This window comes from Sphaeramia orbicularis, chromosome 7 (genome assembly GCF_902148855.1).
Source record: "Sphaeramia orbicularis chromosome 7, fSphaOr1.1, whole genome shotgun sequence".
Classification (NCBI taxonomy): domain Eukaryota; kingdom Metazoa; phylum Chordata; class Actinopteri; order Kurtiformes; family Apogonidae; genus Sphaeramia; species Sphaeramia orbicularis.
In genome coordinates this window covers 33425212-33713569 of record NC_043963.1, presented here as the reverse complement: position 1 = coordinate 33713569, position 288358 = coordinate 33425212, and the positions used below count along the sequence as shown (strand labels likewise).

The following is a 288358-nucleotide window of genomic DNA, read 5'->3' as shown; positions in this document are numbered from 1 at the left end:
TGTTAAAACGGGGTCACGCATCACAAAAAGGTTGGGAACCACTGGATTAGATATAAACATAAGAGATACTGTAGTTTAACTCAAGTCATGCCCGTCTGCTTGAATATGCACAACAGTAGCATCAGCAAAGCAAAAATTGGGATTTTTTTTTTTTTTTTTTGTAAAGCTAGTAATATGTAACTATTATTTATTTTGCTTGACATAGAGAGGATCCACTGTCACTGTTTTAATAAGCTAAGTTATTGTTGGCAGTCATTCCTGTATACAGTCTTGTGTTTGCATATAAATGGGTAGAGCTGGCATTGTCTTAACTCTACTTAGCCATGCAGTCCAAGTGGAGTCCCTGCATGGTGAGACCCAATCTGCCTGTGTGGTAACTCACTGATCCTTTGCCAGAGACACACACTTGCACACACAAAGACCCATAAACACAAAGTACAGCATGTTGCCAACCCCATTTTTTAACCCTTTATCAGGCAAGTGACTGTTTTTGGTAATTTCCTCAAGCATTAAATATAGGGCCGATCCCATGCCTCAGTGAGGTCCAGAACCATGTTGGTTTTTATAACATTATACAGTGATTCAGAGAGATTTTACTGGTTAAAACACAGTAATATCCCATCAGAGAGTGAACTTTAATTGATTGCCTTGTTTTGGATAATCCCTTAAGGTGTAACTAAAGCAAAAATGAATTTAAAAATAAAAATGTGGGTCATTTAGCAACACTAATCTGTCAAATTGTCTCTAAATTGTCCCGTAAGAGAGATTTTCAGTACTGTGTTTTGACCTTTATAGACATTTTGAATCTGTAAATAGTGAATATGAGTGATTTTTGTCACTTTAAGACCTTGTAACAGTTGTTTTATTGCATGTGTTTACTTTTATTAAGTGCTGCTCAGATATTTTATGGCAACAGGAGGGAGATGACGATGTCCAATAGCACACTAAGGTTGAAATTTTGAATTTCAGAGTATTTCAATGAGTGCCCTATAAAGCACAGGTGTCAAACATGCAGCCCGGGGGCCAAATCTGGCCCACCAAAGGGTCCAGTCTGGCCCTTTGGATGAATTTATGAAATACAAAAATTACTCTAAGATGTTAATAAATATTTTAGTTCAGGTTCCACATTAAGACCAGTTCAGTCTCAAGTGGGTCATAGTAACCTATAAATACTCACAACTCCAATTTTTTCTCTTTGTAAATGTAAATACAGGGTGACACAAAAAAACAGGAACTTTTTAACAATCCAATAAAACCAAGAGTGATGGAAGAAAAATATTTTTTTCATAGTAACTGAAACCTTAAACCATGCCATTTAAGAAACAATGATGGAATTTTCATTTTTTAAAAATTACTTCCTGTAGATGGCGTCCTCCTGTACGAATGCATTCTTGAAATCTGCTGCTGAGATTCCTCATTGACCGCTGCAACATCTCAACTGGGATACTGTGAATTTCATCCTGAATTCTCTGTTTTAACTCATCCAGAGTTCTTGGTTGAGTCGTGTACACTTTACTCTTGAGATAGCCCCACAGGAAAAAAATCACAAACGGACAAATCTGGTGATCTAGGGGGCCAGGGAACATTACCGAATCTTGAGATCACACGGTTACCGAACAATTCTCGCACAGCCGCCAACGGTTACTATTTTTTTGGTTACCAAAAAAACGGGAATATTTGAAGTGCGTATTGGCAGACGAGCAAGTGGTAGCACTGCGAGACAGTGACCTTGAGCAAGTAAACACACCCCCATTTTAGTAACCACTGGCGGCTGTGCGAGAATTGTTTCTTAAATGGCATGTTTTAAGGTTTCAATTACTATGAATAAAATATTTTTCTTCCATCACTTTTGGTTTTATTGGATTGTAAAAAAGTTCCTGTTTTTTTGTCACCCTGTATTTTCATGTATTTACACTAAAACAAGCATAGCGTTGCACAAATATCTGAATAACCTCAACAAATATGAACAACCTGAAATGTCTTAATAGAAGTTTGTGCAATTTTAACAATATTCCACTTGTTACTAAATGTTTTGTGTATTTGTAGATCCACTGTGATCTGTAAGTTCTAATGTACATGTGTAAATGATAAACTAAAGCATAATATTGTTAAAATTACACATTTTTTTCAGTTAGTTCATATTATTCACATTGTTTGAAAGGATAGTTTGTAGATGCACACATTTTCATAATGTGATTTGACTTTTTTCACTCTAAAACACAGAGAAAAGTTTGGAGTTGACATTATTTATATATTACTATATTATAATTTTACCAGTTCGGCCCACTGCAGATCAAATTTAGCTGAATGTGGCCCCTGAACTAAAATGAGTTTGACACCCCTGCTATAAAGGGTTAAGTCGTGTGTGCATAAATAAAAACAGCTTCAAAAATGTTCCCTCTGGTACCTGCTGTTGAAGGTGCTTCGTGTAACTGTGGTGTATAGTTATTGCCATTCTCTTTATCTCGCCAACCACCCTCCCTTGTTGCTATGGAGATTTCCTATTGTGGCTCCATGGCTGGTGGTGAGCTATGATGACATCATGAGTATTTTAATGATCTTAACGTCAGAGCTATACCTTTCACTGTCATGTTGAGAAATAAAGCTTTAAAGAGGGGAAAGTAATAAAAGGGAAGCAGAGGCAGACAAAGAGTAAGGGTTTTCTTTCATTTTCTGCACTGATAGACACTATGTATTAAGTCTAGAACTACACTGCCACATTTCTAATATCAAAAATCCAATGGGGTTGACCACACAACAGCAAAGAGAGAGTCATTTAGTAAACTGGTGGGATCACTGGAGTAATAAAACACACATGCTCATACACAGCGTGACAGTGGGATGGCAGTAAACCTCTGTTAGAATGTTAATATTTACCTCATTGGCAGTGAGGAGATATGAAGTTTTCCACTGGACTCATACACAGCCCCGGCCATGCGGTTCAGGGAACCGAATGCCAAATGGGCAAAAACATGTTCTCATTGCTTCACACTGGGAATCCCCATTACCGATCTATCATAGCCTCTGATGCTTTTTCCTTGCCAGATAAAACGTCTTTGAATATCTTCCTTGCATTTTTTCCCAGTGTTCACAGCAGATACAGTGTGTTCTTTCTTCCCGTTACTGAGAGGAAACCTTGTTCTGTTTCTCCAGAAGCCTCTTGTTGTGTCCAGCCATCTAAAGACTTCCCAGCAACTTCTAAAGGAATGACATTTGGTAAGTTCGACATGACATTTCCAGTTAAATGCCATTATTTTCTTGACTCACAGTCTTTGTAACGCAATAAAGCATTCATTCATTCATTATCTGAATCCCCTTTATCCTCACTAGGGTCACTTGGAGCCTATCCCAGCTACTTACGGGCAAAGGCGGGGTACACCCTGGACATTTTGCCAGTTCATCGCAGGGCTGAACATATAGAGACAAATAATCACACACCTATGGGCAATTTAGATTAACCAATTAACCTATCAGTGCATGTCTTTGGATTGTGGAAGGAAGCCAGAGTACCCAGAGAGAACCCACGCAGACACGGGGAGAATCAAACCCAGGACCTTCTTGCTGTGAAGCACGAGTGCTATCCACTGAACCACCGTGTCACCCCCCATCAAGGCAGCTTAATGTAAAGTACTTAGTGGCTTTTCTGCGGTGGTATTTAATCACAGGCAGAGTGTTATCTTAATATGTAAAAAATCTGTAGTTTAACATAATCAAAGTGTACTGCATACAGTCACGGAAAAAAATTATTAAACCATCCTTGTTTTCTTCACTTTCTTGTTCATTTTAATGCCTGGTACAACTAAAGGCACATTTGTTTGGACAAATATAATGATAACAACAAAAATAGCTCATAAGAGTTTAATTTAAGAGCTGATATCTATGTTTTCTTGATAATAACCAAAATCACTTAAGTTCTCATATCAATAGCTATGGCATTGTATTGACACAAACAGTGCTTTTAGGCATTCCATGTTTTCTTTTCTGTCTGTTGTAGTCACACGATACACACAGGACTTAGTAGTTGATTGCATAACTATTGTTTTTGATGACTTTTGATGGTCTAATAACTTTTTTCTGCGACAGTACACACACTATACTAAAGGCGATAAGGTTTATGATTGGGACCTGTACTTGTAAAAACAAACAAGTTGCAGCCCTCTGAAAAAACGACAACACAATTCATAATCTCTTTATACGAGTCATGTTTAGGACAGCACAGAATAACACAGAACAAATACTGACATACACAACCTTCCCCTGACAACATTCTGCGCCATCCCAAAAACACACCAGTGCACTCTGGGAAAAGAGTATTGGCTGTTTATATGTGTGTGTGTGTGTGTGTGTGTGTGTGTGTGTGTGTGTCTGCTTTTGTCTATATATGTTTTTGTATTGTTCTCCATGTGCAGGTCAGGGGAATAGCAGCAACCAACACATGTACACATGTGTGTTTCACATATTACTGTAGCAATACAGAGCACACAGATCTAACAAAGGCATATGGCTAACAGTCTTTGATTTGTATCACAGTTTCATATCAGCAAATGGTTGGCCTCAGTTTTTGCCACTTTTGACTTGAAGCAAAAGCTGTTTACTATCCGAGAATGAAAATCAGTCCCCAGAAACATGAATACAGAATGTAGAAATCCTTGTAAATTCCAGAAATGACATGTGCTTTGCAAAATCGCTGGCTGTTTCTTGAAACTGTCCTTTTTGAATTGTATGAAGAAAGCTGTATGGAGAATTGTCAGAGTCTGTAATACGAGTTCTTGCTGAATTATTTTTCTGCCTGAATTGCGTTTAATTCTGTGCTGGTTCCACTCACAGTGCACTAACTCCAGAAGAGAAGTAGTTGTAAAATTGTTGCTACAAAACTAGCGGAATATGTTGCATTTCTGTTTTTCATTCTTGGGATTGCATTTTGCGTTTTGTTGCATTTTCTTTTGCATGGTGATCCACTGGAGGGGAAGAACTGCGAGGCACCACTTGTTAGAGGTTTTAGGACACCGGTCATGAGGAGAAGGGCAGGAGAAGAGAAATCGATCAGAGTTCTGTCTCATTTCTTAACTTTGGTCCGTCTGGCCTCATCGTGAAGACCAGAGTCATTGCATTCCTAAAGGGAGAAAGGGTGACTTAAGGTTAATTTGTAATCTAGCACTGACAGAACCTTTCACATCAATTATGAGCATAGTGTTATTTAACCCAGTCCATATTTACTGTCATTATCAAAAACAGTCTATTTACCCAAATGGGAGCCAGTATAATTGGGGTCATCAGGGGTTTTCAGGAGGTCTGAGCATAAAATGGAACAGCTTACTCCTAAAAGGCAGAGAGGGGAAAGAGTAAAAAGAAAAATGTTAGAGCCACGCAGTGTAGCCAGACTCATCACACAGCTCGGTGCTCTTATTACCAACGCAAAGCTGCTCCTGTCCTCCCTGCTGTCTCATTACTGCTCATGCAAACATCGAATTTTAAATACTGTCAAGAGGACAGGAGAGAATCAGAGACTGTTCTGTAACAAGAAGCTACAAATGTCCCTGCAGCTTCTCATCACCAGCACTATTATTCAACAAACGTACACAAATAAACCTTATGAACATCCTAACTCACTCAGTGCACGTCTGCATGATTGAATCAACCTAATACCTGCACTGTAATATTCAAGACAATGAATCAGGGAGTTGGAAAGAGTCTGTTAAAGAAACAAACATGACCCTTGGCGAAGCTTTGGAGATGCATCTGAAAACGTGGACAGAATACAACATTTTGCATCGTGTTAGTGTTGCTAAGTTTCTGTAAATATAATCAGTTCATTTCAATCTTTATTTAAGGCCTAGATAGCTGGAGAGTTGGTTTGTAACCGAAGGGTCACCGGTTCAATTCCCTGGACTGGCAGAGACTTGTTGGCTGGTGTGCCCTTGAGCAAGGCACCAAACTCCCCCCTTTTGCTCCTAGCATGCAGTGTGTGTGTGATGCATGATCAAGTAATGGGTTAAAGGTAGAAGACAAATTTTGGTGTGTGGTGCATGTTTACATGTGTGACAAACTACTACTGACAAAATAACGATTCTATTCTATTCTATTCTATTCTATTCTATTCTATTCTATTCTATTCTATTCTATTCAGAATATACAGCTTTGTAAATAACTGTCAGACCTTGTGATTGTGCAGAGAAACTAAAATCATCCCTAATATGACTAGTTCATATTGCGTTTTGGGAATATTAATTACTTATAGATTATGTTTGTATGTTATTGAGAGTTCAGTTTCGGTGTGTGGTGCATGTTTGCATGTGTGACAAACTACTACTGACAAAATAAAGATTCTACTCTGTTCTACTCTATTCTATTCTATTCTATTCTATTCTATTCTATTCTACTCTATTCTATTCTATTCTTTCATTCATTCATTTTCTGAACCCACTTTATCCTCACTAGGGTCACGGGGGTCGCTTGGAGCCTATCCCAGCTACATAGGGGCAAAGGCGGGGTACACCCTGGACAAGTCACCAGTTCATCGCAGGGCTCTATTCTATTCTATTCTACTCTATTCTATTCTATTCTATTCTATTCTATTAAGATTCAGAATATACAGCTTTGTAAATAACCGTCAGACCCTGTGATTGTGCAGAGAAACTAAATTTATCCCCTAAATGACTTGTTCATATTGTGTTTTGGGAATATTAAATATTTATAGATTATGTTTGTATGTATTGAGAGTTCAGTTTAATAAAATACGGCTCACTTCTTCTGACATTTTGTAAAAACAAACATGTAGGTTGCTGGTTTTGACTCATGTTTGCTTATAAGAAAATCCTGATGGCTTTATGATTTTCCATCACCTTATCGCAGTATGTGTTAAAGTGAAGGCCTTCTTTTTTTAATGCTGACAATCAAAATAAACTAATTGAAACTGAAATACACAAAATTAATAGTTCAGTCAAAATAATATAACTTTGACAATGATGGCAGTAACAAAATACAAATATAGTAAAACAAAAAGAGATAAAAAATGAGGTAAGTTTCCAGTCAAGCCCAGAGACTGACCTATTTCATTAAATGATTCTTATTTCCTGAATGATACATCCATTTTCTTGGTCATCAATATACATCTTTCTTCTCTCTGAAGGTTTTTTCCCAACCTAAAAAATTAGCTGACTATTTGACCGACGACTCATATTGAGCTTTTCTCTGATAATATATGGAGTCAATGTCAAGGGTCAAAATGGAAAGTAATGGCTAAAGAGGAAATCGTTTGGTGGCACCTCCCACTTGGCCGAGGGCAAGCCAGCTAACAGCAATGCCCTAATTATCAGACATCCATGACTGAGGAGGTTTGTGTAATATCGCTACCACACACAGACACACACACACAGAGGCGGGGAGGCTGAAACTCTGCCACACTAAACGTGATTAGATTCTGCACATGGTTGATTAATAGATTAGTTACCTGTCCTGCTTTTTATAAAATTCCCTTTCCTGTCCTGCCTGTTTCAATTAAAGCAATCTGCAAATGGTCTGGAATGACATTGGACATATATCTTGACATAATTCTGCAGTGGTTGAAAACGCAAGAATGCAGTATATGAAGGTAAGAGTATGCAGAGATAATGCATTACAAAATGAGGGATATAAATTATATGCATTTTGTAACATTCACATTCCCAGATTTTGTCAGATAAATGCCCTGTCTGTAAGAACATTCCTCATTTTTACTGCCAAAGTAATGAAACAGTTCAGAGGCCGTTCATTGCCGACCGTACGGCTCCCTTTGTGTGTCCCTTTGACCGCTGTGTGTCTGTGATATATCAAACACAGAGGTCATAAGGCAGGTACAGCATGAGCCACCTGTTCTCTTAGCAGGACATGTAACCACTGGGGGGCAGCACTGATACACACAGGGTGGGCATGTCTGTATGGTGCCCATAATCATTTCATAGACAAAGTCAGCTGAAGGTGAAAGACAACCTGAAAACACTGCAGGAGAGATCACGCCCATTTGGAAAAAAATAACAACAACAATGACAAAAAAACAACAACAAATTTGTGCATGTAGAACACTAGTGCATGGGTGCAGTTGGTTTTAAACATGACATACTAAAGGAAAGCTGTGATTGACCATAAAACAAATGTTTGATCTGCACCTGCTGAGGTCATGATTTTATTTATTTATTTATTTATTTATTAACATGATGACATTCCTTTGGGAGTCATTCTCTATACTGGAAATCAAGTCAGCAAAATTGGATGTACCTGCATTGACAATACTATAAAACACATAAATATACAAACTGGTTTTCTGAGTAAAGGCAGCTGGATAATTAACAGGCAGACAGGAGCATGACAAGTCTTAGAACTTACCAATTTTTCCAGTGGGAGTACAGCACCCTCTGCTGAGCGCCCGCAGTAGTGCACTCCAGACAGCCGGAGACGTTGTGCTCCCAGTCCATTCATAATTCCACACGCTCTGCCTCTCCATTCGCTCGTCACACCTAAACATTGTGCCTGGTTCGGTTTTTTTTTTTTTTTTTAAATATATATATAGGGGCAGTTCGTAGTGACAATTTGAAACCAGACCTCCTTGCTCCAATTTGTTTTTGTGCAAATATATAGGTCAGTGGACTTGTAGAGCTGGGCGATTCTTGGACTTGGATTTTTACGCACACGAAGCGTGATGACAAAACAGTCTTTTTTAGAGACCCAAGACGAGCTATTTAGATGATAATCTTCAATATAGCTTCCAAGCCATCTGGGAGGTTACTGTGGAAACAAGGGTGCCATGGCAACGGTGACTGGGGTTACCGAGGAAACGACCGTTGCCATGGAGACTGCATCACAGCGGGCTATATTTGAGGCATCCAAAGAGAAGCACACTCCATCTTTGATCGGTGTATGTGTGCGTAAAAGAGCTCTGTGTGTTTCTCCTCTCGCACGTGTGTCTTGCACAGTTAATGAGACACTGACAGTCTGCTGGTCTGTGTGTTTACATGATGCCTTTTTACGCATTAAATAACCTACCAGGACAGTTCATATGAAGGAATTATAGGGTGGGTGTTATTTGTTTAACGACAGTAGCGATTGGACTAGACTTTAACGCACAATAAAGGCATAGCACAGAACGGTCTAATTGAGATAATATATGCTGAACTGTGTTTCAGACATTACATGTGTTTGAACACACACACATAATTAAATGATTCTGAATATTATACATAGGCTATGACTGACGAATCACGACTCATAACGCATGTTAATACAATGTGAGTGTCCTTCGACTATAGTTTACATTTGAAGTCATCTTTCACAGTTAAAAAGCTTCTATTTCTGCCTGTAGTCTGATAGTAGTGATGGCTGTTGCACAGTGCACAACAGGTCTACCTTCCTCAGTCAGATAAGAAAAAAAAAATGGACCTAATACTTTAAGGAGCTCTTTCTCTCCAAGCGCGAATGGAACCAAACAGAATTATGAATTCACTGAGTTGGAAAAATCCTGATTCTTTGAATGGAGCACAAAGCAGCGTCTCTGAACAGACAGGGTTTGCTCTTTCTTTCTTTCTTTCTTTCTTTCTTTCTTTCTTTCTTTCTTTTTTTTATTCTTTTGCTTACTCGTCTGATCTTCTGCTGCTTCCACAATCTGGTGCGTAACGACAGAACCAGCTGTGTGTTGACTTTACACATCACCCCTTCCCTGCGTTCAGGGTTATGACTAAATCTGGCTACACGTCGGTGAAGATCTTTTTGTTTATATTCACACAATTCTGCGAGTTGTTTTGCGCGGTGGTGGGGAAGTTGGGCTGTTGTTTGAACGCGCTGTTTATCCCGTGCTCCTCTATAACCATATACTCGCTCTTACTGAGTGAGGAAGAGGAGCGCGTCTTCCTCAGCTCCTCTGTGTCTGCGAGGGGCTGACAGCTGCCCACGTGTAGGTATTGTGCCTGTTCCTCACCCTCAGTCTCCCTGTGGTAGAAATAGTTGAAATTGGAAACGATGACGGGTACGGGCAGGGCAATGGTCAGGACACCAGCTATGGCGCACAAAGACCCGACAATTTTACCCCCGATTGTCACAGGGTGCATGTCCCCATAACCCACTGTGGTCATAGTGACAACAGCCCACCAGAACGCGTCCGGGATGCTGTTAAAACCCGAATCTGGGTCGTCTGCTTCAGCAAAGTAGACAGCACTGGAAAAGAGGATGACACCGATAAACAGGAAGAAGATAAGCAAACCCAGCTCACGCATACTGGCCTTTAGAGTCTGTCCTAAGATCTGAAGCCCCTTGGAATGACGCGAGAGTTTAAAGATGCGAAACACTCGGACGAGCCGAATTACGCGCAGAATGGCTAAAGACATGGCCTGCTGTCCGTTTCCTTGTCTCTCTGCCAGCTCTGTCCCCAAGGTGATGAAGTATGGAATGATGGCCACGATGTCAATAATGTTCATAATGTTTTTAGAGAACGTGGCTTTACTCGGGCATGCAAAGAAGCGCACCAGCAGCTCAAATGAGAACCAGATGATACACAACGTCTCCACCACAAAGAACGGGTCTGAGAAAGGGCTGACGAGATATGGGAGTGTGCCGTTGATCACAGGCGCAATGGTGATCGGATCCCTGTTGTCGTCCCTGAACTCCGGCAATGTCTCCAAGCAGAAGATGACAATGGAGATGAGAATGACCAGGACTGACACTATCGCTATACCCCGAGCCGGACCCGAGCTCTCCGGGTACTCAAAAAGCAGCCACACCTGTCTTTGAAATTCATTCTCTGGTAACGGGCGCTCCTCCTCCTTTATGAAGCCCTCATCCTCCCTGAACTTCTCCATAGCCTCCTCACCCAGCTCATAGAACCGGATCTCCTCAGAAAAAATATCAATGGGCACGTTAACAGGTCTTCTGATGCGCCCCCCAGACTGGTAGTAGTAGAGAATGGCATCAAAACTGGGCCGGTTCCGATCGAAAAAGTACTCGTTCCTGAGAGGATCAAAGTATCTCATCCTCTTCTTGGGGTCTCCTAGAAGCGTCTCTGGAAATTGAGAGAGGGTCTTGAGTTGGGTCTCAAAGCGTAACCCTGAGATATTGATGACCACCCTCTCGCAGCATTCGTGATCCGGTTCGTAACGGTCCAGAGAGTGGTGGCCCGGGAGAGCCGCCGACTCTTCCAGCATGTTGTCACACGCCACAACCGTCATCACGTCGGCCTCTGTCTCAGTGTATCCGTGGTTCACCAGGTTGTCGCCCCGGGTTTTGGTTACGCTCGGTGGGGGTGATTGCAGGAGGCTGAGGTGGTCATCCATGCGCGGATGAAGACGCATACAGGGGCGGCCGCCTCGCCCCCTGCGCGAACCCCGGTCAACCACAGCCGCCGCCACAGCCTCGTCTCCACCGTCTATCTCACTCCTTTCTTGCGCTTCACTTTCACTCTCTACTGTTGCTGTTCCCGCCCACAGGGAAAGATCTGGGTTTATAAACAGACCTTCCACCCGCCCACCGAGCTCCGGTGCTGGGAACCTTTCTCCGTCCTCCTCCAATCGCAGGACGCACCGATAAACAGAAGAAGCAACAGACGGGCGTCATTCAACACCATCCTTTGGGCGTGCCCGCCTCCCCCTGCCCTTCTCCCCGTCTTAGACACGCGCTCAGGCGAGAGCAATTAGTCTCCTTTTTTTTTTTTTAACAAGGTCATCGCTCACAGATAGGGCATGTTCAAATAGGATACTCAGAATTTTTCCAGGACGCATTGTAATGTTACCTTTTGTTATAGCTTTTCATCCAAGAAATCATGTGCCATGGAAAAAAAAAAAACTACTTTGAAAATGGGATATTTGACATGACCCACATGTTGAAAGTGTGTCTTAACCACTCAAAGACGTGATATTTTTAATGGCTGTCATCCGAAATATGTGATTTATAATTGATGCCCGTGTGCGTCCTGGGGAAAGGCCATGCTACGTGCCAAAGTGAAGAGGAGCAGACACAGGGGGTGGAGGGGAGAGATAATGAACAGGGGGGAGAGAAACGATTAAGGTTACCCAAAAATAATGTTTTGTTGTAATACGCAGCACAGATGACGCAAAGAATAGGGAAATATTTCCTTAAGTGACGCGCACAAACGAACCCATCCAGTCTGAGTCCAAGGCGCACTTGCCATCAAAAGCCCTAAAATGTAAAGAAGACTGTGATGAATGTCAAAAGACATGTTTAATTTAGTCCTCTGTGTGTGTGTGTGTGTGTGTGTGTGTGTGTGTGTGTGTGTGTGTGTGTATGTCTACATAATCCCATATTAGCAGACATAGAATGAGAGACGGAGACGTTTCTGCCTTTCCCACCTGAAACGTGCCGAGGTTTTACTCTCCAGGATTATCGGCTCCGCTCTGCTCACCACAGCCAGCAGCTGTATAACTACTGTGCTGAAGAGCAAATATTCGGTCATAAGATAAAGTCAATTCGTGACAAAGAGTCCAGATTGTATGATACAATGCACAAACATAAAAATTTACCATTTTATTACCCCCCAAAAAATATTTATTTATTTACTTACTTACTTACTTATACTATATTTATTAAAAAATAGCCTATGCACTGGAAACGAAAATATCAAATTCACCCACACACTGACCACCTTTAGGGGCTGCTGTCCAAGGTTCTGAACCCCTAACCCCCACCCCTTACGCAAAAGCCTATAGTTTTCCATACAACCTGCACTAGAATAATAGAAACAGATTGGAATGTCAATCTTATGAAGTTCAGAATAACCAGCATTGACATCTGTACTGATATCTAATAAAGATAGTTAGTTGATTTGCTTATTCATTTTAGATACAAGTAAATAAATAAAGAAGTAGCAGCTTAGTGGAACATAGTTCATAAATACTGGAAAACTTTTTTCTTGTTCAATCCATCTGATTGTTTTACCATTAAAGTTCTGCTCTCAAAAGCTGTTCTTATAATATGCATCCTAATTAATGCATTTTGTACACAGCGTACTTATAATTTCAAGAGCTAATTAGAGAATTGAAATGCCATCCATCCATCCAATGCATTTATACATGGCTGAGTGACATGATAACAAGATTGCATCAGGAGACAGTGGTGTCATTAATATTCTGGGGCGACCTGTTTCCTGCTGAAAAGGGGTTTAGAGTTTATCCAGTTTGCACAGTTTAATCAAACTACTGTTGAAAAGATGTATTATAAAGATACTGATAAGTTTCATTTTATCCGTAGCAAGAAATCAAACTTTCCTTCAAATTTCTTAGAGGGTTTTACGATGTAGACACAAATAATCTAAAATAACTCCTCAGGTTTTCATTTTTGGTCTGATCTTTTGTTTAGATGTTAACTTTATTACATCTATGGATAATGGTGAGTTTCAAGGGAAAAATTAAGGTTCATGAGAAAAAAAAGAAATAATAGCAACCCTCTAAGACATGTTGCTTTTTCCTGCTTTTATGGTTTGTTTTCAGTTTTGAAAACAGTCAATAAAAAACCTATAATTATATTAATGCAAATGCCAAACTGCCACTGTATGTGTGCGTGTGTGTGTGCATGTTTGTGTGTGTGTAGGTGGGTGGGTGGTGGAAGATATGTGAGCTGAGAATAAGATGTAAAAGAGAAAGCACGAAGGGTGAATGGTTACCAAGACGAAGCAGTTTGACAAAGAAAAACACCAAATACAAAATGTGTTATGAAACCTTTGGGTATGCTTCTTTGAGTCTGCTTCTGTTCACCTCAGATGGAGTCGACCTTCCAATTGTTGTCATTCTTTTACCTTGGGATCCTGTATTAAAGCACACACACAGACAGACAGACACACAAACACACAGTCAGTATATCAACAAGCGGAGGGAGATAACGTTAAGACAACAGGAAAGAGAGCTTGGACTAATTGTGAGGGATGACTGTGTTTGTGGCTCATGAACATCTGCTTCCTTTAGATTTAATTAAAAGGGCCCTGGATGACTGGGCTAATCTGAGAAGTCTACCATCACCTGAGACAATGTGTGGCAACACCCATCCTAACACTCCCCCACACATGCAAACTGTATTTGTACTATTCCCAAGATGACATGGCATGTACCTGTTTTCAGCAAATGCTTACCTTCAGTTATGAATCATTTTTATCTTAACCCTCCGGTATCCGGGTGCGCTTTTTAGGCACACTTTGCTCTTTGTGTTAAAAAACTTCATATTATTTTTCACAATTTAAATAAGGTTAGAATTCAAAAGTTGTTCATTTGTGCATGATCTTTAAAATTCTGGCCACCAACTAAAATTTGCACATTGTAAAAAAAAGAAAGTTACAAGACTAGCATCTGTCTCCCAAGTGTGCCTAAAACGCACTATTTCTTCCATTATAACCACTGTTTTTGATCCGTAAACCAATAAGGCATAAATCCTGCTTTTACTGATATCTGGGCTTCATTTGAGAGGTGAGGGTCTAAATTAATCGATTAACGTTGTTAATGTTGCTGTTAATCATTGACATATGCCAGGCTGCAAAAATCAAATAATATGTAATCCAATTTTTATGTAGTATTTTGAAAAAAAGAAAACCAAAAACATATTTTATGTTTTTGCATCAAAAAATGTAGTGACATCATGATGAAAAGAGATTGTTTAAAGGGTTAAAAAAAAAAAAAATCTAAAATGAACGATTATTTGATATGTATGATTAGGGCTGACCTTGAGTTACAAAAATAAAATCAAATTAGAGCAGAAAAATAAATCAATATGTAATATTTAATAGTTTGATTTATTGGTGTGCTATTTTGGCACACTTGGTGACAGATGCTAGTATTTTTGAACATTTGACCGAGCACCAAAAATAATAATGCTAATTAACCAGCGTTGGAGTTAATCACTGACATATGCCAGGCTGCAAAAATCAAATGTGATCCACTTTTTATGTAGTATATTGAAAAAAATTAATTTTTTGTGTTTTTTGCATTCAAAAAAATGGTTTGTTTACAATACAAACATGGCATTTAAAGGGTTAAAAAATGTGACAATTATTGAGTATTTGGTATTTTTATTTACGGCTCTAGTTGATGAAATAGAAAAAAGTGTAAAAGAATTAAAAACAAACTGTATGAAAATTTTTTTGACATTATTCCACAAGTGTGCTAAAATGGCACACTTGGTGCTTAGTAAGGGTCTTGCTGGACGGGATACCAAAGGGTTAATCTGGGGGAAAATCAACACATGCATCATTTTTTTTGTAGAAAGTGGAAGTTCATTAATGGGCTCTATGCACAGCCCCACTACTTCCTGAACTTAAAGGCATTTCCTTTATTTCCTGTCTGTCATTATTGGACACACTGATTTATCCAGGTGTGTCTGCTACTTCTTGTTGTGAGCAGAGGATTAAAAAAAGAGTCATGACATGCATTGATGTTGCTGCTCCAGTGATCATGGGGTTCACATAAGCCTGAAAAGGTCCAAAAGGAATTAAGCGCTCCCATGTTATTTAATGGGAGAAACCGCAGTGAACATGGTAAATCTCAAAATAAACCACACACAACCGTTGTGACTCTATCATATGAACTGTTGTGTGTGTTATACTTCTGAGTAGTGGGGTTGACCACTGAGAGGAATGACTTTATTACTTTGAAAACTGAAATGTTGGGTGCACAGGTTCACGTTAGCTTGGGTAAGCTACTTACGTGCGTGGTGCTAACATTACAAGTTCATTCATTCTGCAATTGTACTATACTCATAAGGAGATGGACAATTTACTATTTTTAAATTTTACTATTATAGGACTGTGGTACAAACAGAAAACAGTGGTTAGCTGTGAACACTGTGTGTCTGCCAAGCTCTGCTCTGATAACACACACAATCCAACATTAACCAGCAGCTAGCATAGTGGCTAACTTAGCATGTTAGCATTAGCATGGACGATAAACTCATTAAAAACTCAACATTAGCAAACTCAAAACTCAACAGTATCCTTATAGGATGAGTCGGATCTTACAAACGCCAAGTGACAGAAGTTTCTCTTCCTTGAACTCACAGGTGTCAAACATGTGGCCCGGAGGCCAAATCTGGCCCAACAAAGGTTCCATTTCGGCCTGCAGGATGAAAGTGCAAAAATGAACCTGAACAGTCAAGGTTGTCAAAATCACTTTGGTTCAGGTTCCACATACAGACCAATGTGATCTCCAGTAAAAATAACAAGACAATAACCCATAAAAAATGATAACTGCAAATTTTCTTTGTGAAAAATTATGTGGAAAAAATTTAAGTGAAAAAAAATAGCATTACACTGTGAAAATATTTACATTTACAAAACTATTCTTTCACAATAAAATGCAAATAAATACATAAATAAAAACAAAGATGAACAACCTGAAATGTGTAATTTTAACAATATTCTGCCTGTTACTAAATGTTTGGTGCATTCATGGATCCACTGTGATCTGTAGTTGTGTTAATAATAAGAGATGGAATATTGTAGAAATTATTCTTATTTTAGTTCCAAACTCCAAAATTTTAACAATATTCTGCCTGTTACCAAATGTTTATGTAACACTGTGTGTAATGTACATGTAAAAATAATAGGTTGAGGCATAATATTGTTCAAATAGCACTAATTCTTTGAAAGAAATTTCTGTTTTATCAGGTTATTCACATCTTTTTTGCAAAATGTAAATATTTTCATAATTTAATTTGGGTTTTTTTGTTCTAAAACAAAAAGAAAAACTTGGATTTGTCATTATTTATAGGTTATTAAGTCATTAATTACTGGTCCGGCCCGCTTGAGATCAAATTGGGCTAAATATGACCCCTGAACCAAAACGAGTTTGACACCCCTGCTTTAACTCATGATTAATAACTATAATTAACTTTTATTTATTCATTATTTTTTTAATTTATTTATTTATTACCTCCTAATTAGCATATTACCTCAGCTGACACACTTAACCAAACACCACCAGGTTCAGCAAAACAACTAAAATGAAACCCACAGATAACAACATTTGAACTAACATTACCTTATCATGAAAACTCCATAATTTGTGGTTCTAGTGGTTAAATCTCAACAGCTGTCCAAGTCAGCTAGCGAACTATAGGGCTACAGCTGACAATCCTATGTAACAGGTGTTTAAGATATAAATTTGTACAAACCCTAACCCCAACCAAAGACATTTGAATTTTCAACATGAATGTCCGCTAATACAGAAAATACACTCGATAAGTTGAAAGATGACGATATCTTATTAACTTAGCACTGGAGTTGCTAGATCAGCTGCAATAGAAATGAATGTGTTCCGACGGCGTTACACTCAATGTTTGGAACTATTGACCCCTCCATGACCCAGAAGAAGGTGCATATGTCTTTGACAACAGGAGTCTATGGTAGTGTCTGGTAGAGACATATGATATTAGACTATTCTCTGTAAATACCAGGTGTCCAGACCATGAGTCATGGATGGGTTGTGATGACATATCCTATGAGAAAGCACCCAGGATATGTCTACCATTTCTTCTCTATCTACACGTTGTCTATCTCATGGGGTCAATCCGGGGCCAGAGCAGTCTGTTGCCCTTGAGGAGATCAGGCCATGGTGTAGGTGGGAGAAGAGCACAAATGTGGTCACTGAACCCATGCATCACCATGTTTTGGATACTTAAGCCAATGGTGAACTGGACCAACGTCATTATGTTTGGACACTTGGACCAATGATTGTACTTATCCATATTCTTTCATAAGAACTTAGACTTCCTGGTGTGAGTCAGTCAGCTGCTGCATCTCGCTGTATGTACTTGACTCCTTGCAAGTTAAATCTTCTGATTCCAGAATCCAGTGACTGTCTTTTGTCTCAGCGTGTATCACAGAATTTTTCTATCAGTGTCGCTACTCTGATACATATCGAGGACTCTGGTTGTGACTACTGTGGTCAGACACACCTGGATTAATTAGTGTGTCCAATAATGAAAGACAGGAAATAAAAGAGCTGCCTTAAGTTCAGGAAGTAGTGGGGCTGTACATAGAGCCCAAATAAGAGTCCTTTCTGAAGTTACCACTGGGGGGCACTACAAGGGGTTTGACCCATGAACCACATTTCCACCCTGAACTTAATGGTTAACATTGCAGGAACCCATTTTAAAGTTCTAGGTGGGAGGTGAGTCCCCACACTGAACAGATGTTGGTCTCTGTAACATCATGATAATTAAATTTTCACAGACACACAAGGTTCAAGTTTCTTAAAACCATGATAGTCCTACAATATGCATGTAGACAGCTGCTGATAGACTGTCATACATTCACTGCAGAGCTGATTCTTATTGAGGCCACATTGAAGCTGTCTTGTATTAAAAGGGCCAGTCAGTCCACAGAGACAGAACTCAGGGACAGCCAAAGGGCCTTTTAATGTGGTTTCCACTCTCCATGTTAAATATAGGTCCACTTTATCTCCCTTATTAACCTATGAAATTAGGTTACCTTGCACATCGCACTCAGATGCCTAGAATGTGGCTGAGTGAAATGCACTGAAAGAGGCTAAAAAGAACATGTGAGGGGGAAGTGGGTCATTTTTGCAGGAAGAACTGCTCAGCTGGCTGAGGTCATGGACATCTGGTTGCACTTGAGAAAATGGGCTGGTTTGGATCTTCTGCTAGGGATGCACAGCAGCCTCCATTCAGTTCCTGGAAAATGATGAAGCTGATGCCTTTTAAGAGAAATCTCAGGATGGGGATTACATGTCTGGCAACTTGTCTCAGTGTCTACCAGTCAGCTTTTATGTGTTGTTGGAGGCACTGACCTTATAAGTAGGCTACATTTATTCTACTTTCTCCTATTTGTGCAAATGTGTAGTTTGATTTTAGGCCATCACCTCAGGAAATACGAACATCTGACCAATCGTCAGACTTTAACACATGATCACTGGAGCTCAATGTAACATTTAGCTTCTTGCTTACATGCTGTTTGTTCTTGTATATAATTAATTTCTATACACACAACCTTACTGTCAATTTTGTTTCTTTATCATCACCAAAGGTCTTATATTGTTAATGGAAAACCAGACTACTGCCAGATTATATTCTTGAGTATTTGAGCATGTTTGGGTACTTACATGAAGTTTGTGTTTAAGTCTGTTTTGTGCTGGGAGAAGGCTGATATTGGATGTTTGCTGACACTGTCACTGAGCTCATTTAGAAAAACAGCTATAGTACACTGACTGAAGACAAAGTTGTTTAATACCGCTCTCCTGCTCTACAGTTCCAACAGGGTATATCACAGATTCTAACATAAACTTCACATAAGTATGCAAGCAATTCTGAATCTTTGCACCTTTAATTCTGTTGTCTTGGTTAGTTTTGTTCCATATGGAGCTGCCATCATGTAAAACCAAGTTCATATGTTGAGTTCCTCATGCTCTGAGTGCAGCAGATGGCAAGTAAGAGCTTTAGGAAATTCTATGTTTTTGCATATTCAGTTTCAGTTTAATTGTGTTTATTCAGACATTTCAAGCATTATACATTTGTGCAGGACACAATGTTTGGAAGACGAAAGAGTCTGAAAAGGAACAGGCTGAAGCCTAAGCTTATTCTGCCTACCCCTTTATTCATATTACCAAACAAAATGAAATAAATTAGCTACCAATACCTTTTGGTTTGTAACAAGAGCAATAACAAAAAACAAAACAATTTTATATTATTCTACTTTCCCACTCTTTCAACTCAGCTGAGCTTGGCTCGACATGGCTTGACATTGGCCCTCGGCGTGCTACATTTCCAGCGCAGGTATAGTACTCCCTCAGTGGAGTTGGTCATCATAACCATACACTATAATACATGTCATCTGCGGCCACTGAGGCAACAATGGAGAACAATGGAGCTTAAAGTTATAATATGCTAAATAAAATATTATATTAAGATTTTTTGACAATACAGCTTTTTATACTTCAAATCTTTATCTAGATAGAACCAATTTAATAATTTGCTCTGATGTTTTTTTCAGTTTCCCTTGAGCTTGGCTTGGTGTCCCACATTGTGACATGATGACACACATTCATACTGACACAGCAATAACTCTTGATTGACTGATTTGTGATCTGCAGGATTTTACATTATGTCAAGTACCACTTTGGTTACCTTGAAACCTCAGCAAAGGTGATCTGATAACTGACTGGCAATGCTGTTCTGAGTTGAGGTGGGTTGAGCTGATACCAGCAGTCAAAAAACAGCAATAAACCCTGAATGAAGCCACTCAAGAGATAAAATATTAAACAAAACTCTGAAGATTTATCAACATATAAGTCTAAGCATTTGGTTTCAATATATGATGTAAAAGTACATGAGTGTTGTGACTGGATGGTGTTGAGACATCCTTTCAGTGTGGCTCTGGAAGTAAAGGTTACTTGATCACAGTTCCCTTGAGTCGTGGAGAAAGTTAAGTGCTTCTCTGGTTTTATTCCCCAGGAGAGGCCTTAAGGAGAGAGACAGACTGACGGACAGAGAAGCATCTTTTATTCACACGGGGAAAGCCTTAGGAGCACAATTTATTTGGTCACTGAGTCATCTTGTTGAGTTAAAAAAAAAAAAAGACGCAAACAATTTGTAAAATAATCAAAAGATTGATTTCAATGAAAGATTATTGTAAGGTTTTAATATAAATAAAGTATATATTCATTATGATTTTTCATATGATGTGTTTTAAAGGCAGAATATTCCTGTAATTTAGCCAGTGACATGTACTCCTCATGTACCCATTAACAGTAGAAGCACATAAGGGAGCTGTAATTGAATATTCACAAATAAAGAGGAGGCCCATATGGACAAAGCACCTGTGTGAGTGGACTAATTAAACAACAGCTAATATTAACATAACTATAGATATCAGGGAGGGCTCACAGCTGCACATGACAGAGAGGCACATAGAGGAGGAGAAAGGAGGAGAAGCAGAGAAGGAAAAAGGACAGGGCCATCTGTGGAACAAAGCCTGACTGGCCAGGAGCTGCATCCAGCACTGCCGTAACCCCGGCAACAGAGTGAGGGATGAAGGAGAAAGGGCAAAGGAAGATGCTGAAATGACAAGAAGTTCAGCTGACTGTGATCACCATGACACTCTCACCCTCTGCTCCCAGTCCCATATTACCATACTATTTAAAGACTCGGTCTGCATGATTTATACATGCTAGTGCGCTTATGTGAGGTATTGTGTCAGAGTCTGTCTCATGCTGGGAGTTAGTCGGTTCAATTTAAGTTGGTGCCAGCTAGTGTTAGTATACTGTGGCAGCTGTAGATGTGCACTGGTGAACTGAAATCCAAACTTGAGTCATCTTAAATGTAGGAAACTGAGACAGTCATCGGCTTAAAAGTAATGTTAGCTAACATCATCTAGTGTCCAGTTACTGGCATGAACCAGACTTCACCCATACAGACCCAGTGCTATATTTGTGGGAGATCCCAAATGAATTTTTCTCTCTATTTCAACTTTCTTAAGTGATTTTTGATCATTTATTACAATATTATCATCATGTAAATAATTTTTCCCTATATTTAATTTACTGATCATGTAGATGTTCATAAAATCTCAGAGAAAATGTCAAGATCATTATATCAAAACAGAGGAAAAATTATGAAAAAGTGACTTTTTCAACAAAATATATCATTATTTGAACATAAACCAAATGTGTCCATCCACTGTCATTGATCCAACTCCATGAGTTTTACTGGTGAATCAATGTTGCAGAAGATGACAGTGTTTCCATGTTCACTACGGAGCCTCTGAACGTCCAAATGAGTCATATCTGATGACCATGAAAATATGACAAACTTTATTTTACACCAATTATTTACATGTATTGATGGGATTAGTTGATCAACAGGTATTAAACATTTTAGATCACGACATAATTTTGGTCGCCGGTGGCTGTTTGGGTCTTTATGGGTTAAAGACATGCTTCATGTAAATATACAAGCATGTACACATTTTACGTATATAGAAATATTAATCAACATTCCAAAGACATGCACTAATAGGTTAATTGTTTAATCTAAATTGCTCATAGTTGTGAATGTGTGAATGATTGGTTGTTTGTCTCTATATATGTCCAGGTTGTTATTGAAAATGAGAATCAGTTCTCAACTTACCTGGTTATATTTAAAGGTAAAATAAATAAATAAATACATTTTGTCAACCACAACACAGCATTTCAAATACTGTATGTCAAAAATACCAGGATGTCACAATCTATCTGGTCATTTTTCAGTGTGAAAACCACAACATTGTGTCCCATCAACATTGTAGTGGTGTAGTAATGTAGCAGGGTGGTCAAGGCTCAGGAGGTAAATAACCAAAGGTTTGGCAGTTCAAATCCTGCTCTGACCTACTCATGTGCTGTTGTGTCCTTGGCCAGACACTTCACCCACCTTGCCTCCAATGTCACTCACACTGATTGTAATGGATAGAGTTTCAGGTCATCAGGTTGCTATGGCAACACAGTAATTTATTAATCTGATCATTATATTTTAGATTTTTTGGGTTAATTTTATTTTGCACATCATTAATGAAATATCTGATTTGTTGTAACTTAAGTCGTTTTGTTAAGTCAAATAAGTATTTTGCTTTAAGTAAGTTCATCCTGGTCAAAGTTCATGTATTGTCATGTGGTCCCCAACACGGAAGTGAAGGACAACGTGGGAGGAAAGGACAGATCTGGTGGCTCCAAAATGAGAACATTACACCCAGTCCCATTTTCTGTCGGTTATCCAGGCGAACACGGTAATAATGACTTTTAATTTATGTCAACAGAAAACTATTGTTGTGTAAGAATGACGTTTAAGTAAAACATTGTTTTGTTTAGTTTTCACGGTGTACTATCGCACTCTCTTCTGTGAAGAATAAACTTGTGGGCATCAGTACGAAGCGTGGACACATTCAATAACTAGAAAAGCACTCGGAGAGCGCAGACCTCCGCCAAGGCAGATCAGTGCCCCCCTCCCCCCAGTCACCACCAAAATTCCATCATTTGTTCCTTGTGCCAGTATCAACATTTCCTGAAATTTTCATCCAAATCCGTCCATGACTTTTTGAGTTATCTTGTACACAGACAGACAGACAAACCAAAGGTGGCAAAAACATAACCTCCTTGGCAGAGGTAACCAGCAGTTATACTGGTGTGTGAAAGGGTGAATGTTTGGTGGTGGTCAGAGGGGCCGTTTGGCACAAATGTAATTTCCCACCACCAGAGTGTGAATGTGAGATCAAATGACTAATAGATCAATAATGTAAAGTGCTTTGATGCCTTGAAAACTGCAATAGAAATGTAATCCATTATTATTATTATTATTATTGGGGCAACATGGTGGTACAGTGGATAACACTTGTGCATTACAGCAAGAAGGTCCTGGGTTCGATTCCAACAGCAGTCGATGGAGGTGGGACCTTTCTGTGTGGAGTTTGCATGTTGTCTGTGTGGTTTCTTTCCAAGTACTCTGGCTTCCTCCCACTATCCAGAGACATGCACTAATCAGTTAATCTAAATTGCCCATAGGTGTGAATGTGAGAGTGATTGTTTGTCTCTATATGTCAGTCCTGTGATCAACTGGTGACATGTCCAGGGTGTACCCCGCCTTCGCCCATAAGTAGTTGGGATAGGCTCTAGTGACCCCTGTGACCCTAGTGAGGATAAAGCGGGTTCAGAAAATGAATGCATGAATGAATTATTATTAGTAGTAAGCACTGTTGCCTCACAGCACAAATGTTTTAGTTTGCTTCCCTGTTGGACCAGGGCCTTCTCATGTGGAGTTTGGTGTTCCATGCCATGTGGGTTTCCTCCTGATCCTCTGGCTTCCCCTGCTATTAAAAACATGAATGCATGGTTCATTCTCCTGTCACTGTCCTTGACATAGATCTGCAGTTGGTCATCGGGCACCTTCAGTGGCAGCTCACTTGTATGCAGTAGGATGGGATAATAAATACAGAGGCTGAACTTTCCAACAGGGATAGTTAAAGTGAACTTTCCCTTTTTTTTTTTGTCATGGTTTTTTGGCACTTTCTAGCCTTCCGTATCCTCCAAGCTGCCACGTGGGGCCATATGTCTTCCAAATCGCATGCTTTTTCTTTTTACTTCATCTTTCTCTCTGCAGACTGCAACAGTTTAAGTGTGAAGGTAAAAGTCTGAAGTGAAATTACATGATGAAAAAGCATCTTCTAATTTCTTGTGCATGCAACATGACAGAATTTATACAAGCAGCTGTAGCACCTCATACAAATATAAAGAAAACTGAAGGGATTTGTAATGCACATTTAATGTCTGAGCCTGATGATTATATGTGCAGGCTGTGTGGAGACAGATAAAAGGATGAACTTAGAGAAGCATGCACGTATAGCAGCACACGTAGGAATATTCTTTGTTATTTATTTATTTTGTGTATTCACTACTAAGTTTCTCCACCATCTTGACGTTGACTTGGCCTCCACAGAAGGCAACTGCTTTTCAGGTTGGCTCCAGTGGTGGGTTTCTGGAGAGCGACTAGAGTGTCATAAATATGAAGATGTGGCAGCAGGCGATATATATGCATAATAGATGGAGTCCCACCACATGCATATCAGCTGCAGCAGTGAGAGAGAGGGGCTTCCCTCCTTCACACCAACCAGGAGTTCCATTTATACACAAAATGAGGACTGTTATAGAAAAAAAACCTTGACATTTGGGAGAAAAAAATATTGCAAGGCTGAATTTGATTGAACTGAAGATAGTTCTGTGGTATCCATAGTGAAGCTCTGGAGACCACGCGGACTTTGATGAATTATAAAACCTTGCAATTATCTATTAATTAGAGTGTTTGTCTCTGTGTTGTGTCCTACTTAGAACTGCATCTTTCTCAGAGCGGAGTCAGAGTAAGTAAGAGGTACAACCATGAGAACAGCTGCTGGGTAAATGCATTACACACCTCTTATGTCAGTCTATAAAATATAAACCAGAGTGCGTATTCTTTCCCATGGTGGCATCTGCTAGTAAAAAGCTGGGGAAACCATTTCCGTAGGTGTCTCAGTGTTTGAAAAAAAAAAAAAAAACCTTGTAAGAATCCCATCACGTCCCCCTCCCTTCTCCCCCTCCAGCTTCTTTTTCCTCTCCATGTTGACAGTGTTCCCACTTTATTTTCTCACATCATTTTCTCCCCCTCCTTGTCTTTCACCTCCACTCTTCTCACTCCACACCTTCCAATCTTTTTCTCATCTTTCAAACTTTTTGGTCTTCTCCTCAGAGGCAAAAGATGTAATCTCCTTTTCTCTCTCTTTGCTCCATGTCCTCATGTTTTCATTACATGGCTTTCATTATCACCAAGGGTGGAAAGACTTCACCTTTATATTAGAATTCATAATGCGTAATATATTCATTGCAATCTGTCTGACTGAAAAAGTAAGAGGCAATTCCAGCTAAAGTTGATAGTGGTAACTGGATGATATGTGTATGGGGAAAAAAAAAAAAAAAAAAAAAAAAAAAAAAAAAAAAAAATTCAGCTATGTTAGTGTTTTTAATCACATAGTGTACCTGTAATTCCAGAATTTACTGAATAAATATATCAGCGCCTTCATAAACTGAATATAACTACACCCATCTGCTGGTAAAACCTTTACCTGTAATGGGACTAGTACAAAGGCTGAACCCAAATGCAAGACCAGAACACAGATGACCAATTGAGAGTGTTTATTAAACACAATCACAGTAGTAAAAACACAGCACAAAATAGTTAACACGTCTATGAAGGCGTGTGATACTGGACTCTTCGTCCGGGCTGTGAGCGGAGAATATGGATGGTCAGCACGGCCGAGCCGGAGGATTCCCGTCAACACCCCGACTAGGGCAAAACAGAGGATAGTCAAAAAACAAGCCAGGTCATACACAGGAGGGCAATTCAAGAGGCAACGGGACATGAGGGAAAGGCTACTCACGGTCAAGGTCCAGGCGAGGGTCGAAACACAAGGTAACACGTTGGAGGCTGAGGTAGTCAGGGAATAGGCAGAATCAGAAGTCGAAGTACGAACCAGGTCAGAACCAGACGAGCAGGCAGACAAGGAACAGGCAGAATCAGTGGTCGGAAGGCAAAACGGGCAGACAGACTGACAGGTATCCAAAAACGCTGGTAAGTGAGCACACAAAGGTAGAACACAAACTGGCAAAGGAACAGGGGAAAACACAGGGTTTAAATACACAAGAGGGAGGGAAGACAATTGGACACAGGTGGAGATAATCAGGGAGGAGTCAGGTAATCAGGAGCAAGTGAAACAATCAAGGAGGGGAAGTAAAGACACCAGACATGACACAAGAGGGAAACTTAACAAAATAAAACAGGAAATGACAGACAAAACAGAAAAGACAGACACAGTCTGGGAGCAGACATGACATTACCTTTAATTAATGGTCTTAATATTAGACTGTTGCCCATAAAGTTGGAATAATTTTCAGTTTTCAGACACATTCCTCTTTTTACTCCTATTTATACACATCAGTAATCACCTTTAATCAAGTGTAAGGATTACATACTGAGTCCCAGTTACACTGAGATGTTTCAAAAAAATTTTTTTATTCCCACTTTAGGGTACAACAGTGTAGTAATATTTTGCACTGACAAAATCAAGGAAGTTGCATTTGGTTGTTTACTCAAGATATTTATCATGCAAAGCAGTGATAACCCTACTGAAAACACATTTACCTTTATATATTATATCTATTATCTGCATATCCTATATTATAAAAGGGAAGTGGACTCTGTGTGTGTGTCTTGGGCATCACACAAAATCCGGAAATAGCTGACTGCTGCAGTTTGGCATACATATTTATTTTTGGTCAAGGAACAGACTAGCGAAAACGGTAAGTTGATAGGACCAGTATTTTGGGAGATATTAGTAATTTTACAATACAATAGCCTTACAATAGCCTAGCCCAGAATCATAGAATCATAGAATTGAAGTGGGTTACCTAGCAGCAGGTAGACAATAGGGCCACGTTGCCATGGAGTCAACTTTCATGTGCAGAAACAGACATGCCAGCTGAGAGGTTATTCAACTGAAAATGCCAGTGGAATTTACCAAGAAAGTAAAGTAAAGGAATGAACTGGATCAGAACTAAGTTTATTATCTACCACATCTAGAACCCGTGGTTCCCCATGAGTCAACGTGCTAGATATTATATATTTATCTATATTTAACATTTATTGGTTTACTGAAGATCTGTCACAAAGTGTCAAAAAAACTGAGATTTATTAACATGATTTGCAACAACACAGTCACGGAAGAAAATTTTTAGACCACCCTTGTTTTCTTCAATTTCTTGTTCATTTTAATGCCTGGTACAACTAAAGGTGCATTTGTTTGAACAAATATAATGATAACAACAAAAATAGCTCATAAGAGTTTAATTTCAGGGCTGATATCTAGCCATTTTCCATGTTTTCTCAATAATTACCAAAATCACTTCAGTTCTTACATCAATAGCTGTAATGGATAGAGTTTCAGGTCATCAAGTTGCTATGGCAACACAGTAGTTTATGAATCTGATAATTATATTTTAATTTTTTGGGTTAATTTTGTTTTGCACTTCATTATTGAAATATCTGATTTGTTGTAACTTAAGTTGTTTTGTTAAGTCAAATAAGTATTTGTACTGAGTAAGTTCGTCCTGGTCAAAGTTGACATATTGTCATGTGGCCTCCAACATGGAAGTGAAGGACAACACGGGAGGAAAGGACAGATCTGGTGGGTCCAAACAGAACATTACACCCCCGTCCCATTTTTCTGTTGTTTATCCAGGCAAACATGGTAATAACAACTTGTAATTTATGTTAACAGAAAGCTATTGTGTAAGAATGACTTTTAAGTAAAACCTTGTTTAATTTTCTGTTTGTATTTAGTTTTCATGGTGTACCATCGCATTTTCTTCTGTGAAGAATAAACTTGTTGTGGACATCAGTACGAAGCGTGGACACATTCAATAACCAGCAGTTATAATAACTATGGTATTGTACTGCCAAAAACAGTGCTTTTAGGCATTCCATGTTTTCTTTTCTGTCTATTTTAGTCACATGATACACACAGGAGTTAGTACCTGATTACATAACCATTGTTTCTGATGACTTTTGATGGTCTAATATTTTATTTTATTTTGTATATTGTCATAATGCAGATGCTGTGCAGTGAAATGGGTCAAATACAAAACCTTTTCACAGCATCTGTTTACTTGAGTAGCACTGAAATCTGGGCTCAACAACAGCATGTGAACATGCAAATAAAAATGCTCTCAAGTCATGTCACATGAGGCATGACCTATTTTTATCTTGAAAATGATCTGGAGTGTCATCTTCTTAGCGAAGGGCTGTGATTTCTAAACCCCACAAAGATGCAACAAAGTTTAAAGACATACTCTTGAACTCAATGTCATAATGCAACACCTGTATAGAACTTGCTGAGTCTTGTTAATGGCACCCATTAAATAATTTAATACCTGTAAAGTCTTCTTCATGTCCTTACATCAAGTACGGTATCAGTAGGTGAAGGGGTCAATTAAAGTGATATTTAATTGAGCTGGGCGTAGCTGGAGCAAAAGTGCATGACAGGGGATTTCAGGGAAGGACGACTTCCAGTGAAGACCACCCATGTGCAGCATTTCCATATTCCTCTTCTGTGGCTTCCCCCTGCTGTGTGTTTTACGGGGAGATGAAAAGCGAAGGTGTTCAAGCCTCCGGATGTGTGTGTGTGTGTGCGCGCGTGTGTGTGTGTGTGTGTGTGTGCATGTTTGTGTGTTTGAGCAGCGGTACCATGGGAGGTCTGTATCTTTTCAAAGCCTCCACAGAGGCAGAGGCAACGTCATTAATAGATATAAGCTGACGTACACACACGCACACACACCTACACACACAAAACACACACACACACACTCTGTGGCTGGAGCTCCTTGGTGGCCTCGCTGGCCTCCATGCGCGCTCTCCTTCAGGTCGTACAGCCTTAGTAAGTGGGTCAGCTTGTCTTTGCCGGCAGCAATTGTATGAACAAGAACTTTTCTCTTTATTTTTCTTTTGCTTGTTTCTTCTGTTTCTCATTCTTCACCTCCTTATTCTGATATCGATCACTGTGGTCAGTTCATTCCCTGATTTACAGAAGCTTAGTTCTCTTGAAGAACATTTTTACACACATGATACATCTGCTTTCTCCGAGACATACGAATATCATCTAAAAAGATTAACATAAGTCTCTTGTAAGACACCATCTAATTAAAGTAACACATGCATAAAGTTCATAATATTTAACTTTAATACAATGCCTTTCAATGATTTGCATTAGTGGAAATCTGTCTGTTGCATGCAAAGATTAACCAACAGTACTGCATACACTTTCGTCCACAGAGAAAAATACATTAAAGTGAAGTTTATTAAGGTCTTCACAATATTAAAGGTGTGATATGTAATGAACACTGGATGAAAACTCCAATTCACACACAGTTGAGCTGCACAAAAAATAATGTCAGTATACTGTTACCCAGAAATGTAAATACTTGGCATGTAATATATGTGTATTTTTTTTTTTTTTAAAGATCTTACAGTGTCTATAAACACTAGATAGTAAAAGACTACAATTTAATGTTGATTAATTAAAAATGTATAATGTAAAATAAGTAACTGCATAAATATTGACCCCTGTTTAGTCAGAACTTAGTAGGTGTACAACCCTGAGTCAGTGTGAATAGGTCTCAGTCAGACTTACACATGTGGATGTTGCAATTTTACTTCATTCTTCTTTGCCAAAATGCTCAAGGTTGCACAAGGAAATTAAATTAATCAGTTTTTTGGTTAAAAAACCCAAAGTTATATCAACCTTGATTTCATTTATGAAGGTAATAAAAGGGGAAAATATGCAAGGGGAGCAGTGTTGGGGAACTTGCTTTTAAAAAGTAACTTTTGCTCATTACTTGTTACTTCTTTAAAAAATAATCCATTACTTTACTTAGTTGCCCTATATGGAAAGTAACTTTTTCTGTTACTCATTACTTTTAGGTTACTTTTAGGTTGCTGGACTTTGGGCAGAACCACATATCTGTTCCTAAATGTGTAGGGCTACATATAGTTCTACTATGGAGGATATAACAGGTATTTCTTTTGTGCTCTTCATTATAAAAAATACCACAAACAGAGCACTGGACTACTACAGACTTCAACACCACCACTAAGCTCTATTAAACAATATGAAATAACATAGCCTCCATACATCTTATGGGCATATAGGTGAACACAAAATACATAAGGGCTGATCATTTTTTGTCCAACTCTTGTTTAGTTACCTGATGAAACGAGGTGAAAGGAGAGCCTGTGACTATTGCGCAGGTGCAGCTGTTTCACTACTGGATGTTTACATTGAAAAGAATGCATTTGCGCATGCCCAACAGTTTGGAGCATGTGCATAATTCTTAGGGCATAAAAAAAATTTGGGGGGAAAAATTGTATGTGACACTTGTCAAATCTGTCCCTAAGAAAAGTAACGTTGTGCCGAAATGAAAAAGGAACTACATTTCTTTACCAAACTTTCAGTAGTAACATGTTACACTACTTTTTACCCGGAAAAAACAAAAGTTACGTTACTGTAACGCGGTACTTTGTAACTTGTTACACACAACACTGACGGGGGGGGCGAATACTTCAAAGAGGTACTTTAATTTATGTTAACACACTGGGTTTCTAAGCTAATAATAGTTACTAATAGAAAAATTCTGTGATACACGCTGAGACAAAAAACGGAGTCACTGGATTCTGGAATCAGAATATTTTACTTGCAAGGAGTCAAGTACATACAGCGAGATGCAGCACCTGACTCGCACCAGGAAGTCTAAGTTCTTATGAAAGAATATGGATAAGTACAATCATTGGTCCAAGTGTCCAAACATAATGACATTGATCCAGTTCACCATTGGCTTTGGTATTCAAAACACAGTGATGCATGGGTTCAGTGACTGCGTTTGTACTCTTCTCCCACCTACACTAGGGCCTGATTTCCCCAAGGGCAACAGGCTGCCCTGGCCCTGAACTGGCACCATGAGACAGAAAACATGTAGATAGAGAAGAAATGGCAGACATATCCTGGGTGCTTTCTCATAGGATATGTCATGACGACCCACCCATGACTCGTGGTCTGGACACCTGGTATTGACAGAGAACAGTCTAATATCTTATTTCTCTAACAGTTACGCTGTTACAACAGTAAAGGAACAGACATGTTTAGGAAGGCAGATTTAGGCATACTATATTCTATATGTCTAATTGTTTTACACTGATGTCCAAACGGAGCTCACAGAGCATTTGTCTGTATGATGGGTCACACAGAATAGGAGTGTGACTTTTTATTCTAGCACATGTAGACACAGCTGAATGGAGTCACCACGTCTAACATTTGAAGTTCAATGAACGTATCCTGATGCCATTTAAAAACTGCTATAGATTAAACTGTGGGAGCTGCTGTTGCTGCTGCGGTGAGAGCTGTTTCTGTTGCAGATTTACATGCATGTCAACACTGACTCCTAATAGAAACCCCTCAGATGAGATGTCACACAAATAACACACAGGAGCAGTCACAGTTTCAGAAGGACACTTAGGCCATTAGTCTCTGTGTGCATTTCATCAGGTATTGTTTTCTCTTCCATCATTCTTTCTCTTCTGTTGTCCACTCCTTACTCATTGATCACACTTACCTTCTTTCCATCTGTCTCCATCCCCCATCACTGGCCTTTCTGAGAGGTGTTACCTTGATAAATTATTCAGTTCTGGCATTTAGAAGTCTCTGCCCTTGTGGACGGACAACATTTATGGTATATGTCACATGCATGTCAGATGCTGCCCTAAGCACATTCCACATTCTGTCCTCACTCTTATGTGTCATAGTTTTTTTTGTTGTATACCTGTATGTGTCTATGGGTGCTTCTATGAAACTGGTCCCTAAAAACAGGACAGAGGGGCTAAAAATTCACACCAGATGTAGACTAATATTATGAAACAAGTTTGGAAGCACTTTGGGTCTATTTTAAAAATAAATATTTACTGAGATAAAAGAGAAATTTTTACCTTTTTTTAAATATTATTTTTATACAAAAATATAAATGTAACAGTAAAAAGGACACAAAAATTACATGCTACTACTTTTTTGAATATCTTTTTATTCTCTCATAGGTACATTTTGGGAATCAAACTAATTATGCAAGGCAGAGTGTTTCACAAAAATGACCGCTATTGCAAAATCACTGACAATTTATTTGTGTTTAAAAGGGCAGGTTCCGTATGTAACGCCAGTGGACACGATGGGTCACACACAAAACCTGGAATGAGACTGCCAATTCATGAAAAACCTGCATGTCTGGATTAGAAAAACCACTAGGATCGACAAATTTAACACAGTGTCTTTATTTATAGCGGTATGTAAGACCATCTACAGCCATGTTTTCCAGATCAAATGCACTGACACCTAGGAAGCTATTCCTGTCCAAATTTTGGTCCTATTTTTGGCCTCAATATTTTATTAAAAATTCATTAATTTGGGGATGGCTCAGAGCAAGATAATATTTTTTTTGCATTTATCTGAGGAAATATATTTGAATTTCTCATTTATTATTGGGTCTAAAAAGCAAAGTGCCAGGTACTAAAATGTACCCAGTTACAGAAGCACCCAATTACATAGTGTTTCTTTTTTCTAACTGTTCATTAGCTTAAAAGCATTAGCAAACCAAAGATTTTACTGACAAAACATTACATATGTAGTAGAGTAAAATATACTATCAATATGTAGTATTTCTGCTTTCTAATGTCAAAAAGTGTTGAGAATAAAGAGTCTGGGGTTATGTCAAAGACACCGACATATTGAGATGCAGAGATATGAACTGAATTTATGTATATGAATTGTGCGTCAGATTTATGGAGCCACTAGAGGGAGTACTGAGTCACTCTGTTGGTCTCCCATGGTGAAGAAAACTAATACCACAGGGACTTTGACCAAAATATCAGAAGAGATGAGAACCACTAAGAATCAACATGTAGAACCAAAGTAAGTGAGTTAAGTTTGGTGATAAAGTCAATGTTTCTTCCACACATGTGAGTTTTATTCTGAAGGTTATGAAGGTATAAAGTTAATATATGATGTTATTATCTTTGCTAAATTCAGCATTTCTTAATCTGTCATTCAGGCTAAACTGTGACAGTTCTGACCTTGTTTGGATGATTCCAAACACATCTTTAGTGCAGCTATTGACGACACAAACCATACAGAAAACAGAGGTGATTTGTGGTTTTACTGAAGCTGTTTTCTGTTGAAACAGTGCTAAGCTAACAGGGCTATGATGTAAACTATCAGCTCATATGACACGTTAAGGACATAATGTTATTTTGACCGACTGTTAAAAGAACAGGCTGTGAGTTTTTGTTTATTTTTGTAGGATAAAACTTGATGATACCATAATATAGATGTGTTTAAGTGATGTAGTCTGTAGATACTTCACGCTGAATTATTGTAAGTTTGGGAATCTGTATGTGTGTTCTGGTATGCAACTTCCCTCTGCTGTTGAGAGTTTGGAATATCAATACTGCATTTAACCCCTTGAATGTGCAAAATATTGACATATAAAAAGAATTACAACTCACAGATACAAATAGAATATGGTCACAGAGAGATTTCTAGAAGCAATGGTAAAGATCAGGCAACAAACAAACAAACAAACAAACAAACAAAAACCCTTTGGTCAGGGGTACTCAGAGCAAGGATTTACACTTTTAATTGACACAAATCTATTTTAACAACTGTTCTGCCAAATATTACCTGATGAAGTTTTAATGAGGAACAGAAGGGTTTATTTTAAAACTTTAAATATTAAAATATAAGAATATTCCTATAATCAGATGCAGAACAACAGAGGCACATCAACAATGCGAACATTAATAAACAGCTCTATGCGTAGGCCATGAAAATAAAAGACTGAGTTGCTAATTAAATGAAGGGGAATACTTCACCCCCTTTTCAAAGACCTAACATGAAACTTTAGTTTGACTTGAAAAAAAAAAGTCATTACAGTTAATTCACTTGACTTCAGAGCCTCTGATGTTGATGATGTTAACTCTGGAACCTTTACTGCCGTTGCTTTGCTAGTATAACAACAAATACAGCTATAGCGAGCAATTGGCAGCCTGTTTAAAAAGAAGCAGACACCGTGTTGGAATACCTTTGTCTTAGCCTGCTTTGTAACTGTCTTTGTCATTTGGTACATTTTGTTTCTGTGATTCTGCGCTTGTTAATTAGACTCAGAGGCTTTCTGTTCCCTGTTGTGGCAGGAGACAATGTGATGAAAGAAGTAACCCAATTTCTCACAGCTCCCCATAAAAGGCTGCTCATATGATTATCTCAAGCACACATGTCTCACACATTCGCAGGCACACTAACACATAAATACATGCACATGACATAAACATACTGTTTCAAATAGCACTTTGTTTTTTTTTTTTTTTTTTTTTTTTTTTTTTTTTTTAGCAACTATAGGGATATACTAAAATCTCCATTGTTAACCACATACTTAAGACTAGTAATTGGAATCATTATCCCATAAAGACCCAAACATCCAAAACCATCAACTGATGTAAAATGTTTAATACCTTCTGATCCACTAATCCAGTGTTTTTCAACTTTGGATTCGGGACCCCACATGGGTTCGCTTGGAATTCAAATGGGGCCGTCTGAAATTTCTAGTAATTGATAAAAACAAAAATAAAAACTTATTAATAAAAAATATATGGTGAGTTCAGAGACAATCCCAATACATAAAAGACATGACAAACTCCGAAACTGAAGCACTGTGGTACTGTTTATCTTTCAAATGTTCATTGTTATCGGTTTAAGATGCTGCAGCTCTTTCATAATTCATAGTTTGAGTTATTGTTTGTTCAGTATTAATTGTCAGCCTTGTAAATCCAAGCTGGACTGACTGTACATATCCTGACCAAGGAAAATAAAATTCTCACTTTGTGCAGTAATCTACACCTGGCTTTTCTGCCTCTGTCCATAATAATATACATTGTATAGGTTAAATGTTGCCTAAAATTAACGTTTATTTGCAACATCGTATAGTAAACTATTACATGATGAAAACAAATTAATTTTAGCCAAAAAAAAAAAAGTCTCTGTTTTGAATGTCTGGGGTTGCCAGAAATTTGTGATGTTAAAATGGAGTCAGAAGCCAAAAAAGGTTGGGAACCACTGCACTAATCCTATCAATACATGTAAATAATTGGTGTAAAATACAGTTTTTCGTCTTTTCATGGTCATCAGATTTGACCATTTTGAGCGCTCAGAGGCTCCGTAGTGAACGTGGAAACATCGTCATCTTCTACAACATTGATTCACCAGTAAAGCCCATGAAGCTGGTTCAATGACAGTAAATAGAGACACTTGTTTACACGTACAGTTCCGGATATCTTTGCTCAAAAAGTAACCTTTTCCTCCGTTTTCTCTGTTTAGCTTCAGCTTTTATGAACATCTACTTCACAGGTGTCAAACACGCAGCCCAGGGGCCAAAACCGGCTCGCAAAGGGTCCAATCCGGCCCCTGAGATGAATTTATGAAATGTAAAAATTACACTGAAGATATTAACGATCAAGGATGTTCAATCTTAAGTGGGTCAGACCAGTAAAATACTACCATAATAACCTATAAATAATGAAAAAAAGCTGATTTTTTCTTTTTGCTTTAGTGTCAAAAAACTAAAATTACACAAAAATGTCGACATTTAGACTGGCTTTTCACAAAAAATATTAACAACATGAAATGTCTTCAGAGAAGTTTGTAGTATTTTAACAATTTCTGCCTGTTACCAAATGTTTTGTACATTTGTAGATCCACTGTGATCTGTAAGTTGTGACGCATATGTATAAATGAAAAACTAAGTCCTAAAATTGTTAAAATTGCACTTATTTTTCTTAAGAATTTTCAGGTCGTTCATATTTGTTCATGCTACGTTCAAGTACGGTTCGTAGATGTGAACATTTTAATGACGGCATTTTACTTTTTTCACTCAAAAACATCTAAAAAACTTTGGAGTTGATATTATTTATCAGTTCTTATCCTATTATTGACATTAGTTTACTGGTCTGGCCCATTTTAGATCATATTGCACTGTATGTGGCCCCTGCACTAAAATGAGTTTGACACCCCTGATCTACATGATCATTAAATTGACTATAAGAAAATACCTCATTTTAACTGAAAAAAATACAGAATAAAGAAGATAATATTATAATAAATGGTGATAAATCGCATAAGAAAGGTTTAAAAGAGAGAAAACTGCCACAAAAATAATGCTGGGTTTGTATGGGTTAAAGAGTTGGGTAGAGAAAAGCTTGAAAAACACTCTAAGAACTTACTGTAAGATAATGAGTTCGGTGTGCTATTTTTGGGGAGTGGCATCATTCAGAGATTACAAAGTCAGTACATCTGCGCTCTTCACTCACCTCTGTACAAAAGCCCACTGTCCTGGGACCTAGCGCTATTTCTATTCGAAGAGAAGAGAAGAGAAGAGAAGAGAAGAGAAGAGAAGAGAAGAGAAGAGATTTCAAGTTTGGGAGTGTATAAAGAGTTTTCCTTCTGCCTTCCCCTTCAGAACAGGGCAAAGGGCTAATAGCACAGAGACTACGCAAGGCCTAAGCAACTGGAAAAATCTGAGCAAATAAAAACTGCTGCAAAAAGACCCACAAAAACCCACATAGACATACATGCTGCAGACACGCTCACTCTCTGTAGGTCTCCTCAGCTACCCACTATGACAGATGACTTCCTCAGGCATCGAGGGGATGTGAGACAGTGTGAATTGAATCACAGCAAAAAAAAAAAAAGGACACATACACACACAAATACACAGACATGAACAGTCATCCACACAGCCCATATACAGAATGACATTGGCACAGTTAAATCTCAATTACATTGCAGCTATGATGCCCTCAATATCTATAAGTCCGTCACTTCGTCCTCCACCGTGCTTCTCTGCGTCTCCTCTATTCCACACCCTTCATTTCCTCCATCTTTCAATTTACTTAACTCATCCGCACTCTCCTCCCATCCTCTTATCTCCACACTGTTATCCTAGATGTATCCACAGCGCAGGCATCTCAGCGCGAGCTTTTGGTTGCGTGTAATTTCGTGCATCCATACGTGTTCATATGGGTGTTTATCCTAAGGGAAGACCCGTGTCTGAATTGTTTTATAAAATAAGAGTCACAGGGGACTGAGGGGGAACTGAAGCTCAAGAAGTGTGATTGTTCTTGGGGAACTAATGTCAAACATGTGTTGACACATTAAAGGTCTTGAGAGTTGTAGTTTGTTCTGTTGCAGTTCTACCTGACCTCATTTACTTAATCTCTGTGGCCAAAGGGCTGCCATGGTTAACACATGGGTTAAACATAAGGTAAAGAACACCTCAGAGAGAAAAGCATCACATGTTCAAGGGGAATTTCCTGCAAACTGTAGTTAAATGTAATTAATGTAATGTAATTTGTTTTGCTTACATCATGTATCAATCGGCAGGAGGTATAAAAGATAAAGGAAAATCCAACTTTTCCACCAAAGAATGGAACCAAGAGTTTGCATCTGGACTCCATGAAGACTGGACAACTAGAACAAATAATAATAATGCTACTAGAGCTTCAAATCTAATGAAAAATTCATAACTAAACTGCAGTGGCCATGTATTTTAGACAGTTGCTCTTGTTGTGGGTTGTGAACAGTGATGTGTTTTTAACCCATAAAGACCCAAAAAACCACCAGCAACTAAAATCATATACCATTATTCAATGTTTAATAACTTCTGATCCATTAATCGTATCAATCCATGTAAATAATTGGTGTAAAATACAGTTTTTCATTTTTTCATGGTTGTCATATATAACCAATTTGGACGTTCAGAGGCTCTGTAGTTACCTTAGAAACACCGTCATCTTCTACAACATCGATTCACCAGTAAATCCCTTAGAGTTTGATAAATGACAATGGATGGAGACACTTGTTTTTGTTGGGGGGGGCTAGATTTTACGGTGAGAATGAAAGAAGCACAATAACTGTAGATTTATAAAATTTATTACAAAATGATGTTTCAAATTGAAGTGAACAACAAACAATAATCAGCAATGATCAACACACAGATTCAGAGACAAAATCTCACTGTTTGCAAATAGGGTGCAGTCTGCTAAGACTGGACACAGACAACTAAAAGCGAAGATCCTTTATACTGTGTAAGCCTCAAAGGTATGTTTACCTGAGTTCCACACCATGTCCCAACAGTATCTGGTTTTAACAAGATTTTATTGATTTGCTCAGTCTCTTCAGCATGTCAAGTATAAAGTCTAAAATGTCAGAATAACAAGTACAAAGTTCAGACAAAACGAAACAGCAATAATTTGTTTTCCTTCTACAGTTTTATGTTCAATTGATGTTATATTTGCTGAAAAAGTTACTTTTTCTTAATTTTTCACTCTTTCTGATATTATGACAATTAACTTTAATCTGAGCTTTTATGAACATCTACATGATCAGTAAATTAAACATGGGAAAATACCGGATTTTTATTGAAAAAATGCAAAATACAGAGGATAATATTATAATAAATTGTGATAAATCACTGAAGAAAGGTTAAATACACAGAAAAATGTATTTGAAAACTGTCACAAAAGTAGCACAGGGTCTATATGAGTTAATGTTTGAGACATATCTCAGAACTATGTGAACCTGCTCATCGTGTTCATCATTTGTCACCCAAACTGGATGGGATAAGGTGTGAGAAGAGGAAATGAATTCTGAGTTACATTTTTATTATGTCTTCAACTACTACTACTACTTCTGGTTGCCCAGAAAATTTTGCACTGCTTGCACAAACAAATCCCAATCTGCTAATTCTAGAAAGATGGGCGGAAACTTTGAGGAGAACACTGGATCCCCTATGAATTCTCCGATCTGTGAGCCAGTGAGAATTCCACCTTTCAGTTTTGTATCACATTTTTCTTTCAGGTATTGAAAGTCAAATAAATTTTGATTTTGATTCCAACGAGAACTCCTTTTCTGCATGTCATTCAATAAAGGCAAAATTTTATCCTAAAAATTAATAAATTATGTGACACTGACACAACACAACTTAAATGTGGGAGAATTTGTGATTTCATATCACACATATTGCATCCTTTTCTGTATTTAAACAGCAATGCATTTGTATCGTTTCCACTGTCATTCTATAATAATGCATTTTTATTTATATTTATGCCAGAAATTTGTATTGTAAGCAGTTAAAGCATCTTAATGTGGATATACACATCTAAAAATGGTGAAACAATGAGTGTTTTTGTTGCAGGATCTTTGAGATGATTGCTATTTATGGTTTATATAACTTTGAATGGCAACATTTTATTCTTTTTTTTTTTTTCATTTTGTTTTTAGTGAAAAAGGTGACAAAATAGCTCCAACTTTACCATTCATACAGATATTATCTATTAGAGCCCTTTTCGTATTTCTTATTTTATACTTAAAATAGTGTCAAATAAATAAATAAACATATGAACTGGGTACTTACAGTTTCAGTATTTCCCACTTAAAAACACGCATAGCTACACAATACCTCTGGGTTCTTTAAACATTACACATGTTTATGCAGAAAAACATAAAACGAAGAATAAATGCAGGGAGATTATAAAAAAAGAGGACATTTTAGAGCAGTGATACAAATTCTAGGTGGCTAGAGGATACAAACTTGATCCATTTGTCTCAAATATGATAAAATGTATCCCTCTGGATTCTGTAGTAAGTCAATTTTTCCATTTTGAATGTTTGCAGGATGGTCTCGCACCAATCTTCTATTGTTGGTGGAGTTGGGTTTAACCACCTTCTTGTAATGGATTTCTCGCTGGCTGCTAAAAGCGCCTGTAATAATTTTGTATCCTCCCTCCGTTCTAGTACAGTGACATCACCAAGATATAGATTTACAGCGTTATAGGTAATCTGAACCTTAAAGACCAATATTAAAGTCCTGTGGATACCACTCCCTTATTGGTGCATCTTGGGGCAGTCCCAGAACACATGCTAATGATTGGCCTCCTTTGATCCACACTGTCTCCAACACTCAGAAGGGCCACTTCTGTATTTATCCTGATGGGGTGTCTTAAAATATCTAACAACATTTTTCCAACAATGCTCTCTCCATTCTAATGAATTGGTAGAAGACCACTGAAACTGACAGACGCAACATTTTATTCTTATTTTTATTATCTGTAGGATGTAGTTGTTGAGGCTACACACTAGGAATTTGGAAAGTACTCTGTGTCACCAGCTTTTTTATCTCGTGACCCCATTTTAACGTGACAAATTTCTGGTGACCCCAGAACGGAGACATTTTTTTTTGGCTAAAATTAATTTGTTTTTGATCATGTAATAGTTTGCTATACTATGTTGCAAATAAACATTAATTTTAGATGACATTTAGTCTATGCAATGTATATTATTATGGAGAGAGGCAGAAAAGCCAGGTGTAGATTACTGCACAAAGTGAGAATTTTATTTTCCTTAGTCAGGATATGTACAGTCAGTCCAGCTTGGATTTACAAGGCTGACAATTAATACTGAACAAACAAGAACTCAAACTATGAATTATGAGAGAGCTGCAGCATCTGAAATGGACCACAATGAACTTTTGAAAGATAAACAGTAGTTTGTCATGTCTTTTATGTATTGTGATTGTCTCTCTCAACTCACCATATATTTTTAATTCATAAGTTTTTCTTAATTTTTATCAATTACCATTTGAATTCCAGGCGACCCCACATGGGCTCAAGGTTGAAAAACACTGCTGTAGTATTTTCTGAAACACACAGTTCCTGTCAAGAATAATTTAGTTAAAAAATATAGAAGCTTTTATGTTTTCAGACAAGCACAGAAAGAAAGCATTAGAAATATACATTACATGAACATCTAATCAGTGCAATTAAAGTCTATGAAAAGGTCAAATGAAACTGAATAGCTTAACCAGTGACCTTAAGGAAAACAAATCAACCCAAGCACAGGGGAAAAGGGAGGAGATGTTAAATCAAAAATGAAGTGATAGAGAGATTAAGGGTTGGTGTATGGAGGGGAGGGGTCATTCTATGAAAACGCTGACTGTCCCGTGGCCTGTAATGTCCTTTGCCATAGCAACAATGCCCAGTAGAGGTATGTTAATAATGTAATAGACAAGAGAATAAAGCTGCCAATCAAAGAGCCTCAGTCCCCACAGCACTGAGTGAATTATTCACCACAGGCACTGATTAGAACAGCGAGAGAGAGAGAGAGAAAGAGTCTGACAAAGGTGTAGAGAGGGTGACAAAGGAGAGCGATGTGACTGGAAGGGGAGGAGAGACAGACCGAAAAGATGAGAGGAAGAAAGAAAGGTATTCACTTGTTATATAACTCAGGAGTTGAAAGGAGAGATCTGTGCGTCGGGGTTCAATTGGAAAAGCTCAAGACAAAATAACAGTTGTGTTGAAAGAAGGGGTGCCAACCTTGTGATACAGTGACAGTCTCCTGCAACATAATGTAGTGTATTTCCATTGTCTGTGCATCTGAAACCTGTGGGGGAATGGATGTATTTATAAAACATGACGATTAAGTCACTTTCTTCACGTTGGTACTTGTGTCTTAAATCAGTGTCTCCTCCACAGGGCTCAGGGCGAGGAGCTAATTCAGAGGTGCAAATGCGCACTCTCACACAAGGGAAGCACATGTGATCATGTCATCCTTTAGTCACTGACAGGAATGTAGATCTCCTGTGGATTAGCAGCTGCAGACACTGTAAAGGACAATGACACATATCACAGTCATTCACTTGAAAGGGCAAAAGCTAATGTGTAAGCGACTGAAAAACCCCAAACAGAATGATTTTATTCGCAAGGAGACCTGGAGGGGAGATAGAAAAAGACTGCTCGTGGTTATTAATTAAATTCAGAGATTGCACGATGATTAATTTCCTGTTAACTACCTCTTACCCGCCTTTAGACACACACATGCATGCCACTTCCTGCCCTTTCAATTAGCAAAGCTTGGAACATAAAACTTCCTGGCAAACCTTTAGTCATTAAGATCCAAACAGTGACTTAAACACATTGAGTTCATGTGTAAATTTAGCCTTTTTATATGATCACTTCATGCTAGCAAAGGCAATGCAGAGCTGGAAAGAAGCTGGTAATTAAAAGCCTGTGGTGCAAGAGGAAATGTGCCACATAATGGTTTACATGTGAAGCATACAGGAGAGACATGTATACACTCACATGCAAGTATTTTCCATTGGCAGTTACCATAAGAAGCTTCCCCTCCTTTGCAGAAACATACATAAATGATGATTCAAAACCTGAAAAATGGATCCAGGTTAAAATTAAACTGAGCAATCATTCCTGTCAGTGGTTTCGCATTAAAACACTGTACATCTAGCACAGCATGTGTGTGAAAATACAGCAGCCCACATGTGCTGCAGTGGTAAACCAAATCACCAGTCTTTCCTTCATGACCCACTTTACTGTTTTTTCCAAGACTCAGGGCGACCCTCTGTGATGGAACACTGTTGGACGAAACATCCTCTTTCCACATGCCTGGTGTGTGTATGTGTGTGTGTGTGTAAATGTGTTTTTTGTGGATGAGGAAAGAGTGCATGAGTGTGTTTGCACATGCATGTTTATGTGTTGAGAGTAAGACGTTGCGTAGCTTTGTTTTTGTCATGATTACACATAGTGGAATAACACCTCAGGCAACCAGATGGAGTCTCTCTGTGTGAGAGCTATGCAATCAGATTTATCTGCATAGTCCACAATTTATCCACTGTGCAAGAAAAGTAATGTGACCATTAAACCAACCTTTCCCGACACAGAAAAGTGCACCTTCTCAGTGGTAAAAGCTTAAGAATAACGCTTTCAGAGACAGTCCACCCAATCAGTCAGAACTGAGTCACATATTAGTACAAATCCAACAGAACACTAACAGACCTCTGCAGAGCATGTGCAAGTGTACCAGGGTAAGTTCCTGTTAATGTATACTTATATACTTGTTAATGTATACTAGTGTCTATATTTGGTGATGTACATTTCTAAAGTTTCCAGTTTTTACCTGTTATTTATTTTGGACAAGGGAAGTTAAAATGCATGTTATATTTTTTAAATGTATTAATCAATCAGTAAATTAATTACCTTTTCTGACTATGCATAACCTTAAAATCAGCAACTTGTTGTGCACCTTGTAGGAATTAGAGTCACTAAAAATGTAGTTCAGTTCATCAGTGCAACAGGTCTCTGTTTACCTCTATATCCTCCAACAGACATATTCAACAGATTAACCCATAAAGACCCAGTGCTACTTTTGTGGTAGTTCCAAAATATATTTTTACCTCCACCAAGGAGGTTATGTTTTTGTCAGCGTTGGTTTGTCTGTTTGTCTGTGTGCAAGATAACTCAAAAAGTTATGGATGGATTTGGATGAAAATTTCTGGAAATGTTGATACTGGCACAAGGAACAAATGATTAAAATTTGGTGGTGATCTTTTCTTTTCTAGAAAAAGCACTCGGAGAGCGCAGACCTCTGCCAAGGCAGATCAGTGGCCCCCCACCCCCGATCACCACCAAAATTTAATCATTTGTTCCTTGTGCCAGTATCAACATAACTTTTTGAGTTATCTTGCACACGGACAGATGGACAGACAGACAGACATGGGGTGGGGGGCACTGATTTGCCTTGGTGGAGATCTGTGCTCTCTGAGTGCTTTTCTAGTTTCCTCTGTATTTAATTTTCTTAAGACATTGGTCACCATTTATTATAATATTATCCTCTGTATTTTGGTTTTTCTTTCAGTGAAAATCATGTATTTTCCTAAACTCAATTCACTGATTATGTAGATGTTCAGTACAGAAGCCCAGATTAAAGTTGAAGGTTATTGTATCAGAAATAGAGAAAACTGAAGAAAAAGTGACTTTTCCAGCAAATACATCATTAACTTAACATAAAAACAGGGATCTACCTCCACTGTCATTGATCAAACTCCATGGGTTTTACTGGTGAATCAATGTTGTAGAAGATGACGGTGCCTCTGAACGTCCAAATGGGTCATATCTGATGACCATGAAAAGATGACAAACTGCATTTTACACCAATTATTTCCATGTATTTACAGGATTAATGGATCAGCAGTTACGAAACATTTTACATCAGGTGACGCTTTTGGTCACCAGTGGTTATTTAGGTCTTTATGGGTTAAATACATTACTTTCAGTATAGGACTAACTGTCCATACTTTCCCTCCTCTTTAGCTGCACACATCTGATATTTATAAAAGCATACTTACCTTTATGGCCGTGGTCTGGAAAACAGCTTGTCTCTGTTCTTTTTTTTTTTTTTTTTTTTTTTTTTTATAGCCAAGGAGCCACTGTCTGGATAAAAGGAGCCTTAATCAGATGAGTTGATCTGTTTGGAGGGAAACCTGGACATTGTATGCAGTAGATAACTGCACATGCGTTCATTTAACAGAGGGAAGGGTCATTGACATAAGATAATAAGATATCAAACTTACTGAAAAGCTTGTACTAGTTGCTCTGTTATACTCATGTACAGACTCTAAAGCCTTCTGCTCTCTCTGTTTTGTATTTTCTGCTATATTCAGTCGCTGAAAAAATTATTAGACCATCAAAAGTCATCAAAACAATGGCCATGCAATCAAGTACTAACTCCTGTGTGTATCATGTGACTAAAACAGAAAAGAAAACATGGAATGCCTAAAAGTATTGCTTTTGGCAGTACAATGCCATAGATATTGATGTAAGAACTGAAGTGATTTTGGTTATTATCAAGAAAACATGGAAAATTGCTTGATATCAGCTCTGAAATTAAACTCTTATGAACTATTTTTGTTGTTATCATTATATTTGTCCAAACAAATGTACCTTTAGTTGTAAAGGCATTAAAATGAATAAGAAATTGAAGAAAACAAGCGTGGTCTAATAATTTTTTCTGTGACTGTATAAGGCACAGGTTGTCAAACATGGGGCCCAGGGGCCAAAACCGGCCCACCAAAGGTTCCAATCTGGCCCGCGGGATGAATTTGCAAAATGCAAGTTAGGGCGTCAAACTCAAAAATAATGTCACAGTAACCTATAAATAATGACAACACCAAATTTTTTCTCTTTCATTTAGTGCAAAAACATTAAATTATGAAAATGTTTACATTAACAAACTATCCTTTAACAATAAAATGTGAATAACCTGAACAAATATGAACAACCTGAAATGTCTAAAGAAAATTAAGTGCAAATTTAACGATATTCTGCCTGTTATTAAATGTTTTGTGCCTTTGTAGATCTGATCTGTAACGCATATGTATAAAAAATGATAAGTCGAGGTATAATATGGATAAAACTGTCTTTATATTTCTTAACAAATTTCATTTTTTTCAGGTTATTCACATCGTTTTTGTTTGGATAGTTTCTAAATGCAAATATTGGCCTAATTGAATGTTATTTTTTTGCACTAAAACAATTTGAAGTTGTCATTATTTACTGGCTATCATGCTATTAGTTTACTGGTCTGGCCTACTTCAGATTAAATTGGGCTGAATGTGGCCCCTGGAAGAAAATGAGTTTGACACCCCTGGTATAAGGTCATAATGGGCTCTTTTAGTACAAGTTATGTTCAAAAAACAGTACACAGCTGAATGTATAAATGGCAGGTACTGAGCCTGATGGTACATTAATAAGGACAATATCCAGTTTCACATGTGGGGCTTGGGTGTTCCCAGTGGGAATAAAAAGACAAACCCAAATACACATATGAAAATGCACATACACGCTTCTATAATCTTTGGCATGTTGAGAAACCACATTAGAGTAGCTGCAGGGTGCCTGATTTGTGGATTTACTTTGTGGCTAAGATACAGTAATGATCTCAGACCACTGAAATATTACCGCAGGAATATTAATAATACTTTTCCACATTAAGCAACCCAGCCACAGCATTGTGAGACACTGGCATCTGGCGTTACACGTCCTCATAAACAGATGAAATGGATGAAGAACCTGAAGGCAAACCACTAAAACAGAGTCAGGCCACGGAGCTTAGTTATGATCCTTATGAAGCTTGGTCTAAGACTTCCTCAACCACAAGCGCTCAGATTGACACTAAGCATTAGATGAACTGTTGCACAAATGTGTCTTACAGCCATTTTCCACTAAGACCCACACGATGTCCACTGCTGCTCTCCAGTGGCCTTTAAAGGGAACTGATCACTGTGTTATTTATCAAAAAGAAAGTTATGAAGTGAAAGGTAGTGCACACATGTCATCATCACAGGGAAAGAAAAACAAAGAGTAAAAGTCAAGTCTCAGTACTATGATAAAAAAACAAAACAAAATGACAGCGTTAAGAACAGAGGGAAAAGAACTGAAGAGACTAAAGAGGGTGAGAGTTTAAAAAACAACAACAAAAGAATAGAGATGTAGAGAGACAGCCTGCCTTTGTACTCTAATACAAAAGACTAGACAAAGAGCCACGGACACCTGATCACCGAGGCCTTGGACCAGAGAGAGCCCGCAGGAGGAGAGAGAAAGAAATATAGAGAGAAGGACGAGGGCATGAGGTGCATTTGAGTCTATACATATGTGTGTGTGAGTGAGTGTGAGTGTGTGTGTGTTTTTATCTGGGGAAGGGGTGAAAGCCAGGAAACAGGTCTCTATTGTGCAGGAGGGAGTAATGAGGGAGGTAATGATGGTTTGGGTTTCCAGAGCTGCCCATTACAAGTGCACCATGGCAGGGCCCGAGAGTGTCAGGGGACTGAGAGAACAGAAGAGGGGAGGTGGGTATCAATGAAGATAGGGGAGCTTGATCTAGATAGTAATGAACAGCCCTTAGAGTCAAAATACCACACAGGGAGTAGAAGTGACACTGTGGCCTTTGAAAAGACAAAACATAAAAGATAGCCTACTTATAGTTTAATACCTAAAGAAATGCATATGACAGCTCATACATTCTATTGCATATATGTCTGTGATGCTTAAACACAGATTCCCTGTAATTGACTTTTAGCATAAGGAGTAAACAACAGGTTTAATTGGGTTGTTTGTCATTGTGTAGTATTATTATAAACCACATGATGGCAGCAAATGTCACTGGTGCTTCAAGGTTTCCTACTCTGACAGCAGATCACAAAGTCATGTAATCAGTTATTAATTGTTGACAGGATAAAGTCACAGTGTACAAACATATTCATACTGGACAAATACATGTATCTACTTTTTTCACCTTCAGCCTTAACATGAATAACCACAACCTTTGCTTGAACCTAAACAACTATCTCTAACAATAACCAACTATCAATCTAACCATAAAAGTCAAGTCTTACCTATTACTATCCATAAAAATGCATCTCAAACCCTAATCTGAACTTGCAGATACAGATTTTTGGCTGGAAGAACTATGTTGTATACACAACACTCACATATTATCTCCAAGTTAGGATAATGATCACTGGTAGCGCACAGTGAGTTTATTTATACATTGACTCTGAAAAGATAAACCTGTTAAGGCTAAAAAAAACATCCAAACCAACAGCTGAAACATGTGTCTAATAAAACTGTAGATCTAGAGGAAAGGACTAATATAATAAGCAATCATTTTTAGAAACTAAGGTGGCTGCTAATGAAGAAAAACAGGCCAAGAAACAACGAAAAGATGAGATACAAAAATAGATAAACCCACACGATAAACGGTTAAATTTTTATTGTAGGACTGAACCCCAGCCTCAGCGTCGAAAGCCCCTCACTATGCAGTGTATTTCACCTAATCGGACTGGATGAAATGCTCTGGAGGAAAACATAACACATTAATAGCCAGGTGAGGAGGGATTTACAATATGATGCATGTGTACTTTGTGCATGTAGACACAGTAAATTAAAGCGCTGTCATCTTTATGAAACAAGTACGTAGGCAGGCTGTCCACTTGGCTGGGAAATGAAATATTCATCAGTGAGACTGGCTGAGGTTAATCTGACCTCATGAAAACAGTCGAGCCACGTGAATTCTGTAGTAACTCTTTGATGGTCTTAAAGTCTCCCTCCTTTCTGTTCGCCAAAGGTGTACGTCTTAGAGAGCTTTAGCGTCCAAGCTTTACAAGTGTTTGTTCAGAGACACAAATACCTCTTGATTCATCTGTGTGTGTGTATCCATCAGAGCTGTAAAGCCTTGGATGTCACCTTGTCATCCCGGCTCTTCCCCCGGCTTAGCTGTCTGACTGTGTAAACTCAGGACTGACACTGAGTCTGGGGCAGGACAAGCCAGCAAGTGGAATGTAAGCATTTGGGAAATGTGAGAACTTGTCTGCGACTTGTACTCTGTGTGCAGTCCAACCAGCGATTATGGTCTGTGCTTTTGCGTGAATATGTGTGTGTGTGTGTGTGTGTGTGTAGTCTGAAACCTCAAAGTTTATATAAGTTGTTTCTCCAAAGATTTTCATTTCTCAGAGTGACCGCATACACAGGCTATCAGAATAGATAGTGTACAAATCTACATTGTCTTCTGTCTTTTCTTTCAACACTGGACTTTGTCTTTTAAAAGATGAAAGAGGAAGGAAACACTATATGAATGTGACCTGGGTTAGAAAGTAAAAACGGTAACACCTTTAGGTGGCCTGGCATTCTGCCATGGCACTTTCAATCACCTTCAAAGAACACTGTGTGAGTAGGTGCAATTCATTATACCATGGGGATAAAATCTGTTCACATCATCATGTGAGAGGATTTGCCAGAGATATGGTGACAAAAACCCTGTCCCCACAAGGTTACTTTTTTTGGGTTAAGACTTCAGTGTGAGCCTCTGTTGGAATTTTAGACCTTAATGTTGAGGATGTTTTTGGAAAGTGAGAACATGTTGGTCTCTCCTGAAGGTACATTTGCTCTGTGTTTTGAGTTTAACTTTGGTGCAGTTTACCCCACAAATCCATATCATCCAGCAACATTCCCTGAGGGGGAAGCTATCATATCAGTCATGTTCACCCAGGTAGTCTGTAAACTGCTCTACAAAATACAGTCACGGAAAAAATTATTAGACCATCAAAAGTCATCAACAAACAATAGTTATGCAATCAAGTACTAACTCCTGTGTGTATCATGTGACTAAAACAGACAGAAAAGAAAACATGGAATGCCTAAAAGCACTGTTTTTGTCAGTACAATGCCATAGTTATTGACGTAAGAACTGAACTGATTTTGGTTATTATCAAGAAAACATGGAAAATGGCTAGATATCAGCTCTGAAATTAAACTTTTATGAGCCATTTTTGTTGTTATCATAATGTTTGTTCCTGACAAATGTACCTTTAGTTGTACCAGGCAGTAAAATGAACAAGAAACTGAAGAAAACAAGGGTGGTCAAATAATTTTTTCCATGACTGTAACTTGATACAGGTATATTGGATTATTGTGTTTTGAGCAACCAAAGGAGCTAGTGTCATTTATGTTTTTGTTTAAAAAAACAAACAAAAAAAAACCCCACAAAAAAACAGGTGTTTGTCTTGTTATTATAACCAGGTGAGTTAGATTTGGTTTTAAGAAAAAAAGTTACATTTGGGTGAAAAAACAGCTATGATGTCAGCTATGCTGGTCTGCCTTTGTCACTTAAGATCCTCACATGTATAAATAATCAAGCAGTCAATCTGTACTGTGTAAAAATCTTAGGCCAAGATTAGGTTTGTTTGTTGGTTTAGTAAAGTTACAATGATCACATGTATGCATTTCTCAGTCTCTGTATCAAGATACAATCGGAGTAAATCTGGTAAAAACAAAAGTTTCAGGGAAAAAAACAGCTTCTATAACCAAAACTGTAGTGTTAAGTGCAACCTCCCTTTGCATTTAACATGTCGTTAACCCTTTTATTCAGATAGTATGTGATTTATTGCATTAATTTTTGGATGTTTTAAGTTTCAGGGTTCACCCTAAATAGTGACTTTAACCTTTAGAACCCATTTAGTTTAATTTTCTGTGCATCTTTTAAGGCTGTGCACATATTTCCTGTATTTTCTTGGTGTATTTGAACAATGTATACTTATTTCAACCCTTCAAAAAAAAGTTCAAAGACAAAGACACTGTATGTCACGATCCACGCTACGTCAAAAATCCATTAACCAACAAAGATCATTCATTTAAATATACAGCAATACATATGTACATTTTCATGTTTTAAGAAAAATGTATTAATATACCTCACCAACCTCATATGTTCTGAATTTTCATCCATGGTAGTCTAAAACAACTTTAGAACATGCAGGCGTTTTTAAATTCCCACATAATACGACTCCTGCAGAATAAAACAATATTCCTAAACATAAAACACAAACAAAATCCGATCTGTCTGTATCTCCACATCTTTCCACAGCTATAATTATGAATGTAACATGCCACTGTAATTGACCACAAAACAATAACTAAATTACAACGTAGACAAGCAGAACCATAAGTTCAGCAGAAAGATTTGAGAAGGCCCAGATCACCAATCTGAAAACAATTACTGCATGGAGACTGGTATAGAAACAACTTCCATTACAATATACGGTTATTTAACTGTTTGGCCACTGTCCATACCACCCATATTCCACTGATGACTCAAAAAAAAAAAGCTGGATTGTTTGGTTTGAACTACAAGTTTTGAGGCCCACAGGCTTGAAAAGTTCCCAACAATGATTAAAATTTGATAGAAAAGAACTGGTGCATTAACAATTTTCAGTCCAAAGCTTTTTTTTTTTTTTTAATATGAGGGGAGTTTCCCTAGTTGCATATTGCTTTTCTTTATTTTGCTCTTTCAATGCATTCCTAGAATTATTATAAACTGTGAAATCCTCTATTAGCCAATATGCTCCAGATGTGTGTCTGCAAGTTAGGGTTTGCCGTTGTGTTCGCTAAAGAGAAGACAGCAGACATGTCATGCCTCGCTGTCAGCCTATTAGCTCTCAAATACACCCCTGATACTCAAAGCACGCACCGGCAGCCCCACAGCACAGCTTCCAATTGTAAATTTCCTTCTGTCTCTCTTATTCTTCTCTTCACACACACCCACCATTTGGCCCAGATCCCTGCCGTGCTACTCCTTCATTAAGGGTCCTTGTGGCAGTGGAGCTGCCCTATCGAAGGCCTGTGTCCTGTTTGATCCCATCCTAGATTTCAAAGGGGGACACCTGATCCTCGCTCTGGGTGAGGTGGGTGAGTTAAGGGGTGGGGGTGGTGGTATGGCGGAGAAGTGAGCGTGGGGAAGAACAGTGAGCAGGGAGTACAATGTTTTTAATAGATGGGTATAGGCAGGATCTTGGTCCCTTCCCTCTGCCTCATTCTCTGCCTGTCTCTTGCTCTCTCTCTCTCTCTCTCCCATGGATCTGGTTTCAGCAGACAGGTAAAGATGGACAGGCAAGCAGGTGGACTGGGGTGGAGTTGGGGGTCCTCTCATATGTCAAATCCGCTATATCAGGGGCCTCATTTGTCAACTGTGCTCATGCAAAGTGCAAACATAATCTTCTACTCATGATATCAAATGCGTCTGTTTTCTGTGATGAAAAACATGTGAACTTTTAGAAAAATACATCCAGCCCAAGGTTATTATTGTTAACGAAAACTAGAATTGTAAAAACATTTTCGTTAACTGAAATAAATAAAAACTATAATTAAAAGCAAAAAACGTTAACTAACTGAAACTGTATTGTGTGCTTACAAAACTAACGAAAACGTACAAAAATTATGGATAAAATTCCCTTCGTTTTCGTCTTTGTCAATGCCGGATTGCTATGAAATTGATTTATTTCCATCGAGCAATTTTAGCTAGTGGCACCATATGATATTTCACGGCCCGTCACTTCTCATCATTTCTGGTTTACAGTCGTCTTCTGGTCCCCACTCTACCTGGAAACATGGAGAGTAAAGTTGGAAGAAAGCAGCAGAGTCCTGTCTGGGATTTATTTGAATACGACAGAAAAGAAGATAAAAGATACGACAAAACTAAAATTAATACTGAAACTAAACTAAAGCTAAGCATTTAGAAAAAAATGAAAACTAATAAAAACTAGCAAACCTACTCTAAAAACGAATTAAAACTAACTGAATTAGTGAAAAAAAAGTCAAAACTAAATAAAGCTAAACTATAATGAAAAATCCAAAACTATTATAACCTTGATCCAGACAAAGTGCTTTAGTTAGCAATTATTATGTGCATTTTATTATAAAGTTATTCATCTTAATCTTTATTTTTCTTACTTGCGTTCATTCTATTTTTGTGCAACTACTGAACAGAAAGTAGGCTACAGTTCCCTTGAGTAGGATGCTATCGACAGTGCAACATTGTTTATAGTGTGTCTTCAAGTAAATGACTCCATTCATGCAATGATGAAAGCGCTTGGATGTTATATACACATAGGTATATAACAAGATCACAATATGGCCTTTCAGTATCGTTATCATGGCATATGCATACACAATAGTCCCACTGCTGCATATCAGGTCAGGCACATTAACTCAAACATGCCATGCTACTACTTAAAGATACCACTGGTCTAAAAGGAAAATGCTTCCAGAATAAAAGTAATGAAATTTTACCATGAGAGTCACTGATAAAGAAAAATCAAGTAAAAAATGCTGGTTGGCTGAACTTTCCAAGATACAGCCTTGGGTCAAAATGTGAAATTCAAGAATTAATGAGAGAATAGGTTTGACTCAAAAGGAATATTTGTCTCAGAACTACAAGATCTACTTCAAAACACTGTCTGCACATTAGAATACATTCACTTTACAGGTTCTATTTAGTGGAAGATTTATAAAACTATTATATAAATGTACATACACCAATATATATGTGTAATAACACTTAATCATATACCTTGAAAACATCAGCAAACCGGCACTTTTGTCATTTATTTTCCAATTTAATTTTATTAAAATCCATAACATTTAGCACTTTTAATCTCTGAAGCAAATCATTTCTAAAAAATTGTAGACCAGTGTACTTGCATAGTTGATATTTTCCAAATAATCTAAAGGAGAAGTCAGATAGGACACACTCATGAGAGCATTCTAGTGATACGTGAGATAAGTTACTTTTTTTAATGTAGTTGTTTTTCCTTATAAAATCCTCCCAATCATTTGAGAACAATTAATTATTTCCAAATTTTGCCTTTTAACCCTTTCATGCATAGCGGTCACTACAGTGGACAGTTATTCTACAGCTGTTCTCTTGTATATTCATGGGTTTTACTGTTTTATTTGCACATCAGACAACTTTGCTGTTCTTGATAAACCTGATCTGCAGTAACATGTTTGAGAGTAAATCAATTGCTATTTGTTATTAGACTGTAATTAACAGTTTTCTTAAACAAAGGTTGTTTTTTTTTACACATTATGTAGATGAAGTGAGTAATAACTAGTATTAAAGTATGCTAAAATGTGAGAAAACATCAGATTAGCTGCTTTGAAATATTTAATAGTTTTCACACAGTATATCACTTTCTGATATTGCATTTTAAATACATGTTTCTTTTCTTCAAAAATTAAATGCATGGTGTCCAGCTGAGCAGACATTTTTGTAACCCCATGAAAAATAGGTTCGTAAAAAAATTCAATCACATTGTTTTTTTCATGCCTAAACATGAATAAAAACACTCAGGAAAAGAAATCTGGACTAAGGACCTCATAATTCATGCATCGAAGGGTTAAATCATCTGATGAATATTCAGGTGTTTTCATAACACAAGACATACCAGAAAAAAAAAAAAAAATACTGCAGTTTTTTTCAGATGTTTTGCTGTCCTAATATATAAAATTAGTTGTTGTTTGTCGTTGCCTACAGGTGGTTTTATACATGTTTCATTTGCAGTAAATATGTGAGTGGTGGTGAGTTGGTCTGGATAAATGAATCAGCAGATGAGAGACAGGTTAATTTTAGATTGTAATCAAATTTTACTGTCCAGCTTTATTTGTTATGATACAGCGCACATTTACACTTCACTTCCTGAGTCTGAGCCAATCAGGAATAATAACCGCATAATCAGTCAGAATGCTGAAAACGCATGTGAAACACAGAAACTCTCTAAAAGTTATTCTATTCTAAGTAATACATCAGCATTTAAAGTAAAAATATATAAACAACCGTATGAATACAAATATGTATAAAGTTTAGAATGCAGGTATTTTACAAATTAACCACAGTTCACAAATAAATGAATACATGAAGTATTTAGCTTGGCCATTGAACCTTACAGTAGCATTATTACTCTCTGTCTTCCCCTGTTTCTTTTATCTGTCCTTTATCCTTAAGCTTTGCAAGTTTCCATCTCGGTAAAGTTTTTGTAAAGTGTTTGTAAAGAAAGTCTTCAGAGTGCAGTCAGGTTGGACGTGTTATAAACGCGGACCCTTGGGGCCTTATGCACTCTGTAGTAATGGTAGGAATTTTTACAGTTTAAACACAGGCCCGATCGTCTTTGGAGCAGGTGGAATTTCTACCATCGGAAGAAGTTGTTTTCACATGGGCTTTATGAAGGAGTACCTTGGCTCTGATCAGAGAGGCAAAGCAGTAATCTAACACGCTGGCTTCATCAGTCAGACATGTAAACAGATGATTAACACTTGTTTGTTCAGACACAAACACAAGCGGTGCATACTCTGACAGCATGTACAGCTTATTATTATATACTGTACATACTCAGATGAAGAACCTGTTATTTCATTATTCTTATTTTTTTGGCACTGACAAAGTAAAAAAAAAAAGTCTTGATGGTGATAGGTAAAATATCAAAAGTGTTTCTGTGAGATACTAACAAAGTGTTTATTTCACACACTCCACTAAATTAATCACCATCTGCGCCCTAGTCCTAAATCATAAACACAGCAAAACTTGACATTTCTTACCTTATAAAGTAATGGTGAAAGCTGGTCACTTAGTGCAATGTTCAAGGCCAGTCCACTCTTGGATGGCTTACTGTTCTAATAAACTATGACCTAAATGGTCTTTTAAGGACTGAAAGATTATCCTAAAAGGATCACAAAGCAGTCATAAATCTCTAAAAGTCTTTGATTTATGCTTTCATTTCCAGTAATCTGTGGTAAACATAAAAGAAAAAGACCTCTAATGCGTCTACATGCCTTTAAGGGCTCTAATGAAGATTGAGACATCAGAGTGCAGAATGTATATCATATGTGTCTATATCTACAGCTGTAAATGGAGAATGTCTTCATCCATTGTGTGAGTGTTGAGTTTGAATTTTGGTCCAACTGTGTAAATTGATCTTGAGAATGAGTGGAAGTATGATTTCGCTCCACTCTTAAATCACCCATACATCCATTAAAGTCTGGACTGCAACCCAAATGGAAACCTGTGATGCAACATCCTGTGTGCATGCGTGTGTTAGAGTTAAATCATGACAGGTCAGACCTGGAGGTGTCTCTGGGGCACATTGCACCGCTATGTCACAGAGTCAGAGACGCCAAATATGCACCTGTGTCTGGAGTTTTGCCTGTAATCTGCACAAGAGCCGTGGCGTCAGTAAAGCTTTATTCCTAAGCATGAGCGATAAAGTCTGAGTGATGTTCAGTATGCAGAAAACACACTCATAGTCTCGAACATATCTGTTAACAGTACTAATGTGCGCAGCAGAGGGTAGTTTTACAAAGTATTGATGCATAAAACTGCTTAAATGCAACATGTTAAAACAATAAGGAAAGCAGTTTATATGCAAGTAAGGATGCATGGTGGTCTGTTTCCTTTTCTTTTACAAGGTGAATTAATGACCCACACAGAAGTCATTATATGAGGTCTTACGGCATGGATTTAGTCAGCAGCAGCAGCAGCAGCAGCAGCAGCAGCAGCTCACTCCTTTAATTTGTACAGCATGCATTGTGCATACTCATGAGTGCAGACAACCACACAGCACACATTTCTTGCATGTCTTCCTGAAATTTCAAGTCATTATCTGTGATTAAGCGTTGAGAAAGTTCACACAGTAGCACCACCTCAATTAACCTGCAACCAATTAAAATATTACAGCATTACCATGTTAGCTATTTACACTGTGTCCATGTGTTCTAGTTTCAGCGCTAGGTCTGCACGCGGTATTTCCACATGTAGAACCCATAAAGCTGTGGAGTTTTGCACAGTTCTGCTTGTTTAGCTAAATAGAACTTCTCATTATTACTAGCCTAGCATAGCCTGATAATGACATTACTGTGGGTACGTTAGAAAATGCCTTAGTTTTACGAGATCCCCTCTGTGTCATTAGCATCACGGTATATTTTATCACCTCTGCCCACGCCTGAAAACCTTATAGTAAGAGTGTGACGGCCTTTGCATTTACTGCAGCAGTGTTAAAACCATTTAGACTGAGTAAGGGATAATAAAAGTATCAGCAAAAAAGAACAGATCTGTCTCTCTTTGGGGTTTTATGGTGCTGCATAATCATGCCTTATAAACAGTTTACTTTTCCAATTAAATGTAACGAGCCACACTGAACAAATAGAAAGGTGTGGCTGCTTTTCCAAAACCAATTTGTCATTATGGACCACGTTTTAGATTCGCTGTAGCTTGTGAGCTGTCATCATCTCCATGCATATCCAGCCACGTTCCTCCAGATGGGATGGGGTGTGTTGCAGTCTGCAATCCAAGTTCTTGAGTAAGATCAGACCATCACCTGGCATATCAAACGCTACGATATACCTTCTGTTATCGTACATGCGCGTGTCAAACAGGGTCTCTGCATACACAATACCATCGCTGGCAGAAAAATCAGCATTGACGAAAATCCATGTGATTTAGATTAGTGAGGAAAAGAGTCACTCCCCCCTGAGCTCGGACCTATGTTATGGTTTCCAAATTGAAACTCAAGCCCACAGAATGTCATAGAGCAGTACAATGCAGCATGCTGCTCGTGCTGTGCTCAGCATATGTGGGCAGGATTGGTTTACCATGGGCCAATGTTTTATTTAGCATGTGTCAAAGTGGCTGTGTCTTAGTGCGTGCGCCCATGTCTGTCATGAAAGCATGTATCCGTGGGATTAAAGGAACATCAGGGAACACTGATCAACAGTCTATTGCAAATGTGATTGACAACCTTTGACGGTCTTCTCTGGCAAAAAACTTGGAAAGGCTTCATGTTTTGTGTGTGTGTCGGTTTGTGCAAATGCATGTCCGTGTATATGTGGATGATATTTTATTAAGCAGATGTCACTGCCCCTGGTCACACTCATCTGAACATGAAGACACACAGATGCAACCTAAAACCCAGGGCTTGGATGGCTCTCTTGTAATAACCCTGACATCATTAAAAATAAAGGGGGGAACATGACAATTACCACCTATTAAAGTCTGTCTTGCTCAGTCACACACAGTCTTCATTGAATATTTAGTCATGGCACATGGTTAAGAGGTTCTTCTTTTCAGGATAATTTACTTGCAACCGCTGCTCCTGGTTTTTGAGACAAAAAAATATGGAGGTTTGGAGGATCGCATGAAAGCTTTTGAGACTGATTCTCCCTTTTTGCCAAGACATAAATAAAATTAATTCAAGATGCAACATGGCCATAAATGTGTTTTATAGCACATTTTTCAGCGTCATGCTGAGAAGCGTGTTCGGTTCATCCTCCAGTGACTGACTTGAGAGAAGGGAGGAAGTCATTTGGTCTGAAAGCTGCTGTCTCTGGCCAAAACACTACTCAGAGATGAATCTCTGGGTTACATTAACTCCAATCTTTGTTTATCTCACAGTCCACTTCAAAAATGTCACTGATGGATTCCTTTGCATATACCTCGGTGGGTGTGGGTGTCTGTGATGCTGTGATTTTGTTGTCAGTGCATTTTTTCCTCATCCTCTTATCCTCCTCATATCGTGATAACATTTTAGTTTTGATTGTATTCTTTTGTGATCTGTCCAGACACAAACTAATGATTTTTTTGGCCAGACTATGTAATTGACAGTAAAAAGCCATTAATGCAGGTCTTTTACTAGTTCTAAGTAAACTTTTCCTGCTTTTTATGTCTAAACATTTTACATGAGTCCAACTTTATTTACACACGCCTGACACAATGTAAACCAAAGCCAAGTGGTCTGTGTAGCAATGTATTTCCTCTGAAAAGCTTAGTAAAGTTAGTTTGTAATCAAAAGAAGTCATATCTCCACGTTTCCTCTGCTTGATGATGTTGAGTCACATATGTTGAATTACTTCTCACGATGCCACTCTGGCATAAATATTACCATTAGTACAATGAAATTGTAGCCAAAGGCTTCAGTTTCACCTCTGTTGTGGACAAAATATAAATCACAGTACAGGAAATGTGCACTCACCCACTAGCTCATCCACTGTAATTGCATGGATACACCTTTGCCTCTTTGTGAACCTTCGATTTTGCTCAAGATGGGAATAAAGTGACCACATCTGTGTCTACACATACATTAATAATGAGTGACTGGTAGTAAAACAATCTTGATTACTGTGTTGCTACCCACTTAAGATGTATGACAGCACTTATTAGGTTTGGTTTAATTGATCATCTCTGAGAACACTGAGGCAGTGATTTTCCATGGCTGCCTACCCAACCGCAGTCGAACTTCCATACTTGTGTGAGTGTGAGACAGAGCTATAAACACATGTTAATGGCCATGGACACCTGTGAATACTTCACTGTAGGGCCCCTTTTTCTTTCTTTCTCTCTCACACATTTCGCATATCTCGCCTCTAAACTCCCCAAGTCACATCTGTGTCTGTCAGAGTGGGTGTACATAGTGAAAGCCGGTGGTTTTCCATGTGATTATTCTTTGTGAATTATTCTTTGTGAGTCATCTCCGTGTGTGTGCGAGCTCCTACGCACACACAATCCCTCCTGCAGGCTGTCGATGCAGACCACCTGGTCACAATCAGTTAGGGCCAGGGGTTAAAATCATTGTGTCTTTAGTGTGGTGGAGAAGGCTCATGGAAGAACTGGCAAAGCAGAAAGAGGGATTGAGTTTGACTCTACAAACCTGAACCTGAACACCTTCAATATGCAATTATCTGTCTGTCAAATCTACCTCGGGCAGTCAGCCATGAAGGATGTGGTTGCTGTGTCATGCTATCTTAAAGTGGGAGAATTTCTATAAAACCACCATTTTCAAAGGTGCCGCTCTTTGAGGAAATTGTCAGAAGTGTGATCAGAAAGGACTGATAAAAAAAACCCAAATCTGTGCTTCCTGTTAGAAATTAGGATCAAGCAAAAGGTTAACACGGCACCATGCTGTCTCCAATACTTAATTTTACAACCTATGACATGTTACATCAGACCTTTAACTCAGGAAGTAACGCTAATGTCACAGCCAATGGTATCTGCCGCCACCATACACTGCTGATCCCAGGTAATCACACACAGCTGTCCGCAAACAGACGCACACAGAAAGATGGAGGAGCGCTCAGGATTCTTTAGGGATTTTTTTTTTTTGTCACACTGTTTTAAAAGCGAGCCAACAGATTGACACTGACAAGAGCGGACAGTGGAACAAAAGATGGCAACCGTGGGGCTGATCTAAACAAAGCTAACAATTTCCTGCCACCTCTGGCCTGTTTCTGAAGCTCAGCCCTCCCCTTCGGACTGCAGCATGTCAATCTCCAGATAAAAGCTGGAACTAGTCAAACACAAAGAAAAACAAAGACGCTGTTGAGTAACATGTTTTCTTTTTGCTCTACTATTATACTGTAAGTGCGTGTAAGGAAGGACCAGCGCCAAAGGAGTCCATACGGTTCTCTGCAGAGCATGGAATGTATTTGACAGTACCTGTCTCCCACTATTCATCTCTGTCCACACACCAAAGCAGTGCTGATTACTTGTGCTGTCGAGATCTTGATTGTGTGTGAGTTTACGCTGGTATGTGTCCACCACTGTGCATATGTGTGTATCTGTAGACACTTAAGTGTAATTGTGCTGTTTAAACAGTTTGACAACGCAGACCCATCACTCTGTTTTGTTTGCCCACTTCTCTTCAGCACAAGGTAGAGTTACAGAAGTAGTTGGAAGTCGTTGGTTTAAAATAGGACGAAGCCGGTCCCTGTGTTTTATCCCGCACTTACAAACTCCTCCCCCAACCCCACCCCCCGCCAGACAGCTCAGAGACTCAGTGCCATTTTTGATGTGGTAAAATCAATCAATGGGATTGTCAGCTGGTTTTAATGGCCGCCTTGTCTCTGTGCCATGTCATTCTTTGCTAAAGTGTTTTGTTCTTTTTGCCTGTCTTCTGTCTCTCACTCTCACCCTTTCCCCGTTTTTATTTCTTCCTCTCTCCCTCAGCTCCTTTTTCCAGTTGAGATACAAACCAGAGCTGGCCCCCGACACCAACACACAGAAGGATGTTGTTGCTACAATAAACATATTTTAGCAAACAAAGAAATAAAATGTGTGAAAGTCATGGCAGTTCGCTGTAGTATGTCCCGGCATGTGGCTGAAACTCCACAGACTCTCAACGTGGCAGCGGCAGCTCGTGACATCATCAAGGAGTTGCAGGATATAATGCAAACAGGACATTTGTCATTCAGACACTGTTGATATGAAATGAACTTCATTGACCATTTCTCTCCTTTCCTGCCCCTCAATAGTTTCTTTGAAATTCATGTATTTTTGTAATGATGTTTTAATTTAGGCCATCTATACATGTAGTTGGGTATTTGATATTTCCTCACTTCTGTTTCCAATAATAAGGTCATACACACCAGATTGTTTTCAGAGACGTTTTCATCTACATGAACCTGCATAAGTAGACCACAAAGAGCTGTCATGAGGTTAGGGTTAGGATAAACACAGGTTGCACATATGATATTGATGCATTATTCTGTTGCAGACTGTGACGTTCAGGATCCTAAAACTCCATCCAAAATCTCCACTTTGGCTGAAGTTTTTAGAAATAACCATTTTAAGTTATCTAAACCAGAGTTTTCATGTTGATGAAAGGTAAAAATGCATGAATTTTTTTTTGTTTTTTTTTCCAAATGTTTCTATTCTCACTAATATGCATCTATAACAGACTGCATACCTCTGTTAAGACTTAAAACTGGCACTGTCAGTTGGTTTTGTTTTGCATCCTGTGTTAATTTTCTTTTTGTTTGAATTATGCATACATATTTATTTGCATAAAAGACTGTCTGCAATGGGAATATCTCAACTGAATCTGAATGTAGTGTCTGAGATAAACACTTTGCTGGTTTGAGACCAAAGTTGTGTGCCATGAAGCTCATCTCATTCATTATTCCAGAGGAGGTTCTGGGTTTGACTCCTAGATCTGGCAAACAAAAACATAATTGAGCAAGACACAGTGATTCACAACCACCCGGGGGAGCTGGCCCTGCAATTTGATCATCTCAGCAGGAAAAATAAAAATAATAAATTGAATAATAAATTGATCTACGTGGGTATCACCAATTTCCTGTATTGGTCATGCATTAATTAAAACCATCAGGCCCTGCTTGAATAGGGGTCTGTAGGTTCTTATCCATCATAAATTTAATCGTCTTATCCCTGCCTCTGATTTTGTGCTGATATTGAACATGTGGGTCATATGAAAAAGTAGGTCAAGGAAGATTTTGGTTTCATCCACATCGCCGTTGTACACCAGGCTACTGGTGCTGATGATGTCATATAAACACATGACTCACACTCCTTCATAACCGCAGGTCATCCGTTCTTTCTACTTCCCTTTCTGTCACATGCAAACACACATGAATATGCACGTTCATCTCCAAGAAATGTCTTACAGTTATACAGTCATTCAAAAGACATTCAATGCTGCGTGCTTGTCAAGATCGTCCAGATACGAGCACAGGAAGTTGGTGAAGAATTCAAAATTTTCTCTACAGGCAAAAAGCCTTTGGACTCTTAAATTTTCCGATGCATTCTTAAACAGATTGCTCATCATATTTTGTTCTCTTCCAGAAACTGAAACTCTTGCTAACTGGAGAGTCAAGTTACAAACTAGTCTGCAAACATGTGAAGCATCACAAAAATGTCCATTCATACAAATTGCTGAGGCAAGACTGATGGTAAAACACACCTGCTGTTATTCCTCTTTAAACTTCTTTTTCTGAAAACTATTCACAGAAGAGTAAGATACAGTGAAGTTGGTGGACGTTATGTTTTAGTATATTTGGCTGGTAACATTTTGACGTGGTGTGTTCTGTCAAAGGGTGATTAAGAAGTAGGGGAGACCGGGGACGGCTGTAACACAGGTCAGTTGTAACACTTGCAATTGCTCCAATAAGGAACAAGTTAGGACTCACCTGATTCACTCTGCACATGCTCAGTTTAGTCCTTAGTCCACATGGGAAGTTGTAGTGTCATGAGGCAGACACATCAAAATTTGTGAGGGAAAACATAATTTTGTGGTAAGAGAGTAATTTTTTTGCTCAAATTACTTTTGTGATCACATAGCTTGATTTGTAGTTGGACTCACTAAAGGTATGCCATGTGGCTTATGTGTCTGTTTAGTGATCTTTCATTCAGGTTATTTGTGGTAATGTTTTAGCTTGTAGATGTAAGGCAAGCTAGCTCATCACTAATGCATTCAGGGACAGTTGTAACAAACTTGCTTGGGGTAGATTGTAACACTGTCTAAAATGTTACAACCTATCCCAAACTAAATTTCAATTGTTTTTCCAGGATTCCATGACCATGGGAACCCTGCAGTTGTTTTTTTTTTTTTTTTTTTTTTTTTAAGTTTTAACATGCTTAGGTACCGGAAGAAAAAAACTGACAGGCGGGTGCCTCTCAACATTCTGAAGAGGGCATCCACTGATGTAAAGGTCCACGGAAAGGTAAAGGTCCAGTCTATATAGTGACATGCCATGTCACTATATAGAGTCTGCAAAGCGAGGAAGAAGTTAGAAGATCAGGGATAAAGCAAACTTCCACAAGTAGGCTACAACTCTGCAACAAAAGTGTTCACTGATGAACACGATTTTGACAGAGTATCTGGAAGGTGCTGCTAATACATACTATGGACTGTGTCCCTGAGAGATAAGCACATAGAATTGGTAAAGGATAAGTCAGGCTGAATTTATGAAAGTTATACTGGTGGCAATACATAATATATAAATTGAATAGGGAAGTTTTTTAACATTTTTTACATGGTTAACATTACAGGTAAGAGAATTTGCATATCAGCTTGCAGAAAAATATGGCTGCAAACCTCCAAAGTCATGGGATGAGACTTCAACTGCTGGTCAAGATTGGTTTCCGTCTTTATGAAATGAAACCCAACTCTTTCCATTAGTCAGTCAATATCTTAACTCATTGTCATGGTCCTGATTTTATAATGTTACATTTTACCCCAAGGTATGTTAGAACTGACCCAGACTATGGGGTCAGTTGTAACATTTCACTCTTTGTGTTTGAGATTAAGTCATGCATTTTCTATTTGTGTTGCACAGGCATTTTCTAGGTCATTTATTAGCAGACACTTGAAGCTAGTTTATATAACAGTTTGAAAACAGTGGGTTAAAAGACCTCAAAGTTAGAGACAGAAATGTCAAAAATGTAACAACTGTTCCCAGTCTCCCCTAGTCTTGTGTGGTCCCACTGGGTTATAAGTGAATTAGTAAGACATTAATGATTGGAACGGAGGAGACATCTTTATGGTTCTGAGGTCCTCTCTTACCACTAAACAACACTAACCACCATAAGAGCTTGGTTCAGCAGACCACTATAAGCCCCAGAACATGACATGAAATGTAACGTTGTCTGGTAGATTCCATTTCTTCCTTAGTACTAAAAACACATGAATTTTGAAGGTGTGTTAGTTGAGTTTCCACATAGTCTATTTCTAAAAACTCCACACTTCAAAGTGATGAAGTAAATGTTATAGCGTATAACAGAAAATCAAGCATAGGATTTAGTCTTCTAATAGGAATGTTTTGTATGGCAAAGAGTGGATGGAAAAACACAGCGGCAATTACTGTGAAAGTTAAGCTTGGCCATAAACACGGGCTGGGAATGCTTACGGCAACGTTGAGTGTAACACGGTAAGCAGCTCCACCTTCACCGTCCGGGCACAGGATATTGAAATCTTTTTGGTCTCCATGATGAAATGATTATGCAAGAGTCCCCATCGCGGAGTGAAGTGATCGAGCTCTGGGCCGAACGCAGGACGAAAGCATGACATCTTTTCCCAGTTAAAGAAGCTTAGAAAGCAGCCATCTAATTCCAGTGACCTGCGCTGATTAGAGAAGTGTCTGGCAAGGAGGCAGGGTGTGTCTGCCAAGGTCTAACCACCCAAGAACAGTGTTACACACACTCACACTCAAATACACACAATGAATTTAAAAGAGAACACATTCTTTTTTTTTTTCTTTTTTTTTTTTTCAAAGAGACAAAAAAAAAAAAAAGCTGACTTCCTGAAAACATAGCAACTCCCCTGATTTTTGGAACTCGTACCTAAAATGGCAACCACAGATCAGGCAGAGTTTGAGTTCCACATCATTTCCAGTCATTCAGGATTACTTAGATGCTTCGTTCCAATTTCGATGATGGCTCCTTCGCTGTGAATGGGATTTGATGAGGTGTGGCTTCTAAACTGGACTCTAAACTAACAAAAAAATGACAATTGTGTCTAAAATGTATCCATGTCAGCCCTTTTCTCAAACCACAACACAGGGATAATTGCTGAGGGGTCCTCAGTCATCACCCCGCATCTTTTCTATGACTCTTTTTATTCTTTGTTTCCCCATTGCAATGTTTTCTGCCACCCCCTCCCCTCATACTATTCATTGTAAAGAAACCTCATGAGTGTTTGACCATGCCTCTCCCACCCTAAAAGAACTACATTAAATACCTCAGGAAAAAAAAACAGGCAGATGTTTGAAGGGAACATCTGTCCAGAGCTTTCCCCATGTCAAATGAGGTGCCAAGTGCAATGAAACTCAAAGATTTGAAGTTTTTTCTCAAAGGATTAAAAAAATCTAGAAAAAATCCTTTCATGTTATTGCTTGGCTTTATGTACATGATGCCGTCTCGGTGGACAATTAAATACCATTTTCCTCTCAAAAGGCTACATTTCCTGCCCTTTGGCTCTACATACTTTAACTTCAGCAAAAGTAGCTCTGGACACTTTTCTGGCTCAATTTGCAAATATTATCTCCAGCCCTGTTAAGGCCAGAAGGTGAGAGATTTTTTGGAATACAAAGAATTGAGGTATTCAGTTTTATTTTGTACAGCACTCTGGGCTTAGCGTTGAATGACGCCTCAGGGGAAATGTATTTCAACATTTTATCCAAAGGCTAGCCTTAAGATATTACCATAATTTAACAAAAAGCATCCCAACACTCTGTTCCACTTGAAAACAGCTGGCTTTTAGAGGTTCTGGAGTCTGTATTGTTAGTTGCTCTCATATGTTTGGCCATCAATTCCATGCGATCTGGCAAACATACTGGTTGTAAACTGATACTCTTAAAAAAAGAAGATGATCTTTACATAATTTTACACTCACCTGAGCTGCATGTATCCAGTATTAAATAACGTATTTGAAATAGCTTACTAGTTAGCAGACTTTTATTACTCACATCTTGGAACATAACTGACCTTTCATCAGGGGAACAGTGTGACGATATTGGTAGAATCACATCATTTGCTAGCAAGGAAATTTTGTTACACATCATACACTGTTCACTTCCAGGAATCCCTTCACTGTCTGTAAAGTAAAGGTGGTTCAACAATGTGACTACTTAATGACCCAAAGTGTACATTTAATTGGACAGTTAACATGACTAGCCGAATACCAGACTGGTAGATCACTTCTGATGTAAGGTCTGTGTCCAATTAAACCTCCTGTGACTAGTTTTAACAGTAAAGTGAAAGCTAAACTGTGGTCGTCTGACTGCCATGGGATAATGTTCCTCCAGAAATAGTGCAGACACTGCGACTTCTTGATTTTCTTGAATTGTAAAATATCTAACGATTACTCTTTTGACTTCAGAACAATCACCAACAACCATAAATTACATAATATAATATTTTTCCCATATGACAGTTCATAGTAAGTGTCAAAAACCACAGTAAACTGAAAGTCCACTGGGAGCTGGCTCCAAAAGTAAGTGTATTCCTCTATCATAAAATGTACAACTTTACAACAGAAATACACATTGACAGCGTGGTACCAAATATAAATAAATAAACGAATGAACGAACGAACAATAAATAAATACATTTTTTGGCCTCTATTGTGCATTAACCCCTCTGTGACAACAGTATTGTATTGATGACAGACAACTCTGCCGTTGTTATGTTTAAGAAGGCTGTGAGAGGACTCTGTCATGAAATTTACCAGTGCTTAGTTATGATAACTGCCATAAGTTAGCCACATTGGCTAATGTTAGCATTAATTCCTATTGGCTTATATTGTCTGCCAGCTAGCCTAATTAGCCCTGGTAGCTGTAATTAGCCTGTTTGACTTATACATTTATAGCTTTGACATAACTGTTACCAAGCACATATGTATGCATTAATATGTATTAAACAGCTGAAATTACTTGTTAGTGTTTAATATTATACTGTTAGTCGATGTGGTCTTTGTTTTCAGTTAGTTTCAGTTTCACCTCTCCCACTCCTCCACCCAGGTCACATGTCAAGCATCTTCACACTTCAAAATGCTGTCCACAAACCAATGGGTCACATCACGGAGGGTTTGTCCACTATTATATAATATAAAATCCATAGTTTTACCCGGCAAACAGTAGGTCTGTTCAGATAAATGACAGCTGCCAGTAATGGAAAAATTCCTGGTCATATCTGATAATAGTTACCTGGTAAAAATGTAATGATTATTTTAAGTCCACTATATTACACAAGGGAGTAGGTTTGATTCTGACATTGGTGGGGACACAGAAGTGCTCTAAGGCAGCACTCCTGAAAGCTGATGTTGTTTTTGCATTTGCGATCATAATTTCACATCATGTAGAGCTGATCAAACAAGCAAACAATCATAGTCAGTTGGTTCTAGCCATTTTGGCACCCTAGGCGAGATATGAATTTGGTGCCCCCCCACCCTACCCCCTTAAAAAATACACACATGCACACAAACACACACACACACACACACACACATACATATGGGGGTGGAGGGGCACGAAGAGGAGATACATTAAGCATGAGAGGAGATCCACAAAGCAGCCAGCAGCAAACCACATAGAAACATATATCAAATGGCCAACAAGCAGTAAACCATATAGCAATATAAATAAATCAGATAGAAACATTTATAAACCAGCCAACTAACAGTAAACCACATAGAAACATATATAAACCTCATAGAGACATATAGAAACCAGCCAACTAGCAGTAAACCGTGTGGAAACATGTATAAACCACATAGAAACATGTCTAAACCAGTTCAGCAGCAGTAAACCATACACCTTAGCAGATATGTCATATCTTAATCATACAGTTCCATTATTAGCCAACTTGGCCTCATTTCAGTTCAGCTAGCTGTTGCTAATAACATAAAACATTTTTTAACATTGTAAAAGGTTACATACCTCTATAATTAGATGACTTTTCTTCCTCCTCTCTTCTTTGCTTCTAAACTGTGCAGCTAAGGCCTTGGAAGGCCTTTTCATGGTGATAAACTCTCCATCCTTTACCTGGATGCTAGTTCAACTCCTGTCTGACTGTCAGTCAGCTCCTCTCTGTCTCTGTCACACACACACACACACACACACACACACACACACACACACACACACACACACACACACACACACACACACACAGTGAGCACCGGCCTGGGAGAGTTCACCTGAAAAATTACAGGGGGCTTTGTTGTTTTGTTTTTTTTCCTCTCATTTCTTTATTTTTAAGACAATTAATGAGAAATTCTCATGTTATCAGTTATCAGCCTATGCCACGAACCGGCCCTGCACACACAGACACGCATACGCATGCGCATGCAGGCAAACAGACACATGTACAAATGTAAATGTAAATGACACCTCTGATATTCAAATCTGTCAAGCTGACGTTACCCAGGCAGAACAAATGCATACATGTTGACAACTTACGCTAAGTGGTTGGAGATACGAACTGCCTCCTGTCCGGTCCAAATTCCCGGAACTCTAGCTTTTACAAGTAGAGGGAGTAACAGCGAGGACGGCCAACCACATGTACGATAGCAAAACCGCAGAGCCAATCGGAGAGTGATCATTAGGTTAGAGGCTGGACTTCTAGCAGAGACCCACTATTAACCCTTTGTGTGCCATAATCATTGACTAAACACTACGGACAGCGGTTGTACGGGCTCTATGCACAGCCCCACTACTTCCTGAACTTCAGGTAGCTCCTTTATTTCCCGTCTTTCATTATTGGACACACTGATTAATCCAGGTGTGTCTGCTACTTCTTGTTGTGACTACTGTGGCCAGACACACCTGGATTAATTAGTGTGCCCAATAATGAAAGACAGGAAATAAAGGAGCTACCTGAAGTTCAGGAAGTAGTGGGGCTGTGCATAGAGCCCATCGATAGAGACAACACAGTAGTGGCTGGATATTGGTAGGGGCGTGTCCCTTGAGTCCCTACGCAATTCTACACCCCTGATATTACATATCATTAGCCTCATAACATAATTGCCTAAGTCATATTTTTGGCCAAATTGTGATATCTGCATAAAATGAAGCAGCGATGGGAGAGTAAAGTTTTGCAGATGTCACAAAAATATTATATTATTTTTTTGGAAGTATTTAAAACTGGAAAATAAATTTGGAAATCTGGAAAGTTCTAAAAATAGGCTATCTATTAAAGACAAGTTTTGGTTAATAATTTCACAGTGGAAATGCTGAATTTCCATCACTAAAAGGCATTCTTACCTGATGATATGGTATCATTGTAATCACTAACAATTTGATTAGTACCTGTAACTAAAATACATGCATTTCTCAGTAACTAAAAGAGATTACATGGGCATTTACTGACTCTATTTTATGTAAGTAGCTGCTCCCTAAGTCTGAGCATAACTACTCTCTCCTTTTTGTTGTGTAAAGCTTCTTCTAATTTATTATGTGTAGTGTGTTTGCTCTTGTATTTTATTTTATTCTTATATTCCATTTTTTTTTAACTGTTTGTCGTGCTTCTATCTATCTATCTATCTATCTATCTATCTATCTATCTATCTATCTATCTATCTATCTATCTATCTAAAGCTCTGAGGTTTCATCATCTTCATCAGTCTTTTTCCTCATCGCTCTCTCACGCTGTACTTCTTAGTTTTTCTCTCTCACCTCTTTCTGATCAGCCTTCAGTATGGAGCTCTAATGTCTTTAACAGATGCTTTTTTGAAGTGGCAGATAGTAGCTACTGTGTGGCAGCAGATGTGACCTGTGTTCTGGGTTTTTGTTTATGGCTGTAACTAAGCCCTGTAGACCAGTACCAGCCCTGCTGTCTGTCAGACCTCCACTGGAAGTATGTGTGCCACACACACAGTGGAATTGAGGTAGCCTGTTCTTAATTTCTTTTTTTACATGGAAGATGAGGAGTTCCTCTGTCTAGTTGGTAGAGATAGAAGACAATTAAAAAAAAAAAAAAAAAAAGCAGAGAGAATTAAACTGTAAGAGACAAGAAAGATTTATTTATTTTAGTGATGGAAGACAGTTGACATACTGATATCTTTCTTTAAAACTGAATGGAAAATATTTTTTTAAAATCCAGGAGAAGACTGTGTTGTTTGGAAACAGTCAGTGATCTGAAGTGCATGTTATGAAAGTAGAAGGAACAAATGGATCTAAAAACTTCAGAGGAATCCTTAATGTTATTTATTCCACTAGTCTATTACACCAAAGGCTTTTCCAATGAACTGTGTATTTTATTTTGATCTAAACAAATGATTGTGAAAACTTATACAAGCTTGTGTGTGTGCAGCATGAATTATTTGTCACTATGTAAAACTCATCACACTGTCTTAGAGTCCTCCTACATGTCGTGTGATATTTCCCGTTTACTACTGTTTAGTCTAAGCAGTATGGACAGTATGTCTCAAGACGAGAGATTAAGCCTTAAAGCTCATAAACCCTTCAGTTTAAAGATACTGTTCATTTCCATTGTTTGTGTAAGTGCTGAAAACTATTCTGACTCCTCATGTCATCATCAAGTGCAACGACACTCTTTGCATTGTTTTTGGTCGGTTCATTATATCAGTGATGGGAGACATAAGATTAATACCACAACTTTGTTTCTGTTAATGAGCTATCTAATGGATTATGATTTGAAATAAAAACAATTATGAACATTATTTCATTACTTTGGCTTTATTTATTATAATTTGTTTGCTATTTTATTTTGAGAAAGCATGAGTTTTCTGATATCAGTATGATTTGCCTTCAAACGACAGTTTTAATTCATTCATTCTATGTTTTTAATATACTTGCCTGACTTTAGCTTAGCACAGGAATTAATGCTGTGGGGAGTGACTTAACAAAGTTACCCCCCCAAAATAGAGGTTTTATTGATATGCCTAATAATCAACAAAAAGTCATGAACCAGAATGAAAAAAATTTGAAAAGTTTAACTGAGAAAAATTCCTTTTCTATTCCTATTTTGCCACGGGTAGGTCTTTTTTAATGACCTGGAAGACATTGTTTTTCCACGAGACCCATGAAACTGAAGAGGACATTTGTAGTTCAGATTTGTTAGGTGCAAGAAGACGCCTTTAGATCAGTATTCAGATTTTCTTAACCCTCTGGAGTCAGTGTGTATTTTGGCTGTTTTTGAATACTTTGTGTCTCCAGTGCGCTCAAATCTCGCACAATTTTTCAAACGCAGAAAAACAAAAAACACAACTACACACTCACACACATGTTGCTCAGATTGTTCACAGATTCCGTTGTTAGTCTCCCCCAATGTCTTCCATGTTGGTGTCGGTCTCATAAACAAGCATAAATACAGTGTAACACTGCACTAATGATCTGTTTGAAATCATCCAAACAACGTCAGAACTGTCACAGTTTGGTCTGAACTGCGGATCAACAAACAATGAACTAAATTCATTCTTTTACTTTAGAGTTGTGTCCAGTGTCAATGCTTCTATATCTCATTATTTTGTATTTTGTTTTTTTGTTTTTTTAACCCATCGGTTCTCATCCCAGTGTAAGTTTTCAGTGCAACAGGAAACCAGTAGAGTGACTCACTACTCCCTCTAGTGGCCACATACATTCACAACGACACATTGGCCTGAGGGTGTGAATAATTTTAGCTCATGTCACTGACTGAGTGTTGAAATTGATTAATGAGACTTCTGACAGGAGTTGGACCAACATGTAACAAGAAAGCAAGCAAGTAAAGTGAGTAAAGATTAATATGTAATGAATGATTAAATTCAATAATTACATTTTCAAGTAACTTGCCCAGCACAAGGTCTTGTGAGTTTATGTATATATTACACTGAAATGAAGATGAATACATTTGTAATTGCATAAGTTGTAACCAATTCAATGTGAATAACTTATATATACACAGGAAGCCAGATGGTTTTACTAAAATGTTGGCAAAACTTAGTGTTTATAAGAAGTTTATATAAATATTTCAGAAATATTTCATAACACACTACAGTCATTGGGAGCAAATCTTTATCACATACTACATATATGCTACAATAATGAAAACATGAACAGATGCTGTGCGTCCTCCATAAATAAATAATAAATAAATTACCAGCATCTCATTATTAAAACTATAACATATACCATTTTCTTGGTTTACTTATTTTATAAGATAAGACAGATATTAGATGCTATCATATTAGATATTTCATGATAGCTTCAACTGATAAAATGTACAATATTTTGTGTGTTTGACAGGCTTCCTGAGAATTTTCTTTCTTTTTTAGACGTTGATCCCCCTCTTAAGACCTCAGGTCAGTGTCCTTTGTGCAGCATCTAACATACACAAACAGAGCATGGATCCTTGAGACACAGTCATTTTGTACTTGGCAAAGAAATGATGAAAAAAATAAAATAAAATCATGACTTCATGATTTTTAAGCTAGATCTTGTGGGGTGACATGTGCCATTACGCAGCCCAACACAACACAACCTCATTTGCTCTCAAATCTGCCTTGTAGACCAAGTCTACTCTTGTCTTGTTTTTGTTTAATTATTTATGCGTGTTGCATGTCATACCTACTAATATTATTGCCTCTCTATGTTTTTCTTTGTTTTGCTTATTTAGTTATTTCATCTTAGATGGGGATGCATTGCCCGGGACTTTGTAGGGTGGGGGGAGGGATGGGGTGGGGTGGGCATTGTGTTTTTTGTTATGTAGAAAATCTAAGTATTGATTTTGCTTGTATGACTGCCACTTCCTTTTACCTTGACTTCAATAAAAAGAATGTTGGAAAAAAACAGTAATCTGTTTGCTTTTTATCAGTTGAGATAAAAAAAAAACAGTAACTGATTAGATCACAGTAGTATCTTGCATCAGCCTTGTTTCCCAAAGCATTAACCAACAGTGTCAATATTTTCATCCTCTGGTTAATTTGCTGCACAATGTTTTTAGAACTTGCCCCCCACTGTGTGATGTGATGTGTTTTAATTTTGCTGGGCTGGCCTTGATGTTATTCACATTGAAGTGGGTGTGTCACAACACATGTATTTCACAGACTGGGAGTGTTTTGACTGTCAGTTTGGGGTGTGGGGTGTCATGCCTAGAGGTTTGTGGGGGTTGTAATGGAGCTCTTCTTGAAGTGTGCGATCTCTAACAAGTCTTGCTCTCCTATAAATTCCTACAACGTACAGTAACTATACCTTTAGTACAGTGGTTCTGAGAACTCATCACTCTGCAATTTAAGAAAACACATATAAAGAGACTAAAGAGACTGATGCCAATTTGCACTGTCCTGTAACTAAATAAATAAATGCAAAATACAAATACAAAAACACAGCCAAACTAAGGAAGCATCTGTAATAATTTCACAGAATGACACCATCAAATACACAAGAATACAGAAAGCAGCAATAATGGAAATGTGTCTATGGGGCACTAAAGAGTGATAAACACGCCCAGACAAGGCTAAAACACACTTGTCCTTCCAAGACTTCCCACACAACTTTCACTTCTGGTTGCAAAACCATCAGATTAGTCAGAGCTGAAAACACCCTGGGATCTCCAATGTGTCATAACTTTGTCATAAACGATCTGACATTTCCATATTTTAAATCCAGGATAGCCTTTCTTAATTTAGCCCATGATGACTCAAGTTCAGAGTTTCTAGTATTCCAGAATCAAACACCTGTAGTTAATAACATGTCCACATACCAGGAAACAGAAATATTAAACCTTTATTCCCCCTGTATCATATCAGTATATCAATATCAAGTGCAGCTATATTACAACTAAGTAAATAATATGTTTGTATGTAAAGAAAAAGTAATTTAAATGGCAGATACTCTTTTATATTTCCTGTTTCACTCTTAAAACGGAAATATTGTCACTTGTCTTATCTTATTTTATCTTATCTTATCCTTCCTTACCTTACATCTTATTTTATCTTATCTTATTTTACCTTATCTCTTATCTTATCTTAAATTATCTGACCTTTCCTTTCCTTATCTTATCTTACCTTAGGGATGGGAATCAAGAACTGGTTCTTTTGAGAACCCGATCCCTGTAGCTTGATTCCTTGGAATCATTTACCTGCCTGCTAAACAATTCGGCTTATCGATTCTGCCTTTGTTGCGCATGTGCAATGACGTCACGTATACACTGCATTGTTTTGGTCAGAACGTAGCCAACATAGCATTCAGAGCCGTCGGGATGACATAGGCAAGGTAGGCAGCTGCCTAGGGCCCCCTCCCTGAAGAGGGCCCCGATGGCCGCATGGTCATTTGTCTGTACAACTTCTTAAAAACCATCCATTGTAAACAAACCACCACAGTGAGGCAGTGCTAACCCTCTCCTGTACTGTTTTGTGACTGGGGTCCCCCAGACTAGAGGGATGCCCCCTATGCAATGACAAACACTATGAGGGTCATGTAGAAGTGACCTCCGCCCTCACGCACCCCCCATCACACCCCCCACTTGCTGTCAGTGGAGGAACAAAAGGTCTGTCCACACTGAGCACGGCGGCGGCCATTTTAAAAGAACAGCAATGATGAAGCGCTCCTACCCTTCAGGGTTTGAAAAAAGACAAAAAAAAAAAGAAAGAAGAGGAAAAACGCCAACGACACAGCGGTAAGTATTAAGTAAACCATTGTTTTGTCCAAATAGGCCACAACTGTGTGATATGTTTGGAAGTGTGCGAACAAAAGCCCTCACATCAGTGACCAAACACACAGATAGATGTTAGCATGAGAGGGAGAGGATTCAGTTCAACAACTAATCATATACACACAACACAACTGTGTTCTGTGTGAAGAATTTAAGGAGAGAAGAAACACAACTTCTCCATCGCCCTTTTCTACTGTTGTACAGCGTTCCAAAACTTCTTTTGAGCTAAATAATTTGGATGTGGAGGACCGTAGTACGACAGCATTAACAGTATTTAGTCATGAAAAGCCAAAGCTAAGCCTACTGAAGTGTTTTCACTTACTCTGGACGGTTGTCTGCCTCCTGCTGCGGTCACCAACACAACTTTATTCCAAACAAAATCGTCTGGTCCTATGAATCCCATCCAGTTTGGACAAATAATCCATCCAGTTCAGTGGACATTTTCGGTTAGCTAGCAATTTCCGTTGGTGATCTGTCCATCCCATTAGGAGAAAAATGTCCCTTTTCCATTGCGTTTGTCCGTCTCATCCATATGTATGTTCCTTGTGTGTCAACTGGTTTAGGCACAGAAGAGGACTAGAGTAGGACTGCAGCAAAAGTTTGTATTTTCCAGCCAACATTTGTTAGAGTCCCTCATATCAGCTCTGTGCCCTCACTGCGGAACTGAGTTCACACGTCAAATATACATGTGGCGTTCAGGAACAATTAGAATAATTAGGAAATTACAACACTTTTCAAAATCGTCAAATATTCAGAATATTCAAATACAACATCAAAAAAAAAAAAAAGAATGGCGGTGTCTGTGAACCATGTCTGTGAACCATGTAATCACAATCCTACATTTTAAACTCTGTAATTATCTATATTTCCCACACTTGCCCATCTAACTTATCTTATCTTATTTTATCTTATTTCATTCCCCTGAGAAGACATTAGAACTTTCTCTTTGCGTACGTTCTGTTTTGACCTGTGTGTGTGTGTGTGTGTGTGTGTGTGTGTCTTGATGTTGTATATGTTAGTGTTTATGCAATAGAGTACATGTTGACCCAGTTTAACCCTTTGAAAGACTCTTTGTGGGGTTTCCAAGGAGTTAAAGCCAAACCAGCTGCTTCTCCTTTGTTCCTCTCCCAGGTGTCTCTTTTAACTCACCCCTCAAAACTCACTTTGCCTCCCCTCTTTTCTGCTCTATTCTTCCCTCCTTAGCTTCTGCTTCTCATCCAATGTTCTGTTTTTCTCCACTACATGTTACAACTTACACAGGCTCCTTGTTTTTCTGTCACTTTCGAATCACTTTTACCTTTGAAGGACTAAACAGCTGCTGGTGACTGAGAGCTTCTACTGATCTAAAATGTTTAATAATTTCTAAACCACTCATCCTATCAATACATGAAAATAATTCAGGTAAAATGTAGTTTCTCAGCTTCTTCTCATCATCAAATATGACCCATTTGGATGTTCAGAGGCTGCATAATGAACATGGAAACACTGTCAAATTCTGCATCATTGATTTACCAAAAGCTCATATAGTTTGCCAAACTACACATCATTAGTTTTCTCTGTTTTCATATAATAACTTTTGAATTTACTGTCATTTATTGTCTTGATCGTCTGTGATCCGTAAATTAAAATCAGTACGACCAAAATGCAGGGGATAACAATATCATAAATTGTGATAAATCATTTATGAAAGGTTAAGTGTGAAGAAAAAAGTCATTTAGAAGTTGTAGGTCTTTTAGGTGAAATTGATTATTTATATGTGGCTAATGACTTAATATTAAACGACACTCACACTGGACTGAAATGAATAAGCAACCAGATTTAATCAAAGCCACTTCACCTTTTCTAATGATAGATGATCTTGACAGGGAAGTTAGTTTGAAGCTCTTTATTATGATCTGAGTATGTAGTATGTATTTCATGAAGATAAAATCATAATTATAATGTGTTATTAAACAGTTTTTGGGAGTAATCTGATACATAAAAGAGCTGCTGGTCATTTGGGTGTCCCTTTAAATATCAGAGATCACAGAGCCTTATTTATTTATTTATTTATTTGTTTGTTTGTTTGTTTGTTTGTTTTTTTGTTTGTTTGTTTGTTTGCACATAAATGTATTTTTCTATTGCTGATAGTGATAATGGTTCCTATCGTAGCTGTGTTTCATCCTTCATTATGATGATAATTTTCTTTGGACATCAGAAGGCATGCTATGCTTAATGGTAGTTACTGTTTTGAACTTAGAATGATATTGAACTGTACTCTGGTATCTTTGTTTAGTTTCTCAATTAATTTGTTAAAAAAGAGGAAAAAAATATGATGATGGTGAATCACAGGAACAATAAGTTTGAGTCAACAATTACGGGGGTGCTTGATCTTACAGGAAGTGACCATGAGAGTAGATAAAACTGTCTTTTATGTAGGAGGATAAATTACTTTGGCAGCAATGTGTATGAACTGCTTGTGACTGCCTCATGAACATGCATCGTAATATGTCTTCACAAAATCAAAGTTGTGCTTTCCAGCCTCTATGTTCACCATTTCAGATAATATTTTTAACAAAAAAATTCTAAATTTAGTCTCGGTCAAGATTTAGTCACAGCTCTTGATGAATCTTAGATGGAAAACAATTGACTTGAAATGACTACAGGGTGGGGAAGCAAAATTTACAATGAACATTTCGTTGTTTTTTCTCAGCAGGCACTACGTCAATTGTTTTGAAACCAAACATATATTGATGTCATAATCATACCTAACACTATTATCCATACCTTTTCAGAAACTTTTGCCCATATGAGTAATCAGGAAAGCAAACGTCAAAGAGTGTGTGATTTGCTGAATGCACTCGTCACACCAAAGGAGATTTTAAAAATAGTTGGAGTGTCCATAAAGACTGTTTATAATGTAAAGAAGAGAATGCCTATGAGCAAAACTATTACGAGAAAGTCTGGAAGATACTATTAAAGAAGAATGGGGGAAGTTGTCACCCGAATATTTGAGGAACACTTGCGCAAGTTTCAGGAAGCGTGTGAAGGCAGTTATTGAGAAAGAAGGAGGACACAGAATAAAAACATTTTCTATTATGTAAATTTTCTTGTGGCAAAAAAATTCTCATGACTTTCAATAAACTAATTGGTCATACACTGTCTTTCAATCCCTGCCTCAAAATATTGTAAATTTTGCTTCCCCACCCTGTATTAAGTGAATTCTGAATGTAACGTTTTGACTGGTTTGGTATATTAGGAAGTAATGATGCATCTGTAATAGTTTTCAAATATTCAGCCAAGCTATAAACAGTATATTTGAACAAAAGGATATTTGAACAAAAGGAAATGTGGGAGCCAGTTTAAATAGAGCTGATTAAACTGATATTGGCATTATTATCATTCATTTCCAAATGCTGTGCTTATAATAAATAAGACTCAGTTCTCCCCCTGTGGAGATTTAGGTTCAATTGTATTATATACATTTTCACCCCAATGTTGTTGTATAATAAAAGGACAGGAGATGTGATCAGGTCTGTCATATATGTTGTATTATGAACCGGGTCCAGAGCGCTAAAACAACCGCAACACTTCATACAACCTGTTGGGCTGTACCATTAACATGTAAACAGTAGGGGGGAAGCTGACTCTGTAGAACAATCCCATAACACCCAGTTGAAATGTATTATAGCAGTTTGCCATGGTCTAATTTGTCACATCATTTTCATATAAGATATAAAATATTTTTTACACTTCTCACAATAACATTAAAAGTGTTTTGCGCTGTTGCTTTGGCAAAGCATCTCCAATGCACAGTCAGACATCTGTCTCCAACAGGTCTCATTTTAGTTCCTCAGTGACACTTTTACTGCTGACTCACACTAAACTAGAAGAATTAACCCAAAAATGTTTTTAAACTCTAACAATTTGCTTTGGCAAAAATATAAATCAAATTTTATGACACATCAGAGTTCAGATGCTGGACCAGCAGTTCACAATTACTGTAATTCTTCACTGTCTGTCATTATTTCTTCTCTCTCCAGGTCATTCTACAGATGAACAGAACAGTTTGATTTGGACAGAAGCTGAAGAAACTCTATGAACAGACTTAAACACACCCACCTGTCTTTCAATATTACAGTGAATATTAGGAAAGTTTGGGTTGTGCTTCTATTTAATTGGGATCAGATCTGATGTCAGACTATGATAAACAGTGGTTGTCATGGCTGTTTGGTATCCTCTACACTTGGCTTGTCATTACCTCAGTATTATTTTTGCAGTTATACAACAATCCTCTACTCCACACACAGTAAAATTCTTTTAGTGAGGCCACGTTCCCCCAAATCACCCTGGATCGTAAACTTCCCCGTTTGTGAAAGTACACACATTATTTGAGCAATACTTCCGTAAAAACAGAAATGAACTTCTATACACAAAAAAGCATAGGTTGTGAAATGTAAGTATAAGTAGTAAGTATAAATAGTAAGTGTAAGTAGTACAAAAAACAATATATCTGTACTGAACATTAAACCTTGCACCAATGTGAGAAACTGTTTTCATTTCTAGCATCAGGACTTAAATTATTCTGATTTAATATTATATGGTATGCCTCTTCTGTTTCATCTTGTTGTGTTTGCAGGATGTCAGCTGATGGATATACTTTGTGGTTTCCAATAATGCAAAATGGAAAATAGTCATTAATTCCTCCCTAATGCAATACAATTAAAGTAATGTGTAATTGTGTTCAAATACAAGGAGAAAAGTAAGAAATCATGAACTACACCTCAACATTCCCTCACCTTCCAAATCCCACTTTAGCCCCCGGTCACCATTACTTCACAGATGAGGTGGTGATCAGAATACAGCTCCATTCTTAAAGCAAAGGGATTACATATTATAGCCTAATACCTTTTTGATGAACAGTGTTCCTTCCCTCCGGTGGAGATCACAGATGTGTAGAATCACTGCCAAGGCACAATCAGAGCCGCATTATGGGTGTTAGGGAACATTTTCCTTAAGTGTTATTGGGATGGAGGGGAGGTCATGGTACTCTGTCCCCTATCTGGTCCTGCAGGCAGCAAGTCTCCAGATTAAAGATGGCATATTTCAGCCATCTTGTAGGAGTGCCTATATGTATTTACAATGGCAGTATTTTCTTGGGTTATCTGTATATTTATATTATTCAACTAATTATGGAGACTCATTGCCTATTTTCAACCAGTGAAGGAGAGAATTATAATATTTGGCAAATATAAGGTTTATGCAATTGTAAGTGCGTTCATCAGGTAGATTCATTAGTATCTGTTCTCAACTTAACCCTTAAAGACCTAAACAGCAGCCAGCAACCACAAGCATCTACCAATCTAAACTGTTTAAAATATTTTTGATAAACTAATCCTATCAATACATATAAATAATTCAAGTAAAATGCAGTTTCTCAGCTTTTCATGGTCATCACATATGACCCATCTGGACATTCAGAGGCTCCTTATTGAACATGGATACACCGTCATCTTCTGTGACAATGATTCACCAGTAAAACCCATGGAGTTTGACAAATGCCAGTGATTGCAGATGTTTGTTTAATGTGCTGAATTAATGATGTATTTTCTAAAACATCTAAACAACATTCTAAATATCTACATGATCAATAAATTAAATATGGGAAAATTTTCACGGTAAATGCTAAATGAATAAGATAATATTATAATAAATGTTCATAAATCACTTAAAAAGGTTAAATGTAGGGTACTTTCTACACCTGCTCACAGAAACACTAACAGTTTGGCATCACGAGCAAGATTCATATATACTACATGACATTTGCTAAGTGCAAATTTAATTAAATTTTTGCCTTGCCATATGTGTTTTATTCATGTATAATTGGGCTTTTTTTTATAGGTACATTAAAGACAGACAGGAAATTAAGTGGAAGACAGAATGGGGGAAACGACATGCAGCAAATCAACTCAGACTGTAACTGAACCATCTGTGGTAAGACATGGCCTATGTAGGATGTGCTGTTCCAGGTGAGACACCAGAACATGCCTTTCATGTCTGTATTTGACAAAGACACATACAAAAAACATAAAAACAAATCAGTACCAAGGCCATCAGCATTTAACTATCAAAAAGGAGCTCCATGTTTAGGGTCTGAGGACACAACAGTGCTTTTCACTGTCAATGTGTCATTCATTTCCTGTAATACATGTAATAATGAAGTAATAAATTGAAATATTTTAATTATTTTGAGTAGCGGAAATAATTATTAGGGCATGCATGTCACTACACAATCAGTAACAAAAGGTGACAACTTTCTTAATGCATTCCTGCAAGAGGCAAGTCATAACATTGGTTTATAAAAATATATTTATATATATTTATGATATTATATATTTCCATATTTAGTTGTAAAATATAGCTCACTATGAATGGCTGTAGTTCACTGTATTAATACACTGTATGTGATAGGAAAGAAACAGATTTATTACTGGTTTCAGTGGAAAAAAAAATTAATTATCTTAAATATGCATGTAATGTAAAAATAGACTATGTTATCTTGTTCAATATAAGATGCTAAGAAATATTCCATAAATGTCTTTTAATGCCAGAGGTTATAAACTTATTTATGTGTCTATAGGAGGATTTATAGGCTGATGCTGACATACACATTCTGTGAAATTTGCTGTTGTCACCCTGCTCTTCACTTTTGACCCTTAGTTAAATCAATATATTTTCTCCTTTTACGAATCTAATAAGTCATCATAGAGTCATGACAAAATGAATCACAGTATTTTTTGTGGTTTGGTTCAGAATGTGGCAACTGCAGTTGTAATGTAATTGTTTCAACAGTTCACTTTAGTTGTCATTTGAAAACAAAGCAGCTGCCTCCTGTTGCCATATGGCCATGTGGCACTACACTCATTTGTCAATAAATCTGGAAAACTAAAAGGAAATTGATGTTTTTGGAATGTGGAAAGAATGCAGGGCGTAACAGTCACTTTAAAAATAGTCTCCATGTTTGTCACATGTAGTTTTTAATTTATGGGATTGCAACAGTTGGCAACAGCACAATGGAATACACACCTGCCACTTCTCGTTCTGTCATGAGTTATGAGGAATTAATGACCACAAACATGAAGTGAATGTGAATGAGCAAAACTCAGAGACAAATTGAGATGAAACCATTATCTGTGTCAGAGGTTGTGTTCAGACGTGTGCTGAGGTACGACATGAGTCACAGAAGTTTCATTTTTGGGAAACAAAATTTGTGGCTTTTGAGACTCATTTTCATGGAATTTATGCAAAAGGAAAAAACAACATATGAATAAAAAAATAAATTGAGGGTGCTTGTGGGAAGGGCTGGTGGAAAACCAGATTGTGCGTAAGGTTTAGTGTCTTCGATGTCATCGCGCTATCCTCAGTATGACTCCGTGATTACTGCTGGGAAGTTGACCCCAGAAGGGCACCAGCCAAGTGACTTCCTGCTCATAGTCGGTTCATTATTTTTTCCAGATATTCCTTGTGGGAAGTGTGTGGTGCTCCAAGCATCAGGGTCTACTTCCAGATTGCTGTCACTACATTAAAATCATTATTGGCTACTTTTTGTGCCTATTAGGCTGAGAAATACACTGTATTAGCTCTGGTAATGGGCACAATGATGTGTTTTGACGTCTTTTTAAGCCTGTCTATGAGCTGTGAACTGTGAATCTAAAGACCCTGAGGCCACTGCTCAATTACAGGACACAATACCCTCTGTGTGTGAGAAACATCCAGCCACTGAAGAATTTTGGTGTAGAGTTGGGTTATTCGGCTGTTAATTATGATGAATCTAAACGGATAATGAAGCTGATTTTTCTTTCGGACACACCGGAAGTTGTATTGGAAGTGTAGAAATATGTTTTTCTGGACATTAGTGGTGAAAATTAGAATTGAAGGGATAACACTGATGTTAGTTACTGTATTTATTACCTCCACCAAGTGTCACAGCGGAGGTAATAAATGTATGTTTTCATCAGGGTTTGTCTGTCTGTTCGTCTGTTTGTCTGTTAGCAAGATAACTCAAAAAGTTATGGATAGATTTTCAGGAAATTGTCAGGAAATGCTGATATTGGCACAAGGAACAAATGATTAAATTTTGGTGGTGACGAGGGGGGCAGATTTTTTATTTATTTATTTGTCTATTTGCAAGATAACTCAAAAAGTTATGGATGGATTTTCATGAAATTTTCAGGAAATGTTGATATTGGCGCAAGGAACAAATGATTAAATTTTGGTGGTGATGGGGGGGGGGGGCTGATCTGCCATGGCAGAGGTCTGTGTTCTCTGCGTGCTTTTCTACTTCATTTTTTGTTTGTTTTTTAGATTTTTATTGACCACCAGTGCCACAAAAAGTGTAACCACTGTCTAACAAGAGTGATGTAAAATTACAGTAATGAACATTTCCTTTCAAAATAAATGAAAATTCAATATAGATTCTGTAAATTTCAGGATAGTCTTCCACTGTCTATCTCTTCGGTATTCGACCAATATTCAGCAATATGGGCTCCACAAAACCATATAATCTTAAAACTTGCTCTCATCCATCCGTTTTGGCTTAGACCCAGATGTAAAATTAGGACAAGATGTTGTTAGATTCAGCATTTTGCCACAATCTCTGGGAACGGATTTCAGTAGCAGTGGGGCATGTCACAGAAACAATGGTGAGAGAGGCTAAAGGTTAATACACTTACTTATCCAGCACACACAGAACCTCAGCAACAGACAGGCAACACAGAAACACACACACGTACTCTGGGTTTAATGAAGACCTCAGTTTACCCCAAGAGGAGATTAGGGTTCGAGGGGAAATTATGGGATATGTTCAGGTAAGCTCCTGCATGGCGTTTGCCTGTACATGCTGTGCATCATGTGAATGAGAGTGAGCGTGGCTGTTTGCTAGCATGTGTACACCGCAGTCTGTCCTTGGTGGGACAATAGCGGGATTCTGCTTAGCGAGGCCGTGGGAGGAAGGGGACAGAAGAGTCAATGAGTGAAGAGGCTTCTGGGATGCGTCAGCGCAGGGCCATGATGAGGGTGTAGGAGGACGAGCCCTCTAACTCAACAATGCTTGGAGGAACAGCTATTCAGCTGCCCAACAGGATGACACGCACACATGCATGCGGCCATATACACACAGTCAACAAAAGTGCAGGTGAAATCAAACCATTCATCCTCCTTCCTCGTGACATATGGATAACTGGGCCCGAAAGCCTCAATGAATGACCGATTCTCTGGCGTAGGTTTTCACTAGCCATTAAGAAAAACGCAGAATGAATGCAAAGGGAAATGTTAGAGGAGATATGTGTCATCAATTATTGAGCAAAGTCTGCCTATGTAAATACAAAAGGTACACAATGAGGAGAGCTGTGTGTATGATCTTATAATGGCCATTAAGCACCGAGGACATGGAAATAAAAAGTCCCTCTGTCATCTATAATGTCAGAGGTCAAAGAGGTTATATGGATACGGGTAAGGAAGGAGTGTCATCAGTTATATAACGTATGTTTGTGTATTCACTCTGCAGGAACATTTTGCTCGTATCGAATCCTGTGCACGTTTTTTTCTCCTCTTCCGCTTCTTCTCAATAATGTCATGAATGTGTTTAATGCACATTTTGAAGTATTACATGAGAAAACATTATTCAATTCAATTTTATTTATAGAACCCAATATCACAACAAAGTGGCCTCACAGGGCTTTACAGAAATTATTACATTATTTACATAATTATTGAAAACTGAAACATTTTGCAAACATTGTTTTAGGCTTGTCTCAGACAGTTTGTTGATGCACTTAAAGGGAGATGGACCCACATTTTATAGTAAGTTCTTAAATAGCAAATATTTAACTCAAATGACTGATTAGCAAATTTCCTGCCATCTTCCGAGATATTCTGATAAAGTGCAAAAACGTGTGTGGGTCAGCCAGTGAATACAGAGGAGGCAAAATGATTAATTAATCAGTTAATTAATAATAATAATAAAGTAAAAAAAAAAAAAACATGAAAAAACTTCAACAGAATGTTCTGATTTTTCTACACTATTTATAAAAGCCATGTGTAATAAAAACCCACAACCAACCTCCTACCTCCAGACTAGTCGATCAAAATGTGTCTAAAATGCCTTTTCTTTTTTGTAACATTTTGTCTGACTATTAATTATACATAGAAACACATCACGCATCACCCCAACTGGTCACACTTTACAGTGAGGATCAATCAAGTTAAATTAGTTAACATAGTAATAAGCTTTAGTAAACTGTAAGAATAAGTAATACAAGTTCATTAACAGTTAACTAATTTGAACAGTATTATTTCACTAATAAATTATGTACAGTATGTAGTAAAACCTTACTTAACATGAACATAATGAATAAATGATTATGAGAGGTATTGTTAGATAATGCTTTTTATTATATATGCACTGAAATCCTGATGATTAATATAAATAATGTAAAAATACCTCATTAAACCAAATTAAAGTTACAGTGTGAAAGGAAATGGAAGTACAGTAATCATAATTATGTCTCCATTAAAATTATAATTGTGCTTTTTCATCCTGAATGAGGATCTAACGTCTACAGAGGGAGTGGCTCCTTTCTACCATGTTCAGAACAGATTTCTTCTTCTTCTTCTTTTCTGTGTTTTAGCATCCGTATGCACTGCTACACTTACAATGCGGTGAAGTGAAGTGAAGCTGAACAGATATTTTAATTAGCCTTTTGACTATCATGCACTTCTCTCAACCTCTTTCATGTTTTTACTTGAATGCCTGAGAATCTTCATAAACAAGCAGACTCAATGTTCAAGTCCAGAGAAGAATGACATCATTCTTGGGCTGACTGAGATGAATGGGGATGTGCTTCTATTCCAACAGGCATGTATGTCCCTGAATTACATCTTTGTGCCAGAAGGAAACCTGTCCAACCACTTTCTTCAGATATTATTGAGATACATATTGAGCGTAGCTAAGGATTAGTATGTTTTTAAGTGCTTCATTGACAACAGTGATGGCATTTAAATCTGGATATCTATGTGATCAAGTGCTGCATTAGTGCCCTACGGCGGCATAACAGAAAGGAATAATTGTTTTTTTGCAATTAAGATGCAGTAGTGAGCATACAGTATTGCAGTAATATACGGTGTGTGGCGGCATCAAAACAGGAATTCTGTTTTTTTTTTTTTTTGGCAGTATTTACTGGAATTTATAGAGCTATAACTTGAAGACCTCACATTAGAGCTGGATTGTAATTCATTGCAGTTATTAGAATAAACACATAAACATTCACACATGCATGTGCACTGTAATAATTATCAACAGCACCAAACTATGATGCAATCACTTTTTTTCATGCTAATAGGAAACGTCTGCTGCATTTGTTTCTTTAAAATTACTTAAAAAGATAAGAAGTGTCTATGTGGTATATGGAGAATTTTCTGTTCTAATAAAACGTGAGACTACATTGTTCATATGTCAAATGTCATAAATTGTTCGGCTTATGCAAATGACTCAAGGTTATGAAATGTGATCATACTGGAAAACAACAAAGCAAAGCAAAACAAAAGAAAACAATGCAGGTTCAAAATAATCTATGCATCAGTCTACGCCTGAAACCAGGTCACATTTATGCAGCTCTAGCCTTAAAATGGCTGAAACATGAGGATATTTGTGCACTTTCGACCTCTTCTTCAACCTCTAAACCCAAAGTGCTTACCCCTTCTTGACATTTCTCGCCCTTATTCAACCCCAGAGTGGAGCGCTGTGTCAAAGTTCACAGTCTGGGGTTTCCCCTTTCAGACTCAGCATTGATAACAAGGGTTGAGCAGTTTTGACAGCGACGTGGGCTTGTACACACACACACTACGGAAAACTCCGAAAAGAGCCACCAGCTTCAATGAAATACCCACCTGGAACTGAACCCAACAGCGGGGGGTCAAAATTCTTCAGCGGAAAGACCCCTCTCAAATTGTCGACCGTGTTATTTCTTCCAGGCCCCATTTGCACCCAATAAAGTTTTCTCATTAACGCTAAAGCAACATTAGCATTTTGAATGAATGGAGAGGAGGTAGAAAAAGGGATGAGACCGACACATAATCTATCCTTTCTCTCATTTGTTGTCTCTCTTTCTTTTTTTCCTGTCTCCGTCTGTCAGAGCAGAGGGGTGGGCTGTCTGTCTGCTCAGCGCCAGGGGCTCTGACAGCGATATGGTTCAGGTCAGAGAGGAGCTGTGAAAGAGAGGAACACAGAGAACCGGGAAAGGGTGAGAAAGCAAGACTAAGAGACAGGAAAATAAAGATGCATAAACAACAGAGGGAGAGAAATGTCAGAGTAACTGTTGTGATACTGGAGCCTGGAGGCCCTGCTGAATGCAGGGTGTGGCTGATTTCTACCCAGGGTGAGGGGATATCATAGCTGCATGGTTGGACTCTTCTTGTTGTTCTATTTCCATTTTTTCCTCATTTACCATTGACAAGTAGCAGGGATGAATTCCTACTTGCAGCAGACCATCAACGTTCTATTATGATAAGTCCATAAATGCCACTGGTCTGTACACTACTGAATATTTCAATTGCAAAAGCATGCACATATTTATGGTATTAGCAAAAGCCATAAGAAAATGGTAATAATAATAATAATAACGAAATGATCGTGTAAGTGTTTAACTTGGCTTACGTTGACGTTGCGGGTGGTTTTACCGGCACGTTGCACCAAACCCATACTCAGACTCACTGCCAAGCTCGCTATGACTCAGGTGTAGAACTACAAGGCCAGTCCGGGAAGCTTTCACTAAACACGGCAAGGACTTGACCTTACCATAAGATGACATTAAGAGAAACATAAAAAGAGGTTGAGTCATCCATGGGTGAAAGTTTTTCCCATTGATTTGGATGAATGTAGATGGAAGGTGAGGGTGAACGGAAGGAGGGAATGAATAAGAGTGGCTAGGTGTAAATTATGAGCAGCTGTGTGGTTCTTTTTTTTTTTTTTCAACACGTGGAAAGGGTAGGCACTAGGACCTGCAGTGAGCCACACCGGAGGGAGGGAGCAGCTTTGGGACTCTTCATACTAAACTTTTAGAACAATCCATTTCCCAAAGAGTGTGGGAGGGAGACAGACAGAAGTGGATGGCCCGGGACCTGGATTCACAGCTTTAAAAGCAGGAGCGGGATTTGGAGTTTGGGATAATTCTGCCCTTGACCTGGAGAGAGTGAGGTGGAATATAGCAGAGTTAATCTGGAAGTTTACACTTAACGGGAGAGAAGAGAAGGAGCTTTAACAGGGTGGTGAGTTCAACCTTGTTCCCTTAAATCTGTAATTAAAGAGGGTGTAATTGTGTGTGCTGTGGGTGCATAAGACAGTTGCAGTAGACAAAAAAGAAGAATTTCCCTCAGAGAATTTACTCTAAAGTTTCCTGAATACCTGTCATTTAGTGAAAGTGAAGCCTCTAAATTGAGATGAGCTCAGCCATAGTCTGCCAGGCTCTGTTGGAGCGACTCTGAACTGACAAGAACACATTTAGTGCAGGGATGAATGTAATTTTTTGGGGACTGTGTTCGTTCATTTGTTTCAGGTCATATATACTGTAGTAGTTTGCCAGGTGTAATACAGAGGGAGAGGGTGAATTTAAGAAGAGAAGAAAGGGGCGAGAGAAACAGAGAATAGAGGTGAGGATTAGAAAAAAAAAAAAAAAGGGGTTCTCCAAACTTCAATGGGAACCAGTTCACTGTTCAGAAAACTCCTGGGACATCAGGTTACCTTCTTTCTCTCTCTCCTCTCTCCTTTTTTCTATCGGACTCTCTCTCCCCCTCTTTTTCTATCTGTCTTTCTCTCCGCTCATGTTACACAACCCTCAAAGGACTTGTAGATTCTGATGAGCTCCAATGTCCAACATGAAGTATGTTGCTGAGGTTATCCTTATGTCTGGGTGGGGCCTGACGCTCGTACATGTGTGCAACTGGGCAAATTGTTATATTCTAATATGGATATTTATGTGTAATTGTCTGTGTGTATATGCAAGCGTGTGTGCTAAACACAGACCTCATGCCTGCCACTCCTACCAGGGAATTCCTTTCAGGCTTTGACAGGGGAGGAATGTCACTGCAGACCAACATTTACACAAACAAGCATTACCGATGAAAGGCTTCGACTGTTTCCTATAGGTATAGTGCTGCGGTCACCAATATTGGACATGTGTGTATTATTATCTAAATAGAATCTAAAGGAGATGAAAAATATGTTAAATGTTTCTGTTATGTACACATTTGCAAATGGTAAGTACAGTATTTTATCAATAATGACAAGGGAGTATATATTTTTGTGCTTTAGATTACTTCTGTACTTTAAACTACTACACACACCCGCATCTGTACATTGTCCTCTTATACAGCTAGTGCTCTGTGTAGCCATCGCTGCTGGATAAGAAAAACATTGAATACAGGCCAGAAATGTAAAGCCCCCTTCAAGATAAATGTGCTCCAGACTATACAAAAACTGTTTTTTTTTTTTTTTTTTAAGTCTCAGTTTTGCTGCTGTGTGCCAAAGGGAAGCTGAGTGTGTTTTCATCACTTCTCACTTGGAGGAAGTGGAAAGAGAAATCTGCAGCCGCCGGGCTATATATCCTACATGACCTCTCAACAGAGACTGTACTTTGTTCATGTGCTTAACGCAGGATAATTCAGGACTAGTCTGAGATTAAAAGATATTTTTGATGTTTTTTATGAATGAACAAAGTGGGAGGATTGGTTTTCGTATTTTGAGTTAAACTGCTATTATTCAAATAATATTAGATTTTATGCTTATGTCAGAACTGACAATGTTTGTAGGTAATAAGTCATTAAAAATAGTTAATTATAAAGTAACAACATGTAGCACATATAAGGAACATTACTCACTGCAACAATTGTGTTTTTATTTCCAATGTGAGAGTGGATTATGACATACCCTTAAAAACACTTCTAAATAATCCTAAAGGCATCAATTAGTCATATGTGAGGTGTTTAGGACTGTTTAAAATTGCTTTGGAGAGGGGGTCATCAGCGACCACCGCCACGGTCAAACATAAGGGGGGGTATGTGGTTAAAAAAAAAAAAGAGAGAGATTTAGGTCCAGATTTTTTATTTGCTGAAAAACTGTTCTGAATTATCCCAAAGACATCAATTAGTCATACGTGAGGTATTTAGGATTATTTAAAACCATTTTGGAGGAAGGTCATCAGCGACCACTGCCACAGTCAAACATATGGGGGGGGGGGGTAAAAAAAATAAAAGAGATTTTGGTGGAATTTTTTAATTTGCTTTAAAGCAGTTCTAAATGATCCCAAAGGCATCAATTAGTCATATGTCAGGTATTCAGGACTGTTTAAAATTGTTTTTGAGGGGGGGTCATCAGCGACCACCGCCATGGTCAAACATAATTTGGGGGGGGCTGAAAAAAAATAGATTTTGGTCCAATTTTTAAATTTGCTTAACAAATGAGCTCCATCGTTTACCTTCCAACTGCCTATACACTGATAAATAGAGGATTTGGCTCAAATTATCTACAAACATCCGAAGTGTCATATTTTTGTTCACTCTTCTGCTCCTCTACAGTGGTAACAATGCACAACGGTAACTACGCTTACCTCCGAGTCCCCTAACGTCAACAAACTTTCACCACAGTACAGCCTCCAGCACACATATGCACACCAACCTGGGTGAATGTTCTGCGTTGTACCTTTAAAATGTGTTTGGTTAAAGCAGTAAGGCAGACAGCAGCCTGAGACACTGCCATAAAAGAGTCATAAATGGTGAAAGAAACCACATGTACGATATGTCTTATAGTGTGGGTGTGTGTAGCTTGTACCACACCTTAAAGCAAACACATCAGCAACATCTTCAGTGTATATCGCTGATACCACATTTTGTGTCAGGACAGTAGGTATTGAGATATGGCATTTTAAACAGTTAAGGACTTTGACATGTTGAGATCATTTTCCATTACACATATATCTTTTTTTTTACACTCATGCCATTGCTGACATTTTATCTGCTGGCTTGTAAATCTAGGTCTTTACATCGTATCTTGTTGCAGCTCTTTGTCGTGCTTAAGAGAATCTACAATATATATCTGTATTTTCCTTAAAAAGAAACAATAATAATACATTTTCCAATATTCTTACCCTGATTATTCTATCTTATAGAGATAACATATGGACTCTGGTTGAACTTTACAAAGAAAATGGTCCCAAATTACACATCCTTCAAACCTGTAAGTGCGTCCTATGGCACTGCTAAAAACAGCTTAAGCTATATAAACGACTGTGTGTATGTGTATGAAGGGCAGATGGACAGTGCTGTTTTCCCCTGCAGACAAAGATGTCTGTGATTATTCATGACCCTCTCAGGTTTCCCTTTGAAGCTGAATTACTGCTTTCCCTATGTTAGCACCACTGTGTGCATGTGTGTGTGTTTTAGAGACAAAGACAAAACTAAATGACGTTATTAAAAACTGTTAGCATTCTCGAGCATAGAAAATGTTAACATTACCATCAATACATTTTAAGATCAGAGAGTATTTTGTGATAATTAAGTAATAATAGTAGCTTCAGTATCAAATAGCATTTTTCATATCAGTACTTTGTCTCAGATAAAAACAACTGACATTTCCTCACATTTCCTTTTACCTTTTCTGTAGGTAATGTGTTTTTAAGACAGTAAAATTAATAGCATCTTTTTTGCTTGTTTTTCCTCCCCTGTTATTATATGATTGTTACACTAAAACTAAATATATGCATTAGCTATGATTACAATTTGAATTTTCTGTCCAAATTTACAGTCATATTTGACTTGTTCAACATTTATGAACATTGTAATATCAGTAGATTGTGTATTAATAGATCGTTTGCATATTTGTCGAACAGAAATTCATGCTACTGAGCAGAAAGTTTGTATCAGTTTTCTACATGACACAATGTCGGAATTACAGATATTGGGTATATCCAACAGATTATAGTAAATAAGAGGTTTATATAGAGTGTCAAAGAGGATATGTTTTATTGAGTTGCATGGTTTAATAATGGTCAAAATAAATAAAAAATTAAGGCATATTTTGATTTTACTGTTAGTGCTAAGACATTAAAAAATGCCACCAACACAGCGGTTATGCAAATGCATGAAATCTTCTCACTTAGTCAAAAACAGGAGGAGGATCCACCCTTTAAACACATAAAGGATGGAATGATGTGAGCCGTCTAGACTGTGAAGTGTTGTATAGGACACCTGGGCAGGGGAGAGGCAGCAGCAGCAGCAGCAGCACACCTGGACTGACAGTTAATGTGACTATTTAACCTGAGGGTCTCCAGCCAAACTCACCACCCAGTATGACTCAAATATTGCTGTTTTAAGTAACCTTAGCTCACAAGGATATTTTTTAGAAACTCAGATATTCATCTAAGAGAATAAAACAACAGTATTAACAAAAACAGTATTTTCCACTGTTTTAAGTGAACTAAAATACATTGCGATCAGTAAAATCACATGATGATATAACTGATGTGGTGGCCTTGGTTTAAATGTCACTAGTCGCTTTTCCATTGGACATCTGTGCAAAACTTTACCAATATTTACGAAATGTTGAAAAAACAGAAGTGCATAATTTTGTTTTTTCCATTGAATCACAAATGCGAGTATTTATTTGTTATCACGAGATGACACGAGAAGTCATTCCATCAACATTGCGATGAACATAAATATTAAGTTGATATACAGATATATTTATTATTATTATATATCACCCCTCTATTCTGTATTAAATTAAAAAATGATTCGATTTCCTGGTGTGTCCACACATACTGTGCCATGTTTCTTTTAAAACTCTTCTTCTTCTTTGCTTGTTGTAACGTCTGTCAAAATCCATTTTTTTTGTACATGTGACTCTAGTGGAAAAAGGTCTTTCCACTGCAGTTTTGTGATATGCCCGAAAAACCACCTCTTGCTAGCACAAAAACATTTCTTCAAAAAATTAGAGTTTGTGCAAAATTGTCATTGTGTTTAGTAAATTTTTATATGCAAGTTATATTGGCACAATCTGAGGGTCAGTGGAAAAGTGCCTAGTGTAATGTGTTCATTTAGCATAAAACATAATGATTATTCCTCAGTGCCCTCCAGCCACAACTATTAGAATAGCAGAGATAGTAGAATACCTGCTGGTAGTAAAAACCACATTCAGATATTTTTTTACAACTTTTCTTTTCAGACCACAAAACCTTGAGGAAGATTTATAGTTTTATTTTCCAGCTCCTGTCAAAACTATCTCTGCTGTACCTGCAGACCTGGAAAAAAAAAACCTCTATCCCAAAAACCTGGTCTGATAAACATCAAAACATCAGTCTCCCATGTAAACCTGCAGAAGTACATCCTGCCAGCACGTAACATGTCTTGAAACTCTGTTACATAACTAAAATAATGATAAAACTATGTTCAATGACAGAGAAAATACAAACTTTCATATATACTCTATTGTTATATTAATTCATACTAAAAATAATACATTACAAATGATCCTAATAATTTATCTTCACATTTTTTTATGTGAAAAGAGACCTAAAAATGTACTATTAATGTGTCTCTGTCTCAAATATGTCACATGTCCAGACATCTTGAACAAAGCTTCCCTGTTTGAGAAAAAAAAAAAGGAGATGATAATTCATGGGTCAAAAACTACACCCAAACTCCACTTTGGTTATCTTTTTGGTTGACTCGAGCTGCAGTTTGGCACAGGTCATTGCGCAGAATAGAGTCAGAACATCTGGTTTAAAGTGAACCAGCTGTAGAGTTCAGGCTGGATTCAGTGTGAGAGGTAAAAGGTCAGAGTTCAGACTCAGGGTTACGTCTGTGTTTGTGGAGGAGAACAGGGATATGGAGGTCAGCGCAGGTCAGGATTGTGAACCATGTGGCACAGAAGCAGAGAACATACAGGACGGAATGGAAAACGTAGAAACATGATGTCAGTCCTTTTTGCAGTAATTCTTGTTGACGTTTCCTTTACAAACAACTTCTCGCAGTGTTTGGAACTAAATTATTTAATAGAAATAACAGCTAACATTGTTTGACATTCGTAACCTGCTGGATTTGGATGTAATTCTTGTCGGGCATGAAGAGAATTCGATTGTCCCGGGACTTTTGCTCCATATGGATGTCGTTTTCAGCTCCTTTGCACTGCAGTATATCAAGAACAAGAACACAGTCCAGTGTTTGGAATATTCCTTGTACTGAAAACTGAATCCGCGGCCTTTAATGCGAGTCAGTCTTTGTGTTTGACTGTTGAAGATTTGATTTTGACAGGTGCTCCATCAATAGGTCGTGTTTACCTGCGTCCGTACACATATGCGTGTGTTCACCGTATATGCTTCAGAAATGACAACTGTATGTGCAGACATGCCTGCTCATTCCACATTAAATGCTTCTGTGACTTTCAGCTATGGCGTGCTTTCTTCTCTTGCATGTGCACACAGCTCAAACCCACAGTAGCTGATAAATCACCAAATCACTGGCGACGTTCTTACAACAGCCTTATGAGCCTCATCTGTTGATACAGTCGTGATCTAGTGTTTTGAATTGTTTCACCGCAACCCTTCTGTTTTTTTTTTTTTTTTTTTTTTTTTTTTTTTTTTTTTCTGTGAGTGTTTACATTTGGATTGATGTGATGACACCGTCTCACTCTCACTTTCTTCTCATTTTTATATCCAATTGGTAGGTTGACTTAAGCTTGTCTGGGCATGAAACACCCCATCGCTGAAATCTACACAAGTGTTTTTTTTTTTTTTTTTTTTTTTTTTTTTTTTTAATATACAGATAAAATAAGATTTGATTTGACTTGATTCAGTGATTTATTCCGAACATGCAATGAAATTTAACATATATGCGAACAAGCAAAACATACATAATAATACAAATATCAACAATCATAACAATCTTAGACAGAAGAACAGCATAATGGTTCCATTTACAAGCCCAAAAAGGGGTGGGAAGAAGTGCAATTTATTTAATCCCACCCCCCTCCCTAAAATATTATTAATAATATATATGTCCCTGTTCCTCTTACATTACTCTTTTATATTTATATGTGTAGATTAGCCCAAACTATTAGAATGAAGAACTGTAATAATATTTAAAACTTTCACATATTTACAGAAAAAAATGGCAGCTCGAGTAACACAGACTGCACAGAAGAAATAGATACGTAAACCTTAGCGACACAGGAGGAATGTAGTTTGTACATGTCTACTGTATGAGCAATGCACGTGTGTTTCCCTGTGTATGTATGTGGTTGTGTTGGATACGCATCAAACACTTACACGCCTTAGCCCCAAGGATACAAGTAAGGCCACTTATTATGTGCCTATTTAGGTTAAGTCAATTTGGAAATGCACAATGTGAAGGAAGATGACTTACTGACTAGTCGTAACAGACTGGTCGCCTACGCAACGAGCCAGACAGGATCCCAGAATGCTTAAAGGCATGATGGGTTTCACAAGCAGTTTCTTTACTTCTGTTTTGGAATCATTTATTTTATGTTATTAAGTTTTTTTTACAATGTGTTATGAGGAGTTTAGGGGAGGATGACTCCGTAGGATGCCATTTCTCACAGCTGCCGTCTCATTGAGCTAAACAGTAAATATTAATTCATCTGCAGATCACACAGTGGCACTAAACACACATGCAGACCATTTGGAAAGATGCCACTCCATCTCTTTCACCACGCTTGGGCTCAGAAGCTGAACATGGTGTGTTGCTAACAGACAGAGGATGGGCCTGGGAGGTCCCACGCAGACAGGTGGTTGACATCAGCTGGGGAGGGGGGAGCTAGGGAGACACAGGAGCAGAGAGAGACAGATGACAGAACGATGTGGAGACCACACAGAATAGAAAATGGCGGGTCAAGTCTTTAGTGAGAGGGGTGAGAATATAATCAAACAAATGCAAGCGTGGGAGTGACGACAACACTAATATTTTTGCAGTCAAGAGAATTCAGCGAGGATTTGACAAGGCTATTCACAGCAACGCAATAAATTACATCGAAACCCTTCAGAGTCATTGAGTAAACAGTAGAGCACAACTGAATGCTCAACCTTTACTATGTGTTGTACTACACAATAATACACTGTTGTCCATAAAGTTGGAATAATTTAGTTTTCAGGCACATTCCTCTTTTTATTCCAATTTATAGACATCAGTAATCACCTTTGACCAGGTTCAGTGATTACAATTACACATTATCTGTCAAGAATAAATCACATTATCACGATAATTTCATGAGAAGAGGCAAAAAAAAATTTGTCCAACTGTGTATATTGGTCAATACTGGCTATAATAAGACAGCATATGTTGGTATATGCAAAATAGATAGAAAGTCAGCTTCAGAAATGCAAAACAGAATTGAAGATAATAAAAAAAAAAAAACTAGAAGCACTCGGAGAGCGCAGACCTCTGCCAAGGCAGATCAGTGCCCCGGATTTGGATGAAAATTTCAGGAAATGTTGATACTGGCACAAGGAACAAATGATTAAATTTTGGTGGTGATCAGAGATATGTGTGTGTGTGTGTGTGTTGGAGGGGGCACTGATCTGCCTTGGCGGAGGTCTGTGCTGTCTTTTTTAGAAAAGCACTCGTAAAAAAAAGAAAAAAAAAAAAAAGCACTCGTAGAACGCAGACCTCCACCAAGGCAGATCAGTGCCCCCTCCACCTCTGATCACCACCAAAATTTAATCATTTGTTCCTTGTGCCAGTATCAACATTTCCGGAAATTTTCATCCAAATCCGTCCATAAATTTTTGAGTTATCTTGCACACAGACAGACAGACAGACAGACAGACAGACAGACAGACAGACAGACAGACCAACGCTGACAAAAACATAACCTCCTTGGCGGAGGTAAAAAAGATATAACACACATATATGGTTTACCTATAGTTTTTAAAATGGATTAAAGTTGTAAAAAAACTGATGTAAAAAACTCCTTTGGGACATGGAGACAAAGTCAATATTTTTCTTGCCTGAGATTGTAACAAGAATCAGACTGAGCAAGACAAATAGATGTAAAGTTGTTGTAATGAGGTTGTTACTGTAATTATGTGTGATGGCTCTTTAATTGCACATGTCTGGAGGATGTCTTCATGTTCGTGAGGTCATTATGCATGTTGCTCCAGTATTTTGAAGCAAAGACACTTAATCCCTGCATGACCCAGAGGTGGCATGCTGGTTGGTTCAACCTGAATACTAAACCACCAGGATGAAAGAAAATTAAATTAGGTTTATTGGATTAACTTTGTGTTCCAGCAGTTTGACGTGGAAAGCATAGCTCAACGCTAGCTTGCAGCCTGAGCACTTCTACTGTATACAACCCTCTCAACAGCGTCTGTGCACTGAGGTTAAATTTGCTTAACATATTATCATAACAGGCCTCAAGAGCTGCCCTGACCAGAGCACCTTTGGTTCTCATTTTTCTTCTCCTTTGCTACATGTTCATGTGGTGAGTATTTACAACAAATTTGCCATGCTCCGCGTGCTTCATTGCAGAAAATATTCAAATAATACAGTACATGCATGTGTCGATGTATGACGCATGTATATAACCGATTTACACTTGTCGGCCCACACCCATGCCGGCGGTGTCAGACGAGAGCGAATTGCGGCCTAATGGAAAATTTAGGTGTCTGTCTTTTAATGCCTACGATATTTTTGAGTAGTAATTTCACCTGGGTGACTCATTCATGATCACTCCTTTGCAGGTTTCATGCAAATATATACGCTTCATTTCATTCAGGGCGCGAGCTGTGAAAGAATTATTCGAAGCACAAATACTAAAATGTAAGATGAGTCAAAACAAAGGCAGCCTGATGAACCAAATGACTCATACTCACATTAGTCACAGATCTTTATCAGAAACACCACTGAGATTTATTTCACCTAATGAGAGTTTGATTTCTGTCACATTCAGGGCTTAAATGCATGCCAGTGTTCTGAATATGGCACTAGCACAGATCACAATATCATATTATCCTGTCCAAACCAGACTATTTGTGTCCATGTAAACATAAAACCAATGACATTAGTCTTAACCTCCTAAGACCCAGGAAATGTCAGCAAAGTACACACTTTTATTGTTTTTTATTAAATAAGTGCCTATATTGGAAACATCATAATGCAACAGTTTTTTCAGATGCACTTTTTTTAAATTTTTATGGAATGTCCTTTGTGGTGGGCAGTTTGCTTTTCTTGTTTTTTTGTATAAAGTTGTGAAACTCTTGTTCACAAATGTGGACAGAAAACCCATAGCTGGGTCTGAGGAGGTTAAACATTGTTTACTGCAGCTTTCCCTTAAACTCTTAAATAATGTCTTTTAAATGAACTTTAAAAGCACATTTAATTGCTGATGATTTTAATGTCTATTTTAATTTTAATGTTTTTATATTTTAACTTTCTCTCATCTTAAATGTATTTTTATGCGTCTCCTGCGATGCTTTTATGTTTTACATAAAGCACTTTGAATTGCCCTGTACATGAAATGTGCTATACAAATAAACTTGCCTTATCTGAACACATGTTTGGGTGCTAATGCCTCTCAGTGTCTGCTCTAGTCGATGCTCTTCGTGTCGATAAACAATATGAAACTACAGTTCATTCGCTGTCCGCCAAAGAGGAGAAATATAGTTTCTGTTAAAACTATTGTCATCACACATGTGTCCCTTAGTCCTCAGTGCTTTGTAACTCCCATCAGCCCTTATTCCCTTAAGCCTTCCCTTTCCTTGAACTCTTCTTTGTCTGTCATTCGGCTACAACCTCCTCCATCCTCTCTCTCCCACTTTCTATCATTTGTTGCTTTACTTGTTCAACTCCCAGAACACCTCATACTCTACCCACAGCCTGCCTTTCATTATGTTCTGAAGTCTTTAATTGTATTTTCTCCATCCTTCTGTCCACATCTCTCTCCATGGTCAGTCCGACATCCTTCCCTCTGGCCCTCCACTCACCGCTCCACTGTGGGATCTTAGATTCTCACCAGGACAGGGGAGTTATTACTCCAGCCATGCCAAAAGATTAACCACTTGTCATGAGAAGATTGTTGAATGTCAAGGTCATAAAAACTAGGGTTCTGGAAAACATGTTAATCACCGTGTTCATCCTGCCTTCAAGGCCTGGAGGACTGGCCTCCCACGTCTGCTGGTCCACAGGAGGGAGTGGGCCGAGTTTTTAGGAGAGGGGTGAGGGCCTACCACTGACACAGCTATGTTGATCTGGCTGTGGTTTTGCCTCGTTGCCAGACATGCTTTTAGCCTGGAGTCAAAACAGCAGCCAATAGGAGCACAAAACAGTATCGAAAATGCTCTGTGAAAATGCTTTTGGGCAATGAACACATTACATCAGCAAACAAAGACTGTTGGTTTGTACGCTTCCAAGTTTCTCATATGAAGTAAATTCAGTTTTATGGTCAAATACAACAGGTAGCGTTTAACTCTTTTTTATTAATAGTTGAGATATTTATCGAGCTGTAGTCAGGGTCCTGCCGCTTATGTTTGCACCCATCCTCACGTTAGTTGGTGTTTCAACTCCAATTCTAAAAAAAATGGTAGATTGTGTCGCCCTGTTGTCAGTGTAGAGGAGGAGACGAGAGGCGTGGAGGCACTCAGGAATGTGCCTAAATGTCACTTCTCTGCATTTTCTAAAAGTCTGACCCACAACCTCTGCAGAGAAATCAGTCTACAGCAGTGTTTTTCAACCTTGGGGTCGGGACTCCATGTGAGGTCGCCTGGAATTCAAATGGGGTTGCCTGAATTTTCTAGTAATTGATAAAAAAACAAAACAAAACAAAAAAAAAAACTTACTAAAAAAATATATGGTGAGTTGAGAGAGACAATCCCAAAAGACAAACTCTGAAGCTGAAACTGAAGCACTGTGGTACTGTTTATCTTTCAAATGTTCATTGTGGTCGGTTTAAGATGCTGCAGCTCTTTCATAATTCATAGTCTGAGTTATTGTTTTTTCAGTATTGTCAGCCTTGTAAATCCAAGCTGGACTGACTGTACATATCCAGACCAAGGAAAATAAAGTTCTACATTTGTGCAGTAATCTACACCTGGCTTTTCTGCCTCCGTCCATAATAACATACATTATATAGACTAAACGTCATCTAAAATGAACGTTTATTTGAAACATAGTATAGCAAACTATTACATGATCAAAAACAAATTAATTTTAGCAAAAAACCAAAAATGTCTCTATTTTGAAAATCTGGGGTCACCAGAAATTTGTGATGTTAAAATGGGGTCACAAGCCAAAAAAGTTTGGGAACCACTGGTCTACAGGCTGTTATAGATGTGGAAACACGACAGGAAGATGAAAAAAGTCTGTTACACTCCATGTATATGAGTGTAACATACTGTATATTGAAAATTAATACTTAGAGCATATTCCATCTTTAGATAATTATGATAATTAACCAAATGCATGTGAATGATGATGATGATGATGATGATTATTATTATTATTATGATAGGAAAGCTTTTCCATATGCAAATCATACATGATTACATTTTTATACAAACGATGTAATAAAAATACGGTCTAAACCATTGATAGATGGTTTGAACAGCTTTTATCGCAACAAGGCAAAGTGCTACAAACCACATTATTACACACAAAAGAAAAAAACTACAGTCCTCGTGTACAAAGAACCACATTGTTTCAGTTTGTAGTTTCGATTTGCTACTCATCCCTTTCTTCTAAATGAAATTACATTTGAGTCTTACTGTCAGCTAAAAGTTGTTTGTTTTGGACTCTTTTCACAAAATACACAAGGATTCAATCTTTCTGTAATGAACTATTGTTCGATTGACTGTAGGACAACGTGTGACAATAGGGGAAAGGCTGAGGTTACACTGTAGTCATGTCTCTGCTTTGTCTCAGGATTGCCATTGCAAACACAAAATGACTCTGGAACAAAAGCCGTGCCAAGAACTGACTTAAAAGTTTTTAACCACATGTAACATTAGCTTTCGCTGAAGACGTGTGAAATCTCAGCTCAGATATAGACAAAAAGAGCTTCTTCAGGCCACAAGATACAATACACATCAAAAACCTAAGGCCTGCGGTTCCTGTGTTTCAGTATCTTGGATGCAAATGAAAGACATGACAGTGTTAAAGTGTGTTTGAGCAAAAGGGAGACACTTAAACTCCCTCCTGTCTTAAATATGTTTTATTCACACATGCATGTCATTAGAGGTATGTGGTATTACAGGCATGTGGAATAACTTTGCACAGTAGGTTTTCACATTCTGCTAAAATGAGTTGGCACATTTTTTATGTCCTGACCTAAAACTTTGACTTCGATTTTTATTGGAATCATTGTATTTTTCAAATAGAAAAAGTGGAGCCATATGCAGACAAATGTCTAGCTGTTTTAATTAGCCCAATTCCAAGACGTATTGGTTCCACCGGGATTTCTAATTGAGATCCTTTTGTCTGCATATTTGGCATGTCTTTAGAAAAATCACTTTACAGCCTCTGAAGAAATAGCCAGTTACTTGTAGCCAACAACACACAAAACTAACATCCACACATTTGTCTTGGTTTAAAGTTGCCAAAATGGGAAAGAGAAAGGGAATCAGATCTCTGTGGATACACACAAACACAAACACAAGGAAATGATAGCGAGGATGTGACCCAAAAGAGTAATTCTGCACCTGCAAACATGTGGTGGAAATCTGGTATTCTTTTAAGACACAGAAAGTGCAGTGTATCCAGGAAGCTTCCACTGGATTTCAACCATGAAAGAAAAGATAACCGTGAGGTCAGATTCTTGGAGCAAAAAGAAAAAGAAACCGGACAAATGAGATTCAGATAGAAAGATAGAGAAAGCTCCGAAACAGCAGGATAAAGACACTGGATGATTGCCAAAGCCTGTTTCTTTTAGCTTCTACACCTTGGCTCCCTTCTTTCTTGATGTTCTCAAGATGCCCTGGACTCATGGGTCAATTCCCTAAATCCTCTTTAAGAAAGCTTTTATTTCACCACTGTTAGAGAAGAGAAACACCTGGATAAAAGGGCAATGTATTAAATAAATAACCTCCAGGCGCCACAATATCTATAATCTAAATAAGCTCATCGAAAGAACAAATTATCTTCAAACACAGATTTTCTGATATTCCCTCTCACGTTGCAGGGCACAATGGTTTTATGATTAAAGTTTAATTTGTCTGAAGTGGTTGCTCATAAAATCTGACTCCACGGATAAGTTTCTGAGGTCTTGTTAGCAGCAGGAGTTTGAGCTGGGAAAGTGTTGTTGATATGTGAAGTACCAGCGTCTGTACAGCTGCCAGCATCAGTCAGCAAAGTTGAATTAAAGGCCAGTCTTTCTAAAACGATTTTTTTCTGGTGAAATACATTTCTATGTTGAACAGGCTTTTTTATAGCGGTGTCCACTAAACCTATCACTTTAATACTAACTGATGTCAAGTACTGAACATATAATATGGGCTTTTGTCTGTGTTCTAACAGATGGTCATTTTACCATATATTACTTTGTGCAGATATATTGTAAATGTTCTTTTCCCAGTATATCTTACATCATTTGTCATCACACTTAGGAGTCAAGTGCTTTTACAGGTTCTGCGTCTGTCAGTTCGATGCTGCCTGTCTTCTTTCTTCCTGTGTACTGAGGCCACGGCAGTGCAGTTTGCTGTTTGAAGTATTCCTGATGCACAACAGGTGCCTTACTTTTCACAGCAAATATCTTTAAAACATGAAGACTGGGGCGAGGTATAGAACAGAGGCTGATCTCCTTCCTCTCTGCTACTCGCATTACAAGTGCCAAGTGTCGCTAAACTTTGAGTGCACCATAGTTCACTATTTTTTTTTTCTCAGTATTTTGTATGTAAGTGCAGAACAACACCATAGATACACTATAAACAAAAAGTTGCAGAGATTTTTAATTTTTGGCCTTTTTTTTTTTCAGTTGGGATTCTTGTACAGCGCTTTTTACTTTTTTGTATGTGACTTGAACTGAAACACATTTTTTTAATGACCAGACATGGTTTTATTTACAAAAGGCATAAATGACAAAAAAAAGACAAAAAAAAAAAAGAAATATCCTAAATTTTTTGTTTGTAGAGTATGCTGTTCAACATGTAACTACGATATTATCTGTCATGTTCTGAAGTTAGAAGATAGAATAAAAATAACTTGTTTCTAAATATAATTACCGTGAATACCACCACACCGCAAAAATCTAAATCTTACCGAGTGTATTTTTCTCATTTCTTGGAAAATATGTCATCACAGTAAAAAAAAAAAAAAAAGACAATCACCTAAAGAGTAACTTTTCAGTGAGATATAAGAACTTATTTTTTGACAATAGATCTTGAAAACCTTATTTCAAGAAGTCTCACCAAGATAATTTTCACTTCGTTTGTTTATTTATTTATTTCGAATATTTGCAATAAAATCAACAACAAAAGAATTATATAAAAAAGAAAGTAAACCATTAGAAAAGGAGCGGGATGAAGTTTAATTTATAATCTCTCGCCCCCTTAATCTTGCTCCATTGGCAGATTTTTTTGCTTAATTCAAGATTTTTTTTTTGCTTAATTCAAGCAAAAAATCTGCCAGTGGAACAAATGAAAATTATCTTGGTAAGATTTCTTGTAATAAGATTTTCAAGATCTATTGTCTAAAAATAAGTTCTTATCTCACTGAAAAGTTACTCTTTAGGTGATTATGTCTTATTTTAAGTGTGATAAGATATTTTGACTAGAAATGAGAAAAATACACTTGGTAAGATTTAGATTTTTGCAGTGCTTATATGAGTATTAATATAAGACATAAAGCTGAAAAATGAACCATGACAGAAATTTAAAAAGCAGTTTATAGTAGTGCTGAAAAGCTGACATAAGACAGAACTGTGTCGTTCTGTGCAATCGATCAAATAGTTTTAGTTTACATTTAATCCTACCTGAATAAACCTTATAGATAGATAAATCTTTCTAACCCCATTGTGTAAAACTGCGTCAAGCACAATCATAAACAAAGCAGCGTTTACATGAAATTAATTCCCTGTCACTTATCAAACGTATATTTTTCCATAGTTTACTTCATCGTGGTAAAGTTTTTCAGACGGTCTAACCTATACTGTGTATCCCATATAGGACACTTTTGAAGTGGTTCCAAGAATAGCCTACAACTCTCTGACAACCTCTCCAGAACATTTGGAGAACTTAATTTGTGCTTTTAAGAGACACTGCATTACATCATTTTGCGTGACAAAAACTGATTCATGGCTGTATCTTGGCAGTTGTAATACTTTCACATGGCAGGTTGTCTAAACCGTAACAAGCAGAGTGACTTTCCATTGATGACAAGCTTCTATTGCAATGGTGAATGAAACAGTGAATAGAAAAGAGACTTGATTAAGACACTTATTTAAAAATGCATCTGTAAATATCTATATTAACCCTTTCATGCATGAATTATAAGAACCTTAATCAAGATTTTTTTTTCCTGAGTGTTTTATTCCTCTTTAGGCATGAAAAAAAAAAAATGCGATTGAAATTTTTTTATGAACCTATTTTTCATAGAGTTGCAAAAATGTCCACTCAGCTGGACACCATGTGTTTAATTTTTGAAGTAAATAAACATGTATTTACCGATCTACTGTGTGAAAACTCTGAAATAAAAACATGTTTAATGCTGGTAACTTCATGTTTTCCTACATTTTAACATACTCTAATACTACTTACTACTTACTTCATGGAGATAATATGCAAAAAAAAAAAAGTAAAAAAAAAAAAAAGTCTAATAGCAATTGATTTACAGTCAAACATGTTATTGCAGATCAGGTTTATCAAGAACAGCAAAGTTACAGTAATGGTATGAATCGCAGTGTATGAGATGATACATAAGCTGATATAGAACTAAAATGACAAAATTCATGAATATACAAAAGAATAGAATGGCTGTCCACTGTAGTGACCACTATGCATGAAGGGGTTAACTGAATCATTTCATTCCATTTTTGCATTTTTCAAACAACTGTGAACGAAGGCGTCTTTAAAAGTGAAAGCCTATGAGTTGACCCAGCGGTCAGTCCCTGTCTGTAATTATTTCCAGTAGATGACAGCAGGAGGAACTGAACTGCACCAGGTCGATGAGCGACACACAAAAATACTGTTTACCTTCGTCTCGTCTTTTCCTGCCGCCCTCTCCCTCTCTCTCTGCTCTGTCTTTCTACAGCTGTCGGTCTCTTTTTCTCACTCCCTCATAACCTGATGCAGTTGTCATCACTGTGAAAGAGAGCTGTTTGTTTGTTTCAGAGAACTGCTGACATGCTGCTCCTGCTCATCTTTTAACAAACACTTGTAACTCATGACTAATCTATCCCACTCACTGGAAAATGCCCTTGCTAAGTGTAAACGAACCTGTGTTTGATGGCAGGCAATGCTTCCTTTTACTGTTTTGACTCACCTGCTGTGTTGTTATTGTATCACATTCAACACATTTTACTGGAGCCACTTACAGTAATATGTCAGTATGCAGGCACCGCATTGTCAGACTAAATGAAAATGTATTACTAACTAATTTTACACTGTCAGTAAATATGTGTTTGGGCTTTACCGCCTTGGGCTAAGCAATTAGTGTGTCTGAGGTGTTTTCCCCTTCTGCTGCATAATGATTGCTTTTGTAGGTCACAACCTAGCACAGTGTTTTTCAACCTTGCGGTCAACCTGGAATTCAAATGGAGATGCCTGAAATTTCTAGTAATTGATTAAAAAAACAACAACATACTAATAAAAAATATATGGTGAGTTGAGAGAGACGGTTCCAATACATAAAAGACATGACAAACTCTGAAGCTGAAACTGAAGCACTGTGGTACTGTTTATCTTTCAAATGTTCATTGTGGTCGGTTTCAGATGCTGCAGCTCTTTCATAATTCATAGTTTGCGTTATTGTTTGTTCAGTATTAATTGTCAGCCTTGTTAATACAAGCTGGACTGGCTGTACATAAAACAATAAAATTCTCACTTTTTGCAGTAATCTACACTTGGCTTTTCTGCCTCTGTCCAGAATAATATACATTACATAGACAAAATGTCCTCTAAAATTAATGTTTATTTATTTGCAACATAGTATAGCAAACTATTACATGATCAAAAACAAATTAATTTTAGCAAAAAAAAAAATCTCCGTTTTGAATGTCTGGGGTCACCAGAAATTTTTGATGTTAAAATGGGGTCACAACTCAAAAAAGGTTGGGAACCACTGACCTAGCAGCTGTGTCACTTACATCCTCTTTACACATGTTGTCATCAACTTTGGCACTTTTGTTTAGGCAGGTATTAGCTTATGGCGCACTGAACAATGCCACTGTAGCATTTGGAAGTGGTGAATGACTCAGTAGAAATGGTCTTAATTTACATCTTGGCAAATCTATGGAGCCTATTGTGAGCAAAGGAATCCTCCTTAGGACAAGGGACGCTAAGCTACACCAGGCTGTTTTCATAAACATGATCCTCGGAGCAAACTTGACAACTGTACAAGGAATGAATCACAAAAGAATATAGAAGCACTGCTTTGTTTATAACATTGTGTATTATTACAGTATGTTGTGTGTCTGGAAATATGAACCATGCAGCTCCAGTCATTTGTGTGGCATTCGCAGAAATGGTTTTGGAATACCTTTGTCATGATTTGGCTCGTCCATAAGTGGGACTGTCTCCTATACTGGCTGTCTTATTCTTCAGGGCATCTCTCCCATGTGTGCCTGTGAATTCTTCCGTCTGGATACTAAAGAGGAAAGCAGCTCACTGTCCTGCACACATCAAACTGCAAAGAGCCTCACACACGAATCTAAGACTTCCTGTGTTATCAGGACCATATGTACCGCCTGTGTGATATAGGATATACTGTATGTTAGTATGTAAAATCCATTGGACCATTTAACTTTGTCTCCTCCAAACCCAGTCAACACCCTACGAGTGCAGCCCAAATATACAACTTCACAGTCTAACTGGTGCACAAATTTCTAAACCAGAGCGTGGATTTGTTTCTGCCAAGCCATAAAACAAACAAATAGCATTGGAAGCACATCCGAGCCCCTTCCACTGGAATACAGGAAAACCACAGGAGCATCTCATGAGGCTGTATGGCAGTGCATGAGTGTTTATTATGCCGTGTACAGTATTTGTGTGTGTGTGTGCGGAGATTGGAGACAAATTCAGACAGATTCTGATGCAGTGCTGAAGTAATCCTATAAGTCAGAGGTGCTTTCTAAACAGCTCTGACCCCTGCGCTCCTGCACTGCTGTGTTTACGCTGGCTCCACTGGCATTAAACACAAGCCACATATTTTTAACATTAGGATCCTCCCGGCTCACCCTGGGCCATGTAAATAGTGAACTGCCCGTCAGCCCAGATCAATCAACTGGCTGCCTGTTTGGACCAGCTCCATATGTGTGTGAGTGTGTTTACTGAAGCCAAAATACATCTCCAGTTGGTCAGAACCTACGAAATCATAAAAGACAGATTTTTATGCTTCAGAAGATTGATTACGAGATTAGTTTGCACATGCAGCGTCAAACAGACCCTGTGTCAGTGCTCAAAGAAACATTCAGAAGTTTTAATACTCTATAAGAAGTAACCATCTTGCAGCATCGGTACAATGCCTGCTTTGGGTGTGTACAATACTTTTACCGCGTGTTACAAGTTTACTGGACTGGACTTTTTTTTTATATTACATTCAAATTTAAACAGAATCTCTATAATAACTTTATTTAATAATAATAACTGTATTTGCTTGACACACAAAAGACCCAGAGAACAAAAGATAAAGAAAAAAAAACATATAATAAAGGATGGAAAATGCACTAAAGAGATAAGTAAAAGACAAAATAATTTAGAAAGTTAAGCAAAGGATAAATATTATAAGATGTGTTTCAAGAAATAATCTAAAAGGCAGTTAAATAATATTATTTCTGTTCTTATTAGTGGTTTCTTTACTCTATTTTTCTAGACCTTCATCTTTTATAGAAAAACCTATTGTGTTTAAACATAATTTTTTTTGATTGATTATACAGATATAACAAATATAATCAATTACTTTGAAAAACAATCAGTAATGCAACACTATAATTATACAAAAGATTTTACATACCTGATTTTGAAGAGGCTTAAAATATTGTGATAATGAGAGTATAATATTTGATTTTTAGTATCTCATATATTTATTGGAACAGAAACAGAATTAAAGTCTTTAAAAAGTTGTTGAACACGTTGCTTCTGTTCTTAATATCTATGCACAAGTTTAAGTTCATGTTGATTTAAATAAGTTGAAATGTTTCACAAATGTACTTTCCATCACAATCCAGTGGAAGATTTGGTAAAAGAATGGACTTCCTGCAGAAATTATCTTCCTTATTCTGTGGGAAAATACCTGAAAAATGACTTCAGATACTAAATGTCCCTCTGTGCAGCTCTATTTCCAGCAGGGCCTGTGATATTTTGATATTTCTCAGCTGCTTTAGGCAGTTGTTGAATTCTAGTCAGTGTAGGAAATGCAGACAACACTGACCTCTTCTGGTTACTGTTCACATCACTGGGAAGATGTCAGTGCAAATAGACATGTCAGGAAGAACTCCAGTGCAATCAAATCTTAAAACGAATAAACTAATCTTTTTTTCTTTGCAAATATCACTGCAGGCCAGAATTCACTTTGTGAATATTTTTTATCTCCTGCCAAAAGGGTGGAGTACTGACAACAAGGTAGTAAAATCAAAACATGTCGAGGTAAACATTTACAACTCTAATAAACTTTGTGGTATTCAAACACCATGCCGACAAGATGTGTTTTACTGTGCATTGCAAATAAGTCAAGAATACTGACACTCCGGTTTCAGCTCACCTCAGTGACCTCCTGAATGTTTGTTAGTGGGGTCGGGGGTGTTTTCATACACGTCACGGCATCTTAGCATACGAACTATTCATAGAAACAGCCTTACGTGCATACCTCCATCTGTATGTGTGTCATGTGTGTTCAGATAAGACATGTTACAAAGTCTGTATGCATATACTTACACGACTGATGCATGATGACTGAACTTTACATCCAACATGTACAGGGTGGGGAAGCAAAATTTACAATGAACATTTAGTTGTTTTTTCTCAGCAGGCACTACGTCAGTTGTTTTGAAACCAAACATATATTGATGTCATAATCATACCTAACACTATTATCCATACCTTTTCAGAAACTTTTGCCCATATGAGTAATCAGGAAAGCAAACGTCAAAGAGTGTGTGATTTGCTGAATGCACTCGTCACACCAAAGGAGATTTCAAAAATAGTTGGAGTGTCCATAAAGACTGTTTATAATGTAAAGAAGAGAATGACTATGAGCAAAACTATTACGAGAAAGTCTGGAAGATACTATTAAAGAAGAATGGGAGAAGTTGTCAGCCGAATATTTGAGGAACACTTGCGCAAGTTTCAGGAAGCGTGTGAAGGCAGTTATTGAGAAAGAAGGAGGACACATAGAATAAAAACATTTTCTATTATGTAAATTTTCTTGTGGCAAAAAAATTCTCATGACTTTCAATAAACTAATTGGTCATACACTGTCTTTCAATCCCTGCCTCAAAATATGTTAAATTTTGCTTCCCCACCCTGTAGGTAAGATCTAATGAGGTGTGAAATACCACGCATTCCAGTGTATAGCAAGTTTAGGCATTAACAATTAAACATGGTGAGTGTGTGTGTGTTTTGTGGGAGATAAGCGCTGATAATAGTAAATTGTGTATGTCTGATAGATGCAAGGGTCATGAAGTGATGAGGGGCTAGAATTTGTGGTCTTAAAATCATTTCATATGCGCAGTAAATATTGCAAGTAAGTTGAAAGCACAAAAAAATTATGCACTATTTCAGCGATTTGTTCATTTTATTTCTTATTGTCATGAGAGAAGTAAGAAACAGGTTTTAGTGTACACATAAGATGATTTAAAATACTTTGCAAGAAACAAACCCAAAACAAAACAAGTGGTGCCAGGCACAACAAACCCCGCCCCTTGCACGTACTGTAGCGTATTTTGGCATGGATCCAACTGATGTCATCATGTCTATGCGTGTGCTGATGTCAGCATATCAGTTACCTCTATATTTGTGTCAAGTTTGAAGTAAATTGAAGCAAAATTGATGTTTTTTATAGATGTGAAATGTTGCCCATTTTAAGCAAATGGGAAAAAAAGATGTAAAAAAAAAAAAAAAAATTCATAAAAAATTTGAACTTTGACCTACTTTTCCCAACATGTAATCACATCTATTCTGGGTCACTGGCAATCTATAAACCCAATTTGGTATGAATTTAACCAGTAGTTTTGCTGCTACGGACATTTGAAATTTCACCCATTATCAGTAAATGGGGAAAAAAAAGATTATAAAAATTCATAAAAATTTAAACTTTGACCTATTTTTCCCAAAATGTTGTGACATTTATTCTGGGTCACTGGAAATCTACAACACAAATTTGGTATGAATTTAACCAATAGTTTTGCTGCTACAGACATTTGAAATTTCGCCCATTATAAGTAAAGAAAAAAGAGATTTGAAAAATTCATTAAAAATTTGAACTGTGACCTACTTTTCCAAAATGTAATGAGATCTATTCTGGGTCACTGGCAATATGTAAACCCAATTCGGTTTGAATTCAACCAATTGTTTTGCTGCTACAGACATTTGAAATTTTGCCCATTGTAAGTAAATGGGGAAAAAAAAGATTTAAAAAAAATTCATTAAAAATTTGAACTTTGACCTACTTTTCCAAAATGTAATGACATCTATTCTGGGTCACTGGCAATAACATAAACCAAATTTGGTATGAATTCAACCAATAGTTTTGCTGCTAGAGTGTTAACAAACAAACAAATCAAACCAAAAACAATACCCCTTGCCTCCCCTTCGGAGGGCGGGGCAATGATAAAAGCCTTTTCCTGGAATAGAAAATGTAAATCCCATTAAAAAAAAAAAAAAATTCTATACCACTGTATTCCTGTATGGTTACTGTAGTCTTTTAGTTGGCTGCCTGAACCTTTCTTTTACAGACTGACAAAGGCAGACATATCTGTTACATTACCGTATCTGTTACATGAAACAGTCAGTGGTCTTAGTAAAATATAGGACATGTAAGTAAGTAAAGTGTTTTCTGTGTCTGTGTGTTACAGGGCTGTGGTTCAGGGGGTCCAGATGGCAGGCATGAGGGGCCCGGCCTGCACTGGAGTCTGGCTCTAGAGTCCACAGGGGCTCCCACTTCAACTGGACACATTCCACAGGTACACTTAAACACTCACCACTGAGAAACACACAGCAAAACACACTCCAGTCAAAGGGCCAAAGATGTTCCCTTGGTAAATAGTGAAAATGGACAAAACATTTGTTACCCACAAAACTGACAGAAAACACAGCTTAAATCATTTCAATAGCACAGTACTTCTACAAGTGTGTACACAAGAGCTGCAACTGATGATTCATTTTAATCCCTTTTCTTTTATTTGTATCATTTGATCCACTGATTGATAATCTTTCTGGAATACATTAAATATCCAAAAGGACAAGAATAACAACCAGGCTTATCATAAGTTACCTAAGCCGAAGGGATGAATAAATAAATGACACACAGATAAAACCAATAAAAATTAAAGCAATATATTTAAAGTGAACCTTTTAACATGTTCACTGACTGATCCCCTTTACAGAATAAAATAACTGAAATATTTTCAATATATCATGATAAAAAAATAGAAGAATTTTCAAGCAGATGACGTGGATGTTTGGGAACACCTAATCATTCTAAAATTAACTGGAGTGATTTTAGCCAAAATTGCATCAGCATACAAAATACAAATAATAATAATAAAAGTAAAAGTAACTTTGATGAGTTTTTGTGCTACACAGTACAACTGGTTTCAACACATCAAATACAAAAGCAGATGACAACTGAGACGACTGAGCCACAGTGATTTTGGGATTGAATTTACTTGAATACTGACTCTGTTGGTATGATACAAAACAGTGTTTGGTCTAACAGCAAAGGCAAATCTTTATTTTTGGTGTTATTTTCTAATTCCTTAATAACTTTCAGGTTGCAGTCAATGATTAGGTCATTTTTTGATAAACTCATCATGTATTGTGACTGGCAGTTCACTGTGCAAGTAAAGAACCCTTACTTTGGAACAAACTGTGTTCTATTGGATGGACCATGCAAGTTTCCAGCAAAAAAAGAAAAAAAAAAAACAGCACAGAATGTCAAGTCAAGTCAACTTTATTTATAAAGAACTTTAAAAACAACACAGTTGGCCAAAGTGCTGTACACAGACATAAAAACAAATAAAACAGTAACACTTTATATTATAAGACACACATATTCACTATTAATTAGCTGCTTACTAACATGTATATTCGTAGTAGACTAGCTATTAGTTTGGTAATTGTGTGCTGTAATGCATTTACTAAATGCGACTTAACCAAGAGTTATTTGTACACTATTAGCACTTGTAGTTGTAGTTGTGTTTCATTCCGTATAAATAGACCACCTATGGTAAGTATTATTAGGGAAGAATAACTGTTCCTGTGGTACTACCACCTTATAAGCCCCATACTGAGTAAAGCATATTGAGATCATAATTAATATACAACAACTTACTTACTAACTATGAATAAGCTGTAATTAGGAGCCTATATAAGGGAAATTCTTGCAGAAACTTCCAGAATAAAGTATTAATTAATGATTTATAATGAAAAACAAATAGATAGTATGCTGCTAGTAAGCAGCTAATTAATAGTGAATATGTGTGTGTCTTAAAATAAAGTAGATAAAAAAATGTAAAAGAATGAATGAAAACAGTAAAAGTAATTATACAGTAAAACCTTCATTCATTCATTATCTGAACCCCCTTTATCCTCACTAGGGTCACGGGGGTCACTGGAGCCTATCCCAGCGACTTATGGGCGAAGGTGGAGTACACCCTGGACATGTCACCAGTTTATCACAGGGCTGACATTAAAACAATAAAAGCCAACCTCTCACACTGAGTTAAAAGCCAAAGAGAAAAAAAAATATCTTCAGAATATGTTTTAGTTGTTCTGACTTACTTAATATTGCATGTCCAATAGGATGTCTCCTCTCACACCACTATGGACGATGCTGAAACCACGTATCACGCTGCCCTAATGCACACTTTACTTGGCTTTGTCTAAACAGATTTTTTTCCTTTTTCTGGCCAAGGACGTGTGCCCATGAGGTCGTCACCACTGGTCCTGCTCCTCCTGATCGGCGTCCAGGCTGTACTGAACATGGAAGGTGGATGGGCCCAGAGAACCGGGGCAGCCAACCACAGAATAGGACAGCAGACAGCAGCCAATCACAGAGCAGGACAGCAGCAGACAGCAGACGGAGACCACCTCTCTGAACACCATTCATCACAGGAGCATCATAGGACCAGCCACCACAGGACCAAGAAACCCCATCGGGCAGCTTCCCACAGCCGGGATAGAAGTCAGATTCCCCCCAATTCCCCCCCTGACCCCTCCAGCCCAGTGGTGGACCCCAAGCTCTTTTCCAAAAGACGTTACCGGCCCTCGCCCCGTGTGGTTTTCAGCGAGGTTCCCCCATCACATGATGCCCTGGAAGGTGAGGGTTATGACTCTGATGGGATGAGGGGGGTGAGGGTCCGGCGCAGAGCGGGATCGCACACCATGCACCGAGGAGAGTACTCAGTATGTGACAGCATTAATACCTGGGTAGGCAACCTGACACGGGCCACAGACATACGTGGGAATGAGGTGACGGTGCTGCCCAATGTTACTATCAACAACGTGGTGAAGAAACAGTTTTTCTATGAGACCACCTGCCGATCCCCCACACACAGGGGGGTATCAAGCGGGGGGAGGTCAGGGTCACGGGGAGGCAAACAGGGCTCCAAATCAGGCAACTCTGGCTGTCTGGGCATCGACAGTCGCCACTGGAACTCCTACTGCACCAACACACACATATTTGTAAGCGCCCTGACCATTCACAAGGAACAGACAGCCTGGCGTTACATCCGCATCAACGCTGCGTGTGTGTGCGTTCTCAGCCGCAAGTCTTGGACGAGACGACTGGGGCACTGACTGAGGAGGACGACTCCTGACCGCAGAAATACGAACCAACACCACACATTTCTCCTAAACAGCCACTGCAGCTTTATTGCCAATACTGTAATCCTTCTCCCCACCTCCAAAGACACACACATGTACACACAAACCACAGTCTACATATTATTAACACACACAAACAACTTCATGTATCCAGTCTTGGCCCCTGGCCCTACCTCAGTCCAAAAAGTCCTGGTTGTTTTAAGTTATGTGGACTGCATGTCATATTTATGGTTTATACAGTCAAATATGAAAATATATACAGTATGTGTATACATACAAAATGAAATCAAGCTTTTAATGTTGTCGTTGTTGTTATTGTTGTTGTGTTGTTCATGCTGTTATTTATTAAACACCTCAGTACTTGCCTGGGTTGTTGTGTCACTTCACATTATGGTAATGTTGTGGTATGTTTCTGAAAAGGAGGGCACTGAAATTGTACAAGGCACTAGTCCATGGATTCACATGCAAAGGTAGAGTAGAGTAAAGTGTGTTTTCTATTCAAATTTACTGACATTATCCCCTGGTTCTGATGTCAAGGGCAGGCTCACCACTCACATATAAATGTTTAAAGATGGAAAATATTCCTTAATCCCTAAAGACCCAGTGTTACTTTTGTGACAATTCCCAATGTTCTCTAAATTTAACATTTCCAAAGAGATTTATCCCATTTATTACAAAACAATCCTCTGTATTTTGCATTTTTCCAGTGAAAATCTGGTATTTTCCAATATTTAACGTCCTGATCATGTAAATGTTCTAAAAGCTCAGATTAAATTTGAGGGTTATTTATCAAAAACAGAGACTTTTCCAGCAAAGATATCATTAACTGAACATAAACCCAGTGTGTTCATCCACTGTCATTGATCCAACTCCATGGGTTTTACTGGTGAATCAATGTTGTAGAAGATGACGGTGTTTCCACATTCGCTATGGAGCCTTTGATCGTCCAAATGGGTCGTATCTGATCAAAAAATGTTTGGGAGGGAATGCTTCTTGGACCAAAAAAGTTTGTTTGAGGTGCTCTTTGGAAAAAGGGGTTCAAAAAGTATTTATCACACTGGAAGAAAAATCCAAGGCACTCTCTTTAAACATTAAAATGCCTTTCTTACCATGGCATGGTCATATCTAGACCTAAAAAACACTTCAGCGTGTTTCGGCTTCAAGCCTTCATCAAGAAGTCAAAAAAAAAAAAAAAATCATATCTGATGACTATAAAAAGACAAACTGTATTTTACACCAATTATTTAGATGTATTGATAGGATTAGTGGGTCAACAGGTATTAAACAGTTTATATCAGTAGATGCTTTTGGTCGACAGTGGATGTTTGGGTCTTTATGGGTTAAAGTAGCTGTCATGCATGTCATCCATCCATTTTTTCTCTTCTGAAAGATTTATGTCTGCTCTTCCAGTGAACACATTTGCTATGTTGTGATATGAACCTCCTTTTACTCCTGAAACACTTTCACAATATGATTTGATTTTGATTTGAATTGATTTGATTCTGATTTGAATTGGTAAAGCACTTTGTGACTCTGTCTGTGAAAAGTGCTCTATAAATAAAATTTACTTACTTACTTACTTAATTTACAATAACTTTATCATTACTAGTGCAGTATCCACCATCCTCAACCAGGAGATAAACTGAATAAAGGTGCAGAGGAAACAAAAAATGTTGTATATCCCACTAAATTACAGAGATTATCAGGACTTCTGTGTTTGCTGAAATAGAGTGGGTAACACTGGATTTTATTATTATTATTATTATTATTATTATTATTATTATTATTATTATTATTATTATTATTATTATCTGCATCAGAGATTAAATGTGTTAAATCTTACATACTTTAATGAGATGAATTGGAAAACAAGTGACAAGAGTGATGATTAGCTGATGTTTTCAATAAGAACTGTTACACATATATGTTGGTTTATGTACATTTATACTATAAACTATCCTCCACTAGATCGAACCTGTAATTTGAATGTATTATAATGTACAGACAGTGTTTTGAAGTAGATCTGGTAGTTCTGAGACACACATTCCTTTTGAGTAAAACCCATTCTCTCATTCATTCTCCGAACTTCACATTTTGACCCAAGACTGTATCTTGGAAACTACAGCCATCCAGCATTTTTTTTTTTACTTAATTTTACTTTCATAGTGTCTCAAACTTCACTACTTTTATTCTGAAGGCATTTTTACTCCAGAAAATTAATTTGTGCCCAGTGAATTTGATGGAATTTTTATTTTACAAATTACAGGCAAGGTTGACTTGCACAGGATTAAGTACACACACAATGTTCAAAATTATTACAAATTTCCAGAGGTTCACATGTAGTACTAGTGCTGTGGGACTAGAAATGAAGACAGGAAGGACATTGCTATATAAAGTATTTACTTGTTTTTATTAACCCATAAAGACACAAACATCCACTGGTCACCAAAACCATCTACTCATCTAAAGTGTTTAATAACTGTGAAACCATTAATCCTATCAATACATGTAAATAATTGTTGTAAAATCCAGTTTGTCATCTTTCACGGTCATCACATATGACCCATTTGGATGTTCAGAGGCTCCGTAGTGAACGTGGAAACACCGTCATCTTCTACAACATTGATTCACCAGTAAAACCCATGGAGTTGGATCAATGACAGTGGATGAAGACACTTGGTTTTTCATTCATTTCCTTATATATTTGCTGAAAAAGTCACTTTTTCTTCAGCTTTCTCTGTTTTTAATGTAATAATCTCATGATGTAATAAGCTTTCATCAACATCTAGATTAAGTATAGAAAATTAAATATAGGGAAATACATGATTTACAGTGGAAAATGGAAAATACAAAGGCTAATATTATAAGAAATGATGATAAATCATTTAAGTACAGGTTAAATAGAGAGAAAAATTGTTTGGGAACTGCCATAATAGTAGCACTGGGTCTTTATGGGTTAAAGCAGACAAAGCACAAGTGAGACTGATATCATTAACAAAGGGTCTGTTTAATTTGTTGAACCAGTTGGTCATCCTAGTGCAGTGGTTCCCAACCTTTTTTGGCTAGTGACCCTATTTTAACGTCACAAATTTCTGGTGACCCCAGACGTTCAAAAAGGAGACTTTTTTTTTGCTAAAATTAATTTGTTTTTGATCATGTAATAGTTTGCTATACTATGTTGCAAATAAATGTTAATTTTAGACGACATTTAGTCTATATAATGTATATTATTATGGACGGAGGCAGAAAAGTCAGGCGTAGATTACTGCACAAAATGAGAATAATAGTCTAATAACCCTTACAATAAAATGTGAACAACCTGAAAATTAATTACAATTTTAACAATATTCTGTCTGTTACTAAATGTTTTGTGGATTTGTAGATCCGATTTGTAAGTTGTGTTAATAAGTTGACACATAATATTGTAGACATTCTTATTTTAGTTACACATTCCAAACTTCAAAATTTCAACAATATTATGTTTGTGTAACATTGTGTGTAATGTACATACACAAGTGAAAAGCTGAGGCATAATATTGTTAAAATTTAGCTTATTTTTCTTGAAAAATTACATTTTTTTCTGGTTATTCACATCATTTTGGTAAAAAGATAGTTTGTAAATGTAAATATTTTCATAATTTAATGTTTTTTATTGCACTAAAATGAAGAGAAAAACTGCGAGTTGTCATTATTTATAAGTTTTTATGCTATAATTTTAATGGTTTGGCCCACTTGAGATCGAATTGGGCTGAATGTGGCCCCTGAACTAAAATGAGTTTGACACCCCTGATATAATGTATATTATTATGGACGGAGGCAGAAAAAAACACAGGTGTAGATTACTGCACAAAGTGAGAATTTTATTTTCCTTGGTCAGGATATGTACAGTCAGTACAGCTTGGATTTACAAGGCTGACAGTTAATACTGAACAAACAAGAACTCAAACTATGAATTATGAAAGAGCTGCAGCATCTGAAACTGACCACAATGAACATTTGAAAGATAAACAGAACCACAGTGCTTCAGTTTCAGCTTCAGAGTTTGTCATGTCTTTTATATATTGGAATTGTCTCTCAACTTACCATGTAGTTTTTATTAGTAAGTTTTGGGGTTTTTTTAATCAATGACTAGAAATTTCAGGCGACCCCATTTGAATTACAGGCGATGCCATGTGGGGTCCCGACTCTAAGGTTGAAAAACACTGTCCTAGTGGAGCAACATGCACAATTTCAAGGCCTGAAACTGATAAACCTCTAAGCCATTTTGAATCATACTAATTATACCTGAGTGTGTTTCCTGCCTTAATAAGTCTAAATGCCTGCTGTGACAAAGCTCTGTTAGAGCTATGTTTTCCATTTTCAGCAGCTTTAGTCAGTGTTGGCACATGTCAGGAGACAGAAACTAGGGTTCAGTTCAGAGATTCAGAGGAACGCAACACAGACATTATGAACATCCTTTGCATTCTTGTGAATCCATTACTAGTCCAAGGTGAAGGAATGCTGTTCATGCTGCGCAGGCTCAAGACTCTGCATTTTATACACACAGAAGAAGACGAATGGATTGGCAAGCAAAGCAGAATTCCTGTCACCTTGGAAAACTGGTATAAACACAGCTGTGGGAAATGCCTGTCTGTTTGTTTGTGTGTGTGTGTGAAAGGAGGAGGGAGCTACATACACTGCATCTTCAATGATTTCTGGCTTCAACTTGGAATTACACTGGTTTTACTTAGATTTCTGCTCAAATTTGTCACAATTTCAATTCTCGACACGAAGACTATTCATTTAGCAAGTGCACACTGGTGCTTCTGAAAATAAATGCAACACCTACACTCTGTCATTATCAGTTTATGTAATGTGAGAGTTTCTGTTGGTGTGCATTTGCAAAGAATATCAACCAGTGTATAAAGCCCAAAAAATGAGAAGATGAGTACTTCAACAATTCCATCCTGTCTTCCATGTGTTCTCATATACACTGCCCGGCCAAAAAACATCACACATGCAATATTTCACTGCACCACCTTTGGTTTTGATTACAGGAGATATTCACTGGGTTTAACCCTTTTGTGCATACTGGTCACTACAGCGGACATTTAGTCAAAGCTGATCTCTTGTATTTTCATGGATTTTATTGTTTTAGTTCCATATCAGCCAACACAGTGGATGCTTAAATGCATCATCCCATACACTGCAATTCATACCATTGCTGTAACTTTGCTGTTCTTGATAAACTTGATCTGCAGTAACCTGTTTAAGTGTAAATCAATTCCTTGTTATTGTTATGAGACTGTAATTAACAAGGTTTTGTTTTTTTAAACAAAAAGTTTCCTTTTTGCATATTATCTCCATAAAGTGAGTAATAACTAAGATTAGAGTATGTTAAAATGTGACAAAACATCAGCTTAGCAGCATTTTATTCATAGTTTTCACACAGTACAGGGTGGGGAAGCAAAATTTACAATGAACATTTAGTTGTTTTTTCTCAGCAGGCACTACGTCAGTTGTTTTGAAACCAAACATATATTGATGTCATAATCATACCTAACACTATTATCCATACCTTTTCAGAAACTTTTGCCCATATGAGTAATCAGGAAAGCAAACGTCAAAGAGTGTGTGATTTGCTGAATGCACTCGTCACACCAAAGGAGATTTCAAAAATAGTTGGAGTGTCCATAAAGACTGTTTATAATGGAAAGAAGAGAATGACTATGAGCAAAACTATTACGAGAAAGTCTGGAAGATACTATTAAAGAAGAATGGGAGAAGCTGTCACCTGAATATTTGAGGAACACTTGCTCAAGTTTCAGGAAGTGTGTGAAGACAGTTACTGAGAAAGAAGGAGGACACATAGAATAAAAACATTTTCTATTATGTAAATTTTCTTGTGGCAAAAAAATTCTCATGACTTTCAATAAACTAATTGGTCATACACTGTCTTTCAATCCCTGCCTCAAAATATTGTAACTTTTGCTTCCCCACCCTGTATATCAGCAAATACATGTTTATTTGCTTCAAAACTTAAACACATGGTGTCCAGCTGAGTGGATATTTTTAATTCCATGAAAAATAGGTTCATAAAAAAATTCAATTGCAGTGCTTTTTTCATGCCTTAAGAGGAATAAAAACTCTCAAAAAAAAAAATCTTGATTTATGCATGAAAGGGTTAACTAAGCTATAGTTCAGATTCTTCCATGAGTAAGTACTGTAGTAGTTAACCCATAAAGACCCAAACATCCACTGGTGACCAATATCACTTACTGATATAAAAAATGAAATATCCATTGTTCCACTAATCCTACAAATGCATGTAAATAATAGGTGTAAAATACAGTTATTCATCTCTTCATGGTAATCAGATATGACCCATTTGGATGTTCAGAGGCTCCGTAGTTACCATGGAAACACCGTCATCTTCTACAACATTGATTCACCAGTAAAATCCATGGAGTTGGATCGATGACAGTGGATGGACACACACAGATTGGACTGAAAAAGACACTTTTTCTTCAGTTTTCTCTATTTTTGATATAATAATCTTCTAACTTTAATCTGAGCTTTAACGAACATCATTATAATCAGTAAATTAAAAATAGGAAAATGCATGATTTACACTAAAAATATGCAAAATACGGAGGATAATATTACAATAAATGGTGAAAAAATCTCTTAGGAAAGGTTAAATAGAGAGAAAAATGTATTTGGGAACTGTCATCAAAGTAACACTGGGTCTTTATGAGTTAATAATATTTCAGCTGTAAGAAGTTATTTAACTCGAACTGATGCAGTAGGATAAGTAGCCTCTTATGTCTCTGATGTCAAAAAGATTGGACAATGCCAGGACTGATCAGTATCATCAGGCTTGTAACAGAACGGTTCAGGGAGAATGAGACATCATTTTCACACATGGATTAGCCTCCATAAAGTCCAGACTCTAATTTGGGATGTGATGAAGACCTGATGCAGCGGTCCGATTCTCCATCATCAACAAGCAGTGACAGGCACAACAAACCCCGCCCCTCGCACATATTGTAGATTATTTTGGCATGGATCCAGCTGATGTCATCATGTCTATGCCTGTGGTGATGTCAGCATATCAGTTGCCTCTATATATGTGCCAAATTTTAAGTAAACTGAAACAAAATTGATGTTTTCATTGACATTAGAAATTTCGCCCTTTATAAATGAATAGGAGAGGAAAAAAAATTCCTACAAAATTTTAACTTTGACCTACTTTTCCCAAAATGTAACCACATCTATTATTGGCAATGTATCAACCCAATTTGGTATGAATTCAACCAATAGTTTTGCTGCTACAGACATTTGAAATTTCGCTCATTATAAGTAACTATGAGAAGAAAAAAGATTTTAAAAATTCCTAAAAAATTTTAACTTTGACCTACTTTTCCCTAAATGTAATAAAAGTCTATTCTCGGTCACTGGCAATCTATGAACCCAATTTGTTATGAATTCAACCAATAGTTTTACTGCTACAGACATTTGAAATTCCACCCATTATAAGTAAATGTGGGAAAAAAAGATTTTAAAAAAATGTATTAAAAATTTAGACTTTGACCTACTTTTCCCAAAATTTAATCAGATCAATTCTGAGTCACTAGCAATCTATAAACCCAATTTGGTATGAATTGAACCAACAAACCAACAAACAAACAAACTGAACCAAAAACAATACCCTTACCTCCCCTTCAGGGGGCGGGGTAATAATAAAAAAATAATGCAACTATGGATGGAAAAATCGTATGAACCTTATTGTGACACTATATAAGCACTATGTGGCAAAAAGATGTCACAGTGAATGTGTGCTGTATTCAAAACTAAATGTGGTGCAGTGAAATATTCCATGTACGATTTTGGCCGAACAGTGTATTTTCCCATGTACAGAATACCAAACACTATGACATTTTACTAGTGTATGCTACCCTCTTGTGGTTGAGCTAAAATCTATACCTCAGAGATGCTGGTTACAAAAGGTAAAGGACAGAGTTCTTCTTCTCTCTTTCTCATCTTAGTTAATATAATTCTGTACCTCTCCTCACACCATCACCTTTCCCAGGTGTCTGGCTGCGCTCACACTCTCACTGAAGCTGATGTTTCACAGATCATAACCAGCGCTATTCAGCTCTGGATGTGTTGCCAGGAAACCTCATCATCAAGGTTGTCTGATCAAAGGTTTATTTTTCAGACACTGACCTCAAATAACCTCTCACTTTGGCAGGAGGTGCAGACAGGCGGTGCGGTTTGTTAACAGTTTCCCGTTCTCTGGATTTCGATGCAGTAGCTGTGAAGTTAAACAAAGCAGAACGCTGCATATGAAAAGAGAAAGACGTCTTATACCCTCACAAACATTTGAAACGCAAGACCTGCAAGAAAATATGGATATTTTAATGTAAATGTGTTGTGGTTTTTGCAGTTTATTTGCAGTGCTCATAGTCTGTTAACCTTCTCAACAACTATTTCCACATGCCTTATATGAAGTAATAATGTTCCTGTTACCAATAGGCAATGTGCTAATAATGATTATGGTGCAACTAGATTGAAAAACAGTATTGCTTTAGTGGTTTTCACAGGAAAGTGTTACAACTTATCAATATTAAGGCCAGTAGATGGTGCTATGCTGCCACAGATAGAAGCCACATTCACTTGTAACTCTGCTTTTATTTCACTCTTGTTAAAATGGGCTGTTAATAGTTGATTAAAGCAGCTTTACAGCAGTCAAAATAGCCAACAATCGTATTATACAGTGCTGTTTTTTTGCACCTTGTTAAAAGTCAGACTATCTTCGACCCTCACAGTTGGATTGTATTAGAGTCTGCCTAATAATGAGCTCACAGTGAAGAAAAACAGTCCAGACTATAGACCAAACACGGGTGTAACAGAACCAACGGGCAAATAACAACAGCTACTACTGACCCCACCCATTCAACGCATCGCATAGATACAAACAAACAATCAGCGCATCAGCAATAATCACAAACCCCTAACATGTCCTGCTAATTTTGACAAACGGCAATGTGATCACATGTAGAGCCCATATTTAGACGCTTCAGCTTTGAGTAAATATACATACATAAAACAGCAGACTGATTTTAATTCTTGGGTTCAGTTTGGTGATTTTTGCATCAAAATTACAAGTTGCTTATATATTTTGTTTCCTCTGTCTTTGTAATACCAACAAAATCTAAAAAAAAAAAAAAAAAAAAAAAAAAAAAAAAAAGAGCAGGGACACATTGGTCTTGTCCTCATCTTATCTTGCTTCCCTCTTTTGGTTCTGCTCTGGTCAGCATCCAAAGCAAACCATTTTGTTTTTTTTTCTCTGTCACATGCAATAAATCTCTAAGGACAAAAAGCCAAGCATGCCATTCCTCTGTGACAGTTCTCAGTAGTTCAACTAACTTACATACATGCACATATCTGTAAAGACACGCTAGTCATATAGTACCATGCTATCTAAACATTTTCCCTCTCTCTTTCCCTCGGTCTCCATCATGTTATTCCTCTCTGACTCCTCCTTCGTCTCCTTTCAGCTTGGCAGACCATGTTGCTCCTCTATAAGGACATTTTATAACCAGTGCTTAATTTCCCAGTGATAAAATGACCTGTTATTTGGATGGTCCCTCCACTCTCCATGGTTGTGGGGGAAAATATTTATGTTGAACACAGTGTTGCTGCTGAGTTACATACTCACAGTCACCGATGACACTAAGGGAACAAATTCAGCAGAGGGGCCTCTCTTTCCTCTGTTTCCATTGCATTAATAGTACATTTAGTTGGGTAATCCCATACAGTATGAGGGTAGTAGTAATTTTATCTTGAGGACAGTGAAGTTCTGCATATCCCAGTAAAACATCTCTTCCTAACGGTCATTATTCAGTGTAATTAAGAAGACCTGTTTTTTTCTGGAAGATTAATTTATGCAACCATGCAACAGTTTTAACTACGGTGGCCCAGACGTGCAACAGCCCAAAAAATGATCCACTATAAGAAAAAAAGAGAACAGCCCAAAAAATTATCCACTATAAGAAAAAAAGAGAGCAGCCCAAAAAATTATCCACTATAAGAAAAAAAGAGAACAGCCCAAAAAATTATCCACTGTAAGAAAAATAGAGAACAGCCCAAAAAATTATCCACTATAAGAAAAACAGAGAACAGCCCAAAAAATTATCCACTATAAGAAAAAAAGAGAGCAGCCCAAAAAATTATCCACTATGAGAAAAAAAAGACAACAGCCTAAAAAAATTATCCACTATAAGAAAAAAAGAGAACAGCTCAAAAAATTATCCACTACAAGAAAAATAGAGAACAGCCCAAAAAATTATCCACTATAAGGAAAAAAAAAGAACAGCTCAAAAAATTATCCACTATAAGAAAAAAAAGAGAACAGCCCAAAAAATTATCCACTATAAGAAAAAAAGAGAACAGCCCAAAAAATTATCCACTATAAGAAAAATAGAGAACAGCCCAAAAAATTATCCACTATAAGAAAAATAGTGAACAGCCCAAAAAATTATCCACTATAAGAAAAAAAGAGAGCAGCCCAAAAAATTATCCACTATAAGAAAAATAGAGAACAGCCCAAAAAAAATTATCCACTATAAGAAAAATAGAGAACAGCCCAAAAAATTATCCACTATAAGAAAAAAGAGAACAGCCCAAAAAATTATCCACTATAAGAAAAAAAGAGAACAGCCCAAAAAATTATCCACTATAAGAAAAATAGAGAACAGCCCAAAAAATTATCCACTATAAGAAAAATAGTGAACAGCCCAAAAAATTATCCACTATAAGAAAAAAAGAGAGCAGCCCAAAAAATTATCCACTATAAGAAAAATAGAGAACAGCCCAAAAAATTATCCACTATAACAAAAAAAAAAAGACAACAGCCTAAAAAATTATCCACTATAAAAAACAAACAAACAAACAAAAAAAACAATATCCACCTTTTCAGTTACGGGGGCACTGTTTACCCCAAAGGTCTCTTGCTTTAAAATTAAGGTCACCACAAAAAATAAAAGCATAGGCTGAAAATGTTTAAGACCCTCAGCTAATGTGGCTAATGCTAACGAAGTAACCCACTGGGAAGTGGAGGTCAGTACACTAAAAATAAAGTTATTATAAAAATATATAGTGGATAATTTTTTTGGGCTGTATTCTTTTTTTTCTTATAGTGGATAATTTTTTGGAGTGTTGCACCTCTGGGCCACCGTATTTAACCAACAAAGACCAAGTGCTACTTTAAATATTTTTTTTCTCTATATCTATATACACCATTTGTAATGACATTATCCTCTGTATTTTGCATTTTTTCAGTGAATATCATGTATTTTCCTACATTTAATTTACCGATCATGTGGATGTTCATAAAAGCTCAGATTAAAGTTGACGGTTATTACATCAAAAACAGAGAAAACTGAAGAAAAAGTGACTTTTTCTGTAAAATATTTCAACAATTAAACATAAAACAAGCATCTCCATCCTCTGTCATCGATCCAGCTCTGTGGGTTTTACTGGTGAATCAATGTTGTAGAAGATAATGGTGTTTCCACGGTAACTGGATCATATCTAATGACCAGGAAAAGATGATAAACTGCATTTTACACCAGTTATTTACATGTATTGATAGAATTAGTGGATCAACAGGTATTAGCTATTTTACATTAGTAGGTGGCTGTTTGGGTCTTTATGGGTTAATCTCATTTTTCCAGATTTTATCAAATGAGGATACTTCAGGTGATGACCTCGCATGAACTGGAACTCATCACCCCAGGGTGACATTTGGAGCCATAAAAAGAAAACAGATGGAAGCAAGAACTATTTTAACATCCGGTCTATCCTTTGAGAATAGATGGGCTAGTCAAACTGGCAATGATTATAGGGAGTTTTTGACCACACTATAGCATTTAATAGCACTACTACTATATTTAGTTCGAATTCACATATAGATTCAAAAAAGGCTGCACTATTAACGGCTGAAATCAACACCATTTTGTTTTGCAATAGGAACTTGAGTGACTATCCATGCTTTTTCTCAACTGCTTAGTCCTATCCTGGCGATATAGACAAACAACCATTCAGTTTCACATTCATACCTAAGGGATTGAGGCAAATCCTTTATTTGTACATTCACTCAAGTTTTATTCTTCAGTACAACTTTGGCATCCTACAAAACTAAACACATCCAATTTTACTGTTCTGCTATATTACATTACTGATATAAATATTGTATTTTCTTTGTACTTTTTTAAAATCTCTGCATTTGTTTATATAATATGAAGCAGTATTACACTAGTAATCTACACAGTAGTGTCCCATGACAGAAATGCAATAGCAAAATACAATCATTGGCCACTTTATTAGGTACACCTCGCTAGTACCATTTGTACCTAATAAAGTGGCCAGTGAGTGTATATCCTGCTGCTGTAGCTGATCTGCTCCAACCTTCAACAATGTTCAAAGATGGTTGTAACAAATGCTTATCTGAGTTTCTGTTGCCCTTCTATCAGACTGAACCAGTCTGACCATTCCTCTCTGATCTCTGGCATTAACAAGGCATTTTGGCCCAGACTGCTGCTATTCACTGGATACTTGCCTTTTTCTGACTATTCTCTGTAAATTCTAAATGTGGTTGTGTGTGGGAAAATCTCAGTAGATCAGTCTCTGGAATACTCAGATGAGCAATGATGTCACTTAAATCTCTGTTTTTCCCATTCTGATGCTTGGTTTGAGTTTTAGTAGATCATTTTAATCATGTCCATATGCCTAAATGTACTGATTGGCTCATTACAAAAATGCTACTTAATAAAGTGGCCCGTGAGTGCATTCTAACACACATTAATTGGCAAAAAATTAAACAATACACAGCCTGGCCAAAAACGAGTCCCCCACAGATTTAATTACTAGAGCTTTCCACTGAGTGATTACTGCAGACACTGATATGTTAAGCTCCAAGAATTTGTTTAATTCTAACTGATGCAGTAGCTTCTCATTTCTTAACCAACCATCAGTTTGACAGAGAGCATAAAGACTGGCGTGTGATTCAATGGAAAATGGTCATGTGGTCTGATGAGTCCAGACTGACCCTGTTACACAGCCATGGACAGACACATCAGGGTGAGAAGAGAGGCAAGGGAAGTGATTACCCATCATGCCTAGTATCTACAGTACAAGCCTGTGGTGGCATTATTATGCTCTGGGGTGATTCAGTCGGCCAGGTCTAGGTTCACAACACAAATTATGGAAATAAATGTTGGAACATGGCATAAGCTTATTGAAATGATGCTATGATAAATATGTGCTGTAATGAAAGTTAAAAGTTAAATACGTCTAAGGCTGAATATTAGAGTGTGGGATTTTTTTTTTTTTTTTTTTTTTTTTTTAGCCAGGTTGTGTATAATTTAATGATCTTATTAGGTATGGAGAGGTAAGTTTATTTATACTATTTTTCTACTTAATATTTAATACATAACTTAATACATAAAAAATGGAACAAGTCTAGGTTCAGCAACATTATATGTATAAAAATCCATCCATTCATCCATCCATACATCCATCCATCCATACATACATGCATACATACATACGTACATGCATACATACATTTTCTGAACTACTCATCCAAAAAATGATGGAATAAATGGTGTGACATTGCATGAGCCTAAATCCAAACAATACCTCATTAGACTTCAGACTTTTTTTGGCTAGGCTTTGTGAAATAGGGCTACTCTACAAATCTTTAAAAAATAAAATAAAATTAGAAAAAAATAAAAAAAAAAAAAAAAATAATAATAATACTTTGAAAGGAGTAACTTAATTTTACTCTTATTTTAACTGCGCAATGCATTGTTACTTTTACTCTTATTTTAAATCTACAACACACTATGTACAGTGATGTAATGTTTGGAATTCAGGACTTTTACTTGTAACTTTTACATGCTTCTACAACAAAGCATTTCTACTACTAAGTCAAAAGATCTGACTTTTTTCCAGCGCATGTATATGTTGCAGTCTTATGATACACATAATCATTCACAGCAAAAAGCAATAAACCTGTTACTCAGATGTGACAAGAACAAATAGCCTATTATATGTCCTATTATATGTCCTAGTTTGGTACATAAAACTCCCATGTGATTATGTTAATATATCAGATCACGTGGTTATTGTTTATCAGACAGGCATTACCACATATATAAGTTAGACTGTTTGCGTGCAGATTTAGTGGAAATGAACAGGAACCGTGGTTAATACACAGTGAGTGGAGTTTAGGGACATTTGTACAAACGTTTGCCAAGTCTGTATCGTTGGTCACGGCCCCCCTTTTAGTCCCCCTTTGCATTATTGAAAGGGGCGGTCTGGAAAGAGTCTAAGCGGATCCTGCGGTGTTTTGTGTGCGTGCGTGCGCGTGCGTGTGTCCGAGAGAGAGAGAGAGAGAGAGAGAGAGAGAGAGAGAGAGAGAGAGAGAGAGAGAGAGAGAGAGAGAGAGAGAGAGTTGTTCCTGATGCCCGGGTGGGTGTTGTGATCAGGGTGGACCGTTATTGTCACATTGCGTGGAGGCAATAACGACCGTCAGAGCATTTTGCAGCTTAAAGAAAGAAGCGCAAAAACACCAACACATCCAGCCAAAATGGGGAAGGTGGAAGGAGGAATGAAATGCGTGAAATACCTTTTGTTCGTGTTTAACTTCATATTCTGGGTAAGTGAGTGCGACGCCGGTGGTGTGGTTATAGTGATGAACGAGATGCGAGTTGTGCGTAAATGCACGCGGAGCAAGTGCAGCAGAGCAGACTGGAGTGGTCCGTCCACACACAGCTGACTTTCACACCCACGTGTTATTTTAGCGACAATGCTGAGATTGTTTAGAGTTTTCGGGGTTCCACATCCCTCTGTGCTTTATTTAGTTGCCGTCTGGAGTGGGCTTTACTGTGCGTGGCGCGGAAAGGGTGACAGCCAGAGGTTTTTTAGTTTGGGCTCACCGGGTTCAAATCAGATTTTCCACAGAGGAAAAACCCGCCCCTTTTTCCCGGGGAATCGTGTTTTTGAAAGGAAGACTGAATGAAAAGACAGAGAAAGAGGGAGAGATTGAAAGACATCATGGAAAACAAACTCCACAGTCAGCTCCCCAGGCCAGACTCATTAACAAACACTGCAGAGCTGATTGATAAAGTCCAACCCCAAAACCACTGCAGGATCTGCACAACTTCTAGCTCTTGTATTTCTACAGAGCAGCATTTAGGAGACTCACTTAAGAGAGAGTCACTTTACTCAAGACAAACTGTCAGGTGGATGTGAAAGGTGTGTGTTTGTGTGTGTGTCCTGCACACATGCTTTGCACATGTGCCTCTATAAACATCCTCCTTTATTCATTTAAGTTAAGTTTGTCTTCTTCACACTCCTTTTCAAGTGTAGATTAATGATTTTGGAATTTTGAATTTGCATGTATTCTGTAAATGCTCGAAATAAACAAATAAAATGAAAAAAAAGGGGAAAAAATGTATATAGTAGCATGAATATAACTGAACACACACTGACATCTCAGGTCTCCGTGGTTAACCTTTACTCACTTTAGCTGTTGCAGTCTGTGCCACCACTCTTACTTCTCAGAGGGGAAGTTCCTTTGTGTGTGTGTGTGTGTGTGTGTGTGTGTGTGTGTGTGTGTGTGTGTGTGTGTGTGAGATTTTCCAACAAGCATCTGTGGAGTGGATCAGGCGCTGAGTGCGGTGTGAATGGATCCATTGTGACAGCAGGACAATAGCATAACTTTAGTCTGCTACTCCTGCCTGGCTGAGCAGGAGACCCTACTGGAACCCTCAATGTTGCACAAGTCTCAATATCAAATTGTTCGCTTTACATTTAGTGAGATCCAGAAAGGTGTGGCTGTTGTTGAAATCCTTTGATTACACACTACTAGGGATGTAACGATATGAAAATTTCATATCACGGTTATTGTGACCAAAATTATCATGGTTATCATTATTATTGCGGTGTTTATACTTATACACCCACTGAAATAATGTAACAAAGTTGTATTTTGAAAAAAAAAAAAGTAATAAAATGAAAGGCACAATTTACTTTGTTTCAAATGTTAACATGTAAACATCAAACTTACAAATGTGCATTAAAGATGGAACCTTATAGCCATTGTTTGACCATTTTCCATATCAAGTTTGAGTTGTTTTAGTTTCTTTTTCATAGATAGATAGATAGATAGATAGATAGATAGATGCTGCTTCTCTAGGAAATGTGCAGTACGGTGAGTTTTCAAAGTGCGGTAATCAAACACAGTTATCATGATAATTACAATTTAAACGGTAATACTAACCGTCAGGAATTTTACCGCGGTTTATCGTTATACCGGTATGGGAGTGGGAATGACATATAGAGACAGGTAGATGTGGATGACAGGTGGAGAAAGTGGATGGATTTTTTTTTTTCCCCAAGTTGACAAACATAGAAATGAAGACACATGTGATTGGAGATAAAAAATAAAAAAAAAAGAAAGAAAAAGGTCATGGGGAGATTGAGAGGGATATTTCTGTGCATGTGTGCGCGCTCACATAGAAAAAGAGGGACAGTTGGCATGAAGTTGACCCAGATAGAAAATAGATCAGTATGAGGACAGTTGGGTGTTCTGTGGATGTGTGTTCGATGTAAACAAGAAACACAACACTGTTTCTTTGCTGTGTTGTGATGTTCCGTCCAGCGGTGTGACAGAACAGAAAACCTCTGCATGGGTTCAGCACATTCCGTGTACTCTTTCAGCCACGACTGAACAGCGACAGCCCTCCTCTAATAATCACAGCATCCCAAATCCCCCTGGGCTGCAGCCCCTATGTTGCTGGTGGAGTGAGAGATGATCAGAAGAGTGTATATGATGAAAGGGTGTGGAGGAGGGGTGGGCTGATATGATTGTCTTCAAATCCCACCACCAGCGCTGCACCTCTGTTGGACAGGCTGTCAGCGCTGTTGGACATAATGAGACACGTCACCCCCAACTGAATATTATAGCATAGATGGTCTTTGTACAAAAAAAAAAAAAAAAAATCCAACCACAAATCACACACTAGTATGATTCTTTTTCAGTTACAGCTTCTCTGTGTTTATAAATCTTTCTATATGCATGTCACATCATTGTGATGTAGGGAAATTCCTGCAGAGCTCCACTCTTTGACTCTAAGATCGAAACCTTCAAATACTAAAGTTTGCAACACCTGAAGTCTGTGTTTGAGTGTTAAAGTTCACTGATTTTCCTGTTTAGTCAAATATTAAGCCAGTGAGTTGCCAGTGGCCTTATGGTCTTTAACAAATCGCTCTTTAAAAGACTCAAACAATATTAACCTGTCAGTTTAGGGCTGGGAAATATATCAAAATAATTCAGTTAATAAAATTTTGCTTTTTGGAAATCATCAAAAAAAATGCCTAAATCGCAAAATGTACATGACTTTTCTTGCTAAACAAAACTTCGAAATGCAACCTGTTTGCTTCTCGTAATATATTAATTGTAAGTGTGTTTAGCGTATGGAATATAGTTTTCGTAAAGACAGCTTAGTTTTGAATCATATTTAGACTTCAGTTCATGTAGCCAGAAATAAATCGACTAAAACTGTAAATCATCCATAACTTTTTTTTTTTCTTGTTTTTTTGGCCATATCAATCAGCTTTAATTTGGTTTTGCAAAATATATAGATAGTAGAAAATTCTTGTAGATACAGTTCCAGACACTTAGTCATGTTAGACTTATTTATAAAAAAAAAAAAATCTTTTAAACTAATACCAAAAGTACCACAATCTAACCCTCAGTTTATTTCCATCAGAACTTCAAAGCTAAATGCTAAAGCCTCTAGTAAGTATAGCTGTGACATAAATGTACATTTTTGCTGCACTAATTCTTGTACTATTATTTTTTTCTGTTAAACTGGCCATGTCCTTCTTGCTTTTACATTCAAACTGTGTATAAGTGCAATTAAAAATGTAGAAACTAAAATTCATCCTTCTGAATATTTGGTTGATTCTTTGGTGATTTAGTGTTTTCTTATATTTTTCCTTTTCATTACTTTCCGTAGCCACTTCAGATACTTTTAGAAATGTCAAGTATCATCTAAAGAGCTTCCAATATGACACTTAAACTAAATATTGTCTCTGTATGTTCCAAACACAGTGTGGAAGAGCTTGATATGATTATATGTACCACGACACTCCCCCACTTTTGCCCATGAACCAGAGTACAATAGGATTTTCTCCACCCATAATTATCGCGCTCCTATTTACACTTTCCTTCTGCCCATCATTTTTAATGTGCCCTTGCATCTGTTTTCCTAAACAAACTGCAGACACATGACTATTTTTGTCAGGCTTAAATCACCCCCCAATTACTTCTGGATTAAAAATCTCATTTACTACTGTTTTGCTTTCATATACGGCTTATGCTCAAATTTATAGTATTGCCCTTTTTTTTTTTCCCCCTGAAAATAAAGTTTACTAAGAAAACGGTATAAATGCCACAAACTGTCTCTGACCGAGACCACAGCCCTGTGTCAGCTTATCCCCTGTTCTCATGGAAATTCCCCCTCACAAAAACACTATTTAACTGCACTGTTAAAAAGTAGGCCTTAACCTATAAAAGAACCTTAATAAAGCTTCAGAGTCTAGAGAATTTCATCCCCGTCTACAAATATCCAGACATAAATAATATCTTCTTAGCTGTTTGGGGAGAAACAGGTCATATTGTCTGTGTTATAGCCTATGTAGATGCTGAACAGAGTAGAAGTTATGTGAATATTGAGTAAAACGCTACTGGAATATGTGTGTGCAGGCGGAGAAGAGAAGATGAGCCCTCAGATTCCCTCTTATCCTCTGTCCTCCTCCCTGTTTCATTCACTCTTTCATTGTGTCTGACAGGTTCCCTCCTATTGTGCCCCAAAGCATATAGTCACAGGGAGACAGTGGGTCTTTGTCCTTTGGGTGAGGTCGGGAGGGAGGGGTCGAGCGAGATGAGGCGGGGCAGAGGAGGAGGGGGGACATGGAGATAAGTCTGGAAGGGAGCGGTGGATTTGGGAGGATGGGAGATGCGGGGTGAAGGGAGGGGTGTGTCTGCTGTCAGCCGCGGTAATAACGGCAGACAAAGTGGTGGGGGGTAATGCTGGAGGGGGTGGTGGATATGTACTGGTGGGGTTAATGGGACCTCTGGGAGAGCCAGGTTAGGAGTGCCAGAGTTTAGAATGTACTTAGGATTTCAGCTACTGACGGCAGTGTTGGATGCCAGACCCCTCTCCTAATAAGTACGACTTTTCGATGCTGCAGGCATCTAGGCATCTGGCTTTTAAACATGGCCATAATAGTAATTGGGTTTGGCTGAGCTGTAAGCTTTTAGCAAATGGGAAACAACCACCTGCTCCTCTATACAACAGCACATGCCATCTTGAGCTTATCCAGGAACTTGTGCATATCTGAAGAATTCAGCTGGCAGCAGTCCGCCTTTCACACCTTCACTAACACTGTGTGGTGAGACCAAGAGGGTCTTTAATCTGTTATTTATTTATTCATGCATGACTAGGCCTTTATACTCTATATGTCTGCGGCTCATGTGCGGAGTAGGGATGTAACGATATGAACATTTCATATCATGGTTATTGTGATCAAAATTATCATGGTTATCAATATTATCAAGATATTTATACTTATACACACACTGAAATAATGTAACCAAGCTGTATTTTGAAAATAATAATAATAATAATAATAAAATAATAATAATAGAAGGCAGAATGTATTTTTTGTTGGCAGGAACATTCAAATATTAACATGTAAGCTTCAAACATACAAATGCGCATTAAAGATGGCACCTTATGGCCAGTGTTTGACCATTTTCCATATCAAGTTTGAGTTGTTTTAGTTTCTTTTTCAGAGATAGATAGATAGATAGATAGATAGATAGATACATACATACATACATACATACATACATACATACATACATACATACATACATACATACATACATACATACATACATAGATAGCTGCTGCTTCTCCAGGAAATGTGCAGTACCATGAGTTTTCAAAGTGCAGTAATCAAACATGGTTATCATGATAATTATAATTTAAACGGTAATACTAACCGTCGGGAATTTTACCGCGGTTTATCGTTATGACGGTAATCTTACATCCCTAGTGTGGAGCAGGGCAGTGTGACAGTAAATGCTATCAGGTTATCGGTAAACAGTAAATATTAAAGGAGTGATATTTTGCTTTTTTAAATGGAATTATGCATTTTAAAATATTTCCCTGTGGTCTACATAAACTGTAAATGCTCTGCTTGGGTCTGAATTTTTCATTAATTCAACTCCACAGGTCCATCCTCAATGCTATTTCTGAGTAATGACACCAGAAAGGACGTTTTGAGCGCTGGGCTTTTAAATGCAAATGAGCCACTTCAGTCTGCTCAGAGTTTGGACATATTTTCGGTATGGACCTCAACTGGTGCTGACAAACAATTATGTCGTACTCGGAGAAATGTTCATCGGAAATCTTGACCTTATATGTGCAAATGTCCTGACGTAACTAGTTATAGAGGTAACAAATTAAGAAGGAATTAAAACAGGTTGTAGAAATCCACTCGATTTTTGCCTAAATGAATATAAAGATAGCTTAGCAGCACCTGGAGGGTTCAAATTCAAACTTTTGGAACTATTAGAGTCCAAATACACAATACAATGTACCAAAGACTAATAAAAGTGGATTTAGCAAAATATGACCCCTTTAAATCATTATTTCCTCCCACGTTAAAGGCTGATCAGTTCTGAGTGAATAAACCAATGTTTATTTGTAGTTTTAGACAACGTAACCATATTAAAATAGCAAAACAGACGTAAAGTCACATAAGACAAAAACACACCCGTAGTCCCAAATTTTGTGATGTAATGCTCTTTGTTTTACTCACTTTCATTCTAAAATAAGACTAAATGAAAAAGTTCTTTTTTAGCAGATGGTAATGAATCATGTATGTAATGGTTATTTGGGATTTAAACTGTTCTGTAGAGTCGCACCACACTTAACAAACAGCAAAATGTTTCAGAAACTTCGAACATTCAAAACACTTACAATGATCAAATAAGTTTTGGCTATCAAGATACTGAATACTTGAGTAAGATTGTGTTACACAACAAATCTGTGAAGGATTTTTGGAAGTTTCTTAATTAAGAATGCAAATAAAATAGTCATCACAATGAAAAAGTTAAATTTGACTATTAATACGGGGTACCACACTTCACATAACGTATGATGTATAATGATGTATAATGATGACGGGCTGCAGCATTGAAGCACTAGCAGTGGTGACTGTCACAGTGGTGGACACAGGTCTGGGACTATCCACCTTCATTCTGGAATAAGATAAGATAAGATAAGATATTCCTTTATTGATCCCACAATGGGGAAATTCACAGTGTTATCAACAGCATAAAACATACACATAAACATACACATACATGTAAAACAAACAGTCATATAAATTTGAATAAAAAGTGTTTAAAAAGGAGAGTGCAAATATGGTTTGATATGATGTAGTGCAATGGTTATAAATATAAATATATATATACATCTATATATAAATATGGATTTGAATATATACAACATAGATGGAATGGAGGGAGGGTTGTCTACGTCTTGAGCAGCACTGAGAGAAGGACGCAGTGATTGTTCTGTTGCAAGACATTGTGAGGAAAGAAGTTGTTTTGGTCGAACACAAGAGGGAGGAAGACAAATATTATTGGTGTCAAATAATACAAAAAACACACATTAAAAGATGTGTATGGGAAACTTTTGTCATTTTCAGTGTGTAAAACAGCAACATACAGATAGCAGAGCACTGTAAACCCGAATGTCAAATATACTTAGAAAAAATTAATTAGAATGCACTTAAAAATAACTTTGATGTCATTACTAGAAAATATTAAGTATAGTCAACTCATTTGTAGATATAGTCGAATGTGTGAGTAAATGTAAGTTAAATGGATTAAAATTAAAACGTTTTAGTTTTAACCACACCTCTTTTTCTTTTGACCATGTAAATTGTCAACTGCCCATGCATGTCTGAACATACCATTCTCAGTGGTTTCAGTCAAAGAGTAGCTGCTATAGGAGCTTCTGTGCTTATCATACAAGATACAAATCTAAAAGTTCTAAGCGGCTGTCGGCTGTCAACAATCATTTGTTACCTCCGCCGAGGAGGTTATGTTTTCATCTGGGTTTTGTTGTCTGTTTGTTTGTCTGTTCGCAAGATAACTCAAAAAGTTATTGACAGATTTTGATGAAATTTTCAGGAAATGTTGATACTGGCACAAGGAACAAAGGATAAAATTTTGGTGGTGATCGAGGGTGGGACACTGATCTGCCTTGGAGGTCTGCGCTCTCCGAGTGCTTTTCTAGTTTTAGCTTTGAGAGGAGTGTTTTATTTTATTGTCCAAAATGCTGTTTTGTTGTTATTGTCCACCGGTTCCATCGACTCTGTTCCACAGACATTTTCTCTTAGCTTGGTGTCTGCCAGCTGACTTGCTACTTTTCTCAGTGGGGGAGACTGTAAGCTCGGATAAGTTGAGTTTACTTAAAAAATTAAGTATGATTAATGAACTTTTTAAGTACATTTAACTTAATATCATAATTAAATGTAAGTTAAATGTAAAGATTAATTAATCATTACATAATTTTTTTAAGGTAACCACTTTTCTCAAATTTGTAAAGTAAATTCAACTTATCTGGTCTTACAGTGAAGGAAGGACAGTGAAAGTCTTGCCACTATGAGTCAGACAAGTCAGCTGCTTATAGAGGCATTACAGCTGTTCTTTTAGTTAGGCCGCAGGTTATGAAAGATCTAATGGTGATAAAAAGTAAAAAATAGTGTAATGGTTCATTAGATATAATGAACTGCATTTGCACTGAATGAAACCATCAGGTGATTAGGAAAATACAAACATTGGATTCCATAGGAACCAGATACAGATCAGTCTGTTACTGCTCCAATGCAAAATCATGTGTGCAGAGCGTGGATGGGATAGAGCCACTCACAGACATCTGTTTGATACCGGTGGTTTGATAAATGATAGGCTGACCCCTGTAACATATGCTTTTGTCAGGTGACCTCAGTTCTGATAGACTACAGTTAAATCCAATCCTAAGAGTTCAAAAATCAGTCTTGTAAACACTCAGATCGTCTAATGCAGCCACCTTGAGTAAGTCTACAGATCCACAGACTTTGCATTATGGAAACTTTAATAGTTCAGCTGTTTCTATAGATCACTATTCCCAACGGTAAATCATCTAGAAACCAAAGAAGCCGATCCACACCTGTCTCATGTCAAGGTTTTACTGCTGAGCTACTGGCTTTTCTTCAGTCCTTCATAGTAAAATATAATCTGTGGAGCTGATGCACAGAGAAGTGTAGACAGAGGGGATGAGGAAAAACATTAAATGGAAGAGGTCGTGATCTGAAATGAAGATCCATAAGCGTAGCAGCCTGTTTTGCTTTGAACATAGCAACGGGGTTTGTTTTTGTAAATAAATTTCTTTTGGCAGCGCTTGACAACAGACCCAAACAGCAGTCGACTAAAATTAAGAGATCTAGGACACAGGGCCATGTGACAAGTGACAAACCTCTAAATACTCTCCATTTAGACAAATCATTTTATTTCCACACATACACACACATAAAAGTGAGTTGTTTTGAAACTCAGCTCAGAGGTTTTAGCCTGGATTATCCTCAGGGGGTTTGGGTGGAGGGATCACTAAAACCTCTCAGTATTGATCTGTCAGAGGAGCACCCACCACAGCCTCTGCCCTTGAGAGCATCTCAGATCTCACAGGATGAAAAAAAAAAGCTTCTACTTCTGAACACTTAGTGAATAATAGTGTCATGGTGCAGACAGTTTTGCTCTGAAGCAAGAGCTCTGTGATTTCTAAAGCTAGAGTAGGATTTTGGTAGATGTATATTGATGGTGGTTTAGATGAAGGAAAATATGAGCAACATGTAACCACATTTCCAAACAAACAGGAGGGTCTGTTTAAGCTCAAGGTGCCATACTGCTGCCCACTGCCAAACCGGTCATTTTCTCCCTACTGAGAAGCCAGAGATGTTGAAAACTTACCGTTTTTATAATCTTTTATTCAGAAAAAAACATAGATGCTGCACCGATGAGGTAAATAGATTACCAGACCTATTGTTTCTAAGCAAAATATTTATTTTTGAGTCTAAGTTTTTGCCCTGGTGGGGGCCAGAGTGGAAACTCCACAGCACCATTTGCTTTATTTATGTGGAAAATCACATTTGGAAAGCAGAGAACAACTCTCTGAGGGCCTGAAAAACATATTCTTCCACTGTAGCGCTTTAAATGAAAACATTGTTTCTGACACCACTTCTATAACGTCTGATGTTGATTTGCAAAACATGCACAATAGAAAACTGATATCTTTATAGCCACTGACTGAATTTCTTAAAATAAAGATCGTCTGCCTTTTTCATTTTAATGAATATTACATCTTGAGGAAAAGCACATGAGGGAAAACTAGAAGACGAGGAAGCAGTTGGTATTTATTAGAATCAAAAATTACAGCCTCCAGATGGCTGAGTCTTGACAGACTGTAAACCACTTTGTTTAAAGAGTTCAGAGTTATTTTTCAATATTTTCAGTGTATTTTTTTTCTGAAATAAAAATGTGAGCTTGTTTCATGTTTGTCTGGCCTGTCTGCCCACAGCTGATGGGATCTTTTGTTCTGGCGGTGGGACTGTGGCTGCGCTTTGACCCAGAAACTGTATCTCTGCTCAATGGGGATGAGGCTCCAGACACCTTCTTCATTGGTAAGAACCCCACAGTAAACACCCCCAAGAATTTACACAGCCACAGTACACACACATATTTGCAATAAAAAATTTGAGACCCTCAAAAGTCATCAAAAACAATGGTTATTCAATCAAGTACTAAGTCCTGTGTGTATCATGTGACTAAAACAGACAGAAAAGAAAACATGGAATGCCTAAAAACACTGTTGTTTAGCTATTGATGTAAGAACTGAAGTGATTTGGGTTATTATCAAGAAAACCATGGAAAATAGCTAGATATCAGCTCTGAAATTAAACTCTTTTGAGCTATTTTTGTTATCATTATATTTGTTCAAAAAAAAGTACCTTTAGTTGTACCAGGCATTAAAATGAACAAGAAATTGAAGAAAACAAGGGTGGTCGAATAATTTTTTCCACAACTGTACATGTGATTTATCATGTTTAAGCTTCATACATGAGGCTATAGCCAACATACTGGATGTTCAACTACACACCAGATGTTTTTCATGAACATGCCTTGGATTGTATTTCATATACAGGGGAACCCAATCTATAGGTGAAGAAAAGTTCAGAAGTTTCTTTCTGAACATTTTGTATAGTCAAATTTGTTTGGATAATACACATTTGTTCTGTACTACTGTTAAAAAATAGAAACACTGCTAATTATTGCTGCAATTTTTAACAGTAAAATGCATTTGTTGAAGGCTGACTTTTGACTATGACCTTTTTATTTTATTTATTTATTTATTTTATTGGTTTATTTAATAGGGACCATGCATATTTATGAACACTGTTGTATAAAAATACACCCATGTAAATATGCCAGAATTAGTAAAAATAGCTACTTTTCATCTGCAGTCTCTAGGCAGGTAACAGAACAAGACGTAAAACAGCCAACACTGATACAGCACTCATTCACTATAAATTAAAAATAAAAAAAAAATACACATAATGAGATAGACATCATCGAAACAAACAAAAAACAAACATAGGTTGATCACAGGGGCATTAGCTTATGCATTCATCTCTATACTTTCATCAATTTAGCGGTGAAAGTGTATGGGTGATGAAATGTATATCAATTAAAAGTGAGTGCATCTTTGGTTTTCTAGGAGTAGGAGGGCTTTTTGTGAGTATAAATAAGAAATAGATATATTTTAAAGCCTACTGTCGTACTATATCTGCTATTCTCACTTTGAAGAAATACTTCAAAACTGTTTATTGACATGTATCCATGCAACTCAGGCTCCCTGTGTTGATGTCAAAGGGATATTCCTACCACAGCCATCAATCTAAACAGAAATACACACTCTACTACCACATACAAACCCACTCATGAACAGATCCTAGTTTGTCTTTTAGTAGAAGTAGTGCCATAAATCAATGAGTGGCCCAATAACCTAAAGCTAGCTGCTGTCATGCACAAATAAGTACTCATGCTTTTGTGATGTGTGCTGTTGGCATGTGTGACTTTCACTCTAGAGATGAGTGTCAATAACAGGAAATGACTGTTGTACTGTGAAAATGGATGAGGGAAACCACAGGACGGCAAACCACCTTTTATTCGGTTGCCACCAACCACATGGAAAGATATTGTAAATGGAGAGGAGGAGACATGGAGAGTGAGGGCAGTTAAATGTCAAATGGAGGAGGATGATCACAGAAAAAGAAGAGGGTTCAGCATGTAGCACTGAGCAGTGATATGTCTATATCAGTGTTTTTCAACCTTGGGGGCCTGAAATTCAAATTGGGTCGCCTGAAATTTCTAGTAAAAAAAAAATAAAACCTTACTAATAAAAAAATATATGGTACTGTTTATCTTTCAAATGTTCATTGTGGTCGGTTTCAGATGCTGCAGCTCTTTCATAATTCACAGTTTGAGTTATTGTTTGTTCAGTATTAATTGTCAGCCTTGTAAATACAAGCTGTACTGACTGTACATATCCTGACCAAGGAAAATAAAATTCTCACTTTGTGCAGTAATCTACACCTGGCTTTTCTGCCTCCGTCCATAATAATATACATTATATCAGGGGTGTCAAACTCATTTTAGTTCAGGGGCCACATTCAGCCCAATTCGATCTCAAGCGGGCCAAACCATTAAAATTATAGCATAAAAACCTATAAATAATGACAACTCCCAGTTTTTCTCTTCATTTTAGTGCAATAAAAAACATTAAATTATGAAAATATTCACATTTACAAACTATCTTTTACCAAAAAGATGTGAATAACCAGAAAAAAATGTAATTTCTTAAGAAAATTAAGCTAAATTTTAACAATATTATGCCTCAACTTTTCACACATGTGCATTACACACAATGTTACACAAACATAATATTGTTGAAATTTTGAAGTTTGGAATGTGTAACTAAAATAAGAGTGTCTACAATATAATGTGTCAACTTATTAACACAACTTACGAATCCGATCTACAAATCCACAAAACATTTAGTAACAGACAGAATATTGTTAAAATTATAATTAATTTTCGGGTTGTTCGCATTTTATTGTAAGGGTTATTAGACTATTATTTTACTTTAGATCACATTAGGCTAAAACCAGTTCAACACCCTTGACTGTTAATATCTTCAGTGTAATTTTTGCACTCCATAAAATCATGCCACGGGCCGGATTGGAACCTTTGGCGGGTCAGTTTTGGCCCCTGGGCCGCACGTTTGACACCTGTGCATTATATAGACTAAATGTCATCTAAAACTAACGTTTATTTGCAACATAGTATAGCAAACTATTACATGATCAAAAACAAATTAACCCTTTCATGCATGAACTGTGAGAACCTTAGTCAAGATTTTTTTCTTCAGTGTTTTTATTCCTCCTTAGGCATGAAAAAAACAATGTGATCGAGTTTTTTTTTTTTTTCCTACGGAGTTACAAAAATATCCATGCATTTAATTTTTGAAGCAAAGAAACATGTTTAAAACACAATATTAGAAAGTGATATGAAAACAATGAAATAAAAACATTTTTAATGCTGCTAATCTGATGTCTTCTCACATTTAACGTATTCTAATGCTAGTAATTACTCACTTCATGGAGATAATATGCAAAAAAAACCCTTCTTGTCTAACAAATAACAATTGATTTACACTTAAACATGTTAGTGCAGATCAGGTTTATCAAGAACAGCAAAGTTACAGTAATGGTCTGAATGTCAGTGTATAGGATGGTGCGTAAGTGTTCACTGTGTTGGCTGATATGGAACTAAAACATCAAAACCCACGAATATAGAAGAGAACAGCCGGAGAAGAACTGTCCACTGTAGTGGCCTGTGCATGAAAGGGTTAATTTTAACAAAAAAAGGTCTCCATTTTGAATGTCTGGGGTCACAAGAAATTTGTGGTTTTCAAATGGGGTCATGAGCCAAAAACAGTTGGGAACCAGTGGTCTATATCTACTGTGCACCCATGAGTTATTTTACGGTCTCCATATTAAACTATCTTCACTCTTTAGGTTTGATAAAGTTGCATGAGTCAGATAAGTGTTGCAGAAAACCTAAAAAGGCAGATTCTTGTTAAAACCAAACACACTTCACTGCCTTTGTTCTGTAGGCCTGGGTATGTGCATGTGTGCTATGATTCAGCTGTTCATGTGGTTTAAGGATGGGTGGCTTCTGTCAGGTCCTCTGAGAGCAGCTCTGCACATGGCTTTGACAGTGAGAGCCCTGTATATACCGGCACAGCTGAGCGAGATTAACAGTTGCTATGCCTCCCTTCCATGCCAACACAAAGCTTCTCTTTTATTTTTTTTTTTTTTACTAGAAAAATTATCATTGTATTGCACTAATTTCTGCTACTGGTGATAAACAATTCACCCTATAAGAGCAGCTGAATGAAACTAACATAAATATATTTCCATGTCATTTCCTTCTGTTTGAGGTTTGACTGGTGATCTTATTGTGTTGCCCATCGCCTCAAGGCCCTTAACTTCTGCAGATTCCTGTCCTGTCTGTGATTTTCTTTTTTTTTTTTTAACATTCATCTATATCAGATCTGCTCTGTGCAGTTTTTGGAGTCCAGTATGTGTGTAAATTAACTATTTATAGGCTTATACTATAATAGTGGCATAATATGAACAGAAAAAACAACAATCAATCCTAATTATCTCCATGAAAAAAAGTCTGCAAATAAAATGTCATTATGTGGAAAGTCAAATGTTTGATTTGCAGTTGGACAAAGGCCTTCTTGTGTAGAGTTTGCATGTTCTCCCTGTGCCTGTCATGGTTTCTGTGGGTCCACTGGTTACATCACTAGCTTGATAGACCATAGTTCAATAATGGATTAAAGTTAGAAAAGCACTGCAATGTTCTCAGCCAATGAAGTATTAAATAACAGGGTTTTCTTTAGGTTCGTGGAGGGCTTAGGTGCTGTGATGGCTTTTTATTGTTTTTATTTGACTAGAAATCAAGAATTTTTGTATAACTTTGGACTAAGTTAAGCAAATACATCAAAGATCATTAATAAATCCCAAATTTTACAAATTCTAGCTTAGTTCCAGATAAGGTTATTATCATTAATGAAAACTAACGAAATGATGAAAACTAGAATTGTAAAAACATTTTCGTTAACTGAAATAAATAAAAACTATAATTAAAAGAAAAAAACAGTAACTAACTGAAACTGTATTGTGTGCTTACAAAACTAACTAAAACAAATACAAATTATGGATAAAAATTCCCTTCGTTTTCGTCTTTGTCAGTATGGGATTAATATGAAATCGATTTATTTCCCTCGAGCAATTTTAGCTGTTGGCACCATATGATATTTTACGGTCCGTCACTTCACGTCACTTGTCGTTTCCAGTCGTCTTCTGGTCCCCACTCTACCTGGAAACATTGAGACTAAAGTTGGGAGAAAGCAGCAGAGTCCTGTCTGGGATTTATTTGAATTCGACAGAGAAGAAGAGAAAAGATACGACAAAACTAAAATTAATACTAAAGCTAAGCATTTAGAAAAAAACAAAAACTAATAAAAACTTGCAAACCTGCTCTAAAAACGAATTAAAACTAACTGAATTAGAGAAAAAAAAGTCAAAACTAAATAAAACTAAACTATAATGAAAAATCCAAAACTATTATAACCTTGGTTCCAGAAAGAAACACTATCTATGGCCCAATTTGGCATACTTAACTCTCCTGAGTGATAGGGAACATTTTTCTGTTGCAGTAGAAACACTTGCTACATCTCCTTGTTGTAATGCTATTGAATCACACATTCACACATTGACTAATCATTTAACATTTATATCCTCTTTCACACAAAATACACTCTGGGGTCTTGGGTGATATTGTTGACACACCAGGTATCTGTGAACAGCCTTTTTTTCTCAATCCCACCTGAGCCTAAATCACCTGAGGGGTTGACGTGTCCTCTCTCACCCCACTCTCTGCAGAGCAGTCACTTAGCAACAGACCCCACCTGTAACAGAACACAGTGGTGGAACCAATCTGTCGTAAAGTTCGTTCTGCAGACTCGCCCATGATGCATTTCTCCCAAGGTGGTAGTTACTGGGAGCTTAAGACACGAAGAGGATGTTAAGTTTCCCACTTAGGGTAAAGCTATTTGTAAGAAAGCTTATATGGAGGCACTAAAGGTCCAAATGGATCCACTCTAATAAAAGGACTTGACAAAGCACCAACTACTTTGTTGCTATTTGTGTCACAAAAATAGTACAGTCTGACATGTTAATGAGCCTGTGTGGGCTCTGCTTTGGAGATGCACATGGGGAATGCTTCAAGTTACCTCCAAGTGATACAATACTGCCCCCTGCTGGTGACTGTGAAGCAGTAATAAGGAATTAGTTGGTGTGTAGTTTATACTGTTGGATAAGAAATATTGATAAAAACTAAATTTTTCCTGGTTTCTGTAGGTGTGTACATCCTCATAGGCGCTGGCAGTCTGGTGATGTTGGTTGGATTCTTCGGCTGCTGTGGAGCTGTACGGGAATCTCAGTGCCTGTTGGGTTCTGTAAGTGAGAAAAAAATTCAACTGAAATGACTTTGCCCTCAAAACTCCAAACTTTTACCTCACGTGGTTCTGTTTTTTTGCTTTAATTAATCTGCAAACTTGTATTTTAGTTCTTTGCCTGTTTGCTGATCATTTTCGGTGCAGAGGTGGCAGCCGGAGTCTTTGGATTCTTAAACAAAGACAAGGTATGTTTATTATTTCATTGTTAGTTATTTTTCAGCTTGACCAGTTAATTGGATGTTTTGCACGGTGTTGTCATCATTATCTGTTCTCTGTCACACAGATTGTTAAAGATGTGCAGACTTTCTACACGACGAGCTACGATAAGAATAATAACGGCACGTTGATCGTCTCATACAAGAAAGTGGTAAGTGAAAAAAAAAAAAAAGACAGAGCAGGAAAATATATTTTAGAGCCATTCAGAATGCATTTTGTAGTACATGTGTGTACGCCTCTGTTATGTAATATTTCCTCTCCACTTTCAGCTGAACTGTTGTGGAACCAAAGCCAACCCCTGCCCTGATCAGGAACCAGATACCAAGGTAAGACCTGTCACCAGCTCCACCCATAAGACAGAAACTAATTTTTTCCCCCTTGTTGTCTCTGCAGTGTGCTATGGTGCTGCACATAACATCCTGCCACGCTAGAAACTGGCACTGAACTTGTGTTATCTTTGCTTTGCAGGACTGTGAGTCAGGCATCAAAGACTTCTTCAACAGTAAACTCTACATCATCGGGTATGTGGGCATCGGCATCGCTGGAGTTATGGTAAGTTTGGATGTGAGAAGAAGCAGACCTGCTCTAAATGTATGCCCGAGATGAAGGAAAACTTCAACCTTTGGGTGTGTGACTCAAGCATAGGGATCAGAATATAAATATTTAAGATTTACTCTTGATTAATTTATAATTTATGACGTACAGGGTTGGAATTAAAATCTTGGCAGGTTCAACTGTGGAACGATTACAGTCTGTTGGTAACAAGCTGAAAACATGTAAAGCTCTAAAGTACCTTATTTTTTCTGGTATGATGCATGTGTCTCCTACATGTTAAATCACAGGTGTCAAACATGTGGCCCGTGGGCCAAAACCGACCCGCCAAAGTGTCTAATTCAGCCCGTGAGATCAATTTGTGAAATTACACCAAAAATATTAAGATAAGATAAGATAAGATAAGATAAGATAAGATAAGATAAGATAAGATAAGATATTCCTTTATTGATCCCACAATGGGGAAATTCACAGTGTTATCAGAAGCATAAAACATACACATAAACATACACATACATGTAAAACAAACAGTCATATAAATTTGAATAAAAAAGTGTTTAAAAAGGAGAGTGCAAATATGATTTGATATGATGTAGTGCAATAGTTATAAATATAGAAAAAAACAATCAATGTCAAAACCATTTTAATTCAGGTTCCACATACAGATGCATGCAGACCGATTCAAGCTCAAGTGACCAGTAAAATACTATCATAATAACCTATAAATAATGAAAACTGCAAATTTCCTCTTTGTTTTTGTGTAAAAAAGTAAAATTACATAAACATGTTTAAATTTACAAACTTTCCTTTCAGAAAAAATGTGAATAACCTGAACGAATATGAACAACCTGAACTGTCTAACGAGACATAGTGATAATTTACCAATATTGTAAATGTTTTGTGTATTTGTATTTGTAATGTAAGTTGTTATCCACATGTGGAAATGATAAACTGAGGCATAATATTGTTAAAATTACACTCATTGTAATTTAAGACATTTCAGGTTGTTCATGTTATTCAGTCTTTTAAGAAAACTTTGTAGATGTAAACATTTTCATAATACACTTTTACTTTTTATGCTATTATTATTTTACTGGTCTGACCCCATGGAGATCATATTGAGCTGTTTGTGTCCCCGGAACTAAAAATGAGTTTGACACCCCTGTGTTACATTGTACTCGAATAAAGTCAGACATACATGCTCCTCTTTTTGGCTGTTCTACATGGAGATATGATTCTTGTGAAAATGTAAAATCTTAACATTGTTGAATCATTTAAAGGGGTTATATGCAGTATTGATTCTTTAAACACTCAACAGCAGGGTGAAATTGCCTATTAGAACATACTGACAACTACCCAAAACCACCGAAATATCAATACTATGTATTAATCACTGAATACAGCTCATCTGTTTTATGGTATCATCAAGTTTTCTTCTTCAAACACAAACTCATGGCTGGTTATTTCGACAGTCTGTCAAAAAACACTGTCTTATAATGTTTGCCTGATATGTCGGCTGATAGTTTACATTATAGCTCTGTTTTTAGACTGAAAACAGCCACAGGTAAACCACAAATCACCTCTGTTTCCTGTTCAGTTCCCATTGTCAGTAGCTGCATAACAGATCTTGTATGAATCGTCCAAACAAGGTCAGAACTGTCGCAGTTTAGTCTGAAGCTGGATCAACAAACACCGAACATAGAAAATATAACATCACATAATAACTTTATACTTCATAAGCCTCGTAATCATTGGCTCTTTGGCATTACATTAGAGCTCTTAGCAACATTCTAATGATAATTTCAGGTTCTTTTATTTATATCTGGGTGCTTCTATGAAACTGGTCGAGGGGCTAAAAATTCAAACCAGATGTAGACTAATGTTATGAAGCAAGTTTGGAAGCACTTTGAGTCTATTTTAAAAATAAATATTTACTGAGATAAAAGAGGAACTATTTTTCAGATAAAACACATTTTTATATTATTTTTATACAGAAATCTGCATGTAACATGGTAAAAAGGACACGAAACTTACGCACGACAATTTTTAAAAAAATATATCTCTTTATTCTCTCACAGGTACATTTTGGGAATCGAACTTATTATGCAAGGCAGAGTGTTTCACAAAAACGAGCGCTGTTGCAAAATCACTTATGATTTTTTTGTGTTTAAATGGGCAATTTACGCCTGTAACGTCAGTGGACACGATGGGTTATATACAAAACCTGGAATGAGACTGCTGACGAATGAAAAACCTGCATGTCTGGATTAGAAAAACCACTAGGATCGTCAAATTTAACACAGTGTCTTTATTTATAGCGAAATATAAGAGCATTTCAAGCCATGTTTTCAAGATTAAATGCACTGACACCTAGGTAGCTTTTCATGTCCCAATTTTGGTGCTATTTTTGGTCCCAATATTTTATGAGAAATTAATTAATTTTGGGATGGCTCAGAGCAAGAATCTAATTTTTTTTTTTTTTTTGCATTTAACTGAGGTCATCATTAGGTACATCCTGTGTGTGTGGGGGGGGGGGGGGTATGTCTAAATTTCTCTTTTATTATTTGGTCTAAAAAGTGCCAGGTGCCAAAATGAACCCAGTTTTATAGAAGCACCCATTCGGAAGTAGAAATACTGCATGTAGCCCCTTAAATACATCAGATAATAGGGTCAATAAGAATGTTTTTGTTGGGATGGGCATGCTAAGTAGATTATCCAAATACAATCCAATCATTCAGTACTATAGTTATGTTTGCAGGATCAGTGAAACTATGATTTTGTCTCCACAGATAATCGGGATGATCTTCAGTATGGTGCTCTGCTGTGCCATCCGCAACAGCAGGGAGGTCATCTAATCCCAGCCCTTGACCTCTACACCTCACCTCTTCCCCTGGCTCGAAAGACTGTACAGCTTTTAGATCAAAACATCACCCAGTGTCCAACCAAATACGGCCCAGGAAAAAGACAAAAAAAAATTTTCACACATGGTGCTCAACCCATATAAGCCTGATATTCCTGTGTATTATTTTCCTTTGCTGTCCCAAAACAAGCGCTACCTTTAGTGGCATTCTAGACGGACTTAGCTGTTCACATATCCAGTGGGAACAAAGCTTGTCTTTCCAAATCTGCAATCTGTCAAAATAATGTTTCTCCTCATGGCCATGTGGACAACACCAAAAAAATGTAACCCACATTCTGTCGCTGTGGTGTCAGTGCTTTTTCACACAGCCTTGACACTGACCCCCGGGCTGTGGGAAACCTTAGCCAGCAGGAGCAATCTGAGGTGAAAGCAGCTGAGTTTGCTTATCTGTGCAAGAAATGAACACACACAAACATGCATGCACAGACACACACAAGCGCAGCGATGTTATGATACCTGAGAGCCAGCCTTTAAAAAACTTGTCTGGCATCTCGTAGGGAATTTGGTGGAAACGGAGCAGGGTGTTGAGACAGGGAATGGTCAGTTAATGGTCAGAGTATGTATTCATCATGTTATCCAAGCAGTACACACACTCCGTTCCTGGCTTTAACAGTGATTCTCTATGTGTTCTACTTATCACAGGTTGTTCCCATTACATTTAACCATTTGGAACGCAATACTGGTTCCTGTATGGTTGTAGGTACTAATTGGTTGCCATGCAAAATACGCTGCAAAAGAGTTACATCCTTATATTTTCGGTAACGTGGTTCAGTGACATAAATACTATATTCTACCCCTTATGTGATCTAGAACTCATGTTATGTAAGAGAGGATCGCGAAGTCTCTGTTGACTGTATGTCATGAGGATCCAGATCACGTCCACATATGTCCAGGCTATACATATACAGGCCAGTCATTTGAGAATAAGGAAGGACGGGGGCTGGGACATTCAGTTATCCAAACCAGGTCTGTTGATGTCTACTCCCCTACTTCCATGTTTTTTTCCCTGTGCCTTAAGAGTACACACTCAAGGTAAAAAAATAAGAAACATCCTCTTAATTCCTCTCACCTCACCAACTTCTGCTAACAATCTCAAATCACCTCTGTTTATCCAGGTTAAATCAGGCCACTGTTAAAACTGTAGCATCTGCCCCAAGTGTCAGGACTACAGTTTGTAAATATGTGTGAGTTTTGTGTAGTTGTACATTATTTGTGGCTGATGTGATAGTTACCGTAGACCAGGGGTGTCAAACTCATTTTAGTTCAGGGGCCACATTCAGCTAAATTTGATCTGAAGTGGGCCAAACCAGTAAAATAATAACATAATATATAAATAACGTCAACTCCAAACCTTTCTCTGTTTTAGAGTGAAAAAAGCAAATTTATATTATGAAAAAGACTTACATCTACAAACTATCCTTTCAAAAGGTGTGAATAACATGAACAAAGTAAAAAAAAAAAGTGTAATTAAAATAAATATTATGCCTCGGTTTATCATTTACGCATGTACATTATAAGTAAGTAAGTACATTTTATTTATAGAGCACTTTTCATAGACAGAGTCACAAAGTGCTTTACAGTGCCAAGTACAAATAAACAGCACAAATAAAAATACAATTAAAATACCATTAAAAACACAATAAAATACAATTTAAAATACAATTAAAATATAATAAATACATAAAGTGCAATTAGTTAGTAGCAGATCACAGTGGATCTACAAACACACAAAACATTTAATAACAGACAGAATATAGTTAAAATTGTACTGACTTCTCGTAACACATTTCAGGTTGTTCATACTGTATTTGTTCAGGTTATTCACTTTTTTTTTTTTTTTTTGCAAAATTATACTTTGTTTTAGTGTAAATACATGAAAATATTTACATTTACAAAGAGAAAAAAATGGATTTATATGTTATTATGATAGTATTTTACTGATCCCGCTCACTTGAGATTGAATTGTTCTGAATGTGGAACCTGAACTAAAAGGATCATTAATATCTTAGTGTAATTTTTGCATTACACAAATTCATCCCAAGGGCCGAACTGGACCCTTTGGCGGGCCGGATTTGGCCCCCGGGCCGCATGTTTGACACCTGTGCCGTAGACGCTTGCAATAGTTGTACACTGTTGTAGTCATGACAGAGTTTGCAATAGTCAGAATGATTTCACTCGGCCAAAACAGTTTCTTAATGTGCCTTTCTTTGATAATGAGCTTTTTTTTTTTTTCAAACAAAAGGCTGTCGGAACATAGTAAAAAAAAAAAAAACACAAAAGCCTTCGAGGCGTGTAGCTGTAGTTAGTGTACATATGTTTGTAGAGTTGTAGAGTCGCGTTTTAATTGTCGCACACATTCGACGAGTAGCACATATGGCTCGACTTGCCCTCATTGTTTTGGTGTGTTTTAAAAGTGTGGTGCTCGGCTTTGTCGTCTGCCAATAGAGCTGAAGTGGTGAAGTCTTCAATTCCGCCGCCAACAATTGCAAAATTGTTCTGGCACATATAAAATATGTGGATATGTGAACATCAATGTGGTTCTGAACAATCCAACCTAAGTATGTGGAAGGACAGGTGACTATGTCTTTTTTTATTTATTTTTATTTTATTATTTTTTTTTAATTTCCGCATATTGTAACACAAAGGACACAAAAGCTAACTTATCACTTCATGCTGTGAGGTTGCCAGTTACTGTAGATGGTCACCGGCTTTGTGCAAATAGAACAAGATAAACAGGGAACGGCAACACAATGAACAAACTGACAATGAACAAGCCGCTGTGCTCCTCGGTTCCATTTATTTGAGCAAATCTGAACATGTAAACCAATGTGCACCTAAAAGTATGTATACCCAGTCAAGCCTTTCATAGTTGTTTGTGTGTTAATTTATTTGAAGACCATTCCAGGCTTCTCAGGAAGATATGTGTTTGGAGTTGAATAAAGCGTTTTAAATTTTGCAACGTTTTTTTGTGTCTTTTTTTTTTTTTTTTTTTTTTGTAAGATATGATAAGATATTCCAAGTTTACAGCAGCAAGAGCAGAGTACAACAAAGCACACAAAAGCAAAAAAAGAATATAAAATCAAAAATAAAGACACTTGAAAAAAAGCTATTAATACTATTTACAGCTGTGCGCATGCTGAATATGCCACAGGTTGGATAGGGGAGATACTTATACATACACCTATATACAAATATTTACACACATAATTATATATATGTATAGACATGTATACAGATTATACAGACAGTTATGGAAAAAAATTATTTGACCACCCTTGTTTTCTTCAATTCCTTGTTCATTTTAATGCCTGGTTTGGACAAATATAATGATAACAACAACTATAGTTCATAAGAGCTTCATTTAAGAGTTGATATCTAGGCATTTTCCATGGTTTTTTTGATAATAACCAAAATCACTTCAGTTCTTACATCAATATATATGGCATTGTACTGACAAAAACAGTGTTTTTAGGCATTCCATGTTTTCTTTTCTGTCTGTTTTAGTCACATGATACACACAGGAGTTAGTACTTGATTGCATAACCATTGTTTTTGTGGCTTTTGATGGTCTAATAATTTTTTCTGTGACTGTCTGAGTATGGTTATCAAAGAAATGTATATGACCTGATATTACTGAATTGTGCTGTTTTGTGAGACTGGAATCGATCAAGTAAGAAGGAAAATTATGAAACTATACTAAAAGACTCAAGGAATTTTAGGAAATATTCACTGCTGATTTAGCTAAATAAATATAAAACAGTTTGTGTTTTAGTGTATGAAGGCACGCTGTCTCTATACAAAGACAAAATATCAAATTTTTAGTTTATTTTTGTGTAGTTTATAGAGCTTATGGGTGCTTGATCATCAGCGACAAACTCCACCATTACCAACATAATCCCAGTCACATACTCAACTCACTCAACTGGTTTCCTGGCTCTGGAAGTATATTAAGTCCACACACCTCCTATCCTTTCCTGTAACGAAATACATCCTCATCACTTTGCCAAATGTAATTTATAATGGGTGATTTTTTTTAGATCACATGTGAAAAGGTGTGTGTTGTCACAGCATGTGCAGTGTCAACACTAGATTAAATGATGTACAGGGAAAGATAATATGTAGAAATTAATTACAAAAAAAGGTGTTTGAAGAGAGTCCTTGTATAATGCTGAAAATGAGTAGATTGTCGACATGTACAGGGTGGGGAAGCAAAATTTACAATGAACATTTAGTTGTTTTTTCTTAGCAGGCACTACGTCAATTGTTTTGAAACCAAACATATATTGATGTCATAATCATACCTAACACTATTATCCATACCTTTTCAGAAACTTTTGCCCATATGAGTAATCAGGAAAGCAAACGTCAAAGAGTGTGTGATTTGCTGAATGCACTCGTCACACCAAAGGAGATTTCAAAAATAGTTGGAGTGTCCATAAAGACTGTTTATAATGGAAAGAAGAGAATGACTATGAGCAAAACTATTACGAGAAAGTCTGGAAGATACTATTAAAGAAGAATGGGAGAAGTTGTCACCCGAATATTTGAGGAACACTTGCGCAAATTTCAGGAAGTGAAGGCAGTTATTGAGAAAGAAGGAGGACACATAGAATAAAAACATTTTCTATTATGTCAATTTTCATGCGACAAATAAATTCTCATGACTTTCAATAAACTAACTGGTCATACACCGTCTTTCAGTCCCTGCCTCAAAATATTGTAAATTTTGCTTCCCCACCCTGTAGATTTCCAGATTTAGGTGTGTACAGTATAGTATAGTTCTGAAATAATAATAATATAAATAATTCCCAGAAGGACACTGTTGTACATTGATATACACTCGACCAATATGATGCTTTAAGGCAATTTGGTTACAAATAAATATCTGACTTTGCTTTCAACACTGTCAGATTAGCATCCTGCTGTTATACAGTAAACTTATTTCAGTGTATTTATTTTCTATTTCTGTTCTGCTGATTCTATTTGATACTCCCTTCTATTAAGTAGGGTTCCAGGTTTAGTAGCGTGCGGGTCCTGTCAGAGTTTCACCTTTCTGTGCTTGAGCTTGCAGGACAGCTGAATATTTAGTTGAGGGTTAGGTATGTGTGAGATGCAGAAGAGCCTGGTGGACTACCCAGGCTAGAGTTACCCCAGCACTGCAGCATGAGCACTTTTACTGCCACACACTTACACTCCATGTGAGTGATGCCTGTGTGGAGTATAGTGTAACACCTTCCACGCTTGCATCAGAAAAGCTAATGTCCACATTCAGTTTCTGAGTTAGTTTCTACGTAACAAATGAATGAGTTCCCCCTGCGCTCAAGCTGCATACAGTCCACAAACAAACACAAGTAAGCACAGCATTTATAAAGATTTATTCAGCAGTCATAAATCTGTATGTACATCTCTATTTCTACAATGAGCTGAACAAAAATATTCTCAACTGTGAGTAAACAATTTCAACATGTGAAACTGTGAGAGCTGCTCTCAATTTTGGTTTAATTTACACAGTTTGAGAAAATATAAAATATATAGGACACATATTTACACTGGTAAAGTTGTACTTTGACCATGACAGTAATACTCCTCTGTTTCTAAATGCCAAACACGAGTTCCTTCTCAGTTACAGATGACTGCAGTCGACTAAGAGAAAGCAGCCGTGTATCAGTCATATCGCCCCTTATTTTGAAGACTTGGTCCCAAAGGTACAATGAATCCCATCTGTAAAGTCTCATAAGGTCAACCGTCATTTTTCACAGGATCAAACAATGTGCCAGTCTATAGTCTTATGACCATAGAGAGTATGTGGTAAGAATTGATAAAGGAAACCACTTGGGTAACAGAAAGTAACACAACACAAAATCCCTGTTTGGTACAGTATATTGATAGACACATCTGAGAGGTACAACTGCTGTTCAGATACTTCTCTAACCAGAACTAGAGAACAACCTGTGATATTCAGTTTTTCCAAGGTTTAATTTACTTTAAAAATAATAATATACACAGATTCTGATGTCCGCAGTCCACTTTCAAGTAACAGTTCTTTCAACAATACTGGAGCCATTCAAGTAAACATATGATATTCTGTGTTTGACATTACAGTAGTTGGTAGGTGGTCCCCTCTGGTCACCTCTTCAGCATCATAACAGCCATCTTCTACTGGTTGCAAAGACAGGACAGCTGGTGGGATATCCAGGTCAGGGTTACAGTGAAGTGTAAGTGATATGGGATGCATTTGGGTAAAGGGGTGAAAACTAACTAACTAACTAATCAAGGCTGAGATGAAATGATTCTAGGCCTGTTAAAGTCTGTTTAGATGACATGGTGATGGATGTTGGAGCTGTCAGAAAATAACTCACATTCACGTGACGCTCCACTGAAGCCCACATAGATGCTTCCAATTTCAGTCTCTTAAATACGAGACAGACATGCTAAAGGCATAATTAGACCCCATTTTCAATAAAATGGCATCACCCTGGTCCCTTTAGCGTATAACACAGAAAATCTAAAACAATAAAAAAGGTACACAGTAATACAGAGCTGAGTCCATGGCTACGCCCAGGCATAGCTGCCCATAATTTAATGAGGCGTTAGAATGACTGGGAAACAGCTTGTTTATGCAGAGTAGATATTGTAAGGGGAGTACCCCAGCAGGATCTCTCCAACTCCTACAAAGTACACAACCTGGGCGATACCAAACAGAGGGGCAATGACCAGGGCCCGGCAACTGGCTCCCTTAAGGAACGCTCCAGGACCCTCCTTTTTGAGGATTTTTCTACAGTGAAAACAGAGAGGATGCAAAGTTATTCCATTTGTAAGAAAGAAGCAAGGATGGTAACATTTACTTTGATGAAAACTATTAACACATGATCCATTTACCTGACACAGTCCACAACTCCAGTGTAGGTTTCTTCATTAGCTCCTTTTTTGAGTGACTGCAGCCTTGTCTTGACCACTGGGAATGAAATATAGGACTTGATTTAGCCAACTTACAATAAAATAGTCACATACAACAACTGACACCCCCCGATTAAATGCAAAACTGATTTCATTTAACAATGCAAAGTTTCCTAAATATGGACCAGTTGTGTTTTATGACTGAGACACTCACCATCACAAGGACTGACAGCCACTGCAGCAACACATCCAGCTGAGCAGCCGGACATGAAAGACCAATAGAAGGGGACAGTTGGGTCTTCAGAAGAATGCTGGCCCAGCTGGTGTAAGTGAGCAAAAAGAGGGAAGTACACGACCGAGAATGGGATGTCCCTGAAAAAGAAATTTGTTTAAAAATGGACAGTCAACTGAGTAAAAGAGCAAATCATGACTTTAGATTAAATTTAGCTCAACTTCTATGATAAAAAAAAACTATGGATACCACTATCAGGATATTAGTTTCCTCCTCACCTCATCAGTGTGGCCCCAAGTCCCCTGTACAATCCCGTGACTCCTTTGGTCATCAGCAGCTCTCTGGTGATCTGTGTGGCTGATACTCGGATGACTTGAGGTGCAGGGCTGGCGCTGTAGGACCGACTAAGAACAGCACTGGTCCCCCCCATCTTCAGAGCTGTCACCACACTAGGCATCACCCTCTGCTGGGCAGCTGACCGATAGCATGCACATATGATGGTAATCTAGATTACCCAGGTGATCCCAAAAGCTATCACTCTGCATTTTGATCCAAAATGGTTCTGGACTGTCTCACCTAGCCTGCCAGCATCCTGCATCTGAATCTTGAGCATCTCCATCGGGGTGGTTACAATTACCTGGCACATTCCAGCACAGCATCCTGCCAGCATCTCCTTGAACACGGTCAGTTTACCACTGAAGACACAAACCAAAATCAGGTCAAAAGGTTAAAATCAAAGTATCAGATTACCATAACAACAGCAGTAATGTTCACTACTCAGGCACCACTCACCCGTCTTTGCTCAATTGGTGGCGAAAAAAGTCGTTGGCTGCAAGTTTAATGGCCTTCTCAGGGGTTACCAAGGTTAGATTTACTGCAGCACCTGCAATGAAAAACAGCAACAATTTATGATCTAAACAGCATATTCCCTGATTAACAGAAAGATTCATACAGCAATTTTTAACACATTAAAAAGGCAATTGCTACATCCAAATAAATGTGTTCTACATGGCTGACTTGTAAGAGCCTGCTTTGCAAGTTTCTGTCATCAGTGCAAAACACTGTCACACAAAAGTGGATTAACCTACCAGCACTTCCCTCGTTTGAACATGTAAAATGTTGAAAAGCCTACATTCTTGCCAGGATCCCAACTCGGTTATCCTTTTTCACAGACCGTTGCATTACCTACTGACCTTTCCGTCCACATGTGCTTTAGAGGTCAAATGTATGTGCCCCAACACCGTCCTATCGCTTTTAATGGAGGGTCATCTACTGCACACGCCATTTATGACAAGGGTCAATAAGGTAAATGGAGTTAAATCTAAACTAAAGTCTGATTATGAAGAGACAATTGTCTGTTCAAGAAGCATTTGGGTCTGCATGAAAAACAAACTGGCCGCCACAGGAGGTATGGAATGTATTATTATTATTTTACAGTCAGAACTATACAACTCCATGGACTGAATATTAAATACATTTGAACACAGACAGTAATTGAGTGGATCACACAAAGTTGTCAAACATAGGGCTATACCTCGACTGTATCTTGTTGCTTCTAATTTTAAATAGTTTGGAATGTAATGGAATTCAATGTCATAACTAAGGAGAACCTTATTTAAGCCGACTCTTTGCTTTAGTTCAACATTAGTGAGGTTAAATGGTATTCATTTTATGAGTGTATGATCAAATAAGTACAGTTTTATGTGATTTGAAGCATTTGTTTTGCTTTGCTTCACCCCCCCCCCCCTTTTTTTTTTTCTGGATCCGCCACTGCTGTCAAGGCATTACCAACATTTGCCAATGCAGGTTGTATAACATTAAAGTAAACCTCACCTCTGTACATGCCAAAGTAGCCTTCAGATTTCACTGTCTTTATAAGGCAGTCCATCCTGAAAAAAGTCAATAAATAAAAGATTCATGTAAAACATCAGATGATCAATATTGATCACAGACATAATGCAGATGCAAGCAGAGTTTGTCCCATAGATTTGTGATTTTAGTGACAACATATAAAATAACAAAAAGTGTATTCAACTTGGGAGTGGGTGGGGGTCTTACATGTTCTTATAGATTTGTTGGCCGCTGCGTTGGTTCTGCAGGCGTGTCTTGGCCAGATCAATGGGAAACACACAGGTGACTCCTACCATTCCTGCAATCCCTCCATTGATCAGTTTCGCTGGAAGGCTGTGCGAGTCAAACAAGTCAGAACAGGCACATACATGATAATTACTTCACTCTCTTTTTAAGTAGTTGTACAAGTAGAAAGGTGGATTGAATGAGTCTGAAAGACAGCCGAAAGATCTTTCAAAGACACATGTTATAAAGCGTCTAAATCTAACTACAGAAAATGCTTATGGTGTGAGTGCTACACTGAGTTTTGGCCATAGAGTCATTGTAACTGAGCAGAGTACTGTGTCACTTTGGAAATCTGATCATCCAAATATAACTTGTCAACAGTGTAAATCAAAAAACATATGCACATTTGTCTATAAGTCACTGAATGCTAGTTTGTCATTTGTTAAGAGTAATGTAAGCATTCTTTAAGCAATATTCAATGTAATCCAATTGTTAAAATATGCTCAGATCTATTTTTAAAGAGCACACATATCATACTTGAAGGTTTTGTGTGTTGCAGGAAAGAATAAAAAGTAACCTCATACCTAATCTGCTGTTGCTGGGCCATGGTTCTTGGTTGTTGTGGGTGCAAAAGGTGGTCAGCACAAATGCCGCGGCCACAGCGGAAGAGGAGGCTGAGAGTCCCTGGGAGACGCTGAGCAAGGCAAGAGTAGGAAGAAGCTTGGGTCATATATATAGGCGAGCCCAGCCCTACAGATCCAAATTCAACATTACTCTCCACCCCCTCCAATACCAGCCAAGAAAGCGAGGCCAGGGGCAATCATCACCAAACCTGAGATCATCCCACATAGCTTTCACGAGACATGTTGGAATTAGAAAAAAGGGTGTAAACGTGCAACTAAAACCAGCGAGGTTCAACTACTGCTGACCGCTGCCTTCCATAAATTAAGAGGAAGGATCTGCTGCCCAAAGTCTGTGACAGTCACAAATGGATAAAACACGTTTTATTGGCTCAAGGTGGAGTCAACATGTGTCACCAGGGGCTTCTCAACTGACCACTGTGATTTGTTTCTTGCTTTGACAAAATAATCTTATTGGTCCTTCTCAACATCATGCAAAAGTTCAGCCTTATATCATTAGTTTTTAAGATACTGGAGTGTGACTGTATAAATAACCGTATTAACTCCTTGACACACGAACAGGTGGACTCTACATGACTCACAAAAACGGAAGGTTTAACAAAGGTATTTTAATAATGAAAAACAAAAAGCACTCTCGAGGAGGATATATCAAACTAAAAAAATAATCTCTATGATGAACAAAAACCTCTTTCAGAAAAACTTGAAACAAAAATCTGACAAACTTGGAAAACACCTGGTTGGCCTCTTGATGCGAACACAATGCACTCAGATGAACTGGCACAAGACAAAGGGAGAAAGGACTATTTATACATGAGGTAGGGGGAACACAGGTGACAACAATCAGGAGTGGGGCTAACAATCACACTGGCGGGAAAACACACAAAGGGAGGAAGTCATGGTCTGAAACAAGAGGAAAGAGATGTGTACAAAATAAAACAGGAAGTGCAAGACAGGACAAAATGTGAAATTCGAACTTAACATAAAGTGACTAATCAAAGACAAAACACTGAAAACCAAAGACCGGACATGAAACACTAAACATTAACAAGATTAACAAATCTGACGAGACATGACAAAGTGCCACAGAGAAGATGTTAAAATTAAAATGTTTTTATTTTTGAAACTCTTCATAAAAGATGCATGAAATTTTAAAGATGACTCTAAGTTCTGTTAAAAAGGTGAACCACAGTTGCATATTTGTCAGAGTAAAACTTGCTGAAAATGACAAAAATTTGTTGTTTGTGCATCAGAAAAAATGTTTCATCTGATTTTTCAGACGTTGGTATTTATTTCTTATGTTGTAGTACTATTGCATAACAAAATCACAATTTGGCTAAAGATAACATTTTCATATTTTGGGCATCTTAATGTGGGCATTCTCTGTCCAGTGATTTAATATTGAATATTGGAACAGTTTACCGCTTAACATAAGAGACTCACAGTCATACGTCTCCTTCAAATCACAACTTAAACATTGGATGAAGGAAAACCAAGCCTGTGACCATCAGTAGATTGTCCTCTCTGTGTTGTTCTGTGTGGTTTTATGATGTTTAGCCTTTTTATCAACTGTCTTTCTTGTCACCTGCTTAGGGACTACAGATGGAAATTAGCACTGCTGTTACAATCTGGCATGTTTACAGATGCAATTATTGTAGATGTTTATTAATATGCACTGTCCCTAATGAATAAACAAACAAACAAACAAACAAACAAATAAATAAATAGTTTTTATGGTAGTGCTCATCATACATCAGCAATATGCTTTTAAAATGTAAATATGAAATGATTTTTTTTTTTTAATGCCTCATAAATCATAAAAGTATATTTCTTTTAGAAAAATACTTTACCTCATAATAGTATTGCAACATGACAAATAAATACCCAGATTTACACCAGGCCAAAATTGCTCTGAGGCACAAACAATGATTTTTTTGTATAGTTTTCAGCATGCTATAATAAAGGCATAAACATACCATATATCATGATATAGAGATCTTGCACCTTAATACAACTTGTGAAAATCCCATGTATCTTTCAAGAAGTGTTCAACATATTGACTTCTTGAATTGAGCATCTTTTTTCTGCACCACTTCCACACCACAAACATCAATATATAAAAAAAATAATGAAAATATAAGGCTGAAATGTTGTATGGTATTAACTAGAACTGATAACTTTACTTTCTGAATGTATGATGCAAGTTGGAGATGGTCAATCAAGAATGTTTTCTGAAATCTGGTGATTTGAGATAGAATTAACCAATACCAGTTTGACGGCAGTGACAAATACTGTGACATCAGAAATAAAGTTACATGTATTTTTTTATTTTTTTTTAAAGGTTGAAACCCAGATAGACAGAAGCTCAGGTGCACCAGAACTCACATGGATCTAATTTTACGCTAGTACACGTGTAATTAAATGGCACACATACATTTTTTATACACCTGATACAATGTACTGACACTTGGAGTGAAAACAAGTGTGAAATTCGAGTTTAATGATGCTGTTTTGAGTTCAACTGCAGACTCTGTTTCCAAACAGCTACAGGACTGAATTAATGAATGGAGGCGGAAATGAAAGCACATAGGGAGTTGACACCCAGGGCCATCCTATCAAACTTAGGTGAGCATGATGCAATATATCCTTGAGCTTATTAAATGAAAGGGAGTCCACCTTTCTCACAGATGATTCCTACACACATCGAGGCTTTCAGACAGTGGAGCTAATCAGGGCACATTAATTAATTTGTTGCGTTTAACTTTGATGTTCCATTTCCTGCAAGGCTTTGTAATTGTGCAGACTGATTATCATCTATGTAAAAGTAAGTACTGACACATATGCATTAAAGAGAAGCATTATTAATGTTATTAGTTACACTTTTGTCATTTGTGGGGAAATCATGCATCGCTTATGTGTTAATGTGCTCAAGGGGCATGCAAGCACAACATACAGTAAATACAGCGATCAGCCGTAACATTATGACCGCTGGCAGGAGAAGTGGTAAAATTATGATTATTTCAGTATAATGGCACCTATCACTGGGTTGGATATACAGTGTTAGGCAGCAAGTGAATATTTAACCCTCAAAGCTGATGTATTTGATGTAAAATGAGCAACATAAGAAACAATATTGTAACAGTGATGACTGGGATAGAGCATCTCCACAACTGTAGGTCTTGGGTGTTCCTGGTCCGCAGTAGTTTGTGCAGACTAAAAAAGGACTGAGGAAGAATGTCCCAGTCTCAGGACAATTGATCATCTGTGAGAGGTCATCTGTGCTTTCAGGACTTTAGGGATCTGCTGCTACCATCAGTTCAGATACCACAGCTCACTTTCAGAGGTATGGTGGAGTCTACACCTCGGGTCAGAGCTGTTTATGTGGGAAAAGTGGGACCTACATAACATACAGGGTGGGGAAGCAAAATTTACAATGAACATTTAGTTGTTTTTTCTCGGCAGGCACTACGTCAATTGTTTTGAAACCAAACATATATTGATGTCATAATCATACCTAACACTATTATCCATACCTTTTCAGAAACTTTTGCCCATATGAGTAATCAGGAAAGCAAACGTCAAAGAGTGTGTGATTTGCTGAATGCACTCGTCACACCAAAGGAGATTTCAAAAATAGTTGGAGTGTCCATAAAGACTGTTTATAATGGAAAGAAGAGAATGACTATGAGCAAAACTATTACGAGAAAGTCTGGAAGATACTATTAAAGAAGAATGGGAGAAGCTGTCACCTGAATATTTGAGGAACACTTGCGCAAGTTTCAGGAAGTGTGTGAAGGCAGTTGTTGAGAAAGAAGGAGGACACATAGAATAAAAACATTTTCTATTATGTCAATTTTCTTGTGGCAAATAAATTCTCATGACTTTCAATAAATTAATTGGTCATACACTGTCTTTCAATCCCTGTCTCAAAATATTGTAAATTTTGCTTCCCCACCCTGTATAAACAGGTGGTAATAATGTTCTGCTCCCATAGATGCTCGATTAGTCAGGGTCTAGTTGTTCTTTAGATACTTTAGGTGGGTACCAAGGTTATTATTGTTAACGAAAATTTACGAAATGATAAAAACTAGAATTGAAAAAACATTTTCGTCAACTGAAATAAATAAAAACTATAATTAAAAGAAAAAACGATAACTAACTGAAACTGTATTGTGCACTTACAAAATGAACTAAAACAGAAAAAAATGATGGTCCGTCACTTGTCGTCACTTGTCATTTAGAGTCGTCTTCTCGTTCCCACTCTACCTGGAAACATGGAGACTAAAGTTGATAGAAAACAGCAGAGTCCTGTCGGGGATTTATGTGAATATGATGGCAAGGAAGAGAAAAGTAATGAAAAAATTAAAACTAATATTAGAACTAAACTAAAACTAAGCACTTACAAAAAAACCCAAAAACTTATAAAAACTAGCAAACCTGCCCTAAAAACTAACTAACTGAATTAGAGAATAAAAAAGTCAAAACTAACTAAAACTAAACTATAATGAAAAATCCAAAACTATTATAACCTTGGTGGGTACTAACCATGTTACACTGGGAAAGAAGGACAAAATCTGGAGATGCTCTGACCCAGTAATTCATTACTAGTTCCCCATGTCAACTTGCTCAGATCCTCATTCTTGCCCGTTTTGCTGTTTCTAACACATCACAAGTGCTAAATGTTCACTTGCTGCTTAATATGGTCGTGGAAAAAATTATTAGACCACCCCATGTTTTCTTCAATTTCAGCAATAATTAGCAGTGTTTCTTTTTTTTAACAGTAGTACAGAAAAAATGTGTATTATCCAAACAAATTTGACTATACAAAATGTTCAGAAAGAAACATCTGAACTTTTCTTAACCTATAGATTGGGTTTCCCTGTATATGAAATACAATCCAAGGTATTGTCATGAAAAACATCTGGTGCGTAGTTGAACATACAGGATGTTGGCTAAAGCCTCATGTATGAAGATATAACATGATAAATCACATGTACAGTCATGGAAAAAATTATTCAACCACCCTTGTTTTCTTCTATTTCTTGTTCATATTAATGCCTGGTACAACTAAAGGTACATGTGTTTGGACAAATATCATGATAACAACAAAAACAGCTCAAAAAAGTTTAATTTAAGAGCTGATATCTCGCCCTTTTTCATGTTTTCTTGATAATAAACAAAATCACTTCAGCTCTTCCATTAATATCTATGGCATTGTACTGACAAAAACAGTGATTTTAGGCATTCCATGTTTTCTTTTCTGTCTGTTTTAATCACATGATACACACAGGAGTTAGTACTTGATTGCAAAACCATTGCTTTTTAATAACTTTTGTTGGTCTAATAATTTTTTCCGCAACTGTACAGGGTGGGGAAGCAAAATTTACAATGAACATTTAGTTGTTTTTTCTCAGCAGGCACTACGTCAATTGTTTTGAAATCAAACATATACTGATGTCATAATCATAATCATACCTAACACTATTATCCATACCTTTTCAGAAACTTTTGCCCATATGAGTAATCAGGAAAGCAAACGTCAAAGAGTGTGTGATTTGCTGAATGCACTCGTCACACCAAAGGAGATTTCAAAAATAGTTGGAGTGTCCATAAAGACTGTTTATAATGGAAAGAAGAGAATGACTATGAGCAAAACTATTACGAGAAAGTCTGGAAGATACTATTAAAGAAGAATGGGAGAAGTTGTCACCCGAATATTTGAGGAACACTTGCGCAAGTTTCAGGAAGTGTGTGAAGACAGTTATTGAGAAAGAAAGAGGACACATAGAATAAAAACATTTTCTATTATGTCAATTTTCTTGTGGCAAATAAATTCTCATGACTTTCAATAAACTAACTGGTCATACACTGGCTTTCAATCCCTGCCCCAAAATATTGTAAATTTTGCTTCCCCACCCTGTATATCCAACCCACTGACTCGTCCCATTGTTATGAGGTAATCAGTATTAATACCATCAGAATGTCCATTCAAACTCATTAATGTCACCTTTAAAATGTCATTTTGTCCATGCATTTAATCAGGGAATAGAATCACAACAGCACTTTCTCAATATATTAGATATTTCAACAACACCAACACTACTGTCAATATAATCTGTATATTATCAGGTTTTCAAAAATGAAGGGTTCCTATTCTTCCGCCTTTTAGGAGACACCGTGCATTGGTCTTCAGAGTATCGCCTGGTGCGGATGCAGCGGTGTGTGCGTGTGTCACAGCGCCTACAACTGCAGCTCTGGGCGGCAGGATAATACAGGTGTGGGTCAACATTGTGCGGGCAGCTTGGCATGTGGGCAGGTCGGTACACCACAGAGCGAGGCAGACAACTACGCTGGATCAGGAAAGTCCTACCAATCCGTCCTCTGAAATTGGTGTCCTGGTGAGGAGGAAACAGTGTTTAAGAGGGTAAATCCACCAAGCATAATTAATATCAATTTTAACCCATGAAGACCCAAATATCCACAAAAGCGTCTACTGATCTAAAATGTTTAATACCTGTTGATCCACTAATCCTACCAATACATAGGAATAATTGGTGTAAAATACAGTTTGTCGTCTTTTCATGGTCATCAGATATGACCCATTTGGATGTTCACAAATGACAGTGGTTGACCAGGCTTGTTTTTGATGTCTTTGCTGGAAAAACTCACTTTTTCTTCAGTTTTCTTTAGTGTTTGATATAATAACCCTCAATTTTAATCTGAGCTTTCACATGATCAGTGAAATAAAAATAAACAAATACCTGATTTTTACTGAAAAATGACAAATACAGAGGATAATATTATTATAAATGGTGATAAATCATTTAGGAAAGGTTAAATAGAGAGAACTGCCACAAAAGTAGCCCTGGGTCTTTAATGGTTAATGTTTCCCTTCAACTGTGCAAAATGCAAGATATTATTGTAATATATATGACAAAGTTTCCACATAAACATCTGATTAAGTCATTATCACTCAGAAAAGACCATACATCCTGGTTATCTGTGCAATAAGTATTACTATATAAACTATCTTGAGCTAAAATGCCACCTCAATCTATCTTGTACAGTGTATCAGTGCATCTAGATCCAGTAATAAAGTCACTTCACACTGATCACTCATCTGAAATTGCAACAAGCAAAGTGTTTTCTTCAAGAGATTCATTTTCATCAATCATTCATTTATTATCAAATGGCTCAGTTTAAGTTTAGGCCCAACTATCTGTCATCTTTGCATTATATAAAATATGTCCTGACACTGTAAGCGATTTCCTTAAAAAGTGTGAGAATTTAAGGGTCGTACCTGTGTGTAACAATATCCGCTGCAGATGGTTGTGTTGATGGCCATACACTGGGAACAGTTGTGGTCCTCAATCCATAAGGTATAATTCTTCAGTGAACAGCCGCATATCATTCCACCCATCAACGTACAGAGCAGCGTGAATTTTAACACAAATGACATACTGAAAATGCAGACACATTTGCATACATTTGGTAAGATCAATATGCAACACAGAAGGACACGCCATAGCTTTGAACAACTCAGAAAAAAAAGTCATACAACAATAGGACAGTTTCACAGTTTAAGAGAAAGAAAAGGCAAACCTGGACATGAGTTCCTTGTAGTTGAAGAGGTGCATTGATTGAAAAGAGTTCAGTAAAGACTGTATTCTCTGTCTTAAGAGGAATGATCCTCCCTCGTTGTTTACCTTATCTCTTGTCTGTTTGTCTGCTCTATGAAAGTCTGCCAGACAGAAGTTGTCCGGCTGCTTTTATTGGAGGATTTAATCCACCCTAATCCACACCTGCTGGTTCTGACTCAGTCTGTAACATCATTCTTGACATCACATGTCTGTTGATGGTGTTTTGAGTTCAGCATGATCTCAAAACATCCAAGGAGGGTAACGTGGGTCTGAGTAAATGTGTGTATGTGTGTGTGCGTGCGTGCGTGCGTGCGTGCGTGTGTGTGTGTGTGAATAAATGGTCAGGCAACATCTATAAAAACTGCAAACGAGTTATTTAATTCTAGCCCTGATTTTAACAATACGTGGCTGACCTGGAATGAATAATTGAACAACAAGTCTTAAAAATGGTGGCTTTTAGGACATAACACATATTTGCTGGCATGTGCCCTTTTATGAACCACTAAATTCAACAAATGTATTAACAATTGACAATATGATTAGTAAAATCACTTATAATGGAAGACATTGCTCAGAAGCCAAATGTAATTTATGCTGGTGATTACAATTTTATAGACTAAATAAGATGTGAGATCATTAGTCACATGTTTCTGTCTCTGAGAAAAAATGGCTTTGTCCTCCATGGACCATTAACACTCCCATAATTCCCACCAGTATATTATGGCACCACACATATACCCTGAAAACTTTTTATTTTATTTTATTTTTTATGTATGTATGTATGTATGTATGCATTTATTCATGTATTTATGTATTTGTGTATTTATGTATGTATGTATGTATGTATGTATGTATGTATGTATGTATGTATGTATGTATGTATGTATGTATTTATTTATTTATTTATTTATTTTCCCCCACAAAGTACACCAATAAATATGGTCATCAAACACAGGTACAGTCTGTAATAAAACCTGTAATTCTGTAAGTTTCAGATTGATTATGTATTTACTTCTTCATTTATTCATTGCAAATGTTTCATACACAGTATTTATTATTGGTCATTAGAAATATTTATAGAAAATATTTTTGCTTTATATCCAGTGGAGCTGTTTGCCTTTTGTTGAATGAAAAAAAAAAAATAATAATAATACACTGCCAAGCAAAAGTGGCAAACCTAATTTTCATACAACTGACTAAAAAGAAATAGCACAATTCATGATGGTATGTGTGGAAAAGGTATATTTTTTTTCCATCAATCTTCTAATTAAAAACACAGATTTTGATGTAAAACACTAAATTGTCACTATATTACTTATACATTTTAATACAAACTGAAACAGCTGATAATTACTGGTCCTGAATGCGACTTTGACTACATCAGTAGTATTTATACACACCGCAGCCACACAATTATAATAAAAAAGCACAAACTGCATGGGTTATTCATATAAAATATATGTTTAAAAAAAACAAACAAACAAACAAAAAACCGTCAGTAATAGTAACAAAATGTTAACCACAAATATAAAATTGAAAAAATGAAAATGTATTGTAAAACTTTATGAATCAATATTGGACCATCATTTTGTGACTCTGACCTGACCTCTCTTCTATCATTTTCTTTTTGCTCTACATGTCTCATGTTAGGTTATAGTTATGTAGCAAAGCCATTAGACAATTACACTTAAGTGGGTCACCGACAGCTCACCACCAAGTATCTGTCCTGACACAGATGCAGCCTTTTTCAGACTTGTACTCCAACTCTTTTTAGGTCATAGGTCTGAAACAATAAACAGATAAATAAATAATGATTTTAGATCATAAGATGATAAGTGTGTCCTGATTTAAAATATTTTATCTGGTAGTTTTGTTGGACTGTTGCTTATTTTCAGAAACTGGTCATTTTAATGCCTCTCAGGTGAAACATGTTTATCTTCCTTATCAACAACATGTCTTGAGGTTTTCATTCTGCTGCTTTTTGTTTGTGATCACATATGTAACTCTACGCTCTCCAATAATAAGGCCTTGAACTGGAACAGAACAACCCAGTTTCATATCAAAATGTGAAATAGCTGCACAGAAACACAAACCCCTTTAGTCATATGGAGGCCATGACCTGTCTGTGTCCCCACAGACACAGGTCACTCATCCACCAATAGTCTAACATTTCAGCAATAACACTGGAGAGAGGGAGAGAGCACTGGTATGTCTTGGTTCCCCTTAGTGGAGTTAATGTTAACATTATCACCTATGTATCTGGGCCATCGGTGTTCATACTGGAACACTACACTGTAAAAAAAACATTATCATAGAATTAACACCAAAAAGTTGTAAAATTGCAACATAAAAAAATTGTAAGTGAAAATACAATGCAAAGTTGTTTATTTGAAAAGATTTTTGTGTTAACAAGTAAATCAAATACAGCTGTAGTTTTTACAGGAAGCATATGTTAACAAAACCAGATTTATATGTAAAAATTATGTATTTCTATTGTTTTGAGAAAATAAAACTGTAAATTGAAACACAAAGTGGTGCCGTTTAAATTGCAAGACCAATATGTTGAAATAACAGCCTATTCTCATATTTTTTTATTCATAAAAAAGTAATAAAAAAGTAAATTTAATGTTTTAAACGTTTAAATATCACCAAAATCCAATGTTAAATATTCATGTTTAAAATGTTAAATCTACTTGTTACCCCGTAAATATGTTTACGGTTTGATGTGTTTTTTACAGTATTGTGGTGGTAACCACAGCTGCCAGTTTTGTTTTTGTTTTTTTTTTCTGTAAAACAACTGGATTTTTTTTTTTTTACAGTGTTATAGTATCCATCATTTTTTAGCAATTTGTGGCCTATCTCTAAACTTTTTTACGTGAGGTTTTAGAGAAAGTGGTTTCTACCCAATTTTCAGCCTTTATTTGTCAAAATGGCATATTTTAAAAACTTCAGGCTGGTTTTAGATCTTTACACAGTACAGAAACTGCTCCCCTGAAGGCGACTAATGGTCTTCTTTTGTCAGACAGAGGGGAAAGTGCAATTTTAATTCTTTTAGACATAATTTTAGCTTTTGAGACCAGTGACCGTGCCATTTTAATTGACCGTCTTGAAATGGGGTGGCATCAAGGACATTGCACATGGGTGGTTTTATTGGTATATTTTAGACCTAACTATTGCGGTCTTACGAGGTAACATCTCTTTTTCAACAACTCACTTTACCAGTGCTGTGGTGTACCGCAAGGTTCTGTGTTAGGTCTGATTTTATTTTCTCTTAAAATGCTTCCACCACAGGCCACATTATTAAGCATCATAATGTGTCCTTTCAGAGCTATGCAGATGACACACAGATATACTTTCCCATTTTTAATTATTCTATGTATTCTTTGCTCCACCAAACTCCATCAGTCACATTGTTAATAACATTGGTCCTTTTTCTTTAAACATAACACCAACTGTCAGGAATCTCTGAGTTATCTTTGAACATTCAACTGACAAAACTAAAACATTGTCCAGTCCAGCTTTTTCTTATAAAATCCATTTCCAAAATCAAGTCTATAATAAAACATTCTGATATTTAAAGCACCATGCTACCAAAGTCAGCCACTCATCTTCTCAAGTTTAGACTGTTGTAATTTTATCCTCTCTGGTTTAAGTCAACCTCTTGCCTCTAGCTGATCCAAAATGCAGCAGTCAGGCTTCTTACTGATTTTAACAACTTACGTAACTGAGCTTCTAACCCCATGTGAGCCAGGTCATGACCTCAGATCATCAGGTGGAACCCTCTCGGTCGTGTCACAGTCGAGGCTCAGATGTGAAGGTGGACATGCCTTTGCCGTCCAACTGGAATGACCTGCAACAATGAACTAAGGCGTGCAGACTCAGTGACTTCTTTTAAAACCACTTCTTAAGATGCATTTCTTTGAGTTTGTCTTTCGTGATTTTAGCATTCAAATAAATGTTTTATTTTGTTTTTATTTTGCTTTAGCATTTTGTATTCCTTTTATTTATCATATTTATCATATCATTTACTTTTATTTCACTTTTGTCTTACCATCCACTCCTTTTATAAGTTTTGTTCTCCCTTTCTTCTTTTATTGCTTTTATTGCTGTAAGAGGTTATCCCTTTTTTTATGATGTAATGTTGTCTCTTCTCTTTTATCACACTTTTATTGGGATTGGATTTTGACCTAAATTAATTATTTCTACTGTAATTCTATATTTTCCAGTATATCTATAATTGATATTACTATTTTTATTATTTTTGTGACAGTTCTTTCTCAGTTTTAATCTAAGCTTTGTTCATTGCTGTTCGGTTAATTGGTGACACTGTTGCACTTTACAGTTCTGAGCATTTACTTTGGCTGTCAAAGTACTTTGTAAACTGCTGTTTTTAAAACATGTATACACCGATCAGCAGTAACAGTATAACAACTGACTGGAGAAGTGGTAATAATATTGATTATTTCATTACAATGGTATCTTTAGTGGCAAGTGAACATTTAGTCCTTGAAGCTCATGTATTGGAAGCAGCACAGTGAGCAACATCAGGAACTGAGTGACTTTGACCAGGTCCATATTGTATCAGTGACGACTGGGACAGAGCATCTCCACAACTGCAGGTCTTGGGTGTTCCTGGTCTACAGTGGCTAGTACCGAACAAATGGACTAAGAAAAGACATCCCAATCTCAGGACAATTGAGCATCAAATAAATCCAATCCATGGAGGTCCACCTCTCTATTTCCAGGACTTCAGGGATCTGCTGCTAACCTCTTGGTCCAGATACCACAGCACACCTTCAGAGGTCTGGTGGAGTCTGGGCCTCAGAGCCATTTTTATGGAAAAAGTGGGGCTTACATAATATCAGATAGGTGGTAATAATGGTCTGCTCCCATAGATTGTTGATTAGTTGTGATCTGGTTGTTGTTCTTTAGATACGGTTGGTTGGTACTAACCACTTTATATTGGGAACAACAACATTTGGACATGTTCTGACCCGGTGATTCATCACTATTTCTCCCTTGTCAGAGTTGCTCAGATCCTTACTCTTGCCCATTTTTGCTATTTCTAACACATTAACTTCAAGGGCTAAACTTGTTGCCTAATATATTCCACTCACTGATGGGTCCCATTGGAGTGATGATAATCAAAATTAATTCTACTTTGCCTTTCAGTGTTCAGAATGTTAAAGCTGATCAGTGTAAATAAAGATTATTATTAGTAATAGTAGAAGAACAAACTTTTTGGGTTAAATCTGACTTTTGTCATGTATTATTATTATCATTTATTATTTAAGGGTGCAATAAAATAAGTCAATAAGTTTGATTAATCGCACTGAAGAATAGCAGCTCTCCCTATTACTTGATCCCACATGGACTATCAACAAACACATTTAAAGAGCTTTTGTTTTTTATTGGGTATATTAATCATTTCCGGTAAACATAAGAGACAACTCAGAAAATGTAGCCTATACAAAAAAGTAGGTTAGGCAGCTGATAATAATAAACATAGTTTACCATTAATTCACTTTGGCAGAAAGCTGATTTAAGTTGAACTTGTACCTGATATGCCTTTATTTGACCAGTAGGTGGCAGACAAACACAATCTGATCCCAACTCCTCAGTGAAGAAGTGATGTGTTTATGTCTCCTCCACAGCCAGCTGTAAACTGAGCAGCAGCACTCACCTGAATATTTTATAACACCCTTAGATAACCTCAATTCGGATGTCATAAAAATGCCCATGGTCATGTCCTAAAACTTGTGTCCCAGAGTTTTTCTCCTCAGTAAATTGGAAAGGATTTATACTTCCACGTGAAGGAAGTGTGCTGAATTGCCTTTTAAACTGCACAGCTTTGTGAACACACACGGCTATGTAGGCGGTAGTGAACATCCTGTTTCCTTGGTCATATAATAAGTGGCCAAGGCAAGGCTTTTCGTAACAAGACTGGGTACATGAAGAAAGAGTGGATGTACATCAAATTTGGCAGGAAGAATGTCACTTAAACAATAAATTACATAAAGGAAACACCATATACAATAAAACAAAAACAAAAACGTATGCCTACAGGTCTTCTTACACCAATAATAGGCATGTTTTATTTTACTTCTATAGCTGTAGTAGATATATGTTAAAGTATGCAGGAGTTAAACAGTATAAAACAATTCACCGGGTTCTGTCACTCTGAGTTATTGCACTGATGAAAACAAAGACAGGCTTTTTCAATTTGGGAGAGAGATCTTTCTGGGGCCATTTTTATCTCTCAGAATGACCTTGGGACACCTCAGGAGGAAGAGGAAATAGTTTGACCCAAATCATCATTGCTCTCCTTGAAGAGACACTCTTATTAATAACCTCAGGAATTTGAAGACTACCTCTCTCTCCTCTTCTCTCCTCTTCACTCCTTCCTTCATCTGTGATGCTCCCTGTCCTAACTGTTATTCCACCTCCTTTTTTGGTTTGTGTGCACCTTCATGTTCACTCTATGTTCACAGACCCCTAAGGCCCCCACAGGGCCTCAAAATCAATCTCACACTGCTTAAAATAATCAACCTAATTGAGGAACAGGGCTTACCAGTCGCATGTACAGTAGCTCATTTCTTCACTCCTTTCCCACCTTTCTCAAAGTGTGAGGACTGCCAGCCACCTCCTTGTGTTCTTGTGTGTGCATGTGTGTGTGAATTTCTCATTATTATTCTGATTTTTCACTGTACTATACTTGCTTGCTTAATCATACAGCGGACAATGCCAATAGAAATATACTTGTATAAACAAACATACAGCTGTTTGCTCATTTGCATTTCTCACAACTGTGTAGTGAAAGGAAGTCGATTGATCTACAGAGACAGAAGAAAAAAGTATATTTATTGAGAAAGCACAGGAAGTAAAGGTTACTGGTTCTTCATAATTGGTGACCCTGTCTCAGTAAGCTGACCTCCAGACAACTGAAGAAATATCATCGATCAGCCAGGATAAGAATAGAATCGAGAAATTGGCCTATTGCCAGCACTGAGGCTGCCTCCTCCTCTCTAGTTTGTGTAATTAGCGACAACGCTCACAGTGATATATCCTGCTAAAGATCTTCAAAAAATCCTAACTGTTGTCTGTTACAACCTTTAACTAATGAGTTCTCCTGCCATTTAAGCTGCAGGTATGCATAAGGAATTAGCAAATGGCAGTGTAACCCAGGTCCAATCTAAAAGACACACACAGAAAAACAGTCTTCTAAAGTCATGGCTCCATCTGTTGTTTTGTTTTTTTTCCTCTTTTCATGCTAATTCCATTATGTCTGGTGAATTTTTAGGAAGCTATTGATTTTTAAAGGTATGCAAATTTGTCCCAACTCAGAGCTGAAGTCAAGGAGGCATTGCCCGCCCTACATTACAACTCAAATATAGCTGCACCAATTAAGGCCAACTCTCCTATGCTACATTAAGCATGTGGGAGAAATCATTCTGTATCACTGTATTACTTACAGTATTTCTCAGTGTTGGACTGTGTAGATACCTTGTCAGTGTATGAAATCAGCTGGAACAGCAGTGAGGTGTAGCACACCTAATTGGAATCTGTGATTGTGAAACTACAGACCTGTGTCAGAAAGATGCCCTTAATTGGTTTTAAAAAACAGAATCAGTTGTTTAGGTATAATATATTCTTCTTTTTTTTTTTCTTTTTTTTTTAAATCTTCCAATCTTCTTCTTTCCTTACTCTTCCTGTGTTTTCTCTTGCTTTCTCTCTATTCCTTTCTTCACTATAGCTGTCAGAGGAGGAGCGGAGTAATTACAACCTGCCTCTGACCCACAATGGCCGGCAGCCCAACGAAGAGGGCCAGTGGAGGGACACAAAAAAAAAGAGAAAGAAAAGAATGACGATAGAGTGAGAGATATATATAAAATGGGAAAGACTAATAAAATTTGATAACACAGGGATGAAACAGAGAAGAGATGCCAAGTGAGGGAGGCTGATGAGTGACAGAACCAGGCAGAAAAAGGCAGGCGAGATGAAAGGATAGGGGGCGAGTATGGCAGAGGGAGAAAGGGAGGGCAAGCTTCCGACAAAAGGAAGTGGGAGATATTCCAGTAAAACACATGGTGAGGGACTGTGTGTGTGCGTGTGTATGTGTGAGCGTTTCCACATATTTGAGCAATAACATGGTAAGAGGGTGCAAGCAGAAGATGGTCACAGCCCTAATAGCATTATATTACTTGATGCCAAATTTAAAATACATGCTACAAGGGGAGATTGCAGGCTGTTAGGGATTTAATTCTAAATTAGGCCTGTAAGGAGAAAATTTGCATGAAAATCCATGTACCAAACCATTAGCCCATGTATGCACAACAATTAGAAGCATTTAAAGCAGAGTTAAGATGACTGAGTGGGTGCCAGCGTAGTTCATAAAGAGGAGCACACACACACACACACACACACACACACACAAAGCAAAGAAATGTGCCTGAATCAGGGCACGTATGATAGTCATCGAAACACATCAACCGCTTTTTTACCCGGTACTCAAGCCCGTGTGTGTATGTAAGCTTATAAAAGTAAAAATGCATTGGGTAAGGTCAAGTGTGACAGAAAGTGAGAGCAGAGGATGCACAGGAATGGAGATAAAACAATGAGAATGGGGAAAGTCGAATGTGACAAAGTGAGTGAAGGAGAGCCAGAGCTCTGAGATGACTGCTGGCCTTGAAGCCTGCAGGCTCCGAATGGCACATTTGGCACAGAAATGTTTGCTTTGAGTCCTCCGAGCCACTGTGCAGTTTACTTTTACTCCAGCAGCTGTGTTTTTTGTTTTGCTCGGTAGTGATAATTTAGCTGACCTGTTCTCTCTGGCCAGCTAACAGGCGAGCTTTGTCCAGCTGTGAAAGGTGTTCAACGGTGACTGTTTTTTAGCCTAGTTTTCACACACTCGTGAAGGTTAAAGGTTATTGTTTCTCATTACATAAACACTGAATCATGATGATGGTGATTCATGATAAAACAAAATGGATCCCTCTCACCTCTGTGATGGACCAATCATGCCTCGGTCATGTTCATCCCACCATGTTGTTGTGAAGACCTAAAATGATGTCTGCATTATGGTTTGAAAAAAAAAAAAAAAAAAAAAACGCTGCTCAAGCCAAGATACAAATGTAGACAACCAGGGGAAAAAATCCCATAAAAGCTTGGTCTTGTAGGCTAATTAGAGTTTGCCAAAATATGCAGTGTGAGGGTGCAATCAGTCAAGAACCACTAATAACTGTTTAGATTTTATGCTGCCATTTCCATTATTTGTAGCATTTTGACCCTCTCTCTCTCTCTCTCACTCTCACACACAAACACCTTTGTATGAATGTATTTTCAGCAAATGGAAGCTGCAGCAGACTCAAGGTCTCTTGTGAATGTCTGTAAGGAAAAGACTGTAAGCACTTGGGCAAAAAAGCAATAACACTTGAATGTGTTTTTGCATGTGCGACTGCATGTGTGTTTATGTATGTGAAGGAGAAAGAAAGTCAGACTTTTGGTAGGATGCTGGTAAAATAAGAGTGCTATCTGTTGCTTCTGCTTTAAGCCCAATTTTTATCCTTGTCTTCTCTATGACACATATGTTCCATTTCCACATATTTACATAGATTTAATGTAGACTACCACCCTAACATTAACCTAGCACTAACCTTAAAAGAACTCTACAGTAGGCAAGAACCACAAAATTCCACTGTGTGCATATTTTATGTATTTCACATTTTTACCGTCTATATTCTATATTTTTATTGTGTTATATTTATACTGTAGCGAGCAAATGCAACAACATTTCATTCTGTGTACGCTTCTGTATCTGAATCACAATAAAGTCTAAGTCAAAAAAAGCTCAAGAATTCACACCATCCAAAGTGGAATAATGAGGCCAAATATCAAGGGTAGCTGTGCTGCCATGTTGCTTCTATGACAAGCAACAGGGTCTGCACAGTAGAGGTGTGACTAAGAACAGCTCAGCTGTTATTTGTCAAAACCTCTGTTTTATATCAAGAAGATTTTGTCGATTATATCACTTTTCTGTTCTCCTCTCTTTTGTGGGTTCTTATCCTAACCTAAGCCATATCTTTTTCACTGCAAAGGCCTGTGAATGGACAGAATCTTTATCATCATCTTTGAGCTGTAATATTCCACAGAGCTGGCGTACTTGACTCCGCAGATGTCCACGCATTTGAACTGTAAAATTATAAATGGAATTTTAGAATATGGAATGTTATATTATGTTATGGAATGTTAAATTCAAACTGAAATTCAAAATTCAAATTCAAATTCAAATTCAAATTTTAAATTCAAAATTGAATTCTACTTCATTCAAATTCAAAATTCAAATTTAAATTAAAATATTTTAAATTCAAAATAAAAAAATTTAATTCAAATTTTAAATATTTTAAATTTAAATTTTGAATTTAAATTTTTATGTTTTAAATTTCAACTTTAAATTTAAAATTTACATTTAAATTTACATCATATTTTAATTTTAAATTTGAATGTTAAAGTGTGTAAAAAAGAAAAAAAAAACTAAATATAATTAAAGATGATCTGAAGCCACTTTTTGAAACTTTCACGCTAAGAGTTGTAGAACAGTAGAGTCTAAGACCAGGTCAGGTATTTGTAATTACAGCTGTCAATCACGTATTTAACTCCTGTATCGTTATGAAACCATCTGTGATTAGAGAAAAATTGTGGCATCACTGCGTAGAATTTCTACAGACTGAGTACACAGAATCTAATAAAGAATTTTTGTGATCGAAAAAAAAACTATCAAGTAATGCAGATTTTCATTCACCAGTGGTCATGAGCTTTGGGTCATGATCGAAAGGACAAGATCCTGGATACAAGTGGTCGAAATGAGTTTCCTCCACAGGGTGGCTGGGCGCACCCTTAGAGATAGGGTGAGGAGCTCAGTCACAAGGGAGGAGCTCAGAGTAGAGCCGCTGTTCCTCCACATCGAGAGGTGCCAGCTGAGGTGGCTCCGGCATCTGTTTCGGATGCCTCCTGGAAAGCTCCCTGGGGAGGTGTTCCGGGCATGTCCCACCGAGAGGAGACCTCGGGGAAGACCTAGGACACGCTGGAGAGACTATGTCTCTCAGCTGGCCTGGGAACGCCTCAGGGTCCCCCCGGAAGAGCTGGAGGAGGAGGTGTCTGGGGAGGGGGAAGTCTGGGCATCCCTGCTTAGACTGTTACCACCGCAACCCGGCCCCGGATGAAGCGGAAGAAAATGGATGGATGGATGGATAGATGGATGGATGGTAACTCAGAAACTGCAAAAAATACAGGGTGGGGAAGCAAAATTTACAATGAACATTTAGTTGTTTTTTCTCCGCAGGCACTACGTCAATTGTTTTGAAACCAAACATATATTGATGTCATAATCATACCTAACACTATTATCCATACCTTTTCAGAAACTTTTGCCCATATGAGTAATCAGGAAAGCAAACGTCAAAGAGTGTGTGATTTGCTGAATGCACACGTCACACCAAAGGAGATTTCAAAAATAGTTGGAGTGTCCATAAAGACAGTTTATAATGTAAAGAAGAGAATGACTATGAGCAAAACTATTACGAGAAAGTCTGGAAGATACTATTAAAGAAGAATGGGAGAAGCTGTCACCTGAATATTTGAGGAACACTTGCGCAAGTTTCAGGAAGCGTGTGAAGGCAGTTATTGAGAAAGAAGGAGGACACATAGAATAAAAACATTTTCTATTATGTCAATTTTCTTGTGGCAAATAAATTCTCATGACTTTCAATAAATTAATTGGTCATACACTGTCTTTCAATCCCTGCCTCAAAATATTGTAAATTTTGCTTCCCCACCCTGTAAATAAATTAATAATAATAATAATAATAATAATAATAATAATAATAATAATAATAATAATAATAATATGTGAAAGATGATTTAACCAGAGTGGGAAGATAGCAATTTTGGAATATATCCTCCGTTCCAGGCAACCCATAACTCGTGTTTTTCCAACCTACTGGTGAAAATGCACTGGAACGGCAGTCAAACCCATGACTTCCCACCTGTGAACTCATACTAGACTGATGTACTCCCACTTCTGAGTTCTGACATCACATAGCCCGTCAAACAATGGCGGTCCCCATGGATGCAGTGTTTATGCAGACTGTTTATTAAAACAAGGTATTCCTCTAACGTTATTTATCTGCAAATGTTCTGCATAATCAGCAGCTGCTCTAGCATTAGCTAGTTTTTAGTCCATTGAGTGCAAGAATAAATTAATACCAAATACGTATCCAAATATACAACTAACATAACATAAAAAGTAAAACAGTTTCTCCTGCCTTATGTGCTGTTTTTCCTCATCTGTTTCCTTCAAATAAGCAAAGAGCAAAAACCTCTGGGATAGAAATGACTGTAAATGAGCATAAGCTCCGTCCAGTCCGCCATGCTGGTTTATTTACATCTAACTACCACAATGCCTTGCTCTCAGACAGTTTGGCGTAACTTGCCTGGAACGCTACAAAGTCATGAGTCGTGGTTTGAAGTCGTGACTCACGACCTCATAAACATGCCCGGAACGCAGCATTAGATAACCTTCACCTAGTTACCTGAAACTTCTCTTATACCACTGTCAGTCAACAGCAGTAGCTCAATAACAGCTCCACCACTCTCCTAATGTTTGTGACGGTTTGTCTTGAAGTACAGCTGAGCAGATTTCTTAGAGATTAGTGGAATGTTTAGTTAGTGTGAGTATTTTAACTTTTTAAAGAAGAACAGAGACATAGAAGAGCAAAATGTTCCCCACCTGTTGCAAAACCACAAGCTGTCATTATTGTTTTCACATCATCTCATCAGCTGCCCTGATCATTTGCAAATACAGAAGATGAAATGTTAAAAATAATCAAAACGGCTGACTGTTACGAAACATGCCATGATGTGTTAACACCCAGAAATACATCTTCTGTCTTTAGTTAGATATTCTTTGGCCACACCTCAACTCTCCGGTCGTCTCCAATCAACACCCACACTCACATGGTTATCCTTCAGCAAACACCATACCGTACCACTCACCTTCTCGACAGATTGTGGTGTATCTTTGCCTTGTTTTTTGATGTTTACAACTAATAAAATCATTGGCTGCCTGCCTGTATCTGAATCTGCATATGGGTCCATTCCTGCTTCCTCCGCAGCAGTAACAGGTGCAAAACACAGTGCAAATAAAGGCACGCAGCTGAACATCTTTGTAAATATCTGTGTAAACTCAATGAAAGGGATTGATTTAATATGTGTCTGTAACAGATTGAATGAAAGTGTCCAACATCAGTTAAAAAACTAATTCTCAACACCTGTAATTCACAGGTGTTCAGGCGTTTCACATCTGTCTGTACTGGATAGACATTTGAGTGAGTGAATATGACCTTTTAGGCTTTCCATAGAATACAAACATACCCACATGGTGCACTAACTAGCATGTGCACAGCCATGCAATGTAACAGACGCACAGAAACCCAGTAGTTAGTCCCTGCGTCATTGCAGCAGCCATCTGTCAGTATGCACACACACACATAGTCCGACTTGGCTGTGTGTTTGAATCCGCCATACAGAAACACAGACGCAGATGCATTTAGCCACACAACAAATATATACACAGTGAATATCTATCTCATCCTGCTGACCTCATGTACCCTGTGTACCCTTTGTGTCTGCCAAAAGCATTAGATTTACATGGATTGGTCTAAGAGGTGAAAGGTTTTCTCTCCAAAGTTCTCTGTTATTTTTATTTATTTATTTATTTATTTTGCTCTCTATCTCTACCCACATGAATCTGTCTGTTTGTCTATGTCTGCCAAAGAGTGATGTCATTGTTCACCACCAGTCTGCCTCCAGTGTGTGAGATGAAATGATGAAATGTTGAGGTATAATCCAACGCTTTAATCCCGACCACTCCCAATCCTCTGCCTGCATGCATGCCAGCTCACCGGACAACAACCACACAACACACACTCTCATGGCACAGACTTTGTTAAACTTTAGAAAAACAGCCTTTCATTTGGGTTTCTCCTCATGTCAGAATCAAGTGTTTTAGAGGAAGACTCACATTTTGGCCTCCAGCAGTCTTTAATAATGATCTCACATTATTCAAAGATGCCCACCTGCTAGGAGGCACAGAGATTGAGAGGATGAGAGAGAGAGAGAGAGAGAGAGAGAGAGAGAGAGAGAGAGAGAGAGAGAGAGAGAGAGAGAGAGAGAGAGAGATGAAAGATTATTTATTTCTCATGGGTGGGTGACAGTGAGTGAGTGAGAGTGAGTAGGAGGGAGGGCGGCAGTCAGAAACAAGCAAACTAATTCCCACCGAAGAACAGACAGTCGTGCCAGAGCAGGAGCTGCAGTTAGTTCACACCACAGTCGCTTTTTATACAACAAGAACAACAACAAACCATTCTTCTCCGTTAGTGTATTCTTTTTTTTTCTTTTTTTTTTCCTCCCTCGACTCCAGGTACGAAGTAGGAACACAGTTTCCATTTTGGATAAGGGGCGCTGCTGCACACAAACGCACCCACAGTTCTCCAGAGCCGCGACAACTCAAGGTAAGGCACATAGTAGAACTCAAAGCGCGATGAGTTCATTTGACTAGAAAACTCGAGTTAGCATCTGCTGTTTCTGTTTAAAAAAAAAACAACCAAAAAACAAAAACAAAGAAAAAAAAGGCATGCGAAAGAAAACGATAAACGGATATGTTCTGTGCCGCGCTGCTGCTTTTGCCGACGATGGTGCGCGCTGTGCAGCCACCGTGCGTAAAACAGCTGCAGTGAAAATCTCCAGCTGCTCAGAGAGTAACAGAATAAAGTTCAACATCACAGGGTCAGTCAATTGTAAGAATCCCTTGTATTTTTTTTTAAATTTCATGATTATTATTATTATTATTATTATTATTATTATTATACTTCTGGTTGTCAGCATAGATGGAGATATTTGGCGAGTTTGGTACTTTTTTTCTTGGAGACCCCATTGTCATTTTGTAATACTTGCATAATAACCAAGTTTTGATATAATAGAATTGTTATAATGTATCCAAATGGAAGGTTTCAGTATAGGTCAGCTCCTTATCCAAGAGACCACGTAATAGGTTTATTTATGGTAATTGACACTTTTAAGAATCCTCTAATATTGGCTTCAGTTAGTTTGCCATACATTAGTTACAGCATTAATTACATATTTAATAGTGGCAAATGAAGTCAAAGTCTTTGTATTTCTTTGCTTGTGCATTGATTCCGAGAAATTGCATCCAGCTTCAGTTTTTCCAGTTATCCTCTCCTGAATTCTTGGAGACCCCATAATACTTGCATAATAACCAAGTTTTGATATAATAGAATTGTTATAATGTATCCAAATGGAAGGTTTCAGTATAGGTCAGCTCCTTATCCAAGAGACCGCTTAATAGGTTTGTTTATGATAACTGACACTTTTAGGAATCCTCTAATATTGACTTCAGTTCATCAGACATTAGTTACAGCATTAATTACATATTTAATAGTGGCAAATGAAGTCAAAGTCTTTGTATTTCTTTGCTTGTGCATTCTCTCATTGCTGATTCAGGGAAATTGCATCCAGCTTCAGTTTTTCCAGTTATCCTCTCCTGAATTCTTGGAGACCCCATAATACTTGCATAATAACCAAGTTTTGATATAACAGAATTGTTATAATGTATCCAAATGGAAGGTTTCAGTATAGGTCAGCTCCTTATCCAAGAGACCATTTAATAGGTTTATTTATGATCATTGACACTTTTAAGAATCCTCTAATATTGGCTTCAGTTAGTTTCTCATACATTAGTTACAGTATTAATTACATATTTAATAGCGGCAAATGAAGTCAAAGCCTTTGTATTTCTTTGCTTGTGCATTCTCTCATTGCTGATTCCGAGAAATTGCATCCAGCTTCAGTTTTTCCAGTTATCCTCTCCTGAATTCTTGGAGATCCCATTGTCATTTCATAATACTTGCATAATAACCAAGTTTTGTTATAATATAATTGTGTATAATAATGTAGCCGAATGGAAGGTTTCAGTATAGGTCAGCTCCTTATCCAAGAGATCACTTAATAGGTTTATTTATGATAACTGACACTTTTAAGAATCCTCTAATATTGGCTTCAGTTAGTTTGCCATACATTAGTTACAATATTAATTACATATTTAATAGTGGCAAATGAAGTCAAAGCCTTTGCATTTCTTTGCTTGTGCATTCTCTCATTGCTGATTCAGAGAAATAGCATCCAGCTTCAGTTTTTCCAGTTATCCTCTCCTGAATTATGCATCAATTATTCCAACCGATATACATTCTCCATAGTTCAGCATATGAAGTGCAAGGCCCTGAAGAATCAAGCACATCATATCATGTTCTAAGTGGGCAATTAAAGTCATGATAACACTGTAAACTCAAATGCAAAAGTGCAGCAGAAGCAAATGCATTTCCCACTGACAGCATTCTCAGTGATTTAATGGTTAGAGCAGAAGTACATTTAGTTAATATCATTTTATATAATAAGTGTTTAACTGTTCATTACTGCAATGACCAAAAGTATTTTTTGCTATCAAAGCAGAGTCCACCCCCTACTGGCCTCATTAACTTGCTTCATATGAGCCTGTGCAATTGGATAAACAAGGAGAGCAGGGGGAGAGAAGAGAAAACATCAGAGAAAATCTAGTATAGGCTACTATACTACTGCACCCTAGAGAGACACTAAAAGAGGCTGCTGAACTAAGAAAGCGAACAGAGTGGCTGAGGAAAAGAAGCTGGCGATGACAAAAAGGGGGCAGGCGAGAAGAAAAGTACAAGAGAAAGTGGTTCGCACACATATTCATCTCATTTGACTGTGAGAGCTGCTCTCTATTTCCCACCACAGTCACTTTTAGACGGCGTACGATGCATGCTCTGATTTTACATAACGGGGTGTGAGGAACCTTATAGCACACAGTTTCAGGTTCATGCTGCATCTCGCACCGTTCACACCTGCTGAGCTGTCAGCTTCACAATATGCAAGTCACATGATGTTTCAGCTGGATTTCAATCTGTCTCTCTATCTATCTATCTATGGTCACATTGCTGTAATACAACCTGTTAGCTGCAGTATTTTGTGTCTGAACTCCCCTCATGTAGAGTTCATGGCCGTAGCCTAAAGGACAAAAGGCTTTCAGATCACGTGTGCACCTTCTCATTGTGTAATGTACTGTTCGTAGCAAAAATCTGCTGTCCTTGGGTTTCAATAGACAAGCCCGATACTGTAACAGATGAACCAGCACACCAAACACATAACCACACATACAGAATAGTACAGTACGTGGGTGTTCAGGTGTGTGTGTGTGTGTGTGTGTGTGTACCTGATGCTTTGTGGTCATCAGGCTTTTCTGAGTGTGCATGCAACTCAGGTTATATCCAAGCCTTCTACCCTTTAAAAAATCCTGGATTCATTTTCAGCTGACTGACCTATAATGTGCACTCGCTAGTCAGAAATATTTGGAGAACGAAATGGACCAGAAGGATAACAACAGATGGAGAGATAGATTTGTGAGTCGTCTTTTAGATATAATTATATTTTAAGATCAGCTTGAATGCTATATATATACATGTAACACAAAACTGTTGTTGAGGAAATGTTGGATGAGATTAAAATCAGCTGGTCTTTTCAGCTTGCAGTATTTCTGCGTCATAAAAGTCCACGCCAAAATTCATTACTATATGAGAGGTTAAAAAATAGTTTTGCTACTGTGCGCCGTAATCATTTTCTGACATTTAAAAACAAATTAAAAACGGTGTGGTGTGTTGCACTGGTTCATGTTCAATTTGTTTTGCTGTTATACGAGTCCTGTAGGTTACACTGTAGGTACGCATGGACACAAATTAAGCAGATTCAGTCTATTCTTGGGATCAGGAAAATGCTGACTGTTTTTATGGCATCTGATTGCTTTGAAAATTATAGTTTTTCATGGTTTGAGTGCAGTGAATTGGAAGAGTGAATTTTGCTTATTTCCTCCTATTGATTCTCAGAGTTCATCGCGGGTGATGAATTTTCTTATTATATTATCAAACCAAGACAAATAGGTTTCAAGTAGCAGTTTTATAATGGAAAAGGCAGAAAAAAATGACGATGGAAGGCTGGCGGCATTGCTCAACCCACATCTTTTTGAGTTGACTCACTGCTCTCCAAACTGAGAGAAGTGAGAACACGGAAATGTACAAACAGCAAAAATATAGAAAAAAACCTGTTTTGATCTTATTAGTTACAGTGGTCAGAGGTTCAGAAAGAGAAAGCACATCAAGCCCAGCAAATAAAAGACATTTTTATGAATTTATGTTATTATCAATAAGAAACTAATACTGGGGTTGTGTAGATGGCAGTGCAATACAGACATCAATATCCCATTATACTGTAATGGTACTCCATAATAGAAGATTAGAGCGCATGTTGTAATTGTCCTGGTGCTCTTACGGATGTCGAGTGTGACTGTTCCTCACTGAGATTCTGCTGCTGAGGATGGAGACTTAAGCTTCTCCACCACCATTTTCACCAACCACACAGATTTTCCATCTCAGCATCTGGGATAGTAGGCTACAGATGGCGATTGTAAGAGATTAAGCGGTACATCGATCTAACAATACAACTTTTCAAACCCTCTGTGAAATGTGACACATTTGGCAGTCAGTGATGGCCCCTCAAGATAACACTGTTGTTGTTGTTTTCATAGATTTGGTTGTGCTTGCAGCAAATACCAGTCATGCTAAAAAAAAAAAAAAGAAATAGCAAACACAGATGTAGTCGAAGTGAAGCCAGTATTTCCGAGGAAAAAAAAAAAAAAAAGTCAATAAAATGAATTTCATGCTTACTACTCTACACATGCCACCTATGTTACATAAGAATCAGCTTAAGGATAAAGCACACACAGAGCATATGTTTGTTTTTCTCCCTTAGCTGTGAATGATGCCAGAGGTTTTGCATGTCCTGCCCTCCTTGCTCACATGCTCATCTTCTGCCCTCCTGCTCTCATCCATCCCCATTTCATCTGCACTCTGTCTCCTCCAGCTGAGCCCTCTGTCCCCCTCTGAACCCTTCTGCTTTACCACCCCCTGCCTTGTTTACTCGCTCACATAAATATTTACCTATGGATTCCCTACTGTGGATATCTGTGCAGTAAGTATGTAAAGTCTAGGAGCATAAAATCCATTATTAAATATGCTTATTGAAATCAAGGCAGTATGCAGCTTTAGGAAACTACATCAATCAACCAGTTCAACTTCATTATAGACTCAGGTAGCAGATGAGATGTAAGACATGGAAGAAGCTCTCAGCAGGAAAAAGCCAATAGCTGATTAATGTGTTGATATCCCACCCTCCTCCAAAAAAAATAAAAATAAATGGACACACATGTACTGCATTGACTTTCACTTTATTAAATTATTTAAAAATGTACTCGTGAACTGAACATCAATTTCAAGGTAATAAAAACCTGCGTAATTCTGAATCACTCAATCTGAGCATAAAACTAAGTATAAAAAATAGGGATGCACCAGTGTATCAGCCAGACATTGGTAGTGGCGGATGTTTGTTGATATCAGCCTTTATCGGTATTGGTATATGAGATGTCTTTTCACAGATGGCAGTGGCAGATACATAAAATAGTTAATGTTTTTTATTTTTGTTGTTAAGGGAAGTGCAAATATTAAAAAAAAAAAAACAAAAAAAACAAAACATCAGATACTGGTTAAATCAGTGGTTCCCAACCTTTTTTGGCTCGTGACCCCATTTTAACATCACAAATTTCTGGCGACCCCAGACATTCAAAACAGAGACTTTTTTTTTTTTTGCTCAAATTAACTTGTTTTTGTGCTATACTATGTTGCAAATAAATGTTAATTTTAGATGACATTTACTCTGTATAATGTATATTATTATGGTCGGAGGCAGAAAAGCCAGGTGTACATTACTGCACAAAGTGAGAATTTTATTTTCCTTGTTCAGGATATGTACAGTCAGTCCAGCTTGGATTTGCAAGGCTGACAGTTAATACTGAACAAACAATAACTCAAACTATGAATTATGAAAGAGCTGCAGCATCTGAAACCGACCACAATGAACATTTGAAAGATAAACAGTACCACAGTGCTTCAGTTTTAGCTTCAGAATTTGTCATGTCTTTTATGTATTGTGATTGATTCTTCCAACTCACCATATATATTTTATTAGTAAGTTTTTATTTGTATTTTTATCAATTACTAGAAATTTCAGGCGAGCCCACATGGGGTCCCGACCCCAAGGTTGGAAAACACTGGGCTAAAATGTCATATTGAATCAGTACTGGCCAAGAATTTTGCATTATGTAGTATCTATGTGGGAGCGAGTTTATCTTTTGAGGTGTATGTTATTTTCCGTTAAAGTCAGTATTTCCATTTTGGAAGCCTAATAGTAACTATCAACCTGTATCAGCCCCAGCTGTAAGTGATGACTTCGCTGTCAGAGTCATTAAGACTTGAGATTTCTTCGAACAGCTTGAAAAGTAAGGCCACCTCAGCAGCAATACCACAGCATCATTATAACCTACCTTCAGTGTCCTTAAGCTATAGTTTCACTGAAGAAACACCATTAGTGTGCACCATAGAGGGTTGTACATTATTCTCTGAACACAGACATCTTAACTCCATCTGTACATGAACGAAAGTTGCATAAGGGAATGTTTGCTTGTGCATGTAACATGAGGCACTGTCTATAAATATCTTCATCATCTGTTATTTGTTCTATAATAAAGTCTTCAAGACAAACATGATATTTAGTGGTACAGAATTTCAGACAAGTATTGTATTTCCTCAGGGTGATGACCAAAACTCATTCCTTACCTTTAAGAAAAAAAAAAAAGTTTTCAGATAATTTGTAGGAAACATCATAAAGTTAAAACTTGTTATGTCAGACAGTGATCTCTGGTGTTGAGTCTAAAAAATGAACCCAAATAATAACAAATTAACCAACACAATGTTTTCTCCAAAGTAAATGTTTACCATTGTAGGTCGTGATCAACGACCAAGGATGTCAACATTAAAATGAAGTGAACGAGCAAATATCTTACAGTGTAATACCACTGACAGGCACTTGGTGCTGACCACCACAATGACCACCAGACATGGTCATTCTGGTCTTATTTGTTTATGAATGACCCTTTTGTAAGAGTCTAGTGGTCTCTGTCAAATATCGCTCCATTCAGAAGATTTTAGGGCTAGTAGAAGGCTTTACTACCCAGTGAGTCAGACTTTCAGAGCTTCTATTTATTGAATAGAATACGCCAGACAGCTCAACTCGTGGTTGTGGTTAACAATAACAAGACTTTCAAATGTTTTTTGTCTTTCTGTTTGTGTGATGAAGTTAATTATTTTACCTTTAACATTAGCACACACATGACCTCTTGGGCATTGTCCATCTGTCTGTCTACCTCTTGTTTAAAAGAATGCAATAGCCAAAATGCACTCAAAAGCTCATAGCTTTGAACTGGTAGTCCAAAAACCAAAGGCAGCACTAGCTTGGTTCTCATTCTGTGAAGTTTATGGTTGTGACAAGCTAACTTAAGGGAGATAAATGAGTGACTGAGTGATTTATAGCTGGAAGTCCTACACAAACTGAATGTACATTACATTCACTTTCCTATTGTACATAAAAAAAACATCACGCTTCAAACCGATACTGACAGTGGCAGAAGTCCCACCATCAGCTTAGTGCCAAAACTGAATAACTGATCCTTGAGTGAGGTATCTGTTCACCAAATTTCAGCCAAATTCATTTGTAATTGTCTGAAATTGTTTGCACACACTAGGAGAGGACACATGCTACAAGTGAATTCACAAGCCACTTTTACAGAGATCCCAGAAAAAAGGAGAAATGGTGATCCCACCTTTTTTCCACCATTGACCAATTTCCACTGCCAAGCCAAAGGAGTAACAGAGGTGAGACAGGCTGGACTTTTACACAGCGGACCTGTGTTCTGGAATCAACTAGCACAGCACAGCGTATATTGTGACATATAACTTGCGTATCAAAAATACCCCAAGCATAGCGGTGTTGCTAACCTCTCCAGAGTCTTTCACCATTCCGTAAACGTTAGCATGGATAGAGTCCTCCACCTGAAGTGACAACAGCTCGCGGATCTTGGCATCTCCCCAGTTCAATGTCTTTCTGGTCGCATTGACATGTTTGTTTACTGTACATGGCCTGCGTTCACTCTTAAATCCCCCCGGCGCGGGAGTTGCACATGCATATGTCATCAAAACGTCACACCTTGGTTGCGGAACAAGAGGTGTTCCTTTTACATAGCGTTCCAGAACCATGATTTTTTAAATCATGGCTCTGTTACTACCACCAGAGATGTTACAGAGCCATCATAAAGGTGGGACCAAATGATCCCACCATTTCATTTACACAGATGTTCCGGAAAAAAGGCGAAATATTCCCGTAACAGAAGTGCTGTGTAAAAGGGGCTACTGGTGGAGGTAAAAAAAAAGAACTTCAGCAGCATTTTCTACTAATCTACACATACAGAAATACTGAACTGCTCTCTCTCGCAAACACTAATTTAAGTTTTGATTTCTATTGTTACATTGAGACACTAACTACCAGTATCAAACACAAGCCGATAAACTCTGATTAAAACAATAAATCGACTTGTGCCAATGAGTCTTGTACCTACAAGCAGCACAAACACCACTACAATGCAGCAAGGGTAGAATTAACCTCATGAAATCTTCATGAAATCTTCATTAGTGCAGCTCAACATGCAGCCAGAATGAAATGATTCCTAACAATCTAAACACACAAATTCACGCAGCTGCTTTTGTGCTGGTAGAGAGTTGTGTTGAGTTGTGTTTGGTTTTCACAACAAAGTCAGGTTTCTGCACTTTTTATAAACTGTTGTAAAATTATCCTTTAGATAAGATGAAGATTATATCAGTGAAATCCCAACAATGCTGCGTCCTCTTAGCGTGAACAATTTCGAAACGCAACATGAACAATTTCTGTATCTTCTCTTTATGCGTTTTCAACTACATTTCATATTTATGAATTCTATCTGTTTCACCCTGTGCGATACCAGCACATCTGATTTACTCTGTATTTCTTCTCACCATTTCAGAAGTTCACATAAAATTACCTTGACAGTCAGATAATAAAACATAGCTATTGATTGCTAAGCTGCACTCAGTGGTGTCTCACCTCTGCTCACAAATGAACCAGAGAAAAGGAGAAGGAAAGACAGGCATGAAATTCTTCCGAGGCTAGTTTGGAGGTAGCTTAATTACACATAATAATTATAAGGAGAGGAGCTAGAACATCATTAAACAACAAATGAACCAAAATGATGATCTTTCTTTACTGTTTTAATAATTGGCTACTATTTCTGACCATTGCTTAAGTTAGCTTGTTCTCGTTAAAATGTTTTTGTTTTAAACTGCATAACATTTCCTGCATTTACATCTAGCATTCACACTACTCCAGTGTTTTATCTCCCCAAAATAGAGTTTTGGAAATGCTTCTGACCTTGTTTTAGTTCAGAAGTTCCATAGTTAGTTTGTTGTGTGGACGGAAAAAACCATAGACTTGACAAATTACAACACAGACACACTACTCCTGCCTGAAAACAAGAAAACAAGACTTTCCCCTTTGCTACATGGGTGCTGAATTACAGTTGCTTCTGTTTGCAAATATTGTGCAGTTAAACTCTCACTTCTGATTAAATTCACACCAAGCGAGCTGTTATTCAAGTGATTTGTTTACTGTGTCCAGTGGTTACCAGTTAGCATCATGTGATACATGACAGGCATATTGTAAATATTGCAAATATCAGAGGATATTTTGGAGATTTTACTAAAATACTAGTGTAGGCAGGGATCGTTCTCACTTCAAAACTGTTATAAAATGAACATACATTAGTCTGGATGCAGCCTGGGGCTCTCTGATGTTAAAGAAAGTGAAAAAAAAAAAAAAAAAAAAAAATTCAGCCTTCACAGCTTTTTATGGATCGACTTCAGAATTTAAGGAGTTTGTCCTTGTTTCATACTTTTCCATCAAGATTCATAAAAGTGCTGTAATTTTGGCAAGGCAATAATGATAATAATTATAAAAATAATACATTTTTAAAATTTTTTTGCACTTTATTGCCGTATACTGATTTAACCAATATTCAAGGCCTTGTAAATACATACAGTATGTGTCGAGAAGCAATGAATAAGTAATGAGTTATCCTATCCCCATGGCTCTCTGGTGTTAGTGGAAAAAAAGGGAGAGAGAGATTGGAAGTGACAGAGAAACAGGGAACAGAAAGAAATATAGAATACAGGGGGAAATAGTAGTAGAGATAGAGGGGTAGAAAGAGTAGTTCATTAAAGTGGCATTCATTACCAGAGCGTGTGCTTTGTTTTTTTATCATCATCTGTCATTTCTCCATTGCTGTGTTGCAAAGCTTAATACTTACTTCTTTTTTTTTTTTTTTTTTTTTTTCTCTGTCACCTTTCTCTTTCCTCTTGGGCTATCTCTCACTTCACTGTGTGTCTTGTCATGTTTTCCACTCCTCTCCTTATTTATCTTGGTCATTAGTTTGTTGTGTGAATGACTACAGTTACCTTTTGTGATAGAGGAATAAGGAGCGGAGAGAGGAGCCGGTGAAACCAGCCTGCAGTTTTCTGTCCTCCAAATAGCTCTCCAGAGGCCTAACAGAATACTCCAACATAGTCTACCTTGGCCAATTTGACATTATTGGAGTCGTCTCTTGTGTTAATTGGGGCTTTTCCACATGCTGGTTCAGATTGAAGACACCAAAACTCACAACACATGCTTGGTTCAATGTTTGTTTAAGTTCAGCAAAAAAGTCTTAAAACTGGGCTAGAATCTGGGCCAGCCTAGCTAGGACACCGACCAGACACTGACATAAAAGGTACAAATACTGAATAATGTGGCGTAAGAAGGACAAAAAAAAACATTACCTAGGTATCACCGATCCAATAACTCGAGGAGTAGCCACTTATTACTCGGTCGTTACATTTGTCATTGGGCTTGATTAATTGTTCTTCCTCTGCCAGCCTAGCTACACCGACATTTACATAACACCCCAAGCTGTTGTAAAGACGGATCCAACAAGCCACTGCTTTATCAGTCCTTCAACTGTGGCTCCCCATCCAATCATAGCGAAGGCTGCCAAAACCACTACCCCTCATCTTCTGGTAGCCATTCCCCTAAACGGTGATATACAGTAGCAAAGGAAAGTGAAGGACAGTTCCCACACAGCAGGTTTTAATTGAAAACAATTATTGCAACTTTGAGACTTTGCACCTGAGGGAATGGTTGGTGAAGATCGAGAAATATATACTGTGGGCAATTAAACATACTGAGAAAATAAGATAGGTTAAAAATGTTTTTTTAATTGTACCAGTGGGGAGGCATGAGAGTGGGTGGGAGCATTATATATAAGCAGCAAGTGTTGGTTCAATGCACTGATGAAGGCAAGTCTATAGTCTATATGTCTGCAATGCCGTTTTAAGATGCAAAGAGCTGGTGAGAGTTCAGCTGCTGAGACTGGTTGCTCTCTCTATAGCAAAGACAAGAAGAGATAGCAGGGAAGAAAAAGAGGTCAGAACTGATCTGGATTTATTGGCTCAGCTGGTCATAAAGGAGTCTTTATCCTTACATTGCATTATGCAAGTCGAGATCTCTGCTAGCTACAGGTGAAAGATGACTGCTCTGCAAACACAGATTCTCAGAGTCTCATGCTCATACCCCCCCCCCCACTGTATGTTTCTCTCTCCTACAGGATGGATGAGTTTAATACTGAGATGGTTAGGCTGAGGTGCATTCTTTACCCTGACTGACTCTCAGAATAAAAATCAAAGCCGCTCTTCTGTGTCTGCCGATCCTGCCACACCTCCTCCATTTCCTTCACTCTTGGGGTCTTTCCTTCATCAGTGTTCCCTCCCTGTCTTTTCCCTAGTCCTGCTCTACTCTTTAACTCTAATTCTACACCATTATAGAGGAATCCCATTGATTGATTGCGTGCATCTAGCCATTTATGAGAGGCTGCGAAATGTATTGATGCTAATACATTCAAGTTTGTGAAGTCATTCACTCATTCCCACTCTCATTCAATCACTTTGAGCTACATACTCATGCACACACTGTACCGCCCTAGCCAAAGCATAGAGAGATCTAAAAATGCTTCCCTGTTAGAAAAAAATGGGTCTTTTCTGAAAATCCTGACTGAAATAGAAATACTCTTGAGTGTAGAACGGCACGGTTTTGGCAGACTTTCAGAGATTTCATTTATCACTGCAGTCGACACTGATAACTCCAAATATAACAAAAACTGTTAACTCCTAGTGTCTGTAATTGTCCACACCAAGTCCTAACTTTAAGCCAGTTTTCATGCATTTTCCCCTCGATTCACTGTACATTAAACATATACTGCACCGCTTCACGCTAACAATCTGTAATTCAATATAATATAGTGCATCAGCAACAAAACCTGCATGCCTGATGGATGATCTACTTAGAAAAATCAAACCCTAAGTTTGGGAACAAGTGGCACTGGTGAAGCATTAGTGTGTGGGGTTGGAGGAGATAACCATTCCAGTGTTCCTCAGCAAAGAAAATAGCTACAGAAGCAATATGTTGGTAAAATGGTGAGAAAAGCAGCTAAATAGGAGAAAAGCTAGAGCATGCTCTGCCTTTGCTCTGACCTGGTTCCAGTTAATCCGCCTACTTTACACGATGAACATTACCTCCACACTGTATTTATAGAGCTTTTTTGGTGTGTGTGTGCATGTGTGTGTAAGCTGTGTATAGCAATGTGGTTTTTTTATGTTTAGAGTGAACATATGTATAGATCTTTGTTCATGCTAAGGCTGAAATGTCACTAATCCCTAATAACCAGTAGAATGAATTGAAGAACCATTAATTTGTTCAATTTTAACCAAAGGAACTAAGAATAATTCCCACCTTCCTTTCTAAATTGAAAATCTCAGTCAGTTCTTGGTAGATAATATAGGTTCATCTGATTTTAAAGCAGCGTATGACTTTCATCACTAATTTTTCTTCCGAATTGTAAAACCACAGTGATAGCCTAATTATCACTAATCCATTGGCCTTCCCGTGCTTATGCATCTAAATCACTTCCCTCACGGTGAACAACTTTGAAGATGACTCCATCACAAGCAGTCCGTTTGTTTACGTACCAAACCGATAAGTCACTCTGGCCTTTTTTCGGAAATTTTGCCGCAAAGTGCATTGCGGGAATGGGAATTCCACGCAGCCACAGCAGCAACAAACATGGAGACAACAAGCAATGAAACCATGTCCGCCACCAGGTCAGAAGAAATGGAAGGAATCACTGTAAGTCAACTGTCATCTTATAGTACGGGGTGTGTGATCGTGAAAAACAATACTTAGACATCAGTTTCGTGATATTTGCAGAGTATGTCATTGTGTAGGTTTATCACACGCTTCACAAATATACTGGCAGAGGTGTAGTCCAGGGTATATGGGGGTATACGGGCTATACCCACTTATTTTTCATTCAGTATTGGGTATACCCACTTCTAAATTGCCCTGATGTGCACCATTCAGTAGTATCTGAGTCAAATTGCCCATGTTTTCCCCTAGGATGGTGAAGCCATGACCCGCCCTACTCTGCCTCTAATTGGCTAGTACTTGCTGCCTTCACTGATTAGATTGGTTAACTTAAGGCATGAGGACTGATGAGCCAATCAAAGGCAGAGTAGGGCGGGTCATGCCGAGGAAAATATTGCTGACTAGCGCTGGCCATCTCTGCAACCTGATTGGACCCTTCAGGTGCCAGTGCCACCCCAGCTGATTGACAGGTCACTGCATGTCTCGTTGAAAGATGTGCGATTATTGGAAATACGAACAAGAAAGGCAGAATAAACATATTTCAAATGAGTGACACATATTGAGAGAACCTACTTTCGTGGAATACATAGTTCTGAAGTAAGTTTTAAGGCGATTTCAGAATGAGTCACCATTTTAAACTACTGGACATATGACCGCACATTTAGAGAAGAGATTTTGCCATAATAGCTAAACTGTGTGAGTAGGCTAACGTTATTAAAGGCTAACGTTATCCTGTGTTTGCCTCATGTTGAATACATTTACATTCATGCAGCTGCTTGTGTGGCCAGTAATACCTACAAACTGCTCCTGATCAAGTCATGATAATTTTATAATAGTGAGCAAATACTGCTGATGGATTTTTGGGTAAACTAAATAGAATAGTCATACATGTCACTGTTTCTAAAATGGCGTTTTTATGGACTACTTTAAAAAAAAAAAAGAAGAAGCCAAAAACTGAGAGTATACCCACTTCTCCAGGGACCACTACACCACTGCATACAGGGTATGGCTGGGCCCTCACCGCTCATTCGCTCCTTACAGTACGTGTATGATAAGCCTACATGGTTTCATTGCTTGTTGTCTCCATGTTTGTTGCTGCTGTGGCTGCATGGAATTCCCATTCCCACAATGTACTTTGCAACAAAATCCCGAAAAGGACCGAGTGACGTATCGGTTTGGTATGTAAACAAACGGACTGCTTAGGATGGAGTCATCTTCAAAGTTGTTCACCGTGAGGGAAGTGATTTAGGATGATAAGCACGGGAAGACTAATGGTTAAGTGATAATTAGACTATCACTGGGGTTTTACAAATTTGAAGAAAAATTAGTGATGAAAGGCATACGCTGCTTTAAAATGACTGCTAGCATTAAATGAGGCAGATATATACAGTAGGTTGGACTGAGGAGTGCATCCATCTGTGGTAGTAAACAGCTACAACCTTTCTCTCTTATATGATGTCCACAGCTTATTTAGCAGATACATTATTAATGGAAGTGCAATGCATCCGAGATTACTTTTCCTTTTCAAACACAATAAGGAAATAGACAGTAATATTTAATGCATCTGTGAACTGTTAACAGTCAGCACAAAATGTCTATGCTGTGTCTGCAAATGTTAATTATCAATATGTTCAACTTTTTTCCTTTTATAGTCAAACATTTGCTCTAAACTTGTTTGTATTCCTCTGTAGACATTTTTGTGTGCATTATTCATTCTCATCTCAAACTCTCTTTGTACAATAAGAGGCATAAATATACATAAAAATGATTGACTGAATTATAAGTGAACACAAAGGACTTCAGTTTGGGGAAAGAGTGGCCTTGTTGACTTGAAGGATGCAATGGTTATATTAATTATTTACTAAAAATACTCCTAGTTTCCTTGACATCAATAGGTGGGACACTGTGCTTCTTTTATCTTGTACTGTTCACTCAGTCATCCACCTGACAGACCCTCTGTGACTCTGCTGCAGTAGAAATATGTGCTTCCTAACTTGGAAAAGTGTGTCTGTAACTACCATTTTCATAATGCGTTCTGTCAAGGCTCTAGTGCCTGATAGATTTTTAACATCACTGGATAACAATTCCATAATTATCTTTCAACATATTGTAATTCCAGTGGTCTCACAGGAAACAAGACTTCCACCTTCTTCTTTGCACTTCCTTGAAGAAACCACTCACAGGTGTTTTCAGACAGGTAGGATGTTAAATACATGATTAGGTGTGTTTCCATAAAAGTATTTCATGTGTATGTTAAAATTTCACACTGGAAAATGTTCATGGAAATGGTAAAATTCAATAAAAATGATATTTATTTATTTATTTATTTATTTATTTATTTATTTATTTATTTATTTATTTATTTATTCTGATCAGCAAACATTACATTCATGTGAGCTGTTTGCTGTATCTTACCAAATATTTTGGTAAATTATATAAACATGTCTAATACAATAGAACATGTGGACTGATGACTGATTGTTTCCTCATCAGTCTCATCCATGGTTAAAAAAGACATCACAGGAATTTTAGGTGGAAAACAACGATGGAATGCTTAGCCTAAGCTATTCACTCCAAACCACTTAATGAAATCACACATCATTTGCATTTTGGTTTTGTGACTTTTCATTTCAGATTGGTTTGACATTTTATGGAAATGCAGCTTTTGACTAATGTGATCACTCATCGCTGTTCAGAGTCTGTCTGAAGTGACTCTGCTTCTCTGTGGCTCAACTTAGAACTGAAAATGATGATGATAATAGAAGTCCAAATCTGCAGTAACTTGAATGTCCATTAGGGGCAGTGTCCATATGAAAGACCCTTACACCCCAACTTTACAGCAGAAATAAACATGTTTACACCCTGTTTCAAAAAAAAAAAAAAAAAAAAAAAAAAAATTCATCTCTATATTTCATTTCTCTGTCTGTACTGGGGTGAATCTTTATCTAACTTCCCCATTCAGATTATCCAAAGCCTGAAAGTTATGCATAATTAAGGCAGTGGCTGCTGTGATTGACAGGTGAGTGTTGTCAGTGTCTGCCCTGCTGTGTGGGCTTTGATTGACAGCTAGCATTAGCTTATCTGCTGAGTTGGACATTTGGAGCTGTTGTTTGAATAAAACTTATTTTTCTCCCTGACAGGCAGCTTCGCCGCAGTTGTGTTTAAGAGGTTTCACCAACAAGGTTGTCAGACGATTGTGTCATGAAGTTTGGTGGTGCTTAATTGCAATAACTCGCATGATTTCACTGTGTTAGCTGATGTTAGTTTTCATTTCTATTAAATTGTATGGTCTGTCAGGTAGCTTACTAAGTAGCTCAAGTAGCCTTTATTACACATTGACATTACTATCAAATCACAACTAACATTTAATAAATTGTTGAAATTACTTGATGGCATTTATAATAGTACTGTTAAGCCCTACTCGCATAGGACTAGTATTACCTGTGACCCTCTGGTAATTTGTAATTAAATGCAGTAATGCGAATTTACAATGTCCGTAGTTTATAAATAAAATAAATCCACCACAGATTACCTACCATATTTCAGCAAAGGCTATGATAATATTAGTTTTGTGCAAATTGACATCTCTGTAATATAGGGGGATATGCAACACTTTTTGTTTCCTACATTTATTTTGCATATGTTTCTGGTGTAATACGCCGGAGATAATAAATGAAAGTTTCAAGAGGGTTTTAGGTGGAAATTCAGGAGACTCATGTTGTGATACAGCAACAATATGCACTGATTGATTGATTCTCAACAGATGATGAGTTGGATGAGATGCATGACAGCCACAGTAAGAAACATTTTTCTGTTTTTCAACTGCTATCCAAAAGTACTGAGCCTGTCATTGTCAAAACTGAAGATTACATGGAGTGAAAAACAAACTTCCTTATCATCTGTGAATGTGCTGCATGAAGCATGAGGGGTACTTTCTAACTCATCACAAGTCCACAGGTAATCCTAGTCCCATATGAATAGTTTTTTAGTATGTGTGGTTGGTGTTGTCAGTATGTGCACATTCCAAGTTTTGCTTCTCTTGAACCCTACCCACGGTTTTCCACAAAACCAATATGACAACAGCCAACACCACAGATAGTTCATCCATGATTTATATATAGTTGATGATGTTGTTCCTTTGTAAAATCAATTTGTAATCTGGAGCCTGGATGGCATCTCTGTTTAGTTTTAGACAGTGAAAGCACTTCAGGTTTAGAGAAAAATACCAGAACTTAGTTTAACATCAAAGAGGTCCCAAAGATGTAATATTAAAAATGATGCGGTGAATTTATTGATATCACTCCCCAACTCTGACTTTTTCCTTGAATGTAGCACGAGTCGGGATACAAACTTGAATGTCTAATGGGAAAGTCCAGGATTTTATGTATCACCACTTTCCTCTTCTACTTTGAGGAAAGGCAAAAGAAGTTAAAGATTATTCAATGAGAGTCAAAGTCCTTGCAGCACCATCAAGCAGAAGTCATTCAGTTGTGAAAAAAATTATTAGACCATCAAAAGTCATCAAAAACAATAGTTATGCAATCAAGTACTAACTCCTGTGTGTATCATGTGACTAAAACAGACAGAAAAGAAAACATGGAATGCCTAAAAGCACTGTTTTGGTCAGTACAATGCAATAGATATTGACGTAAGAACTGAAGTGATTTTGGTTATTATCAAGAAAACATGGAAAATGGATAGATATCAGCTCTGAAATTAAACTCTTATGAACTATTTTTGTTGTTATCATTATATTTGTCCAAATAAATGTACCTTTAGTTGTACTGGGTATTAAAATGAACAAGAAATGGAAGAAAACAAGGGTGATCAAATATTTTTTTCCGCAACGGGTTGTAGCAAAAGTGTTAATGTAGGCATTTTGTTTGCAAAATCAAGTGGGATTTGTAATATAGATGCATGAGTACAGCAACAGGGTTAGTGAAACCTTCATAAATTACAGCAAGCATTTAATATTCATCTAGAAATTAAAGCATCAGCTCAGAAACATATGGAGATGCTATGAAGATGATACAACCATGTTTTCCCTTTGGCTACACTGTGGAAGTGTTCATGAGCAAGACACTGGAGACCAACCCTGCATATACTGGACTTCTGGATAGACTTCAGTGAAAAGACAATTCTGCATAAGCATACTTCCACAGGTGTACTGGATGCTATAAGGTGTGAGTGGTATATACCCACACACTGCTCAAAAATAGAGAGGGCCCTGACAGTCCTACACAAAGCTTCACAACAGAGACCTCTGCTGAAACAGTCTGCCGCCTTATGAGTCTTATCCAAAACTTAAATCATTGTTCCTTTCTCCTCTTCTTCTGTGCTCTTCCTTCTTTCCTCACGGGAGGGGATTTTGTCTTCTATCACACAGAATTTTTCACAAAAGTACTTTTCTCCTGCAGACACACACACACACACACGCACTGCTGACTTTCTCACGGAAGTCTTCTCACTTCCATTCCCTCTCGCTCTTTAAATGTGTCTCTGTCGTTCATTCTTCCTCTTTCGAGTCATCTTCATCTCAATCTTATTTTCTCCCCTGGATGTTCCCTTTGTCTGGCACCAGCGCTCACTTTTCATTCCTCTTTTCTTTGCTTTTTCCTTCTCATTTGCTCAACCTCCCCTGCTGCCTCTTTTGTCATTTTTAACAACAACTTTTACTGTTGCATGTATCTCATCTCTTTTATGACTGTTCCAAGAATCCATTTGAAATATACATAGAACTTAAAAGGATTTATGAAAATACAATGCACTCTGGGCTCTGTGCTATCTAGCTTCATTTATTTTTAATGCTCTAACTTCAATACAAACAAGTGAATAATTGGTTGCAGTCCATTAAAGCATATATCATCATGCAGGGTCATTTTCATACAGTACATCAAGAATATGCCTGTTTAGGAGGAGAAAATGTCAAATAAACCAGCCCATCAGTGAAGAATGAAGAAGAATTTTCCTTTCCTTTGAAATATTTATGTGTGATGCAGGATAGGGTTATTTTAAAGCCTTAGTGTTTGACTCCATTCTGTTGATTCACTCAAAAAAAAAAAAAAAAAAAAATTTAATAGTGCGTTTTGTGTCTCTGAAATTTGATTTTTCATATTGCCATCAATGTTAATCACTCCCTTCTTTCTGCCAGTGAGTTTTGCATTGTAGATATCAGAGGTTTTATCTGGCCAGAGAACACAAGCGTCTCTTAAATTTCTCTTAAAACACTAACAAGCAAAATTTATTCAGTAACAGTAAGAGTTTGCACAATAACAACTGCAATAACTGGACAAATGTTTGTGTCTTCTCTCTCCTCATCCTCATTCTCGGATTATTATGACACACATTTGATAATTAGACTGCGATACTGATGAAGATATCAGAAATCCCATCGGAGGGGCTGCTTAATATTTCATACGTATCTAGATGGGCTGTTAAACTACACAACAGCCACAAGTGTAATAGCTCCAGGCTAAAAACACCACTCACTCAGTGTTCCTCCTGAATATGTAAAACTCAACACAAATGGTGAAATTATTTTTCAAAGAGATTTTTTTATTTTGTTTTTCAGTTCCTAATGCTGCCTTCTGGAGGTGACCTTTCCTTGGTTTACGTTAAACTCTTCACTTATCTTGCATTACTTTTTGTGGCAGATGGAATCAAACCATGGCTCTCTAGATGAAGGGTTTGCAAATTGAAAATGGCTGATACGGAAAAGTGATGAGTCGACCGCTAGTGCCAAATGGTCGGTAGAAAAGCACTCCTGACACATGTATTTACTGCTGACATGCCCAAACCAGATTATTTTATCATGTTACTCTTCATTACCTTTACTGCTTGTCATTAATTTCTTATTTCCTTGTTGCTTTGTTCCGTTTCATAACCTTCCTTCCTTGTATCTTTCCCTGTCCAACTGTCCCAAGAGACCAAATGACCTAATTCATATGTTATGAATTACACTTGTGCAGGCATGTTGTGTGCTAATGCAGAAAATCTGATAAAATATTTTGAACCAAATCGTCGTCTCTATTAACAAAAGTGCTTCTTCCTGCTCCAATCTCATTCTGCACAGTGGCTGACATTCCATTATCTAATAAGATATGACTTCTATAAGCATTACTATACGTACCATGTACATGTGTGATGATACAGCTGTGTCCTTGGTCTGTGTGATGTTTATACATCTCTTTTTAGACTAGATGCATGTATGGGTGTGCATATGTGCAAGAGAGAAGCCTTCGGGGCTCAGATTACTGCAGATGTGACACAGTAAACCAGAAATGACTAACTCCCACAACTGACAATTTTAAAAAGAACAATGCTGTGTCTTTCAAACTCATGTGAAGAATATGAGCAGCTAAATTAAGCTAAAAAAAGCATAAATCTACAACCTCATTAACCAACTAATACAGAGATATTTTTTATGTCAGTGGTTTAACAAAGGTGAATTAGGGAATTAAAGACTTCATTATTTTAAATTGGGCATTTTCTCCAGAGATGTGGAAATTTCTCAATTCAAAGATCGCCTCATAAATGAAGAGAATCGTGTGGTCAGTGCATATTCATACCCCCTCTTGTAATGCATTGCAGGATTTTTGTTTTCTTGTTGGAATGTTTTCAAGGTAATGATTTGAGAACGTGCTGGAATTAAAATGATTAAACATTCAGTTTTTTCAAACACTCAAAGAAAACTGCATCATGAGTAATATGTCGAGGCGCATCGAGAATCTATGAGGATTTGAATTGCGAGGCCAGTGACGGTTCACACCTTCAACTTTGACAAAATCATTGTTGAAATAAAAGTCAGCTCACCTCCATATGGACAAGAATATGTTGTGCAAGAATATGTTGTGGCGAAAACCTCAGAGCACCAAAGCACCTGACTATCTGTGCTCGCTGTTTTATAAGAGAGGAAACCGAGTCACCAGGGTGCAGCTCTGCTCATGTCTGTTTTTGTCTTTCATTGTGGTTGACAGAGCAGTTCAGGCTCACGCCATCCTGTGTTCCATGTTCCCAGCTGATGATTTTATTGACATAGGTGTGCCTCTGTAAAATCAATAGGCTTAGAAAAAAGATAAACAGCCTGCACTCTGTTAGCGCTCAGGGTCATTTATTTAAAACCTGGCTGGGGTCAGATGACCTTGGTCTGGCAGATCAGTTCACAGAGGTAGAAGCATGCAGACTAAATGGAGGTTTATGGCGATGGAAAATTGAAGGAGCTGAGAAAACTGCCAGTGTATTAGCTGAATATCCAGGCTGGGTGGAGTTGGGAAAGGTTTTGTCTTTGTCTTAGATTTTATGTTCATCTGTATGCATTTCCTGCTGTTTCACTCTGTCTTTTACTTTCTTTATGTGTGAATGTGTGCATGCACTGAGGTGTGGACCCAGCATCTCAATTAAAGTCTGAGTTTTTGGAGAGGCACTCTGCACGGTGTGTCCAAAGGCCACTTTTGGCCACAAAAGAAATTAATTAATTCAGTCGTGATCAGTTTTGAGACACACACATGCCTTTGTGCGGGTGTGTGCACACACATACACAAATGAATGTCAGGAAAAAGGTTTTGCAGATTAATTTATTCCCTCAAGAGGGCAAATCTAACAATGAGACCAGTGGCTAAGCTCATGTACATGTGCATTTGTGTGTGAGTGTGTGTAGGTGGATCGTGGGTAGGTGCATTAGTGGGTCTGCATCTGTTTGACAAAAAGAGAAAAGTGAACAGGAAAGTGTTTGTGGGTTTTCATGTATTTATCTGTTGTTTTAACACCAAATGAAAAATTATCAGTTTTACATCTCAGACCTGTTCTAAATTTGTATAGACTATGGTTTGGTTAGGGTCAGGGTAAGGGTAAAGTTTAGACAAGTTGTGGTGATGGTTAATATTAAGGCAAGTCTGCAGGAAATGAATGAAAGGTAGTGTAATGTTCCCTGAACCCAACATGTGTGTTTATGACAGAGAGAAATATAACTCCACAGAAGAATCTCTTGATCATCTAAAAGTGGATTAAGTGTAACCAAAAGTGCCCTCCCAACACACTCACACCAATTAAGTTTGTCAGTAAAAGTAGCATCAGCTGAAGGCCCTGAAGGGAGTTGCATTCTTGTTCATTGATACATTGTGTTTCCTTTGTGTGTCAGCACACTCAACTCTTCACTCCTTTGCCGCAGATTTCTCAGAGGGAAACCACAAGAGACAAAGATGTTCTTCCAAACTGACCTCTTACACACCATCACACACATAGGCTGTAAACACACACATACACACACTCAGAGAGACTTACACACACTCATCAGCCCTCCACATTTCTCTGCCTTTGATGGCATCATCTGAATGTTTAATAGCACTCTAAAACTTATGAAATATTCGTCACTTTCCTGTTTCTCTGTGTCCTTTTGCATAATCTCTTACATCTTTCAGGAACTATTGTCTTGGATTCTGTGAAGTGTGAGAGTGTCTGTGCTCACAGGACCTGTTTAACACAGTGGTTTAATGTTTTGACACGTGAGCCATGTGCAACACAGTCGTGTCTGCCTGGCATGGCAATTTTTTCTGCACCACAAACTTTTTATATGAAATCTGTTTTTCTGAACCTGCACGCATGACAGAAGTGAAAAATGGCAGCCTTGCCTGTATAGCAAGGTGGAACGATTTTTACACTCTACATCTTTATTGACAATACCTGTACTGTATACAAACCCCGAAGTAGATCTTTATATGCCCTAGAAACCTATACAGCCAGAGTTTTGTTCAGTTAAATTCATTCATGTTTGTCCCATTTGTGATTATTAAATTCTATTTTGTCACATACAAAATACAATGACAACATGAAATTGGCATTGAATACTGGCATCAGCTGTCGTGGACTCATCAGCAGCAACACTGTTGGCCTGTGAAAAACCTGTTCTGGCCCACATCCCCTAAGTTCCACTCATGAGTATAGCTGGCTTAAAGGGGTCATATTTTGCTAAACCCACTTTTATTAGTCTTTGGTACATTTTGTGTATTTGGACCCTAGCAGTTCAAAAAGTTTGAATTTAAACCCTTGGGGTGCTGCAAGGCTATTTTTATATTCATTATGGCAAAAATCAAGTGGAGTTCTACAACCTGTTTTAATTCCTGCTTAATTTGTTACATTTTATAACTACTTACATCACGACATTTGCACATATAAGGTCAAGACTTCCAGTAAACAATTCTCCGAATATGCCATAATTGTTTATCAGCAGCAGCAGTTGTAGTCCATACTGAAAATATGTCCAAACTTCGAGCCGATTACCTAAAATGTTCAGTTGTTGGTTGAACGGGACAAAGCAGCACAGCCATCAATCCGGAGGGGGTGGGGTGTGGAGTGGCTCATTTGCATTTAAAGGGCCAGCGCCAAAACGACCTTTCTGGTGTCATTACTCAGAAATAGGATTGAAGATGGACCTGTGGAGTTGAATTAATGAAGAATTCAGACCCAAGCATAGTATTTACAGTTTATATAGACCACAGGGAAATGTTTTAAAATGCATAATTCCATTTTTTTTTAAAAAGCAAAATATCACTCCTTTAAAAATGCAGTGCTTAAAGTTACAGGACAGTACATATTGACCTTTAATCATATTATATTTCATGTGATCTGAGTGGACATGACATTATCTACTACTTCTACTCCCTGCCTGTCTGTTCAAGCTATAGAAATGGGACATAGAATTTGTCTAATTGCTAGCTTGCGAAAGTGTCTTCACTTTTCCATAGCAACATGAAGCGACATCAGATGATCTAGAATTATATTTAGTCTTTTGATTTAGACTAATGCCCCATTCACACTAATGCAGATATTTTGCAAAAGCGATATTTTTTGGGCCACTCATCCATGTGTAAATTGCATTTTCATTTGAAAAAAATGAAGATTAAAAAAAAAAGCTTCCCAAAGTAAAGATATTTTAAAAATGTGTTTTTGTGGACAGGGAAAACAGAGAAATCAGAAAACAGTGGTGTTACATTTTACACATGTCAGTTTTTACTCTGCGTTATGAACCTGCACCTGAAACATCAAATCCAGATGTTTGAATCAGTATTTGACCTGAAGTCGATCATAGTTGGGTCAGTACAGATACCTCTTTACAAAACCTTTTTATGACCGGACCGGTGTTATGGTGAAATCCACATAGTGTAAAGAACACACTTCAACCACCTGAACCAGCACATAATGTAACGTGTAATGTCTATAACTTCATTACAGATTAAAGCCTATGTCCAGTATTATCCACAGTATCCACACAGTTTTAGGTCCAACAGAAATAATGATTTGTCTGAATATTTGTACAAGTTTGTAGTTGTTTTTGTATTTTAGAGTGAACGGAGATATTGTTAAAAAAAAAAAAAAAAAAAAAAAAAGAAGCGTTGTGTGGACAGAATTTTTATTATAAAAAAAGGAAGAAAATAACTGTAGATAAATACCTATGTTAGTTGGAGAGAGCTGCAGATGGAAGGTGTTTACGTCAAATTCTGGCATTGCCCCCCCCTTCCATTTTCGGCTCCTGCCACTTTAAAGTAAAAACATTAAAGTGTCCACTGTGTTTAGACTGATTTAGAGGAACTGTAAGAAACAGACAGCTATTGTGTTGTGAGGTCAAAGCGTTCACAATTAGCATTTTCATTAAAAAGAAAAGGTCCTCTGTCCTTATTACACTGCAGTTCAGCAATTTCAAATCAACAAAACTCACATGGGAGAGGACATTTTTAAAAAATGATCGATTTTTAGGGATTTCAAATGCCAGCTTAAGGGGGATGAAAGGGCTAAATCAGGGGAAAAAAATAGAGAATGAGAAAGAGACAAATAGAAAAATGTTTCATTAAGTCTGTAGTGTTGTGAACTACACAAACAAAAAGCTGATAGAATGAATGAAAAGCTGATTTGGCCAGTGTTTGACATTCATGGTCATGTCATTTACGCAACCACCAATACATAGAAATACTTCCTGTAACATAAGCTCACAAACAATGGAGTGTATTGATTGTTAATTTAATTACATTCACTGTTGTGCACTGGCAGGATTTGTGTTGATAAAAGCACGAGCACCAAATACCTGCAGGCACATGTGCACAGAGCTTAGCAGTGATTAGTTCGATTCGTATACAGGAGGCAAACAAAATAACACTAATACCTGTAAATGCGATCCAGTACTGAAGACCTGATGTTCTGTTATTTAATTTACAATATACTGTGAGGACATAGCTGGGGTCGTTCCAAATGTGTCTTACATCCGCAACATGCTGCTGAAAAATAAAAACTAACAATGCATTGGTTAATCTCGTAGTAGTTTCAATATAGTATTTAATAATGACTATGAGGGCTGTTTGTTTATGGATAATATTGTATTGATAAATGTGCTGTAATTATTGAACAAAATTGTTAAATTGTTGAGTTGTTTGTATGACTGTACTGCCATGATCATATCATTGTGTATAATTCAGTTACTGCATTATGTATTAGTTGTGGTTAAATGCTAAAATTCGGAAAAATGTATTATTTGATTCTTGTATTAAGTTCGTGATAAAGGTGTAAAAGCACTTGAGGGTTAGGATTAAATAAGTTTATACTTCTTCCTACTCACTTATGACCTTGCAAAATTCAGACTTGCACGTACTTGAGGATAGATTCTGTTCATTTAAATATTATTTTGTTTTTGTCTTATTTGGCTTTGTTTTGTTTTATTTTGTTTCTTTGCATGTTCGAAATAAATAAATGTACCATACTCTATTTCTCTACTGAGGAGGGCTGGAAATAATAAATAATAATAATTTTTGACCACCATAGACACGTTGTAAAAGATGAAATTTCTGCATCTAAACCTGATTCTTCCATCTGAATTCTGATTTTCATGTCAAGGACAAACTACTGTGGAAGAAGTAAATGGTGGAGTGTGGGGGAAGGGATCTACGAAAACTGATCACTTTTATTGCACAGAACAAAAAGTGTAAAAGACAAAAAAGCGTGTGACGTGGAAACAGCAGACAACCACATGGTGAAGTGACTGACAGGGAATGGGAAAAGTGAGAACAGCCGGCTCGTGCTTTTCGTTCATAAATATTTTTACAGTTTGTCTGTATGAGTGAAAAATGTGCTCAACATGTAAATGCACCTCCATGCTTTATGTAATAGATGTATATAATATATTTATGATTCTCTCTCCTTTTCCCCTCATGCTTATGATTCTTTTTCTCCTCACTTCCTCATTGCTCTCATCTTTTCCTCTCTTTTTCATTGTTATGCAGAGGGCTATAAGATCAACGCTTTCTTTGATTTAAAAACCCCATTGGAGAGAAAACCCTTCCTTCACTTCCTGTCTATGTGACTTGGAGTGTTTATTCAACTTACCTCTAATAGATAAAGTCAAAAAGTTAGCACAGTCAATAGAATATTCAGTCTTTGGATTGTACATGTTTTTAATTAATGTATAATTCATCATTTTCATATTCAAACCACATCCAAAAAATAAATGAATTAGACAAATACATTTTATTTTGTAGCAGCTTTTTTGAGCTTTCAATTGTATGCTTAAGTCAGTATAGAAAATGAGAAAACAATACATGGGTACCAAACATGACATTTATGGGACTCATTAGTGTAATTCATACATCTGCTAGCCTTGACAGTCAGTCATGGAGAGATTTATTCTGTTCAGAAAAAATGCAGGCTGTCACACCTCTGGGAAGACAATATAAGAACAGAATAAAAGGCAGGAGCTTGTGGGTATAGTAGTGGGGTTTCTGATATATTTCTTGGACAACATGTCTACACAGATCCTGCAGATCTTTTATTGTACTATGTCATCCTTCCTCAAACAAGAAGAAACTCATGATTGATTGAGTAACTAATGGTGAAAGCAGTGCAATGATGTCTGGGAACATTCATCTTTGAATCTTTGCATGGTGTACTGAATTAAAATGCAATATAAAAAAAAAAAAACGTCCACAGTTTTCATGGTGGGTAATAATCTTTATGTTTCAACTTTTATTTAGTGATTCTGTAACGCAACATAGACAACATCAGAAACACTATTGCTATGAATTGGATCAGTTTTTCATTTAGTCAGTGGAAGATTAAACCAGTTTGATTCAACTATACAAACTAGTTGAACTGATCCACCATTCAGACGGCCTGTATACCAGTAACCTAAGCTGAATGCATCAGAGCACTCAATCTATTATTTTGCAACATGATAACGTAATGAACCGAATATCATGTTTGTTATCAACAGACTAATAGTGTCTAAAGAGCTGAGGCAGCGTCATGAAGAACTCAGTAGAACAAGGGAGATGCACATGATCCATGTGGCATGTGTTTGAAAGATTATGTGATTTTTGGGTGACGACAAGAGGACACTTGGCAATGTCAAAGACTTGAACATTGGGATTTTTGATGACAGAAATGGATGTTTGTGACAATGATCAGGATGATGACTCTGGTGAAGTAGGAGATGATCAAGAAGCAGTGGTGTGGGGAAGGTCTTTAGGGGGTATGAGCCTGCAGAGTGTAGTGATTGTGTCTCTTTACCAAGCTTCTTTTCTTCATTATTGGCAGTTGTCAAACCAGTTTATAGTGCATTACTGTCACCAAGAAGACTGAAGCTGCTACGCCAAGAGTGTCAAACTGATTTTAGGTCATAGGCCACATACAGCCCAATAGGATCTGGGTCAGTAAAATAATAACATAATCTATAAATACGGTCAACTTCAAATTTTTTACTATGTTTTGGAATGAAAAAAGTAAAATTTCATCATGAAAATGGAACATTCATAAGCAATCCTTTTTTAAAAAATGTGAATAACATGAACAACCATGAATGACCTGAATTTTTTAAGGAAAAATGAGTGCAATTTTAGCAATATTATGACTCATCTTATTATTTACACATGTGCAGTACAACTCACAGATCACAGTGGATCTAAAAAGGCAGAAAACATTTAGTAACAGGCATAATATTGTTAAAGTTGTATTTACTTCTCTTAAGATATTTCAGGTTCTTTTCAGTGTTTGTTTATTATATATATTTATCTCAACAGACAACAGACAAGTTGTACTTAAAGACTTGACATGACTTTGTTATGCAAATGTTTACAGTTTGACAGTGTCACTAAGCTAGTGTTTAGCATTAGCACCCCACAGGCTCTTGCCCTTTTGTCCAAATATGATCACTTCTGGCTACAAAAGACCAACACCAAAGAGCAAAATCTTGCCTTCAAAACAACCGTTGAAAAAAAATATGTGGGTTCTGTCCTCTTCTTACATACAGGCTATGATGCTAATTCAACCACCTCTGTTAGTTATGTGTCCCAGCCTCCTCCAGGCCACTGTCGTCCTTCAAGAGTCCTGAGTCAAACAAAACACACAGATTAAATATCAAAATTCATTTTGTCCATGCACTGTTTTCTCAAATTCTGTTTTTGCCTTGAGCATAAAATTGGTAGTACAACAACAACAACAACATCCATTTACTTGTTGTTCTTTTTAAAATAAAAAAATCCAAAATAATATTTCTTTTTCATTTTTTTGTTGAATTCTCAATTTAATGCAAAAAGAAGAAATGATACACAGATTTTTCTGTGCCTCCAGGTCCTGCCTCAGGATATTTAGACAAAAAATCAGAAGGAGCAGGTCTGTCAGTCAGGTATTGCGTCATTCTGTGTTAAGCTACTGACACACACAGTTTTGTCAAATAAAAAAGTGGTTCTCTGTGGCCCTTCTCCCTGAGGATGCACTTACTGAGCTGCACAGATCCACTCTCCTAATGAGGGGACAGGAAACGGAGGACAGACAAGCAGGGACAAAGGAAGGAATAAAACATCAGAAAGGAAATATTTCCAACAGAGTGGTGTGATGCTTCGCAATTGGGGAATCCTATCACTGAGAATAAGGTGACGGTTTGTTCTTGTATGAATTATGTTTGTATAGAGCTACACAGATTGTGTGTTTTTGTATGTGTTTGCTGTTGGAAATGAGTTTCTCTATCGTTCTCATTCTACGCAGATGTGATTAATTTTCATTAGAGCGTTTCCTTATTATGCCTGTTTCTGGTCTTGTGTATGCCTCGCAGTCACGCATATACACTCAATGTGCTTTTCTGGTTTACACACACAAAAACACACCACAGGAAACACATACACAACCTAAGATGAGTGCCACTCTGTGAGGAATAAAGGAATTAATGTTTATAACAGGCTTTGAGAAGGACCCCATGCTGGAAAGTTAGAGGAAGAAAAAGTGGGTATAAATTTGCCAACGCACACAAACACACCCAAGCACAAACTAGTGTTGGTGCCAGTGTGTGTTCAAGATCATAATCCATTTACTCTGTTTCTCATCCTCATATCCTGTAGTACACTAGATATTTTAACAAGCACACTTTTGCTGATAATTGGTCCAGTATCTGCCTCCCTTCGTCATCTCTCTCGCTCTCCGTCTCTGTTCTTCTCTCATGTGTCCTCTTGCCTTGTCGTCACAACTCTTTATTCGTCCCAGCTTCACGTCACAGCGCTCTAATAGGAACTGGGACCAACCTCAGACAACTGCATGCTCTTCTCACCATCAAAAACACACTTGTTTCAGGCAATGAGCTGAATTCAGTTTAATGTCATTATGTTCTTACTGGAAATATGTTTTGCAGAGCAAAGTGATACTAATGACAACATGAAAGTGCTTTGAGCTCTGTCTAGAATAATCGTTGTGTTATTATTTTATAATTACATCCAGTGCAATTCTTACATAAGGCTGAGAAACTAATGAAACATTTTTTTGTAGATTTTAAACCCTAAGCACTGCAGATGCTCAGTGAAAAGATGATTTCATATTTTAAATTCAATAACTTGTGGTAGGTCTTAGGGACTGATCAATGAGTAACAGGGAGGAACTGTCATATCTTGTTATACATGGATCAGGAGACTTACATGCACATTTACACACACACACACACACACACACACACACACATAAATGATTAACTATATGAGGGCAAATATGTGGTAACCTTCATTTCTAATTGTATTAAAGGTCAAAAACCTAATGTTAATATTGGCCTTAATTACTCACATGACGTTTTAAGGACTCAAAATACCACATTTCTGTTTATGTGCATGTAAGTCTCAGAAATGTGCACTCAGTCGACCTATCCTGGCCTTAACCCTTTAACGCCAAGTGTATCATATTTGATACATGAGTTTTGAAGCCCTCTACATGATGTGTGATTTTTTTTTTCTTGAAAAACCTGATGCATACAATTAGATACACGCAATACACAGTTAATCCACCAGGGGGGAGGAATTCTTTCACCAGAGGCCTTTCTGGTGACACTACAAGATTGTCATTAATGAGGAAGGAGGCAGAAGTTTGTCAATTTTGAAAAGGAATTACCAATTTGTTAGACATGTTTGTGTTTTATTATGTTTTTGTTTGTTCAAAAATAATAATATTTGAGCATTGAGACCCGATGTATCAAATATGATACAAAATTGAAACTCATGCATGGAAATTGATATTTAAAAAAAATATATTGTGGTTGTTCAGAAGAACCAATAAAAGCTCCAGTTTCAAAAAACTGGAATTTTCTGTCAATGATTTAATGGTTCAGGCTTTACAGGGTTAAAGTGCACAATGGAAACCATTTCCAGGCTCTTCTTGTGTGTTATTCCCAGTAGGACATGAAGGTTGCCACATCAGTTGTAGCCCCTGATGTTCCTTTTACCTTCCTTACTGAAGAACTGCCATGACTAAACCTTTGAGACTAGAGTTTTGCCATAGAGGAATGAGCAGGAGTGACAAGACTAAATGGAAACCATGCAGAGGCTGAGAGAGGTGAAGCAACAGGAATGAAAAAAGAAAGCATGAAAGGAAACAAGAGAGGCAAGGGAAGACAGAGGCTTTTACTGAAACAGAACAGATCCCTCTGTCTGATTGAAGTGATAAATATATTATTTCTGTAGAATCACGTACCTGTGTTCACACTGTCATGATAGGCCGAGTGTTGCATCAAACATTAATGAAGGACAGATTTGTAAAGTATGCGTCTGTGTCACGTAAAGACGGGAGTAGTTAAGTCCACTGAGCCATGTGATGTGAGTGCGTATATACTGATGTAAATGCATGTGCCTTGTGGAGGCCATTAAAAGCTGTGTGGATAGTGTGACGTGAGGTCTGTCATGTCTTGTTCACACAGGCAGAAGTAACAGGGGGTCAACAGCAGCCCCATTCTTCTCTTGGGGCAAACATTGACATACTTAATATGCTACATTTTAGCAGACACACACGCATCTTGTTATCATTCATCTTATCACACCGTAGATCTAATGTCACCTTTTAACAAAGCTGTGCTGCATCACTTAATCGCATTGTGCAGATATCAGGATCTGGAACCTGGTGATGCTGATAATGACGGTGTTGGTGATTTACAAGCAGCACCGTGAAGCATCTGTCTACAAAGAATCCCAAGGACACAATGACACACCTAACCATTTGACTGTCACACAGCAGTGAGCGAACATTTACATTCTCATGCGTACATTTACAATCATCCTCAGTTATGATAAAGGCACTTCAAAAGCCATATTGTCCCTGCAGCTTGTCACACAGAATTGTTGTAAATTACTTTTTTTTTCCTGCATGTAATCTGCATATTACTTTTAGTAATGAGCTGGAAAATATGACATTAGTGTTAATAGATGAAGAAAGAAGAACTGGCATGGACTTCATATGGTCTTAACAGGACAGAGATGAGTGCCAGTAAATAGCGGAGTAACCTTGATGCTGAGCTGCTCTGAAACACTTCTCCTCTGTGGTGATAAAAAAGGTATTCTGTTTCCTTTTGATTCATTTTTGAGCCTTGCTGCAGCCTAAACACAACACTTGTGAACAAGCACGCAGGAACACTCTCACACACAGAGATATCCACAAGCAATTGCATTTAAGGTGGTGAAGAGAAAGTGTGATGTCGCAGATCGCTCAGTGTGTCTTCACATCGGAGTCTGTGCGTGTTAATAGGTGTGTATACATATGACAGCATTATTATAATGAAATGCATAACAAAGTCTGGAATTGTCTGTAATCCTTTTTTTTTTTGGAGTTTTGACACCATTTCTTGATTCCCAGTGATGTTAGCTGGCAACTGAACTAACAAATTTGGGTCTCTAGAATACTCAATTACTACAGGAAAGTAAGTAGTCAGAGTACAGTTACACAAGTAACTATTTTTGTGTTTCCGACTGCTTTTATTTCGTGCACCAGTACCATAAATATATGTTGTGGCATTGTTTTGCTTAGCATTCCTGTTATGAGTGTGCCTTCTGACTTTGAGGACAGCCCTTTAATCCCCCATCACCTACACCCCTATCCCCCACCCACCCTTTCACAGACACATTCACAGACATACCCTGTAGAGCTGTGAAGTTGAGAATTGCTCTCAATCTGCTTCTGCAGGTCTGTGTTTTACACTTTCTGCCGTTCTCATTTGTCATATTCTTATTCACCTCTGCAGTTAGTCATGTCTTTGTCATTGCCTCTTTGTTCCCTACATTTTTCAACTCTTTCATCTCGTCTCATCCACTCAAATCATTTTGTTGTGTTTACTGAATTATTACAGCTGGTGCAAATGGATATAGATTAACATAATTTAAAAAGAAAAAATACAGATGTGCTGCCAATATGCAAATATGTTAATGTGTATGTAGACTACAAGATATACTGGTCCCTGAACACAGATGCACTCTATCGAAAAGCGTAAATCAGCTACTTTTTCCCAAGAAGGTCCTTTAACATCTGCACTAAGATCTGGACATGTTTAGAGGTAGTCAATGTGCTGTTCCATGTCGCCTGAGGAGGCTGCATCGAAAAAAAAAGATGCAAGATGGCAGGATAAAGAAAGCTAGTGCAGTGTTGGGAGAGATACTGGATGGATGAATATATTGGAGGACATCTTGGACAATCTGGATCATCCTCTTCATCACATTCTAACCAACAAGCAGCTGCAGTGCATGACCCACCTCATTTAGATGCAGACTTTCATCCTTAGTCTAAAGAATGATAGACCGATGGTTACCTTTTTAATTTTATTTTTATTTCTTTTTTTTTTTTTTTTTTTTTGAGCTCATGGAAAACACATTTCCCTTTGTGGATAAATAAAGTTAATCTGTTGTTTTATCTGTAAGGCAAAATCTCATAGTCATTGATAACAATGAAGCAACCACTTTATACACTTTTTTTTTTAACGTAATGATAATTTAGACTGAGATTCAGCAAAACTTTAAACTATGGCTCACAGGGGGAAAGGTTAGTGGACAGTAACTCCAGGAAATCTCTAAATTTGTTCCCAGGCCAGTGCTGAAGCCTTGAAACCTAACTGTGAATTGTGTTTTGCTTTGAAATATCAGCAGTATGAGGCAGGAGGGAGATGGTTTGGGGGATTCGGGGCTCCTGATAAAAATTGGGTTATACACACATAAACTCGGACAGTTTGGTGGTCAGTGGGAACAGAGTTTGAGAATGGTGAATGCAGTACACTCAAAAGTTACCCTTTGAAAAGTTATAGTGGTGTATATGGTCTGACCCTTAACGACTTTCGGAGCTTGGCAGGTGGTGTTTGTTATTCAGCAGGGACAGTTTGTTCCCGCAGGGATAGACATGCTCCATTCATATCAATCCAGTATCACCTTCACTGTCCTGGACCAAGCCATGGGAATGTTGTTGTTCTTACATAATCTCCTGGCAAAACTAGGCCTTTTTTTCAATCTACCACTAAATTCCCTCAGATTCAGTCTCACTGGGGCATTACGCTCTCACAAAAACACACATATGGACACACATCCTCTTGCTCAAACTCATATCTACACATGTGACATATCCACATCAACCTTTAGCACTTGGTTTTACGAACATACTAGTGGATGCACACACACGTACACACACATAGCCATGCACAGACTCACACAGCATATCCCAGTACTCTGGATTAGGGGTACAGATTAGAGATTAGGGCCAGCACCGGGATTACATAGTGCTCTCCAGCCCCGCCTCCACCATTTATTCAAAGCACCACTGGCCCTATCATCTGCAGTTGTAATATTACACACACTAACACACACATTAAGTGAGAAAAAAGGAGCGAGGGGCTGAAGATTTACCGTCGATGATATTTCTTCTGTAATCCTAAATTAGCACCAACAAAGAGTCATTACTTCCGTGGATTTCCATTGTTTTATATCTCTCATTCTCACATCGTATTTTCTACTTTGTCTCTCCATTTTTCTTTCATCTGCCTCCCTCTCTCCCTCTCTTACTACATAACAAAGCCCTAAAGTCATTTTCATAGCATTATTAACCGCCTCTAGCATCACTCACATTAATCAAAATTTTGCGTCAAACATCCCATCACGTTCTGTGATCACATAATTTCCCGACTTGGACACTTCAAAGGACTCATCTTGATGTCCTCAAGCCCCATAGAGACAGTAGATAAACCACAGGAAAGAAATTATTTATAAAGGAATTGTCTAGACTCAGAAACAATAGAAATGAATTAACCAAGAGGAGTGGGTTAATGCAGGTATTTAGGAGAGGAGATAAACCTGTATGATAGATATCTTAAACTTCCAGGGAATGTGTCTCCTACAGTAGATGGAGAGTTTAAAGAATGTGGGTGAGGATTGCCTGAGGACTGTGGTGAGATGCTATATTGATTGCTGATTCACTATCTACATCCTTGATTCTCTACCTGGGCGTTTGGAACCTCCTGTGGGGTCACAAGCTATTTTCAGGTGGACGCGATGAGATGAACTAAAAAAAAAATGCAATAGTAAAATGGATGCGCATACAAATACATTATCATAAGAGTTCATTTGAAGGGCAACACTTGGAGGGGGGGAGTTAAAGTAAGATGAGAAGAGAAATCAAATCATGAAGAGTCATAATGATTGACATACATGACAAGTTTAGAAGGTCATGAACTCTACTGATCCAGATTGGAGAACGAAATCCAAACGTACACTCACTCACTATGAACAAAAAAAACAATTTTCCTGTCTTTTATCAGTGTTACTCATGGCTCAAATGACTCTTAAGAAGCCAGCTGCTTTGGGGACACAGGGACACTGCCCTTTAGAAGTAAAGTTTAACTCCAATATGACAGACGTTACACAGAATCCACAGACTTTAGCAAAGTAGAGAGAAGCTTAGTGGGTAGCTTAGTATCTGTTGACTAGACTGGCACGCAACCAGGATACCAGAGTTAGTATACTGATTTGTTCAGACTTGGCTCTATCTGCACTTCTACGTGGCACTATATATTTTCAAGGCTAATAGTGACGTCCCTCCCTTGATATCTTTGACTTCAACCACAGGAGGCTTTCATAATGTTTCATCACTACCTCTGTTCCTCCTTAACATGCTCGCCCATGCTTCTCCACAATCTGCCTTTATCCCTGTTACCTAAAGGTGTCATCCAAATTATTGATGCTTTATTTTGCCCACTTTGTTACACAATGATTGAAATGGCTTTGTCTCTTTTTTGTCAGGTGAATGCCGTCATGCCATTTGGGTGCCTTGCCCTGCGAGATGGGCGGACGTACGATAGCATATCTGATGTCACCGATAAATATGAGATTGGACAGGTGCTCAGAGCGTAAGTATCATAAACCTGGCAAGGCCTTTGCTTGTATGTGTCGTCTTTTTTCCCTCCTCGCACATGTAGAATTTACACACATGCCACTTTTCATTTCTCCCAAATGTCCTTTATTCTCTTCATGAATTATTTCAAATTGAATCAGATCCATTTCCGCTGCAGATTTGGTTTGGCATATCAAAGCTTTCACTGAAGGAATGACAGAACGTAATAGCATGAGGCTAGTGAGTAACAGCCTTAAGAGACACGTTTTTCACATTTTAGCCAAGCAGTTGTCTGCATATTTTTGATCATCACAGTTCATAAAACACACTGTTGGAAGTCTTACATTTATTCACTTAAAATATTCTCTATCCTGACCGAAAAGGAAAATCTTTCCGACATATTTTTCAAAGAGCTGTGAAAATAACAGCCAAATACTGACTGTTTTCTTCTGCTGCACACTTCTCCTTGACACATTGAAGTTGCACAGACACACATATTCACACACATAGTACACACACATACATGTGTGCACCCTACACTACACACATACCAATCAGTGTAAGAGGCCATATGGCAGCATCAGCATCTGGCCTCAGAGATTTCTGCTCATCTTTTATATAACACACACATACAAACATAAAACCCAGAATTAAGTGCACACACTGGCTGTATGCTCTTAATTTATGACGGAAAAAGGTGATAAGCCTGCGATAAAGATAACATGGGTGCATTATCTATACTAGTCTACTAGATGCTTCAGAAGTCAGACAATAGACCAGTGTTAGCATCTTCTTCTTAAACATTTTCATATACCAAAATTCTCCATTCAGTTTAATCATTTTCACTGTTTGGTTTCTCTATTTTCTGTATCATGGTGTCTTTCTCGGTGCTCCTCCACTTTTTCCTTTGCTCTCACTCTAACACATGGCCACTTCTTGCTTTCTTCTAACATTATATCTACCTTTACTTTCTTTCTGTCTTTTTATTTTTATTTTTTTCCTGTTGCGTAGGAAGGAGTTCTGTGAGCTGTGCCTGGCTAAGGAAAGACAAACAGACAAGGTGTTTGTCTGTAAGAAATTCCTCAAGAAGGACGGCAGGAAAGTCCGCAAGGCTGCCAAGAACGAAATCATGATCCTGAAATTGTACGCAGTCAGTCTGTGGACAGATGAACGTATGCTTGAGGAATGGAGAGCTGCAGAGAGCAAGAGAATGACAGAATGCTTTGCTTTTTCCAATTTCTGTTCACATTGCTGATCTCACACTCTATCAAATATCTTTGGCTATAAATGTCATTTAAGTCAGTCATGTCAGTGTTTGACTTGTGCTTTGTTTTGCTTTTAAGTATCTAACCAGATAAACAGACTTACACCCACACAATCTTGTTTCTTTATGAGTCTATTTAAACTCAGAGAATATGCAGCACATTTCAGTTATATGTTAGCTGCACTGGAGACTTGTTTTATTTCCCTTCTGTTTGTCATTTTTCCAGGGTCAACCACCCTAACATCCTACAGCTGATAGATACATTTGAGACCCGGAAAGAATACTTTATCATCCAGGAACTGTGAGTGTTTCTAATACTGTTTCAATCTTTCCTGTGTAACCATTCCTGTCAATCTGTTTTAAGTGTGTCTTAATTGTGTTTGCGCCTTCATGTACCTTTACAGACACAAATCCATCAACTCGAGGGTAGGGGTTGAGTCTATCCTCTTATTACTATGTGCTCTGTTGCACCCCTCAGCAACAGAGGAAGGTGTTAGATTTGATATTTGCTCTTAGTAACACTCAACATTAGTCAGTGTTCCTGAAGCACTGCTTTGCCATAAGTGGGTCTCTACAGAGACCTAGAGATCGATATGCCAAAGCGTGCCCCATTCACGTCATTTGTGAGTAGTGGCTTTGTCAACTCTTGCAGCTTTATATCAAAGAAATAGCACTGATTCAAGCCGAGTCGACATAGTGTCTCTGTTCTGTTGCTTGGACAGAATAAGGCAGTGGGATGTACAGACAAGTGGACTGCTCTAGAACTAATTGCAGTCATGTATCTCACTCTGTATATGTATTGGTGTAAGTGTTTTAGGCTCACACAGGCTGTAGTCCTCTTGCTAAGGGCCATATGTGATGATTGCACCCATCAATTATACTGTCTCTAAAGTTAACCAGTCTTTCAGAGTAATGACCAACAGTCTAATTTTTTAATTGCTCAGCAGTGCTAGGTTTAGGCCAGCCAACTGTTTCACTAATGGACCACAGGCTTTTGCTAACTGCGTTACAGAAAGCATTTTAGTAAAAACATGTGGTTTACAGCTACACCATTTTGAATAAAGTTTCATCATGCAATCTGTTTATGGCAATATGTGTAGTGATTGTGTGTTTGTGTTAATGGAACAGCGCCACAGGAGGAGATGTATTTGACTGGATTTTGGACCAAGGGAATTACACAGAGAGAGACGCCTCCAATGTCATCAGACAAGTGCTGGAGGCTGTGGCGTACTTACACTCCCTTAATATAGTTCACAGGAATCTGAAGGTACGGTTCCTTTAGTGTACTGCAGTTGCATTAAAAAGACATTAAAGAACTGGTTTCTTACCTTTAGAAATATCACAGAAATGACTTGGCTACTTACACCAGAAGGCAACTTTTAGTATTTAGTACGTAGAATCTGCAGAGACACATAAAAGCATGGCATTGGCATCTTAGTTAATGACTCAATTTGATAACATTTTAGCAAGGGAATAAACACTGTCTTTATGGCTTAATGCAATCTCTTGTGATACATGCAGACAGATTGATATCTTTAGCACTCATTATCAAGCCATTAATAGGGAATTACTATAACTTGTGGGCTTCAGACTCCCTCTACTGGCTAACATAGAAATTGTATCCTCTATATTCTGTGTGTGATCTAAAATGACAGAATTTAAGATTACAATCGAGGTCCACTTCCATTTATGTCACTAAGTTTTGATTCATTGTCAAATTGTACAAATGTGGAACTATTAAGACATCTGGATCAGAGGCTGTGACTTAAATCCCACTAATTATTGAAAAAGTATGAGGCCCACATGGTCAAATAAAATAAAATTGAAATTCATTGTTTCCATTTTTAATTTTCCTTCAGTTCAACAATTTGGCAGCATCTTTGCCTCCATGGCCCCCTAGATGGCACTATTAGGCCCTTTAGCTGAAATTGGATGATCTAGAGCACTGTGTAAAGTGGCTAGGTGTCCCACTTTGCATGGGAATGTCCCACATTATGTTTCACAGTGTGTCCCACATATTGAGACAATGAACCACTCAGCTCTGCATTTAAATTTAACACTCAATTTGACTGAAGTGTCAGAAAATCTGCAAAAACAAAATTACATTTTTCACTTTGATTTGACATTATCTTAATGTGATCTGAAATATACTTACTGTAACATAAACTTCAAGTCAGTTATCAGTCTTTTCCAGTTAAATATAATATTTCATGCAATAACAATTTTTACTGCATATTAATTAAAGAGATGACACATAAAAGGTCTTTCAATTCCAATTGTACCCAAACCTGAAGTAGACTGAAAGGCACCATACACTGTCATATAGGATGTCAACTGTGAAACTTTAGCTTCTTTAAATGCTTCATTCCTTTACCATTGGAGCTGGAATTTTTTTTTTCAAAAAGAATATACTGATAACTGCACTGTGTGTTCATTTTTGTGTATTTTTAAGGTAGACAGATTCAATATCAATAACATTCAGAGCCCCATAAAAACATACTCCTTGCAGCACATGTGGTTTATTGGGATCATCTAGAGGTATGAATGACAATATATATTTTTGTTATTCACTTTATACAGCTGGAAAATCTGATGTACTACACAGAAAATAACCACAACAAAGTAGTTCTTCGTGATTTCTACCTGTCCAGATTTGAGAATGGACCCATCACAGAGCCTTGTGGAACACCAGAGTATCTGGGTAGGATACTATCACTAACTGTTGTTCTGTCACTATACAAAACTATCTGTCTGTCTCTCACCCTCTTGTACTTTCATTTACCTTCTGTTGGTACAGTCCTGCAGGCATACTTTGCATTTTCAGTTTTTATGCTTTTTGCATTTTGAATTCTTCACTGCCTTTTACCTTTGAAGTCGATCCTATGTCAGAGATAAACTCTTGCAACTGAAAGTAAAAAAAAAACCCATGAAACCCAGTAAAATTTACACACAGAAAGAAAAGCATCTAACTTGTGCACTCCACTTCCACCCACTCGTCATCACCTTTCATCTTTTATCTTTTATCATCTTTGTATATTGTCTCGCTCCTCTATGAGGTTTGGGCAAGGGTAACTTGGAGTGTAGAGCTTGGCTTGGCTTGGTTCTCTATGGTAAAAGGCCAGAGCAGTTATTCATAATGCTGAGCTAAGTAATTAGACAAATAAATAAGGAAAGACAATGGAGGCCCTCACAGGAAAAGGGTGAGAAACCAAAAAGGGAGAGAGAGTAAAATACTGCTCTTGTCTATGCAGGGCAGAGTCATGAATGTAGAGAAATGGTTTATAAATGAAAATCTATATCATTTGTCTTTTCTCTGACTGCTCTTCTCCTCCTCTTCCTCCAGCTCCTGAAGTGGTGGCTCGTCATCGTTATGGACGGCCGGTGGATTGCTGGGCTGTCGGTGTCATTATGTTCATACTGTGAGTGTCCACCCATTTTAATCTGTGGATTTAACAATTAGGGAAAAACCAGTAACAATTAGGCTGCTATGTATACACTGTCAACAGAAAGATACTGTATTTGACATTTATTGTATATTATTTTCCTTATTAATTTTCTTTCTCCTGATTTTCTTGCTCACAGCCTATCAGGTAACCCTCCTTTTTATGATGAGACAGAGGAGGAAAATACAGATCTACATAATCGCATCATCTTCTGTCGCATTGTTGCTGGTGACTTTGAGTTTGATTCACCATACTGGGATGATATTTCACCTGCAGGTACATGACATGGCCACATGATGGCAATAAGTACACAGTTGAATTACAGTGCTGTGCAGTGTCAAGAATTTATTTAACAGCTGTCTAAGTTAAATAAAGTAGTATATCAGAGATTTAATGACTCATAGCAGAAAAGACAACCTCAGACCGTCTGCAGTTAAATTTAATTTCAACAATAATTAAAAGTTACTGTATCTGAAAAACACTGCCATTGTTTTTTTTTTTTTTTTTTTCCTCCAGCTAAGGAGCTTGTCTGTCGACTTATGGAGGTTGACCAGATGCTGAGAATCACGGCGCAAGATGCACTTTGGCATGAATGGTACCTATAAACAGAGATTCAGAAGAACACAAATGTTGAAACATTGTCAGCAATGCTTGGATTAATTTTTATGCCACCTGTTACTTGTGTCAGGATTGCTGGGAATGGTGCATCAGAGAAGAACCTAAAGGACGGTGTGTGTGCCCAGTTTGAGAAGAACTTTGCCAAGGCAAAATGGCGGGTATGGGTCGTCTCTTGCTCACACTCTGTTCACACAGTACTAAATGAATTATTAATTTGCCAACTAGTAATGAGTAAGCAATGGAGGAAAAGGATCTGTAACAAGAACAAAGTGAGGATTAACAATTAAGGTGGTGTGAAAATGACACCAACAAATATAATTCTTTTACTGTAACAATTGTATACTGCATATATATTTATATACATATGAGTGTTTTTTGTTCAAGTTTCAACTCCGCAAGGTATGTTTAAGTTTGCCAATTATTATGGACTTGAAAAGGTCCTCAAAATGTGAATAAAGAAGACCAAGAAGGAGGAGATCACAATGGTAGTGCTGAACGAACAGCATAAGTAACAGTTATAATCCTCTTCTCTCTTTCTCCATGTGGTTCCCAGGAGTTGAAGGTATTGTAGTTTCCTATGAGGGAGAGTGGAAGGACAGAGCATGAGTAGATCCTCATATTCAGCCTGGTTCATGATTCAGTAACAAAACATCTTGACCACTTGCTGAGGAACACTCTTTCAAACATTTTTCACTTGTGGATTGTAAAGTAAAATCCTTAAAAAAAAAAAAACAAACAAAAAACCTCAAGACAATCTACTTGAGATGTACTGATCATGTTTGTGCTGATGAACCTCTTCTCATTTGCTCTGTTCCTGCCCACTGTCACTCTGCCTATCCCAGAAGAAATCCATCCACTTTGCCCCACTTTTCTTCACTGGATTAGACTGGATTAGATGTTCAGAGTGGCCCGCTATGTTCCTTTCTTACTCCTCATCTGCACTACTTTGTGAAACCTGATTGGTAAAACTATGATAACAATCAGCATCTAGGACTAAGGTTTATTCCTTTACTCCTTACTTGAGTAGCTTTTAGATTAGTGTAGATAAGGAGGGATAGAATTAGAAAGGATATAAAAGATGTAGGCCACTGTGGACTATTGAACTGCAGTGATTTGAACTCTGAGGTCCTCTGCCATTCCTCTTGATAGAATCCTGGCTCATTGCACCATACTTTACCTCAGTGTTATGTTCAAGTCATACAGAAGCTGCTCAATCAAGCCATAATGTGATCGGTAACATGGCTTTTGTCCAAATAGCTTCTCACTTCCAGAGAATCAATCCCTGGTTTAGAGACAATGTCTAAGATCAAACATCTTCCCTAACTCCTTCAGCAGTTGTAGACTTGAAAGAAGCAGCTGAGTGTAAGAGTCTCATGAGTATACAAATAGGAGGAGATTTACACTTACCTGTTTTTTAGTCAACAAACAGTTAAGGAGTTGCTTGGGAAGAATGCAGACTTGAGATGGGATTTAAACCAGGGTACAATATTTAAAAGTCTCCTGGAAGTAATAACTGGCACTATTTCTCTGTACTGTTCACAAAATAGCATCGCAGCCCTTAGTATGATGATGCTAAAACATGAAAGCCTAAACAGGCTTTTTTGTCAAATGCCTTATTTTTGTATGCTTGGCCATAACCAACTGTTAAAGCAATTGTTTTCTTAGAAGAAAACAAATAAGTATTGATCATAAATATTAACTTCAGTCTATCCTTTTATTTCTTCTTTTTTTCTCTCCTTTTTTTCTTGTCTGTTTTGCAGGAAAGCAATTCGTGTCACCACCTTCATGCAACGACTAAAGAATTCAGAAGCGCTGACTGACAGTTCAGCAGAGGTTCAAGGTGGTGAGGAAGCAGGAGAAGGAGAAGGGGGTGTGTCCCAAGGGACAAGTGATGAGGGGGATAGAGGAACAAGTGATGGAGGGGTAACATCAAGCAGTGTATCATTAGAGGTGACTGTAGAAAGCAGGCCAGCAGGTATGGACCAGGACGAGGAGAAAAGGAAGGAAGGAGAAAAACCGGTGGAGATAATGAATATAGGCCCATCTGTAGGGATTTCCCCATCAGAAAATAAGGAGCCTCCTTGTCAGTTGGGTCAATCAAATATAGCCCCTAAACTTGCACAGGAAAAACCTGAGAAGGTTGGTACAAAAAAAGGTTCAGATGATGGAACCAGAAAAATGGCTGCCAATTTCAGTCAAAATAAAGTTGCTCCAGAATCCAAGCCAGCCACTGTGGTGACCGCTGAATCCACCAAACCTTCAGATGGGTCCTTGGGCACTACTCTTGACAAAAAACCTTCCAGCTCCCCTGATCCTGTCAGCAAACGTAAGATGGCTGCAACACTCCATGGCCCTTCAACCACAGTCGCTGTTACTGTCCCTGCTGCCACAACATTCTCACCTGAGACAAGACCTACCATGCAGAAGGATGAGACTGATGGGAGCTGGTGCCAAACCCAAGTTCCAGAGGCAGTGGCAGAGAGATCAGTGGGGACAGCAGTCACTCCAGTGATGGCAGCTGGAGCCTCTGGGGTAGATGTTGGAGTAGGAGTAAGATTAAGGGGTGACACTAGCCCTGTTGTTAAAAAAGGTGGGGATTCTAGGAGAACAGACAGATACAGTGCTGAGTTCAGCATAGCAAGAGCAGGTCCTACACCGGGACAAGGGTGTTACACAGTTGGCAGCTCAGCTAGTTTGGGTCGGCATGCCACACCTTACAACCCAGAGGTTGGGACTGTTGGAATGGGGATGGCTGGGAGTTATGGCAGTCCATACACATCTCTCTATACCAGTGGAGGAGTAGGAATGTACGGCACAGGCCTACCGCATGGAGGAGGTGGAAGCAGTACCACAAGTGACTGGCAAATGGACAGTGTAATTGAGCAGATAGAAAAGCAAATGGCTGCTGTGTTGGAGAAGATTGAAGGAGACATGCCCTCGCTGCTTGAGCAAATCAGTGACTGTCCACCTGAACCACCACGGGCCCGGAGCACACACTCCTCACCAGCCACCTCCCGTGCACGCTCCTCAACCACACCTCCACCTCTTCCTACCTCTCCCAGACCTGCACTGCCTTCTCTCCCTCGTCTTACTATTCCTCCCCCTTCCTATCCACCTCCTTCTCCACCTACACAAACCTCAGCCCAGGTTGCAGGAGATCAGGAAGACAGGGATGGACAGAGAGGAGCTGCCCGCACCAGCCAGTCACCAAGAGCTGGGATGGGCAGGGGGCTATGAAATGAGCATGCAAAACACAGCATTTTGAACACTGGATTTGTAATTTAAACTTATTAGTATAAAAATTCAGCTCACCTCAAAATATCATGCACTCCTAAGAATAAAAGTTACCATGCAGCACTGCTTGGCTTGGCTCTGTGTTCATATTGATATGACTGGTTTAAAAAGATCTATGAATGATATCCAAAAATTCCCATGACTGGAGTGTAGGTGGTGCCGTCTACCATTTTTCTCTGACAGTTGCCAGAGGAGCCAGGTTTTTACATCTCAAATTGAACTTGTGTGCATGAAAAGCTCACCACGCAGCATCAACTGGCACGGTACAATTCTCAGAAAGAGCTAGAGAGAAAAGCTGAGAAAGTGTTATAATTTATCCCCTAAAATTGTAAATACATTCAACTGAGCTCCTTAATCATATAGTCTCATATTGTAAACTTCCTAATGTTCTAATGATTTTTTGCATATCACACCATTTCACTATTTTTGTTCACTTCTATTTATGTAGCTTTTCATATATATTAAGCCATTTAAATCATTTGAGGTCCATGCAGTTGTACATAAGAAACTTATTCACCCTGCCTTTCAAATGGCTGAACATTTGTTGAATTATGCTGTGTATTTTTTTTTTTTTTTTTTTTTTTTTTTTTTTTACTTTAGCTGTCATTTAGAGTTGTGTACAATGGTCCAGCGTTTTGGCAAGCTGGAGAAAAATATATTTAATGCAAGATAATGTAAAAAGCTTTGCAAAAACACAAACAAGCACAAACACCAACACCAGTGTACACCCATGCATTTTCTCTTGAGGTCTCCAAAAATACTTCCTTTAGATCTGTCTTTGCTTTCCTCAATTTTGTAAACACTAATTTCTGCTGCTAATCAGGCAGTGCAGCCTATTTGCTCCCGTTCAGCTTCAAGCCTGTAAAAAAGGTCTGTCTGAGTTTTATTCTGCTTTTGGATCTATGTTGTTCCACGTTCTCTGTTGTTTCCTCAAACAAGTCTCTACATCCACTTTTTGTCCCTATGTAAAATGTGCTATGTTTGCAAGTCTTTCAATAAAAGGGAAAAAAGAATGCGTTGTATTCTTTGCCAAAACTCAAAATAATAATGAAAAAAACTCATATCGAAAAGTCCTTAAGTGAAACTTGAAGAGCTACAGCTAGTTTTGTTTCGATTGTTATGGTTGTTGTTTTTAGTATTGTTGAATTTCACTTGCTTCGCCAAAGACCCGTTATTCAAGAATCTCATTGCGGTGTTGAATTATCGTTCCACGCATACAAGTCCCATCTGGCCCTGCGCGACTCTTGGATCAATTCATTAACGTTAAAATATGGGGGTGAACAAATACATGTGATTACACACTGCAAAACACAAGATCAAATCATATATGAACGGTGAGTCCACTACATTGTAAAATTTTAAATCGTATGTTTCGACGTTTAAGGTAGATAAACCACTTCATTTATAAGAGATAAACCAAATGTACTTTTTATCCAACCCTCTCCATCGGAGTGATGGTTGTGCCTGTAACGTGCACATGTTGCTGCTTTGCTTTGCTTTCAACTGAAATAGAGTGAGGGGAAACGGTTCGGGCAGGCAGCCGTCCAGCGGAAAAACTCACACAGAGCCCGCCACCCTGACACACTTTACAGTTTGGATACGACGAGTGTTATATTGTCACCTTATTTACTATTTTCTTGCTTAAATACAAGCCGTTTTAATACCACAGATCAGGCCGAGTACTATCGGATGTGGTAAGTTCTGTACACTTGTATAAGCTCTCGTCTTGTTCATGTTAGCCGCGGCTAGTTAGCTAACGTTAGCTAGTTAGCAGACAGAGCGGCACAAGAAGGAAAAAGTCGCTGGGTGGCTAGATAGCTCGAGAGCTAACTCCACACAAGCTAACAACTACGCAGTCGTTTGATCTGCAGCACTGGTATTCGGTAACGTTAGTCGCTGTCGGCTATCTGAGATATTTTAGTTATCTGTCCCATCTTACCGTAGCTAACAAACCGCTGTCACGTAACTGTTCATGGTAAATTCGCATCTGCACATTGTATGTGCATGTGAGTGCTATGTTAATCAATCTTCAGTGATAACTATCGTTAACGGTAGCTGGAAAGCTAATTGGCTACAAACATTAACGTTACAGGACGCAATATTGAGGGGCACGCACTAACTAGATGCATGCAACGGTTGCTATAATCTACTGGTCGATTGTATCCCATCTCAATACATTTAACGGTATTTTGAAGCTTAACGTTAGGGTAGCATGACAATTGATGTGTAACGTAAAATTGGCCAGTGTCTTTTTTGGCATGCTAAGTTAAGGCATACTGCTAACGTGACATTAATTGGGCTCGTGCGTGCCGAACCCGAGGGAAAATATTGTTTTTATCTGTATGTAATATGATAAGACGGGAGACCTCTTCGACATGTGTATCGGAGAGTATGCGGCCCACTCTTTTCCTGGGCCTTTGTCATTTACCAGGCACCCCCCTCCCCCAATACTCCTCCTCTGCAAGGAATGCTCACCCCTAACCTCAATGTGACTGAAGGCCCAGACACTCAGCATCCCTGAAGCTAGCAAGTAGCCCTACTCACTGTAATGTTGGACATGTCACGTTTATAATTGGGACATCGCGAGGACTCATTAATGGTTTGTCTTGTTAAACTGAGGAAAAATAATAATTACTTGATCAAATTTCGTGTTGTGTTGCAAATGGGTTTCGTACGATTTCTTTCTACCCCCAAATGAGTTAAATATTGTAGTGCTCAGTGATGTTTGCCATGCTTGTCATTTAAACAAAGATGGAGTTATTGTTGAATTTCTCCCCAGCAGCTAAAGACCAGTCTTTACCTAGAAAATATCACATTATAATTATTACTCTGAGTTATTTTCTTGCACTGACGTCAGGCATGCTTTGTGTGTTTTTTAAACAAATGCTTGGTGTTTTCTGCTATGGATTGTTGGAGGTCTTCCAGTTCATTGTACAGTACTACATAGCATGCATGTTCTGGCAGCTGGGGCGGGATGAAGGCGCGTTAGCTTCGTCTTTGCAGCCAATGGGAGGAAGGCTTGGCAGAGCAGCGTGCTCACGGCTACCCTTTCCTGTTGAATATTTCAGCCCATGCGTCACAGATCCTCCGCCCCTTTCTCCCCATCTGCCATTTTGGTTTTGTTCCCGTCTGCAGTCGCAAAGCCAGCAACGCAATTACATAGGAGAGCCACTCTCAGTACAACGACATAGTGACTCGACAATATAGTGCGGACCACCTTAATCCCGAATTGAATTCCTTTTTTTCGCACAATCGTCGTATTTACAATTGTGGTTAATACTGACATCTGAACACTACGGTAGAGGAGCGGGTTCGCATTGGGAAGGGACCGAGAAGGATTATTGGTAAGAAAAGAGAAATCAATGGAGCACGAGTGTAATGGCTAGTCTTTCATTCTCGTAAATGTATCATAGAGAGATTATGAAGTTATATAAATGGCTTTGTTGTTTACTGAAACGTTTGCCAGAATGAGTAGAGGAGGTGTAATGGCGAACAATCTAAATAACTAAACCCGTTGTCATCTTTTTGCGAGCAGGTTGCAATATAGCTTCGGCTGCTAGCTTGTAAAGTTGTGTTCCGCACTGGGGTTAATGCAGGCCTAGGCCGACTCTGCTAATGGATAGGCTGGCAGTCCGGTGTTTTCTTGCCTCTGAGTTATTCATGTTCCTACTCTGTGTACTTGCCAAATCACTTAACTGATTAGTAGCACACAACCCTCTTAACCGTTCTCAAATCAGTGTTACTTGGTGTAGCTTTTTGGATGTTAAAAGCGTCAAAGTGGTTTGTTAGTAGTTGTGTCAGTGGGTGACATTACAGTACTTGAACACTTCCACCCTGGTCGCTTTGCTGCTTTGCTGCTTTGCTGTATCATGCCGGATGCCTTCATTTTCGTTTATTACGAACTGCGACCGCGAAGGCTGTAGTAAAATATGGACCTTATTCTGTCTGATCAGGGCTGTTAAAGACACATTGGGTTAATCATTATGAGCGTTAAAGTCGGACTTGAATGACTTGGTTTATTAGCTGCATTGGATGCGGAAATTCTAGCTGATTATGTTCGCCGTGCGGGGGAATGTGTTCCAGACATTGCAGATTGTTTCACTTTCCGATGGTCCAGAGGAGTGTGTTGATCCTAATGTATATGGGAGTTATTTTTGACCGTATCGCTAACTCACGTCCGTTTGTGCCTTCAAACAGACAGTATTTCCAGCGGCACGGTGTGGTCCTTGTGTCACACCTGCCAGCCACTGTGAAGAGTTGCTTGTTTTACCGCAGTGAAGTTTTAATGATTCAGCTTTTTTTGTCCAAACAATGTTGGCGGTCCTTAAATACCGGTATGATAAACAATAGTAGTACATAAACAAGCCACCACTGTCTCTGAGCATGAAAAGACCTGATAATGCAGCTATTCATGTCTCTTGCCAGACTCTGTTCGTTTTCTAGCAGATTTGTGTTTGGCCTGCAGCCAGCCCAGCTGCTCCCTAGACTAGAAATCCTTTCTCTCTGACATGAAGGGGATTGGGCATTCAGCTTGGATACTCATCATAATACACCCAAAGCAATAAATTCTGTTTTTAATACTAATATTTCCACTTTAATCCCAGTATATTTTGTAGTAATTGATAATACTTAAAAAAACATTACAGACTGGATAGCTTTGTTAACGGTTTAGTCATCAAACAATTTGTAATGCTTTCACAACTGTAAATTATCAAGTATTTAATAATTTTGTGACTTATTCAAAGTGTCAGTGTTAAAGTGTTCACCTTGAATGGTGTGTGAATAGCTTTTACTCTATGTTGATATGCAGATGTCCAGCTCGCCGCTGTCCAAGAAGCGTCGCTTGTCAGGAACAGAGACGAAGACGGGATCCCACTGCTCCTCCTCTAACTCTGTCAGAACTGATCTGTCCCACACACCTGCCAACGTAAGTGGACACATATACTTCTTATAATTAATTAAATTTTTGCATCATCCATTGATTGTACTCTGTGTTTTGTCTCCCTAGGGCATGGCTAAGAATGGCAATGATGCTGAGATTGATGAAGGGCTGTACTCCAGACAACTGTAAGCCTTCTCTCTCAAAAATTTTCCCAAATTATTTCACTATTTATTCACACTGTAGTTATAAATTACATAACTGTGGTAATATTCCTTTCTCTCTTAATAGTTATGTGTTGGGCCATGACGCTATGAAGCGCATGCAGATCTCCAATGTCCTCATCTCAGGTATGAGAGGCCTTGGAGTGGAGATAGCCAAAAATGTCATTTTGGGAGGAGTTAGAAGTGTCACTGTACATGACCAAGGTGTTGCGGAATGGAGAGACTTGTCATCACAGGTGAGTAGAAATGTCATGTGTTTGCAAAAATTTTACTGCATTACAGAAATATTTATCGCCACTTTATTTCAGCCATTCAGACTTTTAAAACATTTTCTTATAACGGAGATGCATGTAGTTTTGGTACTGTTGATTCCAAAGTGCAGCAGGGCTCCACCTGTGTGATGAGTCATTTTCTTTGTTATATTGCTGCCATCTGAATAGTGCTGGAGCTATTCCCTCCCCTTTCTACTGTTGGGTTGACCTAGATTTATCAGTGGGTGGCCTCTCCCAGGGTCATAATCATAGTAGAGCGATGGCCTGTTTTCGGACATCGTTAAATATGAAGTAAGGTCACCCATAAATCTGCTCAGGCGCGTTTAATTTACATTTGGACCTTTTTTTTGCATTACAGAAATGTATACTTGTGGTTATTAGTTTCAGTTCTTGTTTTAATCTTGTGGCCTCTATCCGTAAGCGTTTCTATTTTTAAGTACTGAAATTGTCCTCGTGGACCTCTCTAATTAGAGCTAAATTAGAAAAACAATGTACAGTTTTTCTGATGCCCTGTATTTCAGTGTAAATGGAAGTATTCAAAATACCTTACGAATTTTAATGTGGACCAAAACCACTAAATATATCTTTATATTGCAAGTTGCATGCATTGATTATTGGCTGTTATTACAGGATTAAATTGTTTAAATTATTTCTTGTTTCTTAATGATTTTTTTGTGTGTTGTCAGTTTTACCTTCGGGAAGAGGATCTAGGCAAGAACAGAGCAGAAGTCAGTCAGCCCCGCCTGGCTGAACTCAATAGCTATGTTCCTGTGACATCCTACACTGGAGCGCTCACTGAAGACTACCTGACAAAGTTCCAGGTATAATATGTGGATATTTGTGCCGGCTTTTTTTTAAGCATACAGGAGGGGGACATAAAAAATGGGTGCAAATGTTTACATTTTGTGCGTAGGTGGTAGTGTTGACTAACTCCACCCTGGATGAGCAGCAGCAGATGGGAGAGTTCTGTCACAGCAAAGGAATCAAGCTGATTGTTGCAGACACACGTGGGCTTTTCGGGTAAAACTTTGACCTTTCCCATTAACAAAGCATTTATGTGGACTTTATACTGTGGTGTCTGCTTGTCCCTGATGTTGACATTGACATGTATTTGTTTTGTTTTTTTAGTCAACTTTTCTGTGACTTTGGTGAAGACATGGTCGTGTACGACACTAATGGAGAACAGCCATTGAGTGCCATGATTTCCATGATCACCAAGGTTAGTCAATTGTCCCATTGGCTATCAAAACACTTGGAGCTTTGGGGGATGAACACAAGGCAGATATGTAGTTTTACAGAAAGTAATTCATCTCTCTCTGCAGGACAGTCCAGGAGTTGTGACATGCCTGGATGAAGCTCGTCATGGTTTTGAGAGTGGAGACTACATCACCTTCACAGAGGTTCAGGGCATGACAGAACTGAATGGCTGCCAGCCAGTGGAAATCAAAGTTCTAGGTAAGACTGTTCCCATTTTCCAAAAAAGTTTTTGACTGGACTGGTTGTTTCAGATTCATTTGAGTTCTTTCTCCCTAGGTCCTTACACGTTCAGTATCTGTGACACATCTGGATTTACAGACTATGTAAGAGGTGGAATTGTCTCACAGGTCAAAATGCCCAAGAAGATCTCATTTGTAAGTGGCAATATTGAAATGAAATGCATGTTGGTGATTGCCTTCTGGAGTGGGATTTATTTTTCAATTGAGCCATTCTCTAATGCTTGTGTCAATACTTTCTCATTGACTTGTCATTTGCAGAAATCCATCTCTTCCTCCATGGCTGAGCCGGAATTCCTGATGACAGACTTTGCAAAGTTTGATCGTCCAGGACAACTGCATGTCGGCTTCCAGGCTATCCATGCCTTCCAAAAGAAACACAATCACCTTCCTTCTCCTTGGAGCCAGGTAAATCTCACATACATTACTGAGTCTATCTTCATTTTGTCTGTACATTATTAAACAAAAACTAATTACAGTTCTGTATTGTAAAATTGCTAATCAGTTATGATTACATGTTCACCACAATGAGCTTATGTCTATTCCAGGCTGATGGTGACGAACTCCTGACATTGGCCAAGGAGGTGAACTCTGCCCAGACAGGGTCAGCCAAGTTGGAGCAGCTGGATGAAGCTCTCATCAAAAAGATGTCCTATGTGGCTGCTGGTGACCTAGCTCCTGTCAATGCCTTCATTGGGGGTCTGGCTGCTCAGGAAGTAATGAAGGTCAGTGAACTGATGTTTAAATTCAAGACATAGACTGCATATAACCAGGCATCATCACCCTCTGGTTTCTGGTTGTACTTAATTCATCATTTGGTTAGAGTTGTAGCTCACCATGTTGGGTAATGGGTGTTTATATGGAGTATTGTTGCCTTATCTTTTCATAGACCTGCTTGGACATGTTGCTCCAGCATGTTCAAATCCAATTTAACTGTCCTCCTATGTCATATTTTAACATGTCCTCTTTCCTTTAGGCATGCACAGGGAAATTTATGCCCATAATGCAGTGGCTGTACTTTGATGCCCTGGAGTGCCTGGCTGAAGATGAGGGATTCATGCTCACAGAAGAGGAATGTGCTCCTGTAGGTGTTGAGAGCAAGTCAGAATGCACACTGTTGAATGAAAGATGCTCATATAGGTGAAAAAATTGTGTTAAACTTGTTTTTTCTTTTTTCCCCTGATCTTCTCTCAGAGGAGCTGTCGTTATGATGGGCAGATTGCTGTATTTGGCACTAAGCTGCAAGATCAGCTTGCCAAGCAACGCTACTTCCTGGTGAGTGAACCAGTCAAACATGTTTTTAATTTCTACTTGGCATCCAGATGCCAAGGAAAATAAGGTGCTTGCACTACATTAAGGCTGTTTTTCACCTTGTACACTGCTGGCATCCCTCAGAAAGTATACATGCTTCTCATATACTGTGAGTTTAGTTTATTTCATAAAGTCTAATCTTTCTAATTATATCAGGTTGGAGCCGGTGCCATTGGCTGTGAGCTGTTGAAAAACTTTGCCATGATTGGACTTGGTGCTGGAGATGGGGAAGTCATTGTGACAGATATGGACACCATAGAAAAATCAAACCTCAACAGACAGTTCCTCTTCAGGCCTTCAGATGTTACGGTCAGTATCGCCACCTTTGCTTAGGCTTGTGTGTTGCTGTATGTGGTGAAGTTGATGTAATTAATTTTGCCAGTTGAAATTGGTGGCTCAGTGAAGTGGTATGGATTTTCTGTTCATTGTAATTGCTTTAAGTGCACTTAATCTGACTGTTACTGATGAATGAAAACATGCTTCACCCTTAACTGTTTAAAAACTACAGGATGTCTGCGGTCATAATGGCTCTTTCTGAATGTTTTAGAGTATTGGCTAATTCAAGTATAGCCTAAAGAAATGCAATGACATTTGGAATCAAGTTAATAGAGGAACATTATAAACAATGTAATGTACTACATAATTGCAACTAGTATATTTTAATCTGTCAGTCTGCTTTATCGTCACATTTCTCCATAAATGGTAGCAAAATTTACACCTGGCTGTGCATATGTATAGGACTTCAACTAGTTATTTTTTAAATTTCCCATTAATATGCAGGGTATTTTATCAGTTAATCATTTGGTCTATAAAATGGTGAGGAGGGGTTTCTAAAAGCCCAATATGACATCATACTTACTGACACTAAAGAAGAACGAAACCAGAAAAGTATTGAAATTCAGAAAGATGGAAGAATTTTAGCCTTCTTTACTTGCCCAAAAATTCCCAAACCTATTACCCATTAATTGTCCAGGAGTTTAATGGTTGACAAGTAATCGATAGATTGTGGCTCTATTTGTTCAAATTATCATTTAAATGTCACAATTTTCAAATAGGTTCCAGTACACTAAAGCATGGGGCCACATTCCTGCCAGTTTAGTGAAGGTTTGTTGACATCACGGTGAAACTTTTAACATGACCTCTATGTGCTAAAACAGAAAATGAAAAGTGACACAGCTGCTGCTGCAGTGAAGCAGATGAACCCTTCTATCAAGATCACGGGTCATCAAAACAGGGTGGGGCCAGACACGGAGAGAATCTATGACGACGATTTCTTTGAAGGCCTTGATGGAGTGGCCAATGCACTTGATAATGTTGACGCACGTAAGACATTGGCTTTTTTTTTTTTTTTCACCACCCCAACTAGACAGGAAATTTCACACCTGTTAAAACCTTGCATGTTGTAACCTCCGTCTCTAATCTGTCTTGTGGTTTTTTTGGGTAGGTATGTATATGGATCGGAGGTGTGTTTATTACCGCAAACCTTTGCTGGAGTCTGGTACTCTGGGCACCAAAGGCAACGTCCAGGTCGTCATCCCCTTCGTCACAGAGTCATATAGCTCCAGCCAAGATCCACCTGAGAAATCCATCCCCATCTGTACTCTGAAGAATTTCCCAAATGCCATTGAGCACACACTGCAGGTTAGACACACACGAACATCCACATGCTAAGGAGAAGCAAAAGGTTCTTTTACTGTTATACAAATCATGGTAAATACACAGAAATTGGTTTTTCTATTAAAAAAAATATATACTGTTGTCTAAAATGGATGGCAAACATTTGCTAACTATCATAATGACTGGATGGAGAGTAGTCATTTTGTTGCACTTTCTACACATTCACTATACTTGTTGTCAATGTACTGGCTATAACTAGTTTGTTGTCAATGTCTTGCATTTTGTTCAGTGGGCTCGAGATGAGTTTGAGGGACTGTTCAAACAGCCACCAGAAAATGCCATGCAGTACCTCACGTAAGTGTTTTGCTATTACCTTAACAAAACATACACAAAGACGTGCTTTGTCTGTCAGTGGCACATCTGTGGATTTGTGTTTTGAAATCATGTCCCCTATATTATACCTCCAGAGATCCCAAGTTTATGGAGCGTACTCTGAAACTTCCTGGAGCTCAGCCTGTGGAGGTGCTAGAAGCTGTACACAAGAGCATTGTTACAGACTGCCCTCAGAACTGGGCTGACTGTGTAGCCTGGGCACGTAACCACTGGCAGTGCCAATATAGCAACAACATTCGCCAGCTACTGCACAATTTCCCGCCAGATCAGGTACACATTAAACTCACCTCACTGTTTTTGGAACATGTGCCTCTAGGTTTAGGCGTTGTCTTTATTCCACATGGGAACAAAATTTTCTAGCTGACTTAATTAGATGGCTGTGTTCTCTAGTAATCACTGTAAAGCTTAGATACAAGCTTTGTCCAGGAATAAGGAGTGCATTACTGCAGTTGGAGTATACATTTGGCACATAATTCAACTTACTGTTAAATAATTTCACTGCTAACACATAGCTCCTATTTTGCAAAAAAATATTTAAGTAATGTTACAGCTCTTGCTTGTTTACTGCATCTTAGAATCCTGCACTTACTACCACCGACCTTCTACTTCTGTTTTACTTTTGTCTCTACAAGTGTCTGAGTTTGGCTAATATGGACTTGAATCCCACTTGGACCTAGAATAAGTGTACAGTCATGGCCCTAAATCTTTGGCAGTGACATATTTTTCTGGGGTACATTAAAAAAACAATTACACACATTCTATAAGTTCCAAAGACTACTATGGAAAAAAGCACATTTATGCAGAGAATTTGTATTACTTTAAAAAAAATTTTTGACTATGATACAGATACTTTCAGCTGAGCTGTTTTACCCTGTGTTCAGTGTTCATCACCATAAACAATTCTAGTTTTTTGTTTTAACAAATGTAAATCATTTGTATCTTTCAGCTCACCAGCTCTGGTGCCCCCTTCTGGTCTGGCCCAAAGAGATGCCCTCACCCCCTAGATTTCAGCACTAGCAATGTAAGTTTGGGTTAATAATGTTTTTTTTTTTTTGTTAATTTCAGTATTATCTCTGCTGATCAGATGTCTTCAGTTTAAGATAATAACAGAAGTGCTCTTTGTCATAGGAGCTGCACATGGACTATATAGTTGCAGCTGCAAACCTGTTTGCCCAGACATACGGCCTCCAAGGCAGCACTGATCGTGCAGGTGTGATAAAGATCTTACAGGAGGTTGATGTACCAGTGTTTACGCCCCGCTCTGGGGTTAAAATTCACGTCTCTGATCAGGAGCTGCAGAACAGCAATTCCTCTGTTGGTAAGATGCACAGATCTGACCTTGTACAATAAAATATTACACATGATTAATATTCATGTAGTAAACTGTAGTATTACAGGCTTCTGTTAATGTGAGCGAATTATTCATATAAATACAGTAAGATCCATAAGTATTTGGACAGTGACATGAGTCACTGAGTCATTATTCATCTACAATGTGAATTGGTTTTGCAACATTTGTCTGAATCTGAGCAGAGGAGCAAGACCTGTCCTGAATCATTGTGGTACAAGTTCATCTTTGTTTTATCTGTCCCTAGAATATTTTACCAGAACTGGGCAGGCTTTCACAGATGTTTTGTCAAATGCTGATGTGTTCTTCCTGTTGAGTGTTGTCAGTGGATTGTACCTAGTTGTTAAGCCTCTGTATTTACACTCATGAAGGCATCTCTTAATTGTAGACTTTGATAATGACACGCTGACCTCCTCTAATGCATTCTAGACTTGACTGGATGTTGTAAAAGGGTTTTTCTTCATCAGAAGAATTCTGCAATCATCCACTTTAGTTGTCTTCTGGTATTGATCAAATCAAATTTGATTTGTATAGTGCCAAGTCATAACAAAAGTTTTCTTATATCAAGTTGGTCGAAACCAGACTCTAAGCCAATTTACAGAAACCCAACAGAATCCTCCAGGAGCAAACACTTGTGACTGGTGATAGTGGCGAGGAAAAAGAACTTCCTTTTAACAGGCAGAAACCTCAAGCAGACCCTGACTCCTGGAGGAGGACTGTCTGCCTTGACCAGTTGGGGTTAGAGATGGAGGGTAAAGGAGGAGAAAAAGAGAGAGAGAGACAGAGATAGACTGGAGGGGGAGGGGGGGGGGGGGCATGGATGTGGTTGATGAGATCACTAGTGGATTCTTTATTTTTAAGACTGTATCAAATTCTTCGTTTTTTGTTTTGTCTTTTTCATCTCTGATAAAGTTAAATGACAACCTCCATCACTTGCATCAACACCTCTTTGTACCTCATTTTGACATTTTCATTGAACACCTTGTAAATGCAAATTCAATATTTGAACTCAACTCCAGACCTTTTATCTGCTTCATTTAACATACAAAACAGAGAATAGGACACATCTGGACATGAAGCTGGTTGTCAGTCAGCTGTCCAGGTGCTTCTCAGCCTCTAGAGAGGCTTTGTTTAAAATGTTGTAATTCCCAATGGTTAATGTGATATTTTTGTTAAAACCCTTTGAATTAAAGCTGAAAGTCCACATTTGTCACATCTTGATTGCTTCATCTCAGATCCACTGCGGTGGTCATCAGAGGCAAAATTTGTGTCACTGCTCAGATTTTTATGGATCTAACTGTACTTTGTATAATCAAACATATATTTTATATGTGGAGATGCTTTGTAATTTTTGGACCCATTTAACCACTGATCTATGTGTACAGATGACTCCAGACTGGAGGAGCTTAAGTCCCAGCTACCTTCCCCTGAGGCTTTCCAATTTAAAATGAACCCCATTGACTTCGAGAAGGTACACTATCTCTCCTTCTGCATTTTATTAGTTGTGTTGAAATGTGGTAACCCGTAATCTAACCTTAACCTGCACTGTTCTTTTCTTATTTGTGATGCTGCGGGCACTGTGTTAAAAGGATGATGACACCAACTTTCACATGGACTTCATTGTGGCAGCATCCAACCTGAGGGCGGAAAACTACGACATTCCACCAACAGACAGGCACAAGGTGAAGCAAACAACATTCAGAACAGTGTCTGGCACATCAGTGGGTTAAATAAGGCAGCTTCTAATCAGTTATGACACATGCTCCGATTTCCCTCAGGATTAGAAATTGAACCTCCTTGTGTTCCTTGTTCATGGAATACAAAACTGAACAGCTCTATGTTGAATAGATAATGTGTATAATATATTTTATAAAATATCCCTCTAAATGGTGATGAAAACACAAATTTATCTGATCATAATGAAGGCCTACTCTAAATACTATTACCAAGTTTTGTCTATTAACCAAGGACTGGATGTGTCTGAAATGTGTCCTAATTGGTTCTTTTGGCTTTAGTTGTAAAGGATTTTCCTGTAATGGGAATCTTGTCAGTCCTATCATTTTTGGGATGATGTGTCTGAACATGATCAGTGTCAATTTTGGTAAAGATTTACCGATGTTTGTGGTAGGGATGCAATAATGCAAGTTATCCATGGTTCAGTATGTATTGTGGTTCTTGAGTTATGGTATGGTTCGGATGCAGAACTCAGCTGTAGCCAGGCACAGAGGCCAGCTGTGCGCCGAAACATAACTGGGAGCTGGTGGAGAGCCTTAAGGCTCATTTATATTTGCTTTACGTACGTAAGTAGGTTCGTCCATTTCTAACGTTGTCATGTGTCACTGCCTTCATACTTCCATGCGTCCTGTATGTTGGAATGAGTGTTTCTCAATCAAACCACCAGAGGGCGCCACTCTTGATTGCCATACTGGCCGAATACCACGAAAAAGAGTAAAGTATCTGATAAGAGTGTCAATAATAACAAACATGGTGACAAGAGGAGGTTTTACTGGTTACTAATGTTAATATTGAGAAAGTTACTTATAAATATGTCGGTAGTTTTTCCTTAACTCACACAGTTGCTCTTTGAAAAGTTACGCTAGTAACGGAAATCATTCTCTTTAAATCTCAACTCTGCCTCCATGGTTCCCAGTGATACTGCTCCATATTCTCCATCTGGGTACAAATTCGCAAGCTTCCAGAAAACTGACAATTATGTACATAATGTGCACAGGGGACAGACAGAACACTTCGTCCATATCCATCTGCATCTTTAATGTAGAGCATAAGTGAGCCTTTGCTTGGAACTGGATCCGTGGTCCGTTTAATTCAAATGGGCTGGGTGCAGCGCACAGCTGGGGCTCTGCTGAAAACAGCCAGACTCTGCGTCCAGCTCCAACCAATGACAGTAGAATTCTGTAAGTCTGTCAATTTTCAAAGCTCGAAGATAAAGGCGAGCTGGCTGGAAATGTCATTTGAAAATGACAAATGAGCCGTACCACAGTACATGCTCATATTGAACCGCTAGGGATGTACTGATTGGTACGACGTGTACTGTTGAACCCCTAGTTTGTTGGTATGGAAAAGTTCCAAATCAAGTATTGAAGAATCCAAAAATTAATTGAAATGATAAATCATCATGTCTGGTTTGTGGAATTTTCCAGTTTCACCAAGTGATCAACCCCTTCAATAATGCTGCAATAAAATAATTTCCACCCATCCATTTTCCTCCACTTATCTGGGTTATCCGGGGGTGTTGCCCTCAGCAGAGAAGCCCAGATTTCTCTCTCCCTGGCCACGTTCTTCCGGGGGGATTCCAAGGCGTTCCCAGGCCAGCCGAGAAATGTAATCCCTTCAGCATGTCCTGGGTCTGCCGCAGGATCTCCTCCCGGTTGGACATGCCAGGAACACCTCACTAGGGAGGCATCTTGATCAGATGCCTGAACCACCTCAACTGACTTCTCTCAATGTGGAGGAGCAGCGGCTCTACTGAGCCCCTCTCAGATGGCCAAACTCCCCATCCTATTTCTAAGGAAGAAACCGGCTACCCTGCAAAGGAAACTAATTTCCACCGTTTAGATCCGCAATCTTGTCCTTTCAGTCACTACCCACAGCTCATGACCAAAGGTGAGGGTAGGAGCATAGATGGACTGGTAAATCGAGGGTTTTGACTTTTGGCTCAGCTCCTTCTTCACCACAACAGACTGGTACAGTGTCAGCAATACTGCCGACGCTGCACCGATCCGCCTGTCGATGTCTTATTCCATCCTTCCATCACCTGTGAACAAGACCCAGAGATACTTAAACTACTCCACTTGGCTCAGCAACTCTTTTCCAGCCCAAAGAGGGCACTCCATCCTTTTCCAACCCTCTAGTCCCCCTTTCTGAATAGGGGAACCACCACCCCAGTCTGCCAGTCCAGAGGTACTGTTCCTGTCCCCCACGCAATGTTGAAGATGCGTGTCCGCCAAGACAGCCCCAGAACATCCAGAGCTTTAAGGAACTCGGTTTATGCTTGATTGTCACATCTGAAAAAACAATCAAAATGATCTCTGAGGCTTGCTTAAATGTCATTTATGTTGGTGAGGATCTAAAAAAATTGTGGCCTGTGGAAATGTTTAATTTAGGCTTAAATTCCAATATGGTGCTAAATCTGGCACTGGAGAATTTTTGATCCACTAGAAGCTGGACATATTCAGTACTATGGACGCAAATGGAGGATGTGCTAGTTCATAAAACTGTAATGTCAAAGTGAGTCAGAAAAATGTATATTTCGATCTCAACTAATTGCACGAATTGTAACTTTTTCTTCTTTTCATTGGTATCGTCAATCTCCAATACAGAGCAAACTGATAGCTGGCAAGATCATTCCTGCCATCGCTACAACCACAGCTGCAGTGGTAGGCCTGGTCTGCCTAGAGCTCCTCAAGATTGTCCAAGGCCATAAGAAGCTGGAGTCATTTAAAAATGGCTTCATGAACTTGGCCCTGCCTTTCTTTGCCTTCTCAGAGCCGATCGCTGCTCCCAGACACAAGGTAAGCAACCACAACGCATTATTTTTGGCTTATTAGCAGTGCAGTAGTCTGTACGCTTAGATCAGTTATTTTTATTGGTACTTTAGTGTTCCTGTTATTTTCTCTTTGACATTCAGTCCCTTGTAATCTTGTTTCAGAAAGACATCTTCAGAGTGACTTTTGTAGGGAGAGAAAATTGAGCTGGAAATGGGCAAAGTCTCTTTTCTACATTTAGTTAGTCATGTATGCAAGGAAAAGAGGGAAAATTAAACAGTTTGGTCTAAATAGTTCTGGCTAGCAGATGAGTGTTTTTGAGCTCCAATGATGATTCAGCCATGCTAATACTGATGCATCAGGCAGATACAGTGTGTCTGCTTGGGTGCAAGTGAGTTCAACTCACCTTCTCACGCTGATGGGATCAGTGTGTGCTGAGGAGATGAATACCGTTCCTGAACATCTTGTTTTGTGCAAGATATTAATGACTTGGTGCTATTTAGATCTTGTAAATGTCTGTCGATGCCAACTCCATCTCATTGTCTCTCCTTCTTAATTTATAGTACTACGAAACTGAATGGTCATTGTGGGACCGATTCGAGGTCACAGGAATGCAGCCTAATGGGGAGGAGATGACACTCCGACAGTTCCTGGACTACTTTAAAGTATGTCCTCATCGAATTGTCTTTAATTTTTCACACAAAAAGTTACTGACTCATAATTAACCCTGTTTGTATTTCTCTCTCATCCCTTAAAGAATGAGCAAAAGTTGGAGATCACCATGCTTTCTCAGGGAGTGTCCATGCTCTATTCCTTCTTCATGCCTGCTGCCAAACTCAAAGAGAGACTGGACCTGCCGTAAGTACTTCATTCACATCGTGCGCCTTTGTTTTGCGGCTGTTATTCATTGTCATAATCATTTTGCATTTGTGTGTGTTGCATAGGATGACTGAGATTGTGACCAAGGTGTCCAAGAAGAAGCTTGGCAAGCACGTGAAAGCCCTGGTGTTTGAGTTGTGCTGTAACGACCTGTCAGACGAAGACGTGGAAGTGCCCTATGTCAGATACACCATCCGCTGAGCTCCGTACAGAACCCATCCACAAAGGGTGGGGTTTGCAGGGGGGAGATGAGGGGAGGGGGTTAGAATTGAGGAGTTGGGGGTGGGAGGGTTGATCCAGGTCAGCTCTATGGGATCAATCAGTTGTGTTTTTTTTTTTTTTTTTTTTTTTTTTTTTGGGCCTGTGGTTTGTGTAAACCTGTGCCTGAGTGTACATAGTCCCAGTAAGCTGACTAAAGGATATGTATGTGTGTTAGAAATCCAGTTGTTGCTAGGCTCTGAGAACAGGGGTGACACTGGAGGAAGGGAGCATGTATACTGGACCTTCTGTTTGTAGCAGAACCTTTCCACTCAGTTCATTTCTAAGCCTCGGCATTACCTTGAATCTTCATAGCCTAACTACACCCCTCTGAAACATCCTTGCACTCCTAACCTGCCTTCAGCACTAAAGGAGGGATATTTTAATGCAGTCAGCTGTCTCCATCCACACTACCTGCTCTCTTCCTTCCTCTAAACCCTGATTCTTAAGACTTGGCCCCACATTAATTTTTTTTTCCTGTCACCTCAAAGACACAAAGTAAGTTCAGCAAATAATCCCAAACATCATGACATAAAAATTCATTTTACCCCCAGGCCATCATCACTGCCCGTAATTTTCCCCGAGACCCCAAATTTGAAACTGTGGAAGCACCTGAAGACAAAGGCCCATTCGTGACTGGAAAAATGTAAGTGCTTCTCTGGCACAATGGCACAAACAGGAAAGGATCCATTACTATTTTACGGTCTCAAGCGTTTCACCCTTACACTCACCTCATTTATCACTGGCTTTGTGGCTTTGAAGGGGCTCTTGCACATGACATCAGTTTTCTTCATCTCTCTTTATATTTCATGTGTTTTATTTTCTATTTTATTTTTGGGGGAGGGGACAGAGTTTCGGTGCACACACCTTGTAGATCATAATCTGTCTTCTTTCTACTTTGTTAACTCCAAATGACAAACAGTATAAGCAAGGCAATGAGATGTATCTTGAAATGGGAGCACCTAGTGTGATAGTGAATAAACATGTAAAATCATGCCCGATTTGTGTCGTTATTGTGTAATGTTTTATTAAAGCATTTTTGTATCTGTATTGACTCTAATTTCTCTTTGAACAATGGCAAACTGATAAGTTTCTGTGTAAAGCCTGTTTCGAGCTGTTTCATCAGAAGTTTCATTTCAGAGCATATCCGGGAAGTGCAGCCTGAGATGGTTGAACGCCTACTTTTGAAATCAGTAGAGAAACCTTAGTTATACATAATACTTATGCATTAAAAAATAAGTACATATTTTCATTTCAGAAATCTGCATGAAATTGTGTTCTGGCTTTACATTTACAAATGAACTTTTACTTCATAAAAGAGGACGTCATGATCTGTTTCTGTGGAAGTTTGCGCTCACTTCCTCCTGTCTCAAAGCGCTTCACTTTCTAGAATCAGGTCTTCTTGCCTGTAAAGTAATGTGACGGTTCAGTCATTTGGATAAAAGGCTTTGATACAAACTTCATATGCGTCTAGTTTTGAGACCTCCCCTCTGAGTAGAGCGGATACATGGTTCTGTGCAACCCTAAAGGATGTGGTTGAGTCTGAGATGAGGAAGAAGCGAGGAGGAAGGACTGCACAAAACTCTGACAAACTGCCAACAAACAACACGGCCACTAAAACCAAGTGTGAATGTGGATCTTTTTGTTTTAACATTTCTCATTTTGAGAATGTTTAAGTAATCTGAGAGGATGCACTGAAGACAAAGATGGAAGTGGAGGAGACTGGAGAAAAAAGGACTTCCTGGTCTGTAACTAATATTCATTATCGGTCTTCACTTTTCTGTGCCAGATGCTGTGTTAAAATGATGCAAATGTAAAGATATCGACAGAACACAACTGCGGCGCTGTCCTGTGTAGTAGTTTATAAGCGTTAAGGCATCATGGTGGTAATGTGCACTGGAATTAACTGTTACAAATGACAATCTTTACTTTTCAATGAATAACAAATCAAAGCTCAAATGAATTAATCACAACTTATTTATGATGTGAATTGTGTTAGGATCCTATTTTGTGCCTTTAGATGTTTTACTATGTGTATTTTATTGATATAATTCAGTGTATATATGTAGGTACACTAAACACTTTTCACTTCTTAGGTCTGCTACACTGGGAGAGACACCTGCCATCCTGTGTGACCATGCTGGGGTATGTCAGTCCATCTACCATATATGTTTATCATATCAACTCTTTACCAGTGACTGAAAGCCCTCCTGGGTTCCAGTTTAAAAGCCAGGAAATTCATTTTTAAACAATCTCTGCTTTTAGAAGAAAAGAAAGCAAGATGCGAGTCCTGGTCCTGTGATTCGAATCATGGAGGTGAGTGAGAAATGAAATGTGATATTAAATTTAGTCTACAACTGTGTCCCTATCTTCAATTCTCTCTGCAACGGAAGTTAGTCAACCTTACCTTTGTGACCACAATGCTGAGTGCACAACTTCTGAATAATTTCTGCGACTGTGCAGTCACAGGAACAATGAGCATACAAGCCTGTTGATCTAGTTCTTATGCCTCTTCGTGTGACATCTCAACCCCTGAGATTTGTTGTTTTTGCTTCTTCCATATGTACTTTTTTCATGACCACATAATTTAATAGATAGTATCTTTAATAAAGTGTACCTTTGCAGCTAAAATGAACACACAGCTGATGTGGTTAATGTGGCACAAACAGGCAGACATCTTGTATTTTACTACAGAGACACCGTTTTAACCTTCTTCCTCTTTGAAAGAGTCACACAGGAAATGAGAGATCTGCACCATGCAACATCTCACTCCTCTCGACATCTTTCTTTCCACTTTCCTTAACACTTTAACGCCTTTGTGAACGTCACAGTTAAATTATTTGTTAATTGTTCTCTGTCTTTAGGATGAAGAAGAGGAGGAGGAGGAGGAGGGTGAAATGATGTCCGACCACATGAAGGATTCAGAGGTGAGGAGCTCTAAATGTTCAGAAGCCAGATGGAAAATGAGTTGAGGTTTTTGGGTTTTTTTTATGTTAAAAGTCTACCGTCTGATTAAAGCTGATCCACTGATGTAAACTTCCAGATGTTTTTTTCTTCACACATGAAACCTAATTCTTGACTTCATTCTTATTTTAGGAACCCAGTAATAAAAGGGTCAAACCAGTGGCAAAGTCCAATAGCCTAACAGGTGTCATCACCCCAGTGAAGACCCCCGCGCTGAAACGTATCGGACAGTCGATTTCGGTAATAAAACACAAACACAGACCCCTGTTGTCAGATAAAATGAACAGTCAACAACAGGTGCACACGGATAATCAAACACTGTGCTCTTTTAACAGCGGTCTATTAGTTTTCGCACAGAGGCACGACCTTTGCCCCCGGCTCCCCTACGGTCTCGCTCAAAGGCCTCATCGTTTCCACGGAGACGCAACAGCCAATGCTGGAGTGATACTGTAGAGAGTCATGACCTTACAGCTAAAGAGATCAAACGGCAAGAGGTACAAGGGGTAATGGGAACAAAGTAGTTCAGCTACAGTAACTAAACATTATTCAGAGCAATGTTAAGTTTTTTTGTTTTTTTTTTTGTTATGTGGGTCAAGCTGTGGGCCCGTGGTTTGCACTATGTGACTGTAGCCTAGTCGTTCTGTGAAGCAGATTATGAAAGAGGATGTGAGCTGGCACTGAAGGCTCAACTTCCTTTATTGAACAATCAGCTGTGAAAACTCGTGCTGTCCTTTTCTGTAGCTTCTGTCTTATGCAAGTCTGTTTTTCTGTGTGCACGAGGTCCGTATGTTTGCATGTACACTTTGGCATCATGTTGAAGGACCATTTTGTCCATCCTCTAGGTGATCTATGAGCTCACTCAAGGGGAGAAACAACTCATCGAGGACCTCAGTTTGGTTAAAAAGGTACTTGTGTATTTATCGCCCACTCTACACCTCCACAGACCTTTTATAAACATGTAGCAAAGTCACTTCCACTAATGCAGACTGACTTAGCTTCCAGTCATGAAAGAGCTTAAAAGTTTAAAGGCTAACTTACTACATCAGTGGTTCCCAACCTTTTTTGGCTTGTGACCCCATTTTAACATCACAAATTTGTGGTGACCCCAGACATTCAAAACGGAGACTTTTTTTTTTTTTTTTCCTAAAATTAATTTGTTTTTGATCATGCAATAGTTTGCTATGCTACGTTGCAAATAAACATTCATTTTTATTAAAAATGTAGGCTGTATAATGTGTATTGCTCTTTGATCAGGCTGCATTTGTAAATAAGAATTTGTACTTAATTGCTTGCCTGGGTAAATAAAGGTTAAATAAATAAATAAATAAATAAATAAGGACGGAGGCAGAAAAGCCAGGTGTAGATTACTGCACAAAGTGAGAATTTTATTTTCCTTGATCAGGATATGTACAGTCAGTCCAGCTTGGATTTACAAAGCTGACAATTAATACTGAACAAACAAGAACTCAAACTATGAATTATGAAAGAGCTGCTACATCTGAAACTGACCACAATGAACATTTGACAGATAAACAGAACCACAGTGCTTCAGTTTCAGCTTCACAGTTTGTCATGTCTTTTATTTATTGTGATTATCTCTCTCAACTCACCATGTATTTTTTGTTAGTAAGTTTTTATTTTTATCCATTACTAGAAATTTCAGGTGACCCCATTTGAATTCCAGGAGACCCCACGTGGGGTCCTGACCCCAAGGTTGAAAAACACTGTACTAAGGAAATGTAGTCTCTGTCTTTTACCCATTGTAATATACACACATTACCTAACATTGGCATTACCATATAATACACACATTGACCCTTTATTGGGAAAGTGACTATTTTTGGTCATTTCCGCACACATTACAAGACAGTAAAAGCAACAATTACAGTGAGGTAAGTGCAGGGTCTGTAAGGTCCACCTCTGTTTGAACAGTGAGAGTTACTGCTTTGTTAGGTACCATGAGGTAATGGTACGAATGTAAGGAATGATGTTCAGAGGGATAATGTGGATGTGGACAGGTGTGTGGATCAGCATTTATGTTGTAATGTTCTAAAAGTCAAATCAAATCAAATTTTATTTATATAGCGCCAAATCATAACAATAGTTATCTCGACACTTTACATATAGAGTTGGTCAAAACCAGACTCTAAGCCAATTTACAGAAACCCAACAGAATCCTCCAGGAGCAAACACTTGTGACTGGTGACAGTGGCAAGGAAAAACTTCCCTTTAACAGGCATAAAAGTGATGCTCTAATGTTGTAAAATACATGTTACTTTTACATTACATATGTTTTTCTTGTATTTTTTATATATACTTATTGGATTTTTTTTTTTTTTTTTGCCACATATGGGTAAGGAACCAAATACGGTAACTTCATTGACCTTGATTTTCTACATGTCAATAAAACATTTTGAAAAATTTCTCAAAAGTAATATTGTCTTGTTACGTCTTCCAATAACACTCTAAGGTTGAAAGTTTGAATTTTGGAGTATTGTATTATGAGTGCTCTATAAAGAGTTAAAGAAATTCAGTTTCTACCCTTTACCCATCTAATACACACAGTACCTAACATTGGCATTAGCGCATAATAACACATGAAGAGTATCAGATTTATTGCAGCTTTCTTGACACTGATTTAATTCTTGTCCATTTTCCGTTTCCTGTTACTTGTCCACCAGGTGTACTACGAACCCATGCTGAAGTTGGACATCATGACAGAGAGTGAGCTGGGCCAGATCTTTGGTACTCTGGACTCTCTCATTCCTCTTCATCAAGGTAAAACAACCTGGCACTTCTCACACCTCTTTTTACCTAAATCTCAATGCATCCCCAAAAACACCTCCTCGTCCTTTATTCTGGAGGGTGATAACTCTTTAAATCCCCTACTTTTAGTAAACATGTTCCAATTAGTGACCCCCAACAAACTGTAATCAAACAATTTTAATCTTAGAATATTTACTGTTGAGTTGCGTATCACTGGTGTGACTTTTTATCTATTTTAATATTTGAGACTTTTTGCATTCATTCATTTGTAGCTTAAAGGGGTCATATTTTGCTAAACCCACTTTTATTAGTCTTTAGTACATTTATTTGTGTATTTGGACACTAATAGTTCAAAAAGTTTGAATTTGAACCCTCCAGGTGCTGCAAAGCTATTTTTATATTCATTCCAGCAAAAAATCGAGTGGATTTCTACAACCCGTTTTAGTTCCTGCTTAATTTGTTACGTCTATAACTAGTTACGTCACGACATTTGCACATATAAGGTCAAGACTTCTAATGAACATTTCTCAGAGTACATCATAACTGTTTATCAGCAGCAGCGGTTGTAGTCCATACTGAAAATATGTCCAAATTTTGAGCCATTTACCTAAAATGTTCAGTTGTTGGTTGAACGGGACAGAGTAGCACAGCCAACAACCTGGAGGGGGCGGGGCCTGAAGTGGCTCATTTGCATTTAAAGGGCCAGCACTCAAAACGACCTTTCTGGTGTCATTACTCAGGAATAGGGTTGAAGATGGACCTGTGGAATTGAATTAATGAAGAATTCAGACCCAAGCAGAGTATTTACAGTTTATGTAGACCACAGGGAAATGTTTTAAAATGCATAATTCCATTTGAATAAAAAGTAAAATATCACTCCTTTAACCCTTTCATGCATAGTGGTCACTACAGTGGACAGCTGTTCAAAGGTGTTCTCTTATATATTCATGGATTTTTGTTGTTTTAGTTCCATATCAGCCAACACAGTGGATGCTTATGCATAATCCCCAACACTGCAATTCATACCATTACTGTAACTTTGGTGTTCTAGATAAACCTGATCTGCAGTAACATGCTTGAGTGTAAAAAAAAAAAAAATCACCATATTGCTGTAATTAACTGTTTTGTTTTGTTTTAAACACAAGGTTTTTGAGGGGTTTTTTGCATATTATCTCTATTATCTTTAAAAAAAAAAAAAAAAAAATAGTATAATAATAATAATAGTAATAGTTTTCACACAGTATATCAGTAAATAGAGGTTTCTTTGCCTCTAAAATTAAACACATGGTGTCCAGCTGAGTGGACATTTTTGTAACTCCATGAAAAAAGGTTCATAAAAAAAATCAATCACATTTTTTTTTCATGCCTAAAGTGGAATAAATACATTCAGGAAAAAAATCTTGATAAAGGTTCTCATAATTCATGCATGAAAGGGTTAAAGCCACAATAACATTACTGATCAGTCACTTACTGTAAATAAAAATAACTCCTTCTTTAAATATTGCACCAGATCTTTTGGCGCGTCTTGAACGGCTGAGAGGATCTGAGAAGACAGTTGGAGAGGTGGGACCTACTCTCATAAACTGGGTGAGTATCTCTATGGCAACCAAGGACTGTGAGAAAAAGAGAAAACGTAACTTGTTTTCACTCTCTCCAGTTCCGCTGTTTGCTCTTTTAGGTTATTCAGTTCCTGTGCAAGCCAATGTCACAGAGTTGAGCCAATGCATGTTCTTCTTCTTCTGCAGTTTCCTTGCCTGGAGGCTTACGTTACCTACTGTTGTAACCAGGTGGGTGCCAAAGCCTTGTTAGACCAGAAAAAGCAAGAGAAAAGAGTGGAGCACTTCTTGCGCCTGTGCCAGGAGTCATCATTTAGCAGGAAACTGGACCTGTGGAACTTCCTAGATCTCCCTCGAAGCCGTTTGGTGAAATACCCCCTGTTGTTGAAAGAGATACAGAAATGCACCCCCCCGGATCACCCTGATGAGGATTCACTGCCTGATGCTGTGAGTTGGTGGCTTACATACACACCAACAGTTCACTCATAAACATGTGGATATAAATACCTATTTGTCCATTTATTTAATAACTGCTGAATCCATTCCTCTGTCTGTTGCAAAACCCTCTGTTTGTGACATGGTCTTTGCCGTTGGGTTGTAAGAAAATAGTCACGACAGAATTAACTTGGATTATGTTTTTTTTTTTGTTTTTTGAGTGCTACTTTTCAATGTTTTTTTTTTTTTTTTTACTTTTATTAATCTTTTTATTGGATTTTCATACACACATGGTAATTTCTAAAATATACAATATTTCAAAGTGTTGTAGTTGAAAGGTAATAGACAGGTGTTTTTAATACAATGTATTTTGAGAACAACAATTTTAATCTAACCTAAACAGCTTCTATGAATGAACTATAAAAAGCCATTATCCCTTCCCACCCACCATTGAAAGAAAAGACAGAATAAAACAAAACCCGAAAAAGAATTTAAAAAAAAAAAAATTACTTCTAGATTTGCAATAAAATAAATAAAATTAAAATAGGTAATTAAAACAAACTAGGGGATTAGGGGAGTATTTAGTCACTCTCTTGGATTTGTAGAAGTGAAATAAGTATTGTGCATTTGTCTTGCAAACAAGACATCAGGATTTATCTGCTTTAAACATTTAGGCATTTGCACATCTGCACCTCCACATGGCATTTAAAAATGGCTGTTTTATAAGTAATATCTCAGGTTTGTATTAAACATACAACAATCTACTTATGCGTACACCAAAGTCCATCACAACCAAACTAAAAAGGATAATCTGAGTAAAATTAAGGAACTCAGATGAGTCAAGGAGATGGTACAGGATTCTCTATTACAAAATGACACTTGTACAATAAATTCACATTGAGATCCAAAATATATATCTTTTTTTATTGGTTTTGATCAGTTTTTGATGCATAAAATACTCTTGTTCTGTTTAGTTGGATCTGATCCAGAGCATTGTGGCAGAGGTGAACAAGAAGACAGGGGAAGCTGAATGTCAGTTCTACAGACGGGGTCTCATTTACCTGGAAGAGAGCCAGAGATTACCAGAAATCCAACAGTCCCGCTTCCTGTACTGCCATGGAGAGCTCAAGAACAACAAGGGCCAGGTACAGGAGCTGTTAAGTGTTGTGATAACTCTGAATGACCTTTGGCTGTTGTTGTGTCTTAGCTGATAAATGTCAAATCATCCAAAACCGAGTGGAGACTGCTGATAGGATCCTAAAGACCTTTGGGCCTTGTCTGTCTCTGTGTCACTTTAAATCTTTGATCCCTTGTATGAGTGTTCTGTGTCATTGCCCTGTAACGACAACATGTAAAAGGGAACAGTTTCTGGTATACATGTAAAAAAAAAAAAAAAAAAGTGAACATAAAATCTAAGTAGCAATTAAAAATTACTAATTAAGCATTACTGTAAATGTAACTGTCTGTCTTTGTATCTTGTCTCCTGTCTTAGCGGCTGCATGTATTCCTGTTTGAGCTGGCTGTGGTGCTGACCAGACCAGGAGAGGACAGAGATGGAGGTCAAATGTTCAATGTTTACAGACAGCCTCTGCCGAATGCCTTGTTAAATTTGGAGGAGATCCCAGATGGTGAGGCAGGCGGAGGTGGCACCTTCAGAGGAGCTTTCACTGGAGGGAACGATAAAGGTGAGAAAGTCTATATACACATAACCATATAATCACAGTGAAGTTTGTCCTGTCGTAGCCTTCATAGACTTGTCTGCATTTTTGCCCCCCTTTTAGTTAAGAACTGTTTCCGTGTGAGCAGCAGAGGGCGCTCCAAAGCTCACTCCTACAGCCTTCAGGCCAACGACTCTTTCAGCAAGCAGCAGTGGATCACCTGTCTGCGCCAGGCTATCGTCCAGTCAAGAGACAGGAACGCTCACACCAGCCAATCACAGCTCTCCATGCACCCCGATCCCGCCCTCTGTCACATAGCTGAGCTCAGCCTCAGCTCGGACACTGAAATGGCAGACCACACCAGTCGCTGACTGATCAGACTGATCAACAGAGAGTCTGCAGAGTGTCTATTTGTACATTGGAAAGAGAACAAAATAAAGCACAGACTGTTTGTGAAACCGAAACGTGTTTAGTCATACGCACTGTATCACATAGATGGAAGATGTCCTTGTATTTTTATTTTTCTGGTTGATTGCAGCTGAATTGTGTGATTGTGGTGATGGTGGATATTGTACAACTTGGAAAGTATTGAATGTGAACTGTAACTGTAAAATTTGTTTGCTGTTTTTTTGTTTTGTTTTGTTTTGTTTTTGTTTTGTTTTTTTAAATAAACTGACACTTAAAACTTTGAGTGAGGCACCCATGGAAAAGTACACAAAGACACATCTAAGTATAGTCAACGAGATCCACAGAGAAAAGATTAGAGATGATTATCCTCCCCCCCTTTCTCCCTGTGTCTCTCTCTTTCTCCCTGACACCAGTGACAGGGCAGAGGAGAGAGGTAGACTTTCAGTGCAGGCCTATGGACGAACAGTGAAACAGTACACGTCCCCTTATGCATTTTTAACAGCTCAGCAGGTGATGGGAACAGTTTGGTTGGGACAGTTTGTCCACAGATAGAGTGACCAAGTGATCAGGTGAGTCCAAATCTCTCTGTTTGTTTTCTAAACCTTATTAATATAGGATTATTAATTGTAAACAAACTTTATGTGCATGTCTTTGTCATTACCCAGACAAAGAGGCAGTCAGAGTATGGATCTGCCTTTGGTACGATCTAAGACTATGTAGTGCTTCTGACACTGGTGTGTTTGAAGTCATTGGTTAAATAATGGACCCACAAATAAGTTTAACTCCAGTGTGATTATTAATAAAGCCTCCAAATTGTCTCTTTAGATATTTCTGCTTGATATCTAAGTTGATTGGGATGTCTGCATGCTGTAATTCAAACCTATAATTGTGAGCCAGAGTTGGATCAGCTCAATCTTTTCAAAACGGATTTACCAAAAGAGACTTTCATTCACAACATGCTCTTTTTCCTCCAGCTGTGAATATCTTGGAGGGAATGGATTACACTCCTCTGTTCTTCGTTCATTGAAAAAGGAACTCTTTCCCTCAGGTAGCACAAGAGCTACCACAACATCCTGCCCACTTTTGACCCTGCATGTGAGAAGACTGCGGAGGTGCACTTGGACCCGTCTTAAGTTGCAAACCGGCTGACTTATTTGCAAGTCTTATCTTGCAAAAGAACATTTGTCTGCCACGGGATCTGTTCTGGACAGTTTTTTTTTTCTTTCTTTCTTTCTTTTTCAATAATTTCAGTTGTCAGCAATGCCTGGAGCCAGTGGCGTCAATGTGGAGCCTTCATGTGAGGCCCTGTGCCGAACTTTGGTGTCCCAGAACGGTCTTCAGAGGGAGACGGCAGACATTTCCCAGTCTGTCCTCTACACTTCACTGATGGGACTGCTTTTGGTTGCTGACAATGAGGTGTGCGCAACCTAACAGAAAAGAAACACTGACAACTTCACTTTCGTTGAGAAATAGACTAATGGAATAGAATTAATGAGAGTACACTAACACACGTGTTTCAGCACCTGTCAGCATTCCTTGCTCTCTAATAGGATGAATGCTTGAGACTGACCTCCTTTTAGCCTCTCTTGTTATGATAATGAGATAAGACATTCTAAATCTGTCCTACCTGTGTGCACATACAGACAGTGACAGGGCGGACGTAAGGCAGGCAGACGCTACCATGTCATCCAAATTTAGCCAGGGGTCATATAGTAGGACACTTATCCGATAACCAGGGCTTTAACATGGAGGCGAAACATGGAAACATGATGTTTGAAGTTGTGACTGGGGCCTAGGAAAAATGCATGATAATAATATGAACTGACCTGTATAAATTTAAGGTGAAAACACTATGGTGTGTATAGTGTAAAGGCTGATGTAAGGTGCATCTGCAGAGTGAAAATTAACCTTGTCTTGTCTTTTTTTTTTTTTTTTTTTTCAGAAAGAGCAGCTCACCTTAGGGAGTGGAAGGGTTGGCCTTAGAAACCTAGGAAACACGGTCAGTATTTATAGATAAAGGAAAACTTTGTGAAAGATACTAGATTAACCAAAGTATATTTTTTACATCACTTCTCATAAACACACTCATCCTCTCTATGAATGATCCCAAAATTAGTGTTTCCTGAACGCAATAGTCCAGTGTCTGTCTCACACACGAGGGCTTCGAGACTACTGCCTCCTCAAATCCTACAAACATGAGAAGTTTGCCAAAGAGGATGCAAAGCTCATGGAAGGTATTCTACGGTTCTCTGTGGATTACGTCTTGTTTCTTCTGTCACATCTTTTTTTTTGGCCCTTTTCTCATTGCTCTTTCTTGTTGTTTTCCTTCCAGCTTTCTCTCAGGTACTGTCAGGCCTTTGGGACATCAGTGAAGGAGAGACTGTGGTAAACCCACGACAGTTCTTTAATATTTTCAAAGAAGCAGTGCCTTACTTCAGTGGCTACAGGTGAGAATTTGAGCGGTGTTTTTCTTTTCCTCAAGGTTGTCTTCAAATATTTGTGCAAAGAACATCTCTTGGATTCATTTACAAATACTTCATATCCTTGAAGCCAAACTTATATGGCTATATTTGACATTCAGAGGTTATTATAGGAAAATGATGCCAAATGTGCTACCAGGTGTCTGATTTTGTATTGCAACAGCGTCCCATATCGATGTCTTTGTGTTTAATTTAGTCAACAGGATGCTCAGGAGTTCCTCAGGTTTCTGTTGGACAAACTACACACAGAAATCAACCGACGACCATATGTTCGACGAACAGTGAAAGAGACAGAACAAAAATACGCCAGATTTAGGTGTGTGTTTGTTGTGTATGTAAAAATACTCTGGACATTTTGCCATCTTTGTAGTCTTTATCTTTGTAGTCTTTATTTAATCTGTTATTCCCCCTCAGGATTTCAGAAGAGGCAGCCTCCACGTGGAAGAAGCACTTGGAAAGAGATGACAGCAGAATAGTGGGTAAGTTGAACAATCCTTTATGATGAACTTCAATATGAGTTTAATTTAGACCACACACTAACTTTTGTTTCTCCCCTCTTCGCTGTTGTGACAGACCTGTTTTCAGGTCAGCTGCGCAGCTCTCTGCATTGTTCAGTGTGTTCCCACTACTCCAACACATTTGACGTCTTTTGTGATCTGTCGCTGCCAATTCCCAAGAGGAGCTCCTCTGGAGAAGTCACACTGAAAGATTGTCTTGACCTGTTCTCGCAGGAGGAGAAACTTGACAAGGAGAATTCACCTGTGAGTTAATAAGGCTTGTTTGTGGGATCAGTAACTTAAGACAGCTTTTACTTATCTCTGCTGACATATTTTGTATTAATTTTTACATACAAACAAACCTTAAAAACCAGCTACACTCGTGTTGTATGTTAGTTTTAACTTCTAACATACATTTACAGAGTATCCTGTTGTTTTTGTGTTTTTCAGATGTGTGAAAGGTGTAACAGGCGCACAGAGAGTACAAAGCGGCTGTCTATCCAGAGGTTTCCGCAAGTTATTGTGATTCGTATCCTTGGCCACAGCTTGCACTTGAATTTTCATCTGTTATTACCTTTTAATATGCAAAACTTATGATGATGCTTAACAGTTTCAATCAGACTTGAACCGTTTTACAACATCAAGGTGGTCTATCAGTAAAAGCACAGTATGCGTGTCCTTCCCACTTACAAACCTGGACCTCGGGCCTTATGGACCAGTCGATTGTGGTAACTTTTCTCTCTTAACCAGTATATGTTTTCTTTTATTCCCTCATGTTTCAGTACCTGTTTTTATGTGAAAGCAAGAGTGTAAGATGTTAAACGCTGTGCAAGAATGAATTTTAAACAACAGGAATACAATGAAACATTGAAATAAAAAATATATATGTACAGAAAAAATCTCCTCCCTTTAAAAGAATGACAAGAAGTATCTAATGCATACATCTAACAAGCTTCTTTCTCATCATTTTATTTTGAATAGGCATTATAGAGATCAGTAGGAGCCAAATCCTGGATATAATAGTTTTATTATGCAATGGCACAAAAAAAAAAAAAAAAACCCAACTGTTACTAACATTACTCAATTAGTTCATGATATGTCAGTCAAAATTGTACCTATTTAAAAATGCTAGGGTTCTTGGTGTGTCTACTTGATAAACCATTCAAACATATAATTTCCTGACAAAATTAAAGTTTTTATTTTATAAATCAGTTGTCTTATAGAAACATGTAATACTTAAAGCTATTAGATTGTAGATTTCTGTAGTGTAAAAGAAAAAAAGTCTTAGGCTGTGAGCTGCTCCATAAATCATCATATTTCTAAAAAAAAAAAAAAAAAAAAAAAAAAAAAAAAGAGACATTCCAGAATCCATGTGATTTATTGCATAACTGCGGAATGTCACTAATGTGTCTGTGTGGCCCCGTAGGTCCTGTTCTGTATGATTTATACGCAATATGTAACCATGCTGGGACGGTGAACATGGGTCACTACACAGCCTGCTGCTCAGACGACAATGGCTGGTGCTTCTATAATGACTCCAGGTGAGACTGACCGTTTGGTTCAGCAATGCAATACTACAGCAAAAGCAGTTTGTTTTAAAGGTTGAACTGTATGTATGGCTTCTCATTATTACTCTCTACCCACCAGCGTTACTCCAGTCTCAGAGAACCAACTTCAGACCAGTCAAGCCTATGTGCTGTTCTACCAGCGCAGCAACAGCTCCACCACCGTCAGGAAATAGGCCCCAGACTGGCTGGCCAAGACAACCAATCAGAGCAACTTTACCTCCAGTGTCCATAGAAACAAACAGAGGCAGCACTGCTGGCATCTATGAACATCTCACACTCAATGAGCATGTCCTCACATAAACTGACAAGGATGAGAGAAACATGCTCTCATGAAAGAGGCTTGAAGAGGCGGTTTCCCCTTCTATAACAGACAAGCTTTTGAAGAGCACTGAAACAGTATAGACAGCCTTAACTGTCCCTGTGTAGTTCTCAGACATAAGTAGAGTGGGGTATTTCCACCAGATGCAGAGCTCTTCATTTGACAAAATTATGAGTCATGCTTGCTAACAATAAACCAAATAAAAATGAATAAATAAATCTTAGATGGTGTTGTGGGCAACATAGTTAACATTTCTGATACAGCGTTGATATAAGACTGGACTGTAGTTTTGTTGAAATGTACTTTGAATATTTAAACATCTGTGGGTCTTCTGTTTCAACTTAATTTTCTTCCACTTAGTGTCATCCTGCTTACTTGAATATGTGAAGTTGGGCTACATTTTCCCTCAAATTGAATTAGAATCAACATGTATATATTTACGTATATGTGCAAATGAATAATTTTTTTTTTTTTAACTCTTGTGTCTACATTTGTAGCACACTATATAATAAAATATTTTGTATATATCAAGACATTGCGCAAATGAATGTATGTATTAACAATAACAATAAAACACTAATAAATACTATTTCCAGATTGCATTCTTTATTACTGGTAGTTGTAATAATAATAATAATAATAATAATAATAATAATAATAATAATAATAGAAGCCCTAGTAGTAGTGTTACATAACTCATCAAAACCACAGATTATTTTTTGTGCAGACAAGAAATTAATCAAGTTACAGAATCCTTCCAGTGAGAATAACCATTTAAAAATATTGTTTTAGAGAAATGATTCTTAGTTATTTGCTTAACTTTTTAAATACACATTAACAAAGTACATTACACTATTTATTATTATTATTTATTTTTTTATTTTTTTTATTAAATCTTTATTCAAGAAGGTAAAGTATACAATCAATGTATACAACAATAAAATAACTAGCTTGTCAGGGGGAAGGATTATAGAATTATTATAATACAATGTCTAAATCAGAACAAATAAAGTACATTACACGATATATACATTTTTTCATCAGCTTTATTGAAAATATGTGTTTACAAAACATTGAGAAATTTTGAACAAACATCAAGATGTCAAAAGGAAATATCATCCAAACAAATAAATTAACGTAATGCAAAGACTTACAGACCCAAAGAAAAGAAGACAAATAATATTAATAATAACTTAAAATATAAATATCTAAGGAAAGAAAATACATCAGAGATTAAATTTAGTCCATTTTAAATAATTCTTTATGAATTGTCAGAGTGCTTGTGCTTTTCTTGTTATAAAGTACATTACACTATCACAATACTTGGCTGTCGTACATGACGTCATCCTGCACATGCGTAGTAGCGGTGGGCGGAGTTTTCCAGTCGGTCAGGAAGAGGAGAAAGGCGGACACAGAAACATCAAGCGGTAATCTTACTCAGTTAGAGCTTTTAAACTTTTATCCGATTCTACTTTTAGTCACGGAAGTATCACAGGAGTGCGATGAACGTTGTATTTCTGATTTCAGAAAGAATTCCCGGAATGACAGCATTACAAATCATGAAAAACATCATTAGCTTTCCAGCTAGCTAACGTTAGCTGGTTTGACAGGCCCGGAGTACAGTGCACAGCCTTTTAGCAGGAATGAGAACACAGCACGGAAATGTTCTCTGTTTGCACTCCTTACTTACGAGGCAGTCCCTCTGCTTGTCTGTCAGCTTATTGGTTTGGTATAATGTCGTTAAGAAATATTTTTTTAATCTTAACTATGAAATTGGTAGAGTTATTTGCGTTGTCTGAGCTTTTACTCATGCAAATTGCCAACCAGTGTAACTGATAAAGAATGACAACCTGTGTGAAACTGCTTATAAACAGAGAAAGTTTGAGTATGTAGCTCACCGTGTTCACCTTTGGTCAAATGATGATTTTGCTTTAAATTGACAGAGGATAGAAAGCTTGAGGTAGCGGAAATCTAACTTTGTTTTGTCATCTTACATAGATGGCTGCTATCAGGAAGAAGTTGGTGATAGTAGGAGATGGTGCATGTGGGAAAACCTGTCTGCTCATCGTCTTCAGCAAGGACCAGTTCCCAGAAGTCTACGTCCCCACGGTGTTTGAGAACTATGTGGCAGACATTGAAGTGGATGGCAAACAGGTGAAACATTACACGCCCACAGATGAAAGTGTACAGATCACAATGTTCCTTGATGAAACAGGATGCAAGTCCTTGCCAAACTGAAATCATTACAACTGGAAACTTTAATATGTGGTTCTGGGGGGTCCTCAAAAAGTCTAAAACACAATAATGTCAATTTTCAGGTTTAGGCCATGAAATATCCACAAGTCAGTCTTGACAAGTCTGAAGCCCAAAATTTAAAAAAAAAAATTGGATTTTGGGGTATAAATGCCTTCTAGTCATATGTGAAGTCAAATAAATATTGTCTTACCAGTGAATGCCAGCCATCACTTAGTAGTATGTCTTTCAATTTTGTGGATGTAATTTGTGAATTAGAAATAACAAGTAGTCACTGTGTCAGATTAGTCTTAAATGCAATGAAGGCCTACTGTAACAATTTCTCTTTGATTTTAAATATTGAGCGCTTTTTGTGACACTTGACATTGCACCGGCAACAAAACTATATTTTATGTCATAATTTTGTCTTTTATACATTCTGTTTCTTTTCTCCTTTCCCAGGTGGAATTGGCACTGTGGGATACGGCAGGTCAAGAAGATTATGACAGATTGAGGCCTCTCTCTTATCCTGACACTGATGTTATTCTCATGTGTTTTTCTGTGGACAGCCCCGACAGTTTAGGTACTTGCAACTTTTATACTGGACACCTTACATTTGTCAAATTTAAAAACATAATCACTATACACTTTTCTGGTATTTTTAGAGAATATTCCAGAAAAATGGACGCCTGAGGTGAAACACTTCTGTCCAAATGTTCCCATCATCCTTGTGGGTAATAAAAAAGATCTGCGTAATGATGATCATACCAGACGAGAGCTTGCCAAAATGAAACAGGTGGGTCTTTTTGTCTACGGTGGCATGCTCAGATTTGCTGATGTATATAATGTATATAATTTTTGGTGGTATCATTTTTAACTCTCTTCTAATTTCTGTTTCTAGGAACCAGTTAAATATGAAGACGGCAAAGAGATGGCGAACCGCATCAGTGCCTATGGTTACCAAGAGTGTTCTGCTAAAACCAAAGACGGTGTGAGGGAAGTCTTTGAGATGGCGACTAGAGCAGCACTACAGGCCAAGAAACGTGGAAAAAAGTCCACTTGCCTTCTGCTATAGGTTCTTGGAGAAGAAGGGACTGCCCTCAAGCACAGATGGGAGGACAGTTAAATTGACATTTGACATATGGGGAGAATATTGGGGGAGGGACCAGAGAGGTTTTATGGATGCCCAATTTCTGATCACCCAGTTACCTTCAGCAAGTTAACACAGATCTCAAGTGATATGATAGGCTTATACACCATGATTCTTAATATGTTAATAATAGTTTTTGTGCCATTTTGAATCTGTTAAATACTTTCAGATAAAGGGGTCTGTTGGGCAGGTGGTTGCGGGGTGATTTGAAGTTGAGTGGATGCACATAGGGGCTGAAATGTGCCATAATGGGAATGAAGAGAATAAAAGTCCTCCCCAGGCCAAAGACAATGGGGACATGACAGTGAAAGAGAAAATACAAAAAAAGGGTTAAATTAAGTCCATGTCTAATGGATCTTACACATTATCGCCTACATGTAGTGCCTTGAGAGCAGTGGTCAGGAAGAGTAAGTTAAGGGGTAGGGATTCATAATTTAGATGGGGTATTTTGTCATTTGTAGTGTCCATGCATAATGTTTATGATTGCTTTCTCCTTGTCATTGGCTTGGCTCCTTCAGGCCCATGTTATGACTCAGGCGCTATGCAGGGGTATGCCTAAAGTAGATTGTATGAGAATATTTTCCCATACTAAGTAGAATTACTTACCTATACTTTAAACAGAGAGTGTGTGAGTGTATTTGAGTGTGTGCGCAACTGTATGAATGTTTGTTTTCTCCAGTGCAGGTCTGCATGCAGTGAATGTGTGTATATTTCTGTATGTATTAACAAACTGTATGTGTCTATGTACTGTATGCATGGAAAGGCCTTCTGCGTCACTGACCACTCCCTGTTTCCATGCCAAAGTTACCCCTGAAGGCCACATTTTCACATGGCACAGACGGGTAATGGAATTAACAGCTACTCAGAGTGACATAGAAACCTTCACTTTACTGGAAGACATTGCTTTATAGCTAGAGGCACAATCAGGTTAAACATATTATGAGTTTTTAGGACCTTTTTTGTGTATACAAGAGATTCAATTGATTGTGTTCATCAGTGGTTCAAATCATGAGTGGTGTAGGTGATAAGTTGAATATTCTTTCAAATAGATAATAGGCGTATCTTATTACTATAATGTCCATTGTGTACGACATGTCTTACAGGCCTTGTAAGGACAAGTTAATGATGTGTATTTCAAGTATGCCTTTTACTCAACTCTCCCCAGCCCCTCCCTTTAATGATATTGTCACAATTGTACTATTACTTTTTGTTGTTGATGTCTCTAATTTCTTAGTATATTTTAATCATTTTACTTAATCCTGCTGTTATGATCAGTTTATGTCAGTTAAATGATAAATTGTAACCTTAGTATTGAATATTGTTAATTAAAGGTCAAGCTTGGGGTATGAAGCTGGCATGGTTGTGGGGGTGGGCTGATGGAGTTTGTTTTTTTGTTTTGTTTTTTTTTCTTTTGTTTTTGTACTGTGACTATGGGTTTTCTGGATTTTTTTTTCATCAAATAAAGCTGGTATTAGGGTTTTCTGCTGTTAAATACATCTTTGAGTTTTCATTTATCCATTTATAATATCCAAACTCTTCTGAAATATGCAAAACAATTGCATCTCTTCCGTAAAAATATCTTAACCTCTTTATACAGCTGATGTTATTAATTTATATCCAGTATGCATTTATGATTAAGGGTGGCCTGCTTGTCTCATCCAATCACCGCCGTCATTGATGTTGTCGCTCTCTATCTACCAATCAAACATCAGAGTCAAGTGTCCGCCCCGCCCACTCTCAAATGTTGTCTTGCTGTGGCCATTTTACACTTGCTTCCCTGAAAAATAAACCATCCTTTTGTGAAAGGTTTCAGTGTGACAGTGAAGAGACTTTGCCGGTTACATGTGGGGCTGGTAAGTATTGCTTCAGTGTCGTGTGTAACCGCAGTTGTCGTGTTTGTAACGACTGACAACCGTTTGGAGACAGTCTCTACCTAGCACTAGCTAACTAGGCTGATGCTAGTTAGCTTGCGCGCTAACAGAGATGACCGCCACACGTCATTGTTGGATACTCCTATTTGGACAGTAAGGTTATGTGCGCACTCTGCACGTTTAATTCATGCTTACAGATCAAGCGGAGTTGTACCTCTTTTTTACTCATACGGCCAGTATTTTGTGACGCTGTGACATAGACCTCGTTATTTTGAAGTTGGGAGAACTGTATGCATATGCAGTATTAATAAATTACAGCAGACCTGAGGAGGTAAGGCTACCTGCATCTGTATGCACACCTTGCACATAACACTGCCATGTATCACGGGAGCGCTCTTTACCAGAGCAGCTTAGTTAAGTGTGTTTTAGGATGTGCTCCATGTGTACAGGCGCTCTGCATTGTTTACTTTACCTAAAAAGGACATCGATGATGTATTTACAGGGTGCTTAATGCTGTAACCAAGCAGAAACAAAACAGACATTAGGAGGAGTGTTGGTGGATCAACATGGACTTTGAGAGGAGGTGAGTCACACGTTATCTTATTGCTTTATTCCATAATAATACGAGTGTCCACCAAGTCTCTTATATTGTCTTTTCTGGCTCACTAGGGGTGGGCGAGGTGACCGCATCGGTCGCTATGGCAGTACTCATAATGATCACAACTTTCGAGACATGGACTATCGAGGCTACAGCCAAGAGGATGAAGAGTCAGGAGCAGGATATGATGTCAGTGCAGAGGGGGACAGACTCTATGGGTGTGAAGAACAATCATTGGCAGCTTGTGACTTCTCACTTGGTGGGCTCCAAGAACGACCAGGGTTTCATGACAGGCGAGATGGCCAAGGTGAAATTGTGCAGGAGGGGAAGGGGCTCTCTTGGCCCTCTTGCTCTCAGGCACAGCCTGATCTATCTCTTCCCACACAAAGAGATGAGGATGTATCAAGAAGGGTGTTTGAGCAGACACGGACTGGCCTTCAGGAAAAGGGTCGGGGGAAAGGTGGAAGAGGGTTCCATGAAAACAGCAGTTGGGGTCGTGGTGTCCCATCTGAGCAGATGGAATATTGTGCAACAAGGCAAAGAGAGGATGAGCAGTTTTCTCGTGTAGCAGGAAAGAGAAGGGTAAGCCATTACATGTTAATCTACTGCTGCTAAAATTAGTTTGTTATATTTTGGGGGAACATTAGATAAGGCTTATAAGGCTTTCATTTTTCTTTTTGTGTCTCTTTTGTATGGTTTTATTTATTTTCAAAAGGAAGACATACATACATACCTTATATACGCTGATAATTAGTATTAATCATTTTGTTTTCAGACACATTCCTATTTCTCAGTAATCACCTTTTGACCAGGTATAGTGATTACATACTGAGTCCCAGTATCGGTCAAGAATAATTCACATTGTCAAAATCGTTTCATGAGAAGAGGTAAAAATGTATTTTTATTTCAACTTTATGGGCAACAATTTACTAATATTTAAATTTTTTATGAAATTGACCAAAAAACCCAGTTGTTTTCTTTACTTTGGGGATTATTGTAACTGATGATGATAATGATAATAATGCATGATAATGTGGTATTTTCTGATAGGGCCATTGTATCCTCAAAGTCTCATACCATTGGGACTGTATATCCTCCTGCCTCTGTGTCAATTATTAATAGATGCTTCTTTTCAATTTTTTTTTTTTTTTTGCTCTTGGCATTGACTCTAGATTATTCATTGATGTCTGCAGGGTTTTCCAGGGGGTGCAGAAGAGCAAAGCTGTGGGGGTGCTGGGTCAGACCTGTCTGTAGATGAGATGGAACAGAGGGACCAGGACTACAGGGCAGAACTTGACCACAACCAGAGGCCTAGCAACATCATAATGCTTCGCATGCTGCCACCCAATGCTACTGCTAATGAGGTAAGTATTTATCTCAGGGGCATCTTGGAGTAGGTTACACTAGAGCAGTCGGATGTCAGTGTGTTCATGTTTAATGGACCCATGTGTTTACAGATCCGAGCACAACTTCAGGAACAGGGGATCCAGCCAAGAGAAGTTCGCCTCATGAGGAACAAGTCCTCAGGTGAGAGTTTGTCTTTTCCCCCGACCCCTTTTTGTTCTGTTCTCTTTACCTCTTTCTTATCTTCTGTTACACTCATTCTTTACTCTTCATTTCATGTGTTTGTAGTTATAACTAACTTTCTCTCATCTTCTGGTAGTTGCTTCTGTAATACTGAGTGTGCACCTTATTCTTTTTCTGTTTTTCTGTTTACTTAATTTCATAGCTTATGCAGAGACACGCTTATATTCATTTATTTGCATACAGACTTCTGTTTAGACTTTTTCTTTTTTCTTTAGTCTATCAGTGTCTGTAACATCGCTATTGCACACAAGGCTACAAAGCACTCATACGCACATCAAAGAAGAGCCTTTAAGACATCTATGCATGCATGACCGCTATAAATGACACTTCTTCACTTTACGGCTTCCATTTTCCTTCTTTGCCTCGACTATCTTTACCACTTCATGATTCCGCCTGATTCATGTACAAGTGAGGTGTGTTTGATTGGTGAACAATGCTTACAGACTAACAGTGTCGACTCAGAAGTAAGCAGTGGATCCAGAATGTGGTTCATTATGTTTGTCATCGAAGTTATGGTTGTGTGAAAGTCTACAGTGTCATCCATACCTGCCTTTTTCTAAAGGTTTCCCATAAAGGCCTCCTCTCTTGATAACTCATTGGTTGTCTGTACAGTGTCCCTGTGAGATTCAGTCGCACTTACTGTCCCCTCAAACTGCTCTATCTTCTTTAATGTCACATCACTGTTTTAACTGCTTTTTTGAATCTTAAATGTAGAAATGATGATCATTTCAGATTTAACTACATGTTATACAATACCTTATCTTTAAAGGAGTAATATAAATATGTTGTGTTATTTGCTGTCAGAGAGCGAAAATGACGGTTAGGGCATTGAGTGCTTAAAAAGGAGACATTCCACCACAGTGCTACATAGTTCTGACTGCCCTCTGACCATTACGATAACAGAGCTTACGTATTTTTGCCTGTGTGTGAGTGCATGTGTTTTTATTTGGCTGTGTGTGCACATCTGTTGGTGCCTGGGTGCTTCATCATTCAAAGCCAAAAGAGCTCAGACTCAAACTGATGAGTGGGAAGGATTTTTCCTCTCTCTCTCTCTCTCCCTCCTTCCTTGATCGTGTTGAGATACTTGACATTGCGTCCTCCCACCCTTGCAGAGAATTTGACAGTGGCTCTCCAACTTGCTGTCAAGAGTGTTTATTTCTAAGGGATGGAGAAAGCAATGCTTATTTCATTAGTGCTGATACAGGGTCTCACTCTCCTGTGTACAAGAAGCACTAACCCCTCACTGCGTTGTTGTTATGTTGTTGTTGTTGTTGTTCGGTTACCATGGCGCTGGGCGGTGTCCAGGTCAGAGCCGAGGATTCGCCTTCGTCGAGTTTAATCTCATACAGGAGGCCACCCGCTGGATGGAGACCAACCAGGTCACTCTCCCCTACACAGACACTCATACATACATATATATAAATTACAGAGATACACGGATTAGTGCCAGGACAAATCTGTACAGTCCCATTAATCTACCTGAGGTAGGTAGATGTTTAAACTTAAGGGCACTTTGTTTGTCTTTCTACTTATTAAATACAGGCAAACATATGTTATATGAATGTGTGGCACAACTGCAAAGTTTATCTAACTGGACCCTCCCAGTCACATTATTTTCGCAGTTATATTAATCAAAGATGCTTTTGTAGTGTAGGACTTCTCTTTCTTTAGTGACATGTTTTCACTGTCATGTCTGATTACATAACCACCTCTGGAGTAATTTCTTACATGGTCTGTTGTAGTGGTAGATTGTTTTGAATCTTTCATTTCTGTATCATCTACCATTAATACATCTCTAGGAGTGTTATTGCCTATTTGGGGAGGAAGGTGATGACAGTGAAATGGGAGACGGGAAAAATGGTGATATGAATTCCCCTTAAGGGGGGAGGATGACACACCTGAGTAAAACATATTCTGTTCTTAAAAATAAATACTCATGCACTACACATACACCATCTCAGTCCGTCCCAATTTCTCTAAAGCTGAAGGTTGCATTTCGAATTCTCTGGTGTCCTCATTCTTTCAGCCTCAGATCTACTCTCTTCTGCCTCTCTGTCCCTCTCTCCCTCTTGTCCCTTTCATTCTCTCTCATCTCTTGTGAGATGAGGCCTTTCTCTGGCATGTGTGGCCTAATTATCGCTGATAATCATTCTTTGTTCCCCCACCCTCCCTCTCTCTTTTTTTTTCTTTCAGGGAGTGCTACTGATTCTGGGACAGAGAGTGTCGATGCACTACAGTGACCCAAAACCACGTGCCAACGAGGACTGGCTCTGCAACAAGGTTGTGCACACATTGTGTGGCATTCATGAATGAAAATCTGCATTAATATATCTATACTGTTTGTGTATATCAGCCTCTGATATGAGTCTTTCATTTAAAAAGTCTTTTTTAACAACAATATTTCAACAGTGCGGTGTGCAAAACTTCAAGCGGAGAGAGAAGTGCTTTAAATGTAGTGTACCTAAATCAGGTAAAATTGACCTTGGTTAAGTGCATATCTCTTCCATTTCACACTATCACACGGTTGCCGTACCTTATGACAAATGTTATGATGTCTTCCTACAGAGGCTGAGCTGAAGTTGCCTCAGTTGCAGAGGGACTTACCTGTTGGCATTCAGAAGGAGGGGGCCCAAGGCTTATTGCCCTTGCCAGTACCGTACCATACTTCTGGTCCTTCTGTTAACCAAGGCCAAGGGCAAGCTACACAGCAGCCAGATGTTGCAAATGACAGTAAGCTTGTTTCAGGACAACCTCTAGCCCCCCTATCAATCTTGGTCATATTTTAAATTTTTTTATGTGTGTGTAAAGAAAATACCTAACCCTACAGTGTTGAACAGTAACCTGTCTGTTTTTAATTCATTGACTTGTACTGTTTTTTGAAATACACTTTATTTGAAATCGGAAATCATCCACTTGACCACAGCTAAGAGATTTTCTAAATGCTATTTTAGGAAGTTTTTGACACTCTTATCCTCTCCTGCACCAGCTTTGATACTTCGAAACCTTGGACCACATACTTCAGTTGACGCTATCTTATCTGCTTTGGCTCCATTTGCCACTCTGTCCCCTTCAAACATCCGTTTAATCAAGGATAAACACACCCATCTCAACAGAGGTTTTGCTTTCCTACAGCTGTCAACCATTGTGGTAAGAATCATTTGACACGCATGTACATAAACAAATACACAAATGCTAGATGAATGTGTTTGGGCATTGTTGTCACATTTAATTTCATTCACTATATGTGCAGTATTTATGGATTAATTTTCAAAGAAAATATGTTGTAATCATAGTGTCCTGATGGCTTTGTTCCTAAGTAACGTTTATGCATAAATACATTATTAAATCTCACATACAAATGTACACTCTATCTCTTTAATGCGTCATTAGGAGGCATCTCAGTTGCTCCAGATTTTGCAAGCTCTGCAGCCAGCTCTCTGTATTGATGGGAAGGCTATTGTGGTGGAGTTTGCCAAAGGCTCCAAACGGTAAACACTTTCACTCACACACACATGCACACACACACAAATCCTGCTGAGGACTTCACATTATTGCTCTTGTTGGTGCTTGGCAACTAATACTGATGAATGTGTGTGTCAGCGAACAAAAACAGTTTCGAAGAACGCCTTTGTAACCTTGAAAAGGGACGATTTATTTCTGCATGAGGAATAAAAAATGTAGGTCACCAACAGAAAGTCTAAAATTAGTAAAATCTATGTTCCTTTTTTTTTGTTTCTAGTGATGTGTTTCTGACCGATGGCAGCAGAGTAAGTGCTGCTACAGTTGCAAGCACAGCTATAGCCGCTGCACAGTGGGCTGTCACACAGGTAACCACTCTTAGCAAATCATGGACAGCATAAATGTGCAAAAGATCTGTTATTTGTGTTTTAATGACTGTATTCTTCAGCTTTGTTTGATATTATTTAACACAACTTATTATCATTCCCAGACTGCACAGAACGGATCTGTTGGTCAGAGTGTAGACGGAGCAGTGTTTCAGCAGGGGGCAGCAGTAACCTACAATCAGGATGGGCATGGGTACTCGGGATCAGATGGAACCAGTTTCAAGGGCCAGGCTGACACCAGGATCACTGCCTTGCCCACCGCAGGAGCAGCTTTGATGGGGGCCTACACCACAGGGGGAGCCACAGGTTTATACTCATTATACCAAATTTGTGGCGCTATTTAGAGGGTGTTGCCTTTCTCATCTAAATCGTTGAATACAATTGGGGTTGTGTGTTTGCAGCTGTCATTGCATCTGAAACGGTGACATCAGGAGGAGTTGTTCAGCAGCCTCTCATACATTCACAGGCTGCTCTCCTCACCACAGCAACCACTGCATCAGCCACTCAAGTACACATTTGGACTTAACATTTAGCTTCCCATAATTTTGCATTTATTCATGCAATTGTATTCTTGTATTTTTTTCAATATTTCTTTTTCTGTCTTTTAACAGGTTGAGATAGTAGGAAAACCACAACCAGCTACTCCAACCCAACCTGCCACCCCAGGCACTGAACATGAGCTCAAACAATACCGTAAGGCTTTTAGAGTGCACTGTTCAATACAGTGGTCAAGAATGCATTTGTATTCAATATAAAAGAGATTATACATAACATTATACATAATTCTGTCAATATCTGAATGTTTAAAGCCCTGAAGTCTCGTGTAAAATTAGCAGTTTAGATAATATGTTATGTCCCAGCTGTTTAAAATGTGATCCCTGACCCTGAGGGCAATTTGTGTTTGACTGTAGCTGTCCCAGATGTGTCCACATACCAGTATGATGACAGCTCTGGCTACTATTATGACCCACTCACAGGACTTTACTATGACCCTAACTCACAGGTAAAAGTTTATATTGAATCTAGTCTTTCGTAATATTGTGCAAGTCAACAAGGACCTTTCCTTACCTTTACTTGTTTTTTTAATCTCTCTCATAGTACTACTACAACCCTCACAGTCAGCAGTATATGTACTGGGATGGAGAGAAGCATACCTACATTCCTGCTGCTGCTGGTCAGTCAAACACCGACGGCACTCCAGCGAATGATAACACAGCTCCCTCAGACTTGCCGTTTGGTAGCCCAGGCAGTAAGGACAAAAAGGACAAACCGAAAAATAAAACTGCTCAGCAGGTGATGTATTTACTGAACAGAGTTTAATATACTGACAGAAATGCGTAGCATTATCTACAATGGTCAATTTAGAAGAAATGCTCCATTATAAAGTTTATTTTTTGCTTGGTTTGCTATGTAAGTCAGAATTTGTACCTGTAAACAGGTATCTTCCTATAGAACATTTGTTGCACTGGAAGATTACAATTAAATTGCACTCCACTGCAGCTAATATACATCGTGTTGGGTTTATGACAATAGATTGCCAAAGATATGGAGCGATGGGCTAAGAGTCTAAACAGACAAAAGGAGAACATGCGCTCTGTCTCCTCCTCCCCTGCTGTTGGCGCCCCAGTGATGCTCCCTGGTCACACCAGGGCTCCGGGCCACAGTCGCCAAGACGACCGCAGAGAGTCCGCCAGTGCCGATGCAGGATATGCTGTTCTGGAGAAAAAGGTACATATCTATACACATACAAAAGCAGAACTGTCAACCCTTTAATACCTTCAGGGGATGCTTTGGATTAGCTTCGTCAAACTACTCTCACTATTGCTTTGGAAAAGTTAAGATGTGAGCACAGGTTGTATGTGTTGTGTGTCCTGCAGGGGGCGCTGTCTGAACGGCCTCAGATTTTTCTGGATCAAATCAGACAAACCACAGAGGTGAGGACATGGTCTGTACTTTTGGTGCATCTGTTTCTGCCTGTTGACTTATAGGTTTTCTACCAGGTGACGTTTTTGTTATAGGTGCTGCTTCTTTTTTCAATTTTACCATCATTAACCCAGCCTTCATTTTTCTGCAGCATTCCCCTCCCCAGCAGCAGGGCCTGGTCCCAGCCTACAGTGGAGAAACTGACAGCGAGGACGAAGGAGGCGAGAAAGATGAGAGGGAAGGGAGAATGACAGACTGGGTTAAATTGGCCTGTTTGCTGTGTAGGAGGCAATTTCCAAGCAAAGAGGCACTCATCAGGCACCAGCAGCTTTCTGAACTACATAAGGTGTTTTTGTAGTTTTTTTTTAAATTTCTCACAATTGCAAGCACTGCATAAATTATACGTACAAATATCTGTTTACTCTGTTTGCCACTCTTCACAGTTGCTCTACACATGTTTAGTTGTTTACAAGGCTGACAAAGGTGTAGCCTAATGACATTCTTCCACTAGTCACATCTGAATATTTATCTTTTCATTTGCTTTTCCTCAGCAAAACCTGGAACAGAGACGGTCTCAGCGAGACACTGCAGGAAGAGAGGTTGGTCAAGCCTAAGGCTCTGTGTTGAGGCTAGACAGTACATAGAGTAAAGATCTGTTGATAATTTGCTAGATATTGATATCGGTGTATTGTTTTTGTTGTTTGTTTTTTTTTTGTAGAGACTTGCAGATGGCCCTCAACCACCTGATACCAAGAAGAGAAAGCTGAGTCCTATGTAAGAATAGCCACTGGCAGACTGATGCCCTGATGTCTTGTACTTTTAATGCAGATTTACAGCTGCTTCTCCTGGAGCAATATACAAGATACTTGAATACATTGTTCCTGTTGTACAATTTCATGTAAGACTTCCTGTTCTCACCAGAAATATGAATGCTTATATTCTTGCTTTTTGTGGCATTATCTTCTTTTTTCTTTAGGGATGGGATCTTAGGAACTAGTCTTGGTGCCAGAATGCTACAAGGAGGAGTGAAAAAAGGGCTTCTGTTGCGCAATATGCAAGTGGAATGAGCCTTCAATCTTTCCTGATCACAAGACCAGGAGAAAGCCCAGTACACGAGACTTCACCATTAACATCACATAGAATTCTTTAGATAAATTCTTTATGTTGGTTTCGTATTAAATTTACCTCAACAGTGGTAATACACTCAAATGAACTCAGATTTTGTAGCAATGGATGTGGGGATATTGCACCAAATGCACCTTTTTGTTGCTTTGTTCCTGAATGATGCAGTTCTGAGTTCTCTCTTTCTTCAGAACTTGTGTGGTAAACAAGCTTTATGTGGTTGGAAAATGAAAGATCGCTGTAGATCTTTGTCATCAAAAGGCATTTTTCTAAACTTGTCTATGCACCATAGAATTTTTTTATTTAATGCTATATGCCTTGTCATTCAGTGAATGACAAATTGTGTAAAAATTAGACTTAGCACTGTAAAAATTAGACTTATCACTTTTTTAACCATAGTATGAACTAAGAGACTGTGGCCTAAGGAACTGGATAGAAAATCATGTTTGATTGCAGGAACTGAGGTGTATGTGGTTAATATAGGGAAAGTTTATCCTTTTTTTTTTTTTGCTTCAGTATGTGTTTATTAATGTGACTGTTTCATCAAGATCATGTAAATCAGAATAACACATTTTCATCAAGAATGACTGTCTTACTAAGGCAAAGCAGTAAACAGCAGGCATTGGCCTGTTTCGACATTTTAACTTGAAATTGCCAAAGTGTTGTTTTTGCAAAACAGTGGTTTAAAGAAAAAAAAAGTGCAACTGTTGCTATGAGATCAGTAACGAAATGTTTTGGGCTGTAGAAATACTGTGGGTTGTTTTTGTGTACGTGTCCGTGAACAACACCAGCCCTCACTCTATCCTACACTCATGCGCTCTTGAGTTTCCATGGTAACAACAACAAACGCTTTTCCTGGGTGTCAGTAGTGCTAGCATCCAGGAGTTATATATGTAACGTAGCAAAAACTACAGCTAACTGCAAGCTAAGTTTTCATAACTGCAGTGTGTATTTTACTTGATAAACTGACCTCCGTAAATTGTGTGGCCTTGCCTTTTTATCGGCTAACTCTGCAGTTAGCTAGACTAGCAGGTGACCAAACTGTACTAGCTAAGGGTTCTGAAGGTAACAAAACCAAAGGATGTCTGAAGTGGACGAAGATGTAGTTATGTTGGATGTACAAGATGAAACACAAGAAGAAGGTGGAGAGGAAGACAAGGTATCTAAGTAAGGTCTCAGTTTAACAGTGGTGTAGTCCTCTTGAAGTTGGATTGTAGATCATTTAATGAGTGCATGCTGGGTTTCAGATTACACTTTATTAGATCAATATATTTTCCACATTTCAGGTTCCAATCCACTTCCTATCCAAAACACAGTGGGGTGTAGGTGTTCACCCCCCCACCTCTGTTTTAACTACAAACTAGATTGTTTAAAACCCTGCATGCACCATTGAAGCATTCACGTATGACTTGATAAAAGTTGCTGTCTCCAGTATATTTAAACACATCAGCAGACACCTTTATTACCTCCGCCAAGGAGGTTATGTTTTTGCCAGGGTTTGTTTGTTTGTTTGTCTGTCCGTTAGTGTGCAACATAACTCAAAAAGTTATGGACAGATTTTGATGAAATTTTCAGGGTTTGTTGGAAATGGGATAAGGAAGAAATGATTAAATTTTGGTGGTGATCGGGGGTGGGGGGGCCCACGGGGGGGCCCCCATTTCCAACAAACCCTGAAAATTTCATCAAAATCTGTCCATAACTTTTTGAGTTATGTTGCACACTAACGGACAGACAGACAAACAAACAAACCCTGGCAAAAGCATAACCTCCTTGGCGGGGGGGGGGGGGGCACTGATCAGCCTTGGCGGAGGTCTGCGCTCTCCGAGTGCTTCTAGTTTCATACTTAAATCATTATTCCTTCCCAAACCACACTGAACATTTCTATAAACAATGTCTTTGTGCTTTGCAGATTCAAGTTTGTCATTTGACCCAAGAAACCTTAATTCAGGGTCTGTCATTACTTTGCAAAACAGGAAATGGATTAGCACATGCTTTTGTAAAACTGGACCTAAAAGACAAGTAAGCAAGTAAACTGCTCAACAAACTTTAACTTAACTACTCTGCTTTGACTTGCCTCTTATTTTCATAATCCACCCCTTTCTTATCAATGTACTCCACAGAGGACTTACTGACATTTCTGAAATCAGCAACTACGTTCACCTACGCTTCCTAGATTTGTCCAACAACCGCCTGGCTGATCTGGCTCCACTGGCATCTCTGACCCAACTGCTTTGGTTGAAGGCAATTTTCTTAGTTTCTGATGTCTAAAAGAGAAATACCTGGTGTTGCCCCAGTTTTTCAATCTAACCATAAATGCTCAATGCAACTCTTGGGCAGCCTTTTGCTCAGCTGACCTTCCTGCAGTGGCTGAGTATGGCAGGGAACTTGCTGACTGATCTGGATGGCCTGGTTGGGTCTGCCCTAGAGAGTCTCAATGTCACAGGTTTGGTCTGTTTCTTCTGATAACAACAACAGCAACGTTTCATTCCAATGTCTGTCAGCGCCTTAATGTACATTTAACCCATAAAGACCTGTTAACCCATAAAGGCAGATCATAAATGAATTTTCCTCTCTATTTAACATTTCTTAAGTGATTTATCACCATCCTTTACAATATTGTCCTCTATATTTTGCATTTGTATCAGTCAAAATTAGGAATTTTATTATATTTAATTTACTGATCATGTAGCTGTTCATTAAAACTCATTTTAAAGTTGAGGGTTATTATATCAAAAACAAAGATAACTGAAGAAAAAGTAATGTTTTCAGCAAAATATATCAATAACTGAAAGTAAAAACAAGTGAGTCCATCCAGTGTCATTGATCCAACTCCAAGAGTTTTACTGGTGAATCAGTGTTGTGGAAAATGACAGTGTTTACATGTTCACTATGGAGCCACTGAACATCCAAATAGGTCACATATGATGACCATGAAAAGATGACAAACTGCATTTTACACCAATTATTTACACGTATTGATAGGATTAATGGATTAACAGGAATTAAACAGTTTAGATCAGTACATGGTTTTTGTCGCTGGTTGTTTGGGTCTTTATGGGTTAAAGGCTTCAAGTAATGTTTTGATACCTTTGTCCCAGGTAACAGTATTCAGAAACTCAATGGTCTTCAGAGAAGCTGTTTTACCAACCTAGTTAGTCTGGAGCTGAGAGGAAACCAACTGGAAACCACTGAAGACATCAACCTCCCAAACCTGCAGCGTTTGTATTTGGTAATATAGGCAGATCTCTGCGATTTGGATTAAAACTCTGACATTGATGTTGCTCCATAACAACCTGGATTAACATCTTGATTATGCCTTGGACGGTTCTCTCTCTCCCTTCAGGCCCAAAATGTTATTAAACGTCTGGAGGGCTTGGAAAGGTTAGAGTGCCTTACAGTCCTGCACCTTAGGGACAACCAGCTTGAAACTCTAGATGGCCTCAGCCCCAATATGAAGTGTCTCCAGTACCTCAATGTCAGGTACTCAGCTGCGTCACAAGCACAGATCAGTTGAATATGCTGCATGTGTGGGTTTTGTTCACCATATTGTTTTTTCTTCCTCAGAGGCAATGCGATCATAGATGAGAATGCCGTGCAAAGCCTTGGGTTTGTGGCAAAAACTCTGCGGACTTTGGTGCTCTCTGAGAATCCACTAGTGGAAGCATCAGACTACCATATTAGTGTATTAATGCTCCTGCCACATTTGGAGCGACTTGATAAAGACACCATCACCTCTGAAGAGAGGATTGAAGCTCGGGAGAAACTAAAGGTGAAGCAGAGAGAAATGGTGGTGACACATCCAGTGTTAACTTTAATGCATGAAAATTTGATTTTTTATTTATTTTTATTTTTTTTTAATCATATACTATTTATTTATTTATTGTGAATCTTTAAAAAATGACAACAAGTAAGTTGAGCGACGGACCTCTAAGCAGAAGATGGGGTGGGTGGGTTGGAGGGTGCTGCAGACATACATCTGTCATTGAGATAACATGCTAGTAGTAGGAAAGCAGCAGCACTGGAAACAAAGTTTCTTCTGATATGGATACTAATACATTGTGACGAATAACACTAACACCCACCATTTGTGCCTCAGCACCCCCCTCTCAGCTTTCTCCTTCCAAACACCCCCCAGCATTGTTCCACCCCCCCACCCACCATTGAGAAACACTACTCTAATTGTTCTGAACAAAGGTTGAATTAAGACTCAGACTACTGATAAATACTCCCATATGGATGCACACATTGTCTGTGTCATCTTTGAACTAGTTTTTTGCTGTTTTTAAGTCATTAGATATGTGTGCTTACCTGCATGCACTTTACAAAAGGTTTGTTTTCTTTGTCATCAAATGTAAAATTTCTCCTCCTGAAACACAGAAAGAAAAAAGTCATGTCTTTTTGCGTTAAATAATTTCCCTGCGACACCACATGACTTTGGATTGGACCTCTGCCCACATCATCCCTCCCTTACTTTTATTATCTTGTTTTTATTTGTTGTTGAAATTGTCAATTGATTTTCATCATAGACTTCGTCATTATGAATTAGTTTTTATTTCCTTATCATCATTGACAATATCTATGACGAAATATATTCTTCCTGGATATTAACACCTGTTGTTCTAATGGCATGTAATATGTGTCTTTCAGGAACTTAAAGAAGAGGAAATACCTGAGTCATAGATATCTGTTAAGGACTGTCAAATGAGGAAATGTCTAACTTTCTTGAAAACATAGTCTTTGTTATAACCATAGACTGATTTTGCTAGATAGTGGACTGTGACTGTAATGTGAGGAACCTGTATTTGATATAAGTCTTGTATGAATCACTCTATTAAAAATAAATGACTGCATAAAAAGAAATGTATGTATTGCTTGTGTTCAGTTCTTATACTGTCTAATACAGCTGATCTGTTTTGCAACAATAAACTCTACAAAATATACATTTTGATGGAATCCTAAATACTTACATAGACATCAGAGCTGGCAATTAACTCATCCATGTTACATGTGAATGACTGGGTAATAGTAAATGAGAGGCTAGGCTTCTTGAACCTTGACTGTCCTGAGTTTCACTGAGTAAGGATGAGAGAGCAAAATCAGCCACCATTTCCCTGTTGGCAGTCATCCAGCTGTAGTTTTAAAGGGAACGCAACAGTCGATCTTTTATTTTTTTTATTTATTTTTTAATCACATGCTCAGGCGAGTACATTGTGCATTTAAGTGACGCGTGCATCTTTATTACATCATACAGTTGTTTTTCCAAGTTTGACATAATTTCCTGAGACAATTTCACACAACCAGGAAGTCACCTAACTTCTTGATGATTTGCTGACAGTGTTCAGGGTATGTATTTATAGTTTACACTGAATCAAGTTTATACATCATATAAGCACAGATGTCCTCTTCACCTACTTAATGTTTGTGCTGCATTTCAGTACCCCTGCATTTGCATTCACTCTGCTTCTGTGATAATTTAGAGTATTTTAATTTATAATCTGATTTTTTAAAGAAACTTTATTAAAGAAACACAACATTACAGGCAACAGTCAATAATCAACGTACAAAAAATAAAAAATAAAAAGAGCACAATTATCAAAGGGGGGTGCAATCATTCCATTTTAAAGTTATTTGTACAGGCTGATAGATTTTGTTGCTTTTTGAGTTTATTGAGGATAATGGATTAAAACAAATTTTGGATTCACGCATGAAAATTTAAAAGTTTGGGCGACTTTTCAAAAAATTCATAAATATAGAAGTTTCACAGTTTAATAAAATCATAATTATTACTATAAATGATACTATGGAATTTGTACGGCCAAAATGTGTAATTTCTCAAATACATTTTTTTAAATGGTCCAAAAATATCATTTATTTTATTTTATTTTTTTTCTCAAATAGATTTCTGAAAGTACCCTGTGCTGAATTTGCGCCATCACGACTCCTCCAATGATTGGATTAAGGGGGCGTGGCCGGTAGGAGACCTGATAAATCCCACTCCTCTCCCCGCTCCTTCCTCCTCCTCCCTCTCGGTTGCACTTGTACCGGGCAGCTAGCAGTGGCGTGGCGCAGCACTGAACCACCGACACCGGCGAGCACTTGTATAATTGCAACAACCGAGATTAATTTGTAAGATAACCCGTTTATTAATAAATAACCCGTAAACCATGACTAGCTACCACAAACCCGACGAAAAAACTCTGCAGGGGTTGAAAGACGTCGCTAACAAGCTGAGAATCAACTCCATTAAGGCAACATGCGCCTCCAACTCTGGGTAAGTTATTACAAGTCACTTCTATCAACTCATAATCGCTAAAACCGTCACGGCGACCAGGAAGTACAGTGACAATGTCTATAGTAGTTCATGTTTGTATAATTGAAACACGCTTTACCCACGGGGCCTGGTCGCACGTGCAGCAGGTTATGTTCACGCGGTGTGGAAGGTAGCCACAGCAGACAGCTAGCACACATTTATGCAAACTTTAGCAAACAGTGTTCTGACTTAGCTTAACTCTGACTGAATATGGAAGTTGCTGTATGCCGAAGCTAATGTATGCTAACAGTCATCAGTTTACGGTAATGAATAAGTTTTACGGCAGCGACTGTACCCATGGTATCCTTTACAGCCTTAGTGTCATCCTGTAGGATTAGCATGAAGTATGAATTGTACTAGTACTTCTAATTAGGCACAAGTTATTGCCAATGCTAAAACTGTGATTTACGAGCTAGCTAATTAAATATCACATGACCGTGTGAAAGGAGGAGGGATGCACCTCGTGGTTAGTCTAACGCAATGAATTAAAGTTGCAGCTGCATCCTTATGGGTCTTTGTGGACATGATTTTTTTTAATGCAAAACTTTTAGCATCGCAACCGAGCTCAACAACAAAGCTCATCTGGTGACTGATGATAAGTGTAACAATGGTGTGCAGACTCTAAATGTCATGTCAGAATGCACCTGGTTGTGGTATTGCTTCATCCTTGGTGCTAGTAACCCAAGATGTCAAGAGTCTTCCTGCTTTGTTCAGGGAAAGGTCACTGGAATGGAATTGTTTCCTGGAGGTTGTGGGTGTAATTTAGCTTCTGTGAATATGACAAACTGTGGCCCATTGTCTATACTCTCTGGAGTGCTTTCAGGGTCAAACCTCAAAATACACTTTACTACCAGATCCTGTCTTCAAAATGTAAAATTATGGATTAAGAACTTTTAATATTTCCACATTGCATGAGTTGCATGAACGTAAACGCACTGAAAATTTAAGCATTTTATTTACACGGTCAAAGCTGATTATTAATTTTGTCATTTGACACTAGACTGTTTCTCATTTCAGCTGTCTGTAAGTTTTTGTTTTTTTTAAATGTATAATTTCTGCAAATTCTGTGCATTAGGCGATCAGAAACATGACCTCATGATGCAAGTTTAATCTTTTACCTCAAAGGACAGGTTTGTTGGAAACCTGCTTTTATCACTTCCTTATGCTACTTAAGGAAATGGGGTGAATTTCATCATGTATGTCATTGGTATGAAACGTGTCCAGAAGGTTTTGTAATGCAGTCTGCTATAACAAAGGCCATCTTTCTTTTGAGTTTTGACACACCACACCCTTCACTCAACACTTCATGCAAGATTACTCTTGACTCTGATTGTTTTTTTTTATCATGGGTTTTATCCTTTGAATTCATTCCGGTTTATTTTTCAGCAGGTCCTCAATCAACAAAAGGATGAGGGGTAAATGGTGCACTGTACTTTTATTTTGCAGATTTCAGTTAACTGAATGTTTCTGAAGGATAAACTTGTGTGTCCACAGCATGATCAAAATGGTGCTGTTTGTAAATTAACCGACATAGGGAAGCTGACATTGAGTAATGTTGACTTTCTAAACATGTTGATTACAATACAGACCACTATTCAGCAACTAACAGTTTCACAAGTTTGCCAGTTTACTCTGTAGCATTTGCAGGGGCTCTGGAGTGTGGTAACATGACAAGTTACAGACTAACAACCAATTGACAGGAATGATATCTTTTTGAGAGTAGAAATAAGATAAAAGTAGGTCTTCAGAAGTATTGCACCTTTTCATTTTATTGTGAAGAAATCCTTGTGGAATTCTTGTGCTCTGCTGGTATGACTTAATGTTTGTGTTGTCAAACTAAAACAAAATACTTATGAGGAATTGCATTAATGTGCTGCAAAGATTCCTGACTTTTGCACCATATGCATGTGCACGGTGTGTGGACTATACCTTACTGGAACTTTCACTGTTACCAATGGCCTGTTTTTCCTCTCTCCTCAGTCACCCCACATCATGCTGCAGTGCTGCAGAGCTCATGTCTGTACTGTTCTTCCACACCATGCGCTATAAAGCAGACGACCCTCGCAACCAGTGTAACGACCGCTTTGTGCTGTCGAAGGTTGGTGCTCTTAATTTGAATGACATTTACTAATATTCTGTGGCTGCTCGGCATGAGACTGTATTTCCAGTGTTCCTAAAACTGTCTCTTTCTAGGGTCATGCTGCACCTGTGCTGTACGCTGCCTGGGCTGAGGCAGGTTACGTGAATGAGAGTGACCTCGTCAACCTCCGCAAGATTGACTGTGACCTGGAGGGGCACCCCACACCAGTATGTCAGAATATCGTGCCCTGTTTTGCAATCCATGCTTAGTCGAGTAACACCAAATAACTCATTGTGTCTTTAACGAGTTGTCTTCCTTTTCCTCAGAAACTGGCATTCGTTGATGTGGCGACAGGATCTCTGGGACAGGGTCTCGGAGCTGCCTGTGGAATGGCCTACACAGGGAAACACTTTGACAAATCCAGGTGAATATTTATACAGATGCTGAACTGTGGACCCTAGTTAAGAGGCAACATGTTTACTGTCAATAAATGCATCTGAAAATAACCCTTAACCTTTTAGACTAGTGTTTTTCAACCTTGGGGTCAGGACCTCACGTGGAGTCGCCTGAAATTCAAATGGGGTCACCTGAAATTTCTAGTAATTGATAAAAAATAAAAGCTTATTGATTAAAAAAATATATGGTGAGTTGACAGACAATCCCAATACATGAAAGACTTGACAAACCGTGAAGCTGAAACTGAAGCACTGTGGTACTGTTTCTTTCAAATGTTCATTGTGGTCAATTTAAGATGCCGCAGCTCCTTCATAATTCAGTTTGAGTTATTGTTTGTTCGGTATTAATTGTCAGCCTTGTAAATACAAGCTGGACTGACTGTACATACCCTGACCAAAGAAAATAAAATTCTCACTTTGTGCAGTAATCTACACCTGGCTTTTCTGCCTCCGTCCATAAAAATATACATTATATAGACTAAATGTTGTCTAAAATTAACGTTTATTTGCAACATAGTATTGCAAATTATTACATGATCAAAAACAAATTAATTTTAGCAAAGAAGTCTCCATTTTGAATGTCTGGGGTTGCCAGAAATTTGTGATGTTAAAATGGGGTCACAAGCCAAAAAAGGTTGGGAACCACTGTTTTAGACCCTGAATAAAGCCTGGTTTCTCAGTGGGCCTGTAATGTCGTGACTCCCCTGTCTGCCCTAATCTGCTTATTGGTTTAATTAGTAGTAGTGTAGTTGTAATTGTGTTGTACTCTCTGGCTACAGAATGCAATTAGAGTGAAAGGTAACCAGCGTTGCGACAGGTTGCATTAAGTTATGTTAGTTGGCAAAAAAATATACTGAATGTTTTATGGCTTAAGGTGATTTACATAATTGTGCCTTCTTGCTGCTTCTTTTAAGAAAATGGGTTTTTTTTTTCTTTTTAGCATCGATGTTAATTTCTAAGGCTTTGTGTGAATTTTTAAACATTAAGAGCTTTTATTTTCCACAATTTTTTACTTTTTGTAATATGAAATGTATGATTTCATTCTTCATTTAGTGACCACTTTAAAATTCATTGTATGTTAGGTTTTTTTCTTTCATTTTCAACTCTGCTGCCTATATTGTCCTAGCTACCGTGTGTACTGCATGATGGGTGATGGAGAGTGTTCAGAGGGCTCAGTGTGGGAGGCCATGGCCTTCGCATCCTACTACCAGCTGGACAACCTTGTGGCCATCATGGATGTCAACCGGCTCGGCCAGAGTGAGGCTGCACCCCTGCAGCATGACATGGAAACCTACCGCAAGCGCTGTGAGGCCTTTGGGTCAGTACTAAACTCGGGGTTTAAACCACTGATGTGTTTTTTGTTTTTTTGTTGTTTTTTTTTTTCCTAACTGCACTATCAAAATTTAATGACCCATCATTTTTTAGGACACTTTCATCATTCTCACACACACTTTTGGTTTATTCTCAAACTTATTCACTCTTGTGGGCTTTAATACTTGTTTGTTGAATGTCTAGTCTTTATTTACTTTTTTGGCAGTTCCTGTCTGTCTATGCTCAAGTTAGTGGGCTTGGTGCTTAACATGTTTGGTCCAAAGGTTCCTGTGTTTTTCAGTTAATATTTGTTGTAAGATTTAGTATATTACTAATGGACCCATGTTTGTATAGGTGGAACACGTATGTTGTGGATGGTCATGATGTGGAGGAACTGTGCAAAGCTTTCTGGCTGGCTCAGCAGGTAAAGGGTAAACCCACCTGCATAGTCGCCAAGACATTCAAGGGCAAAGGACTCAAAAGTAAGTGTCGTTTTATATTGTACCCCTTTTATTTACAGAACTTCATAGACTTTTTAAGACTTGCTAATCATTTCTTGACCTTTAGATATTGAGGATATGGACAACTGGCATGGAAAGCCCATCCCTAAAGACAGAGTGGATGACCTGCTGAATGATCTGCAGGCTCAGATCCAGGTCCCCAACAAGGTCCTGTCCCCTGAGCTGCCTACTATGGACGCAGCCCCTGCAGACCTTAGCTACATCGCAATGCCATCACCCCCTGCTTACAAAAAGGGAGACAAGGTACTGTTTGAAGGTTGGGTAGTATTTTCTAAAGCCTCTCAATAATCAATAAATAGTCAGTGGGTTAAAGTGCACCCCAGTCTGTTTGGTTTAGTGGGAGGCAGTCCTGCCTTGCACTGATATCAGTAACCGAGATAACTTTTTAACCTACTTGTTGCATTTTCATCAGTCTCCACTGTGTTGTTCTTTTCTGTCCTGTTAGATGGCCACGAGGAAGGCATATGGTCTGGCTCTAGCCAAGCTGGGTGAGGCAAGCCAGAGAGTGGTGGCCCTCGATGGAGACACCAAAAACTCCACATTTTCTGAGACCTTCAAGAAGGCCTTCCCTGATCGCTACATTGAGTGCTTCATCGCTGAGCAGAACATGGTACATGAAGTTTTAGCTGTTAGAAAAACTAGAATGTACTTAAAGGGTCTCCTTAGGTTCTTTTATTTGTAAAATTATGTGAATTTTTGGCCTTAAAATCTTGAACATGAATTTGCCAGATCAAATTTGACAGTGTAACTTATGGATCATGAAAACTGTATTGCATCAGCTCTCCCTTTTCACCATAATGTTTTGAAATGCATTTTCCTAATGTAAGAAAACAGCAGTGAAATCAACACAGAACCAATAATTACAAATGCAAACTGTGCAGCCCAGTTCCAGTTTACTGGAACACACCCAGCTCATCTGTCATGTGTTGGTAGATGTGCAATTTACTGTTCCTCTCAAAGAAGTGAAGTGTTGTCTGTTAACTTTACTTTAATGTAATACAAATAAAAATGCCAAAGCTGGGCTTTAGGACAGTGCTTTCAGTACTTGATTGAAAATGACAAATTTCAAGTGTGCAGCATCTTGTGAAGAAGATGCTCAACTTGATTAAGAAACTCAAGAACAAAGTTTTTAAAAGTTTTTACTTTGAAAGTCATGTATCTAGCCCTAAACTTTAATTTAATTTAGTTTTACTTGTAGCACCAGTCATAATACATGGTTATTCCAAGTCATCATTCTGATCAAGGCCTAAAAGGATAGAGGAAATCCAACAAACCCTTTAAAAGCGAGCCCAAGGCAGCAGGAGGAGAAAAAACTTCTTTTACAGATTGAAAAACCTCTGACAGCCAGATTCTGGGCAGATGCCAATCTACCTTGACCGGCCCAGATAAGTGGACAGAGAAATGAACAGTGTAGACATGAAATGACTAGCACACACTAAACTAGAAATAAAAGGGCTCCTGAAGAGGTCTATGCTTACCATTTTGATTGGTGCAAATCCTTAGTATTTTGGTTTTTGAAAATGTGGGTTCATGGAGTTTTATTAAGCTTTGAGATGGATGTAATCTGTTTCTAAAGACAGCTACACCAGCTCAGTCTTAGTTTATGTAGCAGTTGGAAAAGATCAAATTGGTTTACTCTGTCCAACCATAATCTGCTCCAAACTGGTCTAATCTGTTGCTATTCATTCAGTGTGATAATCCCATCTTCGGACTTTTTCCTCTGTCAGCTGAGGCCAGTTTACGTGAACATCCACACTTAGACGGTTTACTTAATGGAATCCGCCATCTCATGAGACTAAACCATTTAACCGATGCCTTTGATTGTTGCTCTTACAGGTAGGAGTTGCTATTGGCTGTGCCACCCGTGACCGCACAGTTGCATTTGCCAGCACATTCGCTGCCTTCTTCTCCAGAGCCTATGACCAGATCCGTATGGGAGCCATATCCCAGACCAATGTCAACCTGGTAGGGTCCCACTGCGGTGTGTCGATAGGTAAGATGTCAGTTTAGGCTCTACTACTACTTCTGATATAAACCCTATTAATGTTAGTACTGATACCTACAACTAATGTCACTTTGCTTTTAGGTGAGGATGGCCCTTCCCAGATGGCCCTAGAGGACTTGGCTATGTTCCGCGCTATCCCAACATGCACTGTGTTCTACCCCAGTGATGCCGTGTCAACAGAGAGAGCTGTTGAGCTCGCAGCTAACACACAGGTTGTCACAGCTCAGACAGGAAGTCTGTATTGTACTTTGTATATCATTTGTGTGCTAACGCCACGTTTTCTTCTCAGGGTATCTGTTTCATCCGTACTAGCAGACCCGACACTGCTGTCATCTACTCCCCTGATGAGAAGCTTGAAGTGGGTGTAGCCAAGGTAATGGTCAATACTATGATTTTATGCACTGTTAAACTTATTTGCTCAAGTGATGTGGATGTAAACAGGTTATTGAGGATGGAAATGTATACATTTCCAGGTGGTTCGCCAGTCTGACAACGATCAGGTGACAGTGATTGGAGCCGGCGTTACCCTGCATGAAGCCCTTGCTGCTGCTGACATCTTGGCCAGTGAAGGTAAGCCCACATTGCCCTCTAGTGGACAGATGTATAAATTCATCTGGAGTTGCATTTCACAACTGCCTTTCAATCCCAGACCTATTGAGGTGTCGAGTGAATCACCAGTTCTCCAAGCTTCTATGGCTGTAGAAACATTTGTAAAATAACAACTTTAAATGATTTCCTTTAGGTAAAAACATCCGTGTGATTGACCCGTTCACCATCAAGCCCCTGGACGCCTCCACTATCTTGACTTGTGCCAGAGCCACTGGAGGACAGATCATCACTGTGGAGGATCACTACAAGGAGGGTGGGTTGTTTTTCTTTCTTCACTTGTCGTATAATGTATACAGATGTCACTCTTGCTAAGAAACACCAGTGAACATTAAAACATCTGTTGACTCGTTCACTCATCAATAGTGTTACGTACTGTATTGATGCAGTGCAGGAGTTTTTGTTTTTTTTTTGCCACTCATAAGATCTTTCTTTCTTCCAGGTGGTCTGGGCGAGGCAGTGCTGTCAGCAGTTGGCGGGGAGCCTGGCATCGTCGTTACCCGACTGGCAGTGAGCGGCGTCCCACGCAGCGGAAAGCCCCAGGAGCTGCTGGACCTCTTCGGCATCAGCGCCAAGCACATTGCTAATGCTGTGCGCCAGACATTCGCAAACTAAAAATCTACATCGATGCCCTGCTTGCTCTTTGGTTCAGTTCACAGCCACCTTACTGTCAACTGACAACCTCAAAGACTTGTAGCGCCATCTTTCAACTTTAATTTGAGTGTGAACCCTGACTGATCGTGTTATCTTATCATCACAGGCAGAGAAGTGGGGAGAGAAAATGCTAAATGCAAAGCCTACAGCGTTAAAAAAAAAAAAAAAAAAAAAAATCTCCCCTGTATGCACCTTCTAGCACCCTTTGCAATTGGGTTCCATCTGCTGACATTCCTGATGTATTTTGTCCTCAAAGTGGGTTAAACTAAACACTGCAATTTTGGCTCTGATTAATATCCTACTAGCAGCCAGACAGTGAAGTGTTACCCCAATTTGTTTCACATTCCACCCATGTTTCTGCAACACAAATGTTTTTTCCCATGGCTGGAACTCTGGCCTCGTTGCTTGAAAACTGTTACTGTTTCTCATGAATCTAATGTACTAGATCACTCATGTTGTTGTGTTCAGTCAGCCTTTATTGCTTGAAGTGTTTTGAGTGTTTCTTGAATGAATCACAATGAACATAAGTGTCACACGTTACTTACATTCCAGCCCACCTGTGTTGTCCTACTATTGGTGTGAATAAAAATAATTCATCAAATACTGGTGTCATTTTACTATATTCAGGATTTAACTATTTAATCCCTGAGCCTAAAATGGTCCACCTGGACTTTTTTTTTCTTATTTTGACAAACTAAAAGGTTAGAAAATATGCTGTGAGTTTGTTTGCCCATTTTTTTTAAAAAAAATTTTTAATTTTTTTTTTTTCTTCCCAGAGCACTTCTATTCCAAATCCTTCAAAATCTAGCAATCACTTACACTTTAGTGCATGTTATAATTCTTTAGTGCATGTTATAATTCTGCTGAAGCAGCTTCTTCTCCAGCTTCTACTACAGGCGTGAGTGAAATTACTGTAATGATCCAATAAAACCTATGAAGCTCAATGTCTCAGGTGTTGGAAACTGTTGGCATTTTTCCAATTACACAAATGGTGAAAGAGTTCGAGCCATCCAAACTGCATATGTGCAGGGTGTGTTCATGATGACACATCAGGTTTAAAAGAATTAAGTCTAAATCTGATGGTCACTGTCAAATGTGAGCACCTTTAGCCTTTGTATGAGCAGTAGTGTAGGGTTTTCTTAGGCCACATTCAGACAGCAGGTCTTAATACACAATTTAGATTTTTTTGGTGAAATCTGATTTTTTTTTGTGTGTGTGCTCATCCATATTACACATTAAATGCAACTTCTATCAGTTTTGAGTATGAACTGAATGCGCAAAAGAGGTCCTGACATAATATGTGACCATGCAGACATGCTCTGTATTTACAGAAGTAAATATATTTTTCTCACCGCTCCTCCTCCTGGGACGCAAAATTGTGATGTTTGTCTCATTTCAGTGAGGTAAAGGTCGGATAAATGTGACCTGGCCGTTTAGACTGAAGTCGCATTGCAAAACATCAGATAAGTATCGGATTTAGGACCACGTATGAAAGTGGCCTGGGTCTGATTTGAAAAAATTGGATTTGTGCTGTTCAAACTGTCTTTAACAGATCAGATACAGGTCACACATGGGCAAAAACAATCAGATTTGAGGCCACATTTGCCTATAGTCTGCACATATTAGAACATCGTTGCTTATGTAGTTGGAAAGAATGTGTTGATACTGAGAAATAGTTCAGGTGCCTTGAGCGCTGTTCACTGCAGTGGAAAGTTGTGGAGGCTGTTGTTATATTGAGGTTAACAAAGAGGCTGAGTGTGGTCAGTACATGACTACATGTTCCTGTCAGTGCTTAAATGAATCGTCTGTGCTTCACTATTTAACTTGGAGGAGCACATTAGGCCTGAGTGTTTCAGTGTTTAGTGTTAGGTTGTCCAGTTTGCCATTTGGACTCTGTCTGGATTCAACTGTCTCTGTCTAATCAGCTGATTTGGAGACAAAGAAAACAGAAATCCTTTAAATGTCCAAAGGGTACATGCATAGGTAGGTTACATAGAACTGACTATAAACAGGTCTTGTCAGTCATAGATGTTGTCTGGCACATGACCAGATGTACTCTCATTCTGACAGATTTAGTGTGTGTGTGTGCGGTTATTGAGCAAATAAGAAGGGGCTGTCAGCAGGTTTCACCCCACAGTGAAAATCCCAGTTGGTCTCAGCACTCAGTCTGTGGCACCTGCTTCACTTGGCATGGAGACGAGGGGGATGTACACACACCAGTTACATGTAGAAGCACTGCAGAGTATGTGTGCACAGACAGAATATATGTACAGACACATGGTTCGATTTTCAGTGGTTGTATTTATTTTCGTACATAGATGCTAGTGGAATTTGGCCAAACAAGGCTGACTCCAACCTGAACTGTCTACCAACCCTGTTTCTTATTGGAAAACTTCCAAAACTGGCACTCGTCTCCCACATCGCAGCCTAATTCTGTCAGGAGAAATACCTATTAAATACCAACAGATCACACATTCAGTCACATTTTATCATCATGGACTCAGAGTGGACGACTTAAAGTGATCAGTGATACCTGAAACACACGTTCAGATCTGTGTGTGCTGTGTGTGTCCCATCTCTTCTGCCACTCAGTCCTGTTCTGTTTCTGTTTCTACCTTGTGTTCACAGACGGTTATGAAAAGTAGAGGAGACAAGGAGCAGGGCGGGTCTGAGGATTTCATGGTATGAAGAACGAAGGCCTTTATTAACAATGTGAGAGTTTATTTTTTTACCTCTCCGCCTCCTGGATATTCCTTCCCTTCTTCTTGTCCTCTCTTTATTTCAGGAATTGCTTAGAGTTAGAGTAGGGGTCAGGTACAATAAGGTTTAGTACAGCAGAGAGCACTGACTCCACAGCGTTTTCAGACTTTTTTTGACCCCAATTGACATTCTCCCTATTTTTTTTTTCTGTGGATTTGTTTCATCCTCACTTCACCCTTGAAGATTCAAACACTTTGGACTGTCTGACTATAATAATTATAACTGAAGCCAGTATTGCAGATGTCGAGGATGTGGATCACGTTCATTTGTCTGAGTGGCACAATTTTAACAGGACACTCCTGGTTAACCTCCTCTGAGTCCCATGAAATAGAAGCAGAGGTTGTTCCTCCAGCTGAAGTGAATACAAAAATGAACTTAGTGGATTCATATGTTGCAAATGCGAGGCTCCTTTCTGGTAAGTTTTTTTTTTTTTTTCTTAAAAGGTCTTTCGTAATTGGTAAATGTCTTTATTATCTTTAACCTCCTAAGACCCAGCAATGGGTTTTCTGTTCACATTTGTGGACAAGAGTTCCACAACGTTATACAAAAAAAAAAAAAGAACAGAAAACTGTCCACCACAAAGGACATTTCATAAAAAATTTTAAAAACTGCATCTGAAAAAACTGTTGCATTATGATGTTTCCAATTTAGGCCCTTATTTAATAAAAAACAAAAAAAGCTTGTACTTTGCTGACATTTCCCGGGTCTTAGGAGGATAAAAAGAATTACTTCTACTTTTACTGCTACTAAGTGACTAAGTGGTTGTGTTTTTCTTTTTCTCTGCTCTTCTTTTTGTTTGTTAAGATGCAAGTAAAGATGAACATCTTCAAATGGAGACAGAGGACAGAAGGGAACAACAAAATGCTGATCTAAGAAAGCTGGAGAGGAGTAGAAAAAGAAGAGGTGCCTGGGGCCAGAGGAAACATGCAGCTACAGTGGAAGCAACTGCATATAGAATAGTACGAACACATACATACTTAAATTAACACTAACATCTTTCCTTTTTCCCAGTTTGACTTGACATACAGTAAAGGTGCTGTATATACTGATATACAGGGGTTGGACAAAATAATGGAAACACCTTCACCTCAAGATGATAATGCCCCAATCCATACAGCTAGAATTGTTAAAGAATGGCATGAGGAACATTCTAATGAAGTTGAGCATCTCGTATGGCCGGCACAGTCCCCAGACCTCAACATTATTGAGCATTTATGGTCAGTTTTAGAGATTCAAGTAAGACGTCGATTTCCACCGCCATCGTCTCTAAAAGAGTTGGAGGGTATTCTACCTGAAGAATGGCTTAAAATTCCTTTGGAAACAATTCACAAGTTGTATGAATTAA

General features: G+C 38.1%; 11 protein-coding genes, 1 long non-coding RNA gene and 1 other non-coding gene across 20 annotated transcripts; 11 read left to right on the top strand and 2 right to left on the bottom strand.

Moving 5' to 3' along the window:
• Positions 1–4175: 4175 nt before the first annotated feature.
• Positions 4176–11449, bottom strand: LOC115422691 (potassium voltage-gated channel subfamily A member 3). The gene is made up of 3 exons (XM_030139162.1): positions 8362–11449; positions 5245–5319; positions 4176–5113 (listed from the first exon to the last, which is right to left on the bottom strand). The coding sequence occupies exon 1, from the start codon at positions 11310–11312 to the stop codon at positions 9717–9719; it is 1596 nt and encodes a 531-aa protein (XP_029995022.1). The 5' UTR covers positions 11313–11449; the 3' UTR covers positions 4176–5113; positions 5245–5319; positions 8362–9716.
• A 75946-nt stretch (positions 11450–87395) lies between these two features.
• On the top strand, positions 87396–113844 carry ngfa (nerve growth factor a (beta polypeptide)). 2 transcript variants are annotated; one of them, XM_030139322.1, is made up of 3 exons: positions 87396–87571; positions 110526–110633; positions 112586–113844. In XM_030139322.1, the coding sequence occupies exon 3, from the start codon at positions 112597–112599 to the stop codon at positions 113467–113469; it is 873 nt and encodes a 290-aa protein (XP_029995182.1). In that variant the 5' UTR covers positions 87396–87571; positions 110526–110633; positions 112586–112596; the 3' UTR covers positions 113470–113844. The 2 variants fall into 2 exon arrangements, with proteins under 2 accessions (XP_029995182.1, XP_029995183.1); XM_030139323.1 differs by having other exon boundaries at positions 112562–113844.
• A 14161-nt stretch (positions 113845–128005) lies between these two features.
• Positions 128006–149052, top strand: LOC115422723 (tetraspanin-2-like). Its single transcript, XM_030139219.1, has 8 exons — positions 128006–128203; positions 138252–138354; positions 144226–144323; positions 144434–144508; positions 144607–144690; positions 144809–144865; positions 145008–145091; positions 147881–149052. The coding sequence occupies exons 1-8, from the start codon at positions 128135–128137 to the stop codon at positions 147944–147946; spliced, it is 636 nt and encodes a 211-aa protein (XP_029995079.1). The 5' UTR covers positions 128006–128134; the 3' UTR covers positions 147947–149052.
• A 4313-nt stretch (positions 149053–153365) lies between these two features.
• On the bottom strand, positions 153366–165568 carry LOC115422722 (mitochondrial glutamate carrier 1-like). Its single transcript, XM_030139218.1, has 12 exons — positions 165457–165568; positions 165155–165314; positions 164031–164249; positions 157801–157910; positions 157199–157324; positions 156974–157029; positions 155933–156023; positions 155717–155835; positions 155419–155614; positions 155123–155280; positions 154891–154966; positions 153366–154786 (listed from the first exon to the last, which is right to left on the bottom strand). Exons 1-12 carry the CDS (start codon positions 165489–165491, stop codon positions 154627–154629), a joined length of 1506 nt encoding a protein of 501 aa, XP_029995078.1. The 5' UTR covers positions 165492–165568; the 3' UTR covers positions 153366–154626.
• Positions 165569–179762: 14194 nt separating this feature from the next.
• camkvl (CaM kinase-like vesicle-associated, like) lies at positions 179763–225166 on the top strand. 4 transcript variants are annotated; one of them, XM_030139086.1, is made up of 13 exons: positions 179790–179862; positions 179971–180061; positions 215444–215550; positions 216546–216677; positions 217025–217099; positions 217927–218065; positions 219379–219499; positions 220142–220217; positions 220381–220517; positions 220758–220836; positions 220930–221017; positions 221413–221421; positions 222621–225166. In XM_030139086.1, exons 3-13 carry the CDS (start codon positions 215456–215458, stop codon positions 224094–224096), a joined length of 2427 nt encoding a protein of 808 aa, XP_029994946.1. In that variant the 5' UTR covers positions 179790–179862; positions 179971–180061; positions 215444–215455; the 3' UTR covers positions 224097–225166. The 4 variants fall into 4 exon arrangements, with proteins under 4 accessions (XP_029994950.1, XP_029994946.1, XP_029994949.1 ...); XM_030139089.1 differs by lacking the exons at positions 179790–179862; positions 179971–180061 and adding an exon at positions 195074–195096; XM_030139087.1 differs by lacking the exons at positions 179790–179862; positions 179971–180061 and adding an exon at positions 208698–208804.
• Positions 225167–225656: 490 nt separating this feature from the next.
• uba1 (ubiquitin-like modifier activating enzyme 1) lies at positions 225657–242328 on the top strand. 2 transcript variants are annotated; one of them, XM_030138576.1, is made up of 26 exons: positions 225657–225847; positions 228964–229080; positions 229162–229220; positions 229324–229492; positions 230215–230349; positions 230442–230548; positions 230657–230747; positions 230851–230983; positions 231062–231159; positions 231283–231429; positions 231570–231746; positions 231998–232105; positions 232216–232296; positions 232489–232641; positions 233490–233655; positions 233777–233973; positions 234239–234303; positions 234417–234612; positions 235289–235363; positions 235471–235660; positions 237076–237161; positions 237280–237372; positions 240031–240222; positions 240759–240860; positions 240953–241053; positions 241140–242328. In XM_030138576.1, the coding sequence occupies exons 2-26, from the start codon at positions 228964–228966 to the stop codon at positions 241273–241275; spliced, it is 3174 nt and encodes a 1057-aa protein (XP_029994436.1). In that variant the 5' UTR covers positions 225657–225847; the 3' UTR covers positions 241276–242328. The 2 variants fall into 2 exon arrangements, with proteins under 2 accessions (XP_029994436.1, XP_029994435.1); XM_030138575.1 differs by lacking the exon at positions 225657–225847 and adding an exon at positions 227274–227497.
• On the top strand, positions 240518–240619 carry LOC115423278 (small nucleolar RNA U6-53/MBII-28). Its single transcript, XR_003935949.1, has one exon. It is a non-coding gene; the product is annotated as a small nucleolar RNA U6-53/MBII-28 (small nucleolar RNA).
• A 491-nt stretch (positions 242329–242819) lies between the features above and the next one.
• On the top strand, positions 242820–252358 carry arhgef3l (Rho guanine nucleotide exchange factor (GEF) 3, like). The gene is made up of 14 exons (XM_030139259.1): positions 242820–243076; positions 243429–243477; positions 243598–243648; positions 244197–244259; positions 244429–244536; positions 244632–244790; positions 245139–245201; positions 246978–247074; positions 248573–248649; positions 248808–249065; positions 250028–250198; positions 250546–250738; positions 250835–251688; positions 252094–252358. The coding sequence occupies exons 1-13, from the start codon at positions 243039–243041 to the stop codon at positions 251080–251082; spliced, it is 1575 nt and encodes a 524-aa protein (XP_029995119.1). The 5' UTR covers positions 242820–243038; the 3' UTR covers positions 251083–251688; positions 252094–252358.
• Positions 252359–252487: 129 nt separating this feature from the next.
• Positions 252488–253120, top strand: LOC115422749 (uncharacterized). Its single transcript, XR_003935871.1, has 2 exons — positions 252488–252535; positions 253062–253120. It is a non-coding gene; the product is annotated as an uncharacterized LOC115422749 (long non-coding RNA).
• A 4213-nt stretch (positions 253121–257333) lies between these two features.
• LOC115422748 (rho-related GTP-binding protein RhoA-C-like) lies at positions 257334–260859 on the top strand. The gene is made up of 5 exons (XM_030139261.1): positions 257334–257410; positions 257982–258137; positions 258678–258798; positions 258881–259011; positions 259117–260859. Exons 2-5 carry the CDS (start codon positions 257982–257984, stop codon positions 259288–259290), a joined length of 582 nt encoding a protein of 193 aa, XP_029995121.1. The 5' UTR covers positions 257334–257410; the 3' UTR covers positions 259291–260859.
• A 220-nt stretch (positions 260860–261079) lies between these two features.
• Positions 261080–270955, top strand: rbm10 (RNA binding motif protein 10). Of its 3 annotated transcripts, none has more exons than XM_030139255.1 (23): positions 261080–261218; positions 261739–261819; positions 261906–262416; positions 263025–263198; positions 263292–263361; positions 264727–264800; positions 265615–265701; positions 265831–265891; positions 265987–266151; positions 266408–266568; positions 266812–266909; positions 267161–267248; positions 267371–267572; positions 267668–267774; positions 267878–267959; positions 268178–268269; positions 268365–268559; positions 268800–268994; positions 269144–269200; positions 269341–269535; positions 269741–269788; positions 269908–269963; positions 270166–270955. In XM_030139255.1, the coding sequence occupies exons 2-23, from the start codon at positions 261803–261805 to the stop codon at positions 270254–270256; spliced, it is 2826 nt and encodes a 941-aa protein (XP_029995115.1). In that variant the 5' UTR covers positions 261080–261218; positions 261739–261802; the 3' UTR covers positions 270257–270955. The 3 variants fall into 3 exon arrangements, with proteins under 3 accessions (XP_029995115.1, XP_029995117.1, XP_029995116.1); XM_030139257.1 differs by having other exon boundaries at positions 261081–261218; positions 263028–263198; XM_030139256.1 differs by lacking the exon at positions 261080–261218 and adding an exon at positions 261231–261567.
• A 142-nt stretch (positions 270956–271097) lies between these two features.
• Positions 271098–275229, top strand: lrrc23 (leucine rich repeat containing 23). Its single transcript, XM_030139260.1, is given in 7 exon segments — positions 271098–271470; positions 272221–272330; positions 272432–272754; positions 273410–273540; positions 273655–273791; positions 273876–274080; positions 274959–275229. Coding segments are annotated over 7 exon segments (1017 nt in total). The 5' UTR covers positions 271098–271392; the 3' UTR covers positions 274992–275229.
• Positions 275230–276317: 1088 nt separating this feature from the next.
• Positions 276318–284857, top strand: tktb (transketolase b). The gene is made up of 14 exons (XM_030139135.1): positions 276318–276582; positions 278602–278719; positions 278815–278928; positions 279028–279125; positions 280283–280474; positions 280822–280949; positions 281035–281231; positions 281434–281598; positions 282825–282981; positions 283075–283205; positions 283283–283366; positions 283467–283563; positions 283736–283855; positions 284042–284857. Exons 1-14 carry the CDS (start codon positions 276476–276478, stop codon positions 284212–284214), a joined length of 1881 nt encoding a protein of 626 aa, XP_029994995.1. The 5' UTR covers positions 276318–276475; the 3' UTR covers positions 284215–284857.
• Positions 284858–288358: the final 3501 nt, after the last annotated feature.

What these genes read in the sequence shown, in the direction of transcription:
- ngfa (XM_030139322.1), top strand. Translation starts at nt 112,597, where the DNA reads ATGAGGTCGTCACCACTGGTCCTGCTCCTCCTGATCGGCGTCCAGGCT.
- LOC115422748 (XM_030139261.1), top strand. Translation starts at nt 257,982, where the DNA reads ATGGCTGCTATCAGGAAGAAGTTGGTGATAGTAGGAGATGGTGCATGT. An exon ending in GGACAGCCCCGACAGTTTAG is followed by an intron (nt 258,799 to 258,880) that starts GTACTTGCAACT and finishes TGGTATTTTTAG; the next exon opens with AGAATATTCCAGAAAAATGG. An exon ending in AGCTTGCCAAAATGAAACAG is followed by an intron (nt 259,012 to 259,116) that starts GTGGGTCTTTTT and finishes TTCTGTTTCTAG; the next exon opens with GAACCAGTTAAATATGAAGA.
- uba1 (XM_030138576.1), top strand. Translation starts at nt 228,964, where the DNA reads ATGTCCAGCTCGCCGCTGTCCAAGAAGCGTCGCTTGTCAGGAACAGAG. An exon ending in TTCCTTCTCCTTGGAGCCAG is followed by an intron (nt 231,430 to 231,569) that starts GTAAATCTCACA and finishes TGTCTATTCCAG; the next exon opens with GCTGATGGTGACGAACTCCT. An exon ending in CCAAGCAACGCTACTTCCTG is followed by an intron (nt 232,297 to 232,488) that starts GTGAGTGAACCA and finishes TAATTATATCAG; the next exon opens with GTTGGAGCCGGTGCCATTGG.
- arhgef3l (XM_030139259.1), top strand. Translation starts at nt 243,039, where the DNA reads ATGGAAGTGGAGGAGACTGGAGAAAAAAGGACTTCCTG. An exon ending in GTATCGGACAGTCGATTTCG is followed by an intron (nt 244,537 to 244,631) that starts GTAATAAAACAC and finishes CTCTTTTAACAG; the next exon opens with CGGTCTATTAGTTTTCGCAC. An exon ending in CACTGGAGGGAACGATAAAG is followed by an intron (nt 250,739 to 250,834) that starts GTGAGAAAGTCT and finishes CCCCCCTTTTAG; the next exon opens with TTAAGAACTGTTTCCGTGTG.
- LOC115422691 (XM_030139162.1), bottom strand. Translation starts at nt 11,312, where the DNA reads ATGCGTCTTCATCCGCGCATGGATGACCACCTCAGCCTCCTGCAATCA.
- tktb (XM_030139135.1), top strand. Translation starts at nt 276,476, where the DNA reads ATGACTAGCTACCACAAACCCGACGAAAAAACTCTGCAGGGGTTGAAA. An exon ending in AAACACTTTGACAAATCCAG is followed by an intron (nt 279,126 to 280,282) that starts GTGAATATTTAT and finishes ATATTGTCCTAG; the next exon opens with CTACCGTGTGTACTGCATGA. An exon ending in TCATCGCTGAGCAGAACATG is followed by an intron (nt 281,599 to 282,824) that starts GTACATGAAGTT and finishes TTGCTCTTACAG; the next exon opens with GTAGGAGTTGCTATTGGCTG.
- LOC115422722 (XM_030139218.1), bottom strand. Translation starts at nt 165,491, where the DNA reads ATGCACCTCTTCAACTACAAGGAACTCATGTCCAG. An exon ending in CTTGGGGCCACACTGATGAG is followed by an intron (nt 155,281 to 155,418) that starts GTGAGGAGGAAA and finishes TTTCTTTTTCAG; the next exon opens with GGACATCCCATTCTCGGTCG. An exon ending in GGAGTTGTGGACTGTGTCAG is followed by an intron (nt 154,787 to 154,890) that starts GTAAATGGATCA and finishes TTTTCACTGTAG; the next exon opens with AAAAATCCTCAAAAAGGAGG.
- LOC115422723 (XM_030139219.1), top strand. Translation starts at nt 128,135, where the DNA reads ATGGGGAAGGTGGAAGGAGGAATGAAATGCGTGAAATACCTTTTGTTC. An exon ending in TGTTTAACTTCATATTCTGG is followed by an intron (nt 128,204 to 138,251) that starts GTAAGTGAGTGC and finishes GTCTGCCCACAG; the next exon opens with CTGATGGGATCTTTTGTTCT. An exon ending in TCGGCATCGCTGGAGTTATG is followed by an intron (nt 145,092 to 147,880) that starts GTAAGTTTGGAT and finishes TTGTCTCCACAG; the next exon opens with ATAATCGGGATGATCTTCAG.
- camkvl (XM_030139086.1), top strand. Translation starts at nt 215,456, where the DNA reads ATGCCATTTGGGTGCCTTGCCCTGCGAGATGGGCGGACGTACGATAGC. An exon ending in TAGTTCACAGGAATCTGAAG is followed by an intron (nt 218,066 to 219,378) that starts GTACGGTTCCTT and finishes CACTTTATACAG; the next exon opens with CTGGAAAATCTGATGTACTA. An exon ending in GGTGTCATTATGTTCATACT is followed by an intron (nt 220,218 to 220,380) that starts GTGAGTGTCCAC and finishes TCTTGCTCACAG; the next exon opens with CCTATCAGGTAACCCTCCTT.
- rbm10 (XM_030139255.1), top strand. An exon ending in ACATGAGCTCAAACAATACC is followed by an intron (nt 267,960 to 268,177) that starts GTAAGGCTTTTA and finishes GTTTGACTGTAG; the next exon opens with CTGTCCCAGATGTGTCCACA. An exon ending in AAATCAGACAAACCACAGAG is followed by an intron (nt 269,201 to 269,340) that starts GTGAGGACATGG and finishes ATTTTTCTGCAG; the next exon opens with CATTCCCCTCCCCAGCAGCA.